This window comes from Lepeophtheirus salmonis, chromosome 9, assembly GCF_016086655.4.
Source record: "Lepeophtheirus salmonis chromosome 9, UVic_Lsal_1.4, whole genome shotgun sequence".
In the NCBI taxonomy this organism is placed as follows: Eukaryota; Metazoa; Arthropoda; class Copepoda; order Siphonostomatoida; family Caligidae; genus Lepeophtheirus; species Lepeophtheirus salmonis.
The window spans coordinates 16,360,295-16,648,652 of NC_052139.2; the positions used below are offsets into that span (position 1 = coordinate 16,360,295).

At 31.5% G+C, this 288,358-nt stretch overlaps 16 protein-coding genes and 7 long non-coding RNA genes across 61 annotated transcripts in view; 15 read left to right on the top strand and 8 right to left on the bottom strand.

Annotated features, from left to right (window-relative positions):
• LOC121124200 (organic cation transporter protein) overlaps nt 1–2,273 on the bottom strand; it is a 4,687-nt gene extending 2,414 nt beyond the window's left edge. Inside the window, exons 1-6 of one of the 2 annotated variants that reach the window (XM_040719337.2) lie at nt 1,662–2,273; nt 1,127–1,466; nt 856–1,057; nt 542–800; nt 170–486; nt 1–103 (exon numbers count right to left, since the gene is read on the bottom strand). The exon at nt 1–103 is cut by the window's left edge and continues 134 nt beyond it. In XM_040719337.2, the coding sequence (XP_040575271.1) occupies nt 1–103; nt 170–486; nt 542–800; nt 856–1,057; nt 1,127–1,374 (1,129 nt within the window). In that variant the 5' untranslated portion in view covers nt 1,375–1,466; nt 1,662–2,273. Of the gene's footprint in view, nt 104–169; nt 487–541; nt 801–855; nt 1,058–1,126; nt 1,467–1,529 lie in introns of both variants that reach the window. The other variant, XM_040719338.2, reaches the window with a different exon arrangement.
• A 49,529-nt stretch (nt 2,274–51,802) lies between these two features.
• LOC139906390 (aminopeptidase Ey-like) lies at nt 51,803–56,433 on the top strand. Its single transcript, XM_071891174.1, has 14 exons — nt 51,803–52,343; nt 52,437–52,822; nt 52,883–53,041; nt 53,100–53,343; nt 53,630–53,783; nt 53,864–54,182; nt 54,239–54,401; nt 54,461–54,656; nt 54,917–55,191; nt 55,248–55,456; nt 55,507–55,656; nt 55,708–55,827; nt 55,899–55,974; nt 56,031–56,433. The coding sequence occupies exons 1-14, from the start codon at nt 52,278–52,280 to the stop codon at nt 56,205–56,207; spliced, it is 2,694 nt and encodes an 897-aa protein (XP_071747275.1). The 5' UTR covers nt 51,803–52,277; the 3' UTR covers nt 56,208–56,433.
• Nucleotides 56,434–77,155: 20,722 nt separating this feature from the next.
• Nucleotides 77,156–78,220, top strand: LOC139906343 (endoplasmic reticulum aminopeptidase 1-like). Its single transcript, XM_071891118.1, has 4 exons — nt 77,156–77,201; nt 77,293–77,672; nt 77,733–77,891; nt 77,950–78,220. Exons 1-4 carry the CDS (start codon nt 77,199–77,201, stop codon nt 78,203–78,205), a joined length of 798 nt encoding a protein of 265 aa, XP_071747219.1. The 5' UTR covers nt 77,156–77,198; the 3' UTR covers nt 78,206–78,220.
• Nucleotides 78,221–78,965: 745 nt separating this feature from the next.
• Nucleotides 78,966–81,021, top strand: LOC121124392 (aminopeptidase Ey). Its single transcript, XM_040719547.2, has 9 exons — nt 78,966–79,030; nt 79,087–79,249; nt 79,309–79,504; nt 79,735–80,009; nt 80,066–80,274; nt 80,323–80,472; nt 80,524–80,643; nt 80,716–80,791; nt 80,848–81,021. The coding sequence occupies exons 1-9, from the start codon at nt 78,966–78,968 to the stop codon at nt 81,019–81,021; spliced, it is 1,428 nt and encodes a 475-aa protein (XP_040575481.2).
• Nucleotides 81,022–102,252: 21,231 nt separating this feature from the next.
• On the bottom strand, nt 102,253–105,259 carry LOC121124003 (uncharacterized). The gene is made up of 2 exons (XR_005866180.2): nt 104,102–105,259; nt 102,253–104,051 (listed from the first exon to the last, which is right to left on the bottom strand). It is a non-coding gene; the product is annotated as an uncharacterized lncRNA (long non-coding RNA).
• Nucleotides 105,260–105,621: 362 nt separating this feature from the next.
• On the bottom strand, nt 105,622–151,553 carry LOC121124000 (matrix metalloproteinase-2). Of its 9 annotated transcripts, none has more exons than XM_071890893.1 (5): nt 123,376–123,525; nt 120,886–121,284; nt 113,557–114,209; nt 111,372–111,758; nt 105,622–105,847 (listed from the first exon to the last, which is right to left on the bottom strand). In XM_071890893.1, the coding sequence occupies exons 2-5, from the start codon at nt 121,227–121,229 to the stop codon at nt 105,789–105,791; spliced, it is 1,443 nt and encodes a 480-aa protein (XP_071746994.1). In that variant the 5' UTR covers nt 121,230–121,284; nt 123,376–123,525; the 3' UTR covers nt 105,622–105,788. The 9 variants fall into 9 exon arrangements, with proteins under 9 accessions (XP_071746994.1, XP_071746995.1, XP_040575022.1 ...); XM_071890894.1 differs by having other exon boundaries at nt 123,055–123,424; XM_040719088.2 differs by lacking the exons at nt 105,622–105,847; nt 123,376–123,525 and adding exons at nt 107,661–108,704; nt 151,412–151,553.
• On the top strand, nt 119,732–121,284 carry LOC121124004 (uncharacterized). Its single transcript, XR_005866181.1, has 2 exons — nt 119,732–119,854; nt 120,580–121,284. It is a non-coding gene; the product is annotated as an uncharacterized lncRNA (long non-coding RNA).
• Nucleotides 135,645–138,215, top strand: LOC139906285 (uncharacterized). The gene is made up of 4 exons (XR_011781687.1): nt 135,645–135,923; nt 135,979–137,591; nt 137,648–137,911; nt 137,999–138,215. It is a non-coding gene; the product is annotated as an uncharacterized lncRNA (long non-coding RNA).
• Nucleotides 149,203–151,949, top strand: LOC121124002 (uncharacterized). The gene is made up of 4 exons (XR_005866179.2): nt 149,203–149,607; nt 150,503–150,849; nt 150,978–151,824; nt 151,882–151,949. It is a non-coding gene; the product is annotated as an uncharacterized lncRNA (long non-coding RNA).
• A 1,816-nt stretch (nt 151,950–153,765) lies between these two features.
• On the top strand, nt 153,766–156,084 carry LOC139906433 (uncharacterized). The gene is made up of 2 exons (XR_011781950.1): nt 153,766–155,531; nt 155,619–156,084. It is a non-coding gene; the product is annotated as an uncharacterized lncRNA (long non-coding RNA).
• Nucleotides 156,085–156,131: 47 nt separating this feature from the next.
• Nucleotides 156,132–156,777, top strand: LOC121124722 (uncharacterized). The gene is made up of 2 exons (XR_005866392.2): nt 156,132–156,299; nt 156,617–156,777. It is a non-coding gene; the product is annotated as an uncharacterized lncRNA (long non-coding RNA).
• A 1,105-nt stretch (nt 156,778–157,882) lies between these two features.
• Nucleotides 157,883–160,369, top strand: LOC121124715 (far upstream element-binding protein 3). Of its 2 annotated transcripts, XM_040719901.2 has the most exons (5): nt 157,883–158,640; nt 159,112–159,207; nt 159,261–159,400; nt 159,457–159,757; nt 159,823–160,369. In XM_040719901.2, exons 3-5 carry the CDS (start codon nt 159,261–159,263, stop codon nt 160,309–160,311), a joined length of 930 nt encoding a protein of 309 aa, XP_040575835.1. In that variant the 5' UTR covers nt 157,883–158,640; nt 159,112–159,207; the 3' UTR covers nt 160,312–160,369. The 2 variants fall into 2 exon arrangements, with proteins under 2 accessions (XP_040575835.1, XP_040575834.1); XM_040719900.2 differs by lacking the exon at nt 157,883–158,640 and having other exon boundaries at nt 159,140–159,400.
• A 4,487-nt stretch (nt 160,370–164,856) lies between these two features.
• MED28 (mediator complex subunit 28) lies at nt 164,857–168,832 on the bottom strand. 2 transcript variants are annotated; one of them, XM_040719904.2, is made up of 3 exons: nt 168,134–168,832; nt 165,506–166,240; nt 164,857–165,451 (listed from the first exon to the last, which is right to left on the bottom strand). In XM_040719904.2, the coding sequence occupies exons 2-3, from the start codon at nt 165,620–165,622 to the stop codon at nt 164,993–164,995; spliced, it is 576 nt and encodes a 191-aa protein (XP_040575838.2). In that variant the 5' UTR covers nt 165,623–166,240; nt 168,134–168,832; the 3' UTR covers nt 164,857–164,992. The 2 variants fall into 2 exon arrangements, with proteins under 2 accessions (XP_040575838.2, XP_040575837.2); XM_040719903.2 differs by lacking the exon at nt 168,134–168,832 and adding an exon at nt 167,296–167,732.
• LOC139904721 (uncharacterized) lies at nt 165,690–166,222 on the bottom strand. The gene is made up of 2 exons (XM_071891175.1): nt 165,793–166,222; nt 165,690–165,715 (listed from the first exon to the last, which is right to left on the bottom strand). Exons 1-2 carry the CDS (start codon nt 166,220–166,222, stop codon nt 165,690–165,692), a joined length of 456 nt encoding a protein of 151 aa, XP_071747276.1.
• Nucleotides 168,833–169,548: 716 nt separating the features above from the next.
• On the top strand, nt 169,549–228,273 carry LOC121124713 (far upstream element-binding protein 3). Of its 27 annotated transcripts, none has more exons than XR_011781947.1 (11): nt 170,096–170,301; nt 172,135–172,207; nt 172,307–172,619; nt 172,676–172,976; nt 173,042–173,656; nt 173,715–173,885; nt 173,941–174,148; nt 175,277–175,366; nt 200,341–200,505; nt 200,715–201,043; nt 228,208–228,273. XR_011781947.1 is itself a non-coding variant. In XM_071891265.1 (9 exons), exons 3-7 carry the CDS (start codon nt 172,360–172,362, stop codon nt 174,124–174,126), a joined length of 1,533 nt encoding a protein of 510 aa, XP_071747366.1. In that variant the 5' UTR covers nt 170,096–170,301; nt 172,135–172,207; nt 172,307–172,359; the 3' UTR covers nt 174,127–174,148; nt 174,490–174,513; nt 174,830–175,057. The 27 variants fall into 27 exon arrangements, 10 of the variants coding, with proteins under 10 accessions (XP_040575832.1, XP_071747366.1, XP_071747365.1 ...); XR_011781938.1 differs by having other exon boundaries at nt 170,177–170,609; XR_011781946.1 differs by lacking the exon at nt 228,208–228,273 and having other exon boundaries at nt 200,715–201,512.
• Nucleotides 176,524–177,082, bottom strand: Dtd (D-aminoacyl-tRNA deacylase). Its single transcript, XM_040719905.2, has one exon. It carries the CDS (start codon nt 177,080–177,082, stop codon nt 176,615–176,617), a length of 468 nt encoding a protein of 155 aa, XP_040575839.1. The 3' UTR covers nt 176,524–176,614.
• LOC121124714 (snake venom 5'-nucleotidase) lies at nt 180,813–185,750 on the bottom strand. 2 transcript variants are annotated; one of them, XR_011781948.1, is made up of 4 exons: nt 183,397–185,750; nt 182,771–183,334; nt 182,036–182,710; nt 180,813–181,917 (listed from the first exon to the last, which is right to left on the bottom strand). XR_011781948.1 is itself a non-coding variant. In XM_040719899.2 (4 exons), the coding sequence occupies exons 1-4, from the start codon at nt 183,913–183,915 to the stop codon at nt 181,125–181,127; spliced, it is 1,671 nt and encodes a 556-aa protein (XP_040575833.1). In that variant the 5' UTR covers nt 183,916–185,750; the 3' UTR covers nt 180,813–181,124. The 2 variants fall into 2 exon arrangements, 1 of the variants encoding a protein (XP_040575833.1); XM_040719899.2 differs by having other exon boundaries at nt 180,813–181,309; nt 182,308–182,710.
• LOC139906432 (uncharacterized) lies at nt 186,054–186,471 on the bottom strand. The gene is made up of 2 exons (XR_011781949.1): nt 186,343–186,471; nt 186,054–186,282 (listed from the first exon to the last, which is right to left on the bottom strand). It is a non-coding gene; the product is annotated as an uncharacterized lncRNA (long non-coding RNA).
• LOC121124391 (uncharacterized) lies at nt 201,349–218,679 on the top strand. Its single transcript, XM_071891177.1, has 2 exons — nt 201,349–201,415; nt 216,047–218,679. The coding sequence occupies exons 1-2, from the start codon at nt 201,349–201,351 to the stop codon at nt 216,613–216,615; spliced, it is 636 nt and encodes a 211-aa protein (XP_071747278.1). The 3' UTR covers nt 216,616–218,679.
• Nucleotides 228,274–228,338: 65 nt separating the features above from the next.
• Nucleotides 228,339–229,655, top strand: LOC121124513 (uncharacterized). The gene is made up of 2 exons (XM_040719677.2): nt 228,339–228,671; nt 228,760–229,655. The coding sequence occupies exons 1-2, from the start codon at nt 228,471–228,473 to the stop codon at nt 229,465–229,467; spliced, it is 909 nt and encodes a 302-aa protein (XP_040575611.1). The 5' UTR covers nt 228,339–228,470; the 3' UTR covers nt 229,468–229,655.
• Nucleotides 229,656–235,604: 5,949 nt separating this feature from the next.
• Nucleotides 235,605–237,027, top strand: LOC121124298 (uncharacterized). Its single transcript, XM_040719455.2, has 2 exons — nt 235,605–236,063; nt 236,135–237,027. Exons 1-2 carry the CDS (start codon nt 235,863–235,865, stop codon nt 236,840–236,842), a joined length of 909 nt encoding a protein of 302 aa, XP_040575389.1. The 5' UTR covers nt 235,605–235,862; the 3' UTR covers nt 236,843–237,027.
• A 7,242-nt stretch (nt 237,028–244,269) lies between these two features.
• On the top strand, nt 244,270–246,658 carry LOC121124735 (uncharacterized). The gene is made up of 2 exons (XM_040719921.2): nt 244,270–244,575; nt 244,663–246,658. The coding sequence occupies exons 1-2, from the start codon at nt 244,375–244,377 to the stop codon at nt 245,362–245,364; spliced, it is 903 nt and encodes a 300-aa protein (XP_040575855.1). The 5' UTR covers nt 244,270–244,374; the 3' UTR covers nt 245,365–246,658.
• Nucleotides 246,659–257,041: 10,383 nt separating this feature from the next.
• LOC121124565 (uncharacterized) lies at nt 257,042–258,318 on the top strand. Its single transcript, XM_040719722.2, has 2 exons — nt 257,042–257,352; nt 257,440–258,318. Exons 1-2 carry the CDS (start codon nt 257,152–257,154, stop codon nt 258,145–258,147), a joined length of 909 nt encoding a protein of 302 aa, XP_040575656.1. The 5' UTR covers nt 257,042–257,151; the 3' UTR covers nt 258,148–258,318.
• The last annotated feature ends 30,040 nt before the right edge of the window (nt 258,319–288,358 follow it).

Here is a 288,358-nt window from a genome sequence, read left to right on the forward strand (position 1 = left end):
CTGGTGTTTCGAAAAGGATAATTATTTCTTTAAATATTTCATAAGCCTTTTGCTTCCATGTCTTGGGCCCCTCGATTTCCTGTGTTTTATTCTCTGCCATACTCTAACATTTTTTTTGAGGGGAGGATCAAATATATATATACTTTTTATAGAAACACAAAATACTTACCTCATTTTTAAACTGTGTGAGAATTTCATACATCTCCTCATCAGAAGGCAACTCCTTATTGTTCATTTTTGCACCATCTTTGAGTATTTTTAGAGCTTCATCCACTCGCCCCTCACCAAGTAGCCATCGAGGACTTTCTGGCATGAATATAAAGTAGACAATAAGTAAGACAGAAGGTATAGAAATAGCCAACTGAAGACTAAACCAATCACGGAGGAAGTAAGCAATAAGTGGTAGAAGGGCTGCACCGATTCCAAAGGGAAACTGTGTCAGTATACCAAAGATCGTTCGATACTTCGGACCGCAAACTTCCGTAACTAAAAAAAAGAGTAAGGCAATTTCAAGTGTTTAATGGAACTTCTAAAAAAATACCCAGAACAAATCCACACTCAAATATCCCAGAAACAGAGAAAGCCACAAAAAATCGTAGAAATATAAAGATGATGTAATTAGAGGAGAAGGCTGTGGCGATCGTGGAAAATACTTGAATGACAGAAGCTACAATAATGGACTTTCGTCTACCAAATTTATCCGATGCCCATCCAAAGACGATACATCCCACAAAGACACCCCCCATATAACTTCCTTGTACCGTGGATAAAAGAGGTAATCGAGAACAAACGAGATTCCACTGCAATGCAAAAAATGTGAGGAACATCGTTCAAATGGAAGTGAGGAAAACTTACTTCATTTACAATAGAACTGAGACCCTCAGTCTGATCATACTCAAAAAAATCATTTTCCGGGACATTTTCAGCATCTTCGCAGTGAATCCTTGGTAAAGAGTCAGGCCGTATTGACAACGCCAGATCAAAGTCACTGGGCATGCTTGGTAGGGAAGAGAGATCATACATTTCGCAAAATTCAAACTTATCCGTTGTATTATCACTGGGTGTGGAATATTAAAAAAATCTTATTTCATAACCATTGTCAGTAAAAATACAATAGATTACTCACAAAGGAATAGCAAATTGTTTCTTTTGCTCCGTCGTCCAAGAGTTCATTCCTTCCAGAGCCTTTATATGATTTGTATTGCACCAATGATCCATTGACGCTCCAAGAAAGGAGGAAGATAAATGGTGACAGCCAATAAGGATACATTCGATCCACGTGATCATAAATATCATGATTTGCCATTTCCCTTGATCCCCAATCATGGTGAGAATGTCCTCAAATTGGATTTTTTTATTGGATTGAGTCTCCATAGTGTTCTTTGTCTTTTAAAATAATATGAAATAACTCTATAGAGTTAGCCTGGGGATGAGGAGATGAAGAAGTTGAGGGAACAAAATAGGCACTGTAAAGCAAAAAAAAAGAGTTCAATCAAGCAATAAATGAATTAGGTGCTCAAATTTCATACAATAAGGATACAAAGGCTCTTGTTGAGGAGAGGGGGATTTTTTGTCTCAATTATTACTAAGTGAGTGATAAGTACTTGGTAAGATAAATTGGCTGTCAACAGGACAGCAACAAAAAGGATAAATTGTCAAACCTGTTCTCTTGTGACCAATTCGATTCGAATGACGAATTCCTTTCACAAATAAATTTTTCACTTTATTTTTTCAGAAAATCTTTCAAAAACAGGGGAAAAAAAGGATTTCACGTTTTTGTTGATCTCTTCCCTCTCATTGTTTGATTATTTCAAAAACAGAATGAGAGTCGGTGTTTATTTGTTGTTGTTGTTTTTTTCTTCAAAGAAAAAACAATTCTTCTTCTGTCAAAAACGGAGATGATTCCCCAATCTTTTTTGACAATATTTTCTCTGGAGTCCACCTCGCTCAAGCACTTACTAACCACTGACTGACTTATTTAGGTTCTTTGTCACTTCATGAACGATTTTTGAAATCTCAGTGGGTAAAACAATAATAATAAAAAATAATAATTGAGATGAGCTTGAGAGGAAATTAAATATGTGTCCAATTGAATATTATGTACTTAAGATTTTAGGAGGGAGGGGAAAGGATGAGGGAAAGAAAAAGAGAGAGAAAAAAAAAGATAGGGGGAATAACTTGCGCACTCCTAAATTGTTATATGCAGCTAGGACATGCTCAAATGTATTATTCCTTTACGACTTCTTCTTTCTCTGCTGAACTATCGCTACTCCTCCTTAAAAATGCAAAACACTTAAGTAATAGTTGTGACACAAGGCTATGGGACAAGATATCCATACATCAATGCATAGAGTGGTACATCAACATAAAAAAATCTTAAATTAAAAGCAAGAAATGGAGAAAACCTCCATTTAAAACTTAGTAAAAAACATAACTTGTCATAAAACATTGATAAATATATTTAGACCATAAAAATAATAACATAATATATTGTAAATATTAGATAGTAGAGCATTTTAAAATTTCATTCAAAGTTGCTGTAATTTGTTCTAACCACGGCCTGAAACTTATTGACTGCAAACGTACACAGCTGGGAAGCATCATATTATTCAGGATATCTATTCATAAAGGCATTAGCTGGTCCTTGAGATAGCATTGGTCTTTCTCTCCACCATCTTCTACATTCAAAAGTCCAGGGGATTCCAATCAGGTGAGGAAGGTGGCAAAAACTGAATCTGTACTTTCAAGGTCTATCGTTTTGATTTTAATGAAATTTTGTGTATGAACACAAAATTGTGTGTTGAATAATTTTTTATTTTGTTCATGTAACAGACAAAAATCCCTTTTTAATTATTAAGAGTGAATTGAATATTTGACTAATTTAGGACAAATGTACATACAACCCAATATTTCATAGACATATTTAAGTCAATAATGGACCTACTTTTTAAATTTGTGGAACAAGCTACGGTACCCAAGAGTTTTAGTTATAATCTAAAACTTTCATTTGATTTATCAGACTTATATTGCCTCCGATACGGCTTTTTTCAGATGAAATACTTTAATTTCGAATTATTTTATTGTGCCAATAAATGTTTAATATTTTAATAGTTCAATTCCAGACACATCTAAAGTGTAAATTAGAATAATTTCTTGCTATAAATAGATTTTGAGGAATTTTGAAAAAAATCATTCAAGCTTGTTTTTGTGTTGACGGGCAACATATCATCTTCTAAAAGCAATTGATAGCCTTCTTTTATCCTCTAACAAGTAGAATGTATTTTGGCAAATATTGCCAAGATTTCAATTTTCATTACAAATTGAATTGTTTCAGTAGAACTTTAATATTAGGGATGGCTTCAATTTGAAAATTATAGACCGTTAGGATTTCTAAAGGACCAAACTAATTCAGACCTTTAAAAAAATTTGATTGTAGCTGTCTCAAAAAAAAAAATTGCTGTATATCTGTCCCATAAAGAAAAAAAAAAATTGGTCTAGACAGATTCTATAAATGATGACATCAGATGTATTTCAAAATTGGGAACATGGACCCACAATAACGTCATGTGAAGTTAAAGTGTAGCATAAATTATGTTTGTACAACCCAAATATGAGGATAGGGTCCATTTATTTAAACCGTAAAAAAAGCAGTCAATGTCACGGCGTTACCTTCATTATATCAAACAATCTTTCCTCTAAAAAGAAACAGAAAAAATACCCAATATCATTTGGTAATTAGCCAATTCTTTTCAAACGTGTAAGTATTATTCAGTTATTCTTAAGAATTATTCACGGCCTGAAAGGAGCTAATTTTAAACCAACAAATCAATGTTCAGAACACCAATTAGGAGGAAAAAAGCCGATTCATTGACAACTGACAACAAAAAAACCGGTATATTTCTGATTAAGCGATTACACAATCCTAATTCTGGGCCAATTCTTCCGCCGATGGGATTATTATTCAATAATTGTTGATCATTGTTCGCAAGTTAAAAACACATTGTTCTAATATAACCAATTAACGTTAAGAACATAGATTAGGAGAAAATAAGCATACACATTGTCAGCTGACAAGACAACACACTGTACAGTTTTTGCTAAGCGATTACTTAATCATAATTCTGAACCAATTTCTTCCAAGTATGGGATTATTGTTCAATAGTTGTTGATAATTGTTTGGATGTTAACAGTAGCTTGTTCTAATTCAACTAATCAACGTTCAAAATGTTGATTAGAAGAAAAGAAACTGAAACATCGACAACAGACAACAAAATATATTGTAAATGTGTGTGTTAGGGAAACAATGCCTTAATATTTGATACCAAAAATCAGTCCTTGGATTGAGACAAAAAAAAATTGCTCCACAATTTGACAACGATTAAATTTGTTCTAAGAACGTAGTTTGAAGCAAAACATCAGTCCGAATCGGTCTAGAAAAAGTCACCTTAGAGCAAATTGAATAAAAATTTCAGTCTTGGAAGGAGTCTTAACATTATTTTAACAATTTCAATACTAGGCTTGTCTTTACTTCATTACTTATTCTTGTGTCTTCGTCCTGCAGAATTTGAACTGCGTTGAAATGAATTAAATAAATAGTTGTAGAAAAAAAAAAAGATACTTAATACAGGCATATACATCCATATATCAAGTACCTATAATCCATTTATATAATCCGTAAACAGTAAAGAAAGCTAAAACTATTTTTCTCGAAATTGAGTGCGGATTACTTTTGAATTCTTATACGAATTTTCGTCAATTTCTTTTTTAAAATACTAATATTATTGGCCGTTTGGGTGTGTCGCAAATTCCTCATAAAGTAGCCAAAATTGATCGTCTCTGTAAAGGAATGAGAAATTGATAGATTGCATAAAAAGGCCATATCGGGGTCAATATCGTTATTCACCTTAATGATGTAAATGTTTTTAACTATTACTACTGGGTATCATTAATCACTAAACTAATTTGAATAGTATGATTACAATTGACTCAAATAGGTCTTTGAAATATCGGCCTATTGGTATATATAGATTGAAACCCTATTGTTGTTTTTTTCCTTTTGTTCAAGATTTTTGTTATACTGACGCACTGCATATGAATTTGTCCTTAGTATAAAGAAATTATTATTTTATAGGTAGCCCCAACTTAAAAAATATTAATGATTGAGATCCTAATAAAGATAGATGAAGAAGTTTGACCAAATAGCTTTTAAATTCCGACCTCTCTATAACTAAAAATGAACACTCCTTTAAATTTTACGTCATGCACATATTCGTGGTTTTATTGAGTTGAAACCGGTTTATACTTCAATGCCAGGGTCTTGACTAGTTATGAACAAAAGACCAGCAAAATCTAAATAGCAACAGTGAAACAACAATAATATGGAGAGACGTTGAGTCGCAATTTTAGAACTTTCCGCGCGGGGAAAAACTCCAACTGAAATTGCGAAAGGTCTGAACTGCAGCAGAACTACCGTTTACAGCGTGGTAGCCAAAGGGACTCCTGAGGCGACCACAAGATCTAAGTCAAGGCCTCAAAGGTCGGACAAAGTGGTTGCTGCCGTGAAAAAGTCTTTCGAGGATAAGAGAGGCAAAGTCACCGTCAGCGGCCTCTCCAGGGAGTTCAACGTCGGCAAAAGGAGCCTTAAGGTCTACAAGAGAACCCCTCGTCAAGCTCTCAAGCTTGTAGACAAAGAAAAACGCCTCGCAAGGTCGTAGATTCCTCTCAACAAGCTTAAGAAAGCCGCCTCACTTCGCAGTGTTTGGGCTTTTAAAGGGGGGATGCTGTCGGGAGTCCAATACAAGTCCAAGGACCAGCTGATGTCTGCCCTCAAGAATGCCTGAGCAAACCTCCACCAGAGCTTCATCGCCAAGTCATGCAGCAAGTTCCAGTCCAGGCTGGAGTTGGTAGTGGAGAGCATGGGCGGACACTTTAAAAATTACAAAATTGTTTAACTATTTTTTAAAATTTCAAAGTGTCCAGTTTTAGACGCGCACACATGTATATCTATGAAATATTGAGTAAGAATCTAGTAAAACAGAAATAATTGGGATTTACTTCCTTTTTTTTTACTTTCTTTCCGATTTTTTTTTAAATAGACCCACCACATTTGTATTTTTTCAAAAATATTTCTACCTTTTATTAACAAATTATTCTCATTAACCTTTTATGTTGGTCACAAATAGCACTCGAAGTAGCCAAAATTGATTGTCAAAATTAAAGAATTAAAAATTCAAATATTTTATTTGAATTCGGCTATATGGGGTCCAAAATATGTATTGAAATGAAAAAAAGGTTCTAAACTACAGCTAATTAACTATTGGCTCTCTTATTAAACCCACAAATTTGAATTTAAAGTCTATAATGGACTCAAATGTACCTATAAAATATTTGGTCTCTATATTATATAGCACAAATAATAATTTGGAATTTTATCAATTTCTTGATTTTTCTTCAATAGTACATAGTAATAGTAATGTTGTCGTATCAGATATATCCTATAACCTAGAAAACTAATTTGTTATGAAAATAATACGTCCATTTGAAGCTCAAATTTCACTTTCACATGAACTAATATTTGGAATGATGTAGTCATAACCAGTTACATCTGATATTTTTATTTTTTATACATGTATTTACCGATTTAAGTTTTTAAGCAAATATAAATTTTATACTTTAGTGATTACAAAAAGATAGTAGTAAATCGGTCTAAACATTTAGAGTATCTTTCTACATGTTATCCTATAACTCCAAAAGGTAGGGTACGGCGTTATCTCACCAGCACAAAAATACCCCATATATTTTGTTGTCAGCTGTCGATTCCATTCTCTGACGTGATACATTATAGCTATTCCATAATTTACTCTTTTTCAACGCTGTCCTCAATATTATATTCAAAATTTATAGCTATTGACAAAAGTTAAATTTATTAGTGAAAATTCCATTATTTATTTTTTTTAAAAAGAGTATTAAATTTTTTTGACATTTTACGAAATGTCATGACAACTCAACAACCCTTCTTCAAATTTTCAGATTTACCATGTTAATTTCAGTGCTTTTTTATGCAAAAAATATTGAGATTCACAATCATACACAATCTGACGTGAGGAGGATCCAACTTCTTGGCATCACGCTTGATGTTTGTCTTCAAGGCCTTTACAGAGAAGTAAGACTTGGTGCATATCTTTTCTCGACTTATTTGTAAATGACTCAAAGTAGCGCTGAGGATTTATTGCAAAATTATAAATGTAAGCCCCTAGATGACTAAATGTAGAATGGGTCGACAATGGGATGATTCCTTCTTATGTCCTTGCTTGAAGCGGAATGGGACGTGTGTTTATTACCTTAATCTCAAAGCTAACTTAATGAAACGTCATAATGGCTAATCTCCTCTCATCTCAAATAATCTTTATATTTTCAAAGTTACCTTGTTAATTTTTGCATTTTTATTTTTTACAAACCAAAAGTACTTTTAATTTATAACCCTAGCTATCGCCAAATAGGATTTGATCTATCCTTTTTTAGGACAGAGGACTGCAGTCCAGTCTGGTCCCATTCAGTTGTTGGTCCTTAAAAGAAATAAAATCGATCCATTGGGATGTCAATGAGAGTGTTTTTCCTCCTTTTAATTATTCTGTTATATATTAGAATCAATGATATAACCAAGTAACCATATAGCATTTTCGTATTATATTATATATTATCATGAATAATAGAATATCATTTCCAAGATATGTGCAATAATCCTAATACATTTTTCATATATCTTATTTGGTTTAATAAACCATCTATATTTTTTATAAAAACTCCAAAGACAGATAGTTAAGGACCGGTCCCAAAGACCGACAATCCTAAGACTCGACGAGACTGAATAAATAAGGACTGGCACAACACTATCACCACTATCACCAAGATGAATTATTACACAATGAAAAAAAATTTAAAAAAACACGCACCATCAGTTTTCTCTTTTTTTTTGTAATCGCTAAACTGTGATTTTCTCGACAAAAATTCAATGGATACCCGAGAATCGGAACTCTAAGACATAGGAAATAAAGTCATAAAATCAATTTATATGACTATAGAGGAAATTGTATGGTCTGTAGTTCAAGAAAAAACTTTGCAATTTGGCCTCCAAGTCATATTGTCTATTTATATCTCGAAAGTGGATATAGTGAGTCATAATAGAAAGTGATAACATTCAGCAACTATGAAATGCAGGAAATAAAGAAATCACACTATATCTAGAAAAGTCATATCCAGAAATTACTTCGTTTTTGATCATAAGTTATACCATAAATATAACAAGGACTTAAGAAAATTAATTAAAAAAATCAAACACTTTTCAAGTTACCAACTACTACAAAACTCATGGGAAAAAATATTTTTTTCAGAAGTGTTACAATCATCCAATTTAATCTCAATTGAATCCAAACACGCCCTGTTCAGTTCGATAAATTTTTGCCAATAAGATCTGAAATTCATTGTACCTTTTTCGTGGAAGCCCTTATCCCTATTGGCAAAAAATATAGACAATCATTCTCCCAGAACTTCATTCAGACCCAATTTGTACCCCAAATGCGTTGGCCATAGACATGAGTAGGTAGTAGTCATTTGGTACCAGGTCCGGACAAAATGCCAGATGCAAAATAACTTCCTATCCGAGCACCCAGAGCTTATGTCGCGTCATTAAAAATGTGTGCGGCCTGGCGTTCAATTCTTCTGTTCGATTGCCAGCTTCATGTGGTCGAGTTGTTTATAGTAGAGGGCATAATTAAGTGCGGAGGGGGAAGGGGGTCGCTTGAACAACGGAAATAGTCAGGAGTCTGAGCACGTATACATTTGCAAATTTTACATTTTTTTGTTTGTTTTTTAATAACGTTTAAGGAGTATATTCTCAGTTCCGAGCTATATTTTGAAATGAAATAAACATATATATAAAAATTAATTATAATAAAAATGAACGAAAGAGTTTTCACCATTCAAAAAAAATTATTTATTACGTTATCTTTAATACAGTTCCTACAAAATGTGTCTAATTATACAAAAATCCACAAAAATGAAGGATCACAGTCACAAGCTAATATTTATTTTCAATTGTTTTATATTACAGCTAAAACTGATGAATTAATCTTATATTACAACTTCAAAAGATTTATCATTATTTCATTTCGAAATATGGCCCTGAATCAGAATTATAAATTAAAACGGATTTAAAAAAAAAGATTTAAAGGTCAAACCTACAGCGATTAAAAATTTCGTGTCCTATTGCTTAAAAAACAAAATACATTTTATAAATATATATATAATTCAAGCAACCTTATCAAAACTGATTGGTATTAATAAAATTTGCATGAGCTAATAAATATTTGTTAGAAATTTTTATCGAAATTTAAAAAACTAAAGTTTTTTCAATAAAAATATGAAACTCATTTTCTTAATATTATTTTAGAATAAGGATTTATGTTTCTCTCAGTTTATTATGTTCATAGAAGTATTTTTAGCATTTTACGAGTGTAAAATGGATTAAATAATTTTAAAAAATGGCCTAATTTTTATATTTTTTCAACTGCTTCTTGCGTAATTAAATACTTTTATTATTTGTGTTTCTTTTTTACACAGGTCACTAACTACGTTATAAAAATAATATTTAAACATTTTTAAATAGAGAAATAATTGATTCCTTAAATTGAGACTTCAACAAAAGTGATGACAAAAATGTTTTATATTATAGAAAAAATTTGGCAGCATGTATTGACTCGGGGGAGAAGGGGGTAAAAATAGTTATAACAAGTCTTTATTTTTTTTTAAATTGAAAATTACTTATACCCAGTAGTCTATTGAAATAATTTGACGACTTACTAATTCAATGATTAATAAAGGTTGAGTGATTGAAATTAATTTATATTTGGACGTGATTGACGAATTTTTATTCGCAAATTCCAAGCAGTCGGGAGTTAGGATCAGAGTCTACGCCGTCAGACAGTCCAAAACGTTAGAGTGGAAGCAAAAATCGGCATAAAGGCCAAACTGGATCCAAAGGAGCTAAAGAAAACAGCCTAGGTGAATGGCCTCAAGTCCATGAGAGCCCATGCCAGAGATCTCGGGGCTTCCCAATAGACTCTCCAGAGAGCTATCAAAAAAGTGATTTGAAAGGTTGGAGAGAGAACTTTTGACACCAGCAATGAAAAAAACCATCACCTCCGTTGCAAGACTCTTTTGAATCAGTCCTTTGAGTTCTTTTGAACTCTTTTTTTTACACTTTTGGCCCGCTAACAGCCCTGATGCAAACCCCATTGAATTCCCTTATTGGATAAATCTCGAGGGGAAAATTTGCATTGTTCGTCATCCGAACACGAAGCCCTTCCAAGCCACAACTAGCCAGAACTAGAACGCCATGATAGACTACTACATGCGTAGCCGGCAGCAGGCCTTCCACTTCCATCTAGAAGTTATCATTGCCGCTATGGGCAACTGCATGAATGATTAAGATAGTTCAGGCACACACCTATTCATGGTATTAATTTTGTTGAAATTCTATTGATATTAATAAATTATATCTTGTTAAAGTTTAATTTTCAAAATGTTAATATTTGAATGAACAACTAGGTAGATACTTTATTCAAAAATGTATATTCTAATACTCAATATAACAGAAACATTTGAATAAAATATCCTCAGAAATTGTAGATCATTGTCATTTATTATAGAGGAGGCTTTGTCTTGTTAAAGGGGCGCATAAATTGTTCAAGTATCTTAACCCATTACTATATTTTATATATATCTGTAATACAATATTTCACTATAATTATACAGTACGTGAGCTTGTTAAAAAGAATTGAATATATATAGGGACGTAGCTCATTCAGGGAACTTTACATATCTGGAATAAAGATAAAGATCATTTTCCCATATTAGTTAATTTTTCTGTTATGTGACCAATTATAAATAAGAGTAAAGTAATGTCTGAAAATGTTTTGTTCAACATTTATAAGATATCAATATACAAATTAAGGCAAAGGTTGGTCTTCCTCACATTTTTTGCATTAAAAATATTACTGTCTCAAGAAATACCTAGTCTGTGGAGATAAACGACAATTTATCTCTAACGACTGCTTTATTACCTCACTTCGAGGTTAAACATGAATTTCATTTTCAGTTACCGTTATTTCTCATTGCATCATGATTGCTGACAGAGATAATATGATACTAGTGTGACCGGCACGGACTTTCATTTTCCCCTTTAAACCAATTTAATACACGAATGCTTTTGTTAGTAGTTAATTATATCTCTTTAAGTTTATATAAATAATACCACAACTTTTTCCTAAAATTATCCTCCATAATTGACAATGACTACTTTCAACTTTTTTTCAAAATGACTCGCAAGAGTCCCAGAATCATTTTTATTTTTTTTGTAAGATCCCATTCTTGGACAATAGCTGCTTTTAAAGGCTCTATATTTGAATAGATTCATGAATTGATCTACCTTTGTAAAATAACTAATCAGAATTCATCGGTACATACATAATTGCGATGTCTAATCACAAACTATTCTACATGGTACAACCTTTATTCAATCACGCAACCTTTTCTGGGGGGTTAGTGATATTTATCCAATTTCTCCCAACTCCGGAATGATTACTCAATAAATGGTGATAATTATTCCAAGTTCACCTACAGTTGATTATAAGTCAAACGATTAACGATCAGAACACTGATTGGAAGAAAAGAAGCAAAAAAATCAACAGTTGATATGCATCATTTGTGAAAATTATTTTGAAAACCATCATGTAAGGCTAGGGAGGCCTGGGCGTGTTGTTGAGATCTACGAGCCTAAGTTCGGAATGACGAAGTATCATAGAGGTAAGTACCAAGTAGGGAACTGTGGTTTTTGGGGGGTTAATGACAGTGGGGATTGTTTCATAGTTGAGGTTGAAGTCCGAACAGTGGCTACTCTATTGCCACTCATTACAAAGTACGTTGAATCCGGAACTACTGTCATGTCCGACGATTGGGCGTACTATAGGCGGGTACATTCCTTAGGTATGGAACACTTTACTGGTGTGCATAAAATAAATTATGTTGACCCCCTGATAGAGCTCATACCCAAATTATTGAGTCTTTATGGAGTCGAGTCAAGGGTCTCAATGATGCGTAAGCTAGGTGTTTTTTCAACACTTCAAGAGATCTCTTTCCCACCTATCTCCCAGAGTATATGTGGCGAAATAAATTCTCAAAGGATAAAGTTTTTTATCACATTTTGGATCATTTTATTGAGCTATGATCCCTATAAGTGTATGTACGAGTAAAATGATTTAAGTAAAAACACGGATTAGTAACTACCTATTGTTTCTCTGAAACTCTGATAATCAGTCAAAAAAAATATGGAGTTGAATACTGGATAATTAAAATGTAAGAATAAATCATGTTATTCCTTTACATAGATTATATATATTTGTTTTTTATCTCATTAGTTAAAGTATATTGGATGTTTATCAGAAGTGGACTTAAGGATATTATTGAAAAAATCTGCTTGTTATTATGGATATATATTTTAAACGTTTATCTTACATAACCTATTTAATTTAAATATTATGATATCAATGAAACTTAAATATATATATCAAAAATTGTTGTTTTATTTATATCAGGGTGGTGGAAGTGGTCGTTAAAAAATATCTTGGGTAATATATTGAAAACATACAAATTAGTATTATACATTCTTAGCTACTTTATTGATCCATACTCATTCAAATTAAGATTAGAAAAATAAGAATTTGAAGTACCTAATTCATTAATTTCCTATATCAGTACTTTTCTATGTTACAGCATATTTAATTCCCCACTTGAGTCTAGGGAAAAAAAGTTATTTGTGTAAAAAGAGAGAGAAAAAAAAAGGAAGAATAATTAGAAAGAGAAAGTGGTGATGGTAGATTTTAGTAAACGTGCCCACGGATTCTATACATAAATTTTTATGATGAGTTTCGAAATTGTGAATATCGACCTACAATCACCTATACTGAACTTAAATGTCTAGAACACTTATTAGAGGAAAAGAAGCAAAAAAATCTTGATGTATTACAAAATCAATTAACAATTATTTACTATATTATCTATAGGTATAAAAATCGAGTGAATATTTTTACTACCCCATTTTTTTTTTTTAAATCGAACACCTGAAGAGTTAACTTCCTTTTCTTGAGTTACTATCATTATTGTTTAATATTTACATCACCGGATTGAACATTTGCATGTGCTCATAAAAGACAGAGAGTAATCCATAGGATTTGTTTCTGAGTTTTATTTGTAAGTCCTTGTTGGACTCAGATAAAATTGGAGGATTGACGTCGGAGTAATTATTACTGATGTCCATGTATATTTCCTTCTAAAGCTGATTATTGCTCATCACTGAAACGTCATGACAACTTTGTCGTTTTCCTCTCAAACATTTTCAAATTGTCAAGGTAACCATAATGATATTTGTGTGTGTGTGTTTTGTTTTTTTGACGTTCCCAAAATACTACCGATTAGTATATCACAGCTTTTATAATGAGTAGATACACAATCTAAAACCTTGGTATGAGGTATTTTTAGAGTTAAAATTATTGTAGCTAAACAATAAAACTTTTAAGTTTCATTTCAGAACATAAAATTGTTCAAAACGACTATTTTAGATCTTAATTTTGAGACAAACTTCTATATAAAATTTTACTGAATTTGAATGAGAAGAATAATAAATTGAATGTCTTTAATAATTAAAATAACTTTATTCATATTGTTTTCAAACTATTAAGTAAGTAGTGATCATAGGCGACGGCATCACATCTGGCCTTTATAATTGATTTACTCGAGTTGACCAATATTATATAGCAGTAAATAAAAAAAAGTCTAAACAGAAGAAGATAATAAAAAAAGGATTTGTGACAGAAGTGACGAGGGAACACCAGATAACTTCCCCAATTATTAGAGTTCCACTTGATATATTTACAAAATTATAAGCCCATAAATTATTTTAGTATAAAACTATACTCATTCTTAAAAAGCCCATTAATCAGATGGTTTGTGTAAAATAATTATAAAAAACTTAATTGACAGCCTGTTTATACTGGAAGATCATATGTTATTGTTGGCTTTTTCTGATTTGCTGTCACTAATCAACTTACAACGAATACGAAAATTAAAATATTTTTTAAGCAAATTGTTTTGCTGAGAGGGTGTTATTATCTTTAGAGTATCATACAACTTATTATCCGAAAAAAAAACAGATCAAGGGCTCAAAATCAGTTGGTAGTTAGTCAACTCTTCCTAACTATCAAATTACAATTCAATAATTTTTGGAAATTGTTAAAAGCTTAATTTTAATTCAACTAATCAATGTTAAGAACATTGATTAGGAAAAAAGAAGCTGAAACATCAATATTTGACAACAAAAAGAATGGAATTTTTAGAGTTAGTGAGGTATCGCTATGTAAGAAGAACTTGGCATTTAATAAATACTAGAGTAAGTTTTCCCGGTGCTGCACAGGACATCAAGAAGTAAAAAATAATTCTGAACTTTTCTACTTCATTTAGATAATTATTCTAGCTTCCTGTTTTTATTTATCTTGCCACATTTAAAAAAAAAGGAGATTATAAGCTTTAGAGAAGAAAAAATGTTCAATCGCCCTCATGCGCTCAACTTTCATATTATTAGAGGGGTGTAAAGATCAAATTCAATTTTTGCCCTACATTTCGGATGCAAGAGTGTATTTTAAGCACTCCAGACAAATATCTTTTAACTTCCGGCCAATCTAGACTGTTCAACATGACTCAGTGCCGTTTCATGTTTCAAGCAATTAGCTGAAATGGCTGAATGAGCACTGCTGAAGAAATTATGCCCCAAGCAGCTCGGACGTTAACCCGATGGATTATTTTGTCTGAGGCTACGTTTAATCTAAAACAAATTGAACCTCGTATGCCATCAAGGCTCTCTGATTGCCCTTGATTAAGAAAACAATGACCAAAATGCCAACGAGCTACCTTGTCAACGCCTGCTCCTCCGCCCTGGCCTGGATATGGGTCCTAAATCATTCTTGAGGCCAATACATGAAATGAGCACTTTGTAAATATGTTTCATATGTCAAATGCAAGCTAATTTACAGGTAAACATGCCGAAAAATGTGATCTGAGTGAGGGTTGAAAGATTTTTGAAAAAGGTACCGATTTGATCTTAATAACCTGGAGATAATTTTCTACTAATAATAATTTTCCTATGGAGAATTTACAAGTGACCAGATTTCAAATAACTCTACTAAAATCAGGATAACTAATTATTCTTACTGATTTATATATTATTTTTAATGAACTCTAAAATTTCAACTCATCATTTATTATGTTTTTCTGTTCAACTCATCCTCAAATATGTGTACCGTATATAGATGTGTGTGTTATATTACTCAAACTAGGTCATGGTGTCAAACAAATGCATACAATTATGTTTGTCGTTCGTCGGGATAATATTACAAATGAAAAAGTAATCATTCGTAATCTTCAATTTCCTATTAAAATAGCGGAATTCAAATTGTATTTAGGGACATGTCAATTGATATTTTATGAAAATCTTACTCTACGATATAGTAGGCAAAGTGTCATAAAGGCTGTAAGTTATCCCTGAGTCTCAAGGAGAGCAACTTTTTGTAAGGAATTAAATCTGCTAATAAAATTATTGTTCGGACATAATTCCATACGATTTTCCCTATAAAGTTGAACAGTGTTGTAATGAAAATCGTATGTATTTTTGGCATGTTAAAAAAATAATAATAATACGGTAACCTGGACAATTTGAAAAATGTATTGAAGAAGATCAGCTAAAATTAGCTGTGACATGGGAGGAGGGAGAAATATGAAATAAAGAAGCACTCCGATATTGATCCTCAGTTCTACTCCGAGTCCAACAAGGACATAAAATTATAATTCTGAAATTAATCATCAACGTTACTCTCCGTCTTTTATGAGTTCAACCGAATGTACAGTCAGGTTTTACATATAACTTAAAGGCGTAGTGTTCCTGCAAGCATACTACTCAGGATATAAATAATTATAGATGAAAATTGTATTTATTTCCCGTATAATAAAAGAAAATAATCCAAAATGAACATGGTAACCCAAAAAAAAATTGAGGAATGTTTTGAAGTAGAGCAGTTTCACTGTCATGACGTTTCATTAAATCAGCTTGGAATAAGCAAGACCAATGGTAAGAATGTTACCGATGTTGATCCTCAATACTACTATGATTCCAACAAGGACCTATAATTATAACTCTGCAACAAATCCTCAAGGTGACACTCCGTCTTTTCAGTAGCACACATGAACGTTCAATCAGCTTTTGAATATAACTGAATCTATTTAGGAAAGGAAGTTGACTACTCAAAAATTAAGAAAATAATAACAAGTGCTTAGGAAAAGAAAAATTTATTCTTCAGGTACCAATTCCAAAAAAAACGGTCCTGCTAAAAAATACACACGATATATATCACTTGTGATAAGAAGATTTAGGATTTCTAAGCCATTTTTTTTTTCCCCAAAATTATCATAAAGAGCACTCCTTTTTTGAAGAAAATCTCCGAAATATAATAATTGAACAATTTGTATTGAAATAGAAATACAATTTTATAAGCATAATTTCAAGTAATTAGTGTTGTTTTATATTTATCATGATTCATTGACAAATTTTGCTCCATTATATCGAAGAATCAAGATTTCACAAAGATTTTGTTTTGTATAATTTTTAATTTAATCAATATTGTTATTTTTAAATTTACGAAAAGACCTTCCTACGTCCACATTAGTAGTTGGAGCAAATTTGAAGTCAGTGAGCGCTGCATTATTTCTATAATGTTTCCTCCAAAACGAGGAAAAGGCTATTTTCTAATAAAAGAGGGGGTTGCGGATGAATTTTCCCTCCACAAATATCATCAAACCTGTTGTGTAATCTCACTAGAATCAAAATAATCTTTATTTATTTCATACCAGTGTAAAAAATGAGCAATTTTGTACACAAAAAAAAAAAAAAAAAAAAAAAAATGAATAAATAATTTTTTTATTTGTGCATTGAAAAGAGTAGGTTGATGATTTTCCAACCCCAAGTGGATGTTTATTATTTTTAGGTTTCCTTCAGATAATCATATAGCAGTCTGTAACTGTTATGATTTTTAGCGGACCCAAATATTTTAGTTATTTATGGAAGTTAGGAATAGATGGTTCTCAAGAAAAAATTGATCTATGTGCATTTCATCAGGACTCAGCCTCTGTCCACACAGCCACGAAGACGTTGGATTTGCTGTAGTCTAATGTCCCCATTGTTGGAAGCCATCAAACAGTGTCCAATGGTTGTTCTAAGCCTCACATCAATCTGGACTCTCGAAGGGGGAGCTTTCAAAAGGTTGCAGCCAGTATGGACAAGGATGATGTGGCCTCAGCTTGCAGAAGGTTTAGAAACAAGATTGGAGAATACACCTGAATTAAATGTATTTGATCTTGTCTCTTCTTTAATAGTTACCTAGTGATACAAAATTGTATGAAAAACTCCAACTTCTTTGAATATAATCTTATTGAAGTAAAGACATTATCTCAATTTATTGCACCGACCATGTCAAAAAAATCAATCCTATTTAAAATTAGGTAGAAATGGGCTCTACAGATGAATGATTGATCACGTTGGCTGTGTTTCAAAAATTGAGAACATCCACCAAATGTCAAATGAAGTTAAATATATAGCACAGCTCATATTTTTAAAAACTCATAGGCATGAGAATCGGTCCCTAGATAGAGACAAAAAAATAGTTTATATAGTCTATATTGAGACTGAAAAAGGAGTCTGAGATCGTGATCTGTACGGAATATTGGTCCAAATCGGTCTATAAAAGTTCACTGAAGATGGATCTTAAAAAATTTGTACCCTCTATCCTTTTACTTTTCCTCCATAATTCCAATTTAGCTTTAGAGGCTTGTAGCTCTCATATTAGTCATCTAATTGAACTTGAATTGAAACCATTGGACATAATAGAGTCTACCATTTTTACATTTTTTTTTTTTTTTTTTTTTTTTTCAAATCGACTGAAAAGTATAAACAGTTTTTAATGACACCTACAACAAGTGTTCTCCATTCGCGACCAGCACCTTCCCAATCCTTACCCTGACTTTAACTTACTCCACTTTGATCTTGAATATCTCCCAACAGTGTCCTATATCCAGCTTATATTCTCCTTTACTCTGAAAGATAGTGTGCCTATTTGCTTCTGAGGCCCCCACCCATCTTGCCCTCGGTTATAGCGCCATTAGACTTGAGGGCTTTGATGACCTTCCCAATACTCTTGATATATGAATATTGATTTTTTTTTAGTTTAAAGTTTTCGTAAATGGTACTTCTTGGGCCTTAAAGATATGAAAAGTTTCTATACTTGAAGTGTGTCCAAAGTTTTGAATAAAAACAATTGTTTACTGACATCATTATGGATTAATTACTCAACATTTAGCCTAAACATAGCAATCAACTTGCATATTGTTACCATACCAATATAATAAAATAAATTAATAGTAATTCCTCCATTTAGTTGAAAAGAAAAACAATCTATTACCTTCAATATTTAAATGTGATACATCATGATTGAAGAGATAGAAGGATAGAAATGGAGCTTTGAATCGTATAGTTAAAGATTTATTCATTAAGAAGTCCTTAAATAATGGTGCGCCTAAGGGAATTAGCGATAATAATCAATTATAAATTAATTTGATGGAAGTATGTTATCATTCCTGTATCAGATTTCAAAAAAGTATTTAATATCATATATTCTATATTCTTGAGCATAAAGAAAAGTTTCCATGAAGAATGTAATTAAATATCTATCTGTGGTATCAAGCTGTCAATTCCTTAATCCGACATATTTTCAATTGAATTCGAGAAGAGAGCCTCTTGATGAAATTATTATCATCGTTTGAAAAACTGATAAATGAACAGATCAGCTCTATTTCTAAAAAGTCAAAATATTAAAAATTGTCTTTCTAATTGGAATTCTAAAATTTTTTAAAGTCTGTTATTAATTCTTTCAAAATGCAATATCAGGGACTTTTTACGTTTGAAGTGTTCGTATGAAGTTTGACTTTTACTGGACCTAGTAGCATTAATTTCAATAAATTTGGATAATAGTATCGAATACGAAACTACAATTAGTACATCCTTGTATAATGCACTACCTTCTAATGTTGTCTTTATTGGCACCTAGGCGTCGATATAGAACTGTCAAGTTTCTAGAGAATGGGTACCCAAAACTTCCAGTAACATTTAAACTACAAGAAGAACCAAAACTTTAAAAAGCAATAATATGGTTGACTTATGGCCTGTCTCCATGGTGCCCTCCTCCAGGCCAGACCTCAACCTCCTGGACTTTTCAGTTTGGTACGTCTTGGAAAAGAATATCTACTCCACCTTTTATTCAAATTGTGATTCGCTCCAATCTACCATCTTGACAGTGCAGTACACTATGAGCACGGCTTTCATCCTCAAGAGCTGCCAATCTCTTTCCGGCGCGTCAAGGCTGTTATTGCCTGTGAAGGAGGACTTATTATATCAATAATATAGCTAAATATAGTATTTTAACAAATCACAGATCAGTTACTATTTCTAATAAGTCAAAGTTTTAGAAATTGATTTTCTGATTGGAATTCCAAAATGTATTTAAGTAATTAGATTATTTAACTGTGAATTCATAATCTAAAATAGCAATGGTAAGAAATGATATTTAATTTTTTAGACTGTAGAGATTAAATTATTTATTTCTAAATTATTATTAAACAATACATGTTCTATACAGAATAAAACATTTCCTTCTGTCCTTCTATTTCTCTTTTTGATATATAACGCTAAATTAAATAAATAATAAGTAGAGATTATAAATATTTTTTAAAACTTCCATAATTCATTTCCAAATTTGTAAATAACTTAGCTAATAATGACAAAAAAATGGAGAAAGGAAGAGTACAAAAGTTTATTTCAGGTCCAAGATGCGTCTTTTTGTGGCAGTTTTTCTTAAAAATTGAAAATTGACGTTTGATCCCAAAAAGAGCAAAAAGATCAAAAAAAAAATATTCAGAAAAGAGAAGATATTTCAATTACACGTCAAATTGTATATGTTATATTTACATGCAAACGAATCTACAAACAAATTTCTACAAACTTTATTTACTACGAATCCAATATTTCTATAGATTTATTTTTTCCAACTAAAAACACGTAACTGCAATTTTCACTGATTACTTTTTTGAACATAACTTTTATGATTTTCAATAAAATGTTTTTATTCGTAGAGTTGTTTTTTGAGACGCTAGTCAATTTTCATATTATAACTTAACACTCTATCTCGTTTACTTAAGATCCAAAAAATTGTTTTTGTGTTTTGGGTATAAAATAAGGCCCCTTATGTCACCCCCTAAAAAATAACACCTCGTCTTATCCTGACCAAATCAAAAGAGGTATCCATGCAAAACTTCCGTCTCCTAGTTTCAACGGTGTGTGCACCCATAAAAGACAAAACCTCTTTTTACGAGTATATGCAGATTATTAGTTAAAATGATGTTTTTAAAGAGAATTTGGAAAGACTTTTAAAAACTGGTAACACATATGAAACTGATTATAATTGTCTTTTTAGGTATTGACGAAACTTTAATAAGTAGTATTGGGTTTATAAACGCTACAAATGTTCATAGAGAAAAGTATACAAGTTTTTAGTTATGACATACCTATATTTTTCACTAAAATTTATTCATCAACATATAAAAAGATTATAAGAAGCATCTGATGGTGGGATAATTATAACAGTGATGTTTTGATGATGAACATACCACCATAAACGGTCAACCCATTAGATGAAATTGAAGAAACAAATAACATGTTATATAAACAAAGCAATATAAGAAGCTCTAATGAAGAACATAAGGAAAAGTTCAGAAATTTGAAGTTTATTTGAAAGGGGTCATATCGGCGTCCTTATATGTCTCTTAAATCAAGTAAAGATAAGGAAAATATAACTAAAATTACATAAATATCTAAACTCATCCCATACATTTGAGTGAAATGCCGATAAGTCACTCAAATATTGGGATTTATTTATATAAAAAGTGACAAAATAAACTGAGATTCTCTCTTTATCTTAATTTTTTGTTAAATATTGTTTTGATGTTGGCATACCTTATTTTTTCCTTTTTAATACTATTTAATTCAATATCCAATTTAAATACTTATCATTGAGCCATTTAGCCTTTAAAAAATGAAAAATTGTAAAATCATTATTGTTGCTGAACTAAACATAAAAAAATAATTTGTTTGTATATAAATGTAAGGCTTATTAATTATTTACTCTTGAAATGAAAACTTTGAACTTCAAAGTCAAAGCGTTATTTCTTTTCAAAGAAACCCTTGAAATCCTGTAGTTTGTTTATATATAAAATAGTATTTTTTTACAATTGAATTACCCTTGAAAAGCCTACGTATATTTGAAATTGAAATCAAATGGGGGAGGTTGATTTTCATCTTCATTTTCTTTTCAACTTTCTCATCTTTATCTTACTCAATAGTTGCCTCAAACCATGGAATTCTAAAGACCTGGAATAATCAAGCATAATTTTTATTCCTACATGTGGGGAATATAAAAGAAGGATTGGTTGAAAAAAGAGTCATTGTCATTTTTTACGCAATTCCTTCCAGAGGGGAATTAAATAATAACAAGATCAGCTATATGTGCAATCATTCTATTTATCGAAAATTACATACCTTTAACCAGTAATAATTTTTCTTTTTCAGGACCAAAGCAAGTTGGAATGATTTGTATCAAAATTGAGTGTGGATTACATTTTTACTATTTTTAATCACAAATCATTCTTATTTACCCTTTCGGTGTGTCGAAAAACTCCACATAAAATAGACAAACTGTATTATATAATGATCCATATTGGGAATTATATGGAGTATATGTATATTAAGTATCTTAAATCAAATAAAGATTATGAACCACATTTAAAAATTTTCATCCCACAAATTTAAATAATAAGGGCATAAGCAAACTAAAAATATATACATTATCCGTACTCTCTAGCTTGTTGTTCAAATTAATTTTTTAAATAAATGCTGCCTGCTATGAAGAATTTTGACAGCGGCCTCTATGTGAATAACATACAGTAACATTTTACATTAAACAATATTATCATTCAGACAGTTGTATATTTTCGAAACAAGGCAGGGCCAAAATCTGTCACTTTGCTTATATAAAAACTAATGAGAAACCACGCTGATGCCTCATTGACTAAAAAAATTCTATTAAATATTGGGAGTTATGTACAAAGTTGGGACCCCAAACTTCCAGTAGAATTGTATTACCATAATTCATTCAACCCACCAAACGACACGTTGGAATAATATTAAACAAGTATTGTTTATTTCCCATGTTCCTAATTGTAAAATGTTAGTACAACAACCAAAAAGGCAACGCGGCGACCTCCTTCGTGATGATGTTAGCCTGCCGAGACCATTATTATCTCCATTTAGACTGCCTACAACATCAAAAGTCTATTACAGCTCCAAACAACTAAGAAGAACCAAAAGTTTAGCAGCAACTATATATCATATTTCTGGCCTGCCTCTGTGTAGACCTCCTCCAACCTTAAACTCCACCCCCACGGACGTTGCTGTTAGAGCTGATTTGGAAAAAACTGTCTACCGCACCTCTCATCCAAATTTGGATTCTCCCCTAGGTGGCATCATGGTACGCCATAGAAAATGGACACAGCTTCCATCGTTAAAAACTGCCTGGCGTCTTTAAAGATGTTATTGTGAAGGAGGACATATTAAATAAAACTCTAGCTAAATATAGCATTTAAACATATCACAAATTGGTTTTGAGTTGTTTTTGTTTTTTATATTCTATATGTATATGAAGTAAAGAAATAAAATAAACTATTGTATAAATTAACGGAATTTTTATTAACAAAACATTCTTATTTAACAGATTATTTTGATGTTAACGCACTAAATATATCCATAACTCAATTAATCCAGCCTCATTTTTGTATTTGTTGAAACAACTCATGAATTTATAGTATACATATAAGCCTTTCCTTCATTCATTAGCCTATTAAATCTCTCTCTCACTCGTTCCTAACATACCGAAAAGGATGTCATTAAAATCTATATAAACAGTAAATATTAAATGGAGCGGAAACGAGTAAAGCAACACTGAGTGTGCTGTACAGGCAATGTTACAATTTAAAAGTAATAACATAAAAATAAAAACAAAAGACGAGGGATCTTTTTATTTTTATTCTTCTATTATTAAGACTAAATTGTATGTTACAATAATATATGTGGATTTGACAGAAGAAGCTCTAGAGCAGTAGCTCCCAACTTTTGGCTCTCAACCACGAATGGAGTTGCAATACCAATGGCAAAGGGTTGTTAATTAATTATAGATATATATAAATATTATATAAAACACTGTGAAAAACATATTAAAACATTATATAAGTTCAAATAATAAAACTAAATGCAAGCGTGTCTTCAGGGGTGGGTTGAAGGGGCTGTAGCCCCCTCCCCCTCACAAAATAAATAATTTTTGATTCTTTATTGTGATTTTTTTCGTCATTTGGATAAATTATAACGCAGAGTAACAAATTTTATATTTGATATTTTTTTTCTAAAAAATTTATATTTTTATTATAGCTATGGATTTTTGAAAAAAAAAAAATCCTACAAATTTAATGTTTGAAATTATTTTCCAAAAATTAAAAACTTGAAATGTAATTATTGAAATTTGATTCTTAAATTTTTTCCCGAAAAATGTTATTTTTAAAATTGAAACAATTAAACTTTCTGTGAACATCTATTAAATTAAAATTTCTTTCTCAGAAATTTAACATTTAAATTTAATTCTTAAACTTTTTTTCTAAACAAATGAATTTTCTGTGAATAGCTAAGAAATTTTTGAACTTTTTTCGAAAATGCTTGTAATTTTTTTCCAAAAAATCAATATTTGAACTGTAATTTCAAAAAAAAAAAAAATCCAACAAATTAATTTTCCTTAAAAACGTATAGATTTTTGAAATGTTTTTCAAAAAGATTTAACTTTTGAAATTTGTGTCCAAAAAAAATGAACAACCTATTAAAATCTATTGTTTTCAGAAAAAATTAAATATTTGAAATTTTTTTCCACAAATTTAAAAATTAATTTTTTTTCCAAAAAAAATTAACTTTTTGTGAATAACTATGGATTTTTGATTATTTCTGAAAAAAAAAAATGAACAAACCAAACCTTCTCCTAAAAAAAAAATTTTGTCCTGAGGACGCTCCCAAAATGTGCAATAAGTCAATGGTTCCCAAAGTGTGGGATGTAGCCCCTAGTGGGATACAACCTCGGGATGCAAGAGGATTTTCAAAACAAGAAGAATATAATTTATTTTTACATATCTTTGAGTGGCATCAAAACTTAAATACTGATGAATTCTGTTTGAAAAGTGTCTCCCAGAAGATAGTGTTCTACAAAAACATAACTAAATACGCCCCTTTTCCCGCCACAGCTAATCATCTTTTCTTTGATATAGAAGATGTATTTATCTAACTTTCATGTGAACAAACACTAAAAACAGATTTTCATTCTCAAATATTAGACAATTTCTGTAATGAATGAGTATCCACTGCTGGTAGAAACAGCTTAAGGATAACTTATACCAATTTATTTATGTGAGAAGACTTTTTCCGTATTCATTTATATCAAAAATATATACTAATCGGGGCATAATGTAGAGGATGATCTTTTAGTTGATCCGTCCAAAATTAAATTAGGAATAGTCCTACTTGGCTCCGTTACATTAAAACCTTGATTCGTTTGTAAACCTATCTGCACATCACAGCATGTAATGTTATTCGATTGTGAGTCTATATTTTGACTTTATTTACTTCAAAATAAGAGAATTTATAGTTTAGAAATTATTCAAAGTAGTACGTATATCATTGATTTATATTTAGATAATATTCAATTTATTTATAATATTTTTCAATATATGTAGAATTAAAATCTTTTTTATGGGTCAATATAACACATCGGTCAATAAGTCTCTGGCCTAGATAGGAAAACAACATTTTTTGACAAAATTCATTAATCTATATATTATAATTTCCTTTTAGAACAATAAAATCATTCCAACGTTTCTGTAGCTTTTCTATACCACGTGTGTACAACAATTTATCGAGAACTTCCAAATATTCGTCAGTTTCGACAATCACTTCCTCATCTGAGCCAAATCTCTTTCCACGGAGCATTTTTTTTATAGCTCTGTGAAGAGCTAATAGTCGCTATTGGACAGATACGGAGAATACGGTGGGTGCAGTAGCAATTCAAAACCCACTTCGACCAATTTTGCGGCTGTTTTTATTGACTTGTCACAAGGTGCATTGTCATGGTGAAAGAGCACCTTGTTTTTCTTCAAACATGGTCTTTTGTGGGTAATTTCGGACTTCAAACGATCAAACAAACCAATTTAATAGTCGTTGTTGATTGTGTTTCCATGTTCCAAGTAATCAATGAATAAACTCAATGCTATTCCCAAAATACAGAGGGCATCCTACATTTTGGTATGAACTTCACTTCGCGATTACCCTAGATGATTTTCAGGTTTTTTTTAATTTTTTCTGTAATAGCAGCCACATTTGGCCTACCACGGCGTTCAGCATCATCGGTGTATGTACGATCACGTTTGATAGTTGTTTTCGATGGGGCAGAGTCCAAATAACATTTTTCAAGCCAAGCTGGGGATTGAACGGTGTTTCTTCCCATCTAAAAGCAATGATAAATCAACACACGAAATTGCTTTGAATCCATTGTTTTTAAGAATAACAAAAGTAGCATCACTTAACACATTTTAACTCGATAAGATTTAAACCAAATGTATTCGAAATTTTGACAATAACCTTTTGAATGTGGGTACTACCGAATAATTTTTGTTAGTAGCGCCACGTGGTAGATCGAAAGGAACTTATTGACCGATGTGTTAGTCAAATAACTTATATTTTTCACCTCTGGATTTAACTGCATTTAACAGTTTGGTCCACTCCTTCTTGATGGAAGCCCCATGAGACTGGAAACTCCAGCATACTTTCTCCTCCAGACGTGCCAAGATCGAGTAGTACAATGCTTCGCGTCTGGGGAGAAGGGCGACCACATGTTGAGTTTGGAACAGTTGTCTCTCAGGAAGGGCTAGGTGTTAGAGGAGGAAGGACATGGTGATCCGTCTTGAGTGAAAACAAAGTTGTTCCTAAACTTTTATGTGTCCCAAGTAGTACTTTCTTATATAGAAGTTTGATGAAAGTATTTGAATTGAGCCGCTCCTCCTCTTCACAAAAAGAGGAAGGCAGACTAGCCCTGTGCGAGTCACAACACCCAAGACCATGGTGGTGGCTAATATGATCATGCAATCTAAACAGTGCTACAGCTGCACTTGAGCTCTTTGGATATGACAATGGGGACATGATGCGAGAGAGATCAAAATTACATTCCTTTGTTGCTCCATTTTACTCAAACCCGTTATATTTGTTTTTAATTGAGTCGAAACTTTAGATTAGAAATTTTGAGTCACAAAACCTATCTTTCCCCGTGTTTGAAGACAATTGACAGATAGATTTCCAGTTTTTGAAAATTTAAATTAATTGTAATACTCGATAAAATCAACCCCTTTATTATATATAGTGAATAATTTTTCTCGAGGTACAATAATAATTATTCATTCGTAGACGTATATGTTATATACATATATATATATAACATTAAAGGTTCTTACTTATATGTTTGACTGTTGATTCACTAAAATAACCCCAAAACCTCTTTATTATATTCATACATTTATAAGGCATTAATACTGATGTCATAAACTGTATCACTATTGAAGAGACATCATTTTGAAGACTCACAGCTGATATTTTTATTATATAAAAGGTACAAATTTCTATTACATAATGATTAAACTCTATCAAATCATGCATTGAATATTATATAAATACTATATTTGAATTTAATATATGCACTAAAAATCCTTACAAATGGCCAAATTTGTAAAATTAATATTTTTGTTGGATCGATTAGGCATAACAAAAGTGGAGAAATAGAGAAAAATATTATATTCTTTCCATTGCAATAGTTAATTTTATCTACAACTTGGATATAATATTGTATAACAAAATGTAATAACATATTTCTTATACAGTTTAGAATCATATATATAATAAAAATAGGCATTAAACAAGAGGGATAGATTTTCTGTATTCAAACTTGTTTAAACATTAAATGTATCCATGAATATTTATATATTTTGAATTACTTTTTCTCCGACGACACTCATGATAATGTAAATATATGATATTTTATATGAAATACTTTTCAATTTAATGTTCAAAACTATATTTATGGGATTTAATATAACAAATGGCGTTTCGTAAAGCTTAAGGATACTTTTTATTCTATTTTTTTTTTAAACATAATTTTATTTACTTAACACACTATATATTGGACTTGTCATGTATACAAAAAAAAAGACATATAGTTCAATTTTTTATGTTTTTTTTTTTTTTAAATATCCTTTCAATACAGCGTTCATATTATTATTATGTGAAACAAACTATGTTATTTTCAATCCGGAATGACAGTGATACAAGTTCCCGAAGGAAGACCATAATTCATGTTATCTTTTAACTGAGCAAGCTAAGACAGTTGGAAATAGCAATAGGATTCTAAATTTTCGCAAGGTCAACAAAAATTATTTATTAAAAATTTAAAAAAATTATTGTAAAGGAAGGAGTGGCTCAATGCAGATGTAATTGTGGACCATTAGATCGAAACATTATTATTAAGTTCCGTTAACGAAGTTGGAAAGAGGGTTTATAGTTACCCCTGTTATTTTTTTATTTAAAGCAGGATTACGGAAACAGTTAAACATCGATTTTGGTAAAACTTTGTAAGGTGATTATATCACAGTAAGAGGAATTAAATTTTGAGAGGACAACGTTTCACAAAAACGTTAAAAATGCTGAATGGTAGTTGTCCAAAATGACTGAAACAGCTAGTTATATCTATCCAGTATCTGTTGACAGTTACTCAACAAAGTTTTTACCATTTTGGACAGCTCGATACTCGATTTTGTCCATTTTCACAGTAACACTCACATCAACTCACTCAAACAACTGTTACTTAACAAATACGTGTTTAAAATGAATGAAAACTTTGGTGATTAATTGTCAACGGTTGCTCGATAGATAGCACTAGCTTATATTTACAAGTGCTTTCATCTTTATTTTGAGGTCCACAACTTTTCAAAACACCCTGATATATTTTTTTTTTAGTTTGCTCATGCCCTAATTATAAGAATACTAAAGAAAAATTTATTTATATCTCAATATCTTCTCTTTTTGCTGTGGTTCTTGTATGTATTTACTTAATTCCCTTTTTTCATGTGTACTGAGTCTGGGATCCCGGATTCAAGATATGTTCACCCAATTTTCATTAGAACAATGGGTACAATTTCGATTATGAATCGAAATTACACCCAAAAAATATATAAATTTATAATTTAACTGTAACCTATATATTAAATTTGAATATCTATGTTTGGATGGGTGTCTGAGAATCACAGGTTAACCAATGCATAGATCTCGCTGAAAATTTTCACGTAACCTCCAAAAACGCTTCTGGGTACAATTTTTTTAGGCATTTAAGACCATGGTGGCTTTCAAAACGAACTTTTTGACTAAAAAATGACTACATTATATACGACAAAAAATTAAGGACCGTAAAATTTTAAGAATTATTATCGCTGCATGTTGGTATGAACCTTTGATTTTTTACCATAACATGACAGTTGAGCGTACTTACGGTCCACCGTACATGCTTGAATATTTTTTTCTCTCTATGCCTTATAATCTCCTTTAAAAAAAGTTTGCTAGAGTACAAAAAAAAACATGAAATGAGAACTATTCTTAGAATTGAACTTTGTTTATTTTGGTTTTATAGGTAAGAAGCAGAAGAGTTCAGAATTACTTTTAATTTCTTAATGTCCTTGGCAACACCGGGCAAACCTACTCTTGCATATATTGATATTTTGATAGTTTATTTAGTCAACTAGTCTTGTCGAAAGTGCAATTATATGATAAATTAAGAAGATGCATTAAGCGTGGAACAAAAATATGATAGACTTAAGATATTACAACGGTACTGCAGTATCTGGGTTAGATAAATGCCCAGCACAATAAAAGTTGATTAAGAATGCAGTACACAAAGGATGTTTTTTGGTGAGTCAAAAAAAGAAAAGGAAATTAACCCAATTTCAGCTTTTTATATCATACCGGTTTGTCAAAAAAAAAAAATCCCCACAACTTCGTGGACTTCCATCTCCAGTTCTAGATTAAGGAAAGAGGTTTTGTGAATTTCTAAAGAAAGTTCGAAGGATTCATGATTTTTTTTTGTCCAATATGTTGGTACGAGTTGTTTTCAGAGTCCCAACGAGAAAAGATGCTACCACAAGACCGTCTACACCGTTAAAAAGCGTATGGAAGCTGGCCAGGACCTTAAACGACGCAGTGGAAGTTGGAGAAAACAAAAAGTAGATCCGTCGAGATACAAGGAAGCCGCGATCCCCACCCTAACTCCACGATTACATCCGTTGCAGTGGATCCGGTGTTTAACCGAGAAAATGACCAGGTATTGGCATTCCCTGATTTACCCTTGGATGCCTCCTACAGGTATATAACCACCACAAAGCATGCCGCATCCGTGATGATGATGGGTCTTGTTGCATCCAATGGGGAAAAGATGAAACCAATCTGGTTCTGTAAAGTTCGCCACCCCCACGTGAACTCTTTCATCGGCGCGGTGAACAAGACCTGGGCCTCAATGTCTGCCACGTACCTATGGAAAAAATACACCGCCTTCTGACCTCGCGTTGAGCGCAGCATAGGCGCTGATGGCGGCTATTTTGATTAAAAATGGTAATCATTGGAATATAATTATATTCCATAAAATATATTTAAATATATGATGCATATAGGCAATAAACATAGATGCGCCATATGGAATAAGTCGAATTTTTTCAGACGACCATCTATATAGATACAGCCCAATATTTCAAAGACATTGTTGGGTTTAGGAAATACTTATTATTCAAATTTCTGGAAAATGTTAAATTCAAAAAATAAAAAAAAATAAAAAGGGATTGTGTAGAAGCTTTATTTGATTTTAGCCTTATAATGGCCCCAATATGGCAAATTTCAAAATTAATCCATAAATTTCTTATTCCTTTGTTATGGCGATTGAACTTCTCGAATTTAAGTGCAATTTGCGGAACAATCAAAAGATTATTAAGAATAGTTTGTAGATAGAAATTGATAATAATTTGATGAAGAATACGAAATCATTTTAGATTGCTTCTTAGTTGATGAACCACATATACAAAATGGATATACTCAATCAAGCATCTATCGTAAAACTCTTAAATAGATTGTACTCATTGCTCATTTTTCAGGCATGAATTCAAATATTACATTGTACAAATAAACTATTTTTACATTTACGTAGTTATTTTTCTTGTTCAATTTATATGAATTTAATTCATAAAGTGCTCCCTTATGTAAATCTTTTAAACTTTTTTGATAGAAGAAAAAATTATGTAGTCATGTAGTCGTATAAAGGAAATATTGCAGGCGTGTCCATTTATACCGTGATCACTGTTTTATTTGCTTTTGTTGTTGGTATCTAATGTATTAGGTTAAGTAAAAAGTTCTCCATATTTTCTGCTTGATATAGGTTTAGTAAGCTATATTTCACGATTAATACATTACATTAAAAAAAATGTCAAGTATTCTTAGAGGTTAAGTGTGCACTTGAAAAAAATGTATTTCCAGTTTTGTGTTTGGTGAAGTCAGTTGTGTCTTACTGAGGTCCAACAATTATGTTCGGATAATATGGACCTCGAAAATGTCAGTAAAATAATGGAAATTATCAAATTGAACCGACATGTGAGTACTTATTCCATTGCCCAGGACTGAAGATTACCCAGAAGACCGTTTGGAACCATATAAATTGGACAATCCTAACTATGATAATTTTATTGGTAAAATAAAGCGAAAAACGCTCAGAACTTTTGTCTTCAACTAATATATTAATACAATTCATGAGCCTTTTAAGGATATGTTCAGTTTTGAATTAAATATAAACGGGGGTGTATTCAATTGAATTTTGTTTGTCTTTATTACTGAAGGCTCTTAAGGTTAAAATACTCATCAATCATCCCAAGTTATTACTTTTTTTTTCTCAAATCCCTTATTGTTATTCATTCTTTCATTCTTGGGGCGAGAATACATATGAATGGATATAAGTATTGAGTAGTTACGTCATCGGCCTATACCCCTTGGAATGGTACTTCTCTCTTATATAATGTCTGCTACGTATATTACTAATTTTATACAACGTCGCGACAGCTAAGCAGCTCATCTCGGAAACATTCTTCAAATTTCAACTGGCAAAAATACTTTGATTAAAAAAAAAAAGGGGTGGACTGTACCACATTACTTTTTTCTTCCTCTCCGCCACTGCAAATAATGAATTACATTTGCAAAAAATGAATGTGCAATTTGTCAACGTTTCCTTCTGTCATTCTGCAAACATCTAGCTCATGGTAAAGGGAAGTTATCAATACTAATGAGTGTACATATATATTTCAAATGTTGTCGGATTGATTAAGTCTGAGTGGCTACTAACAGTTGTTTGTAGATATTTGAAGGCACAATGTTTTTAAATTAATATTTATTTCAAATAAAATTGTATGAGTACAAAAATCTGTTCACTATTGATTTCAAAATAAAACTATATCGTTGAATCGTTCCCTATTTAAATCAATATATGTTCAGAGTAAAATCTTTGTTTATATGTTGTATGTAGAACCTTAACATTCAAAAAGGACAAGTTCTTAAAATTTTGAAAAAGACCAGACGGAAAGTAAAAATTTAGTGACCTGTAGATCCCTACTTTTTTTTATTGTCTAAGGAATAGCTCATTCTTATCAAGTATCTTGTAAAGTTGAAAAACAAGTATTGAAAGTTATTCCACTTATGAGGATTTCCTATGGGATTAAGGTCCGGAGACTTATTAGGCTACTTCATTGCCTTTATGTGATTCTTCTGGTGTTGGCCGTATGTTTTGTGCCATTGTTGTGCTGGAAGATGATATTACAAAACCATCTACTGTGTATTTGTCCTGATGGAAGGAGATTTCTCCTCAGATTACCCATCTTCCCCCATGCATTGAAGCCGTAATTTACCCATAGGAGAGAAATCCCCCAAAATATAATGTTTTCACTCGGATACTTGATGTGTGGGGATGTTGTTGAAGTTCAACAATAAAAAATGTTTCGGAAAAAAAAGGTTTTAACTGTTGACCAGCATCACAGCCCCTAAATTAACCGATGGCCTTCAAGATCAAGAAAAGAAGTCCCAGTGGTGCCCTCCCCAAAATAATGTCTCTTAGATTAATAGCGTCTAATGAGAAAGTTATTTTCTCATACTTCATTCAACCGGAAGCTAAATTGGTGTGAGGGAGTACATACTACATATGGGTCCTTGTTTAACCTGGATTCGGTCCAATTACCATAACATTAGCTTTGTATAGTAAAGAGACAGTGACTCTTGTCATACCGCTGTTAAAATCAAGACTTTAAAAGAGTCGGGGTTTTTGTTTTTTAAATAAACCCAACCCAGGTAGTTTTTTATAAATAAAAAACGGGGGTTTACGGTTTTTAATGGGTTTAAACAATTTTTATTTGGTTTTAACAGGTTATAATGATTTTTAATTCTTTTAAACATAGAAACTTATCATAATGTGCATAGTTTACTTTAAAATATATAAATACTGAGTAAAATTAAGTTCTTTTAATTGTTGAAATAATCTTTGTTTAATGTTTAATCTAACAAATTTTCCTCTAAAAGAGCACCCGAGCATATTAGAATGCAATCTTCAAAGCAAACATCAGCCACTCAAAACTCTTCTGTAGCTCAATCAGTTGCCAAATATGTCCGTAAAACTACAAACAAAGAAAAGAAACAATGCTAAAGTGTTTTATGCCTGTAATATTCTATTAAGTATTGCGAAAAATGAGCAAATGGAAAATCTTACTAATATGTTAAGACCATTTTATAAACCACCTTCATGGCTAGCTATTATTGATACTTCAAAGATATTTAAAACTGATTTCAACTCTTCTTGCATCAGCCAAACCCCTCCTTTGGTTTTATTTGTAGGTATCCAGGTTATACTAATATCTTCTATTCTCCTACGGGTTCGACATTGAGCAAGATTTCCGTAGCTCTAGTTGGTGTAGATCTCATCACACTACAAAACAATACGCATGCTAATTCATTTATTCTTGTAACCCTCTCAATCTGGAACTCCTTCGTGATTACATACGGTACCATTATTCCTGCTCTTTAAGTCAAGATCGATTCTACACAGGCATTGCGTATTCATTGAGCATATAGTCATTTTGAACCCAACTGCGTTCCAATCATTTTTACGGGTAGAGAATAAAACCTTGTTAGCTTTTCAATTCAATATTCTGTCGATAACTAAACCAAGATACTTGTACCGACGTACTCATTCTATAATTGTTCCGTTCATATGTAATATCGGTGTATTATTCACTTTGAGAGTCCAAGTACATAACATTGTTTTCGTTTTATTCTAACTAAACTCTAACCTCCTGCACAGATCTGCTCATTTCATTCACCCATTTTTGTATGATAGACCCCATAGTTGACATATCTATTCTAGTCATTATCACAACTTTATCATCTGCAAATCCAACTGTCAACAATGGTCCAGGCTGAGGTAGAATTATTTGTTGCAAAGAACAGTTCCACAAAAATGGGGATAAAATTCCACCTTCCAGACATCCTTTTGTTGGAGTAACTGAGACTTAATATACTTGCTGAGAACATTAAATCCTTCAATTTTTCAAAAAAGTACTTGTACTCAAGGTTAATAGAAATACAAGGTTAGACCATCATGTAATTGGCCCTGCTAGAATGTTCAATCGGATGTATTCCATGTATTTCCATTTTTCTTATCAATATATTCCTATTCAATATACGTTGAGTCACACAAAGAGAGATAATTTTTTTTGCGATCTTTGAACTTCGGAATCTTCTTAAGCTGTTTCCATGTTATTTAGAGAAATATGCTCTTTTTGAATGTGTTTTTGGTCTGTTATTGATTTCTACTACATCTTCCTTCCGAAAAAGTCTCGTCTTCCTCTGTTATTTTTGGTTATGAGGTTAATTACTCCATATCTTCGACACTATCATCTCTTTTTTCTCTGGTAGTTTCTTCTTGAATTTGAGGACCATTGTTCTCAACCATACAGGGGTCAGGGGTAAAACAATCAGCAATTGTAGTTTTAGGAGCCTGTTTATACTTGTAAGTTTTCAATCTTTTTTCAGTTCAATATTGGTTCATATGCACAGAATTGAAGGATTTTTGACACTGAAGTTAGATTCCAGAAAACTTGGTTTGTATTAGGTATCCTTGAATGGGTACAAGCTTCGGTATGGTTGAGGGATCAACAATTAGCTTCACAGTATTGTCCGTGTCAACCCATAGTTCCTTGCTTCATCCACTAAACCCTTTTTTCCTCATTGACCCTCTTGAATGTATAGATCAGTGTCACTGCTATTTTTTTCTTTTCATCCACGTTGATTTTATCAATTCCTTTAAGCTTGAAGATAACAATTCCAAATGTACCATTTAAATTATTTACATTTAAATTTTTGCTTTCTCTTAATCATGGATCCTTCCCCTGACATCCCCACGGATTCTAGTACGGAAGCAGGCTTGACTTTGGCCAAATCTCAGATTAGCTCCTGTTGGCTGGTGTTCAATTACACCATATTTAACAGCAATATCATAGACATAAATTATCTTAATATTATTCTCTTGATAGGGTAACCCTTCTTCATTTTCCATTACGAGAGCGAATTACTTCTATTTAAAACTATTTCTTCAGTCCACTCGAACTGTAAAATACTTATAAAAGGAATTATTTTTTAAAGAGCACTTGCATATCCTTTGCCATTTTTCCTTAACTTTGTAACCTCGTCCGGGTTTGTTTGTGTTTTTGTTTTTTTGGAAGGATTCAGAGATTCTACCATTCCAAATGTTCCGTTTACTTTTTCTCAAATCCTACTCCTTTACAACTCTTCAGATGAAGAGAGGAATGAGGGAAAGAGAAGAAGAAGAAAAAAGAGAACAATCCCCTCTATGAATTGAATTCTAAGAGGATGACAAAGACATGACCAGAGATGACCAGTAGATAAAATTATACATAAACATACGTCATCTATTTTTCTTTTTATCGATAATATTTACATGTAAGGCCGGTACTTCAAAATAATTATATATGGTTCTAATTTATTGATAGTTTTTGTACACTTGTAATAGTAAATATTTACTTGATGGAAAAAATATATAACCTTGCCTATAACTATGTACTTGTTGATTCAATTTGATATGTTGATTAAGGATATATTGGTATAAAAATAAAATACAAAATAATTTAAATACCCAATATTGAATATTTCAGTTTTACACTTATATTTTATAAAAGTAAGTATTACCTCATGAAGTATTAAGTCCAATAGAATGAGGACACTTATATGTATAGGTGTTTATTTCTTGATTTTTTCTGCTAATCCCTTGATATTTTTCTTGTTCAGTATAAGGTTAAATCAAATACTAGATTATACACAAAAACATATTTTACTACAGAACTTCAACACGTAGTACGATAGTGTGTATTTTACAAGAACTACGTGCTATTCATTTTCCTATTAGTAGTTAGTACTAACAGAGATGTTCAAAAAGCTATTATAAAAGAGGGCCCAATTTCTTTCAGTTGTCACCTTACCCAGGGGGAGTGCTTCCTGCCTTAATTAATGTTTTTATTTACACAAGCTGTTATCATTATTTTATATTTCTTTTTTTATGATGGTCTCGCCATCACAAAGTCAATGAACTCACCCAGTAAATTAGTGTTGTCGAAGATTACGGAATAACTTTAGGGAAAGGATATCTTAACGAAGTCGAGACTACAGGTAGATCCAAACATTATTTATTTTTCCATGGACTTGGAGCATGAGGAATTGTACTTGGAACCAGAAAACCCCAGAGCATGAGGACTTGGACTTGATCTGAAGACTGAATACGTGGGTTCAAATACAGCTCTGAGAATAGGATCTTTACCATTTTCTTTAGTTATATTTAGAATTAGTTATTAAAATTTTCGATGGAATATGAAGAGGATCTAGAAGAAGATGCAAAATAATTAATGGGAATAATGAATAAAGGTAGATACGAGCATAATATTAGAAATATATCTTATTATTTGGTATTTATAATTATTGAACTATGTAGGTTTTATTGATGATAACCTCGACGAGAATTGTAGAGGCCTCATTCATCAGTAAATATTTTTCTTCTATTAGACGTGGCTACATGTCGATCCAGAATTATTTATTTTCCACCTACCCAGAGTATCATAACTTGGACTCATAATTCATTTGTCGCTAAATGGGAACGCAAGAAAGGCTACTACGGAATTAAAAGATGAAGAAATAGACTGTGACAATGGTGTTGAAAATATATTATCCAAACTGGACAAGTTATTTTTACTTGAAGAAGGCATATGTCAGTACTTGTCATTCCAAGAACTGTATTACCTAAGTAGAAGCCAGGGTAGTAACATCAATGATTTTATCAGCTAATTTGAAACTGTCAATTAAAAATAAATTAAAGAGAAGATCAAGCTTCCAGATCCTGTACTTGCGTTTATGCTTCTTATAGAATACAATTTAGATCGTAATCAAAAGCATCTAGTACTTTTTGGAGTGAAGGAAATGAGGTTTGAGGAAATTATATCGACGCTAAAAGAATATTCAATGAAAACCGTGGAAAGAAGAATGTGTTAGAGATTTTAGTAACCCTGATCAAGATGAGAACCCCACAAAGATTTACGAGGATGAAGAAGAGTCCAGTAAATGAACAAGGCCAAGTCACAAGATGCAACATTGCAAGAAAGAAAGGCTGTGGAAACATGGTGGTAATGGAGGAAGACGGTAGAATGGTTTTACCTCATTTTTAACCGCATACGCTGAACAAGATACTGATAATAAGTTAGAAGGATTGGTACAAAATTTGAAGGGCAAAGCTATATTATATTCTGGTTGTACATCTACTGTTTGTGGCCAGCAATGGTTGGATTGAAAATATGAGCTAATCTGATTGTATGAAGATAGTAGAGTTATCGACAAAATCAATATATACTTTCGTCAATTATCAGAAAACATAGTCAAAAAGGAAGATCAAGCTGCCGAGTCCAATTGGGGCAACGCATGCTTACATAACCACTGAGGATATAGATAAGGACATACCGTTATTTTGGAGCAACGAATCAATACGGAAGTCAAAAATGGTACCCAATTTTTCAAATGATACTTTATTCTTTAGTGGCAATAAGATCTACCTTTGTAATTTATCATAGGGGCACTATGCTATCAACATAAGCAACAGCAGCAGATGACTAGATCTCGATAAATGGGTGTATACGGATCTAAAAAATGGACAAGGATTTTGGAAAAATGGTTATAAAGCTACACAGACAATTTGGTCACCCACTGTCTAATCGATTAGTCGAATTTATGAAGAATTCTAAATTCTATAGTAAAAGTTGGAACAAGAAATAATGCACATTTCCAATAAAAGTGAGATAAGTATGAAAACGAAGTAATAAAAACCAAGACATGTTGTTGCTTTGCCGATGGTCAAAAGCTTCAATGATGTTGTATCTATGAATCTCAAGGACTGGAAGAAAAACTGTTATTTTATGGTAATGGTGGATGCAGCTACAAGATTTTATGCCGCATTTACTATCAGTAACAAGATACTATCATTAAAGGTATTTTTTTAAATGAATATCAAACTTTGGGGGATCTAAGAAGCTCCTTATTGACAATGGCCGAGAATTTAGCAATAATAAGATGATTGAACTGGAAGAAAAATTTAACATTGAAATAATGAACACAGCTGCATATTATCATTTTGGAATGGTCTATGTGAGAGGAGAAATGGCATTTTGGGTATTATAGTTTCAAGGTTGGTTGAAGATGGCATCACAGATGTGGATATGGCACTTGATTGGGCTGTTACAGCAAGGAATTGTTTACAGAATTTTGGAGGATTTTCTCTCTACTATTTAGTTTTTGGTTTTAACCAATTATCCATCATTGGATGTTAATATGCTGGCTGCAATGGAGCCAACAACTCAATCAGAAACAGTGAGAAGAAATTTGAATACATTACATTAAGATATATGTGAATACTTAGAAAATGAATCAAATGTCAAAATTCAAAGTGATCTTCGCATGGAGTTACAAAAGATCTCAATATTGGTGATATGGTATTTTACAAACAAAATGATGACTCGAAATGGTAAAGTCCTGGTAAAGTTATTGGAAAAGATGGTTATGTGTATTTAGTACGTCATGGTGGTTATGTTTGTTTGCTACAAAAAGATGTGAAGATGCGAAAAAATATTGTAATAGAAGATGTTCCAATGGTTAAAACAAATGTTGAAGCCCGTGTTAATGGCATCGATCATGGTTATGGTCAAATATAAACAAACGTTGAAGAAGCTTGTAATGATGATGATAAAGATTATCATTATGGTCGAAGACAAAGAAATGTTGTTGAAGCTCGTATTGAAGATGAAAATGTCATTGTTAGTCATGTTGAAGATGAATATGTTTGAAATAGCAATGAAGAAGATGTTTCCAAAAGTTATGAAGAGGATGTTTCCAATAGTTATGAAGAAGATGTTTCTTGTAAACATAGTGAAAATCCGAATGTACAGGTTAAAAGAAGAAAAGGTCGTCCACGTAAAGAAGAAAAAGTTTTTTTTGAAAAGGATTAAAACTGTCCAAAGTTTCGATGAAATTTTGAAGCCATTGATCCTTATTCTGGCAAGTGGTTCCAAGCAAAATTTATTGGCAAACCAATGGAAGATATAGGAGCTTCTATAATATGAGAAACAATGGTACTGGTGAAGAATATTGTGTTGATATAAATGCCTGGAAGGAGTGGGAAGGTGATGAAGATGATCATGAAAGATTGTTTAATATTAACTCTGGAGAGGTGAAGAATGAAAAAAAAAAAAAAATGAAATTAATAATTGGAAAGAAAACAAAGTTTTTGAAGAAGTGGGAGATCATGGTTAAATAACTATTTTAAAGAGATGGGTGGTGACAAAAAGATGTTAAAAGACAAATCAATGATAAAATCATGACTGGTAGCAAGAGGATTTGAAAAACATGACAATAAAATTAGAACAAACTCACCTACCTGTAGCAAAGAAGGATTAAGAATGACAGTGATGTTGATGAACTCAAATGGTTGGACTTGGAACTCCATAGATATAATAAATGTTTTTTGCAAAGAGGTCCAATAACAAGTGATGTCTTTTTGAAACCACCTAAGGATTATTATAGTGGAAAATTATGGAAACTCAACAAAGTAGTATATGGTCTGGTTGATGCAGCAAGAATTCGTTATAAATTTTTAGTCCAAGTTCCTTGTTAGAAATTGGACTAACTGTGTCAAAGTTAGACAATGTTCTTTTTTATTGTAAAGAAGATAGAAAACTCAATGGAATTATCTGTATTAATGATGTTGATGATTTGTTGTGGACTGGATCTAGTTTATTTAAAGAAAAGATTGGGAAGATTCTTCTAACAAAAGTGGAGGAGATTGGAAATTTCAAGTATCTTGGAGTCAATGTCAGGAGCCAAAAGGGATGGAATTATTCAAATGAATCAATTTCGGTAAAATTCATCTCTGGATGCCATCAGTTTGAGTGACAAAGAAGAAATGAAAATGGCAACCATTGAGAGAAGATGAAATCAAAGAATACAGATCTATAATTGATCAGCTTAAGTGGCTTGCGACCCAAACTCGACCAGATATTTCTTTTTGAGTCAGTGTGGGAGGATCAAAGATGAAGGAACCAGTGCTCCAAGCTATTATTGAAGCAAATAAAATGGTACAGAATGTCACAACAGGTAATGTCAGAATAGCTTTCCCAGGGTTGGAAAACTTGAAAATGTGCAATATTACATGTTATACCGATGCATCCATTGCAAACGTCGAAAATAGTGGATCACAAATTGGAATTTGTGTCAATATAGAAGACAAAAACGCAAAGATATGTCCCATTGCATGGGTATCTAAAAGAATAAAAAGAGTGGTGAAGTCAACCTTGGTAGTTGAAACTCTGGCAATGTTGGAAGGAGCTGAACTGTGTTTCTACATCAATAGTCTTATGTATGAAATTTGTATTTAATTTTTAATTAAACTTCAGAAATGTTCATCACAATTAAATATTTAAGGAGTTTAGGCTGTCTTTTTTTGGTCTTGATGATGCCGAAGGAATTTTTCTTTGACTTCCTAAATAAAACTGAATGTCATTCATGGCAATGACAATTTTGGAATTAAGAAGCTAATATGATTTCAAATTTGAACATTTGGTAAGTCATTCAACCTTGATAAAAACTGAGTAAGATAATGTATTAATAGTGTAGCCATTCTTTACTATACAATATTGATAGAAAAAGTTTTGATTATGGTAGGAAAAATTAGGGACGGAGGAAAAAATTTACAATTATATATCATTTATTTTCAATAAAATATAAAATAAAGAAGATGATATTAAAGGAAAAATAACTTTTATAGTTGAACAATATATTAACACCAAAGCTGAGGAGAAGGTATTCATTAAAGTTTTTAGTAACATGTATACTATGGGAAAACTGTATTCCTTATCTTTATAGAAGAATTGTACATGATAGCTCTTTTTGTATGCCAAGCTTGTAATACTCAATAAAATTGCCTGGAGTTTTAAATTTCAATACAAGCATGTATCTCAATTCCTAGTCATAATCACTTATTTTAGAACATTGAAAAGTAACAATAATTTTTGATAAAGTTTTTCTTCTAGACGCATCGAATTTATTGGTGTAAATGAATTTAAATTTCGAAATTTATTCAATGAAGCCAACAGCATCATAGATATTGCAAGATAAAGATACTGATTGCATGGTCCACTTGTTAAATTAAATTATTAATATTATATTTGTTATCAATTATATTTCAATATCAATAAAGTATTAGTTTTAAGATACTTGATTTTAATTAAATAATTACATACTAAGAAAGTTTTGAACTGCATTTAATTCTAAAAGCTGTTTTCTTCAAGCAATCCTTACATATAATCTGTATTTGAATTTATTTGTGTCTACTTATCACTTAAAAGGTTCACTATATGTTAAGAGTGGAATGAAACTGAAATAATGTTTACGATTAATTATTCATTATCATAAAAGTTATGTAGTTACGTTCCACTTTATCACAGTGATTGGTTCTTTAACTGCCAGGAGTGACGAAGTTACACGATTTTTGTAATATTCAATTCCACACATTCTCCAAGGAGTCCCTATCTAGAATCTTCAAATTGATGAAGAAGGCTTATGATCATTGATAGACATTCGAAAAAATGACAGTCAATATAAATTGCTAACTACCAAAGCATTATTATGCCCCCTCTTTAGAGCGCTGCTCCGAGCACCGCTCAAAATTCTCGAAAGGGAGCACGCTCATTTTTTTTTAATAACAAGCGGGAGCGCGCTCACCATTTTAGAAGAGCGAAAAAATCGCTCAAATTTTCGCTCATTTCTATAAATTTGTACTACTTTTTCAGTTTTCTACATCTTATGAGATGACATTCAAAAAATTCAGAGTTAAAGAATCATTTTAAAGATTACATGAAAAGAGGGTTAAAGTAATGTCTCAAGAAAAGCTAGAATATTTTTTCAATTGCAAGTATTTAAAAATATCATCTCTTGTGCAGTACTGTATTCTGTAATTCATGGAAATTTCATAAAATTCTCTTGATGTTTAAGAAACTTGTGTTGTTTTATTGAAATATCATTTTTTTATTATATCACGGATTTTAATGTAGATTAAAACATTAACAAATTTAACACTACGAAAAAATGGCGTGAAATTCCGATAATAAATTGGTCATTACTTCCTTAATATTGAAGATAGAGACATGATTTTGGTATCAAAATGTATTTTTTACCATTATCTATTATTAAAAGGGAAAAAATTGAATTGATTTTTTTTTTTGTAACATACATACATAAAGAGTTGTCGTGTTCAAATACGAGCGAAAAAATGAGCGCCTTTCATTTTTCATTGTTGGAGCGGGAGCATGCAACTCGTTTACAAAACCAGTTAAATTAGTAACTGAGATGGAGTGCGCTCGGGATTTCTTGAGCGGACTAACACTTTGGTAATTACAATACATATGGATTGAATGGTAGAATTAATGACTACAAGGCTAAAGAGTTAATAAAGAGGATCAAATAAAACTTCAACTTCGACCGAAAAGTCTCCCGGCATAATACAAAATAACTTAATAAACCTCTAATTTAATTTTCCTACTGGATTTGTATGAAATCAGATACAGTCTCCTTCGTTTTCATGGTAGTGCGCTATGGAAATTGGTCTTCTCTAAAAAGTGAACTTAGCTTCATATACTTCACTACGAAGTTTAAGTTGATCTATTTTTACAATACACTACACAACACGTTACCAATATGAAAAATATACTGCAATTAATAATTATTGCCTAATTTCCATGCTTAGTTAAATGAAGCATACAATGAAGTACATAAATTGCCTTTAAGACCTTTAAAATAGACGAAATAACAGCTGACAATTTAAGTCAATCAGCAAAGAGAAGGAAAAAACATAATCTTCTTCTACTAATTCTCCACTCATTCCCTTGAGTCCTTTACTTACTTTGATTTATAATTTATATCTGTTATATATTACTATATGTCCTCATATTCTATTCATTAATTATCATAATTATAAATTCACTGTTCATAAAACACAATTTTACTTTGGATTAATTGGGTATTAATTTTACTGTTGTAAAATTCTTAGTTACTATTTTTTGTAATATGGTCATAATACTATTTGCTTAAAATCAAAGAAACAATATTATATTAACAGTATGTTTAGAAACTTTCTGAGAATAGTTTATATGGATAAGTTTTCGTAGACAAATCATGATTTTTAAACTCATTAATTAAATTAGTAAAAATATGACAAAGTTACAAAGTAAAAATATATTAGTATGCTATTATGGTAACATTTATAAGATTTTTTAATTTTAATTTCGACTTCATGCAAAGAACTATACGATTATAGAATGATCTCCCCATACAAAAACCTAGTTTTATTAAAGAAGATAACATAATTTTAGTTTATACATAATATTTTTATTTTAAAACAGTTTCCGAACGTATAAAAAAATATTAATTAGATAATTGTCATTAATGATGCACCATTATTTCCGTTGGTGTTTAGATTTTTATATTATTATTGAGATCCATTTTTTATATATCCATTTCTTAACATGCTACAGCGGATTGCTAAAAAAAAGAAACCGAAAATTAACGTGGTAGCCCTGAAAATTTGAAGAATGTTTTGGAGGAGAGCAGCTTAGCATGCTGGCATGACGTTATACTCAAGCTTGTGAGCAATGTGGCAAAAATTGCGATCCGATCAGAAATTTACTACGATATAGCGATATAACGATCAGGGCTATTAGCCATGAACGATTTGATCAATTTAATTGCAATGATATTTGAATGTACAATTTATTTAAGCCTATAATTTAACCTTCTTAACATAAATAAACAATTTATATACACTTTTTCAAATGTATTTGTTTACAATATTTTACAATAATAAAAAAATAAAATATATAAAGAAAATAACTAAAATATAGTCTGACGGCCAATAATAAAATATTTAAATAAATCGTTTCTCATTCTAGCTCTTTATTTGACATTAACAGCAGCTGCTAATTAAATTTGTCGTCTCTCAGCATCTGTTTGGCCTTGGAGAATAAACACTCGCGTTGGGACTACTGGGAAGCAAGGCATTGTATATTTGAAATACCTTTTTGACTCTCCGATAACCCAAGATCATCTCCAGACCTTCAGACTCATCACTTTACTTACACATAGGTCTTGTATTCTTTTAAGAATTGAAATTTTAAGTGAATCTATTAGCCTCTTCAGTAATTGCAAAAACTCTAACTCATAAATATTTGCCGAAATTAGTTCCCACGGCATATATAAGGATCGAGACAAAGTCAAGACCGAGGTTATAAAGTTTGAGATGAAAATCAAGACCGACACCAGTATTTCTAGCTCGAGATTAAGACAAAGACTTTGATGTGTCGAGACCGAGGCAAGACCAAAGCCATATAAAAAACAGTTTCAAGACAAAGACCGGTCTAGAGAACCACATAACTATTATATGACATGTAATTTTGTACAAATTGATCGGATCACATTTTTTTATATATTTCTGTTTCGATATAGTGATATAAAGATCAGGACGAATTGCTATACTTCGATCAGCGATATAATACCACCAAATTGCAATAGGTCACCGATCAGAAAAAAATCGGATTAGCTATGAGCAGCCCTGAAAGGATTGAAAAGAAAGTAAACACAAATTCTACCCCGTATAAAGAGGGTTCGGAAGCAAAATGTGAACGGAATAACTGATTTTAGAAAAAAGCTAATAATTTTACTTTTTGATAAATAATTTTAAAAATTTTTGAACAAAACTTTGAGACACGACTTTTGTGAGCATGTTCACTCAATATGGCCGCTCTCAGCAGCAATCACATTCTCCACACTGAGGTGGAAAGCCTTGCAGGATTTGATGATGAACTTCTTGGACAAGTTGTTCCACTCTTTCAGAATGGCGCCCTTCAAGGAGTCTACGATGAGGTGAGTTGTCCCGTTAGTCTCCCTCTCCAAAGTTATCCACACAGCAAAGTCCAATGGGTTCAAATCTGGCGAAGATGATGGCCACATATCCTTGGGCCAAAAATCAGCCATGTTGTCGGCGCAGAACTTCTGGCATTTGGACGAAGAACCCTGTAGTAAAAACTTTCTGGTACACACGGTGTCCCAGAATGTCCAATGCAGTCTTGGTCCACTTGCATTTTTATTCCGAGATACGGGTCTCAGCCTCTTGCAGTCTTGACAAAACTTTAAACAACATATTCTTACATTCTTCCAGAGACTTGGACGCAACCAGTATATCATCGAGATACACGAATATTCTGTTAAAGTTCTGGGATATGGAGTCAATGAATCTTTGGAATAATAGGGCGGTATTTTTTAGCCCAAATGGCATTCGAGTGTATTCGACGAGACCTATTGGAGTTAATATTGGGGTTTTATGTATGTCCTCACCCTCCAGTGGAATCTGGTGATAGGCCTTGCATAAGTCCAATTTACAGAAAATCTTAGAGCCTCCCAGGTCTTGGGAAAGGGTGTCTATCCAATTCTATCATTTGATTAAATTTTTGAAAGTCTCCACATCATCGATAGTTTCCGGAGGACATTCTGTATTATATGAATCCCAGACATAAACGAAGAAGAAAATGGACGAATTACTGCGAATTTAAATAGCTCAACAATCTCTTCTTCTTCTTTTGAAACTCTAACTTAGGGCTGCTCAATCTCCTGGATTTAGCAAAACACGGCATTCGGCTTTTGTTATCCCTCATTATAATTATAATATGATATGATTTATTATTTATGTACCAGGCAACGACCCTCATTGGTAGATAATTTTTATTTTTATCGGTATTATTACATGTAAGGCTGGTACTTTATAAAAAAAATGATGTGACACTATTTACTTTTTTTTATTTTTTTTGTGCCCTTGAAATATTAAATATTTACTTGTATTTTATATGTATATAACTATGCATTATTGAGTCAAAAGATATATTGACATTTAAAAAAAAGAGTTTTGACCCCATTAAAAATAATTTCAATATCCCATACTATACACCACGTATATTTTATAACACATAAGTGTTACGTCATGGAGTATTATGACCAATAGAAATTGGACACATAATAGTGTTTATTTTTTGATATTTTTTTTTTCTACAAATCCGTTGATATTTTTCTCCTTCAGTCCATTTTTTTATATTTAAATTTAAAAAAAAATTGCAAACACTTGTTTGGAGTACTATATCAAATAATTTAATATACAAGATACCGCAAATTGAATAAAAAAAGACGCCCTTGTTAAGCTAAGTCCCAGTTTGGGCTGGAAGGGGGGCTTCTTGCATTAAGTACTTGTTGTGCAGATGGCTTTGTTTTTGAATTATACCCTTCAAAAATGAAGCAAAACATACTTACATATGTATTTTATTTTTTGCATATAATTAATTAAAGAATTCTGATATAACTATAATAAGATATACCAACTATTGATAGGTTAGTATTGTAAATTAAAAATATATTCAATTCAATGTAAATGCGCTCTCATTCTCTGAAATCCCTCTTCAGATTCTTGCTTTGTCTACATATGAAATTCATTTTAGCATTCTTATGAAGATAAGTTTGTTTATAAATTAATAAAGACTCATAATTAGTTATGTACAAATTATGCAAATAAGAGTTATTTTTTTCGACATTCCTGCCATTTTAAGGTAAAAAAATATTCAGTTATCAGTTATAAAGGGAGGATTGGATGAGGAAAATGAGAAGATGGCGTCATGAATTATACAGGGAAAAGTACAAGGATATTCAAAAATATATTCTATTTATTTTGCAACCAAAGCTATTTAGATTTTTTCGTTTTATTCTCTATAAATATAAACGGGCATCCAGTAAAATTTATTTTGAATATATTTAAATTCATTCAAAGTGAAAGAACATATTTTTAAATTGACCATGCCTAAGATAGTGGATCCCACTGTGCTCATTAAGAAGGTCAGTGGCATCCAGATTTGGACTTATATGCAAAAAACAAAGAATTTGTTATGCAAGCATTGTAACTTTAGCGCTAAAGCCAACAGGAAGTGGGTCCTAGAAAAGGATGGATAGTGGGTCAGGCCAAAAAGAATGTAGATTTAAACAATAAGTCAAATGTATTTATAGTGTTATCCTTATATTCCAAGGTTATTAATTCTTAATTCTTTTTGTAATAACAAGGACGTCCACGGGTGGTGGGCTAGAGGGTTGTAGCCCCCCTCCAAAAAAAAAAGATTTTTTTTTTCTCTCTACTAGACTTTTTTTCGTCATTTAGGTAAATTATGCCATAATGAAAAATTACCTATTTGATTTTTTTACAATAAATTTAATTTTTTCGATGAAGCTGTGGATTCTTTCATTTTTTTCCAATAAATTGAATATTTAAAAGAATTAAGTTTTCTGTGTATACATCTGAATTTTTGAAATTTTTTCAACATAAATTTAATATTTCAAATTATTTTTGAAAAATGTAATATTTCAAATTATTTTTGAAAAATCTAATATTTCAAATTAAATTTTGTTATTTTTTCCAAAAAATTTATTATTTGAACTTAATATTTTTAATTTTGTTTTCCAAAAATCTATTATTTGAAATTTAAATTAAAACTTTTTTTTCCAAAAAAATAATTTTCTGTGAATAACTAGTGATTTTTAAAAATGTTGTCCAAAAAATTTTATTTTTTGTGAGTAGCTATTATTTTTCAAGTTTTTTGAATAAACTTGAGTTTTGGTATTTTTTTTTAAAAAAGTCAAAAAACAAATCACTCCCCTCCAAATATAATCCTGTGGATTCACCTGCATAACACTACTGAAATGATAAGAAATTTTGAACTATCTTTACAATGTAAAATGCCAACTAAGTGTTGTATAAAAAAATGTCTCTACTTTAATCTCAGATATTGGTGCGGTAGTTAACTTGATAGATTCCCCGATGAACAAAATGGCTAGTGTTATTATTTTTTATAAAATTAATTTAATAGTGTCTTAGGTAGTGGCTTATTGTATTCCAATAAACAAGCTCGTCTGGATCTGCTTCTGATATTTAATTCATCCTCTTGTTCCACAGTTTTTTTGTCGGAATTGGAAGATTTGTTAACATATCTGAAGCTGAGTGATAGAAAGGGTTCCTATGTAATATATGATGTAAAATTTATGCTTACTTCATTGATATCAAGGTATATATAATCAAGTATGTTCTTCTGAACTTTTCTAGCGAGCCCACTGGAAATAGGGCCCGGCAAAGATTGTGACGTCATTGTTTTTTAAATATAAATTGCAGTATACTACATACTAGTAGGTTGACGTATTGAAAGAATTAGGGGATTAAGGTTTTATATAACAATCTATAGATGCGTAATCAATTTATAATTATCATAATTTACGATATTGGCGACCAGGGCTTATATACCTTTAACCAGACTTAATAACGAGTCCGATCATTCCTTAGCAGAAACAGTTTTTCTTTTCGTAAGATTATTGAGAGCTCTGAGGATCTCCAATCCTCAATTATCAAAGTCAATATTGCTAATTGGCCAATTTATGAGCTTTTATCTCCTCTATAAATTTATACTCAGTTGTTTGTGGATATTAGTTATTGTAATTTTTGGAGGAAAAAAAAGGATCAAGGTAAATTAAAGTAGTTTTGTTAATTTAATTTCTTAACAAAGAGAGTCATACAGAGTTTTACTAATTTAAGGGTGTTTTTTTTTTTAAATGGATAATTTCTTTAATTTTCTACAAATTTCATTATTTTTTGATAATATACACTTATATTCATGGGCTTAATTCTTAAAAAGGTTCTTAGACGAGCGTACCTTCTAATAATATCTTGATGGAAATCTAGAGCTGAACTTTTAAGAATTGATATTAAAGTCTCAATAACACTAGGTTTGCTCGATATTTCCTGTCCATGATATGCTTCAAAGATTGCATCATTTTTTTATTTTTTTTTATCTGAGTAAGGAAGGAGTTTGAAGGTTTTGTCAGTCCTTCTCTTGATAATGCTGATATCCCCGGTGTTATATATAAATCACAAAAAGGATTATTTCTAGTCTTTAAACCAATTCCAGGATATTTCAATCAAGACTTCTTGGCCAAGTATCCACTAATATAACCCAATTCTTAAAGTCTACAGGAATAAGCAGTCATTATACATATCTATATGTTTTGTTGGGGATTTACATTCTCTTCAATAGTCCCTGAGGAGACACCCAAAAAAGGTTTTAACTATTCAAATGATACTTCCATAGCACCAAAGCATTCTTCAGGGGGCTTATCAACCTTCAGATGTCCATTTTTCAGAGTAGTGATAATTCAATTGACAACTTTTTTTGTGTTCCTGGAGGAGAGGAGCCTAGGATAAATATAGGGGGATATGAATATGTATAAAATAGATCTGCTTAATTTTTTATGAATATAACTATTTATTTCATCAATTACCTTTTTGTCCTTTTAATATTTGATTTTCCTGTATTTAATAAAATAAAGTTTTCAGGAACCAAATAGAAACAAGGAAAAGCATAGGATCTGAAAGTTTTCCAAACCTTGCTACTGGAAGTCCTTCCGTAGTTAGACATGAGTTCGGCCTTTAGATATCTCTGAAAGCAGTCTTCCTCAAAATGTCTAGAACAAACTCTGGCAGTTTCGGGATTGAATGGGTCTTGTCTATGACAAGCTTGGATCCATTTTGCACGAATTCTATGGTAATATATGGTAAGACCGTAGTTCACATGAGGGGAGTAGCAGATTAACACAGCAGAAGGTAAAAGATTTCTCTTTGGAGTTTTCATTTCGAAAGTATTAGGAAAATCGTAGTGACTAGACTTTTAATGTAAATGATGATTCTATTTTGAAATTTTTTACTTATTATTTTAAATCAAATGACGTCAGATGGCACGTCCTCTTTTCAATAACAGATCAAAAATCAGATTTCAGAAGAATATGCCTGATTATATATACCTTGACTGATATTATGGTATAAGGAAAACAAAGTTAGCTAGTATTCTATTCACTCGGAAAGTATGACAGCGCTTCCACTAGATAAACTGCCTGATGTGAGTGATGAGGGTGCCTGTGTGAAGAAGGTCAATGTAGGAAAGAAAAAAAGTTTTAATGAAGACAGATCGTGGATTGAAAAGGGACTAAGTATTAAAAAAAACTTAGTCACATATTCATTTTTATCGTCTTCGTACGCCACCATCCTGTGGCGTATGTTTTCTATATCACATACCATCTCTCCAAATTTACTCAATAGTTCCTTTATTATACTCATATTTATTTCGGAGCTATTCTTTACAGAAATTTAATCGGGGGATTGAATTGTCCTTATTTCCTCTAATCCCCAAATCTTAAAACCAATATATTGGTCAATTGTCATTAAGCCGGTAAAATGTTGAAATTTTGCAATGATATTTACAAAGGACTTTGTAGTGATGACTATGAATCCTGCTCTACTTTTACAATCATTTAACCTAAGAATCTCGTCCTCTTTTAATCCGAGAATGACAAAGATTTTCTCATATTGTTCCATATTTGGGGTAAACTCTCTTAGTTTTAATCTTAGGGTATCTTTCCAATCCAAATAAAACTTATTCTAAAAAGGGTTGTTGTTTATTTTTTTGTTCAAAAAACAAATGATGAGGGGGTGAAAATGTTAGGGACAAAATTACCTTCTTACCAAAACCCCAGTAAAGATGATTATACACATCCAAAAGTATACAGACCAATTACCCTAATTAACATAATAGTCAAAGGACTAGAAAGAGTGGTGTATTCGCATATCGAATCGTTGAAACTAAAAGTACAATTAACCAATCAGTTTGGTTTCAAAGGGTCTACAGATTCGATATTCGGTATAATGGTTGATAAGGTAGAAAGCGCCGTTTTGAATAAGAGATGTTTTTATAGAAACTTGTGATTTTGAAAGTAGTCGCTAACTGTCGTGAAAAAATATTATCTATGTAGACTTTTACTTTAAGAGAGGATCTTATTTTCATTGCGGTGTGTTTATATTTATGATGAATTTATTTTTAGTTTATACTTTGGGTTGGAAGTGGTGTTTTTATAAAGTCTTTTCCATAAGTGTTCTCCTTGGGATTTTATTTTATTTGTAACAAGGTGTTGATTGCCTTTTCATATAAAATATACCTCAACTTCTGGGTTATATACTATACGCCCGGGTTGTTGTATTAAATTGGAGTTTTTGTGACCTTGGGGCGGCTGTATTATCGCATATGCTCCAGGGGTAAAAATAGAAAAAAAACTGTTTGTCTTTTATTCATCTATTTTCCGGGGAAAAAAAAAGTTTTGTGAAGCGTATTTTCATACCTTTTAGAATAAAAATATATATTACAAGCACATCCTACCTGCAAAGGATATACCTACTTTTAAACCTTTCTACGCATATTTAGAAGGACGCAGCATTACAAAATGTATCAAAAAAGTTACAAATAGAGCAAGTTACAAATTAATTCATCTTATAGAAGTTATATTGAGATTTTTTTTTTTTTTTGCAAGATCAAAACGTATGCAACAATTGTCACCCATTTCCAAGCTACTTTTAATGTTCAACCCTGATTTTGTTTAGATAGAACAAAAACGAATTACGAATGTTTCTGCAGGATTATATTTTGGGAAAAAACATTCTAAAATCCATAGCCTGTCACAAAAAAAAAAAAAAAAATAATTTATATATAAATCTTTTTCCCAAAAGATTTTAAAATATTCTCAAAAAGAACTTTTTTTTTGAAAAAAATTAATTATCAAATATTACATTTTTGTTAAACAATTTCAAAAATCTACAGGAATTCACAACAAAATAATTTTTTTGGAAAAAAATTTTGAAAGTCATTTATTTTCCTACATAAAAATTCAAAGATTCACAGCTACTAACAGAAAATTATTTTTCCACGAAAGTACTAATACTCAACTCAACGAAAAATGTTAGAAATGGCAGAAAAATAACTTGTCCCGTTTGTACAACGAGCCCAATTCTCCTCTAACAAAGATACAACTCTCTTAAAACGTATAAAAATGATTCATAATTAATACAATATTGCTAATAATTCAAGATGTTACAAAGAGTGTTCTGAAACTAATACACTTGTTTGCAAATATATTTTTGTATATAAAAAATGGAAAAAATATAGTATAATATATTTGGTGTGCTAATAACAGGCAAATCAGATCCAAAATGAATATGCAAAAACTTTATGTTCTTAAACTCTTGTTTTGTGTATCTCTTTTTAAGGAGTCAATGGTAACTATGATACTGTTCTAATTTGTTTTTTGTTTATATATATATTTCCGTAAGATGACTGTTTATATTTTCCTTGTTTATATTTTCATATAGTCTAAAGAGTTTCGTCTACCTAAATATGTAGAGCCAAAACATTACGACTTAACCATAATTCCGGATTTTGATTCTGCCGAATTTTCTTTCAAAGGACATGTTGTAATTCAATTTAGGTGTCTAGAAGACAGTAATAAGATCATATTGCATTCAAAAGGTCTCGAAATGATAAATTCTACATTAGTCAACGGATCTACAGCAATATCGATAGAAAATGAAGAAGTTGAAGAAAAATTTGAGACAAAACCTGTTGTAGTACCAAATGTATTGATTATCAAAACGAAGGAAGTATTAAACAAAGGTTCTATGTATAATTTATCAATTGAATATGATTCCAAAAATGACTTCAAAGGAAATCGTTTTTATGCCGGAGAATATGATAATGAGTAAAATTTAGAATAAAACGACTTTTGTAGTCTTATTAAATATTTTATTTCTCCTTGTAGGAAATTTTACTCTACCATGATTCCTTTAATGTATGCTAAAACCGTCTTCCCTTGTTTTGATGAACCTGAATTCAAAGCAATATTTAGTCTAACATTAGGACGGAAACCTGAAATGAATTCTGTTTCAAATATGCCAATCGAAACCAAGGGCATTCATATGTAATTGAAGAACAATCAATTCATGCGTTGTATTTTTATATTTATTTGTTTTAATTAGATCCAAGTACAATGAGTTGGTATTTGACAAATTTTATGAAACCCCAAATATGAGTACGTACTCAATGGCATTTTATGTATCTGAATTATCAAGCAAAGGACCAGTTCAAAAGCCCTCTGCTAATTTCACAATGTGGGGACAAGAAAAAATTTTAGGCGACGACAACAAGATGTTAGAGAAAGCTGCAGATACCTATGAAAAATTGCAACAATATCTAAATGTTTCATTGCCAATTAAAAAACAGGTAATAATTAAATTGACTGGAACAATTTTCTCTAATTTTTTTGTCACTATAAATAAGCAAATTCTTCAATGTAATCATTTAATCAACGTTTTCTTCAAAAAGATATCTTTTATCATGAATACATAATATGGTTGAAAGGGTTAAGTAATTAAGAAAAGGTTCATTGATCAATTTTACGTAAGGTTTTTTTTTCTTCAAAATTATAATACATATAACTAATAAATTATTATTTTAAACTTTGTTATATTATAAAATTTTTTTACAAAATGTGTTTGTATATTAATAGGATTTGGTAGTGGCTGATTTTGATTATTTTCAATATACTTGGGGACAAATCAATTTTGTATATCATGAAATGTATATTGGGAAGAGTATTTCACCATATTTTAATGAGAGGAATATAATTAATATGGGAGTTAAGTTAGGTCATCAATGGTTTGGTGAGTAGACATGAATCATTTTAATTGTTGTCATATGAAGATATAGTGAATAAAAACAATGTCATAATTTATCATCCCAGGAAATCTTGTAACTCCGTCTTGGTGGTCTGATCTATGGCTGAATGAGGGGACATCGACATTATTTTCTTACTTTGTTCTCGAGAATGAAATTGAAAATATATGGCAAAAATTTAGCTATGATGTATTTCAGGATATGTTACAGAAAGATTCAAATGTAAAAGATAGTTCTCCGTTGAGAAATAAAAACAGTGATGTGGTAATCTCTCCTCCTTATTTCCCTATTTTAACCAAAAAAGGTGCATGCCTAGTCAGAATGATAAATAAGACCTTTGGCGAACATGTGTTTAAGAAAGGATTCCAGGAATACTTAAATAATTTGTAAGTTTTGTCAGGAGACCAATAAACTACTAGTATTGAGGGCGTATCATTTTCAGTTCGCTTAAAAATGTTCAACAAGAGGATTTATGGAATTCTCTTCAAAAATTTGTGAAGGATATAGATGTAAAAAGTGTTATGGATGAATGGACAACCCAAGCTGGTTATCCTCTTGTTACAGTGAGAGTCCACGAAAAAGGCAGGTGCATGGCCATCATACAGGTATATGTTAAAGACTTCTTTCCTATTTTAATGCATTCTTAAACATAATGTCCATGTAGAAACAATTCCTTGATACTAAAGAATATAACTCTACACAACTCTGGAAGATTCCTTTAAGCTACAAACTGATAAATATCACGGACCAAACATTTGTAGGCTCCAATCTAACGCATATTGACAATGTTACAACTACAAAGATCCATGATCATTTAATTGGACAAAGCACTATTGTTATCGCCAATTATGAGATCTTAGGTAATCTATACAATTAATTAGATAACTTTATAATTTGTATAATACTATTGATTTTTTAGAACCTATAACCACTAAATCAATATTATTAACAAGTATATCTAGGTTTATTCTTAACCTTATTTAATTATTTTAAAATTATTTCTTATCGTTTAGCTCATTATTTTATTATGTTGTGATTGATTGGTTCTTTAATAAATAAATAAAATGAAAACTTATATAAGCTACAAGCTAATAATTTACCTTTTTTTGACTTTCAATAGGATTTTTTCGTGTTAATTATGACAAAAAAAATTGGGATAAAATCATAAAGCAACTTCACTACGATCATGAAATAATTGATGTACTTAATCGAGCACAGTTGATAGATGATAGTTTCAGCTTGGTTGGACCTGCTATTGAAGAATATACATTACCTATGAGAATTAGCTCTTATTTAGTAAAGGAGGAGCAGCCACTTCCCTGGGAAACATTTTTTAAACATTTACCCCTATTTTATGAAAATATTATTCGCTACAACCGAGAATCTTCCTTTATGGTATTTTATAGACTATAATACTTAATAACTCTGCTAATTTTTATTAATTTTGGAAGCTATTTTTGCGTAATTGGACGAGCCCAATATACAAATCAATTGACTATAGCCAATTGGAAAATATTACTTCAAGTATGAAGCTTGAGTTTAACGTAAATGTAGCTAAATGGGCTTGTTTATCTGGAAATCCTGCATGTAACCAATGGGCAATAGAAACTTTTGATAAATGGAGAAATGCCATTGAATCCGACAAACCACCAAGACAAATGTAAAGACAATTTAATATTTTTTTTCCTTAATATATATATTTTTTTTCAGAATCGTAGATAGGTTTCTCCCTATTGTCGCTTGTTCTGCTGTAGCAGCAGCAGATAATGATACCTTAGATTTCTTCCTGGAACAAGAAGAAACAATTTATGAAATTGAGGATGCAATTTCGTGCGTTCAAAATGAGGGGCAAGTCTATAGGTAGGGAGATACATTAAATACTTTTAAGTATAATATATATCTGTTTTTCAGGATTTTGGAGCATAGAAAAGATCAATTATACTCTGTCTTTCAACTTTTACCACTAAACTATGTCGGAAGGGAAGTGATGCGCAAAGTACTTCGTAATATCACCACTGATAGGGGAACATTGTACGTAAATCTTATCTTAATTATTTATTCGAAACTGGTTTACTAATTTTTATTATAATATCTTTTATTAGATTAGATAAAAATGAAATCCACCAATATTTATCATTTACCTTGGAAAATTCAAAAAATGAACAAGAATTTAATAAGGTATATAATAATATCATAGATTTTTATGTATTTATAACCTTTGTTTTTCATATTAGACTGAAAGTTTATTTTTGAGCATTGTTGATTGGCCTCAGATTAAAAATGGTACAAATGATACCATGTTTGAAGATGATGCTATTCGGAAAAGTATAGAAAATATAAAAATTAATTGGAAAACGAATAAAGAAATTGAGGAAAAAGTGATTAATGCTCTTCAAAGAATGAATAAATAAAATTTTGTTGCATAATATTATATTAATCTATAAACATCTTTAATCTATATATTAAATGCGAATGTGTGTGAGTGTTTTTTTGGGAATTACAACCAAACCAATGAATGGATTTTGCTAAAAAATTTCATGTAGGTTCTTAAGCTTTAAAAAATGGTTCTGGTGATTTTTGGCGGCCTTTAAATAGTATTTTTCTAAAAAAAAGCACTATTTCATAAAAAACAAAAAATAAAGAGATTATAAGGTTTAGAGAAGATAAAAAAGAAAAGATAATATGATACAGGATTTTTGACAATAATGTAAAAGTGGAGGGAACTATAGCTCAACGTGAATATTTTTTCTTCTGTAAGCCTTAAAAAAAGTAAAAGAGTTTATAATTAATCTTAATTTCTTTATGTATAGGGCAAACCTACCCTATTTCCTTTTAAAAAAAAGGATGCAAAAAAACATTTCCATGTGCCAACATGCAGCGATAATCAGTCTTAAAATTTTAAGGTCTTTATTTTTTGTTTTATAATAGGGATATGAGTTCTTGGTTTATTTTAATTACTTAATATCCCGGGTAACACCGGAAACCCCTACTCTAGTTTAAATGAAAAATTCATTGGTTAATTAACTTCAAATTGTGATAATAAATAAATATACTTATTTTAACTGCAAATTCATTTATTTCTTATTAAAAACCTATATATTTTTAAATATGAAAATAGGGAGATAGACTCGAGGTGTTAATTTCATGACCAGTGATTTAACTAAAAGGTAATACGGAATTGAGAAGGCCTGCAATAAATGTATGTAATTTATTTTATTTCTTGTATCAATATAGTTTTTTGTATATTTTTTACAGTTTTGAGATCAAAAGACAGTTTAAATAAGGAATGGAAAAAAGTTTTCCTGATCCACTGAAAGCTTACGTCTATGTTATCCAGTGCAATACGTTATTCAATAGCATAAGTTTATTTGTACTAAGGAGCACCAATTTGAATTTTAATCATACTTGTCTTGTAATGATTCCCTAATCCTTAACTCACGTTGTGATTAATTGTTTCTATGTATACTTAATAAATGAAGGATATTTCAAACTATAAAATTATGTTTATCTGACTTCTAATAGGAAAATATTCAATGTATAATTTGAAAAAAAAAAGATTTATTCAAAAATAATGTATCTGCAAGGATTTTTGTAATTTTTAAGTGATCCACTTTTGAAATATTAAAATTCTCTGCTCATTGTAAATGGTTAACTTTTTTCTTTCGATCATAGTATCTCATTCCCCAGGAAGGAGTTCTCTCTACTCCCTTATGAGGTCTGGTAGTCTTCCTCGATTAATTATCTTCCCGTCGTGCCACGTGGAATTTGAAATCTGAATTCAAACACCTCTTGAGATGAATGATCAAGCTAGAAGAATCTTACTTCGATTCCCTCGATCTTTCTTTTACGGGGAATGGCGTCATGAAAATTGGTATTGACATTGGAGAAAATATAGGGATAATGTTGACTATTTGCTTGTACACCCCCATAAAAATGGGATCACTACAAAATGTAACAAAAATCCTTTCTAACTACAGCTTTTTCTTTAAATTATACATTGAATATTTTTTAATAATATAAGCCATGATATTCCACCTCACTATGTATTATGAATTAGTTTTTTAATTATCTTACATTTAAATTGTGGATTGCTTTAAGGGTAAAATATGACTTTGAACGATAATAGCCACGAGTTGCTATAATCCCGGATATTTTAGAGTTCATATTGTCTTCGATTCCTTTGTTCAAAATTCATCCACCCCCTAATTTTTCCCCTCTGTAATTTATATATATTCCAAAATATAAAATTATCTTTGATATTTTTATTTTAAATTAATAGGATTTTTCTGTAAATTATGAGAAACATAGTTGGACTATAAGAATCCAGCAACTTTACGTTGATCATAAACTCATTTATGGACGAAATAGAGCACAGCTCATAGATTATGGCTTATGTTTCGTTGGTCCTGCCATGGAAAATATACATTGCCCATTAGAATTAACTCAAAAAGAGAGAGTCACTTCCTTGCAACACATGTTTTTAACATTTAAAACCATTATGGGATAAACTTTTTCACAACACTACAAATCAATTTACATGGAATTTTATAGGATTGTATATTTATTAACCCTACTAAGTGTTCATGGCATTAATGGACTCGTCCAATTTACAATACAGTTGACTATAACCAAATAGAATCTATTACTGCAAAGGTGAAAGTTTAGTTAAGCATAAAGGTAGTTAGATATATTTGTTTATTAGGAAATTATCTATGAGTTATTTTTGAGCAATATCCACACTGAAACCGTTGGAACTATAATGTCGAAGACGAATAGCTCTGAGCCTCTAACCATACCATTAAAAAATATCGCGTTTAGAAGGACTCGACTCCTACTCCACTGTACATCGGGATCTCATATCCATGAAATAATCCCTTAATATGAGCATTATTATGTCTCGGGTCAGCATATTCAGTCTGGATTATGTAAGATTGTCACTTGCTATTCCTGAACTTCTCTTCCCACTTCAGAGGACAATCTACCTTGACAAATATTACAATTTGGTTTTACCTTTTCAACAATATAATATTTATTAATAAAGAAAAAATGTATTTAATTTTTCTACGACTTCCATTTCCTGTGTACTTCCGAATCGTTTAAGACGAATGTCATCCTTCATTTCTGAAGCTCAGGTTATGAGGCAAAATATATTTTATAAATGTAAAATCGGATGAACATACAAGACCACCTCGATCTATTAAATTGATAAATGCAGCTCCCTGTCTAATATGGTTCAGATTATTATCATCAATTTGGAAATTAACTTTAGGAACACTTGTCAACTTAATGAGGAAATTAATGCAATGTTCGCAATTGAGGCTTTATGATATATTTCTAGCAATATATCCAGCCACAAAGTAAAGTAAAGCGTCGTCTTTATCAATTGGTTCTAATAAATTTTCAGCGATAACTCCAAGAACCTTTACAAATTGGCTTTGCTCAAGTATAGTATGTCGTTCAATACATTCGTTTATGCACATAAAATTCATTTTTGAGAACTTTACCAATGATTTTCATCTAATAATCTGTTCAACCACTAAAAACTGGTGGACACTTAGGTTATAATTAATTTCCATCATTTTTCTTTTACTAAGTATTCTACAATTTTAGGCGAACAATCCGTTGTTTTCCTTACACAAAGCATCGTTTCTCTAGAAACGCATTTGTTTTTACCCATAGCCTCCCATTCATTTACCCAATTTGAAATATCATACAAAAAGGTCCTATTTTCATCATGAAGTCTTATAATCTTGCTTTTTAATCCCTACGTAAGGTTTTTCTAGCATTCATAATATTCCACAATCATCTTTATATATACATATTTATTTACTTTTTTTTTTTTTACATATATTTACATTAAACAGATCTAATTTTAATATTCTATAATTTTATAATAAAAAACAATTCCCACTTATTAATTTAAAGTTGTAAAAATATATTTTTTATAGTACTAATGTACATACATATTTTAAACATTTAGAAGAATTTAAACAGGAAGAAGCTGGCAGAAAAAAATAAGAAAGCGTACAAAAATAAGCCTTGATATCAAATACTTCACGTATTCCATCTTTTGCTCGCTCCTGCATACTATTCAAGAGAGTTTAAAGTATAATATTTACCTCTGTGAGTAAAGATCACGGTTAGAGATCTTCCGTAGAGTTGGAAAAAGTACAACAGATGTAGATAAACAATCACGGCCAATCGGCAAATCACTCCTCTCGGTCGACTGTTTAAACAAGCGATTTATTACTTCTAGCATTCACTCAAATTAAGCAATTTTGGCTACTTTAAAAACACTTAACAGATAATCCATTCTCAATTGGATGAGTGATAAGGAGGGGGAGGAAACTCCCCCATCTTTTTCCTCGGTCGTTGCTAAAAACATCTCCATCATGTTTCATGGAGAAATAATAAATACCCCCAGATCGAAGAAATTTCAGAACGCCCTTCGATTCCGTACTTGCCAAAAGCTTCCTTATGGTCTTTATATAAAACTAACAAACTACAAAATGTCTCAAATGTGTAAATATGTAGAATTAGGAATTTTTTTAAATAGGATTACTTCATGCTTTGAAAAATAATATAAAAGCCTTCTTCTTTGAATATTTTAGTTTCCCCCTGCGAAATGTCGCTATGTATATTTATAATGTTCCATAAATATTAAATTGGTTATTTGTACGTACCTACATACAATATGAAAAGCTATAACTCAAGAGGCAAAACAAAGACCGCATGATCAATATTTGTACTAGGCACGTAGAATATTTCCATTGTTGTATATTAAAACGGTTTGATTTTCAACTTTTTTAGAATTTCGATTACGGTTAATGCAAAAAAGTTGTGATATGGTATAAGAATTACTATTGCAAAATTGCATTGTCCTAGTAGGTCATCTTTGGGTTGCAGATCTCGATCAAAAGTTGAAAAAGTTAAAAACTTATTGTAATATTTTGATTCAGGATTGTTCAAAATTCATATAATTGTTTAGAAATTTTTATTGGTATTTCCTTTTTTTTAAATACATCATTAATTATTATGAAAAGGTACGGAATTTCAGCTATAAGTCTTATTCAAATTCTACATAAACAAAATAAAAACAAGATTTTTGCTCAGCTAATACAACTAGAAACAAATGATATTAATTTTGAATAAGATATTAATTATTCAAGTCAATAACAAAAACGTATGTAAAAACTTATATTTATTTTTTTGTTTTAGTAGTATATCGTAAGCTGATTACGTGTCTGTAATTGTTTACTTTGTATCAAATAGGGTATTTAAAATTTGAAATTTTTGAATATTTTTACCCTTTTTTTTTATGTTTGAGGCAACATTTCAATGTGGAAAAGATCTATCATTCACATAATGCTTAATTTGATTGTAAATATGTACTGATATTTTATAAACAATCTTACAGTCCAGAGAAAATGTATTTTCAAGGTTAAAAGACACCATATTTCAATTGTTTGTTAGAAAAGGAATATTGCCTTGATTTTTTCATTGGTTTTACAGCAAATGAACATTTTTGAAGTGTAAATATTTAAGGTTTCATTTTTTTAAATGGTTCTGCAAGATCTAGTTCAACTCTAATATTTATAAGTTTTTACTAATAGGAATTGAATATGCAATTTAAAAGATTTTTGAAAAAGTAAAATTTTTGTTAACTTGTGTTATTTACGTATAAAAAAATATATTTTGCTTAAATCAAATTAAATAGAGATAGGTTAGTTTTTTCGAACCAAATCCATACAACAATGTGGGTTTTGTATCTTTAGATTGCATTTTCTCAGGATTGGAGGATCATAGATAAAATATAATTTCTTATTTAAAATTAACAGAACATTTAGCAGAAAAACAATTTACTTTTATCAATATAAATGACAAAACACTATCAAGCACTTCAAGAATTGGATATAGAACTCAAAATATCTCATTTCTTGTCCAGTGTTGTTAATGTATAATAGTGATTTAAAATAAGTCTAAAATAGAACTTTAAATTCTAAAAATTTATTTGTTTGTAGAAAGTGCTTTAATTTGCAATTCAAAAGTTGTTCTTATTTTATTTTCCCAGAATGACATAATTATTCTTTAATTCTTGAATAAGGCACATCTATATTTCAGGCAAAATTCGTTTCCATCCAAATAAGTAGAGTTGAGTAGTTTTTAATAAATAAAAAAAGACTGCGATGAGAAGGCGAGAGTGAGACGTATGTTACCCTAGAATTAAGAACCTTTCTAATATGAGCTGCTTCTATGTGGTTTTAGATGGAGAAATTGAATTAATACAAAAAAAGAAGAACCTTCAACTGTTAAAATAACATTTGTGCATGGAAAATATTATGATAAAATTTAAATTCATAAATATTCTTATTTTATTATTCATTTTTAAATCAATTAACAGCAAAGATATGTGAGAATTCTTAGCTCAGAGGGAGATGTTAACATCACCACGACCTATTAAATAATGAAAAAAGAAAAGAAGAAAAAGCAGATGCTCTATTTTCAGTCGACAACAGTTGAGGAAATGAAATTTCATTCTTCAGATTACCAATTCCAAACAAACGGGCGAACTAAAAAATGTACCCGATTTTTATCAATAACAATATCCTTTTAAATATTTATCTAAACATGTACGTGTGCTGAGAGTAGAATTGAAGATCAACATCAGAGTAAATCTTGCGAATGTTTTATATATTTCCTTCTCCCCCTCCCTCCTTTGTCACAGCTGATTTTAGCTGATCTAAATAGAACCATTGTCGGGAGGTTAATGTGGTTGGTTATTGATAGTCGTTGTTGGATGCAGAGTAAAATTAAGGAACGACATTGGAGACATTCATGCCCATGACATTGCTAGATGCAAAGTGAGATTAATGTAGATTTTAAATGTCATTTTATTTCGTATCATGGCCGTTGCTAGAATTTTTCTTTGGATGGGAGTACTTTTTGAAATTTTGTTGACAATTTTAGCAAAAATAAGTTCTAAATTAATAACAAATTTGACAAAGTATAAAATTAAAAAAGTTACAAATTGGCAATACAAAAATTTTACAGTAATTTTTTTAGAACAAACAAAATTTGGTCGAAAAAACATATAGTCATAACAGTTTTTTTTCTCAATTTAACTTTTTTATTTTTTTTAGGGATACAAATCTGGATATTAAAAAATCTAGATTTCAAATTTCACAACTTCGTTACCTACATTTTTTTTAATCAAAAAAGTATTTTATTATAAAATAATAACAAAACGCGTTAGGCTTTATAGGTAGATCCAGACATTACTTATTTTTCCATGAACTTGGAACCATAAAAATCCAGAGCATGAGGACTTGAACTGGATCTGAACACGGAAAAGTTGGACTCAAATACAGCTTTGAGTATTGTATATTTAATTATAATAAGCATTTACTATTTAGAATGAGTAATTACTAATTAATAATTGTTTATGGAATATGAAAATGAAGATGCAAAATAATTAATGGGAATTATAAATATATATAAAAACGAGTATAATATTAAAAATTTATCTTAATACTTGGTTTCTTATATTGGTTCTATTGATGATATTTTCTACTAAAATTGTAGTGTCCTAATTCATCTGTACACATTTAAGTTGTGCATTCAAATTTCCCTATAACAGACGTTTTATATGCCATGAACGGATAACATTATCCTTTTTGATTTATTGATTGCATCAATTTTTCAACCATACCATTGAGACTAAATTGAAGTGTTTGGCGCATTTATCAATCGTTATCGATCTTCAGAATTAAGAAACAAAATCAGAGATTTGAGTGTTGGTTACTTTGAGACTCCATTGACTTTGTGATGTGGTAACGAGAAGGAATGGCTTTACCAGTATAAAGTTATATTACTTTTACAACATTTGGATGACTATTAGTGTATTTGCTAGTTTTTAAAGTTGACCAAATTCAAAATTATCATGGATCATGAGATGTGTTTAGGTGTTGGTAATGATTTCCTAAATTATTTTTTTCTGTGCCATCAAAAACCGTTACTCTCCATACGGTCAAAGTTACAGTGTTCCCGAAGTACTTCAAAATGAAATCAATTTTAAAAAAGAAAAAATATTATTATGCTTAGGGCATAATAAAAGAAAAACTTATAAAATATTTTTTTTGTATTTGCTAGTAATTTTTTTTGACTTTATAATGTAGTCGGTTTTGTAAGTAAAAACTCATGAAGTATCTTTTGACGGCATACAAATATAATTAAATAATTATGGATTTTCCATTTATTTAGCTATTTATATGATTAAATTTTTTCAAAAACAAGATGCAAATGGTAATAAATATACATCGTTTTTAAACCTTTTAATAATCAGTAAATTAACTTATGAAATAAGACTTTTGAAAATTTTCATTCAACTTTGATGTTGAGTGATTTGTGACAATTAAATTTTTTGTGTCTTATCTCTTTATCATATTTTTTCTAGGATTCCCTCGTCGTCAAATTTAAAAAATAGTGAACCCTCTAATGACTATCAATATAAAGTGGGACATTGTAGGACTCATGCATCTTGTGCATATCCGATATAACATTATAAGCATCAGGAGTTGATTCAATTCTTTTAATGAAGCTTCCAATTATTATTTTCAATACGAAATTTTTAACATGCTGTTGAAAATCGAATTTTCTCAAATCTGTTCTCCCAAAATCAAAAACGCCACAAAACAAAATTCTGGAAGCCTTGCCCTAAATCTAAACTTTCTATCTTTCATTATTGGTAAAAAAAGAATTAAAATTAATATTTATATATCACAATCATATAATAAAATTGAATATTTTTTAACGTTAAATAATTAAATATAATTGTTAGATAAATTACATAGATAATATTTCGTATAAAATATGTTCAAATTTTCTGTAAGATAATTTTTGAATTTTACGTAAAAAAAATTCTTAGAATCAATATAAGTTTATTCATAATTTAACTTACTGAATATAGTTTGTTTTTTTTTTGTTGTTTTTTTTGGTCTTGATGATGACGAAGGAATTGTTCTTTGATGTACAACATAACATTGAATGCAATTTATGGTAATGACAATTTTATAATTATGAGGCTAATATGTTTTTAACAATTAGAGGAAAAGGAAATTTGATATTGTAATATCAAAGAGCCATATTGTCAACTATTCCCATGCCTTTATTTGAAAGCAATACCATTTTAGGACACTAATAATCTAGGACTGGATAATTTACTTATCAGAATAGGAAGAGGGAAAAGGGAAGAAGAAGATTCAGTGAAAACAAAAGCTAGTGTTCTTTAGTTTTCTGTAAGAATTGGTGTCTCCACATTCTAGTTTATTGACAATAAGAGCTGCTTTGGCGCTAAAAAGAGCAAAAAGTATTGTCCGATTTTCAGAGCTTTTTCGTTTTATTTTGCAGGAAATCCAGCAAAAAATATTGATCTAAGGTATTTACGTTTTCCTCCTCCACATTAATAGAAAAAAGTTTTAGTAAAAAGGAAACCAATGGGCACTTGACAAAAGTATGCAAGATATTGTTAAAAAAACTTTCACAATATTTAGCAGGATCGTAGAAAACAATACAGTTTATCAAAATCTAGAATCTCATATCATTCTTTATAGAACTGCCCAAATTTGAGAGATAGACTCGGGTTTTATTCTGTATTACAGCTATTCTAATTATGGCAAATCTAATTATGTCTTTCATTCCACTTTCTAATTCTTTTTCTTCTCTTTCAGGATCATCTACTGGAGCTTGTGACAAAGCATCTACAATAATATGGTTTTTTCTTTTCTTCCATGATACTTTGAACTCGTAATGTTGAAGGCACATTCTAAACTTTTGTACTTTGGCGTTTCCGACTTGGTTTAAAGATTAGTTATTGAATATAGTAGAAAGAAAAGGATGATTGGCTATTACTTCAAAGTGCGGTAGTCCACTAAGGTAAATTTGACATTTATTTAATGGCCCACTTGATGGCAAGGGCTTCTAACTCAATCATCGCATATCTTGATTCTGTTTCAGTGATCAATCTCGAACTACATTCAATTACTTTCCATATTTCTCCATGCCGGTATATTAAAATGAATCCAAGACCTTTGGTTCTTGATGTGTCTGTCTCTAAACGTGTTTCTCTCAAGGGATCAAACTGTGCAAACAAGTAAGGAGAACAGTTTTGAAACAAACTAGGAATGGCGTCATTTTTTAATCTTCTAATTGTCAATTTTAAACCTTTCCCCTTCTACATTCGGGAACTATCGGAATCTATCTATTCTGTCAAGAAATCTTAATCGTGAAAATGTAAATAACAAATTATAATTGTATAAAATGTTTCAGAGAAATTTGTCTAATCTCCAGGAACTGAGCATCTACTCGGCATGTTCGTTAGCTCCACCAAAAAAGCTTCTTTAACACTCAAAAGATGGGGACTTATTAAAAGACACCTTGCAATTTGTAGCTTTAGCTACATAGATTTTTAGTAGTGTTCTTCTTTTATAAGTTATATGATGGTCTTCATTAATGTTCTAAATATGTACTTTTATTATTAGTCAAGTTTTTAACAATTTATTTCTGCATTTGTCCACCTTTAATATGATTAGCGTTTACCGTATTTTTTAGTCGTTATGATTAGTCAGAGGTCTTATTTGTGTAATGTAACTACTCATTGAATCTATTTGACCAACGACATACTCCTATTATTCAAATATATTCCTCATCATACATTGGGGATCTTATTACAATTATGATTTTTTATTTTTAAAAATACATTCATACTGTGTATATTTGTGTTAATGTCTTCGCTATGTAAAAACGTGTAATCATTCAAGTATGATTACCCATTAGTTCATTATTTTATTTTTATAATTATTATATAATTGACTTTAAATGTTTTTAATTAAAATTGAAAGGAGTTACTTTATCAGATTGCATTGAAAAGATTATAATTTATTTGTCAAACAAACTTGAAAAACTATAATTAAACACTCAATAAATTATTTAAAATCTGTTATCACTGTTCATTCTCTAATTCATTTATGGGGGGGATGCTTTAGATTGGTCGTCTCTCGTCCAGGATTACAAATCCGTCTTTTATTATCGATTTGTGAAGACCCATTTAAATTACCTGGAGGTCCAGCTAAGAAAACAAATTGATCTTTATCTTTTACATCAGTTTTATTACGTGTAATGTATTCGTGATTCCTCCCCCCTTCTTCTCTTCTTTTATTTTCTTGTATATATATATGTGTTTAAAGTACAGTGTTTTACCTAGTATAAATAGTCTTGTATTTTATGTATTTATTAAAATAGGTTTTTGTATTGATGAGAATACAGATGTTCCTTTAAACAAGTATTGTATTATTCCTCCACGCCTTTCCATCTCCTCACTTCTCTTGGGCGTCCTGGATCTCTTCACCTTTAAACAGTTTGTGTCTCCTCAACCTCGTCAAGACACAACATTACGTGACATCAGCATTGTTGATGACGGTCATTTGGGGTGGGGTTCTTAACAACCAATTTTCATAACGAAGAATTTCTTTTTTCACAAATAATATAACTTCTTACTTTTATATTTTTTTTGGTCAAACACGCAATTGAAAAGGATAAAATCTAATTTTCTCTCACTCCATATAAATAACGTACTCCTTAAATAAGTGTGTGTACATATATTTGGGGCCTCTAATCTTTATTAATTTTTCATGGTTGTGAGCGATCAGGAAAAAAAATTGCAATCAGAAATATTAGGCGATATAACGATAAGGACCATTTGCAATCAGCGATCTGATGAATTTAATTGCGATCATATTCAAATATACAATTTCTTTAAACCTATATGTAAATTTTTTAATTAAATAAACAATTTATAAACATTTTTCAAATGTATTTATTTCATGTATTCTTTTTCATAAATACACAAACTAATAAGTTATTCTATACTGATGCTCCGTTTCGAAAAAAAAAAAAAACAGGAATACAATCACTTGTAGATCCCTCGTCGTTTATATTATTATATATGTAGGCTTTTTATTATTTATATGAATAATAAAATATTACTAAGCAATACTATAACAATCTAACGAATAAAATACAATGTAGACTTAGATATTACAAATATATTTTAAAAATGGAGAAGAAATAGTATATGACGATGAAAGTTTAAGAATACATACGAGATATAAAGCAATTGTTATGATTGACTTATTTTACAAACTAACAGAATATTTCGGGTCTTTTTCCCCGTTTCTATTCGGATGAAAGGTTGCGTGATACAATAAATATAACGACGTGTAGGATTTATGAGCTCTTATTTTTTTGACCGAAATGAGCAACAAAAAGTGCTAAAATTTTGGAAAATGAGGACCGTAAAAATCAAAATTGAGCAATTTGTATTTAAAGAAAAATGCAAATTTTAAAAGAAAAGTATAAAGTAACAAGTGTTGTTTGCTATAATTTTTGACAAATTTATAGCTATTATATATTTAAATCAAGATTTTATAAATATTTTCTTCTCTTAATTTTTTGCATTTGATCCCTAACGGTAGTTTTGAAGATGCATAAATGCCGTTCAACGTCCATATTTTTAGTTGGGGTCAATTTGAAGTTGGCAAAATCTTCCAGAGTCTTGTTAGACGGAGGCATCTCATCATCACAACCACTGATTGTACATCCAAACTTTTAACTAAATGGCAGATCAGGATTTCTGTGAATGAAAGAAGTTATTTTTCTCTAAAGTAGTTTCCATTTTTTTTTTTTTTTTTTTTTTGTGAAATGGTTCTAATCCTTTTTTCGGATTCAGAAAACATATTCAGAATCTCTTACTTGAGTTTTTCTTCTTTTTCAAGATTTGTAATAGTTTACGGTAAACATGACAAATTAGCTTTGATGAATAGCTTCGAAGGGTGAATCTTCAAGAAATTTTTGGCAATTCACTCAATTGACATACAATTTTCTCTAATTCTTCAAAGTAGGTTGGGTCGTAGATGGTAGAATATACCGATGACTCATACCAGATTCAAGTTAAATTGCGTAATATTCAATCAGAGTTAAGAAAAATTTGGGGCAACAGTATGTTTGAGGGGGATTATACAAATGTCCTTTTCAGGCAAATTTCCTTCTTCTCATTAGATATTGTCGGTATCTCGCTCCTCACATTTCCGATCATCATGTAATCACAAACCGGTATCACTCTGGTTGATACGACTAAAAGTTTATTTAATGGACATGGATTTTTTCCACGTTATTGGCTCGTTTATATTTAAATAGTTCCGAATACAAACTTGCAAAAATATTTAATAGTTTTGTTAAAAAGGAACTTTTTAGTATATTGAGAAAATTTACTTTTACTCTAAGTTCATAAAAAGACTGTTAGAGCCCAATAATTGGAAATTCATAATGAGATTTGAAATAGATATTTTTATAAAAATATATACAACATTTATGTAACAGTGGTCCCTTCAAGCATTGTATATTATCCTCTCTGCCCCTTGATAGCCCACTAGTATCTATGTATTTGATCAAAGAAAATTAAGACCATGCATCCTTTTTTGCACCTCCTAGCCTGTTTGATCAAGGACATCGACAAACTCAAAAAAAAATGTTGTGCTAAAGTTATAATTTAAATATTCTTGTTGTTGTGTATTGACGAGATTGAGGAGACACAAACTATTTATACAAAGGAATCCAGGAGGACCGAGAGAATTGAGGAAAGGAAAGCCTTGGAGGATAACACAACACTTGTTTAATAGGAACAATTATATTCTTATTAATGTAAAACACTCCTCTGATGTATACAAATAATACATAGTTATTTATACATAAAAAGAGGTAAAGACAGTACTTTACAAAGATATGTATATATATACAAGACAATACGAGAAATAAGAGAATAAGAGGAAAGGAGACACGAATACATTACACTTGTAAAAAAATTAATCTTTTTACTGGAATATTAACCATTATATATATTTGTGATGAGGGAAAGAGGATTTGAAAGGAAGGATCTCGTGAGTGTACTAAAAAGGTCAGTATGTAATTATTAAAGATTGAACATTACACATACTGAGACATTGTCCTATAAGTGTATACGGAACATTTTTAAAATCACATAACCTACTCATATGAAAAAAGACTACAGTCCTATTAGTCCGGTCCTAATCAATTTGTCAGTCCGAGCAAGGTTAATAGAAATACAATGTTATACCATAAGGCATATACGACTGATGTTTGACTTCTACCACACTTTTTAATATTGACATCATAGTGACTAAGTGCTTGCATGTTTTGTCAAAATCTTTCTTTCCTTCACAGCAGTCGGTACGATACATCAAATTGAAAAATCTAGCTATAGTGACGTCCTAGAGAATCATAGGTTGCATGTTTTGTCAGAAACTGCCTGTCTTGCACAGCAGTTGGTACAATACATCAAATTGAAAATTCTAGCTAGCACAATTACATGATGGTCAAGCCTAAAGCATTAAGCCAAGTAGCGCTTCGAGGGCCAAAGTCATGAATAGCTCTGAAAAATGTCTTGGTCAAAATTTACTTTTATGTACAATGGGGGTATTATTATTTCTAGGATTTCGAAGAATCATTTCCTGTTCTCTCGTCAATGATTCAATTCGTTTATTGTTAGTTCAGTATTTGTTGTAAACTTTTTATGTAAACACGGAACAATTAAGGAGAAAGAATTGGCATTATACAACGAAGAAAGATCGTCCAGTGTTTGGTATAATGTCGAAGAGGAATAGCTCTGACCCTCTAACCATACCATTAAAAAATATCGCGTTTAGAAGGACTCGACTCCTACTCCACTGTACATCGGGATCTCATATCAATGAAATAATCCCTTAATATGAGCATTATTATGTCTTGGGTCAGCATATTCAGTCTGGATTATGTAAGATTGTCACTTGCTATTCCTGAACTTCTCTCCCCACTTCAGAGGACAATCTACCTTGACAAATATTACAATTTGGTTTTACCTTTTCAACAATATAATATTTATTAATAAAGAAAAAATGTATTTAATTTTTCTAAGACTTCCATTTCCTGTGTACTTCCGAATCGTTTAAGACGAATGTCATCCTTCATTTCTGAAGCTCAGGTTATGAGGCAAACTACATTTTATAAATGTAAAATCGGATGGACATACAAGACCACCTCGATCTATTCAATTGATAAATGCATCTCCCCTGTCTAATATGGTTCAGATTATTATCATCAATTTGGAAATTAACTTTAGGAACACTTATCAACTTAATGAGGAAATTAATGCAATGTTCGCAATTGAGGCTTTGTGATATATTTCTAGCAATATATCCAGCCACAAAGTAAAGTAAAGCGTCGTCTTTATCAATTGGTTCTAATAAATTTTCAGCGATAACTCCAAGAACCTTTACAAATTGGCTTTGCTCAAGTATAGTATGTCGTTCAATGCATTCGTTTATGCACATAAAATTCATTTTTGAGAACTTTACCAATGATTTTCATCTAATAATCTGTTCAACCACTAAAAACTGGTGGACACTTAGGTTATAATTAATTTCCATCATTTTTCTTTTACTAAGTATTCTACAATTTTAGGCAAACAATCCGTTGTTTTCCTTACACAAAGCATCGTTTCTCTAGAAACGCATTTGTCGCATGAGTTGTCTACGAGTGTAATAGAGTGAGTCCTTTAGTAAGAGTGATTGAAGTGAAATTTAAAGAATAACTATAACTCTGGATGTCAGAAACTGATTGGGTAGTGTCCACCGATCCGAATCTTCCCAGGGATTTTAAGGTGGAGGTCATCATCAGTAAAGTGCCGGTTATAATGTATTCTTGCAAATGTAACATGAAATCCATATCAACATATTTTGGAAGGTGTTATCGAGAAGGAACTCCACGTTTTAGCTAATTTTTCCAACAATGGTCCTTAGTAAAGACTTTCAGGTACTTGTATAAAAAAAATGAAAAAAGCTTTGATTTTTATTCTTGTATTTACTATTATTGCTTTTTCTTTAGCCCATATCAGATATGTGTAAGGACTGTGTTATTTTCAGTCAGAATATTTGTTTGTTTTTGTTCGTCATAATTATAAATAAAAGGCTTTCAAAAAAAAAAAAGGAATTCTTCTGCTTTATATAAAACAAAAATTAAGACCTTAAAATTTAAAAAAATATTCTCGCTGCATGTTGATATTTGCATGTATCTTTGCACATTTTTTTATAAGGAGATAGAGTAGGTTTACCCGGTGTTACTGAGGACATTCAGATATTAAAATTAATTCTGAACTCTTCTGCTTTTTTAACGGAGAATATTATGTATAGTGAAGAAAATACTCTCCTTTCTTCATCTTTCATATTACTGTCAGAAATCCTTTGTCAAAATTTCTCAATTTATTTTTTCTTCTCTAAATCTTATAATCTCCTTTTAAAAAAAGTGTTCAAAGATACATTTAAAAAAAAAATCATTCTTAAAATTTCACGTTCTTTATTTATATTTATATGAGCTAGTCGTTTGTTACCAAAAAAATGTTTTTGTTAAAGAAATCCTACTTTAACGCCACCATGGCCGTAAAGATTTTAAATTTAATTTCTTTTTTGCTGATATTGAATTGTAAAAAGTCTAAATTTATGCAAGGATTCCGGATTTATGGCATGTGGCCTTTATAGTTTTTGGGATCCAAGCCTTTAGAAGAATCCAAATTTTAACAGCATAAGAAATATAAGAAACAAAGAATAGAATTGAATCAAGTCCTGATGCTTCTAAGGTTATGTCGAATATTAACAAGATGCATGCTCCTGCAATCTCCCACTCCATATTGATAGTAATCCAAATATTATCAGATTCATGGGACTTTGTACTGGCAATGTAATTCTTCCTCACTACGCCATCACATAGTCAATGGAGTCCCAAAGTAATGAATTTTTTTCAAAGATTAAGAAAGAACTTGCAGGAAATTATAATCTTCTTGTCTGAGATGAAACTACGATCATTGACCGCAGTGTTGATCGGTTGGTCTTATTCAATAAATTCGGAAGATTTTTAGAAGACTGACAAAATTAAAAATTACAATTATTCAAGTCAAAAGTCTGAACAACGTTTTGGGATCCGATTTCTGTGGTGAAAGACAAAAGGTTTTCATTATCATTGGTAACAACTTATTGTATAAGAACACATTTCAAAAACCTTAATCAAGTTTTTGATGTTGCATGTCACCAGTTTCGCTCATGGTATGAACAGAACAGCAACGCTCTGTCCTAATTACTTCGAAAATACGAGCACTAATATCTCAAAAGTAAAGATTTTGTTTCTTAATTCTGATGATAGAAAGTGGTTGATTTCTACGCCAAGCACTTCAATTCAGTCTCAATGGTATGAATGATAACAGTGATGCAATCAATTAATCAACCACGTATAGGGAAATATAGGGAAACTGGTATGCACAGCATAAATGTGTACTAATGCATGAGCCTGCTGCACATTTTCGTCGGGGGTTTCCTCAATAAAACCTACATAGCACAATCAATATATGAAACCAAATATTAAGATATAATACTATATTCGTATGTTATCTTACTAAATTCATAATTATACTCAGTAATTTTGTATCTTGATTACAAATCCTCTTCATATTCCATAAATAATTATTAATAACTCATTCTGAACAGTAAATACTAAATATATATTTTTTTTTAAAGAGTAAAGATCCAATACTTAGAGCTGTATTTGACTCCACTTTTTCAGTGTTAAGGTAATTCTGAGTAATCATACTCTGGGTCTTTCTGGTTCCGAGTCTTCAAGCTCCTGTTTTTGTTTTTTGGTTCCGAGTACATGTCATCATGCTCCAGTTCGATGGAAAAATCAGCAATGTCTTGATCTATGTATAGTCCCGTCTAATACAATATATCCTTTCCCACAAATTATTCCCTAGTCTTTCACAACATTTATTTATTTTTGGACTCCAATAACTTTAAGTTGGCGTAGTGAGGATAAAGATCAAAGGAAAAAAAGACTAATGATTACAGCCTCAGAGTAGTGAAAAGGTCATTATACTGCAAGTCCACGTCGAATCTCAAGTAATGTACAAGTTTTTGAATATTTTTATCGAGTCTTCAGATTACATTCAAGCCAATTTAAAACCCATAACTATAAAATAGGTTCCAGAGTGGTACAGCTTTTTCTGAATCCACAATATGATAGCTTTGGAATCCAAGATAAGATTCAAAACTTAGCCATGGATTCCAAGTCAAGTCTCGAGTCTTTGATTGTAAGATCTTCTTTTTTATTTATTTTTTTGTATCATTGTAATCGTGAATATTTACTTGATATTTATATAACTATGTATTATTGAGTCAATTTATTGTGAAAAATAAAGATATATTGACATAAAAAAAGAGTTATTGACCCCATAAAAAATAATTTCAATATCCCATGATGTACTCCACGTATATCTTATAAAACATAAGTGTTGCGTCATGGAGTATTATGACCAATAGAAATTGGACACATAATATATATGTATAGGTGTTTCTTTCTTGATTTTTTTTTCTGCAAATCCATTGATATTTTTCTCCTTCAGTCCTTTTTTCTATATTTATACAAAAAAAAATACAAAAAAAAATAGAAAGCACTTGTTTAGAGTACTATATCCAATAATTAAATATACAAAATACAAATACATAAAGTATTCGGACGAAAATGTATGCCTTCTAAGAAGAAGTATCCACTGGGAATGGGCTGGAGGGGCTGTCGACCTCCCCCCCTCCCAAAAAAAAATCCAAATTTCCAACAAATTTATTTCTAAAGAATTTAATTTTCTATGATTAGCAATAGGTTTTTGAAAAGACACATCAAAAAATTTAATTTTTGAAATGTTATTTGAAAAGCTGTGGATTTTTGGAAATTTTTTTCAGAAAATTTTATATTTGAAATTTTTCCCCGCATAATTTAATTTTTGTAAATAGCTATGGATTTTTAAACGTTTAAAAAAAATGCAAGGAAATTGTATCGAAGTAATATTACTCACACTTTAAAGTACTCCCTTGGGGGATGGAACAAAAAAAAGTGTTTAGATATTTGTCATAGATAATATTAAGCACATTTATAATGTATTATCATTCATCATGAAGTTTGTACAAAATACGTTTAATTTTCCTCCAGTGCTGTTTTCCTAGTACCGAAAAAAATATAATTTTACTAACATATTCATTAGAGGATTTTATTAATGTACTCATTCTTTTACACTACAGACTCTTGTTGAATCTAAAATTGTCTGAACAGATGTGGAAATCGATTTTGCCAATGTCTTTAATATTATGTTAGACGAATATTTCATAAAAATTCTGTATGAAAAAGATTTGGAGATTTTAACGTTTGAATGATTCAACTGGTATATTGATTAAATATACAATCACCAATTCGAATAGTTTCTTGGAAATAAGGGTGTTTGTCAGGGAGATCCTCTAATTCCAATAATTATTAATTTTTGACTTGATGGACTAATACAAGACATGGATCACAATGAAAGACTTTTAGTTGACACATTCCAATGCTTAGGTTATGAGTACAACTTGACAGTGATATTTTGTCGGACTCCGTAAAAACAATTAAAAACACTTTTGGGATATTAAATTCATGCTTAAAAATATCTGGTCTGATGTTGAATCAAGATATAGTTGAAATTATCAGTCCTTATAAATAGTTACCACCTGGAAAAACTTGGACTCATTTTACATATAAATCAACGTTATTCAGCTTGGGATCCTGGGTAGGGGAAGATAATTGCCAAAAAAATGGGGAAGAGTATTAAAAGAGAATTAGGGTAACTACTTTTAATTTTTCTTCTTTCAATAAAAGTATTTCAATTATAGTATTGCTAAAGAAATTACATAACTCGAAAATTCCTACTTGAAACTTCATACAAAAAAAATATATAAACAACCAATTCCTTGAACTCCTGGGTATGGATTCTGTTAATCTATATAAATTTGTGAATTTCTATCGGGTAAGATAGCTATGGCAATACAACAACTTTTGGACAGTTCATCTGAATGAATTTTCCAAACTAACCCAATTGGAATTTTAGCCAAGCAAATGTATGTATACTATTAATGTTATATTCCAAGGGTATTCAAAAGGGACGTCCACAGGGGGTGAGTTGGAGAATGGTAACCTCCTCCCCCTCCCCCCAAAAAAAAATTAAGGAATCTTTGCTTTTTTACTAGAGTTTTTTCGTGATGAATGTAAATTATGCCGCAGAGGAAAAAATTTAATATTTGAACTTTTTTGTGAAAAGCTATAGATTTTTGAAATTTTTTTCCAATAAATTTAATAATTATCTTTTTTCCAAACAATTTTATTTTCTGTGTATGGCTGTGGATTTTGAAATTTTTTTACCATGAATTTAATTTTTGAAATTTTTTTCTTAGAAATATAATATTTGATATTAAATTTTATATTTTTTTTTACTTAAAAATTTATTATTTGAACTTAATATTTTAAAATTTTTTTTACTACAAATCTATTATTTGAAATCAAAAAAATTTTTCGAAAAAAAAAATTTTCTGTTTAGAACTATGGATTTTTTTTTTTTTAAAAATTTTTTTACTACAAATCTATTATTTGAAATCAAAAAAAAATTTTTCAAAAAAAATAATTTTCTGTTTAGAACTATGGATTTTTAAAATTTTTTTTACTACAAATCTATTATTTGAAATCAAAAAAATTTTTCAAAAAAAATAATTTTCTGTTTAGAACTATGGATTTTTAAAATTTTTGTCAAAATATTTTTATTTTTTGTGACTAGTTACTCATGTTTGAAAGTTTTTCAACAAATTTTAATTACGGAAAATTTTTTCAAAAAAATTCAAAAACCAAATCCCTGCACACAAATATAACCCTGTGGATTTACCTAGATAATGCTACTGAACTTGACAGATTCCCAATGGATAAAATGGCTAGTGTATTTTATTTGTCTATATAATCGTCTAATAATTTTCTGTTAGTAGCTATGAATATTTGAATTTCGTAAATTATATTTTTTTAAACCAAAATTCAAATATTTATAGCTACTAACAGAAAATTATTTTTCCACGAAAGTACTAATACACAACTCAACGAAAAATGTTAGAAATGGGAGAAGACTAAATTGCCACGGGTGTACAACTAGCCCAATTATTCTCTAACAAAGAGTTCCACGCCACTTAAAACTTATAAAAATGATTCATAATTAATACAATATCGCTAATAATTCAATATGTTACAAAGAGTGTTTTGAAACTAATACACTTGTTTGAAAATATATTTTTGTATATAAAAAATGGAAATATATACAGTATAATATATTTGGTCTGCTAATAAGGGGCAAAATGAATATGTACAAACTTTATTTTCTTAAACTCTTGTTTTTTGGAGCTCTTTTTAAGGAGTCAATGGTAACTATGATCTTATCTCATTTGTTTTTGTTTGTATGCATATTTCCATAAGATGACTGTTTGTATTTACTGTTTTTTACTCTTCATATAGTCCGAAGTAGTTCGTCTACCTAAACATTTGGAGCCAAAACATTACGACTTAACCATAATTCCAGATTTTGATTCTGCTGAATTTTCTTTCAAAGGACATGTTGTAATTCAATTTAGATGTCTAGAAGACAGTAATAACATCACATTGCATTCAAAAGGACTCAAAATTACAAATTCTACATTAGTCAACGGATCTATAGGAATATCGATAGAAGATGAAGAAGTTGTAAAAAAAACTGAGGACAAGTCTATTGAAGTATCAAGTATATTGGTTTTCAAAACGAAAGAAGTATTAATGAAAGGCTCGATGTATAATTTATCTATTGAATATGATTCCGACAACGAAGAAAATCGTTTTTATGCCGGAGAATATGATAATGAGTAAAATTTAGAATAAAACGACTTTTGTAGTCTTATTAAATATTTTATTTCTCTTTGTAGGAAATTTTACTATACCATGATCAAATTAATGTATGCTAGAACCGTCTTCCCTTGTTTTGATGAACCTGAATTCAAAGCAATATTTAGTCTTACATTAGGACGGAAACCTGAAATGAATTCTGTTTCAAATATGCCAATCGAAACCAAGGGCATTCATATGTAATTGAAGAACAATCAATTCATGCGTTGTATTTTTATATTTATTTGTTTTAATTAGATCCAAGTACAATGAGTTGGTATTTGACAAATTTTATGAAACCCCAAATATGAGTACGTACTCAATGGCATTTTATGTATCTGAATTATCAAGCAAAGGACCAGTTCAAAAGCCCTCTGCTAATTTCACAATGTGGGGACAAGAAAAAATTTTAGGCGACGACAACAAGATGTTAGAGAAAGCTGCAGATACCTATGAAAAATTACAACAATACCTAAATGTTTCATTGCCAATTAAAAAAACAGGTAATAATTAAATTGACTGAAACAATTTTCTCTAATTTTTTTGTCACTATAAATAAGCAAATCTTCAATGTAATCATTTAATTAGTGTTTTCTTCAAAAAGATATCTTTTATCATGAATAGATAATATGGTTGAAAGGGTTAAGTAATTAAGAAAAAATTCATTGATCAATTTTACGTAAGGTTTTTTTTTTCTTTAAAATTGTAATACATATACCTAATAAATTATTATTTTAAACTTTGTTATATTATTAAATTTTTTTACAAAATGTGTTTGTATATTAATAGGATTTGGTTGTGGCTGGTTTTGATTATTTTGAATATACATGGGGACAAATCAATTTTCACGATGACGAAATGTATATTGGGAAGAAAATTTCACCATACTCCAATGAGCTGAATATAATTAATATGGGACTTAGGTTAGGTCATCAATGGTTCGGTGAGTCGCCATGAATCATTTTAATTGTTTGTCATATGAAGATATAGTGTATAAAAACAATGTCATATAATTTATCATCCCAGGAAATCTTGTAACTCCGTCTTGGTGGTCTGATCTATGGCTGAATGAGGGGACATCGACATTATTTTCTTACTTTGTTCTCGAGAATGAAATTGAAAACATATGGCAAAAATTTAGCTATGATGTATTTCAAAATATGTTGAGGAGAGATTCAAATGTAAAAGATCCGTTGAGAAATAAAAACAGTGATGTGGTAATCTCTCGTCATTATTTCCCTATTTTAACCAAAAAAGGTGCATGCCTAGTCAGAATGATAAATAAGACCTTTGGTGAACATGTGTTTAAGAAAGGATTCCAGGAATACTTAAATAATTTGTAAGTTTTGTTAGGAGACCAATAAACTACTAGTATTGAGGGCGTATCATTTTCAGTTCGCTTAAAAATGTTCAACAAGAGGATTTATGGAATTCTCTTCAAAAATTTGTGAAGGATATAGATGTAAAAAGTGTTATGGATGAATGGACAACCCAAGCTGGTTATCCTCTTGTTACAGTGAGAGTCCACGAAAAAGGCAGGTGCATGGCCATCATACAGGTATATGTTAAAGACTTCTTTCCTATTTTAATGCATTCTTAAACATAATGTCCATGTAGAAACAATTCCTTGATACTAAAGAATATAACTCTACACAACTCTGGAAGATTCCTTTAAGCTACAAACTGATAAATATCACGGACCAAACATTTGTAGGCTCCAATCTAACGCATATTGACAATGTTACAACTACAAAGATCCATGATCATTTAATTGGACAAAACACTATTGTTATCGCCAATTATGAGATCTTAGGTAATCTATACAACTAATTAGATAACTTTATAATTTGTGTAAAACTATTGATTTTTTAGAGCCTATAACCACTAAATCAATATTATTAACAAGTTTATTTAGGTTTATTATTAATCTTATTTATTTATTTTAAAATTATTTCTTATTGATTGGTTCTTTAATAAATAAATAAAATGAAAATTTATATAAATTTCAAGCTAATAATTTACCTTTTTTTTTACTTTCAATAGGATTTTTTCGTGTTAATTATGACAAAAAAAATTGGGATAAAATCATAAAGCAACTTCACTTCGGGCATGAAATAATTGATGTACTTAATCGAGCACAGTTGATAGATGATAGCTTCAGCTTAGTTGGACCTGCTATTGAAGAATATACATTAACTATGAGAATTAGCTCTTATTTAGTAAAGGAGGAGCAGCCACTTCCCTGGGAAACATTTTTTAAACATTTACTCCTATTTTATGGAAATATTATTCGCTACAACCAAGAATCTTCCTTTATGGTATTTTATAGACTTTAATACTTAATAACTCTGCTAATTTTTATTAATTTTGGAAGCTATTTTTGGGTAATTTGACGAGCCCAATATACAAATCAGTTGACTATAGCCAATTGGAAAATATTACTTCAAGTATGAAGTTTGACCTTAACGTAAATGTAGCTACATGGGCTTGTTTATCTGGAAATCCTGCATGTAACCAATGGGCAATAGAAACTTTTAATCAATGGAGAAATGCCATTGAATCTGGCAAACCACCAAGACAAATGTAAAGACAATTAATTTTTTTTTCTTTAATATTTTTTTTTTTTTTCAGAATCGTAGATTCGTTTCTCCCTATTGTCGCTTGTTCTGCAATAGCAGCAGCAGATAATGATACATTAGATTTTTTACTGCAACATGAAGACACAATTTATGTAATTGAGGATGCAATTTCATGTGTTCAAACTGAAGAACAAGTCTATAGGTAGAGAGATACATAAAATGCTTTTTAATATAATATAAATCTGTTTCTCAGGATTTTGGAGCATACAAAAGATCAATTATTATATTTCTTTCAAGTTTTACGACAAAACTATGTCGGAAGGGAAGTGATGCGCAATGTGCTTCGAAATATCACCACTGATAGGGGAACATTGTACGTAAATCTTGTTCCTAATTACTTATTCGAACATGGTTCATTAATTTTTATTATAATATCTTTTATTAGATTAGGAAAATATGAAATCTACCAACATTTAACATTTGCCTTGGAAAATTCAAAAAATGAACAAGAATTTAATAAGGTATATAATAATATCATAGATTTTTATGTATTTATACCCTTTGTTTTTCATATTAGACTGAAAGATTATTTTTGAGCATTGTTGATTGGCCTCAGATTACAAACAGCACATATGATCCTGTGTTTGAAATTAAGTCTCTTGAGAAATATATAGAAAATAAAAAAATTAATTGGAAAACGAAGGTAGAAATTGAGGAGAAAGTGATTCAAGCTCTTCAAAACAATGAATAAATAAAATATTGTTGCTTAATATTATATTAATCTTTCATCATCATTAATCTATATATTAAATGCTAATGGGTGTGTGTGTGTTTTTCCTGTAATCACAACCAAACCAATGAATGGATTTAGCTAAAATTTGCATGTAGGTTCTTAAAGCTGAAGAAATGGTTTTTGTGATTTAATTTCTTAATATCCCGTGCATCGCCGAAAAAACCTACTCTAGTTTTAATGAAACATTCATTGGTTAATTAACTTTAAATTGTGATAATAAATAGATATACTTATTTTAACTGCAAATTCATTTATTTCTTATTAAAAAACCTATATATTTGGGAATGGGATAACTACAAAATGGAAGAAATATCTTGGAGATGCATTTTTGTTCAATACAATCTTTTTTAAATTATACATTGAATATTTTTTTAACTATTTGCTATGATATTCCTCATCACTATGTATTCTGAATAAGAGTTATAAGGGTAAAAATACGAGTGTCGTACATCATCATTTTTCAGCCTAAAAATGGACATATATCGAGTTCAAAAAAGGACAAGAATCAATAAAAACATTTTTATAGTCATAAAAAACGCTTTTAAATAAGTTTTATTAATCTTACATTTAAATTGTGGATTGCTTTATGGGTAAAATATGACTCTGAACGATAATAGTCACGAATTACTATAATCCCAGCTATTTCTTAGCTCAAATTATCTTTGATTCATTTGTTCGAAATTCCCCCACCCCCTAATTTTACCCCTGACTTCTAATAAGATGTTTCTGTAAATTATGACAAACATAGTTGTACTATAAGAATCAAGCAGTTTTACTTTCCTGCCATTGGAATATATATATTATCGATTAGAATTAACTCAAAGAGAAATAATCACTTCCTTGCTACACATTTTTCAAACATTTAAAACCATTATAAGATAAACTTATCCATATTTTGGACAGTGCGCAAATCACATGACCAGCAACATGACATGATTGTCACAAAACAACTCCAAATACTCAAAACCTCAGGTTTTGAACTAATTGATTTATTTGCAGAACTTGAAAATGCTAAAGAAATATTTTCAAAACTAGGAGGCCCTAGCAGATGTTAGAGTGGAATAACTGGTCCTTAAATAATATAAAGTATTGTCAACAGTGTGATATCCTAATTTTTATCGTTACAATCCAATTTAATGTTTGAGTACAGCAATTTTGAGATCATTTCCTAATAAAACTAAACATATTCCTAGATCATATATTTAAAACTACCCACATCAGCTTTAAGAAGTTTACAATGACTTGTTTAAGATGTAAATATGCGTATTGAAATAAATCATTTCATTATTTTTTCTAAAATTGATATCCGCATCCCCTTATATTTTCAATTTCAGATTGAATTTTTATTTTTGTAGATTAGAAATACTTTTACAAAAATGAGTATATCTAAAAAAACGATTGGATATTCTGTATTTCTGACTTCAGATTTGAATTCTACATGAATTTTTGGTTTAGAAAACATATTACTTATTAGTATTCGAAACATGATGTGTTTCCCAATTTTGGCAGTGAAACTGGGGTCGAATCTCAAACCATGTCTTACACTTATTCAATGCGTGTAACTTTTTAGTTCATTTTTTTATATTTTGTCGATTCATTTCTTTGTTTCATGTACTAATATATGAAAAAAAATATTTTTACATATAATATTATTGCTTTTAGCTTACAACATTGAAGATTGTCATCAATTCCTTGAAATTAACAGGAAAAGTTTCTACTTTTCATTAACTCCATGAACTCTGCAACTCAACAGTTATAACTTGAAAATACAAATAGTTAGGTTTTGTTGAGATACAAAGGGATAAAAAACTTGCGGTGATTAAATTTATGTTATTAAATATTAGACATTGACATAGAAAAAAATATATTTAATTATTTTGTTAAGTGTTATAATTAGACGGGAGCTGATATATGGCATCGAAATCCATAATAATTTTGATATTTTAAATAATGCAATCAGAAAAATAATAACAATAATTGATAATAATAAATGTTTAAGGTTGTCCCCGTATCGATCTAGCGGTTCTGCAATATATTGCTTATTGGTCTCGGTTCTTGTGATCTGGTTTCTATTAAGAATATATTAAAAAAATACAATATATATTATTAAAAAAAATATTTTAAGCAATATATAAATTTTCTGAGTTTTTTTGTGTGCAATTCCATTTTCCCAATGATTTTTTTCGTCGCCAGTGTGATACAGTTGTATCTGAGTTCCAAATAGCTAAGGGCTTCTTATTGATCTGGAAAGTGGTTTTAGGTACCAGACGGTGTAAATGAAAGATGGGAGGGGCGAGGTATATTATGGATACAGGTCTGCTACTTAGCTTGTAGGGTCCTATAATATGATAACTACAAAATATTTATTAAGACAGAGTTTCCCAAACTTTACTATGTTAAGGTCTTCTTCACTTAGACATTATAGCTTAGGCCCCTTTATACGAAATATGTATATTGTATACTATGTAATTGATGACTGAAAGCAAATATTAATTATCAATCTTCATGTGACACCCCCTCCCCCTAGCCTACTCTCACGGCCCACTTTGAAAAACTTTGTTTTTAGCAACCCTGTTTTTCGGGGTCCAGCTGGAACTTGGGGCAATATACACTCTGCGTATAAGGTAGCTGCGGCCTTATTTTTATCAAATATCATTTTCTGGGCCCAAACTTTCTAGCGATAGTCCTTGTTTAAGTGCCTGTTACCAAACTGAGACTGTATGAAAAAGTACTAAGACTGAAGACCGGAACCGATAAAGCTGAAACGGGAACGAAACCATGGAAATTGTAGAAATAAGACACGGACCGATAGAACCGCAGAACCTGAACGGGGCACAACCTTGCAAATTTTGTTACATTTTTTAAGCCAAAGAATGATAAATACACATTCTACTCAACTCTTAAATGTATGAATAAAAATACAATAATTTAACAGATTTTAAAAAATCCGTGAAAACTTTTTTACATTAAGTAAATTGAAAAAAACAAACATATTGGAATCAGGAAAATGATTTATTGAATCAAATTTTTACCATCAAGACTTCAACGCGTTCGAAATGTTTGATGTTTGTCTATGATTATAAATTATTTTGGTATTATTATAGCACCTAAAGAGATCAAATATCGCATGTGTGTATATAAGAACTGTATACAATATGGACCTTGTACAACTATTTCACATGCAAGTAGCTCATTGCAAAAAAAAAAAAAAACAATTTAAATTGTAGTGATATTGATATAATTCTTTGATTTTAAACTTTAAAATATATATATTTGTGTGTGTCAACATAAAAACAATTTCAATCTAAAAGTCAAGAAAATGAGAAAGCTCTTCTTTTTTTTTTTGTTTATATATATCTCGTAAGCTAAATGTATAACAACGAACTTTGAGAGCATGCACATGTAGGACTTGAACTTGTCATAACTTTTTTAACCTTGAACAAGTTTGAACTTTTTTAATCAATTTTTTTTTTTATTTCAGTTCAAAAATGTTGTCTTGCTGGAAGATACATTAATGTGGCTTCCCATAGATTTTCTGATGCTGTTGAAATAAAAATGAAGTAGTATGTACAAAGTCAATAAGGTTTTGCCATTTGATTTTTAATCATAAAAAATACACATCCCCTACATGAGGATAAGTGATTGACCCTTGGTTTACTCTAGATATTAGTAGAACTCATTGATACAGCATACAAAAGTTGTACAATAACGAACTTTGAGGGCATACGGAGGTAGGACGTTGTTTTTTGTTTTGGCGGCTAGACCGAAGGGTCTAACGTCAATAAAAAATATGGGAAAGATCAATCAAGTATGAATTCCACAATCGTGAAAAAGGCAGTATCTTTGTTGCAATCCTCATCGAACGAGAGAGTATTGAAATTGCAAACTTCTTAAACCTGGACAGGTTCTTTGTCTGGAGGATCAAATAGGAACTGGAAGATTCAGGGTGTGACAGCAAGACTCTCCTCCTAACCTGGTTGTCATAATTCTTGATTTTGTTTGCCTCCAAGTTCACCAGGGATCAACCTCATGGACTTGTTTGTGTGGGGTACTTTGTATAGACACCAACATATCCTCCAGCAATACATAATCTGAGATGATGTACAAGATGCTGTTGGAATTCCAAATTATTCGATTGGATACTACCATCAAGATCTGATCCCGTTTTCCAGGTCGAGTTGAGGCTGTTCTTGACGCAAGTGGCGATTGACTGAGTAATGATTGATTAGTTTAGGAGAAAATCCATTAATCCATGTTGTAGGTACAACCTAATATTTCGCAGGTATATTTGAGTCAATTAAAGAGTTCGTATCCAAATTATTGGGATGAGTTAAGATACCTTTGAATTTTAAATATAGTTTGATATCTTTATTCGATTTAACCCTATGTTAGTAAAATGAGGTATTATATACAGGTGTGTGTATCTAAAAGTGAACACTCCTATAAATTTTAGGCGTTTTTCCTTGTCTACAGGCTTGAGGATTTGACGAAGGTTTCTCTTGTATACCTTAAGGCCAATATCTTTCGTAACTAGTCGGTCCATGGTCCTTCAGCTGACGTTGAATTCCCTGGAGAGGCCGCTGACGGTGACCTTGCCTCTCTTGTCCTCGACAGACTTTTTCACGGCAACAACCATTTCGTCCGACTTTTGAGTTCTTGACTTAGATCTTGTGGTCGCCTTAGGAGTCCCCTTAGCTACGGTGGTGCGGCTGCAGTTCAGAACCTTGGCAATTTCAGTGGGAGTTTTTCCCCGCGCGGAAAGCTCCCAAATTGCGACTCGATGTCTCTCCATATTATCGGCTGTTGTTTCACTGGTCCCATTTAGATTTTGCTGGAGTTTTGTTTATAACTAGACCCTTGCCTTGAAGTATAAACTGGTTTCAACTCAATAAAATCACGAATATGTGCATGGCGTAAAATTTAAAGACTGTTCAGTTTTAGATGCACATCCCTGCATCCCAAGATTCTTCTTAATCCTTTGTATTTTATCCTCTATACTTTACAGTATGCTTCTAAAACATTAAATCTAATTATATGAAGTTCTTCATTTATCGTGACAATGTATTGTTCAGGTTTTATTCTTATATTCAGTCATTTTTTAATCGAGGTTTAGTTCTTTTAATTATATATTTTGCTCATAGGTCGTTCCTTTGTTTTCTTGGACTTTCCTTATTTTTAAAACGTACACTGGGCCGTAAAATAGTAGCTACAAAATTATAATCATGAAACTATTCATTTGTTGATACCTGCAACCTCATAAAAAAGGTTATGTCGGATTTTTCTATGAATTTATTTTTAAGTAAGTGAGAAAATACCTATTTTTTGGCAGCACCACTCACACGGTCAGGAGGCATCCCAGTGTGCTTTGAAAAATGTTGAGTTAAACTATTAAACAAAGTTTACAGACACTTTTCAGCTGCTCTCCTCTCAAATATTCTTCAAATTATCAGGATGACCACGTTCCTTTTCGATTTCTTTTATTTTTACATAACAACAGGACATGTTATATGGATCCTGCTCCCTTACAAGCCATTGGAATTGCTATAAAAATGAAGGAAACAGTTCTATGCTACATAGTAATGTAAATCGTGTTTCTTTGGGTATGTTAAAAAAACCAAAAATCAGAATGGTAACACCGACAATTTGAAAAATGGTTTCGAGGAGAGCAGTTTAGTCGTCATGACGTTTCATTAGATCAGCTACAACCAGCAATGACGAGGCAGGAGGGGAGAAAGAAATAAACAAGGATATTGGCACGAATTATTCCGATGTTGATCCTCAATTCTACTCTGAGTTCAACAAGGACTTACAATTATAACTCTGCAACAAAGCATGAAGGTTACCCTCTGTCTTTTTTCCCCCCGAATGTTCAATCAGGCTTTGAATGTAATTGAAAAGGAAGTTGACGAATCAGGAGTTTAATTATAATTACAACATCTGAGGAAAAATGAATTTATTCTTCAGATTACCAATTCAATAAAAACGAGTGCCATAAAAAATATACCGGATTTGGATCACTTATTTATTGTGTTGAATCGGTCTAAAGAAACTAAAAGTACAGATCTACCGCTACTCAAATTTCAGCAGGTTCCGATTTCGATACCATTTTTCTGACCGGTTCCTTATTAATATTATCAAAAGAATTATATAAACAAATTAAAAAATGATTTAGGTATTTCCTTTAATGTTTAACTTTTTGATTCATTAGGGCTTATCAAGAAAAAACATAAATATATCATCATAATTATGATTAAAATTGGTTGTAAATAACTTGAAATCAAAATTTAAAAAGTTATTTCCCGTCCTTACTCATGATCAATGTTTTTCAGGTTGGCTCATATGTACATATTTCTCCAACTACTGAATAGACTTTCATTTTCAATGTGTGGACATGCATTTTCTTGGAACTGAAGGACTTGGAGTATCGGTCCTTGGGACCGTTGAATGATAAAAAAGATCAGAAAATAAGATTGAAAGGGGGGAAAAAGTCTAATATGGCAATCATTCCAACGACCAATCCAACATTATACAGCTAACCTAGTGGCATTCCCTCTCGTAGGAACAGCCCGGCTAAGACCTTCAGTAGCCTTCATATTGATTAAAAACCATCATTAATGAATCCATGGAAACAAACAACTATATAATTAATTAAAAATATTGATGTTTTTATTGGTAGAAATGATATATAATAAAGATTAATTACCCGAAAAATTATCAGTATTATTCTATATCCCTTTTTTAATAGGAAAATGCCTAAGAAATATCTGAATCCATGTTTTTGTAGTGAACTTTTAACGTTCCATTTTTTCATTCATTTTTATATTATTCAATTCGTTTGATCATATTTAATTTAAAGTTTATATATATATATATATATTACCTTATTTGAATAGTAGATAATGAAGTCATTTAATTGTTTAGGAACTAAAGAGTACCTGATTCTCTAGGATTTTTCTTACATTTTTGGAGATATTTTGCCAAGTACTTGAAGTAATAACGTAACATATAGATGTGGCTTGAGGTCACCAGGGCGAACGGTTAGCGATGGATTTTGATTATTGGGAGTTCGGGGATTTATACCCTAAGACAATTTTGAAAATAAAGTTGATTACAGTGCAATTTTAACTACAATTTTTGAATGTATATATCATATTAATAATGATGATTTTAGAACATTTTCATTATAAGGAGATGTTATTCTCCTCCACCCCTCTACAAATTGAGCATATAATGTGGCCGACAGACACAAAGGCAAGTTGTAATAACTTTTCTCAAAATTGAGTGTGGATTACATTTGTATTTTTTGTTGAATTATCGACAATTTCTATCAGGTATTTATTCTTATTAAACGTTAGAGATTTCTGCAAATTACACTTTAAAAAATCATCGACAATTTATCATCAATGGTATGAGTATGGTTAAGAATTTTTTTGATATATATATATTTACTATTTGATTTCTGACAAATATCTAAACATATTTGTTTATTCCATCGCCCAAGGTAATACCTTCAAGTGTGAGTAATATTATTGTAGTACAATTTTGTTGTAGTACAATTTTGTTGTAAGGATTGGTAAGGAGGGAGGTGTAAATATCTTAGGGCCTCTTAAAATATGGTTGAATACCCTGCGCTCCTCATCTAAGGAGCACTTTGATTTTTTTCATTAGTAATATCAATAAAGTTTTATACGGACAATTTTCCTCCTTGGGAATTTTCTCTAGGCTAGTTTTCCGCGCATAATTCTTATTAAAACTATGCTTTTGTTGCAAATTGTACTTGAATTAGTCAAAATTGATCATTAAAATCAAAGAATGATAAATTGACAGATTTGATTTCAAATACCATATCATAAATCAATTAAAGGTTGTAAAACAAGGGTTCATAACCTTTTTTCTCCAATTCCCTACATTTGAGTGAGTCAACTCTCCATTTCCAACAAATGCATCCATATTTGACAAATTAAATTAGAACCCATATAGTGTTTTTTAAGTAAATATACATTTTACTTTTTTCTGGCATTTTACGGCACTTAATTTTTGTTTGTATATTTTTATATTTTTTTTACGGAGAGTTATCATATGGAATTAACTATATATGAAAAGATTTATTATGTTTTTCTGAATTTATTTCGCCAATAAAAAGCATACAAGAAAAAAGTAATACTAGGCACTTATAGGTTAATGAGACTTTTCCATTTGGTTTGCCTTGATGTGTGCCTCAATGCTCAGTTCCGCTTCTGAAATAGCGCAGCAAAAATCAGATTCAAGGTCAATCAAGCAATTTTTCAAATCGATTTAGATCTCAACTATACTCGAATACGCCGACTCGCACAAGTACCTCGTTATTTCTTATATTAAATATGTTTATGATATACTTACTTATGGGGACAATCTATACAATGCACCCTGGGACTATTTTTCATAAGGACAGATACTTATATTTATAGATATATGTTGTGTACAAGTTGAAATGCCTGTACATGTTGCAACTTGTATAAGCAATTTGTACAAGTTACAATTTATTCGTCTTAAAATGCCTTATTTTAATTGTAATATTGGTCTTTCTAATAACCATCTATACATTGATACTATCATTTTATTTTGGTCGATTAAAATTACAAAGTTATTTTTGTATGTATGAGTAATACTGTAACTGTGGGCATTTGAAGTATATAATGTGCCACAGAATACCTATATTTGAGTAATTTTATACTGTCAGAAAATTAATATTTCTTAAAAATTAAAAACTTACTTAAATTGATTTAATTTTAATTTTTTGATGCAGGAATTGTTCAAAGTTGATATAATTGTTTACCAATTTATTTTGTTATTTGCTTTTTTCTGAAAATATCATTCATTAGTATGAAAAAGAAGAGAATTTCCGCTATTAGTCTCAATCAATTTCTGCATCAACAAAATAAAAATAAAAACAAGATTGTTGCTTAGCTAATCCAACTAGAAACAAATAATATTTATTTTGAATAAAAGATTAATTAAACAAGCAATAACAAAAAAATATATAAAAACTTATATATTTTTATTTTAGTAGTAAATGGCAAGCCGATAACGAGTTTGTAATTATTTACTTCGTATTAAAAAGGGTTTTGAAAATTTTCAATTTTCGACTATTTTACCCTTTTTTTTTAATGTTTGAGACAACATTTCAATATGAAACAGACCTATAATTCACATAATACTTAATTTGATAGTAAATATGTGCTGATATTTAACATGCAATCTTACAATCCACAGAAAAGGTACTTTCAATGTTAAAAACACCACATTTTAATCGTTTGTTTGAAAAGGAATAACGCCTTGATTTTTCCATTTCCATTTAAAGCAGGTAAACATTTTTGAAGCCTACATATTTAAGGTTTCATTTTAAAAAATAAGAGAATTTGGTTCTGAAAGCTCTAGTTTAGCTCCAATATTAATAAGTTTTTTCTAGTAGAAATTGAATATGGAATTTAAAAGATTTTTGAAAAAGTAAAATTTTGTTAACTTGTGCTATTTACGTAACAAAAAAGTTACATTCGCTTAACTTAAATAAAATCGAGAGATGTTAGTTTATTTAATCCAAATTCCGGAAAAAATGTGGTGTTTTTTTCCAAATTCCATTTTCTCAAAATTGGATAATCATAGATAAAAATAATTTCATATTAAAAATTAACAGAATATTTTGCAGAAAAACAATTTACTTTTATCAACATAACTGACAAAACACAATCAAGCACTTCGAGAATTGGATATTGAGCTCAAAATATTCTATTTCTCATCTTGTGTTGTTAATGTATATTAGTCATTTAAAATAAGTCTATAATAGAATTGTAAATTCTCAAGATTGACTTGTGCTGTAGTTTGCAATTCGCAGAGTGTTTTTATTTTATTTCCCAAAGCTGTCATCATTATTCTTTAACTCTTGAAGAGAGCACAGATAGTATCAGATATTGTTCGGAATTTTTAGATGTCCACGAACAGAAAAATACCGAAAAAACTTCTCTTTTTTTTATCTTTATTCATATCATACATAAAATAAACATTCATGATTATAATAAGACCTCCTAGCCAAGACGTACATCTAAAAAAAAACCTAACATTCCATCGATCAAATAATTAAATTAAATAATAATTTTCTGATTTAAACTCTGTCGGTGATGTCTATACACAATTTATTAACTGGGGTGTTGCTTGGTGAATGCACTAGCACTAAAGGAATTATTAATGTGTTATAAAAGTCAATACGAGTCTGGAGATTCAAACGTTGACGAAAAGAGATTGTTTTATATATTAAAGCCCTAAGTGTAATCCAATTTTAATCAAATGTTCATTGAATTTGTGACTCAATACCCAATGCATTAGTTTTTCCTTTGATAGTACAACCCTCAAGCTTTGATACTACAACTGGACTGCATTTACCTAATAGAAGAACATTAGTTTTTCTTTGATTAATTTTTAACCCAGACATTTCTTTGAGTTTTTTGAAAAATGACTATATCTTCCTAATCAGTCCTCTTTGCAGTCCACTATTTGAACTGTATTTTTGTTACATGCGTATAATGGTGTATCCAAGTTTCATCTACAGTAATTAATACTCGATTTTGTCCATTTTCACAAAAACAATTATGTCAACACACTCAAACGACTGTTACATAACTACTGCAAGTCTAAAAATGGCTGAAACTACGATGAGTAACTGTCAACGGATGCTAGGTAGATGTGATTATCATTTATTTATGTGTGCTGCCATCTTTATGTTGAGGTCAAAACTTGTCAACATAAAAGACAACAAAATTTTATTTTTCAAAAATCTTTTCAATTTTATTTTTAATTTTGAAGCAGAAATTTATTTATGTTAAAAGAAAAATATATATATACAAATATAAATTGGCAAACAATAGAGTTTTTATATTATTATTACATATATCCATCTGTTATTGAATATTTTCTCAATAATATAGAGAGCAAAACAATATTTAACTGTTCAACTACATAAACGAGAACCAAATACAATTTACTACTAACTAAAATTTTAATAGGACGTGAACATTGCTTACAATTATTCCTTTGTAAACAATGCGCTAAAGACTGTCGCCATCTTACGGCAAAATAACAAAACTCCCTAAATAATAATATTATTTACTATAAAATATAGGTGTATGTTACTCATATAGAGGGCGCTACAAATTTTTAATTTATTCAAAATTAAGAAAGAATTCCATTGCTAATTTATCTATATTGCACGCCCAAGCTACAGACTATCACACAACTTTGCCAATAATATTTTTACTTTTAGTTTGTTCATGCTCTATTGATTACGCTTCAAATAATTTTCTTAGGTGTCAAAATAATTAATTACCAATGTGTTATTACTTTTACTGCAAACCCCATAAATATGCTGGTATTTCTAACTTTAAAATGCATTTTCTTATGATTATATCATGGCATATAAAATATTAGTACAAATTGGAAATTGTGGTGTTTATATCAAAAATACTTAATAGAATATAATACATTGGATTAGGAACTCATACTCGTTATAGAAAAGGAATAAGTGTTTATTGAACAAAGTCACAGTACAATGTGTAAGTTTGTAGGAAAAGAATCATGACGTATGATGCATAACACTATGACGTAAGATACATAACATCACCCCCCACCCCCAATCAACCAACCGACGAGGTAAGAGTTGATTGATGTGACGTGTTTTAATATGGCCATCAATAATTACGCTCCATAAAGTTATTCCAATTTTCTGGATCGTAGTACCAGGGACCCACTTAGGTATACGAGAGTTATAACTCTTACATCATACATATGATTGCTCCTTAATAGGCTATTTAGGTGTTGAGGTATTGGTAGGGAGGTATCCATCTGGATGGGTTCGCATTGTCCTTGAAAATAGGAGTTATGCAGTTGAGTTGATGCACGACAGAGGAGTAGATCAGTATTTGAAGAGAAGTTCATCCAATGATGTTCCAGGATATTTCTGCATGAGATCTTTGACGATCCTCACCGCTCTTTCGGTCTGTCTGTTATATTCGGGATGGTAGGGAGGAGAGAAGGGCACCTTCATCCCCAATTGCGACAAAAAAAAATTTGCCAGTTAGGAAAATTGCCCGTATTTTGATCAAACTTCATGATGAATAAGAACACATTATAAATTCGCTTAGTATTATTTATGATAAATATTTCAACATATTTGTTTGTGCCCTCCCCACAGGGAGCACCTTCATGTTCGAGTGTGAGTAATATTATTGCAATACAGTTTCATTGCATTTTTTGAAATTCAATCCAATCTTCTAATAAATGGATCGAGAGGATTGGTAAGGGAGGGGGGATAAATAGCTAGGGCCTCTTAAAATATGGTTGAATTCTCTCGTCCCTCGGATGACCAATGTCCCGTTAGTGTGGGATTGTAAAAAAGCATCATATACATCCAAGGAACCCATCTAATACTAAAAAATAGTTCCAATCCCTCGAGTTGCGCTGGATACTTGAGGGTACCCCCTTGGATCCTTAAAAACCACAGGCAAAGCATCACATAGATCCACTGAACCCCTCTAATACCAAATATAGTTTGAAGACCTCGGGCTGGGTGTGGAAGTCTTGATAGTGCGCATTTATCTACGTACCATCAGAGTAAATACATCGAAGTACTTTTGAGTGAAATCTGAACATTGGATTTTTTCTTTGTTTTACGTATGATGAATTAATTTATGAGGTACTCTGTTATTAATCTTCTTTATATTTGCCACGCATCATTTCAAATTAATATTCAGTTTTCTTTTGGTTGCTCTACTATCATATCACTTTTTTCTACAAAATGGCAAAGTTAATCAAAAGTGAAAGAAACAGTTTGTTGCTTGTGAATGAATTTCAATACATTTATCACAAGAATGACGAAAATTCGAATGGAGGAAAAATTAATTGGGAATACTTTGGAAGAAAGCTAAAGCATTGCAAGGCAAGAGTTAATACTAATTCAGACTTAGAAAATGTCACAATTCATAAATTTATTGATAAACACTGTCATGAAGCGACAAATGACGAATTGAAGCATTTAAAAAAGAAGAATTTATGTCAAGATCGAAGCATATCCAACACGATGGGGGTGATATTTTTCAACAAAATAAAAAATATAAAGAAGTTAATAAGCGATTCCTCAATATTGTTAGAAAATAAGGATAAAATTTTATACTTAAAAGATTAATCATATAATTTTCATTTAATTTAGGTCTTCAAAAATTATTGTAAGAAATTATTGTATAATTTTTTTGCAGGAATTTATAAAATATAAATATTTGTATGTATAATTATAATCATTAAAATTTTATTTCATTAACTCACAGAATTAGATAAATTATTTCCAACATAAATCAGTTAGATACTCAAACCTTTCCAAAAAGAAACACAAAAAGGTAATTTAAAATTAAGTGTAATCAATTAAACTATTTTTTGGTATTAGAGAGGTTCTTTGGATGTATGTGATGCTTTGGCGGTGGTTTTTAAGGGTCCAGGGGTACCCTCAAGTACCCCTCCCCCCCCCCTTCCCTTACCTTGGAAATGTTTTTTTCATATTATAGGAGTTGATTCGATACATATGACGCTTTGGTGGTGATTTTTAACTATCCCACACTAGTCCCGGGACCCTGGCCTACCGGATGGCTTTGAACTAGTTTGTGGTGTTAGAGGGGTTCCTTGGATGTATTGGAGGTGTTTTTTTAATAATCCCATGCCACCCCTGGGATGCAGATGCTGATCCAAAAAGAATTTTTAACATTGTCGGCGAAACGGTGAAGACAGTCCAGAACATCAGAATTTCCAAGGAGAATGGGAAAGGAGCCAAAAGGAACGCAGGATTAAACATTTTTCAAGTCCCTGAAGGCCAAGATCAAGGAAGATCCAACAGCATCAATCCGCCACAAAGGTCATATCAGTTCTACTCAACCTAACTAATAAGTCGAACCCCAATTATGAGAACAAAAGTATCGAAGATATATTTGTTGTTTTTTGATTGTTAGTTTTAAATTATATTATTTTCGTATTTTATGTGCCCTATGTAATCCATGAGCAACACATGTAATGTGAATCCAGACCAGTAAATTTATTCCAAGATCATGTCCTGTGTTATTAGGAATAAAAACATTAAATACAAACGATACAAAATCTTCTCCCAATAACTGATAAACTGAGCTAAATACGATGGGTCTTTTTCTTTTATTACAATCTAATTAAGATTTAAAGTTATAAAACAGTTTTTTAAAGAAAACCTAAGCTAGAATAATATTTTTCACATACGTTAGCTATTTTCTCTGACTTACGTACGTACGATCGAGTTTACCTTTTGTTGTTTTTTCCCCCACCACACCTCAAAAGTAAAGAACGAAAGCTTTTATGTTTCGACTCCCCAGCCTCTCCAGTTAACTTATAGGGTTTTTTAATACATCGTACGTAAGTAGTAGGGTTTTATCTATTATTTGTCCAAATTTCAGCGTATTTGGTACTAGTTATTGACCCTCAGGTCGTAAGCAATCTAAGTTGAATTAATTTGATTTTTACCGGTAACATCCGGCAACTATGATGCAATAAAATATTCACGAAAGTTGAAGGAAATATGGGAATCAGTGTATGGAATATCAAAAGATTTTTGTTTTAAGTTGATGTTAAACGAATTGTCTTAAGGATATATACAAAATTCAAGAAACTTTTGGTCAATAATATGATGGCAAGATTCTCAGATTAATGTAATAAACCGTTCATTTGATCGCCTAACGTTTTTGAGCCAATAAATCCTTCTCCGTATACCTCAAACTTCAATGACCCTCAGACCTCTCTTTCTCAATGAGTCTCCAAAACAACTCAAAATACTTCCGAGTTAAATGAACCCCAAGCTTCTCTTTCCCAATGTGACCCAAAAAAATTCAATGCAATATTTGTATCAGTTTCTTCACTCCAACAGAAAAACAAAACTTCGAAATTTTAGTATAAATATATAATGCAAAGTCCGAAAGAATCGAACATTCTATTTCTGAAGATACTATTAATAACCCTACTTGTTTAACCCAACTTTATGTTCTATCTGTGCTGGGCAAAACTTTGACGGGGAAATGGATAAAGAATTTTTTCAACTCATATGATTATCAATTGAACTACCTCGCTGCGATTCAAATAGTTAAAGAAGTTGTCAACCAATTAAAAAAGAGTTTATTAGATCCTACATTGATTTCTAAATCAAATTATGATTTCTTTCGAGAACCATTAGTTATGGAGAGCACCTTTCGTATATACAAGGCATTAAAATTGATTCTTCCTTCAATGACATTATGAAAGTTTGCATTTCTTCCACAATAGTTGTTTTAGAGAGGCAATATAAACAGTAATTTGAATTATACATTGATAACTTATCGAAAAATTGAAGAAAGAAATTACTTCGGCAAGGTGCCACAATATAGATGCTGAAGAACTTATTGGTATGTTTTCAGCAATAAAAAGTAAATCTTTAAGTGCTACTATCAAATATGAATTATATATCATGTCGATTAAAGAGCTTCAAAGAATTGTACTATAAAGTGTTCGGAAGCAAAACGTGGACTGAATGACTGATTTAGAAAAATGTCAATAACTTTATTTTTTGATAAATAATTTTTGAAACTTTTTTCAACAAAACAATAAGACACGACCTATGTGAACATGTTCACTCAATATGATCGCCTCAGAAGCAACAACAGCGTCCACACGGCGACGGAAATCTTTGCAGAAGTTGATGATGAACTTCTCGGACAAGTTGTTCCACACCTTCACAATAGCTTGAGGGAGTCAACGTTTGGGTGAGATGTCTGATGTCCCCCTCCAAATTGCCCTACACAGCAAAGTCCAACGGGTTCAAATCCGGTGAAGATGATGGCCACATGTTCATGGGCCAAAAATCAGTAATGTTGTCAGTGCAGAACTTCTTGCATTTTGCATCTTGGGTCCACACATAGTTGTCTTCAGGGTAGGTGACCTTGAGCCATAGCAGTACCTTGTAGTAGGCCTTCTGTGCGATTTTCTCCCAGAAGCCTTATAAAAGGGAGCCATCTTCTAGCCATTGGACGCCACGATCCCAAGGACCATAGTTTTGGCCTAATGTTTTGTACAGAACACCCCCTTGATCTCCTATGGCGATCTTCCCAGCCAAGGGTCGTTCCGACGGTTGTAGACCTGGTCCACGGTGAACATCTTCCTGTCAGAGAAAAATTTTACTGTGGATCCATTTGCCTTGACCCACAAACGAACTTTCTTGCACCTCTGCAGTCTTTTTTCCGTCAACAGGGGGCGTGGGTCCTTGTGTAAGAGGACAACCCCAAGTTCTCCTTCATAGCCCTCTTGATTGCCCCCTCATCCACGTCCAACTCGTTAGAGAGGTGATTCATGGATTATGTGGGGTAGCCAGGTGCTATTTGTCATTTCCTTTCGTAAGTTTGACATTTTGTAGCATAATTGTACTCAGAATGTTTTGACTTACGACGATCATTTGTATTGTTTACAGTTACTTGAAAACATTAATTTTGCACAAAAATAGAATTAAGTCGTGAACATTTTCTTGCGATCATTTTTCACAACTTTTGACATGAGTTTATCACGACAAGAGCGCATTGATGAACTAAAACTTTTGTATGGCGAACAAGCACCATCCTATAGCACTGTGAAAAACTGGTTTTTATGAATTCAAAAGTCGTCCAAAAACGGCCAATGTGTCAGAGAACATTGATGCCGTGTGTGAAGTGATAATGCAAGATCGTGATGTGACATACTGTGAGATAGAGGCATCCTTGGGAATTTCTTCCATTATCATACATTCGATATTGCATGTACACCTGGCCGTACAATTTGACAATCGCTCAAAAGAAGACTCGTATCGGTCGGTGCAAAGAAATGTTGAAAAAATACGCTCGCAGTGCTTCAAAAGACGTTTAAAAAATCGTAACAGTTGACGAATCATGGATCTATCCGTATGAGCACGAAACAAAACAACAATCGACAGTGTAGGTCTTCGAAGACGAGCCAAATCCAGCGAAAGTTGTTCGTGGAAGAAACACTTCGAAGCAAATGGTTGCCTATTTCTTCGGCAAAACTGGTCATGTGGCGACTGTTCCACTTGAGCATCGTAGGACGGTCAATTGTGAGTGGTACATCACAATTTGTTTGCCCGAAGTCTTCAGAGAAATTCAAAAAACAAACAATAGAAGATGAATCATTGTTCACCATGACAATGCAAGCTCTGACACATTGGCTCAAACCAGCGCCTTTTTTACCGTCCAAAATTTCGAATTGATGGGTAATCCACCGTACAGCCCTGTCTTGGCACCCAATTCCTTCTTCTTCTTTTTGCACATCAAGAAAAAATGCGTGGTCAACTATTTTCGTCGCCAGAAGATGCTTTTGAAGCTTTAAACACCATGTATTGGAGGTGTCTCAATCGGAGTGGAAAAAAGGCTTCGACAATTGGTTTGAGCGCATGCAAAAGTGTATAAATCATGCTGGAGAACACTTTGAAAAACAATAAAAACCATTTTTGATGATAAATATTCGCATTTTCATTATTAGGCCAGAAATATATATAGCAGCCTATGTATGCAATAAATTAGTATTTACTCCTTTGTAAATAAAGATTATTACTGAAATAGTAATTATTAAACTACATAAGTATTATATTAATATGGATTTATAAAAAATTTTAATTTTAGATTAAGTTTATTTATTATTATTAATAATAAGTATGCGTCCAGTTTATGATGATTTGGGACGTCATTTTCAAATTTACAGCGCCAATTAGTGTTCAAATAGATGAAACATACACAAGTTACTCATAAACAAAGGGGAGGATTACAAGAAAAGGTTTTAATTTTTTGCAACGAAAAATTGTAATTACTCGGGATATATCCAACTAATTAAGGTAATTTTGGAATCATTGCCTTATACAGCTAAAATTACATAATTGATATTATATAAAAATACAAAACATGCTGTTATGATTTTTTGTTAAGATACATTGTTTAAAAAAAGAAAAAAAAAACACAATAAAAACAATAAATTTAGCAATCTTGATCACCACATTCCCATCGCATTAAATAAATTCAAAGTGCGGCTATATTCCCATTATTTTAAAGTCGTCGAGAGCCAACTCCGCTATTCTTGGTGAAGGCCGGACACCGCTGAAATGTGCTGCAGAGATAAGAGTCTGTTGCCTGCATATCACCTTCGACACCAAATGGAATCCCTCGTTGGTTCCTTCGAAGCCATACAGAAGCTCATCTAGTAAATACGTGTATGCACCCTCAATATCAATCAAGTCGATAATGTAAGGTCTCCCACAGAAATGTCCGTCCAATTACGTCATTGATTGTGAGATCAAAAACTGTCATCTTTAGGTAGCATATCTTTTTCAATGTTTGAAAGGAGATAAAAGTTCTATATTTGCACAATAACGCCTTAATCATTATTTTGCATGAATGTATTATGGTAGACATTATTTTTAAATATAAAATATATATAAAGTTTTTTTCTAAAGCTACCCTATGGAGAAAATAGAGAATAACAAAAGAAAATTTTTGATTTTTTCTTCTGAAAATGTAAAAAATAATAGAGGCTATACGGGGATTATCAAATTTTCCTTTTTTTTTTCCCCTTTTTCTATAGAATAATTTTTAAAAAAAAAACTTTATGAACACTTTTTATAGCTTATAAAAACTATTTTATGCAAAATAACTAAAAATATTTTCTTAGTATATATAAATTTACTAAGTTGAGAGTTGATCGAGATGTGCCGCCTAAAGATGAATTTGTAGGACAATACAATTTTCTATAGGTCATTTTCATACTATACAACAACTTTTCTGTACTGTCCAAAATCGAAATTATACCCTCTTCTCCAGGCCTCTCACTATATATTGAACTGAACCATCTAACCCAACCCCAGATTTGTTTCTTTCAAAGTGTTATCTTGGACATATTTCAACTAGTATGAATCCAAATAAAATTTTCTTAACCATACTTTGATAACTGATGATAATTTGTCGATAGTTTGTTTAAGCGTACTTTGCAGCAAACCCAAACAGTTAATAAGAATAACTTACTGATAAGAGGTTTAGTAAGGACATTTTTTTAACATAATCATCTGAAAATAGTGCTTAGCACAACTTTTCTTCAATATGAATTATGACTTCAATTGCGAATATTAATGATGAAAAAAGTTCTACTTTGTTTGTTTTTGCCCTGTATTGTAAAAGAATCTAATTCTCTTAACAAATCTGGACTACAGGATAGGTTCATAACTCAACTTGTATTATTCAAGGTCACATCAAATGTTGCCAAAGCTTCAACAAAGACATGTACCTTGGAGTTTGCTCTCTCAAGCTGTAAAAGTAGAATAATTGGAATGTTTACTGAAAGGGAACCAAACAGAAAGGAAGAACTGGGAGTTACTTTTATTTCTACCCCTGCAAGGTATTCAGATTTCACCATAAAAATCCCTGATCAATGGTGGAAATATGCGGGGATCTTATTCGCATTTAACATTCAAGTTTCGAATAACAATAGGAAGTTTCGGAGTCGCCTGATACGCATCCATAGATACCTTAAAAGCCCCTCAAAAGTTCAATAGTTGTCTTTTTTTTACCATTGAAATTATGGCTTTATTTCTCTTTTTTTATTATTAAAATTTTAATGTGAATTTTTAGGATTATTTTCATGCTTTTTTTTATACCTATGGAAATACTTCTATCTCCCAACAAATCCTCAGATTACTCTACGTCACTTTTTTCTAGAAAATGAAAGAATAATGATAACAACTTTATAAAAAAACACAAACACTATTCATGTTGGCAACAACAACAAAACTGGACCGCTATAAAATGCTTAAGATGTACTAAGTCATATTTATAACTCACAAGCAAATTCTAAGCAAGAGTTTTTCTCATTCATGTCCACAAACACTTGTGGGTACATTTTATACTTAGATAAAGCTGATATCCTCAAAAATGAAAGAGTAATGGTAACAGTTTTAGAAAATTTAAAAATAAAACACTGTTCAGGTTGCCAACAACAGAAATTGTACGCTAAAAAGTGCAAAAGATTTACAATTCCACACATAACTCTGATTACACTTTATAGGTACTTAGTTATAAAACGTTCAGAACTAGTAATGTCAATCGTGTGTACTTTTTAGCTGGCCCGTTTCTTTGAATCGGTAGTCTGTAGAATGCATTTTCTATTCCTCAGCTGTTTTCATTCATGTTTAACTCCTGTATAATGAACTTCATTCAATTATATTCCAAACCAGATTGAACGTTCGTGTCTACTCATAAAAGACGGAGAGTAACCTTGAGGATTTGTTGTGGAGTGAAAATTGTAAGTCTTTGTTGCTCTCGGAGTAGAATTGGAGATCAATGCATGCCCTTGTATTTGTCATATGGGATAAGTGTTTCTTTCCTTCCTCTCGCGGTTTCATGCAGATAAGGTAAAACCTAAAACGTCATAACAGCTAAGTTACTCTCTTCCAAAGCATTCTATAAATCAACAGATCATATAATTTACATCTCTCTCCACGAATGTAATATTTATTGCTAGTCAAATGAATGCTGTTCATTTCTCAAATTTCAGTTGTAATTAAAATCATTATTGTATAGCTTTTTTACGAGTATAAATTTCAAAAATTGAAAAGTATTTTTAGGGGATTTATTTGATTTTTTTTTTTTTTTTGCAAACATTTTTGATGCAAAAGTTTTCCCCATTCTTCTTAAGAATTATACTTATGTTTATATACTTTTAGGCAGGCGTTATTTTTTGTTTGTTTCTTGACTATGTGTGTATAGTAATAGAAAAGAAAGTAAACTTATTGTCAAGCGAAAAAAACTTTTAATCGAGAATATCACAAACTAAAAGAATGCCTTAGTATTTTTCTATTAATTTTATAATTTGTATTAGTTGTGGAACGTCCTAGAAAACAATAGATATAAATCAAACCGAAATAAATGATAAGTTATAATTTTTTTTTTTTTTTTTTTGATAAATGACGAACATATTGTCACAAAGTCTGTCTAACAAATGATAATTTTACAAAGATTACAGCAATCAACATAACTTTACTTTTTCAAACATATTTTTAATTATAATACTGGGCCCTCTGTTTAAAATTAAAAACATTTGGAATTTTACAAAAGTTCTTATATTTCAAAAAATATTATAGAATTTTAATTCATAATTAGAATCAAGGGATACCTTATTTATCTTTTCAATAGCCACATTTTGCCTTAATGACCATTTTCAGCCTGGTGCAGAACTTTGCACCGTAATTATTTACAAAGCTTGGCTCTAGGTCGGCTAAAGCAGTGATTATGGTAGCCTTCCTTTGGTTCTTTGTTGTGTATCGGACTCTCAAAATCATCCCCTTCAGGTCCTTAGAGATACCAAGTCCAAGAGGGGACAGTCGGGGCTATGGGGAGCCCAAGAGTCTTTGTCAAAAAACCTGGACCCTCAACACAGAATCAATTCTGAGTCCGATTAGACGTATCCTACTGCCATTACCAGGAATTTCCATACACTTTCTCATTCAGGTACTTGCATTAAGTATCAAAATTAAGCTTCTCATTGGACTTCCTGAAAATTAGTTTGCACCATCTATCTTTTAGCTCCGACAACCTCAAGCACCTGGAGATTAGCAAAGTACTACTGACATAGATAACATTATTATCCCGGACACCTTCGACTTAGTCAGGTAGTATCCATTGTCAATAGCAGCCATTTACTCAAAGCTCAAAGGGGTTTCATCTGAAAACAAGATAACAACATTACGTGGTTTCTTCATCCACTTGTTCAGGAGGATTTTGGACCGGGTAACACACTTTACTCGATCCAATGGCTTTAAACTCTGACAAAAAGTTTTACTGTAGGCTTTAAAGCTTAAGCTTAAGCATATGCATATAGAGTTCTAGTAAGCCGATATTGTTACTAATGTTGATAGTGTCTTTCTCGTGTGTATAACTAATCTTATGAACAATCACAAAGATGAAATAAAGGATTACCTAAAAGGATATTTATTCCCAATTTCTATGACATGATGTTAATATGTGACAACAGTTACGAATGTTTTATAATTTTTAGTTTATTTTGGCTCTTTTTGATTGTGTTCTTTAGCTCGTTATTTATCCATTTGGCTTTTAGTGCAGCCATGTAAAAGTTATGATAAGTGAGGAAGGACCAGAAGTTGCTCTCAAGTAAAATGTTCTTAACATATTTTGTCATCTCAGGTCCTGCACAGAAAAGTGTTGATGAGTCTGTATCGTATCTTTTCGGCCACAGAACATTTCACTGGTTTCAATCTCAGTTGCAAACACAGTTAGCTTTGTGCCTAGGTAACAGCATGTCTCACAAGAAGCAACATGCAACTTATTGAGAGTTCTTAAACAATATCCAGTAAAATATTATAATGCTTTGATTCTCTGAAGCACATCAAGGATGGGTTCAAAATCTACAAATTTGCACCATGATATCTCATCTATGATTAAGTTGCTCAATTGATCCTTTTTTTCCAAAGTATTACATCTCAATGCCAATAGCCTTCCTAAATTAGGAGAGAACCCCTCATTCACGTGGAACTTTGATATTCAGGCCTGTCTTGATGAAACAACAGGTATTTTGAACTTTGCCGAACTAAATATGTAGTACGATGAACTTTTGTAGTAGGCACTGACAGCAAAAAGTCTTGAATTTATTTGTATAGGAGCATTTGGTCTTTTCGACTGTATCACGGAGCTGAATAGATATAAGGAAATCTTGCAGTTTAGAAAGGTATGGCTACATTCAACAGATTATGTGTTTCACATTTGTCAGAGGTGTGAGTTTAGCCGTTTTTTCTTGCTGCAATCTTTTTATCGTCCAACTTTTGAGATACATATTTTGTTTGAGTTTTAGCATTAGATAAAGTTCTTCGAATTTGTCGGGTGCAGAGACTGTAGAGATATCCATGCAAATTAAGAAGAAATATAAATGTTTGGCTTACCAATTGTTGGAACATTGTATCAGAGCATAATAAGTTCCCCGGCCGTTTTCATTTCGGATGGGGATTTACCATGCATGGATAGCTCAGGAATTTCAGCTCTCCAGTGATCCATGATGTGGTTACGACGCTCTCATTTTCTTGGTTGGCTCTATTGGTTTTTTTTAAAGTTTCAACCAAACACAACATCCATTTCGAATAGAGCCTTTTCATGGAAAAATGCTCGTACAATATGAAGGCAACAGATTCTTTTCTAAGTCACACAACTTCACTTTCTGATGATTCAAGACAATTTTTTGTGGATTTTTTGATGTTTTCAGTTGTTGCCATCTCATTGGAACGTACACTGATTTCAGCATCATTGGTATCTCTGCAAACAGGTTTGAAGGCAGCAAGCCTACGTTTAATTGTTGTTTCTGATACAACAGAGTCCTCGTAACACGTTTCAAGCCATTCCATAGCTTAAACAGTATTTTTTCTCAATTAAAACGTGAAATTTGTTTTTGATCCATAGTTGATCCTCAGTTGTTTTCATATTTATTAAAAACCATTATTAATGAAACCATGGAAACAAACAACAATGTAATTAACTAAAAATATTTTTGTTTTTATTGGTAGAAATGAGATATAATAAAGATTAATTACACGAAAAATTATCAGTATTTTTCTACATACCTTTTTTTTATAAGAAAATGTCTAAGAAATATATTAATCCATGTTTTGTTTTTTTAGTGAACTATTAACGTTCATTTTTTTCATTTATTTTTATATTTTTTTACGTTGTTTGATCACATTTAACTTATAGTATTTTTCTTCATATTTAACCTTATTTGATTAATAGATAAACAAGTCATTTAATAGTTGGGGAACTAAAGAGTACCTCATTCTGTAGGATATTTTTTTACATTATTAACGATATTTTGACAAATATTTGGAATAATAAAGTAGCACATGGATGTGGACAGTGGTCGAGTTGTAAAATCAAGCCAGGGGGGGATGGTCAGTGATGGATTCTGATTATTTTGGGTCCGTGGGTTTCTCACAGTTACTGAATGTACAATTTTAACACAATATGTGAATATGCGTACAGGATTGATCTTATCTAGTAGTACACATTTTATCATTTTCAATCTGAAATGACATTACTGCAAAATCCTGGAGGAAGATCTAATCTCTGAACAGAGCAAACTGACTAGGTTTGGAAATTTAGGCAGAGCTTTGCTCTTTTCTATTGAGAAAATGTTCACCGTTGAACCCACTGTGAATAACCAGAACAGCCTCTACATCACATACAAACTTCCAGAAGATGTCTCATCTTCAGTTAGAAACGTCTTCAGAACAAAAAATCCAGGTGGAACTATAGTCTTGGGCTTGATTTGAACTGAATAAATTACCCATCGAGGCATTGAATGTCCATGGAAATTACTTCAAAGATATAATAGTGGTATAATTGTATCTGTCGCTGTATCAAGAGTTCAAAGTAAATATCGATTCTAAACCAATTAAAAGGGTATCGTTTAGAATATATCTTTAACTTAAATTATTTATTTATTTGCAAATAAAGGAAGAGGGATTGTTGTACATTATTAATCAATAACTTTATAAATTTATATTATATTCTGTAAATTTATGCAAGACAAAATATTTTGTTAGTTAGAGAACATCAAACCCATCATTACAGGAATTGTACTCATAACTTCTTAGTGACCACCGACCATAAAGGATGAATAGATAACTTTGGCACGAAATCTAAAGAATAGAAATGAGGCAATAAAGTAAAAAATTATTTAAAAAATATTGTTAAAATTTATGTGTTGACAATTAAATGATAAATTAGAAGAGAAATTGGGATGATCCAGAACATTAAAAGGGATGTTACAAGACACCAATAACCCTACTACGTCCAAATTGAATGATGAACCATTTAAATCTCCTTCGTCTCCTTGAATCTTGTGTTTCTTGAAGACTTTTAATTTGTTGATGTGATGGGAGACATTGGAGTGGTGGATTACTTGCCCTAAGGAACGAGATGGGTACGAGAGAAACCCCAAAAACGGCAAGATATACTTTTATTTTCCAAATCATAATTCCACACATCAGTACCTTTTATTGAAACCAATTTGATCTTAACAAAACAGACAGGAGTACAAAAAGCACGTGGCTCTGAAGAGGAGTGAAGGAAAGATCCACATATGTCCGTATGAGGGGGGAGGGTTATTATTTTGTGAAAAAATAACCACGTGGTTTATGAATGATCCTTTAGTCTTTACTGTTGTATCTCAGCTATAGATCAGATGAAGAAGATAAATGGTAAATAGTGATGAAATATAGAAGGAATACTGTTTATGGACAAAGAGTAAGAATTGACAGATCCAGGTTCATGAGTCTATTTCAAAAGGAGTCATTCACTAATAATATCAAAAAAAATCATATATATACATGAAAAAATTTAAGAAGACACCTTTTTTAGGGCTCAAAGTTGATATTTTTACTATGTATAACAGGGGCGTCCGCAAAATTATATATATTTTTTAAGGGGGATTTGTTTTTGGATTTTTTCTGAAAATAATTTCAAATATCAATTTTTTTGGGGGAAAAAATTCATAGTTGTTCACAAAAAAATTTCATATATCAAATTTTCGGAGCAAAATTTCATAAATTCATAGCTATTCACAGAAAATGAAATTTTCTAGAAAAGTATTTGATAAATTATTCTTTTTGGAAAAAAAATTGAAAAATTAAATTAAATTTTAGATATTAAATTTTCTAGTAAAAAGAAAAAATTCCTTAATTTGGGGTGGTACTACAGCCCAGCCACTGCGGACGCCCCTGTGAATATAGACAAATTTCCAATAAATCTTTGATGAAACTTCATAAATGGATTTACTACTAAATGCAAATGATTAACAATGATATTTGAATTTAGTGAAAGTATCATGTACTAAAAATCCCTATGAAATAGATAAATTTGGAGAATGCGTTGATCGATTGAAGATGGTAAAATGATGAGACAATTTATTAATTTTTAATGCTTAATAAATTGTCTATAATATGGCAAATAAGACTGTACAACGATGTAATAACATATGATAAAGACATTTTAAGATCAGATAGGCAATAGAGATATATATTTTTGATGGACAGTAAGGTTTAAGTCCTTTTAGGTATTTGTTGATCCCATTTTGACATCCAACAGTTCACTTTCCTTAATATTAATCAAAAAGGGTTTTCATAGTTATAAAACTTGGTTGTTTAGGCCCCCTAAATGACATTACATTATAATTAAAGGTTACACCATCTTGGAAGCTCAAAGTTAATATTTTGACTACATCAAATGAACAAATTTCCTATAGATTTTCATTAAACTCCATCAAATAGCTTGATGATTAAAAAAAGACAACAAAAATGACCTGAAGACTACTTGATGTCACTGATAAGCAATGATATTTGAATTAAATCAAAGTAATATGTACTGAAAATCTCTAGGAAATGTCTAAATTTATATATTTTTAATGATCGTTAAGTGATGAGAAAAGAAGAATATTTAGAGAAAAATATCTTATTTTTTCCATTGTAACAGTTAATTTATTGCCAACAATATGAAAATAAGATTGTCTAACGACGTAATCACATATTTTTAATACATTTTAGGATCAGATACATAATAAAACAAGGCAATTGAGCGATAAACTTTTTGTAGACAGTCCGATTTAAGTCTTTTTATTTTTTGGTTCCATTTTGACATTTAATATATTTGATATTTCCTCATTATTTTAAATGAAAAAAAAAAGGTTTTATTATCTTAAAACTATCTTTTTTAGCAGGAACGTCCGGATTTTATTTTGGGAAGAGGGAAGTTTTTTTTTCTACAACTAATGACCTTTTTTAGAAAATAAATGCTGAAAAAATAAAACAAATCCTTAAATTGATTTTTTTTTGGGGGGGGGGGCTAATTTTTGGCTATAGAAATTATTTTACTAAGTTTCTCCATTGGGGAGGGGGGGCTACAGCACCTCTAGTCTCCCCTTGTGGACACCCCTGTTTAGGGCCCAAAATAAAAGTTGACAAAATTGCGACACGGGGTAAAACGCTCATTAATATAAAACATAAAAATTACCAGTGGCGAAAATGTATGAGCTGTAAAAGCTATCTGGAACCATATTAAAGCATGAATCTAAGTCCTAGGATATAAGGAATTTAATATATATTGAGTAACAATAAAAATAGAAACATATTTGTGCATTAAATGAAAACTGTTAACTCAAATATAACAACGATATGACTAACAGCAACAAAGGACAGCCCCTTAGCATTGCCCCACTACTATCTTTATCAATATTGGGATTAGTTGAGAAGGGATTCGCCATGTTGCCACTAACGGCGCAGTCGCTCCAAAAAGAAGAGATGGGAAGCTCCTTCTCGATTCTCATACCTTGATCATTAAAAGGGTAATACACAGAGTCTTTAAAAAAGAAAGTTTTTCCATTTGTGGCAGTGAAAACAGAGTCTATATGGGATGGAACGCCCTGCCATACTTTTGATATGTTACGTGGATAGTCGAGCTCGACTCTTCGTTCGTCATCATCAAAGCGCCAGTATTGATGACCTGGAAGTAAATCATTTTAAACTATAAGAAATGATGAAAATAGAGGTTGTGTACAAGTTGGGATTTTGTACAAGTTGAGATTTTGTACAGGTTGCAACTTAAAAATGAGATGACTAATTTTAAACGAAGGATGTACTTTAGGCCGGTTTGTTTTCCAACTTTTTCCCAATTTCGATCACTGCTACTTTAGAAAAGTTGTGAATTGTTAAGAAAATAACCTATTTCCAAAGGATATTATTTTTAGGTAGCACATGTTTTCAAAGTATGAAAGAAGAGAAAAGTTATTTATTTACTAAATAGATATTAGAATAACGCATTAATCATTATTTTGCATTTATTAATTATGATAAGCATTATTTTTACCTATGAAAAAGATATAAAAAGATTAATATTATTATTTTATTAATGTAAAAAAATGATGCGCACAATATGCGGATCATCAAATTTCCCTAATTTATTTATCTTTTTTTTACTTTCATAGGAGAATTATACACAAAAAAAATTATATAACATTTTTTATAGGTTAAAAAAAATCTCCATGATAATTATTTAATGTAAAATAACTAAAAATGTCTTCTTAGTCTCGCATAAATTTACTAAATAAAGAGCTCTGTCTTTTTTTATAATTTAATGGAGATGAACAAACTCAAGATGACTTCCTAAGACACTGAAATTTAGCATTGGTAATTTTCATACCATATCACAACTTTTCTGCAGTAGCCCTAATCGAAATTCGAAAAAAAATTAAGAAAAAAAACTGCTCTAATGTGCAGATGAGAATTATGCTAATATTGCATATTCTAATGGGATCGGTCCTAGAACTGATTTCCTAATCAGTATTCCCCCACCCCCTTCCTTTTCAGTCCTTTTTTATGGGTCCAATCTTTTTTACCTTTCAACGGTCCTCAAGACCGATACGTCGCTCCTTCAGTCCTAGCTATCTTTTTGCTTTCTTAAATCCTAGCTAGGATTGAGCAATACATATAAAAGCAAAGAAAATATTGAGTGACAGCTAATATGTAAAATAATTAGTTCTAGCCACACACCTCCCAATTTTAAACTTCAGCTATGTCATTTTGAAAGAGGTTATGTTGAGCAGCTGAAAGGACTTATTAACAACGACATTTCAGCTATTGAACTTACTATAAAAAGCCGATAAGGACTCGTATTAGGACTGAAAAATTTTATTAGGACCGGGCGGATAGGACTGCCGTCTCTTTAGTTTTATGGACCGACCAATACTATTCCAAATAACCGATTTGAACAAATCGTACTAATTTAAAATTCTAACATGACACCAGATCTGATTTCAACTTCAATTTCAACTCATCTAACATTATTATCTGTGGAGTTATTTGCGTTTCAACAATTAAGCAAATTTTAAATAATGAACAAAAATCGTTTTTTGTTCATTATAAATTCAAGCAATTAATTGATATTCATAAATCCCACCTATAAAGACTCAGGAGATAAAGTGCCATTAATTTAATTTTAATAAAACATTATGTCAAACCATTTTTGATTACATATATATACTCAACGACGATCGTACGTTCCTCGCTACTCCAGCGAATGATAGTAACTGACTATATTTTAAAAAACTGCTTTGGAATCTCGCCTCCAGAGTGAAATCACGCTATTATTTCTTTAGCTTGACTGCCATGCATCACACAAAATGAATTTTATATTAATTCACCCTGAATTATTCATAAATACATAATCACTTTGTAGTTTGTCATCATGGAAGTCAATAGTTGTTGATCAGAATGGCCTATATTGTACAGGGTGGATCTTATCTAGTGGTGCACTTAATTTAAACTTTAATAAATTGGAAATTTAATCGTCCATTGTCTTCAAACTTAGTTTTGTGACGCAAGATTCCTTATGTAAAGGTTCGACTCGATTAAAAACAAAATAATCGAGAACGACTAAAAAGGAGTGATATTTTGGAGATTCTCTCACGCTGCATGTCCTTATGGCCATAGGTGAGGCTTCAGTGAGACATGTCTTCAGAACAAAAATTGAGCCAGAACCATGGCCTTAGGCGTTGTGGGCAATACAGGCGAAGTCAGCCCTCTTACTTTTGTGGAAATGAAGGAGGGTCTCAATGTAGATGCTTACATCGAACTTCTGGATAAGAAAGTGCTACATTGGGCAAGAGAAAAGTTCAAGGACAATATTGTATTCAAACAAGACTTTCTTGACTTTTAGGACCACAACATGTGGCTGCACTCCTCTCTGGACACAAAGCCCTAGACGCGAATAGAGAAGAGTATATGTTCTATTCCTCACAGGAGTGCCCAGTCTCTTGAGCTTCCATCAAGAAAGAGTGGACCAAACTCGAGTCTGACTACATAGTCAAGACCTGCCAGAGATTTAGGCCTCTTATTCAGACAGTTATTAGATCTGAGGGCTCACATATTGAATAAAAGTTGTACCGAGTACTATTTTCGGATGATTTTGTTAATTAATTTCTTCAAAAAAACCTCTCGTTTAAATTTTACTCTTGAAAATAGTAAAATGTGTAGCACTAGATTAGATCAACCCTATAGTTCAATATTGTATTTTAAGACAAAGAAACTACAACTTGTACAATTAACTTATACAAGTTACAACTTGTACACTGCATGAATACAATTTATTAATGTAAATATCTTTAAAAAATACCTGCAAAGAAAAAGGTCTTAGAATTCCATCCCCAACGGAAGGCCCCATCAATTTTTCTAACAGTATGAGGTAATCCCAGATCTGTTAAAGGAATAGGACCAGCCTCAAGCTGAGTATTCCCTTTCAATACATAATAAGAATCTCCAACAAACATGAGAATACGATGGTCTTGTCTTTCGTAGAGAGCATCTATTCCTTTTAATCCACGAGGTAGCGTGTACCAAAAAGAAGATATCTCCGTGGGATGCTCCGGTGGATGGTTTACGTCATGGATCCGCCAAAAGTGTTTTCCCTTGAACGCCCATATTTCTGAGCGAATTATCGATATAGCATCAAAACTTGTGTTACACTTATTGATAGGTGGCTCTGTTACAGGAGGATTTGTTTCTGTAAAAGCATAAATGAGATTATTTATATACATAGAAGAGGGTGCCCGCGTTTCAGGGCTGAATAGAGGGGAATAGAAACAAATTATAAAGATGGAAGAAAAGAACGAGAGAGAGGGATGTAGAAAGAGACAGAGAGAGAATGGAAAGGAAGTTTTATTTCGGAACATGCTTGGCTATTCTATAAATCTACTTGCTAAATTATGTTCTACTGTTTTGGATTCCATGTGTGATAACGCATAAAACAGACTTATAAATACTATATATGTACGATATAATTTGAAGATATATTAAAGTCTCCCAAAAAAGACAAATGACCAATTTGCCGAACGGACATTTTGCCATATATAAATACCATATATATATTATATGGTAATTCATGCTCAAATACAATATAATAATTATTATTCCCTTTCATATTACACCACTTTTAAAAGATAAATGCCTAATTGTTATTTGTTACAAATTGCAACGATTATTAATCAATTATCGTCTCTGACTCACTCATTCTCAAAATGGATTTGTCATTGGAGGAGAAATATACATTAGACAAGAATTAAAAGTTGCTGTGGAAAGCAATACGAAAATTATTCACACAAGAAATCCAAGCATCGATAGTAGAATATAAAATACCACAGAGATAAAATACATAGTGATTTGTGTGAGCAAAAGCAAGGGTTTGTTTTTTTATGCGGAAAGTTAGTTGACCAAAAGAAAGGATTTTTTCTTTTTCTTGAAGATTGTTTTTATGTTGACCAGGCAAATATGCACTTTATCTTCTTAAAAACAAAGGTCACGTGTGTTTTAAAAAATATGTTACCAGTTTTTTGTGAGGGGGGTGCTGCTACATGTTAAGAAAATCAGAATTCAAAAGTTGTTAATTTTTTTAATGTTTATTTTTTTTAAATGTCTTGATTGAGATTTTAAAATTGGGTGATGAAGATAAAGATTTAAGAATCATCGTTCTAGATGGAAAAGGTGAATCATATTTGTGTATCTAAGTTCATATTTAAAAAAAAAATAGCATTTAAAAAAATTAGTCATATTATTTTGGGACAAACCAAAATATATGTACTACTCTGATAAAAAGAATCCGTTATTTTCTTAATCTAAATGTAATTCTCATTGGATTATCAAATTCATAATTTTATTATGCTGATACCTGTGAAAAGTTTCCAACCTCAGTATGAAGATGACAGCACTTGTAGATAAAAGATAATCACATCTATTTAGCAGGTGTTGGGAATTACTCACCAAATTGAGCCATTTTGGAACTGCAGTTGTTAGGTAACAGCGTTTGAGTGAGTTGATTTGAATGTTGTTGTGAAAATGGACAAAATTGAGTATTGGGCTGTCATTTTCTAACTTGAATTCTGTGTATTCCCATACACAGAATCCAACTCATCTTTGGTTTGTGTCGGCGTATTGTCATTCAAAAACAAATGATTAAAGACTCCTCTATACTCCATTTTGTTTATATCCAAAATAATGGCTGATGTGAATAACTGTCAAGAGCTGCTAGATACATGTGATTATCTTTTATTTACATGTTTTTTCATCTTCACATTGAGGCCGGAAACTTTTAAGACCCCCCTCGTAGTTTCAATTGTAGAAAATTGAGAAGCCTGCCGAAAGACACCCAACATTTTATTCTGTCAAAAAAAAACAAAAAAACTAATAATGCAAACGCTGTGATCATGTATATCAACATAATACAAAAATAAATTTGAAAATCGAATGAGAATTGAAACACAAAATATAGGTTTCTTTTTATCAAACTTTCGCATTAAAAATCATACTTGAACGAACAGAAGATCTTGTGGTAGTAGTCGTCGTCTTGGGGGTAGGGATTGCCCTTCGTGGAATTGTTTCAGGAGGACTTTTTGGATCTGGATTTGATGATCTATGCTTTGATTCTCCATACAAATGTTGAACAGCCAATCGATCACTCGGTGGTAAATGTACGAGCTTTTCTGACTGCGAGTACCATGGAAACATAATGGAAGTCTCAATAGGTGAGTGAGAAAGCCCTAAGGAATGCCCAACCTCGTGAAGAGCAACACCATAAATACTTGCAACTCCATCTCTGGATAAATGACTCGCCCTTTTCGATGTCCAGATTTCCGCCGCATCAAAATGAATATCCCCACCACGAGAGTTCCCAGGGAAAAAAGCATGGGCAAGAACGGATCCAGGTCCATCAAATGGATATCCATCCCCATGATTTAACTTCTCAAAACTCATTTCAATATCCGCCTTGTCATTGCCATTAATCTCTTTAAAATTTAGAGCTGAGTCTTTGGACCAAAGACTCAGGGCAGAAGATAGTTCTCGACGAATGACTCCCTCCTCGATTCCAGAAGAGTCTTTCTTGGATGAAAGGGGTTTTAGATTCCATGTGATATCCGTTGTGGACCATCTCTCACCCTGAATGTTACCCACTCTTTTGACCCTTTTGACATTATTTTGTATGTAAGAAATTAATACATTAGTTATTTTAATTTTTGTTGAAGCTATGAAGTGAAAAACAAATAATACTTGATTTTGATTGTGGATAGAAATAGAAAGGTTATTGAACTATGATTGAAGAAGTGCAGAGTTATGTTGTTAACTCAACGGATGATTAATTGCTCTTCCTACTCGTTAAAACATTAACATTTACGTCATAGTTTATAAATAACTTTGTATACACTTTAGATTCAAGGTCCCGTAAACCACCGTAGATATTAACTCAACAGACATTGAAAGGGGCTTAGAATAGATTAATATGATAAAATATATGGGGTTTTGCACCAACTAGGGTTCCAAAATTAAGGGAATTTTTAAAGATGGAAATTTCGGGGAATTAATTGGAATTTTTGACGAAAAACAATGTTAAACAGAGAACTTTCAATCTTGAAGGCCGAAAATATAAATATTATTTGTCAAAAATATATGATTTTACAAATATTAGATCCTAAAACAGACAAATTAATCTACAAAATATAAAAAATTGAATGTACATTGTTATAGGCTCCGGTATATTTTACCGTAGGATGCTTACTACTCTCACTCTCAAATACGAACGGACAAAAATATTTAGAATTTTATTCAAAGTACATTTTTTTTATGTTGGGATAAATTACCGTTACTCTGAATGTATAAAAAAGTACGGGACCTTTTAATAATAAAGAAATAACGTTGCAAAACGAAGAATATTTTATTAGAGTTATAGGGGAGGGATCTGGACTCAGTCAGTCACAATTTCTCGAATATGTTTCCACGTAGTATTAGACAGTCCCCCGTTTGTACTATATATTTTATTTATATATGTTTATAGTAATTTTCTGTTAGAGGAGTTAATGGATTTGATGACATAGAAGTTCATCTCTATGATGTATATTACTATAGAAACAAAAAAAGAAAATAACGAAAGAAAATTTTGATTTTTCCTTTCTGAAATTGTAAAAAAAGCATGCGCGTTATACATGGATCATCAAATCTTCCTAAATTTTTCTCTCTTTTTACTCAATAAGACAATTTTAGAAGAATTTTTTTTTTTGCATACTTTTTATAGGTTTCAAAAATATCTATCACATCTATTTTATGCAAAATAACTAAAAATTTATTCTTAGTACCTAGGTATTCACTAAGTAAAGAGTGTTTCCCTGTTTTTATAATTTGATTAAAGATGTGACCTAAAGATGACCTCGTAGGTCAATTCAATTTTGCATAGGTAATTTTCATACCCTCTAGGAAGTTTTCTCCTCTACTTGCAATCAAAATTCGAAAAAAGGTGCTTACACAAAAATATACTAAATTTCATGATTTTTATGGAATCAAGAAAGGACAATTGAACATCAATTTGTGTTATGTTTCAATACTATATTTTGCTATACTTTTTATTTAGTATGTTCTCCTTCAAAAGCAATAGCAGCCTCAATACTCTGGAGAACAGATTAACTTCTCTTTATAATGAAATCCGTGTTCATAGCGAACCACGCTGTCCTGATAGCAGCTCGGAGCGTATCCAAATTTGGATGACATGTGTGATAGACAATCTTCTCTAATTCGCCATAATTGTAAAGCCCATAGGATTTAGGCTATTAAATTTCCTGGATCTTTCTTTTAGTGGGTATGACGTCATGAGATTGGCATTGAAAACCGAAAAAAATAGGATGACAAAGTAAACTATTTACAAGTACGCCCGCCATAAAAAATGGGGTCACTTAAAAAATACAAAAATGGACCAAATCCTGGAAGATGCATAAATCTTTTTTTTTTAAAGTTATACATTGAATATTTTTCTATAAGATAAGATATTATATTCCTCATCACTATGTATTATGAATAAGTTATAAGGGTCTGAAGAAGAGTATCGTTTTTCATCATTTTTCATCCTAAAAATGGAAGTATATCCAGTTCAGAACAGGATACAAAATCAATAATAACACTATATAATCATAAAAAACACTTTTACATAAGTCTTATAAATCTTACTTTTAACTATGGGATTGTTTTAAGGGTAAAAGATGACTCTGAACGATAGTAGTCCCGAATTAATATAATTCCAGATATTTCATAACTCAGAGTACAGAGAGAAAAACTGAGATCAATTTTGAATTCTGCACTTAAATACCCTTGAATTAATTTGTACAAATCCCTTCCCCCCCCCCTAATTGTTCCCTTGTGGTTTCTATTGTTAATCTGCGAACAATTCCTAACAATTATTGAACAATAGTTTCATAATTCTATGGCTGATTACCAACTGATTTTGAGCCTGTTTTTCTGGGGTCTTTTCAAAGATAATTTTGCATGATACAATTAAGGTAACTATGTGCTATAGATACAACAAAATAAAAAAATATTTAAGTAAAAGTTTATCTTGCATTTATAATTCAATTGAGATTATAATGAATCAGAAGTTGCTGTTATCCCATGAGCTTATTAGAATTATATGTATTTTTGGGAAAATGTAAAATGTACTTGATTTCATAATCTATATTAATTTAGAAATATAAAGAACTAGATAGTAGATAATAGTTATAAAAAAGATTGATATATTATTCATACGATGAATATTACTTTTAGCATTTGAACTCAAACATGTGTAAGAACAAAAACCCGATGTCAAGCAAATAAAATATTTGCATACATAGATTTAAAGTTTCAAAGGAATAAATTATGGAAGAATATAGAGTATCAGTGTTGCTCATGTCGGCCATTTTAGGTGCCTAAACAACCGAGATATACAGGAATCAAAACCATTATAACATTATGATTAAGGAAAATAGGGAGTTATTGGATGTCAAAATAGGACCAACAAATTATGAAACTTAAATCTTACTCTAAATTAAAATTGTATAATGTATTAACAAAATGTTTTTTTGCGTCGTAAGTGTAGATAATATTTTAAAAATTACAATAGAACGTTTTTGTCAACTGTGAGAGAGCGTTAAATTAACTACCTTCCTCTTTACAACTGCTGTATCCGTATCCAACAGAAAGTATAAGGTATTTGTCCCTAATTATCTTACTTTTATCGTCCCTAATCGATCAAACAAAAAAGATGTACAGATTTATACATTTTAAAGGGATTTTCAGTACATTTTTCTTTGATTATATTAATATATCACTGTTTATCATTGACCTCAAGTATTATTCAATGCATGTATTAAGTTTTTTTAACGCAATTTGATGAGGTTTAATACAGATTTATTCGGAATTTGAATGTCAAAATAGGATCAAGAACCTAAGGAACCTAAAGATGACTATTGATGTTACAGAAATCCATGATCTAATCTATCAAACATCTACCCCTCTATTCCCTAGTTTTATTATATATAGGATCCTAATATGTATTCAAAAATCTTAAACATTGTTATTCAATCGTATGTTCACAGTGTAGACAATAAATTAGCTATTGCAATAGAAAGAATAAGATATTTTTCACAAATTGTCCTATTTTCCCATCCCTGATCGATTAACAAGAAAATATAAGTACAAATTCAGAGGGATTTTCAGTACATATTACTTTGATCATATTCAAATATTGCTATTTATCATTGGTATAAAGGAGTATTCAATGAAGATGTTAAGTTTTTTTTTTTTTTCTTAAAGTCATTTGAGGAAGTTTTAATGAAGATTGAAGGGGAAAGAGTACATTTTATGTAGCAAAAATATTAACTTTGTGTCCCCCAAAACTAACGTCTCTTTGAATATGATGCAATTAATCACATCAGTGAAAATGCACTATTAATAATTAATTATTATTATAAATATTTCTTGAACTTATTCATGCAATGAAATCATTAATTTACCAGAAAATTTGTTCACTATGAGGTTTAGAATAATTTGTAATCAATGAGTGTAGTTGACATCCTGTACTGCTATGAACTCTTCATGAATAATACAGTCTATGTTTTTTATTGCATAGAATATTTAATACAAGGCTTAAGAACTGAAAAAGTTGAATTTAGAGAGCTGGTCTCTAATGAGATGGAGAGCTTTAAAGAAAGAGTTGATTGTACTTGCAAAATAATGAGGTGATTTCAAATTAAATTTGATCCTCGCTATGTTAATATTTTTGACTTTTCGAATGGTCAACAATATAAAACTTTTGAGTCAACATAAACACAATCTTGAACAAAAATCAAGAAACACATATTGATATAAATAAATTATACTGTGTGAACGTTAATTTTACCGCGAAGATTTCGTCTCTTGAATATTTTGCCGTATGGCAATTTCGCCCCTTTTTTTATTTTATAGGTTCGAACCTTAACTCAGTCTACTAAGATTTGTATGATATCAAATGTATAAGCTAGAATTAAGACATAAATGCCCTAAAGCAGTTCAATGTACTCGTCCAAAGTTTTAAGCCTTCCAACTCTCTTAACATTATTGTTGTGTCGGTCTTTATTTAGGACTGAAAGTTAAGGAACAGTCTCAAGGACTGACATTGTTCAGGACCGATCCTGGAACTGGACTAGATCGAATGAATAAAGACAACCACAACGCTATTTGACACTATCTATACGTTCCTCATACTCAGAGAATTAAATAAAAATATTGTTTATTTCTTAATAATTAACCAATATTCATAAAAGCTTACATTAAACAATATATATATAATCAATCTCTGAAACTTGAGATAAAAATGGTCTGTGCTATATTTGAACAAAACACATAAAAATAATTATATAGATGTTAAGCACTAGATACTTCTGCCTTAAACTATGTTGTCTCAGGACATTTTGCCTTACACCATTTTACATCAATTTATACTTCGTTATTGCTTATTTTCCGTTCAAATGGTTGTTCCTTTGAATTTTTGATTCAAAATATGTAATGGCTATTACTATAAAACACAATAAATGGTTCTTTTCTTCCATAATACAATTGTGTCACATGTCAAAACAAACTTAATTTGTATGAATTGGAACCACCTGTCCAACAGAACAATTTGCCTACCTCGGACAATCTAACATGTGTTAATGTAAAGACCCTTAATAAGGCGAACTATCCTTGAGACAAAATGGCTTTGAGGCGAGATTATTCAAGGCAATATTTCCTTAGGTAAAATAGTTTAATGGAAAAGTACCGAACACCAGATTTTAAGAAATCTTATGTAAGTTGACAACATATTGGTTTTGTTTTGAGCAATTGAGAAAATTCAATTGCTTAACCATTGTAAGAAAGTTAACTACTATTATATATTATTTGAGATTTTATATGAGTATTGTACTAACAGTAATTATTATTAATATTATATTTATACAATAATTAGAGTAAAAATCTCTTAGGGAACAATGAAATAATATATTTATACAAAAGGCTCTATTCATATCAATTAGATGCATTATTGTTCCTTATACTTGATTGAATCAATGAGAGTTTAATTAGGATATTAATTTTTTCCAAGGGGTATGGATACTTTAAATGAAATTATAAAGAAAATGATTAATTGTTGAAATCCTATTTACACAATCAGTTCAATCATAGAATTGCATCTATGAGGAGGTCATGTCGTAATTGACAGTTAAGACAATATTAATAGCACATGACCCTCCATCAAATATCAAACAAGTTTGTTTCTCACTTCGTTTGGAACATATGGTATATATATTAGAGTTGTAAATCCTAAGCATTTATATGAGGGGAGTTTTGTAGTTCATGGCAAACTGAACAGTGTTTTTATTTTCCAAAGTTGAATTATAATTATTATTTGATTCCTGACGAGAGAGCATCTAAGTATACAACGTAACCAGGAGCATTTTGTGCTCACGAATGACGGAGAGTAACGCTCAGGATTTGTTGAGGAGTTATAAGTAGTGATGCTAATCGTTAGCATTCAAAATCAACATGGTAATCCTGACAATTGGAAGAATGTTTTGGAGGAGGGCAGCTTAGCTCTCATGACTTTTATTAGATCAACTGTAAGTAGTTGTGACTATGGGGACAGTAAAAAGAAAATAACAAGGACATGGCAAGAATTACTCCAATGTCGATCCTCCATTCTAGTTTGAGTCCACCAAGGACTTACAATTATAACTCCGCCGCAAATCATCAGGATTACTCTCCGTCCTTTAAGAGCACACACAAATGTTAAATCCGATCTTTTATTAATCAATGATATGGTTTCAGTTGTATATTGTAGAAAAGGAAGTTCACTCCTCATGAATTAAATAATAATGGTAAAAGCTTATGAAAAGAAAAAACACTCTTCAGGTTTATAACTTGCAAAAAAACAACTCGCCAATACGTTTGAATTGTCAAAATAGGAAGAAAAAATTAATGTAAGTACTAATATCCTGCCGTTTATTAACATATACTTTTTTTAGATGAATGCTCAGGAGAATTTGAACAATTTTCACATTGCTATTTAAAAGTGTCAGTTGTAGTTGTACTCAGATTAAAATGGAGGATCGATGTTAGACCAATTCCTTGCTAAACATGGAGTGAGATTTATACTTTTTCCGTTGCTCTCATGGATTCTTGTAGTTAATCTAATAAAATATAATGACAACTAATCTGCTCTTGCCCAAAACATAAGTTCATGTTAATTTTCGGGGTTATTTGTTTCATTAAATACAGAAAATGCTTACTATTTACAACACAATACATGTTTATAGTGTAAGTAATCTTACCTCCTTAAACTTCTTTTATTTCGATATCCTCCATGTGAAACATCACTTACCCCACAGCGAGGTTTCGATAAAAGCTTCACAGTGGCCTTATCCACTTTGCCAGTGGCTTTGAGTCCTGCAAAGAATTGCAGATTCCTGATAGCATTACGGATCTGAGACTCTGTTCGTAGGGGTTTGACTGCAAAGGGTCCATTGTCAGGCGATGAGGGTAAATATCCAAAGGAAGTGAGATAGTTTTCTAGTTTGGAGGACACAATATCTGAGCTTCCAAGGAGACACTCCGGAAGGATGAGAAGGGTTGCCGTGAACATAAGGGAGCTGAAAATCGATGAGGTTCCACACATTTTTGCTAATTGTTTATTTTTAATGTCTCATTATAGTTTGCATATTTTGAACAGACTGAAATATAATACAGATCAATTATGATATTATATATATATATATATATATACTAACATATTTAACTAAGTAAGTACTCTCCAACTTTAAACAAAGACATGCAATAAAAACAACCCTAGTCTAAAAATGAAAATTATTCACCACATGAGAACTCTCATTTAAATTCAATCCCTCAATTAAAAGCTTAGCTTTAACATAAACGAGGTTTTACTGAGAATGAATCATTTTCTACAATTTATAACAATAATCTCTATGAAGATGCCAAAGAGTAAAATCTGCAAAACAATTAAGCTTATAGTTGAATGACTTCCAAATCTTTTAATAGATCTGAAGGGGAAGAATCACAATTACAAGGAATTAATGATTTCTTAAAGAAAATCATTTGTTGAATGTCACATTCAGTGAATGATAGGTCAAATGCTCTGAACACTGTTTCTCAACTTTAAATAGTGTAACTACACAATCAAATAAACATATTTGGAGTCTATCACTTCTATTATATAACTGACATGTCTTTGAAGGCTATTAGAAAAAGATTTATATAATATCTACGGGGTGTTACATGGAAATTAGAACACTTGTATTCACTCTTATAACTTGAGGTTGTGTGATCCAATTTTTGAGCTAGATCTCGCAACATTAATTGTTGCCATGGTGTTAGCTCCCTAACACAAAAATAAACAATGAGCTTTGCTATCAACTGTCGATTTTTCTTCTTCCTTTCCCTTACTCAATGTTCTGAACGTTCATTGGTTGAATTAGAACTAGCTTTTATTGATTTTTAGTCAACTATTATAAAATAAAAATTCCCTAGTTGGGAGGAATTGCCAAATTTATTACTGATTTAAGGCCTTTTTTCTGTTTCTTTAAGAATGAAAGGTTGTGTAATATAATAAAAATAACGACGTGTTTGGCTAATTTTTATTTTACTGCACCGTGCGTCACTCTCATGGTACAAATGAGCTCAAAAACATAGCGTCGAATCAAGATCTCTGTACTTTTCCGAGTGAAAATAACTCCTACGAAGACATTTGACCAATTCAAGATATCCAAGAACGCAGTCTGCAGCTTCCCGGGCCATGCAAATGTCTTCCAGCTGGACGACGATCCTACCTATACGGCAACCACTATACAGAAGTTTCTCCATGATAACAGCAACAGGCTGTGTTGAGTTTATGTTTGTTCTTTCCATCGCACGCGACTCTCACATTAACAATGAGCTCAGAAAGATATCTTCGGATCTAGTTCTCTGTACATTTTCGGGTGAGTAAAACTCCCACAGAGACTTTGACCAAGTCAAGGTGCTCAGAAACAGGCCATGCAGTTGTCTTCTTGCACGATGACACTCCTTCCCAAACGATAACCCCCACTCATAAATTCCTCTATGAGAACAGCAACAGGCTGGACTTTGTGTACAAGTCGATGTGGCTCTACATTTCTGACTTGTACCCACTTGACTTGACTTTCTAACCGCTACCTCAACATCGGGTACTCTGAAGATCTCTGACAATAAACACCAGGAGGGCATGATCAAGGAGACTGTGCACAACGGATGTGCAGCCTTTAGACGCCGTCTGATGGTCATCATCGCCACTAGGGACGACTGTATTGAATAGAGTATGTGAAGAAAATTGAAAAATAAATAGCTTTACCAATTTGTTAATAAAATTATTAATGAAAAGTGTTTTAATTTCCATGCAGCACCATGTATGTACATGAAAATATGAATACCTAGTCCTCAATAAGGTAAGACAATCTGCTAATACACACCTTATAATGATTCGTAGGGAAGATATTTAATTATACAATATTTTTTTAAAGGTTTAAAATATGACTGTCAATCTATATATTTACAAATAAGTGTCTTTGTTAGAGGATCCCATTAACATGAATCAGAGATATATTGAGCTAAATATGCGAATTATCAGATTATGAATCACTTTGACATTGCCTCCGAAATATTATTAAAATTATTAATCATAGGAAAAACGATCTTTTTTTCATCATATAACGACCTCAAACTTGGATACTTTCAAAAAATAACAACATACACCGATTCAATGACTAACTTATTTCAACAAATTCACTTACAACAAACAAATCAAATTAAAGGGAACACAGATGATGTACTTTTGGAATGTGACTATTGAAATGTATATTTATTTTTTAAGAACAAAGTATACAAAAATCTTTGCAACATGTCGTACGCTTAATGTATGTGCTAAGAGTACAAGTCAAGATATAATGATGATTATTATTACTTAATATTTTCAAGACCGCACATTAAAAGTTTGTTTGAAATCTCTTCTCTTCGTCTTGTTCCTCAATCATGGAACAAAGGGACGATGATAATGACGAAGAGTAGTGTTGAACAACTTATCATAACTGTATGAGTAACAAAAAGCATCTCAAAGCCAATAAATGTCGAATGACTCATTCCTTTGTTAACGCTGCTTGTGGGGATGGGATATTCACGGAGGTGTATAAAATATGTCCCAGAAAGTGGGAGTCGTTTTTTGTTGTAGACAATATGACACTGTTTTTTATTTTCTAACCCTGTTATTATTATCATTGAATTCTTGAGGAGAGAATATCCAAGTATAAAGTAATAACTAGTGTGTTTCTCATGAAAGACGGAGAATAAGAATTAGGGTAGCCCGGAAGTTATATGTATACGTTCTCGTTGGACTCGCAATAGAATTAAGGACCGATATTATAGTGAGTTCTGGCTGTATGTTCCTTCTATACACAGAGTGGGATTTGTGAATATTCCATTCTTCTTACGACTGCTTGCAGTGATCCAATAAAACATTTTTCAAACTGTAGGGAGTACACCCTTCATTGTAAGTTAATTTTTTTATCATACCGGCAGGACATATTTTATACATCACTTAATACTTAAATTTTGCTCGGGAGTACTATGTGTAAGTTCTTGTTGTAATTCCTGCCTATATCATTGCTAGATACAGAGTTGGAATTGTGTTTGATTTCATTCTACAGCTGACTGTAGCTCATTTAATCAAACGTCATGACAGCTAAGCTGCTCTCAGCCTTTTTTATTTTACAAAGCTGTTAACAGTATTATTGAACTATTGAGAAAGGAACATTATAAACCTCCTCATCAAAGACAAGAGTAACAATGAGGTCTTCTGAGGTGTTATAAGTCTAAGTCCTTGTTGTACTGAAAGCATAATTGACTATCGACATGATAGTAGTTCCAGCCTATACAGGGTGAGGACTCAAAAATTAATAACAATTTTCTACACTATTTATTCTATATACATATCCCCCTCCTTTCTGAGTGAGGACTTCAATACGGGACAAACAAAAGCACAACTGGCCTTGTTGAAATCCGATGACAAGTTGTTCCGCTCCTCCGTGATCACGGCTTTCAGGGAATTGACATTCGGGTGATAAGTCTTATTCGTCTTGCTCTCCAAGACGCTCCAAACAGCGAAGTCCAGGGGATGTACATCGCGAGTGCACAAAGGATAGAAGGTAGCCATGTTCTCCCGGCATAAATGCTACACCTTCTTGAACGTGTGTGCCGGGGGCTGTCTTGGGTAAACACATAGTTGTCCCTAGAGAATGTACTCTTCAACCAAGGCAAGACATGAAGCCTGAGGACCTTGTAGTGGACCTCCGTGTTGACTTTAGTAAAGTAAGGTGACATCTTGCTGCCATTGGACGCCAATATGCCGAGGACCATGACCTGAGCTGAATGTTGGGTCCTGACCTAGCTCTTGATTCAGCCAAGAAGCGATAATTTCTTCTGTTCAGAACAGGGCCTCTGTGAAGATCTTGTTGTCTTGTGCATGGGAGGAGATCGCGCACCCTCTGCCGCTTCACTTTTTGCTCGGATATTTTTTATGGCACAAAAACAAACAAACATCAAATTGTAGGTTTTTGTCAGCTCTTTCGAATGGCTCCAAGTACCAAATTGTCATACTTTTAGAACTGAGGTCAGACGGTCTCGAAGAGGATTACAATTTTTGAGTCTTCACCCTTTATGTCCCTGCTATATAAGGAGTGGGATTTATGTTTATTTCCTTTCTCTCACAGCTACTTACAGCTGATCTAATAAAACGTCCACGTCTCACTTTTTGAAAATAAAATAAGATGCTGTGTATTTTCCTTTAGGCTATTTCCATTACCTTTCATAAGTGGATTCTTGTATTATTCAAAGCAACTGACTCCACATACTATGAACACAAAAAAAGTAGGACTCGGATATTTATATCAATCAAGGGCCTTTGATTAGAATTAGTATCAATTCATACACTGCCATTTATACTTATTTTGACTAAATTATCAATTCAATGTATATATTAATTAATAACTATTCTTCAAAGAATGATTACCAGTCAACAACAACAAAAATCTAGAAGACTAGTTAGCATGTGTTTGTTTTGTTTGTTTTTTCAAATGGTTAATTTCCCTTTTGTCAGTCGAGGTTGATAGTGGATAAAAATCCTAGTTTTGGTCATGACAGCTAAGCTGCTCTCCTCTCGAAAATTCATTAAACTGTCCGGATCACCATAACTCATTTACAGTTTCCATGTTCCATACATCACTGGATATTCATAGATGAAAAACAATAAGATCTGGCGGAGTGATAAAATAAAAGAAACGGGAAATTATCACGTTCACCCAGATAATTTAAAAGATATCTGGGAGGATAGTAGATTAGCTGTCAGGACCAAGGTTATGGCCTTATCGGTCTAACGGTTCAAGCGGTTCCAGTTATAGAACCGGAACCGACAAAATATATCGCTTATCGGTCTCGGTTCTTGTGCTTATTTTAGTTGGTTGTCTTTCTTGGTATATTTAGAACCTTTTAATAATCCATTTACATAATTTTATGTAAATGAAAACACGTCGTTACCTTTATTGAATCATGCAACCTTCCACCAAAAAGGAAGCAAAAAAAATGACCAGAAATCATCTCGTAGTTAACCAAATAAGTAACCATCTGCTATTTTTCTCTTAAGTACTTAAGTAACGCAAAGTCCTTTCAGTATATCGCAAAAATATATTTTAATATACTTACATTCTTAGGGCGAGAATATATAAGATTTATGAATTGATATAAGTATTGAGGAGCTTCGTGTGAGTGTGCTTATGAAAAACACAGATTAACACTCATGATTTATTGAGGAGTGTTCTTCTATATTAGCAATATTTGTCTTTTTAGTCAATGCCTAATTACTCCGGTAGTTCCGGGTACTACCACTTGTAATCTATGATATTATAACTAATGATGAAAATCCTATTTATTTTGGGCATGTTAAAAAAAGAAACCGGAAATTAACATGATAACCCTGACAATTTGAAGAATATTTTTGAGGAGAAAAGCATAGCTATCATGACATTTCATTAGATTAGCTAGAATCAGCTGTGACTTTGGCGAAGAAGAAAGTAAACAAGGACATTGGCAATAATGACTGCGATGTCGATCCCCAAATCTACTCCGAGTCCAACAAAGACTTACACTTCTATTCTTCAACAAACCCTAAGTGCTACAATTCGTCTTTCAGTCAGTAGTGATTACTTCATATATATATAATTGTTCTCTCTTCATGAATAATGATAACAGCGTTGTAAAATAAAATCACCTTTTAAGGTGGTAACTACAAAAATCTCCTCCTTTTCTGTTATCATATTATGTTCATATTACTATTATTAAAACTGAAAAGTATGGAAAATCAACGGATCTCTCATGAACAAAAACACACGTACGTAAGAACATCAAAGAAGAAAGCAAGATAAAACAATCAATCAATTTAGTCAGAAAACGGTTCAAAAAGATAACAATAATAAAGGATGATTCCTAAGGCTTAATACTTAATATTCCTAATACAGCTATAATTGGTGATGTACACCGTGAGTAAGTTTAAATTGGTACGATTTCTTAGTGAATTGGAATGTATAGAAGGTATTTTCTTGCCCTTTGCTGTTGTTACTATTATTTAGCTCCAGAGTTGTGAAATTCCTTTCCTACTCCATTTAATTCATTTACAAGCCTGCTTAAACATTCATGTGTCCCCACATAAAAGTAAGCCTGAAGATTTGTTGGGGAGTTATAATTGTAAGTCCTTGTTGGACTCAGAGTAGAATTGAGGATCGCCATCTGAGTCATTCTTACTAATGTCCTTGTTTGTTTATTTATTCCCCTCCTCCCTCGTTCCGTCTGCTTGTAGCTAATCTAATTAACGTCATGACAGTTAAGCTGCTCTACACTTTAAAACATTCTTTAAATTGTCAGGATTACCCCGTTGATTGTTGGTTTTTTTTTTGGTTTTTTTAACATGCCCAAAATACACACGATTTTCATCACTACCTATAGTCATACTATTAAGTATTAACTAGCCACAATACATTCTATATAAGTTACCCATAAATACAAAAAGCAAGCTGGATGAATGTAGATAACAGGGATGTCCGGCAGGGGGAGGACAATACATACATAGTCCCCTCAAAAAAATGATAAAAAATTTGTTTTTTCTAAAATAAAAGATTATTTGTTCATCAAATCTAATCTCTTCCATAAAATCTTACTCTTAAATCTTTTAAAAACTTGTCAAATTTTGTAATTGAAAAAAAATAGAAACAGTTGACACCCCTGTTTACATTTGTACTATTCCACTAATTATTGTCAATTTTTATTAACAAATTATTCTTAATAACCCTTTGGGTGTGCCGCAAATTGTACTTAAAGTAAAATTGATTATCACAATAAAAGTTTGATAAATTGATAAATGTTATTTGAAAGGGGATATTCCTCATAAAACCAGTAATGGCTTTTAACATTAGCTAAATTTATTGCGTATCTTAAGTCATCCCAAGAATTTGAATAATCAGCCTAGGATTTACTCAAATATGTCTTTGCAATATGGTGCTCTGCCTACGGAGTGGTCCATTAAAATCTTAACACTTTGAGTTTTAAACTTCATCAAGATATAATTTATTCATTACCAATAGAATTTCAACAGGATTAATACTATAAATAGATCTGTGTCTGAGCTCTCGTAATCATTAATGTACCCGCACTTAGTGGTATTGATAGCTTCCAGACTGCGGATGTAGTCATCTGCCATACCCTACCAGTGCTAGCTGACAGTGGCTTTGAGGGCCTCAGTGTTTGGATTACAGACATTGCATTCCTCTCCCCTTGAAATACACCAAAAAGGTGTAACCGGTGTGGTTGGTATCAGGGCTGTAGGGGGGCCAAAAGTGTCAAAAAAAGAGTTCAAAAGAGTCTAACAACGGCCTCTCTACCTTCACAAGAATCTTTCTACACACTTTTTTATGGTTCTCCGGGCATTCTAATGTGAAATCCCGAGATCTCTTGCAGGGGTCCTCGTGGACTTGAGGGAATTGGCTTGACCTGTTTTCTTTAACTTTTTTCTTCCTCTCCAACGTTTCGGAGTCCCTGACGGCGTAGATGGTGGTCCTGGAGACACTCAATTGGTTGGAGTGTGAGAATAGAAATTCGTCAATCATGTTCAAGTGTCATTTTCTCGACTTGTACGTAAGCTAGAGAGCCCAAGTTTGATAACTTTTGTAACTAATTATTCATACTTTAATCTATCAAAATATGAATTAATTTCAATCACTCAACCTTTATTTATTATTGAATTATTAAGTGTTCAGATTTCAATGTACCACCCGGTTTGTATGAAGAATCTGAGTCTTTGTTCACATTTTGTCATGTTGACGCACCACGTATCATATTTTACACTTTAATATGTTAATATATTATTATGTACAATATCAGTCATAGTTATGTAGAATGATAAGATAGCCTCTTCCTTTTATGGGGAGGAAGTCAATTCAAGGATAAGGATAATACTATAAATATATTATATTAAATACATGTCTCAATTTGATTTTTTGAGTTTGTTTGACAATCTCAATAATAACAATCTAAAATGATTCGTCATTGAACTTGTCTCTTGATAAAGAATGACGAAACCCCATAAATAAGTTATGAGTAGACGTCTTATAGTAATGCAGACCCAGTCTCATTTTTCGTTGGGAGTGTTGGATTTTGTTCACATTTTCCAAATGACATACTATTTTTTTTAGTTCGAATCCTCGGGGAAAAAAATTACTATAATGAGTACTTTGTATACAGTGTGCATATTGAATTGAATGTGAGAATTTATATCATATTGGTAAATCTATTAGAAGTATACCTGTCATTGCCCGGAGTAGTTGAGCGTCAGCTAAAAGAGCACAATAACTCACAAACTAAAGGAAAGATTTTAAAGGTTAGAACTAACGGAACAGGAGATGAATTGAAAAAATAGCACTATCTATGTGTGAATCGCAGGACTTTACAGTGTTGCATATACGTCGAGGGATCAACAAGAAATTGTATTCCTCTCCTTTTGGAAACGAAGCATTAGTATAGTATAATTTTGCTTATTTGTCAAAAAGAATAAAATATGAAATAGCCATGACGTATCATGCAAAGTACAAAGGGAATTTTTGTTTTAGAGAAGTGGAGAATCTATATCTTGGAAACTTGGAATCTTTTAATAAAAATAGTGTTAAACCTAGAACTTTTATTAAAAACAGTGTGAAACTAGGAATTTTGACTGGAAATAATATAAAACAGGGAATTTTTTTACTAAAAATAATATTAAAATTAAAGATTTTTATTACAAAAAATTTTAAACTGGGAATTTATTACTAAAAACAGGGGTTAAACTGAGGATTTATTATGAGCAACAATTTAAAACTTGGTATGGTTTTTATTTAAAACAATATGAAAAGGGGAATTTTTACTAAAACCAGTGTTTAACTGAGTAGTTCTAATTTAAAAAATGTGTTAAACATTGATTTTTTTATTAAAAACAGTATTCAACTTGAAATTTAGAATGGTGAAGGCTAGAGACAGAAATCTGATTTGTGAAAAATAAACAAAGTTGTTTTACCATGTATAACCCGTGTTAATTAGGTTTCGACACACAGACAAACCTTGGTGTATCAATATTGAAGATAACTCACTAAGAAATTCTTAGTATTACTCTCGTTTTTCATGAGCACACTCACACATAGCTACTCAATCCTTATATGTTCTCTCCCCAACAATAAAAAACTAATGATAAGAACTTAAAAATATGAAAAAAACTCTTCTTTTTTTTTTGTCAGGTCCATCAATGATATGGACAGAAAATACAGCGATGTCAATCTTCCATTCTACTCCGATTCCAAAAAGACTTACAACTATACAAAAAATCTTCTAGGTTACTCTCCGTCTTTTATGATCACACGTAAATGTTCAATCCGGTTTTGTATAAATCAATGATAGTTGTTTATATGTTGTAGAAAAGGAAGTTCACTCCTAAGAAGCTCAATAATAATAACAATAGCTCCAAAAAACTAGGCAACCTAAAAAATAGACAAGATTTGCATCACTACGAATTAGTATATATTTTGAAAATTATCATAATTAAAAGTAATATGATTTACCAGTGAACTAAAAAAAAAAGAAAAAAAAATTAACGTGGTCACTGAACAATATTTTAGAGGAGAGGAGCTTAGCTGTCATAATGTACCGTTAATTTAGCTGGGAGCAGCTATGAGATTAATCGAATCCCGCTACATATTTAGCAATGGTTGGAGTTGACATATTTGTAAAAAAAAAAAAAAAAAAAAAACTAAGTTAAGCGATTAGAAGAGGGGAAAAAGTTTGTTGGGCGTGCTCTTTCTTCTTTTTGTTTATTATTTAATAGTTCTTTCAGGTATTCACTTCTCATTATATCTCATATTTTGTGTAAATTGTTTCAAAAATACATAATAAAATAAATACGAGGTTCGTTTAAAAAGTCTTTGGAAAGTCCAAGAAATGGAACAACTGGTGCGTATTGAGGTTATCCTTAGTTAGTAGCATCTCTTGGAAGAACACAAACCAACTTTCAGGCAGATCGGTTTACTTCTTTCTACTTGACATTCGTTTGAATTGAGAAAGTTTTCAAAAAATGAACGGAAAATAATTTCGTGTGATGATTAAAGATTACTTTTTGAAAAGCAAAACAACTCAGGAGAAAAAACAAGATTAATATACATCATGGGGACTCTTCACCTTAGACTAGAACAGTTTATAATTTGTTTCAAAATTTTCAGAGTGGCCATATGGGCACAAGTGACACTGAGTGTTCTGAACGCCCTGTTGAGGTTACTACTCCAGAAATCATGGATAAATCTATTATATGGTGATGAAGAGTAAAAGGTACGTGAGATCCTGTGGGCATCTCCCGTTGGAACCCTATTTCCATTAATTTTGCAGACAACTTTTTAGAAGTGAGCTGGTGCATTGTAGTGATGGAAAATGACTTTTTTGTGAGTCAATCGCGTGTGTTTTTCTTGCAGCTTGTTATTCAATAACGATGAAAATATACACCTGTAATGAAAGATAGTCGCCATAATCTTTCCGGTCGATTACTCGATTCAAACTAATGCCAAACAAAAAGAAATAGACCGATCTGCCCGAAAATTACAGTGTGTTATTCCAAGAGATGCTACTAACTAAACATAAGCTCAATGTACACCAGCTGTGCCCTCTCTCAGACATTGCACGAACCTTTCAAACGAACCTCGTATATATGAATTTAAATATAATTTTATATTTTCTCGCACAAATGCTATTTTAAATATAGGTGGCTCTCTTTTTTATAGCATTAATCCATACACCCATCCCCCCTTCGCCCAAATCATATAACAGGTAGATGATGTCAACAAGGGTTTTAATTCAATAATACCATATCTCTTGCTCCTACCTTCTCCTCGCGCTATTTTTTTCCTTACAAATATGTCAGATCTGTAAATGATTTAATGAAGAATTACTCTGATATCGATCCTCAATTCTACTCCGAGTCTAACAAGGGCCTACACTTATAACTCCCAAAAAAAATTCCCTGTTTCTCTTCTACTTTCAACCTCTAGTAATTATGGTAAAAGGTATATCTCTACTCTCTTCCAGAATCATTAGAATAGCTTAGTGAAAAAACCCATATTCCTGTTAGAACTACAAAAAGACGCTCCCTATATCATCTCTAGCAATAATCTACAATGTATTTAGCCTATATCATTATTATTTTTTTGCTGTTGAGTATTACATAATATTTTTTGTAAAAGAACTATAATTAAAAAGGAATTATTTTTTGCAAAATTATGTTATGTAATAAACATAATTACCATTGGGATTCTATCCTTTACAAAAAGATCTTTTGCATAATTTACAGAAATTTAATCATTTCTAAGAAGAAACTTCAAAAGTAAACATATATTGTATCCAAAAAATGAAATGAAGTATTTACTCATACAACACTCGTTTACACGCAATTTCTTTCAAAGAATTTTGTATATTATGATATTTGAAACTTCAATAATTATCCTTTTTTAAATGAAGAAGTTCTTTGATCCTAAAGGTTTCTTGTTAGTCGGAGAGAAAATGTCACGTTAGAGAATCCAAAGTTATTTTTAGAATAGCAATTTCACTTGTTGAGATCTAAAAATTACCTATAATATACAAAGTTCTTAGAAATAAAAACTATTATACAAGTATATGCGTGCGCGGACTTATTGCAGAAAGCCACTTTGCCGACGGGGCACTTTGCCGAATAAATAATTAATATATTTGATGATCATTCGCTGGTCCAATAATATGGTGTTATGATTCTCAATCATGTTACTCTAAAATTAAAATATTAAATCTTTAACTATTTGTCACAAATTACAATAATTAATTTTCATAAATGAATAATTGATTGATTCATTTAATTATGAGGATGCTTCAAAAGCTTCGAACCGCAATTAGAACCGTTGTATCAAAAATTATGAAACCGCTCAATTATTACTTGTGATCCTTCTGTAGTGTAAGTTGGATTCTACTCCAATAAAAACCACATCTTCAGAATTATTGAGACTCAGACCACCTCTAGATAGAGGCATGTCTATCAGGAATTGACCAGGTACATAGGAGCTCTAATACATTCCATCCAAATTATTCTTCATTCACATTGTCGATTGAATCTCAATCGACACTCATTGAGTCATTGATTACTAATCTACGCTCGACTCCTGTTCTTCTTTAAACATGTTTTCTATTTCTAATTGATTTATTGAGGGGTTTCATGAATTTTGATACAACGGTTCTAATTGCGGTTCGAAGCTTTTGAAGCATCCTCATAATTAAATGAATCAATAAATTATTCATGTATGAAAATTAATTATTGTAATTTGTGATAAATAATTAAACATTTAATTTTTTTAATTTTGGAGTAACATGAATGTGAATCATAATTACATATTATTGGAGCAGAAATCATCATCAAATATATTTATTCGGCTATGTAGTCATTTGGTAAAGTGTCCATTCGGCAAATTGATCATATGACAAAGTGTCTGTTTGGCAAAATGGCTTTCGTCAATGTGTACTAGATCCAAGTATAAGTAGATGGCAACTTTAAGTTTGGTACAAGTTTAGAGCTCAATATCATGGATCCCTTGAAATATGTCTGTTCATTAGAGTTAGCTGAAAAAACTATATAAGAAAAAATGCAAAATCTTTTAGATGTTTTCCGAATACGTACGCTATGCAGCCATTACTGTATGGTTCCTTACCGGGAGCAAATTTCATAGTAATGATGCTAATGAGCTTAATTCTTATATATAACAGAACTATTCTTCCTCTCCAACGTTTTGGACTTCCTGACGGCGTAGACGGTAGTTCTAGAGACGCCCAACTGCTTGGAGTGTGCGAATAGAAATTAGTCAATCACGTTCAAGTGATTCAATTTTTTCTCGACTGCTACGTAAACAAAGAGAGTTCCGGTTTGTTTTGTTTTGTAACTAATTTTTTATGCTTTAATATATCGAACATTGAATTAATTTCAAAGAGTCAACCTTCATGAATTATTGAATTAGTAAGTATTCAGATTTCAATGGACCACCCGATATTATTAAAGCAAAGTTTGTATGTCTGTTTGTCGACATCTAATAACTCCGAATATTATGATCAAATAACCCTATCCAACAAAATCACCATTTTTTTAATGCACAAGAACAGCATTTACTTTGTATAGTTTGATCCCCTAATTCCAAATATGGTCTTATTTTTTTTCTCATAGCCTCGTGGCTTTCAGAAAAATGCTATATATTTTTTGTTATTTTTAAGGTTCAAAGCTGTTTTATGACCTCAGTGTTGAAGATAGGGATAAATTATGTTAATATATTTTAAAGCCGAATGTTAAAAATTTTAAAACCATTTTTAAAATGTCTGCATCATATTTTTACTCGAATTATCTTTGTTTAAATTGGAAAATAGGTACTTTTTATTCCGAGGCACATAGCTTCAACACGAATAGATTTGGAAATGAGATAGGAACAAAAAAAGAGAAAAAGAAAAGATATATTATACAATTTGTTATAACATGAAGCCTCATGTCTCAAACTGTATAAATAAATTCTTTTAAGCTTCATAGACACAAGAGGACTCGTTGTATACCCGTAGTGAGTAAGGGGTTCCAAAAAAAGGACATTCAAGGGAGTCCTTCAGACAAATCTTTTTCTCTTTCTTTATTTCTATCTTTTTTCTTCACCTCTGTTTTTGTTTCTATCTCTTAAAGCTGGGGCATACAAATATTTATGAACTTTTATTATGAGATTAATTAAATAATGAGTTTTTTCATTGAAATATTGTCGTGGCCTTATCTTAAATTGACAATCATATAGAGCATTTATGGAGAGGCTCTTTTTTTTTAGTTTAAAGTTCATACTTTCAACTATCAAATACAATACTTTAAAGCTTTTTGAACCAATTCGTCTTGAAACTATGAGCCTCTGAACAGAAAGCCCCTATTCTCCACTTTAAACAAAGCTAATTCGAGTTAAAAGTATGATGCAGACATTTTAAAAATGGTTTTATAATTTTTTACCATTCAGCTTTAATATATATTAAAATAATTTATCCCTATCTTCAACATCGAGGGCTTAAATCAGCTTTGAACCTTAAAAATAGCCAAAAATAAAAAAAAATGTATGGCCTTTTTCTGAAGGGCACGAGGCTATGAGAGAAGAAATAAGGCCATATTTGGAATCAGGGATCAAATTCTATTAAATAGAGTATATGTTGTTTTATGTACCATTTTTGCTGTTGGACAGCGTAATTAATGTTTTTGTTTTGTTTTTAAATTGAAGAGCATTTAGTTATTTATAAGTATTCTGTGAGTATTCTAAAATGAAAGAAAAAAAAACCCTTTTTTCCTTTTCTCTTTTTATATATATTTCCTTCTCTCTGTTCCTCCCCTCTTCTCTCCTCTTCTCATGAGCTCACTCTGTCTTATTTCTCCTACACAAAAAACAAACCAGCGGAAAATATGTACTATATGTTCTTTACTGGGGAATTGAAAATTCAGAGCACATCTTCTTTCTCTGTATGTCCGTACGACAATTTCTTGGCATAATGCATGAGACGGTACAGCAACAATGGGACTACAAAGTCATAAAGAGTCCTTGGCTAGTGTCAACAGCATCCAGTCTACCAGAGAATTTTAAAATAGAGGCCTTCATTGCAAAAATAAAGACAGTCATGTACGTGGCAATGGGTCGAAGTAATGATCAGGATATTTGTATGTATAAGTGTTGTTTTAATTTTCCTGTATGTAATTAATTTTTACGCCAAAGTTTTATTTTTTTAATTACAGTTTAATAAGGTGCTGTCTTGATCCTGGGTTATAATATGTATCTTAATCTCGTTATTCGGTTTCAAATCTACTATTGGAAATGGTCTAAATTCTCATGAGTGAAATCAAAAAGAAAAGTATATCTTGGCTACTTTGGTAGACGATAATAGTTTTATGACGTCATAATTAATAATGAGGAAATAAGTAAAATCACTACAGTCAACAGCTAATTGAATTATGTCTCCAGACCTTATCTCTAGTAGTCCTTGGTTTGATAGACAACAAATATGCAGACAGAGATCACTATTAAGAGTATAGGTCTCCTTGCTCGCTAATACATTTGAATTTTCAAAAAAAAATGGGGATAAATAATTCATAAAAGTACTAATATCTTGCAGTTTAACAACATATATATTTTTGTATTATTATTATTTGCCTCAGGAATAACAAAAAATAGCTAATATAACTTAAAAAGCAAAGCTTATTGGATTATTTTAGCTTACTGATCGATATATACACAAGCAATTCCAACAAGTTTGAGGGTTGACACGTCACATGTATAAACAATAATGATCGAAGCTTGATCCCAGAGTTCAAAATCCTAAGGGTCAAAGAAATAAATGCAAAACAAAAAATATTATTATTGTATATAGTTGTTCATGTCATTTTGACACTTGGAGCTCTTTCATTTATTGGATATCAAATTAGACAGTTAAGGACGTTACAAATAAATAAATAGATCCGAAAATATATACTGTTTAAAATATGTATCATTGGCAGATTTGGATGAAGAGTATTTATTATATGTGGATAATGTATATGGATGAGAATCAATTACCCCATTCAATTTCCTGCTAATAGTGAGGACTCAGTATCATTTTTTAAATCAATCTGTGCAATAGTTATATAATGATAGGTTTTTGTTATTTATTTTCTAAAGCTGTTATCATTATTATTAAATTCTTGAGTAGAGAACATCTAAGTATTAAGTAATTACAAGTGAATGTGCTCATGAAAGACAGAGAGTAACATGAGGGTATGCTCAGAAGTTATAAGGCGCAGTCAAGTTGTAGGGGGATGGGGGATCTACGCCATATCCCCTACAACGAAAATGGTTAAAATCATCCCTTCACCCATCCTTTTGTGTAATATAAACAATGAAAAATTGTTATTATAAATATTAATAGTATAAGAATAAATGAATAATTTAAAACGCAATGATCAATTATTGTCAGGGATGGAAACTTTGAGACAAGACTTGACTTGGAGTCCATAGTTTAATTTTAAAATACTTGTATATATTTTTAAATTAATTTGTTAAACTCGAATAAACAAATTAGTGGGTTAACAAAGCTTCATATGATAAAAATCTTCTCTAGCTAAGCTAAGTCTATCTTCCGGATCTCATATGAGGATTTTCTTAAAAATAAAATACAATAGATAGCAACAAAACTCCTAATTAATAATTATATCTCAAAATAATAACTAAATAGTACCTCTAGCGGAGAAAAAAAGTTTCTGGGCCCAAGATATTTTTCAGCTATTGATCACGTGGGTTCATGTTTCACTACTTATTTTAAAGCTTTCATCTTGATTTGAAAAGAAACAGAAAAGGTAAAATACAACAGGGATTATCTTTACTCCTTTTATAGTCTTGTTTTTTCTCCTAGTTGCCCGTTCTTTTTTATCAGATTCACGAAGATAAGTCTTTTTAATCAGTATGCGGACACATTGACGAAAGCCACATTGGTGAACGGATACTTTCCAAAAAAAAATTAATAAGTATATTTAATGATGGTTCATGCTGCAATATTTTGTAATTATGATTTCCATTCATATTTCACTAATTTTTATAGATAAAACACAGAAAATAGCAATGTGTTTATTTTGTAAGGTGTCCCCCCTCAATAGATGTGAATACTTAATAAAAATAGGTATGTATATAATAGTTGATTATATGATTTATATTAAATATATATGATATTGTAATTATTATGTTATATGAACTAATCACTCACTAGTGAAGCTAATGTTGCAGAGGAGGACAGTGGGTGAAAGAAACTTGATGTAGTGAATTGTGAAGAAGTGGATACTGGAAACTCGCATTCCTTAAATCCTGACAAAGAAATCTGTGTTCCAGCTTCACAAGATACTTTGGAAACTGAGAATGGCGGTAAACAATCTGTTAGCAGAGAACATATTCAGATCAGCCCAGTTACTGAAAAAGATGAAGTTCCTCGAACAGTGACACTTCTAAAAACAACTATGATTATATCAACTATAACAAGAAGTAACATCCTGCCATCTAGATTCAGATCTGGATCTTACTCAAAAAGAACTACATCTCCCAGTCTTCTCCAAATACATTGTCTCAACCTCATAAACAACACCAAAAAGAATGAACGTATTTATTCTTACATTAAACGTTAACTCGCAACAAAATATTAACAGAAAATATGATCCAGCCAGATTTATCAAATGTATTAGATTACCAGATATTGTGCAATTATATGTGACACTATATAATTGCATAGAAAATAATCCTTTCGCCCCACAATGTTATGATACATTCTCCGCTTTCAAGGACTCCAACATTAATCCTAAGAGAGGTGTTATCCTGCTTATCAAATCCAAATTAATTCCCAAATTTACTCATCGATGTTCCGAGGGAAATCTCATTAAAACACAAGGTAGTTATTTAGATGTAAACTTTGATGTAATACGACTTTAAGGTACCAACAAAAATAATCCATAATTCTTTAGTAGCAGCCTTATATAAATTATTTATCACAGACCAACTATCATAGGCGGAGACTTTAATATAAAGTTGAACATGAAGAGAGACACAAGTAGCAAAGTACGAAATCCAAACCCACGTTCAGCTAAAATACTGTCTTCAATAGTGGAGCCTTTTGGCTTCATGGATGTGGGATGTGAAATGAATAATCTTGAGCACACCTTTTTCACAACTGATAAAAATAATAAATCCGTGTCATCCCGAATTGATTTGCTTATCACCAAAAGTTTCTTAAGCGATGCAGTAAAAGCATACAATGTAATTATCACTAAACTATCGGACCACAATGCCGTTCAAATGGGGATGGATCCTCAGTCTAAGGAAATTCAAAACAAGAAAAAGTGGGGCCTTAACTCCAATATTATGAATGATCCAGAGATTGACGACAGAATCAGATGTATAATTGAGGATGTTTCTACCAGAATATGGAATAGTGAAAAAAATCTTCCTTCTTGTGAAATCAATGCTAATGAGAATCAAGGGTATTTGTAGGAGAGCAGGAGCTATATATGCCAAAAGACAACAACAAGCTATGAAAATAATTGAATCAATCTCTAAAACGATATTACTGAAGAGTAAAAAAAGATGGAGCTGGACCAAATTTATAGAGCAGGGGATTTAAAATTCAGCATAAAACTAAAAAAGATGATCTATCACACTCAATCTTACATTGTATACGCCAGGATAAAATAAAATACAAATCTAAAAACATTAGTCTAAAGAAGAATGATGCACCCCCAGCTGACGACCCCAGAGACATTTGTAGCGTGAATGTAAGGTATTATTCTGAACTATTTACATGTTTCGATTGTGGTAATCAAGTAAAACGTAGAAGATGTGAGTCGAATTCGGCCTCCTTTTGCGAAGAGTTAAGATGTGAGGCAGACAATGATTATAGAATATCTGAAGAAGAGAAGAATCGAGTAGAGAAACTACTTTCAAAAATGCTAAACTCAACAAAGCCCCAGGACCCAGGGGTTTTACGTTTAAATTCTACAAAAAATAAGTCGACCTTCTACCAGCCATATTACTCTCCTTTTATAAGAAGGTAATGCACGTTGGATTTTTTCCAGAATTTGCATCAGGACAAGGAGACACAATGTCTGCGAAATTATTCTTCATTGGTGTCGATGGAGTTCTCCAGAGTATTCAGGAGCATGGTCAAATAATAAAGAGAGTTCGTATATATTGGGATTGAAGATCAAACAGAGATAATGAGTCCCTACAGTAGCCTTATCAGACAGGGTTGGCCAAGTTTCCGAATATTAAGTAATATTAAACTTCTTAGATCCTGGATTGGAGTTGGTGGTATTCGTCTGAATAACGAGGAAATTATCAGCAAAATCAAACGTGCGAGTTCTTATTTTCTCAGACTCAACTTGAATATATGGGACAGAATCAAAGTGTGGAATGTATGTCTATGTAATCCCAACAATAATGCATTTATTAAAAGTTACAGCATATCAAAACAAAATAAGTAATTCAGGATATCAAATTCAACAGTCCTTCCTTAAAATAGAAAAGAAGAAAAAAAAATCCTGTGAGAGGATTCACGGCAGACTCAAGTGGGCGGTCTCTCGGTTATGTGTGTCTCGGAGATGGTGAAGATAATGAATTTCTACTGGGTAAGGAAAATATGGAGTAGCGATGATTTTTAGAGCGAAACGCTAATGGATTTTATACAGAAAAATAACTCTCTTTTCATGGGCAATCCTCATGATAGTTACCAAAAAGTTCTTGAAAAACTAGCAATATACTCTGAGAGGATCAGGGATTTTTGTGAAGGCCCAAGAGGAGCCATTGAAAAATCTAGAGTTACCTCTTGGTTGGGAACGCCCTGTTAAAGAAACCATAAGTCTATCTGAAATCCGAACAGTCAATGCTGATATTGCGGCGGATATTATATCCTCAGCCAACTTGATGGACTGAATGGCCGGGCAAACCTTCAAAGCCAGATTCGGAATCTCCAAATTAGTTCAGAGGCCTTTGCTTCTAGAGGGCTTGTCTGCTATTGACCGTGGATATGAGAAAATGTGGAAAGAGACCAACAATGAAACCGTTTCAAATTTATTTGGAGAGGGGAAACATAAAAAAGACCCAAAAGACAGCATCAATGCCTTGTAAAATTAACACTAAGGAGCACCTGAGAAGTGGTTTAAATACCGCCTTTTATCAGGAACTTTAGAAGTTAGAGACAAATTTTTTAAAGAACAAAGAATTTTGTGCTCATTTTGCAATACAGATAAAAAAATAACGGGGCACCTCTTCTGGGACAGTCCCATATTAAAGGACCTGTACAAACGAGTATCGCAGCTTCTTTTAGAGAAGTTTAAGGGCAAGACTAATCGGGAAGACTTTTAACACATTTTAAAGCAAGGAAGAAGATAAAGTAAACACCATAATAACAAAAACCAATGAGATTATTTATGCTAAAAGAACCACAAAAGACACAGATTTTCGAAGCATAATTCTTACGATACTATTGGCAATCATAGTTCTTAAATCAATTAAATAACTGTTTTAAATTCTTATTTAAATGTCGCTTTTTATTTTCATTTTAATCTGTTTATTATGTTGTTTTATATGTTTGTTATAATGATCTTTTTTATAATGTTTTAAGAGTATACTGTAAAAATGAATGCCATGTGGCCACGAAAGAAAAAAAAAACTTATCACTCACGGTGTTACCTCGCTAACACAAAAATTCACATTGTATATAGTTGAAAGCTATCGATTCTATCGTCTCACTTGATACGTTATGGCTTTTTTTATAATTTAAACCCTCGTACTCGTTGTAAGTTTATATCACGTCATTACCATTATTGTATCACGCAACCTTTCATCCAAAAAGAAGCATAAAAAAGGCCAGAAATCATTTGGTAATTAGGTGAATAAGTACGTGTTCGTGCTAGTATTTAATAATATTAAAATCCTGCATAGTATTTTATTCGAAAGTGTATTATTATTTAACTCAGTAATATTCTAAGAAAAACGTAAATATGTTTGTATTTGTATATGATAGCCAAAATTTATTTATAGAAATAATAATATAGCCAAAATATACCAGAGGGATTAACAAGAAACACTTTTGTTAGTCGCGTTGGCACGTACCATGACACGTGGGCCGGAATATTAACCAGGTATACTGTGGATGGCGTCCCTGATTGTAATACATGAATTAGCGAAGGGTGCAGACTCTTAATCAAGTCCTTTGGATATTGTTGTTTTTGTGTCTCTGGAAGGGGTCTCGGAAGATAATGAGAAATTTATGATTTTAATGATCTTGTTCAGTTATTATGTATATTAATGGGTTTTTTTGGTTTTTAGGTGCATTAACAGTCTATTTCAGTTATTATGCACAATACTTAGTTATTATGTACATTAACAGTCTTGTTCAGTGATTATCACATTACCTAGTTATTATACAGAAAAATGGTCTATTTCAGTTATTATGCACACTAACTAGTTATTTTGCAAATTAACAGATTTCTAACTTTAACTGCAAAATACATAAATATTGACCATTTTAAATTTTCTATAAAGAAAATTTTGGCTATCATATACAAATAGAAAGGTATAACCACGTTTTTAATCAAATATTACCATGCAATATTATAATAATGAATTAAATAAAATACCATGTCGGATTTTTATATTATGAAATTCCGATGTATGTATAGTGATTAAGATATAATAGCAGTTGGTGTGAATGACTTATTTAGCTAACTCCTAGATAATTTCGGGCCTTTTTTTCTCCTTTTCATTTTCACTGAAAGGTTACGTGATAAAATCAAAGTAACCGAGCTGAATTTTTGTAATGAAGCAACGATGTTTAGAAAATAGAAAAGGAAAAACAGTTGTTGTATGTTCTCCTTCTTCTTCTTTTTTTATTATATACTAGCTCCTCGTGTATCAACTTCTTCCTCTGAAGTAAGCATTCTTCCCTATCTTTTGTATAAATTGATTTAAAAATGCATAATAAAATTAATATCTATGAATTTTAATATAATTAGAATAGTTTTCGTACACTAATGTTATTTTAAATATAGAGGGTTAGCCTCTTATTATCATTAATTCATTTTCTCCCCCAACAAAATGCTGATATTAACAAGGGTCTTAATACAGTAGTACCATAAGTTTCACTCCCCCCTTCTCCTTGTGCTCCTTCTTTCCTAACAAAAATGTTAACTCTAGTTATCAAATAGACTCATAATACAAGTTCACAAGTTTTTTTAGAAATATTTGAAATTATAAAAGTACTTTACTAGCTAATCACGAATCTTAAATTAGTTTATTTATAGGCTGAAAATGATGAAAAACGACACTCTTCTTTAGACTCTTAAAACTTTTCCCTGATAGATAATGATGAGAAATATCATAGCTTACATTATAGAAGATATTCAATGTATACATAATTATACAAAAGATCTATTTAAAAAATATGCATCTTCAAGGATTTTTGTAGTTATCCTATTTTTTTATGGGGGATGTACTAGCAAATAGTGTCATTATCATCATATTTTTCTGATTTCAATGCTAACTTCACGACCCGTAAAAGGAGGATTGGCGAAATCGAAGAAAGGTACATTTAACTTGATCATTCATCTCAAGAGATGTTCCAATTTGGATTCCAAATTCCACGAGGGATGAGGGGAGAATAATTCATCTGAGGAAAACTACCAGACCTCATAAAGGAGTAGAATCAACTTCTTCCTTGGGAATGAAATACCAGGATCAAAAAAATAAAGAGATCTATTAACAATGAGTAGATAATTTTAATATTACCCAACAATTCCATAGTCCCGTGAGTTGCGATTGTGAGATATTTCATAAAAATTAATCAATCTACATTTTTTTCCGTTCATCGTTCAAAAATGAACGGCGTTCATTTTTCCATTCAATCTTAAAGCCTGAATTTTTGTTCTCTTTTTTTTTTTTTTTTGTAATGTAGCCATTATACACACCATTTTTATCAATATTTATAATACTTTAAATAAGTTAAACAAGAAACAAACACAACAGAGATTAAAATAAAATAAAAACTCCTGGATTGACCAACGGGCATAAAATCAGTTAAGAGCAGTAATTAAGACTGGTTTGTTTTTTTAAATGTATTTATTTTTGTTAAGAAGAACTTTCTAAAAAATAGGATAAGCAAAGTTGATAAATTATTACTGTACTTATTTCTAGAGATCTCATAAATTATACACTTCTTCAAAAGCTTTTAAACAAAGTAGACATAGGCAAGTAAATTAAAAGTATTAAAAACTAGAATGAGCAATCAGTAGAACGCAAACTTCATTCTAAATGCCTTTATTATACCTACATAAAAACTACACGTCAAAAAATGCTTAAGATTTACAGCCCAACTAATAACCTTGGGAGACTAGACAAATTAATAGCTGAAATAAAGATACATAAGAGTTATTGGTGTTTTGAACAAGGGTATTTCAATGTTTGTGTCTCCTCTCAGACGATAATCGATGCACCATTCTTTCAAGAAAAGACCCATGCAGCAAAATAGTTAAATACTAACAACAATATAAAATGTTTAAACTTATACAATCTATATTACTAAAACCAAGTTTGTCTGTACGAATGTCTGAATATTGAAATACGAGTCAGCAGGTGGTGCACTGTCATGTGCTTTATAATGCAAATCATATAAACATATTTAGATCAAAGAAATAACAATGTATGTAGTCGTATTAACCAACGTTATAGAAATACAAGGTTATACTATCACGCTTTTACTACTGATGTTTGACTTCCACCACTCTTTTTAATACTGACATCAAGGAGTATAACTATTACCAAGAGGAGACAAATATCTCCTTCCTTGTTAGTTGATCCAATGAAACGTCCTGAGCAGTATTCTTTCTAATCATTCTTCAAATTTTTAGGGTTACGATGTGGATTTTTGGTTTCTTTTTTTTTTTAACATACCCAATGTACACACTAAAGATATGATAGAATCTTGTTGCTGTACTGGGTACGAATAAAATCAGCTTTACTTACCCTTTTGACCTCCATCTTGACAATGATTGAAGCAATTCTAGTCAGTTGCACCTCATTTGAACGCTAATATTCACCGAATTGTTCTTTAAAAAAATCTTGAAACCTAGTTCTCAAATGAGGCCTCCCTGGCACTATCAAAGTGGAAGTCGCGATTTGCTGTCGCTTTTGGCCAGCCCTGGTGTATATGGTACTACCTAATGATTGGAATGTATAACTGGACGAAAATAATGGCTGAACGATGAACAAAGAAAAAAAAATTGAACGGAACGCCAAAAGATAAAATAAATGATTTTTTTCTGTTTTTATTCGTAAGGGTTCCTTTAGACAAAAGTACTCATCCATCTCCCATAACTTTATATATATATTTTTCAACTCTTATTCTTCCATTCTTTAGGAGGAAAAACGCCATATCTAACGATATAAGTATTATTTAGATATGTTAAAAGCGTAGGGGGCGCCCCTACAAAAAAATTCAGAGTCGGATTAAGTATTTCTATTACATGATTATTTTTGAAACTAGTTCTTCAGTGAATGTTAAATTATTTAATCACTCCTTGCTTATATTTTTCGACTTTCGGGACTCCCTGGGAAATCTAAAGAATATTTAAAGATATTTGAGGTAAACTATAGTATTTTGTCTATTAGGTGGCCGTATTTTATCATACTACAGGGTGTCCACGATAAATTGGAAATATCTTAAAATTCAACCTGCTTGATAAAAACGAACTCCTCCATGACTTCACAGTACCTTATTGCGTTAACCCTTTCCTTGGGATTGAGGAAGAAAGGAGGCATCACCTCACCGGTGCTGCAGATGACACCCAGGGTCATCACGGAGGCCGGGAACTTTATGGTGAAGAACGCAGGGACCTCTAGTCTCTCCTTGGCAAGCCACCTGTAATTCTGGACGTTGTAGCTTCTGTCAACAGTCCAGTTCTTCACGTCGGAGAATAAGATGATTCTTCTTCCATGGCTCTTCAGGTCATTGACGCTTACCGTTGGTGAGCCTGGTGCCCTTCATGGATGCCGAGAGGATCTTTTGTTTGGCCATTCGGTATGACCTGTATCCGAGGTCCTTATTCACAGCCTTGGAGGCCAGCTGCTTGCTCACTCCATAGTTCTTGGCCAACCTGGACAAGGAAGTCCCAGGCGAAGCCTTGATGGACTTCCGGAGGCCTTCAAAGAAGCGGAGAGTGCGTATTCGGTCACTTCTCATATTGTGGGCCTTGCGGCAGACCTTCTCGTCAACCTCCCAGGCATTGAAGACCCGGTACACCGAGGTCTTGGGGTAGTTAAAAGTAGAGGGCTTGATCCGGCGCGAGCCAATTCGAGGATGGCGTCTCTCCTTGCTTGTTCCATGATGACTATTGTTTGTTGTCAAAACAATTGTGGTGGAAGTTAAATTGGATCGTTCACACAACCTTTTATATTAGTATGATTTAACCCCAAATATCCACATTATGGATCTGGATGAAGTTTAAAGTAGTTCCAATTTATCGTGGATACCCTGTATACTGAATTGCAATAGCCTTAATGCCAACTGCAAGACCAGTTTTCAAATTCTTGCACCCAATTTGACTCCTTCCTTGGTAAGAAAATTCCAGAATCGAAACAATGATGAAATCCATTCACGATGAGAAGGGAATCTGAATATTTCAAATATAGTTAGTAATTACTTACTTCTAATATGTACGAAGCGCAGTATTATATTATGATATAAATTATTATATCACCTCCTTATCGTTACATTAAAATAGTAAATATTATTAAAATAATGGTCTATATTTCCTAGTACTCCCCTTTAAAAAATAGGAACACTCAAAAATATAAAATCGAACCAAAATCCTTGAATATGCATATTTTTTAAATAAGTCCTTTTTTAAATTAAACATGGAATATTTTTCTTTAATATATTCTTATATTCTCCATATTATTATGAATAAGTCATAAGAGTCATTTATCAGCGGAAAAATGGAAATATGTCGAGTTCAGAACAAGATACAGAATCAATAAAAACATTCTTATAATAATAAAAAACCTTTGAACATCAGTTTTATACATCGTACTTCATTTTAGTGATTATCTATGCATAATAACTGAAAAAGATCGTTAATGTGCAAAATTAAAGAAATAATAAATTCCACATTATCTTACGAGACCCTTTCCAAATTGATGCTTGGCCCATGGGGTATGCAGCATGTCCACAGTGGTTGATTTAGAGTCTGCAATCTTCATCGATTCATGTATTAACATAAGGGACGACATCCACCGTAACCCCAGATGATATCCCAGTCCACGGGTTGTCAATGCCACTAACAAACAGGTTGTCTTGCTTGCTTGTTTCTGATGATTTGCAGGAATTGGTGATGGATTCTACCCGTGAATTAGTCGTGCTGGTACGCAAAACAACCCATGGACTGGGATATCAATCGTGTCTATAGGGAATGGCGTCTTTGATGATAATACATGAATTGGCGGTGGGTTCCAACTCTTTTGTAAGTCGTATTGGCACGCAAGACAACCTATGGCCAGGGATATCAACCGGGGTTATAGTGGATGGCATCCCTGATTCTAATACATGAATTGACGAAGAGTGCAGACTCTAAATCAAGCCCGGTGGAAATGCTGCATATCTCACGGGACGAGCATCAATTTGTGTCTCTGGAAAGGGTCTCGGAAGATAATGTGGAATTTATTATTTATTTGATTTTGCACAATAACGATCTTTTTCAGATATTTTGGACATTAACTAGTTTGTTTGTTCTTTTTTTTTTTTTTTTTTTTTTGCATATTAATGGATTTCGTACTTTAACTGCAACATGTATATATTGGCTATCATATTATTTCTAAGAAGAAATTTTGGCTGTCAAATACAAATAGTATATGAATAGTAAACGTATAGCAACGCTTTTAATAAAATATTACTAATTATAATACAGTATTGAATAAAATACTAGGTAGGGTTCTAATATTATGAAATACCTAAGTATGTATAACCAAATTATTGTAAAAACTGTGGAGAAATAAGATGCCAATGAAGGTCTGGCAGTACTTAAGAGAAAATAGCAGTTGGTGTGGTTGCCTTTTAGGCCAACTACCATATGATTTTTGACCTTTTTTCTGTTTATTCTTGGAGTAAAATTTGTGTCATTCAATTTAGGTAAGGACGTGATAAACATTAAAAACTATAAAGTATTGTCCTTCTAATATATACGGAACATTTTTATATCACATAACCTACTCATTTGAAAATTCCCGAAATAATGGTTCGACAAAAAACTTTCCACGCCTTTGCAGCACAAAAATCCCCTAAGTATTTTTATATCAGCTGTCGATTTCCTCATCTCACTTGATACGTCATAGCTATTTCATAACTTATTATTTTTGATAGATAAATCAAGTAATTATGGGACGATAAAAAAAAATCCGTTGCCGATACCGATACGACTATTGTAAAAATTGACAATACCGATTCCAATTCTTTAATATTTTAAATAATGGTTAAATACAATTGTGCTATCAGGGGCACACATTTTAATAATTGAAATTTTTAGGAAAAAAGTTGAAAAATAAAAAATCAAATACACAATATGATAATTAAATTTTTTTCAAAAATCCAGAACTGCTCACAAAAAATAAAATTCCAAAAATACTTGGTTGCTCTCATAAAAAAAAATCAGAAAAAAATTTTTGAAAAAAAAATTCGAATATGAAATTTGTAGGAGAAAAATTTAAAAAATACGTAGTTATTCACAAAAAGTTAAATTTTTTGGAAAAAAATTTGAAAAATTAAATTAAATTTGCAAATATTAAATTTTCTTATAAAAAGCAAAAATTCCTTAATTTTGGAATTTGGTGCTATTATTTTTAGTTTTTCGTAACCTAGAAACGTATAAAATAGTTAAATACAAATAATAAATAAGAATCTGAATCGTAAATAAAACATTATTTTCTCGATACCGATCCCAATTCCAAAAAAAAAAACAGATTCCCGACTCCGATTAATCGCCCCATCACTACAATGAAATAATAAGTTAAATATAAACATACAATACATGTACCTAATTCATTTTAAAATTGTGGAAAAATAATATAACAATTATAGTCTGGCAGTACTTAAAGGATAAATAGCAGTTAATAAGATTTACTTATATGGCTAATTAAGAAATGATTTCGGTACTTTTTTCTGCTTCATTTGGAGGGAAAGGTTGCGCAACACAATAAAGGTAACGATGTGTTAGCTCTAGAAAAATAGCTATTAAGCCACTCCTACCCATATACATTTCTTTGCTTTTGTTTACAGGCTATTTTGATGACGTCACAAAGGAGCCAATATTGAGAAAAATCGATAAATAAATTGTATTAATACATAATATAGTATTTTATTTTCTCATGAGACAATACTATGAGTGTAAATTTTTACCCTCCTACGATTACGGTACTAAAATTATTTAAACAAAAAAATTATTAAAAGTTGTTTTTAATGAAAAATAAGTCAGAATATAAATTTTCAAATAAATATAAAAAAATGATGGCCATCTGATGGATTTGTGCAGGTTGCCAGAGCACAAATATGGCATGTACCTCTAGAAAAAGACATAATGTTCCTGAAATAATATGAGTTAACACTTAACACTAGTCAATAACACTGAACTTGGCTCAGTTGTGACTTCATCAAAAAAGTTGTCTGATAACGTCAACCAGACTGCGTTGTAAGTTTTTTATTGACACACCTTAAACATAGTTCAGTTTGCTTTAAATCATAACGGTCTCAAACAGAGCTAGGATGTTCTGACCAAAATCCAACATTAATAGGTATGTTCAGGGTAGGACAGTATATCAACTTTTTTATATACGTAACAATCAAGCTGTAGAAGTAGTAGATGGGTGGGTGTGATTTCATTCTAGAGATAAAATTATAAAGTGTTTTCTTTTACGTACAACTATTTGCTATCATGCCTTAAAATAGTGAGAAACGTGCATTTGCCGTCGAAAATAAATATAGATAAAAAAAAAGATTTAATATAATATTTGTATAAAATTTAACTAATTACAATTTAGCTTCTGAGTTTTTATTGGTGCAATTTATAAAAATTTGTTAATTGCTTCAATTTTGAGTATAAAAAACAATTTTTTCAATTTGCTTACATAATTTGATATTTGTAAAATTCTTTCAACACAAATAATTTCACAGATAATGATGCTAAAGAGATCAACTTAAAGCCATGAGATCTGTTGTCATACAATTTTTTAAACTGTTGCAGTTTGTCTAAATCAAGCATTTGAAATCGAATTTATCCCCCGAAAACAAACATTTTAAGACCTTTGCGGATTCGCTAATATCTAATTATATTATCCACTAATGATCCAACAACTTTGATAAAACATATTTTGCCAATAAAGTTTTTCATCTTTTTGCTTAAAATAACTATAAACAAGAAAATAAAATATATCCGGCAATTAATAAACCAAAGTTCGTATTGAAGTGGTTTCCAAACTTTTTTGAGTTCGACCCTTAAAATACTTGGTTAGACAATATGCGATCCTAACATTTCTCATTAAGAAATAAATATAAAATTTGGAGTTCAATTTATGCAAATAGATAACTTTAAGTTAAACCCAGAGGCAAATAATATTAATTATTATAATATAATCAATTTGAATATATATCAATTCGTCAAGTATTTTAGAATCAAAGTCTTTTTCTTAGTGTTTGGTCACAGGGAAGTTAGATAAGCGCATCAGACGACAGATGATTTGCTGTGTCGGTAAAAGTTATGCTTTTGTGGAGCAGTTTTAGGGTCGTTTGAAAAGTCCTCGCAAAGTCTGAGAGATGGCAATACTGACGTGTATCAAAGTTATGGTTAGTTAGCAGCATCTTTTGAAAGAAAACATACAATTTTTCAATCGGATCAGACTATTTATTTCTCTTTGGCATACGTTTGAATCTATGAATCCCCCAGAAAGATTATGGAGACTGTCATTTGAATTTGCAAGGAATAATCTTCATTGACTATCTAGAAACTTTACCATTCTTCTATCTTATCCAATAAATAGGTACATTTTATATATGTAATTCATCAGTGTTACTCTTTGACTTTCATACACTAGTAATTACTTTATAGTTATTGTTCTCTCTTCAAGAATAATGATGACAGGTCTGATAAATAAAAAATTATTTTTAGGTAAATGTTTTGTGACATGGAGGTAGTGGTTTTTAATCTGCTTAGTGGCCCTGCCCTAGCCTTAATCAACACATAGGCCTGTAGTTTATTTCAAAGTATTTGGAAAGGCCCTAAATATTTTGCAAAGTGGCGTTGGTTTTTTTAAACCTACATTGGGTCCCTACTATAGTCTTAAATGACCGATGGGCTTGTAGTTCATTTTGAAGTAATGGTGGCTTTGTCATTGTAGAAAACAAGTTTTGAGCCGAAGTATTCAGATTTCGTTGGTAAATGACGGTAAATTTTTGAACAATGATGTATTCAGTGCCCGTAACTATATTTGTCATGACGACCCATGTATTCGTATTTGTTAGTGTATCCCATGTTGTTAATCAACAAATTATATTTTATATTATTAAATACTTAGTTGTGATACGAAAGAAAAAGAGGCTTACATTTCAGATACTCTCAAATGGTGATTCATGTTGGTTTATAAGATGACTAAAAGGAATCATTTTTCAAAGGAGATTGGCACATGATATTTCACAGTTCACTATTTATAAATTGGTAATTAGATGTGTTAACTATAGAGATTTTTAACAGTCAAGTTCTAACTGAGTTTATTTAATGTTTTAAACCGCAATAATAATAATTCAGTCATGGGGTTTGATTGATTCCCCCACCCCCCTGAATTTCTCTTTTATAAATGATATATTTATAAATTAGCAAGGAATATCAACATTAAGAATATTAGAGATGATTTAAATTGATCCAGAAATTTGAATTAATTAAGAAAGTCAAGTAATTTCCATTTAAAATGTTTTTATGTCTCTAATCAAGCAGCATTTCAACCTTTAAGGAATCATAAGTAAGTTTATAAAAAAATAATATTCACAATACAGTAAGCTAGTCAAGCTGACCCCAGAAGCTGCCAAACAACCATCATAAACCAACACAGCCATATCCATGGTCGAATATGAAAAAAAAAAAAAAAAAAAAAAGTACCTAGACGGGTGTAACGTCAAATGTGGTCAAGGCTGCTTGAGTGAATCGGGAAGAGTCAAAGAAGCTTGAGGAGAGGGCATTCTTGACTCGAAAGCATCAAAAATTATGTATGGTTCGCTGCAGGAGTCTTCATGATTAACTTTCGGCCATCCTAGAGCTCGGATTTTATCCCGACGGACTACCCGATCTGGTGGCAAGTGGATTCCAAAGAGTACGAGATCACCAAAATTACCAATAAGTCAAGCAAATCATCTTATGTGTTACTTATGAATGGAGCAACAGCTCAAAAAGACAATCTGTGCAGACCTAAATGGAGAAATTATGAGCTTTTGGTCACTTCAACCCTCTAGGCTACACATCTGTTGGTAGGTGGAGTCTAAAGTCTTCCTAGTCCACCATAGCAACTTTACCAACCTTGAGTCCTCTGTGAATAAAGAGCGGGAAAATAGTAGCTGCAACTACATCTAACATGTATGCGCAGTCTTTCTGTCACGCTTGGAGGCCATCAAAAGCTGTGGATTTTGATTTTTTTTTCTAAAAAATTTAATTTTTTGAAAATAACTTAAGATTTAAAAAAAAAAATTCAAAAACAATTAATTTTTCTAATTTTTATTTACACGGTTTTAATTTTTGGATTTTTTATTTCCCAAAAATTCCAAAAATCAAGCCCCCCAATCCAAAAAAATATATATATGTATATATACATAAGATCCTATGGATACCCCTCCTCTTTTCGAGTTCATATAGCATGAAAGTTGGCGCAAGACTTATTCACTGCCTGGTCAATCTAAATTGATGTGCCTAAACATATGAAGAACAATTTCAAGAAAAAGAATATTATTTGCGACTATTAAACCTTTTTATAATTAACTACATGAGATTTTATGAGTTTGAAGATACCTAAAGACTTTTTATAGGTACATAGGTGTGGGTCTCCAGGAGTCAGTGTATGTATGTTATGCCAACAAAAATATTTGTAATGCGTGCACATTACTATAATTTTATTAAATTTAATTCATACAAATAACAAAACTTAGATAATTTGTGTGTATTTACGACTGATCGCCAATTTTTTTTTATGGAATGAACATAATGTGACGTCAATAATTTTGATGTTGGTCATTTTGGTTGATTAACAATTTTATACAGTCTACATTAATAAGACAAAGTTTATTTGTCAGTCTGTACGAATATGTAATTACGAGTCACCGGATCCACAGTACATAGTGCTCTCTGATTTATATCATAAACATATTTTGATCTAAGAAATAACAATGTAGTCGTATTAATGAAATATAGCAGCTAGGATTGAGTTAGAAACATAAGGTTTAAGTGCGGCCCGCCACTCATTCATGACTTCAAGTGGTATTTTTAGCAAGATAGTCAAAAAAAAAAGTTGTCAAAATATTTTCTTTCTTTTAAAAAAAAAGGTGGTTCGATTTTTTTTAAATTCAATAGCCCCCCACCACCACCACGAAAAAAAAAAAATAATAATAATAATATATATACGTATATGTACCAATATTCAGAAAATGATAACATTATAGTTGCACTCAACAGAGAACAATTTTATCAACTTTTTTTACCCCTTCTACTTGAAGCCCTAACTCTGGCTCTATGTGTCTGTTCTGGACAAGGACAGTAGATTTTGGGACAGGAAATCAAGCCACAATTTTCTCTGAAATATATATTAATATACACAAATATAATGTACTTAGTTCATTTATATTGCAATTTGTTTATTACGTATTACAAAAACTCGATAAGAAAGAGCAGAAACAATGTAGTATCTATATTAATTCCTAGACAGGGTTCATCTTATCTAGTGGTACACATTTTATTATTTTCAATCCTGAATTACTTTAGTACAAAATCAATGAAGAAGAAGACAACAAGACATCGTATTCCTGAACAGAAGAACAAGCTGAGACGGTTGGGAAGAGCAAATAAATTTCTACATTTTTTTCAAAGCACACAAAAATTCAGCCAAAGTTTTGCTCTTTTCTGATGATGATATTTTTTTTCATCGTTGATGCAACTGTGAATAAGCAGAACAGCCTCTGTATCCCAACCGAATATCCAGACAATGAATTAGCTTCAGTGAGACATATCTTCAGAACAAAAAATTCAGTGCCCAGCACAATCGAAGCCTTCCCTCCCATTTTTGTGGAGAGGAAAGAGTGGCTCAATGCAGATGTTTATATTGCACTTCTGGATAAGAAATTGCTACCTAGGGCCAGAGAAAAGTTCAGGGACAACTTTGTTTTCACTCCAAACGCTCCATGTCCTTGCGCCGCTAAGATCCAGACCTTCCTGAGAGACAACTTTCCAGATTTTTGGGGCCTCAACATGAGGTTGCCTTCCTCTCCAGACGTGAACCCTACTCTATCTAAGCACATCTAGAAGAAAGGGTATGTGCTACTCCTCACAGGAGTGACTAGTCTGTAGATACTTCCATAAAGAAGGAGTGGACCAAGCTCGAGTCTGACTACATATCTAAGGTCTACAAAGGATTAAGGTCATGTATTAAAAAAATCATTATAGCTGACATCTCACATATTGAATAAAAGTTGTACCGAGTACTATTTTCAGATGATTTTGTTAAATAAATATACCCACAATACCTCTCGTTAAGATTTTTTCTCTTGTGTAATTGAAAATAATCAAATGTGTACCACAAGATAAGATAAACCCTGTAATATTCAAGAAAAAATAGAAATTCAGTTATGAGAATAAACCAGGAATTTTTATTGGAGTTGGGAAAAAAAGGTTTGAGAATAAGAAAGTTCATAATTTTTAGAAACAGGAATTTCTAAAAACCTCAGGCAAGTAAGGAATAATTTAATCGATTACTTTACTATATTATTTCTCCTTTCTTCATTAATTCTATGGACTATGACTGACATCCTGCCTGTAATTGAACCAACCAATTCACAAAATATTCATATTTTTTAGAACACAAAAAATAATGACTTATTTTTTCAATCAAAACTTATTAGCTTGCTTTACATAAAATCTACTTATAACTTGATGCTACCATCTCATGCCTTTTTCTTTTTTCCATCCTCAAGAAAATTGATATGTGAAGTCGTCTACAAGTTACAAAAAAATATAGAAATTTCTTAATTTTAGAAATATGTTAAGTAATCACTTTTTTCGTTAGCATTTTATAACTAAGCATATTTAAGTAATTTAGTGTGATATCAGTTACTGTATATATCTATAATAAGGTATTTTAAAGTAATATTCCACTTGAAAAACAGTCGTTTTGGCCAAAGGAAATAACTATTACTTTACTATTTTAAATATATAATTTATCTGAGTCAATCAACTTGTTATGGCCTAATAGTTGAAAATTCACAAAACAAGTTTTTGTATAAGAAAAAAGTGGTATTTGATATGTAAAAAAGTATACACTTTAAGCAATATATCGTTTTAAAATTCGTTTGTCAAATAATGGGCAAAATTTTGAAGTCAGGCTACCTTGATACACTCATCAATATGGAACAAAATTTTCACTTTTGCATACCATTGAAATCAGAACACTTACTAACTCAATCATTATTAAAGGTTGAGTGATAGAAAATAATTCATATTTCGATATATTATTTACCATTAACAATTAGTTACAAAACTAAATAAACCTGTGCTCTTTAGCTTACGTACAAGTCGAGACAATGACACTTGAACGTAATCGACGAATTTCCATTCGCGCAGTCGAAGTAATAGGGCGTCTCGAGGATCGCCGTTCACGCCGTCAGCATGTCTGAAACGCTAGAGAGGAAGAAGGCTCTGTCAAAAAGACCAAACTGGATCCGAAGGAGTTAAAGGAAATACCCCAAGTCAATTCCCTCAAGTCCATGAGGGCCCATGCAAGAGATCTTTGGTTTTTACACATGACTTGTCCGGAGAGCTATAAAAAGCAGTTTGCCCTTGAAAAATTAGATTTGCCCTAGAATTGAAATAAAAATGTATTTAATAGTTTTGTTTTATGAAGACATTTTTCATGAAATTTAATTAAAATGGTTTTGTGGCCCATTAAAATATTTCAAGTGGCAATGCAGCCCAATAAATTAAAAGGTTGTACATCTAAAGATTAAAGTATTTATCAATCATCCCAACATATTAGATTTTTTTTTTCTATCTGTTATAATTATTCTTTCTTTCTAGTGAACGGAACACGTCATTTGAATTGATATCGAGGGCGGACTTTTGGCAAAAACATTTTTGCCGAAGGACAATTTCCTGAACGGACATTTCGCTCAAGGACCATTTGGTAAATTTGGCCGAATAATGATATTAAATTTATTGATATATACGACTGCATATTATATTTATGTAGGTAAATTAATGAGTGTTCTGTTGTAGGAAAATATTTTGAATCCATTAATGAACATTATACAAGCACAATCAATATATTCTTTTTTTTAAAATAAAATAATAATGATAACAGCATTATAATTATTTTTTTAGGATTTATTCGAAAATCTATTCTCAGATATGTATTATAATATAATATACAATGTAATTCAATCTACATTCATACCACATGTCGATGTGATGTGTTTACTTAATTAATGGTCATTAATGAATATAATTAATAAAAAATATTATTCTGTAAAAGAACAATCTACTTATATGAAATTGTCTTTCAGCGAAATGCCGTTTGGCTAATTTTCATTAGGCGAAATTGTTTAATAACTGTACATTGGACTGGTCCATCATTATTATTTTTTTTTTTTTTTAATGTTAGATGACATTGTCAAAAAACTTTTCTTTTAATATTATTATGAAGAAATATAAAATTTGACCCATATGAGTTTAGACATGTTTAGAAGTAGAGTTCTATAATTCACTATTTTTTGAAAAAAGTTGCATTCTTCTAGAACAAGCTTTAAGTTTGCGGAACACCCCTTCCTCCCTACCCGGTAATCATGGACCTGTGTATTCCTTTAAAAGCTTGTTAATTTGTAATTATAAAATCTATCCAAGATCATTGAATTTGTTTGATAAATGTTGCGTTAGTAAAAAAAAAAAAGGTTCCCCTTAATTAAAATACATAATTGTAAATATTATAATTTATGAACATCGATGAGATAAATATCTGGAGTGGTACCAGATCTACTGAGCAACATCATCAGTGGGTCTATTAACGTTTTAATAGGGATATAAGTGGCAAGTTTTTAGTGCATATGTACAATTTATTTTATTCTTCAATACATCATTGTCTCTCCTATATTTATAATTAACGTGGGATAATGTGCATCTGTACCAAATTATCCAAATATTAATACAAACATAAGAATATTTTTCAACTAAGATAGATATTTGATTGTATCCACCTATATCATATATATAATCTTTAATAAATATTTTTACATAATCCCATGACAAAAAATTGGCTAAACATAAGAGTTTAAGTAGGTTATTTTATAGGATTAATGTAGGGATCGATTTTTGAAGGAGTATGTACATGTAGTGTTGGATAAGTCCTAGGACTAATCGTCCTATCAGTATTTTTTTTAATCTGTCCGATCTTTTTTACTGTTCAACGGTCCTAATGTCTGATACATCAGTCTTTGAGTTCTACGGTCTTAGTTATCCTTTCATTTTCTTCACTCATAGGTAGGACGATTGAAGAATTTAAGAACCAAGAAAATAATGAATGATAGAACTTTCTAGTCACACATCTCCTTCAGGTATATTAAAGATTTAGTATCTTTTCTTTTTGAAAGAATTAACTTCAGCGAATCAAATGACGTAGTTAATAATAACTACGTCATTTCAACTGTTGTAGTTACCACAAAAGAACGATAAGTCCTAGGACTAAACATTTTTTATTACGACCGGACTGATACTAATAGGACTGCAGTCGTTTTAGATCGATCCAACACAATGTACCTAATCTTATAATAAATATTGGGGATTATGTTCCCATAGCTAGCCAATTTAATGAAACGTCATGACAGCAACATTTCTCTTCTCTCAAACATTTTTCAAATTATCAGGGTGACCACATTAATACCCCTAATTATATTATTTCCATCTATGTCTGAGTTTTGCTTGATATAAAGATTTACGGAAAAGCCTGGAAATAACCATCGAATATTGTTTTCTTAGCAATGATTTTTAATTATAAACTACAGAAAAAATATATTTGAATAATCAATTACAAAAAGAAATCACATTTCAATCGAAAATCCCAGATTTTGTGTATTATTCTATGTTACAAACTCTTGATGGAACAAGATGGATATCAGGTTATGTCAGATAATTATTGAAATTAAACTCTAGCTTGTTATTTAGTTTAAAATAAGTGATAAATAAAATGAGTATAATCTTGGTCTGATAGTTATTTGCTTGGTTATATCATGCTAATGAACCTTTGGAACAAAATCACTTTTTTTAAATAAAAGTTCATATTAATGCTAATAGAACATTGATAAAAAATATTGAAAATATTAATTAATTACTAGGGTTTTAAAGCTACAAGTTTACTTAATACATAATAAAGTCAAATTATTATACATATTTTATATATCCATTCAAAAAATTATCGCGCAATATAAATCCGCTTCTGCTGATAATATTCACCACATCACAAATTAGGGAAGCAAGTGTTGCACATGCTGTAGCTGATCTATCATCAGCTATTCCTGCTGCGCCTGGGAGTAACTGAGTTAATATTAAAGAAAATCTTGTGTACAAGTTGCAATTTTGTACAAGTTTAAACTTGTATAAGTAAATTGTACAAGTTGCAACCAAAAAATGGGATTACTAATTTTAAATTAAGAATTTACAGTATTTGGGATGAGGATCGTGTAATAATTGAATATTCTGTGGAAGATCAATATATTCATAGTGTACTTTTTGACTATTTTGATACAAGTTACTAAAATATATGTATTCTGTGGCACATAATAAAGTTCAAATGCCCATAGTTATATTACTTATAAATACATAATGACCATGTAATTTGAATAGATCAAAATGAAATTATAGTATCAATGCGTAGTTGGTTATTAGAATGACTAATGTTGTCATCAAATAATGCATTTTAAGACGAAGAAATTGCAATTTGTACAGTTTTCTTATACAAGTTACAACTTGTACATACATCGTAACTTGTACACAACCTATATATAAAAAGAACTAGAAGCAAAACGCGTCTGCTGCTGAATGAAAGGAGCTAGTAGCAGTAAAGAAGAAGAAATTATATTATAAATTATATTTATAATACCAAAAGGTAGATATTATTTATATATATATTTTCTTTGGTCAAATTCTGTTCCTAATAAGATGGAGGGACTTATAATCGGTGAGGATGGCGAACAAATGGTTATGCAGTCCGACTCAGGGTGTTCCATGCAAATGGCCCAAGACTCTCAAGGCATGCCGGACCGTCAATGTACTCTATCAGGATCTCCTCAAGCCATTTCGTAAGTGATAATTCCAAGTGAATCCTATATTTCCTCAGCATAAATTAATTAAGCAGGCAAGCGAGTTCAGCGATAGACCGAATTATAGCTAATGAAGGTAACGGACATGCACGTGGTTCTGCTAGTATGGGCAATGCTGGCTTTTATGAAGTTAACGTACCTGGACAGAAAGTGGGGTTGATCATCGGCAGGAACGGGGACACTATTAAAAGTCTTCAGGAGCAATCCGGAGCCAAGATCGTTATCATTCAAGATGGGCCAGAAGCTGCATATGAGAAGCCTTTAAGGATAACCGGATCTCCAGAGAGTGTTGAAATAGCTAAACAACTAGTAGCAGAAATTTTAAGTCAAGACCACGTTAGTATTTTAGTTTATAGTCAATACTCTTTACTTATAAGGATGTACTAATCAATTCATTTTAGGGAGACCAAGGAGGTATGGGAGGTTTTGCTAATCGTGGACGCGGAAGAGGACGTGGTGGAGGTGGATTCCCAATGAGGGGAAGTCGTGGAGGTGGAAGAGGTGGCTATGGTTCAAGCCAATGGGGACATCCTTCTGCTGAATATGGTGGTCAGCAACAGCATACAACGACTGATTATCTCGCAATTCCCTCAAATAAATGTGGTCTTGTTATTGGCAAAGGTGGAGAAACCATCAAAAATATAAATCAGACATCAGGTGCGCATTGTGAGGTCGACAAGAACGCTCCTCTTGATGCCCGTGAAAAGAATTTTGTTATTCGTGGAACCCCTGATTCTGTTGAAATTGCTAAACAAATGATAATGGAAAAAGTTGGCGGCATGAATGGATCTCATGGAGGTTATAGTAATGGTTACGGTCAAAGTGGAGGAGCTGGAGGTTGGGGTGCTCCTTCTTCAAACGCTGGCCAGTACCATACAGGGGGTTATTAATTTCAAGTTTCTTTTACACAAAATATTTTGAATTTTGAATAAATATTATTTTGTCAAAGGGGTTTACTTCCTTTGATCTCAGCTATACACATATGGGGGGGAAGGGGATTATTTAGGACAAGGATTTCAGGTGCTGACTTGAGCTTAGGCTGAACCTGAAAAATTAAAAGAAAACTACTGAAAAAATCACTTACCTTAAGTGTCTTTTACTTAGTTATACTTTTAGTACAGAGGTACTAGTTTGTTGTATCCAAATTTGGTATGTCTAATTCGAATCATTCCAAGTAGTTGAATAAAGTTTTTTTTTTGGTCTTTTCTACAGTAGTTAAAAGTAATGTGTCTGAGTTTATCTTTCTGAATTGTTAATTAATAAGACCATTTCATCTAAAAGACTCATTTTTATATAATAATACTGAAACTGATAGCACTGGACATATCTTATTTTTCAATCGGGATATATCTTCCTGTGTTCATGAACACATAGTTAAATTGCTTTGGTTCCTCATCTGCTGGCTGTTATTAAACCAAGAAAGACTTTGGTCAACTTTGTTAATCTCTCAGTTGTATCATTAACTGGTCTTAGCATGGACAATTTTTTTCGGGCTTAAATATGTGAAGCATTACTTACATTAGCATTACCGATATGAAATCATATATATATTTTTTAATCTGAAATCAATTTTAAATGTTGATAGACTACCAAATAAAAATAGTTCTTTTTCAAACTTTTTCTCCAGCACTAAAATGGTTTCATTAAGACGACCAATGCATTAAGCTGATGTATCGCAGCAGAGAACATTCTTTTCTAGTTCCCAGTTAAAGCTCGTTTTCCTAATAGTTAGTGCCTATTCTTTTCCTGTTGAACTGTCCAACCTTGGAAGAGCTTTAATTTGTTGATTGTCTCCCTATGTAATGAAGATGAAGAAAAGTTTTTCCTCCAAATTCAAGTTATTCAAAGTAATTTGCCATCCCAATGTAAATCTACGATGCCGGTGGTATTTGATTACAATTGTTTTAATAGTTCAATAGTTTTAGCTTATTTTCTTGGTTCATTCCGAATGCTTTGGATGGAAGGCTTGATAATCGCAAATTCATGAATATGTAGGGCTGTAGCCCCCATTAACAATTTTTGTTTTTTTACTGGATTTTTTTTTCGTCATTCAGGTAAAAAATTTCATATTTGTAATTTTTTGTGAATTTTTAAAATTTTTTAGAGTAACTGGTTTTTTAAAATATTTTTTTCAAAAACCAAGCCCACCTTAAAATATAATCTTGCGGACGCCCTGCAAGGATGCAACTGGCCCTTCAAGAATAAATACTGCATATCTCATAAGACACCTGTAATGCACCAACTAACTTAGGAGTAGTTAAATCATTGGTTTATCATTGACTCATTATGTTGGATTTACAGGTGGAGGAACATTCGAATTTTCAGATTCAAAGTTCAAGCATTATGAAAATATTCTTTTTTAGCTGATGGATTAGATCCGGAAGCATATTTCATTGATCAATTTTCTTCATCTAGCATAATATACTTGATCGTTCTTCTCTTTCCGACAGTTTTTTATCTAATCCAATTAAATGACTTGGTTTTCCCTGTTGTTACCATAATAACCGATCTTGTTCAATTTTTATTAATTGGTCTTATATTTTGTCTAGAAGCTCTAGGTCTAAGATTGCATTCAAAGTTAAAATCAAACAAGCAAGAATAAGTCCCAATATCTCCCTCATTCAAAAATTAATATGTATTTTGTAAAACCCCAATGTCTTCAAAATTATCTCCATTCCAATTTACATTCTACTGCATTCAATAACTTTTCTAAGATAGAATACTTATTGGCATACTACTACGATAAAATGAAATACAATAACTCAAAATAATGTTTTCCCCTACAGACTGGCAAAAGTTGAAACACGTTTTATTCAATTACTTGGAGATAATTCAAATTAGTTATATAAAGTTTTGACACAACAAGTTTACATCTTCGTACTAAAAGTGAAGCTAAATTCTAAGACACTTATTGTTAATACTTTTTATGTAGTTGTTATATGAATTATCGATCCACCCTACGTTTAAGTCAAGGGATTGACTTTAAGCTCAAGTCGGCACCTAAAATCCTTCAAGTATATAATTTTTTTTTTGTATTTGTGTAGCATAATATATAATACAAATACTTAAGATATTAGTGAGCTAGGACATGGCTTTCTCAAATTCATTGCTAGGAGCACTATAATGTTTATAGTGATCTCTGTCTATCGAAGCTGGGAACGTATACTTTTCTTTTTGATTCACACTCACGAGGGTTTCGACAATTTTCATATCCCTAGAGATGACTATAAAAACTAAAGTGTTTCTTCCTTGCTAATACGTTTCAATGTTGAAAATAGGGAGAAATAATTAATTAGAGTTATAATACCTTACAGGTTACCTGGATATACTTTTTTTAAATGTATGCTCAAGAGAATTGAGACAATTTTCACATGCCTTATGATATACTTAGGGATGTGAAAATTATGTAAGATATCATTGCTCTTATTAATCTTTTTCGCTATTTTGAAAATTCAAACGTATTAGCCATCAAGGAGCACTATAGCTTTTATAGTGATTAATGATCAGTATTTAAGCAGATAGCACGTCTATTAAAGTAGCCAACATATACTTGTCTTTTTGTTTACACTAATACAGATTGAAAACCATTTTCACATCCATAGATATACTCCTACATAACAATTATAATTACACTGTATAAAAAATCAGTGGAGAAAAGTTAGTGTATATGTGTAGGTTTTCACTGCTGATTTCCTCGCCGGAAATATATATATATCTATTTAATTTAACAACTAGGTAAATTAAAAACCATAGTAAACATCTGCACTCAAGTCATATAGCTTGTGAAGCATATTTCTAGGTATATAAACATAATTTAATGTCATGAAGAAGTAAAATTATATTATTGTCTATCTGTACACGCACATAATATTTACATCTATATTTCGACGTATGACTTACTCAAAATATACTTATACTTTTTAAATGGTTATAATAGTAAGTTATGAAATTTTTACAATTCAAAGAAGTTGCTATTATCAAATTATATTAAAAATCCAGTCCGCTGATATCAATAATTACTTCGGCTAATATATTGAGAGCGAAAGGAATAATACCAAATGAAAAGAGTATTTTAATAAATCCAATAGAGCGTTTTCACTTAGGTCATAAATTGCATAAAAATTGAAGAAGACGCCATCTTGTGGGCTCAAAGTTGATAGTTTTACCTCATAAAACGCACAAATTTCCAATAAGTCTATATGAAACTTCATCAAATGCCTTTAAGAAATGAAAATAATTAAATTTGTACAATTTTTTTTTGTTTGATCGATTAGGGATGAGATAAATAGGATCATTACTGAAAAATATATTTTTCTTTCCATTGTAATGGTTAACTTTTATCTACACTATGGAAATAAGATCGTAATAACATATTAGGCTCAGATATATAATTAAACTAAGCAATAGAGGCATAATATTTTTATACATAGTAAGGTTTAAGTATTTTAATTCGTTGGTTCTATTTTGACATTTAATAGTTCACTATTTTGTTAATATTAATAAAATAAGTTTTCATTGTTATAAAACTTGGCTATTAGTCCTCAAAAATGGCTGACATTACAAAAAACTCTATACTTTAGCAATATATTTTAATTAGTTCAGTAATTTTTTATGAGTAAACGTATATAGGAACACGTTTTATAATCCATCCACTAACTTTAGTATTAAAGAACATACTAAAATAAATAGATCATTATCGCAAAAAGAAGGAATTATATTCAGAGATATAAGTAAAGAAATAAGAGAAAGTTTAAATTGATCGATGTTCTACCCTCTTAAACTCTTAAAAGTAGTATTACACCGAGTATCGAGGAGCTACCTATCAACATAAAATCAGAATATATACGCAACATACATTTTTTTAATTATAATTATTATTAGGCGTATTAAAAATTGTAATAAGTTTTTGACAATTTTTGTTCATTTGTAGTCCGTATGGATATATTCTCTTATCGAAACACCTTTCATACTACACTCTAATTAGCCTCCTAAATACTAAATGGTATGTCAGAAGGTGTCCAATTACGAAGGGAACAGATCCATCCTTAAGTGTAGCACCATTCTATACTTTGGTTGCGTTCTAACACTGTAATTCAATCTTTATTATATGGATGACGTCTTTACACGAATAAGTTATGTCTTGTATATGCCTACTAACATTTGTTAGTAGAATATTTTGAAAGGCGACAATTAAGAAGAGTTTTTATGCTAACGAGGCAATCAACGGATAATAATAATAAAAAAATGAGGATATTTATCATTCTCGTCCTTGTACAAAAATTACTTCAAGAAAGGAAACAAATTACTCAAAAACAAAAAGCTTTTGTACACGTCGATTTATTTCAGTCATAACTTTTTCGCATTAAACCATAGTTATGTATATTATGTCCTAAATAGAGTATCTCTAATAATACTAAGAAATTATTCAAAATAAATTAATTTCATGAAAATATTTCATTCAATTAATGTTTAGATCCCATTTCACGTTTATATTAGAATTACAATGATTAAACAAATTAAATTATTCGTATAAAATTTTAGAACAAGTAAAAATATAAAAAATAGATCGGATCACCGAGACCCTATGTTCGTTGTAGTCCTTTCTAAATAGGCCAAAGGGCCTCCATGGGGCTGTTGTTGCATACGATAATTGTTTCCAGGAACAAATCCTCCTTGAGGAGCTCCTAAGCCTGGTTGCAAAGGTGCTCCAGGCATCACAGGGTGGTGTGGACGTATTTGTGGATGATGGGGTTGCATTTGATGGTGATGAGATTTAGCTTGTTGAGAGTCTTCATGGGTGATTGTATCTTGAAGTAGTGCTTGCCATTGGCCTAAGCGCTCATAGTGTTTACGAAGAATTTCATCTTTTTTAGCAAGTTCCTGTCTAAGATCAGTTGATTCTTCGCGGAGAATGGATTCAGGTTTATGGGAATAAAGTAAAAATCTTTTTTGAACGAAAAAAGTGTCCAGTTTTCGAGCTATTTCCGCGAATTTCGTTATTTTCTCCTCCAACTCTTGAATCATAACGTCCTTAAGAGAATATAATTAATTTAAAGTACTTGAAAGGTTACATGGTAATCTTACTTGACTCCGATCACAAAGCAAGTCCTCATGAGTTAATGAAGCGACAGTATCACGGTATGCTTCTTCGAACTCGACGAGAAGTTGAGGATTATCAGGTGTATTTCCACTATTAGCCATCTTTGATTATGAACAAGGTAAAGAGAGAGAGAAAAAAAGTATACTTAATAATGGAAAAATAAGGGTATTACGATGAAAAAATTATGTTAGTAACTAAAGATTTATTATTGACTAATTATAAGTTTTTTCAAAATGTTTTTTAGATTTTCTGCTCGGTTCAATAGAGTCACTTAGTCCAGGTCGACTTGATTTTCTTTTAGAACTTTTATTGATCGTTGGTTGAAGAGACTCAGGGGAGTCTTCTTTTAACTTTTTAAAGTGAACATCCGAGTCGTGCGCAAAAGAGCAAGTATGCCCAAACCGACAACGACCTTTTCTGAAATTCCAGCAGACTTTTTTCCCATTAATCATTTTACGATCTTCTTGCTTAACTGTGAGGGAAACATGTTTTTCAAGGATGGACTCCTTCTTAAGTTCAGATTCCAGAAAGGGATTAGAGAAAACAGAGGTTGAAGAAGTGTCTTTGGACATTGAGTTAGTGGATGATGATGACGCAAAGGGATTTTCGAGCTTTATTGCAGTAATAGGTTTCTGCTCTTCCACTTCATCATCAGAGGAGGATGAACTAGCATAGTCGGCAGAAAGAAGTCCAAGCGACATAACAATGATGTGCAACCTCTGAAATGAAAATTAATAAATCAAAATGTGTTAATTTATTATTTATAGTTTCGAAGCTTTATTAGTACAAAGTTTTTATTTCAGAAAGAAATTCATTCATGCTTGCCAATATTTATGAGTAACTTAATGAATTAGTTTAATGAAGAGATTTAAGAAGACGTCAGAGTAGAGCTTAGGTCTTGAATTTAAATACCGTATTTAAGTCTATTTTATGGGTATTTTTTGGTGTTACCAACACAGGGAACAAAAATTGAAATACTCGTCTTTATTAAAAAGAAAAAAAGAAGCCTGATAAAGCAAAAATGTAACCCGTCAACACAAAAGCAAGTTAGAATGATTTTTCTTAAAATTTAATATAGATTATCTAATATTCCACAAATTATCGACAATTTCTATAAACAAATAATTCATATTAATAATGTGGGGGTGTGTGTGTGGCAAATTGCACTTTTAAAGTAGCCAAAATTGATGATATTATTTGATAATGGCCATATCAGGACCAATATAAGTTCCCTAAATCAAATAAAGATTTTAAACTATAAGGAGAATCATTAACTCAAACCAGAAATTGCACTTATAACGTAGCCAAAATTTATTTTTAGAATTAAAAAATGAGAAACTGATAGATTATATCTTAAAAGAGGCAATATCGGGACCCATATAATTCTCATTAATCAAAGAAAGATTTTAAACTATAGGATAAATTATTATGTTTCTTAACTTAGCCCACAAATTGCAGTTAAAGTAGCCAAAATTGATCATCACCTAATAAAAATAGTTGAATTTTATTTAAAAAGGGCCATATTGTGGCGAATATAAGTCTCTTAAATCAAATGAAGTTTCTAAACTATAGCAAAAATTCTTAGGTATCATTGCTCATCTCAGTCATTTGAATAATAAGCCTATAATTGACTCAAAAATGTCTTATGAAATATTGGGCTGTATGTGAGTGTATATATTAAGTAAAAAACATAAATTGGGATTTTTTCCTTTCCTTTATTTTTGAACAATTGATAGTTTTAATCTTGAGGGGCTACAAATGTCAAGGAACATGCCTTTGAGATTATGTGAATGAATGTCTATTAGTGTTAATTATTTGGTTTGATCTTTGATGTGTCCTATACAGTCTTGGCACTCATCCTCGTCCTCTTCAGAGGAGGACTCTCCAAAAGTGCGAGGCTTTTTGTAGATGCAACAGCATTTGGACTTTTTCTTCCCCATTCCCTCATTGTCAACGGTCCCTTGTTCCCAATTCACTTTTTTATCACGCTTCCTTTGAGATCGTAGCCTTAACTTTAAGTGGTCTCCCACACTGTTCTCCTCCTTAGTCACAGAGTTTTCCGCCGTATTTGTCACAGTTTCACTCATTCTATTCTCAAAATTATCTATCCACCTCAGATATTAGTATGATAATTAATTATTATATTACAAAACAATCACAACGTCATGTGTGAATTAAATATTTTATTAGTAAATATCCCTTCGACGTCATAAAATAACAATGACGTCATGCTACATTGTTGTACAGTTTGTACCGTACTGTACTTGCTACAATTTTACTACCACAAAGTTAGTCAGCAAAGATTTTGAGTTCTCACCTTAAATGTACTAACAACATGGATGACGTCACTGGGAACACCAAATATGAGATATAATGATGGAGAATGATGAAAAAATCCTCATTTATTGTCAATAAACACAGAATCAAAGAGAAAAACGAATTTAAATGACATTTTTTTGATGTATATGTTTTATATTTACCCAAACAAATGGGCCCAGTGACGTCTATATATAAAAAAAGAAAGATACATTTACTCAATAAATCTACTCTCTTTGCCTAACGATTTTCTTGTTGTTCATCAACCTTCTTCTAATATAACATTGTGTACTTACTAACTATACAAACAGAAAACTAATAAAATGAATATGGGATATCCTCTTTTTTTGTGTTTGACGGAAGTCCAAAAGAATTTTTTCATATTTATAGCGTAAATGCCATAAATTGAAACTTTAAGACTCTTTAAAACTCATTTTAAAAAGTTAGTAAATTTTGTATAATAAAAAGTTCAACTATTTAACAATTATCATTTCAATGATATGGAATATATATTATATATTCTTCATTTCACCTAATTTTTATATTGAAACACAGATAGTATATACTATAAAGTATAAACTATTACACAATTTGTATCCAAACCAATTACTACAAACAAGGGGAAGAAAATCAATTTTCTATCTAATTAACATGTTTTTAAAAATCTTCAATCAGTAATAAATACCTACTCCTAAATTCTCTAAATTTATCTTCCGTGTTCATGTGTATATAGTAAATAATATATGTATTTCATAATAAAATTTGGTTAAATTATAAATATATAATACATTTTCAATGATAATTGTTTAATGGTTAAAATTTCTATTACAAATAAATTTAGATAAACTTTGTAATTGGTCAGATATGAGCTGTTAAAGTTTCACTTTAAGGCATTCACTATTAATAATATGAGACAATTATTTTTCACTTCAATCAAAATAAGCGCACGTCAATAAAAAATATCGACTATTCACGGCTATTATACATTTCTGAATACAATCTTTTTGTTATTTATTATTAAAACATCCGTCTTGTGAAGTTTATTTATTAGTAGCTAGTTGTTAGCTAATTACGAATTGTTAGAGATTGATAAATATTAAAATATAATAACAGTTGTTCATACAAGATGTTTAATCTTCTTTAAAATTTGGAAAGTGTTATAATTAACATGACTTGCTACAAAAATAAGTAAAATTGTAGTCTGAATGTGCCATTAATTATCATATCAAGAATATACATAGATTAATAAAACATTCTTAGTAATGTATAACAGCCTCATGTTGAAGCTTAAATATTTTAAGTAATAAATTACGCCGAATCAATGTACCCCTGGATGTTATTTTATTTTATTTTTTTGGACGCCCTTACAATACCTAGTCAAATAAAAATAGTATTATTATCTGCGTAAAGGCAGTAATGGCAGATAATCAGGTGAATTCCCTGCCGGTACTCAATGCATACAGACTAGAGACCCGCATATACTGTTTTTATAGAGATATATACAGATAGAAAATTATATGAAGTTATACAATTGAAGGCAAGGATAATAGAAATTAAAATTAGAGATATGAATATTTTGTGAAATTAGATAGCAAATTTAGTGTTGGATCGTTCTAAAAAAAACTAGAAATACTGCAGTTCTATTTATTCGGTCCATATACTATCTGTCAGTCCAAGGACCGGTCCTTATCTGTCTTTGAGTAGCTACAACAGCTGAAAGGACGTAGTTTACTATGTCACAGAAGGTGTATTACTAGAATATATTTTTGGCGTTGATTGTTAATTCCCTAGCTTCCTTTATTTAACATATTATTCGGATATTCCTAAATTCTAGCTAGGGGTAAAGAAAATAAAAAGATGGCTAAGACTGAAGGACCGACTTATTGGTCTTTAGGATTGTTGAATAGTAAAAAAGATCGGACCGATAAAAAAGGAGTGAAAAGGGGGCCCCGGGGGGATGAATTAGGAAATCTGTCATAGGACCGATAGAACACTAAGTGGAATAGTTGTTAAGAAACGTGAATCTGGGTATTAGGTATGTTTAGTTTGGTAGTTTTGATAAGTGGGCCGGAGAAAACTCTATAATAATAGTAACAAAAAAGAGTGTTGTTGGCGTACACGAAAGGTAAAATAGGAAAGAGAAGAAGGAAAAGCTTGAAGCTGTGTCTGCCTCCAATCTGCTAATAGAAGAGCGTAAAAGAAGGAAAGGGAGCGAGAGACAAATACACTTCCTAGCTTTGGCCAGCTAGGAAGTGTGTGTGAGAGAGAGAGAGAGAGAGAGAGAAGAGGAAAGAAAGAGAGGGAGTGGAAGAATAGAGAAAGAGAGAGAGATATTGCCTATTGGATGTAAGTGAGATAAGTGGAAAGAAGAGGAAGGAGAAGAGAGTAAATGTAGAGAGGAAGGAGAAGAAATCCCGTCGCCATTTTGAATTTGTTGATTGAAGAAGGAGGAATTGTTTCAAACGTAAAGCCATTTATTTTTTTTACTTATTAAGAGAATAAGGTATTCGTAGGGAAAGGTGAACGATTCGGTGTATCATTTCTTGGTCTACGTTTTGTATAAAGTATCTATTTGATTATCTAAATTGACGAAAGAGAGAGGGATCTTGTTAAGTTGTGAATTGGAGTGTGTATTAATAGTTTTAATAAAGGCAGGGATGCATTATGAGCGGGGAATTTCCCAGTGGTCCTGGAGGAGCGAATAATAATAGCAATACTAATAATAGTAGTAAAAGTCCAGCATTCGTCGACGCATTACAAAGAGCAAGACAGGTAAAATTCACAATTCTCTATCAAAATCATTCCCTTCTTTTTTTTCAATTCATTAATTCATTCTTTTTTTTTACATTTTCATTTCTTATTTTTCCGTCCAAAAGTCTATTTTTGTAGCTTTTTTTAATTATTTCCCCCTTAGCGAAGTTGCCCTTTTCCTTCTTGTCCGGCCGTGAGATTGTGTCTTTCCATCTGGAAATAAGAGACACCCAAAGCGGAAAGTTGATTTTCTATCTTGATGCCAACCTTTGAGTCGTCAAGTGAGAAGACCCGAACGAGTCTCCTTGATTGCTAGAATCTCAACTTTCCACTGTCTCCTACTTTGTTGCAGTCCTTCTCTACCGAAGAGCTCCTCATTCCGGTCACGACTCCTTTCTTTTTCAATGGGAATGCATTCTTTATTATATGGCTTCTGCAACTTTCCTCATGACACCTGCTAATACGTACTCCAAGAGTCCCCAAATTTCCTCAATTAGTATTATTTCTTCCATTCATTAGCGACGAGAAAAGTAGGAGAATTAGAGTAGAATAACTTTATTTTTTCCACAATATGGAATTCAAATTTATATTTAATACATTTTAGTGTCTCATATGTTATAAAATTAGGCATAGGAGGTTATCAAAAAGTTATAAAAAAACGGTTGTTTAGGCCCCAAAAATGGTCGACACCAACAGTGCTGACGTTACATTAAAGCTTATATTGCGTTATAACTTTTAGGAGTTTAATTATTTCTCTCTCTTTCCTTTTCGTTTCTTTTTCATCTTGTTGGTCATTTTGTACATCACTCAACTAGTCTTACTCAACTTATTTGAAGAAATTACCGTTTTTTACACACCACATTTTTGCTTTTATACACATCTGCCCACTTTTCTGTGAAATTAGTAGATAAAATAGTAATAATGTTGTATATCCTTTGTTGGTTTAAAACGTGAGCTTTATAATTTGAATCTTTCTGGCTCAGCTCTACTTATTGTTACTAATTAAAATTATCTTATTGTATTTTTGATGAATTCTCCTTCATAACTTTTTCCTTAAATCTATAATAGTTTCTTATGCGCCTGTCTCTACGATTTTTCGGTTCCAAACTGTTCCTTTTGGGCAAAATTAGATAGTAAAATGTGAAATTTACCCTTTAAAAGAATCTGTATTCGTAAAGTTTTTAATGAAACTTAAAAGGGAATTTTCCTTTAAATTAAATCCTGTCTTGTGATGTCTTGAATTTTAATAAATGCGCTCTTATTTTGTGTAAAATTTGTAGGCCAAGTGTATAAGCTTGTGACATTGAATGAAAGTTGTTGGAAACCTATCATTTATCATACTATTTTTTCCAATAGTTTATTTAGTGTATTATTTCAATTGTTAGAAATTTACATCCTAGATTATTTTATCATCTTCTTTTCTATGCTCAACTTCCCTCATTTTTTTAGTTCCTTTTCAATAGATTTATTAGCTAGTTTTTTTTTCTTTCTTTTTTTTGAGGTTAAGTAGTTGCCTCTTGTATAGTTTAATTTCCCTTCATTACAGATTGCTTCAAAAATTAAACCCAACGAAGTCGGTGCCATAGGAGGCGTAAAGAGACCTATTGAAGATTCCGGAGGTTCGTTACTATTTTTTATACTACAGTTCTTTTAACTTCCATTTTGAGGAATGTTTATTTACAGATATTAATTGATTTTTTTTTTTTTTAAACTAATAGAAGGTCCCGGAAGTAAAAAACCTGCTGCAGATATATTCACAACATCACAAATTATGGAGGCAAGTGTTGTACATGCTGTAGCTGATCCATCAGTTATTCCTGAAGTGCCTGCTGCTGCTGGAGCACCAGCTGTTACAGGAGTAACTGAGTCAATATCTGTTCCTGATAAGATGGTTGGGCTTATAATTGGTCGGGGTGGCGAACAAATCACTCGATTGCAGTCTGAATCAGGATGTAAAATTCAAATGGCCCAAGATTCTCAAGGAATGCCGGAACGTCAATGTACTCTAACTGGATCTCCTCAAGCTATTTCGTAAGTGATTATTTCTTGTGAATAGTGTATTTCCTCATCATACATTAATTAAGTAGTCAAGCAAAATTAGCGATAGATAGAATTATAGCAAATGAAGGCAACGGACCTACTCGTGGTACTCCAAGTATGGGCAATTCAGGTTTTTATGAAGTTAACGTACCAGGACAGAAAGTTGGGTTGATCATCGGTAAAAACGGTGAAACTATTAAAAGTCTACAAGAGCAATCCGGAGCCAAGATAGTTATTATTCAAGATGGACCAGAAGCTGCATTAGAAAAGCCATTAAGGATAACAGGAGCTCAAGAGAATGTTGAAATAGCTAAACAACTAGTAGCAGAAATTTTAAGCCAAGACCACGTTAGTATTTTAGTTTATTGTAAATACTATTTACTAATAATGATGATATAATCGTATGATTTTAGGGAGACCAAGGAGCTATGGGTGGCTTTGCCAATCGTGGACGTGGTAGAGGACGTGGCAGAGGTGGATTTCCTATGAGAGGAAGTCGTGGAGGTGGAAGAGGCGGCTTTGGTGCAAATCAATGGGGACCTCCCTCTGAATATGGTGGTCAGCAACAGCACACAACGACTGATTATCTCGCCATTCCCACAAATAAGTGTGGGCTTGTTATTGGCAAAGGTGGAGAAACCATCAAAAATATAAATCAGACATCAGGTGCACATTGTGAAGTCGACAAAAATGCTCCTCCCGATGCACGTGAAAAGAATTTTGTAATTCGTGGAACCCCTGACGCTGTTGAACGTGCTAAACAAATGATAATGGAAAAAGTTGGAATGAATGGATCCAATGGAGGTTATAGTAATGGTTACGGTCAAAGTGGAGGAGCTGGAGGTTGGGGTGCCCCTTCTTCTACCGCTAGCCAGTACCATGCAGGAGGTTATCAAGATCAACCTTCCAGTGGAGGTGCAGTTAGTTCCACTGCAAACCAGCCTGATTATTCTTCTCAATGGGCTGAATATTATAGAAGTATTGGTTGCATACGCGAGGCTGTAGCTATTGAAAAGCATATTGGCACGGTATTGAAGTCTTGATTACGCAATTAATTTCATTTTCATTAATTTGCTATTTATTTAGAATAATCGGGTATCTAATGGCATGCCTGCTTCCCCGGCAGTTGCTCCAGCTGCTAATGGTGCCCCAGTACCTGGTGGAAATGCAGACTATTCAGCGGAATGGGCTGAATATTATAGAGTTTTAGGAAAGGTAAAAGAAGCTGAAGCTATTGAAATGCAAATGAAAAACAAAGTAAGTTTTCATGTAACTTAGCGTAATGGATTAACATAATTTTCCCCCCTATTAGGCTGTAGTTGCGGGTGGTGCAGCCCCAGCTCCAACTGGTGGTCAGGCGTATCCTGCCCAATATGCCGGCTATTATGGAGCAGTGGGAGGTCAACAAGCTCCAACTGCCGCTCCCGTGTATGCAGCGCCAACTGGATATCCTGCTTATCCACCATACGGTGGTGCACAGCATGGCGCGGAGTCTTAATTCATTCGTTTTTAGAAACACGGTGAGTTATGATAGGCAAATTTACAGTTCATTACATCTCTTAGGAAATACCTCTCTTCAATTAAGGGTTTGTATTTTAATTTAAGGATCTTATTTTATTTGAGTAGGCTTTAAATCCGACGGTAAATCATGGTATTTTGATATTAAAATTTATGTAAATGTTATTTTGTCCCACGAACAATTATGATGTGTTATATTTTTCGTTGTAAAACGCTTGGAATTGATATTGATTATTTCGAATGGATTTTTAGTCTACTGCGGAACTTAATGATTCTTTCTTCTCAGGTTTCGTGGTTTCTGAAGATTAATTGATTTTTTTCTTTTGTATTCTCTCTTTTACAGATTATTTCAAAATACTATGTTGATGTGAGTGTATTAAAACAGAAAGCCCAGTATTCCATTTTTTTTCTTTATTTTGTTAGTGTTTATTCTTCACTTAAAGCTACGCAGCAGAATCAATAATACATTGTTAATTTTAACTTTTCCCTTCCTTTTTTTTCATTCCCTGACGCACGTTTGGGATTTCAAGCTAATATTTCTCAAGTTAAATTTGAGAAGCAATTTTCTCTGTACATGTTCTCAGTGAAAATGTAATAATGATTAAAGTAGTAGTATATTATACTGTTTTCTATAAATACTTAGCTTTTTATAAAGATAAGAAAAGTGTAAAACCTTTCAAAAGAAAGAAAAAATAGTGGGCATCTCCTTCGTTGTTCCAATGATTGACAGGTTTCTACGAATTATATTAAAATTAGCGCAGAAAAGAGCTTTATTCATCGCGGGCTCTTATTTCAGATTTATTCCCAATGTTGTACTGTAAAAAACGAAAACACGTCTTTATGTATTTACTCTTACTATGTATATGTTTAAAAAATTATAAAAAAAAATTCTTTTTTTCGATTTTTTCCAAGTTGAGATTAGCTCGCACTTTATTTATGACGTCCGAAGATATGAGTGTTCTTATCATTGACACTCTTTATCCTCCTCATTAGCGTGGTGGATGTCTTGTATTTTGTATTTATTTTATTATTATTTATTATCAGCCTCAGACCCGATTTTTGATGTACATATAATGTCTTTTTTAAAAAGTATATTAAAATCTTGGTTTCTTTTATGTTGCTCCTTACAGGGTGCATTGCCAAGAGAGAGGGGGTCTGGTTTGCCCAATGTTGTTCATCTCCAGTACCAATTTAAGGTTCTTCATACATACTTGCCTCAGGTAAAAAAATAATTAAGCATTTTGTGAACATCATATGAGATTAATATTTTATATACTGTTGCGCTTAAAATATTTTACTTTTTGGGATCTGTGTCATATTTATGCCCTTCACGAGGGGAACAGCATATTATTATATATTCACAGGACATCATTATATGCTTGGTAGGCCAAATTAGGGATGCTTGATATTGTTTTCATTTCTGCTGTTTTCCCGTGAAGAAATTTTCATGTTTTTTTAACATTTCATTTTAAATTGGTCTGAGGTTGATGTTCTTTCATTTCTCATATCGGGTAAAATTTAAAAACACAAAACAACTTATGTATTGCTGGAAATGATGTTTTTTTTGCATATCTTTACAGGTCACAGAGTTTATGAATCTAAATTTACTTTCATACAATAATACTGTTATATATGTATATCATGTGCATTTATATTTTTTATGTTTATGAAAATTGATAGATAGATCTGAGGCGGGGGGTGAAAGATGATGTACCTATTCGTTATTTTATTATTCAATTATGTTTCATTATTTTCTATTTTGAAATCCCTCTGTATGTTGCATTTTTCGACAAGGGTCGGGTAAGTCATGTTATTTTATTGAGGGGATTTTTATTTATTTATTTTTTTTATTCTGCTCACTTCTCTGACTACTTACGTAGATTGTGAATTGAAAACTCTTTTTATGTTCATTCGACGCTTGCTATAACTGCTGATGCAACATGCAGATACATTTGTAGAGAGTTGGATCGGTCCTGGCTATCTTTGTAGTTAGTAATAACTAAATAATTTCAGCTGTTGCAGTTTCAATAAAAAACCGGTCTTAGGACTGTGGTCTTACTAAACCGATCCAACACTACTGCTGATGCTACATGTAGTTATATTTTATACGCTTGTCTTCATTAATAGTAATGACTAAACCCTTTATTTCTGTTTGACTCAACCTCTGTGCCGTTGTGCACAAGTACTATCTTTTTTATTTACTATTTAAAATATCGTAATATGCGTCCATGGGCTGAATTAATTGTAAATTACAAGTCAATCTACTTGAGAAGACAGTTCAATTTCATTTCCTGACAAATATCATGAATTTATTTAGAGTTAATTATTTATTTTTAGTAGGAAATTTTCTTATTTTGAATAAGCATGTACATATATATAACATTGATGCCATTTTCTTTTTTATTTATTTGAAACATCAAATAAACAGTATTCAAATGATCATAAACTATTGATATTATACTAGTACATTAACTTTTCTCTCTGTTGTTCTTGGACGAAATTTCAATTGTCACGGGTCCGTCGTTTGTTATATCCACGATCATATGTGCACCAAACTGCCCCTCTTTGACTTTATCCTCGCCAATTGCTTCTTTCACACTTGATACAAATGAGTCATAAAATGATTTAGACTTGTCTGCTCCCATTGATTTTCGGAAATCCGGTTTATTTCCTTTAAGCTCTTGATACAAAGTGAATTGACTCACTAGGAGCACTTCCAGCTTCATATCTAAGACGCTCTTGTCCCATTTTTTACCATTCTCTTCGTTCTCAAAGAGTCTTATATTTGTTAATTTACGTTGAAGGTACTCTGCGTCCCCTTGTGTGTCATCTCTGTGAATCCCTACCATGACACAGAGACCTTTCCCAATAGAACTTATCTGAGTTCCATCCACCGAGACAGACGCCTTATTCACTCTTTGGATGAGCAGTTTCATGCTTATTTTGGATCTCGGAACTGTGACGTCATTTGCTCTGATGAATTTGTAGGCTGTAGCTGGCTTTTAGTGAAATGTTATGACGTCATTGTTGTGTGTCGAAAGGGGGTAAAAGAAAGCTGCATGTTTAATCATTTAAAGAACATGGTTCCATTGAGGTATTTGTTTTGTAGGATCAAATAAAGTTCAATATTTATAAGAAGCTATGGCTGCACTGACATACTCATGGAAATAAAATATTGGGGTCGCTTAATGTAATATTTTTTGCAAAAATTTAGTGTTAGGGGGGAGGAGGATTCAAATTATTCATCAATGTTTTCAATATATGTGGTTTAATACTTTAAACCAACCAAGTAGCGAAACGCGAGCGTTAGCCAGATGAAATAGTTGGGTCAATATTTTTCATTTATCTATACTAAACACGTTTAGATCTGTATTATAATATTCATATTGACATTCTAATTTAAAAAGTTATATTGTTTGTTGAGTTAATTATTTTGCTTTTTTGAGATCTTAAGAATAAAGTATCGGAGTTGTCGGATAATGCATTAGTCAGTAAGCCCTGCAACCTGTCCTTCAAGGGAGCAGACGATTTTCTTGATCATGCTAAGACTCATTTTAAAGGGAACAAAAATAGTGCCCCTTATAAACCATTAATCAGATTATCATCTTAGAGTCTGAGTTACTTAAAAGGATGGTCAAATTTAAGAGACTCGTGCTTTCCTAGCCTCCTGGAATTCAATCCATATTTATAAATTAATGTTGATGCTTCAACGTCCGGGTTAGGCATTCATTTTTGGATGTGAGGTTCGAGCATGGAGAATGGTATCTGGAGGAGATAAAATTACACATCAATATATATAAATGCATAACTTTTTATATAATTAATCGCAATACAATTGTATACCTGTGGATATTAAATCAGAAGAGTTGAAGACACCTTTTCAGCATCATCATCACAGAGTGAGTAGTTTCAATGCAGTTCAAAAATCATTTATAATATTTATGCCCCAATTCCTTCGTATATCTTTAGATAAGGGAATTTTGATCTCTGTGGTTCCTTGAAGTAATCCACTCGCTCTCATTGTCTGACAATATACTTTCTGGATCTTCACTCTCGGTACCAAGTTTTCCCATGGAATTTGATAAGTGTTTGTACACGAAGATCCTCTTACAGGCTACATTAAATGAATTTTTCAAGAGAAAATTAACCTTAAATATGCTCTTATACAAGGAGCATATGATACATGTAACCGTATAATGTTTTAAGATAAAGTCAAATTACTAATAGATACATTAAATAGTCATGAATATTAGTTAGTAAAAACTAATGGAAGACACCATTAATAGAAAACCACATAAGAAATAAATTAAGATTGTTAATTGTAGATATATTGTTTCAATCATTTTATAATATCATTAGAGACTAATTAGATTTACATCTTGTACATAGTAGACGGATTCTTCATGAGAAGATCCTCTATGGTGCCGATACATGTGTGAAGGGATTGTCTTACCATAAATGAATTTAAAACTTAAGAGCAAATTAAGCTGTACGACATGGTTGAAGATTTGACCCCTGTTTCACCGCTAACAGTTTGAAAAAAAATATTTAGGCTAGAAAATAAACATTGAGATTTGTTTAATAAGTTTTTTCTAGGGTAATAATGTCTGTAGATTATGATTTTGTAAGTTTCAATCCTGTATTTTGTGTTGTTTAGCCAAGTTTTTGCGTGACAAAATTTTTGAAATCTCAATTTTGTTCACCAATAGAATCTACAATGTATATTTAAAAAACCCATTATTTATTTCAAATGATAGACCAGGACCTTAAAATAAAACTGTTTATTCAGTTGATTCTTCCATAAATTTTGTCTAATGAAAAAAATATGTCTCGAGTGACAAACGGAATAAAAAATTCATACTTTTAGATAAATTTCTCGCTTTAGGTAGCTATTTATACTGATAAAGAAAGACTACAGACTTTATTTACATATCATTTTATTGCAAATTTGATAAGCTTTAAATTAATACCTAATTTATACTATTTCTTGTACATGAACATTTAAAAAAATTAAAATATAACGCCTACTCCCTAATTTTATTGACGTGTGAAAAAAATACAGTTGGATATTAAAATGGATGGTACATAAAAACGTTTGAAGCTAGATACTTGAAAACTTGATCGTTTGTACCTAGAATAGTATATTTTAGGCTGATGTGTTTATTTTTCTCTTACCAGCTGTAATATTTCCGATTTTTTTATGGAACCTTCAAAACCAGGCTACAGAAAGGGGGACGTTATTGAATTAGGGAATTTATTAAGTTTTTAGAGATTATCTCAGATGAAGAATATATATTCCATAATAAATTAAGTATATAAATTATGCTTAAATCTTTATTCCTTCTTCCCAACTTGTTTGCTGTAGACATGGTTTAAGATTCGACCTCGATTTCACTGCCAAAATTGGGAAAATATCAAGTATCGAATTCTTATAAGTAATACATGTTTTATAAACCAAAATTTTATGTAAAATTCAAATCTGAAGTCAAAAATACAAAATATGAAATGGTTTTTTAGGGATACTCATTTTTGAAAAGGTATGTATAAATTATGTGAGATGATGGGAGTCATCCGAGAAAGGTGTGCATAGAAAGCTCTGCAACTTGTCCTTCATGGGAGCGGATGAGCCTTTTGACCATATCAAGAGTAATTTTAGAGAAGAACTCTGATAGTCAACTGACCCCTACAAGCACTGTGTGGCTTTGCTTCCCACTGTTGGATGACAACAATTGCAACATAAGCAAAGATGGTCTCAATGTTTCGGAGTAGTTTCATTCTAAAATTCACCAGGAGGTCCTTGATGAGGATGAATTGAGCTTTTTTTTCTTTTTCGCAAGGCTTCAAAATTCAAGGCTGCATTTTTAAATCCTTTGTGTAATAATTTGTTTGGGTCTCTCCGGAGGTGGAGTAATTGATGTAAATTCATGAGGTTAAATCGGAAGTTGGGACAGCTCAATCCTGGTGTGCAAAGGGAATGCTCGTTTTTTTGGACGGATAAGAGGGCAAGTGGACCCAGGACTACAGGTGACTAAAATATAGTTATTTATTAATACTAAAATAGAATATTTTCTACACTCTTGACTCAAATCTAGCTATTCTTTATCAATGCACGAATATATTCTAGTTTATAACTAGAGTTGTTATTTTCTTGAAGGTAGAAATAATAGCAAAATACTGCCCCTGGCGAATAAAAAAAAATTTAAATTCTTACCAAGACATTTTCCCCTTGTTTATTGAAATTATTATTCGTGCTCGTTTCGCTGCTTGGTATAAAACTTTAATGTGGTTCGACACATTTGCCAATAGTGATGTCAATAAAAAAACAACAACTTTATTCTACCTAAACTACTGAAAACTGTGAAGAACATTCAAAACTTCCCCTAAAATCAAAAAGAAGATCTGACTTCAGGTAAAATGGTAAATTAGCTGTACGAATCCAATTTCTATTATGTTAAATAAAATCTTATTATTCTTGTGAAACAAAATTAATTTTTATCATTTTATTATGACTCTCATAGGTCTAAAGAATTCTAAATTAAGTGTTAACTCTCATTGGGAGTAATTGTTATATTTAATAACCTCAGGCTTTTTTTATGAATACTTACTCATTAAGCTACGTATGCATTTAAATAATACTGAAGACAGTTACTATTGTTCTTATGCCGATTGTTTTTACTGCTGATGTATTTTCATCATCCATCTTTATGTATTTTTATAATTCGTTATTATTATTACAATTATATTTTTCTAAAACTTGGCAATCGTCTTAGACACTATTCTTATGATTAAAAGAAGTTAATTCAATATTTTTTATACTAACGGATGTAATTTTGTATTTGATTTTATCTTTTTTAAATTCTACTCTTTCTGTCCAAATTAGATAATTTTAATTACGACAATAAATATATATATATATAATAATGATGGTCCTGTTTAGCTGTCTTATAACGTTTGCCTTCAAAATCATGTGTAAAAAGTTTAACTGGGATAGATGGCGCAGTTGTTCCAATTATCATATAAGGTTTTCCAGTAGGGGTTACTGCGGAATTCATTCGAGGCCGATCGGAAATGGTGTATAAGGATCCGGCCATCCCGTTTAGACATTGATATTGGAGACTTTGCCTTAAAATAATTTGCTAGTAGCTCCTGATCAGTTTGCGTGTCTAAAATAATTATTAGTAATTAATATGAATGTAGTAATCCCCATTAGCAGTGATGCATAAAACCCTTCCTGCCAGTACGTAGCAATAAAATAAATCGAAAATGAATTTGGGTATCCTCACAATTTGAAAAATGTTTGGGAAGAGAGCGGCTTAGACACTTTTATTAGATTAGCTGTGAGAAGAATAAATGTTACTCTGTGTTTAGAAGGGTTATATTAATATAACATGTCCTGGATTACGGGAGCGGCTTTTCGAGTTGTCAACCTCAACTTTTCCAAAGGTCTTATTTAATTCTTGAGGAAAGTATATCTAAGTATTGAGTAATAATAAATGCATATCCACACACGAGAAATAATGAGGTTTTTTGCTAAAGTTATATGCGTACAAGGACTTTTTGAGACTCGAAGTAGAATTGAGTATAGACATGGGAGAAATTCCAGCCTATATATCCTTACCATACAAGTAGTAGAAGAATTTGTATTTATTTCTTCCACGACTACCTTTTTTATCTACTCTCAACCTCGATTGTCAAGAGGGAGAGTAAAATTTGAAAAAATAAAGAAAAGAAAAAAACCCCAAACATATGATAGCTAGTTTTCTGTGTTTTTCTTGTTGCCAACTATTAATTATTATTTAGAGAATAGTTACTACATACTGTGTATTGATATTCTTAGCTATCTATGACTGAGTATGAAATGAAGATCCTTGATATATATAAATTAATACTTTTTTTAAGTTCTTAATACGTAGTCAGCTGCTTTAGATCATATTAGAGTCAACGTATGAAAATTAATTAAAACTACTGGTAGCAAAACACACTATATCCTTGTTTATTGTAAAAAGTAAGGCAAGCTGCTTGCAGTACTGCCAATCTGCTCGCCTCCCAAACATTATTCAGATTCTCAGTATTACCCCCCTCATTTTTATTTTTTTAGTTTTACATACCGTCAAGACATGTTTAATGCATCACTATCCATTAGTATTGGTGGCATAGCTACCTTTTTTTATGCCATGTTCCTTTTTAGGAATGATGGAATACCTCTCTCCTCCACCTGCAATGTAGCTGGGGATCGCAACAGGGTAGAGCTTGTACTTCTTCAATGGACAATACATTCGTGGATTGTGTCTGGAAACAGATAGAACTTTGACAAGGAAACCCCCCCGTCTTGTCTTATCGATAAAGACCTTGAATCCAGAGACTTGCAGAAATCCCCTTCCTCCGTTGACCCATAGTTCAAAAATATTGATGAGTGAGCGTCCAGAGAGTTTCACAATGTAATTGGGATTACCATAAGGGATTACTTTTAAAATGTCTCCCTGTGTCACTCTTCCGGCATTAATGGTACTTCTCAAGGATCCAGAATTAAAAATGGCAAGACGAACGTCATATTTGCTTCTCAGCTAGTAAATGTCATATAGCTAGGAATTATTTTGCATATATAAGTAAAGATATGTACTTACTCCGTACAACATGGAATCTGTCACAACGTTTCCCAAGTTGCTTTCTCGACTCTGTGAAGGGATCAAGTCCACACTTGCCACTCCCACCACGGATTTTTCAAAGGCTGTAATGCTCTTTTTCCATTCTTTTAATTCAGATTTCATACCCACATCTTCACGAACATTTTGGTCAAGGAGTACGGGATTTCCATACGCGGATGTGACTCTATTGTTTATATCAAAATTCACTGTTAATTTGCCCAGATATTTTGTAAAAGCAAACGCTTGTACAACAGGGACTTGCTTCCCGCTTGGCTGTCTGACCATTGTCGGATAGTCACCCTCTATATAATCCCCGGATTGGGAAGCTCCGTTGTTTGTGTGGTATAGGAAGGAATGAGAGTGACCTCCGACAACGACATCAATCTCTGGAATTTTGCGAGCTATTTCTTGGTCTTTGTCATATCCAGAATGGCCCAGAGCAATGATGATATCCACTCCTTTTCCCTTCAAATTCTTTGCCTCTTTAGTTATAGCCTCTACTTCCTCTGTGAATACAAGTGTGTCGTCGGGTTGTGAGGTGTACTATAATGATTTAAGTTGGATGATTCTGTGCATGAAAGATAAAAAAAGTTAAAAGAACTAACCTCAGTTCGTAGTGTAACATAGCCAACGATTCCAATTCTTTTACCACCAACATTGATTGTTATAGATTTTTGAAATTTATTTCGTAGAATGGGATCTTTAGAAGCATCTATGTTTGCGCAAATAATTGGAAATTTGGCCCCCTCCAAGAAGGGTTTGAGTCCCTTATTTCCATCATCAAATTCGTGATTCCCAAGAGCCATTGCATCAAATCCCAATTGATTACTGAAATGCGTCACTGCCTTCCATTTATAGAAGGAGTACCAATTCGTTCCCTGATAGAAATCCCCTCCATTCAGAAAAAGCGGATTATGAAGGGATCTTTTCATATTATCCGCTAAATATTTCACCCTTGCAAGACCACCAAAGCATCTCGAAGAAGAAGCGGAGCAAGTTTCACCACGAGAGTCAATCTCTTCCATACGAACGTGGATATCATTGATGTGAATTATGTTTAGCTGAAAAGGCGTGACTATTTCTAGTAGAATATAGAAAACTAAGCCTTGAATCAAAATACTCATTCTTTTCTTCTCCAGATACGAATGAATCAAATCTGTGTTTGAGTTATGTTATGCATGAATAAATATAATTACATATGTTCATTCAAATGTGCTAACACGTATTATTTGTGAAGTGAGTCAATCTTTGGCTCAAGTGTAGAGAGACTCATCCATAGTCTTATGAGTCAGTGTCTGTGTGAAGACCAATCAAATTTAGAAATCTAAATAAATAAAAAAATCATCCATTCGAAAGAGAGGTGCAACTACAAAAACCGGACCCTCTTTCATGATAGTATATTTTTCATCTATGATGATAACCAATCGACCAACCAAAACAACCAAATATAATCTTTGTGTTGTAGAAAGAATAATAATGATTTATGCCTTTACTTTTCTTAAAAAGGAACTTGCATAAAATAATATTTATTGTTTCTGTTGTTGTGAGAAGAACATTTGTGGATCCGTTCAATGTTGACAGGATATTTATCATTTAATTGATGAGCTAATTTAATAATACGTCATGACAGCTATGTTGCTCTCCTTCTAAAAATTATTGTAATTCTAGGGGTGACTGACTCTTTTATAAACATACCGGGGATTGTATTATTTTCTTTTATACCTATGTCATCATCAGGGGTTCATAAAATAGAACATTTTAAAATTGTACTCTTTTTGTAATTGCCACCTGAAAATATTTTCTTATTTAGCAAAGATTTTATCATTAATCGATTTTCTTGAAAGGGAACATATGAATATAATATGAATATTTTTAATATTGACGTCATAATGTATGAGTTGTTGTGTGTTTTCTCAAAATCTGTTTTTCTTGTCCAACAGTTGGTACGATACATTAAATTGAAAATTCTACAATTAATGACGTCATAGAGTATGAGTGGTTTCGTGTTTTGTCAAAATCTTCCTATCTTGTTCAGCAGTCGGTACGATCCATCAAATTGATAATTCTAGCAAGCCCGATTACATGATGGTCTAACCTTGGAGTAGCTCTAAGGATTAGAGGATTGACATCCCTGTAATTGGTATCATTGCAACATACAGAGTGGGATTATTGTTTATTTCCTTCACCTAATAGCTACTCACAACTAATTTGATTAAACGTCATGACATAAAAGCTACTTTCCTCCCAAACATTACTCAAATTGTCAGGATTACCATGTTCATTTTCGTTCTTTTTTTTAAACATACCGCCATTTAATATTACTTGAATCTCTGGTATTCATCTCCATACTTGAGAGCAGTGAGGCCAGGTGGGGGGAAGGAAAATAAGCTATATTTATCTCAAAAAACGACTAAAAATCAGCTAGTTTAAAAAAAAAACTGCAAAAAATAGGTTAAATATATATTTTTGTACATCTAGTGCGGCGTTACCTCGCTATCACCAAAATACCCTACGTATTTGTTCTCAGCTGTCGATTCCCTCTTTTCCTTGATACATCATGGCTTTTCATTATTTATTGATTGTGATAAATACACAAAGTAATAATTTTTTTTTGTTCTAGAACAAATACAGTATATCTAAATTTATTCTTTCGATTATAAAAGCAAATCAGTTGAGTAATGCGTAATAAGTTGTATAAGTATAAGAATCCGTTTCCTTGCACATTAGTTTGTTTTATTATTTTCTGACTCAAGTACGAGTGGAATCATGTTGTAACCTCCTGATCCTACGGTTATGAATGGTGAAGTAAATATATCAAATCGTACCGGATTAATGGAGGTTCAACATCAACCATGATGAAATATTTTTGGTCTTATATGGATAAAATTAAAAAAAAATCAAAACCAGCCTTCATTGAAGACGATTCTTCAATGGCCTAATATCAATCATCCAAAAAAAGAAGAAAGAAGAACTCGACTTAAAATTCGCGACAATGATTACAAAATACTTGAGAATGTCTTATTGTTGCGTCTTGACGAGGGAGAGACGCAAGCTTATTTATAATAGGAGAGATCCAGGATGACCGGGAGAGATGAGAGGAAGAAGGACGTGGAGGAATGAAACTACACACTGATTATATGCTCATGTGTATTCTAACTATACTCTAAATATATTTACATAAGACGACACTATTTATAATACACAAAACTCAGTACTTAAATACATAAACGATTATACAGGAAGATAAAAACCAGAAAGGACATATTAAATACATAACATCACCCCCCAAGCACCAAATCCATGGCGGTGCTTAAACAGGTTCCTCTCCATGAACAGCAGCCTATAGATCCGCTCCATCCATGTCCAGGCGAGGACAAAGCATTCTTCCTTGTATTTTAAAAGTTTATCTCCATAGACGTGCCGTGCTCTCAGCACGCGCACCGGAGAAAGGAGAACAATACTCCTCATAAAGGTTTCAAGGACCCGAGCACCTTGCTCGTCCCTGGGAGAAATAACATTCACCCTTGTTGAAGTTTTAAGGACCCGAGCACCCTGCTCGTCCCTGGGAGAAACAACACTCACCCTTGTCGAGGTTTTAAGGACCCGAGCACCCTGCTCGTCCCTGGGAGACATCTTGCTCGATGTACCCTCATCCAACTCGGGATGATCCACAAGAGAGACCGTTCCACATCCATCAACCAATGATGTGAACGGGAGAGTAGGAACAGAGGAGAACCAAAATTGTGTAGGAATAAATCCATTGTTAATTATGTGGTCCCGGACCCGGACACACACTTCACTTCTTGAAAGTGACCAAGGTTCTCTTCCTTCCTCCACGAGGCCCAAACATAGGCACAGTCCATATTGCTCCGCCTTCCGTAAACGAACGAGCGTTCTCCCTATCGACGAAAAAGGGCTACCCAACTCCAAAAGGGCTAGCTTCGCCGATGATCCCACAGCAGGGAGGTCACGTGATCCTGATCCCATCCTCGTCGCCAATGTTGCGTCTTGACGAACGAGAGAGTCAAACTTCTTTATAAGGTGGAGATATCCAGGATGACCGGGAGAGATGAGAGGAAGAAATGGCGTGGAGGAATGAAACTACACACTGTTTATACCATGTGTCTTCTAAATCTACTCTAAATATATTTACATAAGACGACACTATTTATAATACACAAAACTCAGTACTTAAATACATAAACGATTATACAGGAAGATAAAAACCAGAAAGGACATATTAAATACATAACACTTATATGATCGAGTGTGAAAGTTTGCGAATTTTATTTATTCATTGGATCGATTGTGTGAGGTTTCTTCAAGAGAGGCAATCATGAACCAAGATATACACTAAGCTATATGAATAGGATCATGCTGGAGTTAAATCAGAAATTTTAATCCGAATCTGATTGTTTAACATCCGTTCTATGGACAAATATAGGCTAATAGTCATGCCTATATAAGTTTGACTGCACATTCTATTCTAGCTAATGTTGAAGAAAATTGTCCAATCCTAAAACAAAATTCTATTAACTGTTTTTCTTTCCTGGAGAGTCGTACTTTCTTTCAACATCAAAATTTTTATTGCAACGAGCATTCTTGAGCCTTGGTAAACGAGAAAAAGTTATTAATTGTGTCACAACAGATAATTTCGCAAATATGAAAAATGCCGTTCGTTTTTTTTTTGTGGTCTTTTTTTAAATTAACTATTACATTTTAATACAATTAATAATGAAATAAAATACCTAGAAGAATTGCATTATAACAATATAAATAAACATTTTAGTTTAAAATTATACCTCCAGGTATAGACCAACTCATCCGTTATTATTATTATTTTTTACGTCTCAATTTAGAAAAATCTATAAAAGAATAAAGTGTTCATTTAACAATATTGGAAGTAAAATAAAAATGAAAAGAAGTAACAAAAATATTGAAAAAATGGACACAAATATTAGGAAAACGATAAAGTTATAATAAAAATTACAATAATAAAAATTTCCACAGCTATAGCTTATCTGAGAGGCGATGATGTTTTCTTAAAATATTCACAATATGTTTTAAATTTTTCAGGTGACGTTCTGATTCAGAGGGTATGAATCTCACTAAGTCAGAGGCAAAATCTTTTAACTTTCCATATACTCTTGGTATTTTGATATTAAAAGAAAGGTATCTTGCTGTGACATCTATTAAAATGCCTCTGAATCTTCTATTTTGATCGGCTCTCTCAAAGTGAGTTTTTTGCCAATATATCCCTAGGAATTTAGAAGTCCATAGTATAGTGCCTTAGTTTTTGGAGGCGAATTCCTTCTCATAGATAATCCAAAATCCGATTGATAACTTGACTTTGTATTTATGAGACCCTTCATATTTACAGATACAAATAGTCAAAGTATTTCCAGACAGGGCACACAGCAAATGCATGGCTGACCGAATTAAACATTTTCCCACAGTCTTTACACGGTTCATAGAAGGAGATACATCCTGCTGAGATCTGTAACTGAGCTGTAAATTTACGACTGTCCAAGATCCCACATGTGGATCTTAGTATTCTTTTGATCCAGATTGGTGGGAATTTTAGTAGTCTAATATATTCTTTGTCCACCTTAATTGGTTCCTCTAATACAATTTCTCTATATTTAAGTTTCACTGGCCATGGTGCAGGGACTTGGTTCCGCTTTGAGCTTCTTATTAACGGATATAGTAACTTCCCCTTTGAGAAACTATTGTCTGAGAACGCGTTATGGACAGAGATAATATTTATCTCCACCGCTTCCCTCTCCAAAATTGCTGCATCTTCTTGTTGCTTGAAGAAGTACTTCTTTTAATTTTTTTGGTGGATGATGCCTACTGTGGAACTCGAGTCGTACACTGGAGAACCTCTCCACATAATTCCCCCCCGCTATAGACAATGATTTTGATATATCCCTAATATGATTGTTTGATAAATTTGTACCAAACAAGATCCACTTAAGACCTCCCTTTGAAGACATATATCCTTTTCATTTAGCATCTTGACTTTTTGTGAGATCAATGAATATATTTTTATACATTTTTGGCACAACTTTTTCCAACAAAACTAGGCCTCCACCTAGATACTCCTTCAGTCGTTTGAGAGGAGGGATATATCTACGGTGAAAAAGTTTTTCTAACCAACAATTTTCTTCATTTAAAATTAATTCCCCCAATCTTGGATTTGATGCCGCCTTATATAAAACAATAGGAACTACTTGGGTATTGTGCAGATCAATACGTTTTTGGAGGGTCAAATGTCTCCAATCATGCATTTTTATCAAAATGTGTCCCTTCAATTTGGACCAATTTTTGTTAGAAACTCCATTTTAATCCAAGTATTACAGCTCTTTCATTAGTAAAACAGCCCCCCACATGCAATTTTTCCAATGGCCTCTATGAACCCAACGGAAGAATATAAATCTTCTTCTACTTGTTTATTATGAGACCAGTTCTGACCTCAAAAATATCGAAATAATTCAATATAATTTCAATCCTCTTTTTTAATTGTTTTTCTGAGTTTGCCTCAATCATTAAAGTAGTCATCAGCGTAAAGGTTGATGACATGCTTCTGTTGTCCAAAACTTACTCCAAAATCCCTGTATTTATGTTGGATTGTTTCCGTAAGTTCGTTAAGAGCAGCAATGAAGAAGTAGCGGTGATACGGGGAAGCCCTGACGACAGTTTCTTTATTTTGATCTCCATTCCTTCATATTGCCTAACGTGACAATCGATTTCCCATTATACAATATAGCTCTTACTGAATTGAAATATTTATTTGGCAGAAGTTTTTTAACAGCACTCATGACATGTTTATGTTTTATAGAGTCAAAAGCTTTGGAAAAGTCCATATGATCCTCTTTCCGACACTGCTTCAATTGCGAATAGGGTATTCCATGGAATATCTGATATTCTTCTTCCTTTTAAAAAACTCTTTTGCTCATTACCAAGGTTTGCGTTCGAAATAGGGTCAATTTGTTTTGATAGTACACCTGCTAGAATCCTATATGCAACATTTAATATTGTTATTGACCTCCAATGGTTGAAATCGGTGTCGTTGCCCTTTTTCGGTAATAGGACTATTCTTCCTCTAGTAACCGTCGCGATTTTTCCATGTATTTTCCCAAAAGGAGGAGATAGGGAGATATTTCTTTCTTTGTCGAAACAAAAGTCTTTCCGCTAATACCATCTGACCAATAGCTTATCTGTTTTGAAATGTTTGCTTATATATTTTATTATATATTTCTCCGAAAACACACTAAAATTCCGAATTACTCTCCTTCTTGGAAAGTTATCAAGCCTCCCTCCTAGTATTCTCTCAAAATTATCATGAAAGTATCCTAAAATATCTTCCGTCCTCTCCAGAACTTTATTGCCCAAAATGATTTTTTCCACTCGAGGTAAAGAGAAAACATTCTTATCTTTCAGGTACTTAAACTGCTTACTATGATTGTTCTCAACTTCGATTTTCTTCCTGGTCTCTGCCTCTGTAATTTCGGAGACTCTATACGGATTTATTACATCTGCAGTTAACGTCCTTATAACATGATATCCCTGTAAAAGCATGTTATCCAAGTTAACATTATGTTCCTTTGATTCCTCTTTTTTTTTTTCTAATGTTACGTAATACAATAAAGGTAACGGCCGTGACAAGCTACATATAAATCAATTATACCACCAATGAATACTTACGTTAAAGGAAGAGAAGGCATAGGGGAGGAGATGCGGTATGGGGTGTTATTTTATTTTTTACTTCAATGATAGGTAGATTGTTTGAAATAAGAGTAGAATCTAGTGAATTATTCAATATTAATAATAATAGTGTACAATACAATTAGACAATAAAGGTTGAAGAGCATTGCCAATATTCCTAACGAAATAAAATCATCCTTTTAATTCCTAACGTTCGATGACTATTGAATCTTTTTTTGCTCATTAGGTTTTATTTTAATATGATTAATTTTTATTTCTTTTTGAATATTATCATTTACTTCAGAAACTAGTTGTTTTGTCATGCACTAAAAAGTTTGACCAAAATAAAAAACGATCAAAATGATGCTCTTTATCACATTCAACGTCAAGAATTTCTATCAAAAGTACTAACGACTTACTAATATTCTCAAAGACCCTGTCGGAGCATCTATCTATCCTTCGTCGTGTCAACAAAGTGCTGCTGGTGCTCGGTTGAACTGGAAGAAAAGTGTCCTACCTAGGACTCAAAGTTTCTGAGAGGGGATAATCTCTGGATCTGGAACTTGTTCGTCCCATACTTGACTTACTACTCCTACACTGGCCTGGTCTAATTCTATGGTCCGTTCCTCCAAAATTTCTCCTCCATCACGTCACCTCTGGCTATACCAGAGGAGGTCAAACTTTTTGACTGTGGGTCTGATAACTGAAAGAATGACATGTGCGGGCCGCTTAATCGTTCTGCTCAATACTTACAAGCCAGAACGAAAGAACTAAGCTCACAAGTCCTTCCACACTCGAGTCATATTTGTTTCTCCATCTACTCTGACACCTCGAAGCTGATTCCACTGAAGGCTATGGTCTTGCAAAGTTTTTGAGCTTCAATGAAAATGTCCTTTCCAGTTGTTGTTCCATGCATTCTGCCAACTCTTGCGTTATCTGAAAGTCCAAATTGACAGATTCCTTTTCAACAAACTTTCTCGTGAAGAAGTTTCTTTGAGGTTTCGAAAACCCTATTCATGGACTCATATTTCTCAGAGCGTAACTTTCGAGAAAACTTTAAATATGTTGATATATGTTTTGTCTTCACTTTCGCTTCAAATTACGCAACTAGCATTCTGGTCCTTTGATTCTATAAAGAAATACGTTACTCCCCACTTTGCATTGAAAACACGACACTCGACGTCCACTTTTTTTTAGTAGCCATAATGAAGGATGAAGAAAAAAGGATCCGAAAAAGAAAGAATGGGAAAGATGCATAATGGTGAGATACCCAAATAAAGATGGAGGAAATGAATCTTGCTCCCTCAGATACTACATATACATTGAATATATATTTCTAGTTTTATCAATCAAATTCAAATACGGTCGGCGGGCCGGATGAACTTCCGTCGCAGGCCTGATCTGGACCATGGGCCGTAGTTTGGTGACTTGGTCTAGACCCCTACCTTTCAATTGGTCTGTACAGGCTGAGATGAGCTTCTCTAAAGTTAAGCAAGCTGTTTCTAATAGGACTCTCCTTGCCCACTATGATCCTACCCTACCTTTATTTCTCTCTATGGATGCCTCTCCCATCGGACTGGGTACGGTTCTCTCTCCCCTAATCGATAGAATTGATCACCGGGGAGACAATTTGTAGAGTTGGAGCTTGTATTTGGTCAGTCTTGATCGATGGTCAAAGGAAGTGAAGACACATTAACCAACTCTTCCCTCATCGAAGAATTAATGGGAGCTGATGTCTTTAAACCTGTTCCTACTCGTTTACTTTATACTATTTATGTATTATACTTATATATCTTCTGATACCTTTAATAATGAGTACGATATGTTTTATTCTCTTACTATTGAGTATCAATTAAATTACTTAAATTATCAATGTTGAGTCATTGGTCAATTTCATGCTTCAATAGGGTCAGTTGGAGCAGCTCATAGGGGATTATTTCTTTCCAAACAGAGAGCATAACCTTCTTGGCCGTTAATTATGTTTGGCAATCTTTTGAGCAGCTTTTCCGTGCTTTTACCACAATTGTTTCGTGGGTTGTTCTCGTACATGACCTATTTTTTATCGACAGTTACCATACGCTTCAAACATGGATCGATTTCGTTACGTTTGAGCAATGAGTCGCAAACATCCATACAATCCAAAAGGTTATTTTGTGTCAATTCTTGTAGTACCCTTACATCCGGCTTCTTCTTAAAGCCTCCCTTATGCAAATGTTTCTGAACAATTTTCTGACTAATCTACTTTTTCTAGGCAATGGAATAAGTACTGACATGCAAGTCCAACTCGATGATTTCTATTATTTTATCGACATTTTTTATCATTGGCCTACCAGAGCATGCCTCATTTACGACGTCCATATAAACCAGAAGTGAATAGTTGCATTGCTGTCGCATTCGATACTGTATTGGGTCCCTAAATATTTCTATTTATCTTTTGGTGCCTAGAACATTGGCGACTTCAGTCGTAGTGAAACTGAATAATGTATAGCCTTTTCTATTTTTTTAGTTCAATTTCGGAACGTTGTAACACACAACTGACTTCACCAAAGATAGAACTATAATTGAACCTTTAAGTGTATGCTTAACCTTTAGGCATATTCTAAGTTTTTTTTATTCAATGTATTAATCGGAAGATATAGCTCGCTAAAACATCTAGCCAAAAACACTCATAATTTTTTACTTAACCTAATATTAACATCTTAATGGATTTAGAAAGATTTACTAGTTAATATACTAAAATATTTAAATTGAGCATCTCTTTTCTTTGACATACATTATTTAGATTTTTGTATTTTTCCTTTTTGGGAAATTACGTATAATCATATCACTTATCTTCTAGAAAGTTCTACGATATGCCTATAATATGACCTCTTGCCTATTGCAAGTTTTCCCTCTCCCCCTACTTTATTCTGCTTATTAGACTGAGTAAATTTTTTTTTGTTAAGGTTTTTAATCTTTCGAAAAAGATTATTTTCATTTTCTATTTTATCCCTCACTTGAGCGATCTCTCCAATCCTGAAGGAGTAATTCATTTCAAACGCTTTATTTTTGGCTTAATAGCTAACCCAAGTTCAAAATAATATCCAAATTATTATTAAAATCCTCAATTACTTTTTTTTGACTGCGTCCTCTGGCAGTGCAATGTGTTGAAAAAGAAAACATCCATTTTTTATAATATATGACAAATTGAACCTATATGACATTTAAAGCTAAAAATATTTTATAATACGATGATGTAGATAAAAAAAAAATTGGTTTCAGAACGAAGTCTTGTGGAGATAACTCTCCTAGATGAGATCATATCAATATGCTTTATTTTGTTTTTCAAAGGAATACAAAATTAGTCGTTTGATAAATAAATTCATGTAACAATAATTTTGAGGATTTTGGCTGGATAATAAAATCACTACTTTGGAGTGAAGAAAAAATTAACGTGATTGCCACACAATTTGAAGACAATAATTGAATTTATCTTTGAGCGCAGAATCTAAAACTGATCTCAGTTTTTCTTTCAGTACTCTGAATTCTGAAATAATTGGGATTATAGTAATATTATCGTTCAGAGTAATTTTTTTCATTTACAATTTGGATTGATAAAACTTATATAAAAGTGTTTTTTATGATTATAAAGTGTTTTTTAATGATTCTGTGTCTTTTTCTGAGCTCAATATATGTCCATTTTTAGGAAGAAAAATGATAAAAAACGACACATTTTTTTACATTCTTTCAACTTATTCATATTATATAGTGATGAGGAATAATATAACCTATATTATTGAAAAATATTCAATGCACAATTTAAAAAAAAGATCTATTGAAGGAATATGTACATATCTCAGAGGAGGTTTGTTCGATATTGTATTTTGTATGTGATTCCATTTTAAAATATTCAAATGATCTACTCATCACTTTATTGTTTCAATCCTGCTATTTCATTCTCAAGGAGGTTGTCCACTGTCAACTCTTCTCCCTAGAATAACATAAATAAAATACAAGAGATCGTATTAATAAAATATATAGAAATTATATTAGGGATGGCAAGGAAAGTGATATATTTTACGTTGCTAGATAACACAATATTAATAATAACTTTACCGAAATAATATTTAGTAACAAGTGGGCGCATCATGGGCTAAGCCACACCATAAATCGCATACGACAATATTATATGCAGTATAGCAAATAATAATAACGACAATTACTACTCCTTCATTACTCCGCCCCCTAGTGTTTAGCACAATAATTCAGTCGATCGCGTAGTCTCACCCAATGTCCAGAAATGGTGGTTTTCACTTCAAGTTTGATTTTCTTTATTTTAAGAATACAATGAACGTTTTGCCTCGGCAATGTTGAATAGGTTTTCAATGAAGGTCCCCACAGCAGCACAAGATCTCTGTGAAATGGGGGAAGAAGGTTATTCCGTACATTACTCTGTGGGATGGTCAAGAAGGCAGTGAGATGTTTCTGAGGACGGGTGATTGGAGCTAAGGGCGATTCTATTGATTAAATGTCAAATTTATACGATTATGTTAATTTTTGTTTGAATTTTTATTAAAATCGGTTAAAAACTAAAGTCACAACAGTGTTTTACATTTATTCTCCCCTTGCAAACGTTTAGATGAACCACACTTAGATAATCTTATTGGAGGGAAAATATTTTAATTATATTTGAATTTATATATATGAGGTATTTTTATAACAGTTTACAGCAAGGATAGACATCACGACGACCGATCATATAAAACAAATTGTTAGCAAATGTGGACTCTTCATTGATTCAGAAAATCCCTTTTTGGCTACATCGCCCGATGGACTTGTGGAAGAAGACTCAATCATTGAAGTGAAATGTCCTTATTTAGGAAGTTATTATAATATTGCTCAAGGATCTAGGTTTCAATTTTTGGAGATTCATAATGATGTTAAGTTAAAAATAAAAGACAATTATTAATACCAAATTTAGGATCAGCTACGAGGAGCAAGGAAATCAAAATGTTTTTTTGTAGTCTTCACATTTGAAGATACTTTTTTTAAGGAAATTATATTAAATACTAAATTCTTTAATGAGGATATACTATCTCCTCTCATCAAATTTTATAATGATCATTTTGTTAAATACATTTCAAAACAACTATGACTAAACATTTTGATTGCCTTGGTGTAGGTGGTAATATTTGTATAATTTTCTGAGTAGGGTCATTTCATCTCGAGGATTGAGTATTATTTCACAACTTCATCGGAAGATGTAATCAAAAAGGGTGTACCCTGGTCCTCTTTGTTATATGTTTCCATATTTTTGTATATTATTTCCTGCTGCCATATGTATAAAGTACCTGAGAACAAATATATAAATATTTTATATCACACTCTGTCTTATGTCTTATTGAAATTATTATTTTACAAGTTATTTCAATAAGTTTGATAAACTTGACTATAGGAAATTTTACATACTGACACTTTACAATACTAACCTTATTATAAGGAATGTTCATTATGATAAATTATACCATGTAGAGACTTTATATTTGTAAAAAATTCTTTGAGACGTTAGTTAATTAAGATATATTTTTTTTCAATATATCTTTTAAATGATCTATTCTCCGATTTAATATTAGTTCTTTAATTGAACTAATTAGAATTACTTTCTTCTAAAATATCGTTGCTAGATTAAATTCTAAGTATTATTACAGTTTCAAATAATTAACTTACCCCACAGTGAACTTTCAGCATAAAAATAAATTTCATTAAGCAAATAAAACTAAACAATATCCCGATTTTGCTTTGTGCGGGAATAAAGGCTAGGAACATTGCCAACCAATTGGGGACAGATTTGAGGCATTTAGCTTAACTTGAAGGCTCAAAGTTCAAAATTTGGCTGGAGTTCAATTTATGTGATTTTTGGCCTGCATCCATGTGAATTACAGCATATTGAACATTGTGTAGTGGGGAGCCTGTCCAACCTCCCACAGGAATAAGGATTACCGGAAGGTTTCCTTTATTGTAGCGTAGCATAAAATGGTTGAAGTATCTATCAGGAAGACATTCTCTGTCTTTAAGACTCGTTTGGAGGCTGTTATAGAAATTTAATAATTTTAAGATTAATTTAATAACTTTTTTGACTACCTATTTTAATTCATATTTTTGAGTGCAAAATGAATGAAATAATAAGTAAAATATTCACAATTTAAATAACTTAATTTTGGACGTTATATTTAACTTATTAAAAATTCATCATATTTGGGGTAACGTTTAACCCCAGTTTACTTACAGAGGAGTAAAAAATATATTTTTAGAGGGGTTCAACGCAACTTCATCTCCTTCCTTTCCTCCCTACTATACAATATACACTATTTACTGTATAAGAAGAAATAAATTAATAAAAAAAACATTCAAAACTAATCGATCTTATGAAGAGGCTATCATCATAAATCACCATCATTCTTATTCTAATCAAAGGGAGAAAGAGAAAAAGAAGTGACCTCCAAAATGTCTGGCTTTTCGGGGTTCCTTTTTATTATTATTCCTATGTTATTTTTCTTCCTCTAACAAATACGCTTTCAACTTTTTTGATGGCACGATTCTTCTTGGGTAAAAGGTAATCTATAACTACATACCATACAGAATAATATCAATTAACATACAAGATCTGGATTTTTACGAGTAGAATAAAGAAGGAGTCTATGTACGATGTGCGTCAGCACATCGCAGAATGATATTTAAAAAGAAATTTTCGATAGGTAAAAAGTAAACTTTTGAGGTTTTGTTTAGAACAGAGTTTTAAAGTTTGAAATTTCAGCTTTCAAATCATATTTGTTTTGATCAAATCAGAGAACAGCAAGTGTTTGGGATGGAACCAATGATATAACGAGTTGTTGACTTGCTTGCGTCGGAATACCAGTGCCCTCCATTTGTGCGATTGCCCCTTCTAGAAAAGACTTGTTTATGAGTTGAAGAAGAAGATCATGGATGGGTAAAGTGGAGACAGAACAAAGTGTGGACTGAGGAGTTTCTGGAGCAATTGGGAACTTCATCGAGGACAATCCAACAAAGCCAATACAAATACTTTCAGGGAAGTTGAGTGCCTTGGGATATCCTCCAACTGGACATCCAAATTTTTTAATAGCCAGCTATTACCCCCTGACTATGCTCCTCTATATTATAGAATCTGGGTATCTTGATCTATGTGGAAGGTAGACCCTGTGCCAAGACCCACTCGCCTGTTGTTGAGGAGCAATGCACTGTCATGCCATCTTGTGTTCATGTTGTGAGGGTCTGCAGTCCCTTTAAGAGCAGACTTGAGGCAAAAAGTGGATATTTTGAGAAAGGAAAGTTGAAAAAGTAAATAATTAATATTTTTCGATTAAGAAGGATAAAAGTAGGCTAATTATAGAATAATATCTAATTAGTTCCTTTGTCATAATAGTTAATTTTTATCTTCACTATGAAAATAAGATAATATAACGATTTAATAACATATTCTTAATACACTTTAGAGTCAGGTATATTAAAAAATAGGCATTACAGGGGTATATTGATCATATTAAGGGGTAAGTAATTTTATTTGTTGTAATTTTTTAGCCGGACCTGAATTTGACTAAATGACTTTTTTTAATGGAAAGAAAACATAAAATCCAGCCACCCTCTGCGGATGGGGCATTTTAAAACTTTCAACCTCTAAAGGTTTGACATTTAATAAAAAATGCTGGTTAGGTTGCATGAATATATATTGCATTAATATTCCAGAGAAAAAAGTTAAATCGTTTATGTCTATGATTTAATCAGTTATCTTGAATATGCCACATCTATAAACTTGTTTTAAGCCCCTTACATCTAAATTACTTTTTCATATTAGTATATGTATATTAACCCTTAAAAACTCATGAAGAGTTTTTTTTTCCTTGGAATGTTATTGTAATCTGTATTCATTGCAACATAACCAGCTTATTGTATGAAAATTCCCTAATAAATATTAAAAACTAAATTGACAAAAATTCAATCAAAATCGACCTTTTTTTAAATGTAAATCGTAGCTATACCTTAAAAACTAGATTTAAAAAGGACTTTAGTTGCCAAACCTATATAGAAAGTTTTAATAGGCAATTTCGCGTTCTACGGCTTTAATAACAGTAATAAATGTGGATTTTAGCCAGTGGGCAAATATGCTGTTGTATGGTGTAATATATAGTAGTTGTAGCTATTTCGTAAAAATTAAATTTTTACGAAATAAAATTCACAAAATCCATATCTCTTCAGTATTCACAAAAAATTAAATTTTTAGGATTTTTTTTTTCCAAAATCTACAGTTATTCACAAAAATGATTTTTTTTGTGAAATAAAGCTCAAAAATTCATTTGTATTCGAAAAAAAAAATTATAATTATTACTTTTTAGAATTTTTTTTGACAATTTTAATTAAATTTCAAATTTTCTAGTAAAATCAAAAATTCCTTTTTTTTTTAAAGGTGGGGAGTTGTTATGGATCTTTGTCTACGTAATTTAGAAGATAGATTATGTTGACGTTATGAAATTAAAATGGATTTTTTAACTTCTCTGCTTCTTATACGAGGAAAGTTAATGAATTATTCTTCCTATATGTTTTTTGATCTTTGCAAACTGTTTCCCGGACATTAATAGATTAAAATTTAATAATGAACCTCCTTGGTGCAAAATAAAAAAATATTTAGTCAGTATACTATTTTTAAAGAAGATTATAAGGTTTAGAAAGAAAAAATACTCAAGTTAAACTGGTTTTCGCACATCTTTGATATTATTGTCAAAAAACCTTCTTTTATATATATATATATATAAATCACACCAATATCACTGGTCAATGATTATTGGAGAATAATTCAACATCAGGGGGCATCCGAAGGGGGAGGGTCTGTGCCCCCCAAAAAAAAGAAAAAAATATGGAATTTTTTATTCCCAATAGAAAATGTAATATTTAAAATTTCATTAAGTTTTTCAAATTTTTTTCTAAAAAATATTTTTTTTTGTGAATAGCTACGCTTTTTAGAAATTTTTCTCCGCAAATTTGAATATTTGAAATTTAAAAAAAAAAAATATTTTTTTTTTGAAAAAAACTCTGGATTTTGTAATTTTTTCCCCAAAAAATTTAATATTATAATTTTTTTTTCCCAAAAAATAATATTTTTTGTAAATAGTTGGGGATTTTTGAAATTTTTTTCCAGAAAAATTATTAGTTGTAATCTTTTTAAAAAAAAATTCCATTTTTAAATTTTTTTTCCAGAAAAAATATAATCTTGCAGATGCTCCTGAACATTATACACTCAATAATGTACACACATAAAATAATTCAATTCCGTTTTAAAAAAATAGAAACCCTACTAGGAATAATAAAATATTTAAAACTAAAATTAATAGATTCTAAGTTTTGTCGATTTCTAGAAATTGTTTTAAGAACAACTAATTAGTAAAAAAATTATTGTATAAATAAACAATATCATATCACACTAGTGACAAGTGAAAACATTCTTTACTTTTCACTACTAATTACTTCTTTAAAATTATCAGTTTGTAAATGTTGTGATTTGAGATTTTGTTGAAAATGTGGAAAAATTGGTTGAAATTTAAATAGGTAAAATATTGAAGCAGTGTTTCTTCTGTCCGACCGGCCCACAAGTTAAGAAGCACTGGTCTAGATTGACTCATAGCGAGCATCCTTTTTTTTTCATTTTCTGAAAGTAAAGTAGAAAATTTTAATAGGTGTATTTTTGTTCCATAAGGTAGCTTTAGAAAAAAGCTTTATTAATATTTTTTATAGTTTATAATAATGTCTTAAGATATAAATAAGATATGTAAAAGAAGGATTAATGTTCTATTTAGGTATAATACTTATTGGAAAAATAAATAACTTTTGGCTCCTTTCAAATTTTGAACAAGATGGACTACATAAAGATGACATCGTTAAAAATTAAATGCTGCATAGATAATTTTCAACCCATATGAAAACTTTTCCGTACTAATCATTGAACAATAGTTCTACAGTTGGTAAGAAATATCAACTTTTTTGTGGGATTTTATCTCTGTTTTTGTTTCGGGTGAAGGGTTGCATGATAACTTCAAAGTAAAGACGTGTTCTCTTCTATTACACTAATATCTTCTAAAATATTTGGATTTAAAAATTCATAGGGAACATCAATTTCAACAAACAATTTACAATAACGACTTATAAACCTTTATTTATATTATTATAATAGGTCAGCGAAAAAATACTTTTGTATTTTTCGCTTTATTACATCTATAAGAATTGTTACAATCATCTGAATTAGTCCAAGCGTTCTGTTCGAGAAATTTTTGCTAACGGGAATATAACTTTAAAATGCTCTTCCTATGGAAGCCTCTATCTCTATTGGCAAAAATCTCGGACAACCAATTTTTCAGACCTCTAGTGATTGAAAATCTGTACCCCAAACGCGTTGTCTATAGACAGGAACAGGTGGTAGTCACTTGATGTCAGGTTCTGGTTGTAGAAAAAATTAAATGATGGACGTCTCATTTATTCAAATCTTTCCATGGATATTTGTTGGTATGTTATTTGAAGTTTATAACACCACTTTTTTTTAAATCGTAATATATTAATAAATTTAATATAATATACACTACAGGTGCTATATTATAATGCATGCCTGCACTAAATGGGTCCAAACATTAAGAAGAAATGACATTGACCATTTTCAATGTTATTTCTAGCTCTTTCCTTGGCTTGAGAAACCCTGCAGAACTCTTTTCTAGTTTATTTATATATTATAGCGAAATATCCTTAAGGCAAATGGCTTTAAGGCAAAATGTTTTAAAGAAAATTTTCTAATTAAAAATAGTTGAAGGTACCTAATGTCAGATACTACAACAATAGGAGAGAGTGACGCCATTGATAAACTACCCGATAATGTTTGTGTGAGTGAGTGGGGATTAAACGGAGGATAATACTTATAATTAATCTTTTAATCAATATATACATAAATATATCCAAACATGAAAATATAATCATAAAATTACCTTTTGACAAATTTAATTAAAATGTGTTTATGTTCATAATATCTATAAATAGGCTATTTTTGATAAAAGGCTTAAGAAAAGGGAGATTAAGTCTAAGAACTAGTGTTGGTTTGCTATTTGAAAGTCTTAGACCGGTTTGAAACCATTATAATTCTTTCGGTACTTTATTTTCACTTTAAGGAAGTTCGCAGTAGCTTTTGTTTGTATTTATTATTTGTCTTTTATGTATATAAATACAATTCATACTCATTATCAGTATATGTTACAGATTTGATAGATAATATAAAATTTATATTTTAAAATGAATTTGTTTGTTTTCTTATAGGGTGGAGCTTATTTTTTAAATTTGAGAAATGTGAAACTGCGAGGGTTGCAAACTTTTTCTTTTATACTAAAAACATCGTATACAAATTTTGAACGGTTTAAAAAACATTTAGAGGTAGCTCAATGTCTCCAAATTATATAAATTTTAATTTAAATTTTAAAATTTAACTCCAAAAAGGAGTTTTTTTTACCTAAATTTCATCTAAACACTTCGTGTTGCAACAAATCTTATGATACAAGAAATTTATCTGAATAAATTTACTATCGAAAATATATTATAGTTTTTTAACTAAAGTTTTGTGCTAATTTGTCAAAAAGCGCAAAGACTTGCATTTTTTGCTGTTATGCCCATCTGATGCTCTTTAAAAGTAATGATATTCATAATAAGAATTTAGGTGTCCCAAATTCTTAGCAATTATTAGTTTATTACTCGAAATAGAAAAATCAGGTTAAGTTAGGATAAATTTGACCTTTTTCCAACCTTTTACTTATGTTTTTTGCAAATAAAAATATTTAATAAGCTAAATCCATTTAATAATTGAGTATTAAGAAATACACATTGCATGGATGTTCCCCTTTTTCTGACCTTGACTTGATCTATAAAGTTTTAATAGCCAAACTTTAACTAATAAGTAAAGTAATTGAACTTTAATATATTTTAAACTAAGATAAAATCTCTGAGCAGTGCTATTTTGTTCAAATTTTTTATGACAAAAAAAAACGTGATCAAATTCAAGGCATGTGCTTTGACACAAAAAAAATCAAATTCAAGGCATGTGCTTTGACACAAAAAAAATCAAATACGGGTAGAACTGCTAGAGCTTGTGTTCTTTTTCAGAAAATCTAGGAAAAACCCTTTTACCTCTCGCATGTAGACACCACTTTATGGAATTAATCAGAAGTACAGCATTTCAGTCGTCATGTTTTAGAACTACATCTTCTCCTGATTTTAGAATGTTGAAAAGGTTTCAAGAAAAATGGTCATCCATTAATACATACAAGTATGATACTGGAATTGAAGATCTTGAAATAGCTAGTCTTGTAGAAGATGTGCGACAAGAGTCCCTTTGTTATTCGAAGAAATGTATGGAGACAAATCTTCCTTGACACGAATATAATGAATTCCTTAACCTCGCAAATATATTCCTTGGTGATGTGCATCCACGAGGTGTAAAATTTATGTCACCTAGTTTCTATACACCACGCCCGATGTCTATCAAAAGTTTTATACTCTCTAAAAATTTGGATGTTTTGATCAAAATTCAAATTGACAGCCAAAGAGGAGCAAAAGTTATGGAATTTTTGTATTTATAATGAAAGTGTATCTCCGAGCCATTATGTTTGCTGCTCAAGCCTTAAGTGAACTTAATAATTACCTGAATTTAATAAAATCCCTAATAAAAAGTAGCCATCATGAGGGGGTTACATTTATAAAAAAAAATATTATCAAGCTCTAATTGAAGCAGGGTAGCTCTTTTATTCATTTCATTGAATTAATTTTTTGAAAAGTTATGAACGGACAATTTTATAAATTGACTCGCCATCTTCTGTGGAGCACACTGTTTAAGTAGATGCTTGATCGATTCACTTGCGTAAACGAAGCATATCCATGCATGTCAGGCTTCATCACTTTTAATGACAGAGCTGCATTTATCCCCCCCTCAGTTCTTGTTCTTAGTCGGAAAGAGACACTGACGTCATTTCTTCTTCTTCCTCGAACGCCATATTAGTTATTGTTCAATGTTATAAATGAACTTTTAAAAGTTCGCTAGTGAGATTTTCTCTAGAATTGTCTACAATTCCTAGGAAACGATACATTTTTTAAATAATGATGTTGTATAAATGAGAAGAATGAGGCGTAAGTTTGAAGGATAAGTGACATTTTTTCAAATAAAAAAATGGGCAACTCACATTCAAACATAATTTGTTTTATTTTTCCTTAAAATCATTATAATCAATTATTGAGCGTAAAATATATTATTCAATATGAGCATTTACACATGTCTAACCTGACATTTAATTATAGTAAATCTAAGAAACTCCAAGGATCTTGGTTAACCATCTGTTAGTGAACATAGGTAGAAATTATTCCGATGTAAACTCCCCAAGGGGCTTATTGTAGAAAATTTGATAAAGGGCATGTAAAAACCCCCAAAAATCAGATGATAACCCTGACAATTTGATAACTTTTGAAGAGATGAAAATCCTGTGTATAAAGGGCATTGGCAATTGGCAAGAATTACTCAGATGTTGATCCTCAATTCTACTCTGAGTCCAACAAGAACTTACAATTATCACTCTGCAACAAGTTCTCAGGGTTACGCTCCGCTTGTTGCTCGCTCATGATGATGAAATGACTAAAATATTAGTATTTTTTGTTTTCTATTTCAAATCAATGTATATCGCATCTTAAAATAATAAACAAAGGAATAGACAGGAGGAGAAAAAATATTGATATGGTTTTTATGAATACACAACGTTTGATCAACACATTGTTATATTATTAATATATAATTAAAAATTATAATTTTTATTTTATTTTATTTATAACACATGAAAAGTACTTTTTAATAGAAGATTATATTATTTGAACATTTCTTATCTTTCGAACAGAAAGGGGGAAGGGAAGACGGACAAAAAATAACACACCAAAGAAATATACGGAGAAAAAACGCATCAATCTATGAACAAGGATGATTATTACTAGTACTATAGTAGTCTGAACCTAATGATCGTGGGGACTATTTAAGATGAATGAATAGAATAACATGCGAAGGGGGACTGGGGGGTCCATCATGCATCATTATCCATAGACGGATTCGTCTCAATAGGCAATGTAGAGAAAGCAATCACTTTCCCAATATTTCTGATATAGGAATCCCATGGACGCGGAAGCAGGTGGAATTAATTTTTTGATGAAGAATAAAAGTGCATCTTCGGGTCCTGCGACCCGAAGATGCACTTCCTTGATGCTCATCCTTTTCCAAATAAGGAAGTAAAACTGTCCTACCAATAAATCTGAGGGCAACAATATTTATTTTTATTCAAATTCCCAATCTGAGCCTTGGGACTCCTCTCCAGAATCACGGGAACATGCTCCACATACTTTCGACAGATCTTTCCCCCTCGGCACGGCGCTTCTCATAGGGATGTTCCTCTTTGTAGAAGCACTTCATATTGATGCTGTATTTACCAAAACTCTTCTGTCAAATGAATTTACGTTATGATATTGTATTGATTATGATATATATATGACTTTATTATGATTAGTATAGTTTGTTTATGTAGAAAAGACGGCGGAAACAGAGTATTAAATAAATAATCACTAATCCTTTTCATCATAATGAGAAAATAAACATTACTTAACAGTCCAAGTTTTCTACCCTACCCTATACATATATACTTTTTAGTTAAGCATCCTTTAAAAAAAAAATCTCCTATCTTTTCTCACGATAATTTTTTTTTTCTTTCATCAGTTATTTTTCAAAGTTTTTAAGCTTTACAGTCTTCCTCGCATTCACCATTCACCTCTAACTGCCTCCCCGAATTCCCTCCACAGCCAACGGTTTTCCATCTGAAATATCCTGGTTTTGGAAAAAAATTTCAAAATTCGATCACTTCCATTACCCCTGTTCCCGACCACTGGTCTAGACCAACTTTTAAATATGACCAGACCAGATCAATTTGCTTGTAACACATTTTTCTTTGCGACCGGTTCAGACCGAAATTCTTTAATAAAACGAATTAGTTCGACCTCTTAAAAATTCTTAACGGTCTCAGTTATTTTTGTTGTTGCTCCGACACTTAGACACATGGGATAAAAGCAAAACTTTCTTTGTAAATATATTTCATAGAAGTATCTTTTGGATCAGTTTTGGTATGATTACTTCTTCTGCAGAGATTTTTTGTCATCCAAGTGTTTAGTGCAACTGTAATACCCCTTTGTAACCTTTGTTAGTGAGGATCCTTTTAATAACGTAGTTAGTGAATTGGATAAAAATAAACCTAAAAAATAAAACGTATTTTATTACATGATAAACAGTTGTACAATTCAATTTTTTATTATTCCATTCTTATTGCACTAGTAAATATGAATTAAAATACTAAAAATACTTGTATGAATATAAAATATCGTTAACATTATTTTAAAATATTCTTAACAATATGTCTATGCCGTTTTAACAAGATATATTTTTTATATTTATAGTAAAACCATCAAATTTTTATGTTGTTCTAAAATTTTTATTAAAATACTCGTTACTTTATGGGAATCAAATTAATACCCTTTTTTGACGAGGTTGAGTTTAATAAGTGAGTGAAATAATACCTACAATATTACATGAAAAAAAAGAAATCTATGAAATCAAAAAGTTAAACTTAGTGAACGATTTTTATTCAGAACGTTGAATAAATTCGCTAAACACGGTATTATGAAGATAAATAATATATTTTTTTGCTTTTGTTTTTCCTAGCTATTATGATGACGTCATAGAGGAGCCAATTTAGCAGGAAATTAGATAAAACAAATTGTATTAATACAGAATATAGTATTTATTTTTATCATCAGACAATACTATTCGTTTAAATTTTTAACCTCTGACGATTACGGTACTAAAATTATTTCAAAAATAAATTAAAAGTTGTTTTCAATGAAAAATAGTCAGAACATAAATTTACAAATAAATATACAAAAATGGTGGCCATATGATGGATTTTTATAGGTAGCCACAGCATAAATACGCCTAGTACCTATAGAAGAAGATATAATTCTTGGAATAAATTGAGTTAACAATTGACACTGAACTTGGCTCCGTAGTGACATCATCAAAAAAAGTTGTGCGCTAACGTCAATCAGACTGTGTTGCAATTTTTTCTAGTCGATTTACCTTATGACTGAAAAGTATTTGCGATAAAATGTAGATTCAAAGGAATAAGAAGCTTTTTTTTTTATAAATCTTGGGGTGTATAATATCCCAGTGCCCTAACAGAGAGTTAAACATGTACAAAAATAACCGAAAATTCATCCTCAAGGAGAAGCACCATGTTTAAAACATTCTTAATTCATATGTACCTGCTATAATGAACATGACATTTTGAGTAAAGCCACGCACTAAAGGGCGTGACCAATTAAAGCTTCAAAAATATATTTTACGCTTTGAAATCGGGTTTACTCAGACCTATGTGTAATGTTGACACCCCAGACAAATGTTGATGACCCAAACTAATTTATACTTGACATGAATTATTACCTTGAAAGTATGCAGGTCGTTTAAAAAAAAATTAGAATGCTCTCAAAATAATATTATTCTTATAAAGGGTTTTTGACATATTAAATAGTAAAGTATACTATTGCGAACACGCTATTTTAAAGATGGTCAATTAAAAATTTAAAAGATTTTGTTTATGTTAAAATTCTAAACTGAAACGGTCTACTATACATTTATAATTGGTTATTTCTATTGTAAAACCTCCTGAATACGACATTTTTTGTTGTTTTTGTCCATTTGATATATACAGCTGCACCCCCCTTTTGACACTCTAGAAAATACAACATATAATTGATCATGTGAAAATACTGATTTTGGCAATTTATATATATATATATATTAAATGTCTGATCTTGTGATGTATTTATTGCCATTCCCATTGGCAATGTGTCATGTTCCTTCTTCAACCATAATGAAGATACATACTAAGACTAACTTGCTAATCCTCTTCTTCTTTTTCAATGACTTAATTCCTTTTTTTAATTCGTAATTAATATACGTTCTCCCTTTCTCCGCGTACAATATATCTATATTTTTTAAATTTTAATTTTTTTGGTAAATATTCGAATGGTCAACCCATATCTTAAGAAAACTTTGATATACGGCGAATCGATCTTCTTTATGAAAAAGATCAATTTATTAGCGAAAAAACAGAAAAAAAGCTTCCAGAGCTCAGGAATTTGGTTTCAATATATATAAACAATTGCTCGAGTCCAGACTCGTTTCTTTTTTAATGGATATTTTAAATAATTTAAATTTTTTGGGAAAAAATTTCAAAAATTCAAAACATTAAATTTTTTTCAAAAATCCATAGCTATTCACAAAAATTTTAATTTATTACAAAAAAAATTGCAACAATTAAATTTCAAATGTTAATTTATTTAATAAAAATTAGCATTAATTAAATTTCAAATGTTAATTGTTTTGAAGAAAATTTCAAAATTTAATTTTTTTTTGAGGGAATTTTATAAATTTCAAATATAAATTTTTCGGATTTAAAAAAAAAAAAAAAAATCCTTAACTATTCAGATTTTTTTTTTAAATCCATAGCTTTTCACACAAAATAAAATTTTGAGGACTATAATTTCAAAAAACCCTAGCTTTTGACAAAAAAAAAATTAAATTTTTTGCTTTACTGCATAATTTGCATAATGACGAAAACAAATTCTAGTTAAGAGAAAACATTCCTTCATTTGAACAACCCATGCGGACGCTCCTGATAATTGAGATCGGCATCAGAGTAATACTTACCCATGTCCTTGTTTATCTCCTTCTGCCCCCTTTTCACAGATGCTTGTAGCTCATCTAATGAAACGGCACGACAGCTAAGGTGCTTTCCTTCAAAACATTACTTAATTTCTCTGGGTCAATATGTTGATTTTCGGTTAATTTTTTAACATGCCCCAAAAGTATGTCAAAGTGATTTTCATCACTGTAAAATTAGTTGATTGTTGATAAAATCCCAAAGAGGATATGAAACGGTACCTAAATGGATACATAAATACTTTCTATTAAAATATTAGACCAAAACTTGATTTATCCCACGAATCGTTCTTTGTGAGTTTTTGTTTTTAAAAAAAATATTAGAACAATATTATTGTTATCATGTCCATTTATTCGAACCAGTTCTTCCAATGGGTGAAAAGATCATTAATAGATATCTGAAATTGATTTAAAAGTTTGTGAATGTAAATTTAATTTAATAGAAAAGGATATAGTTGTAGTTTTGAAAAACGTCATATCTCACACACATATGTATTTTTATGTTTTATTATCCTTTTTTTTTTTTTTTTTTTTTGGGGGGGCTACAGCCACTCCAGTCGTGTGTTTTAAAGATATTTTTTTGCTTATGTTAAAAAGTATGTCACTTTAAAAGTGTTGAAATAAATTATAGTGAAAAATCCAACAAAGGTTTTTCCTTATAAAATATTAAAAAGGTTCTTTTCCATACGCTTTGCCCATTTCCCTCGCTATTTGTAAGTATAGATTTTATGAAGAATTTACTTTTTATTGTTATATGTAATTGTTATCACACAAAAGTCGTTGTACGAGAGAGTTCTTTGATAAAGATCTTATGTGGAATCAAAGAATCCCCTCAAATAAGTATCTAAAAAATTGATGTAATAATAATCTTTCCCAAAAAAGCGTTTATGAGGTATATTATGAGCGCTTTAACCTTCGTTTAAATGGATAGATACAGGTACCTTATATAGCCATGTTGTTTTTAATTAAAACATAACAATAGTCAGTCTTCCTTCACTTGATTAATCAATGTATTATTTCGTGAGTGAACATAAAAACAATCTTGAACAAAAATTAAGAAAAAGAGAAAATCCAAATGTATTTTTTTTTATTTGATTAATATAAACAGGCCAATATGGTATGTACATATTTGAGTCACTTAAAGATTTTTAATTCAAACTTCGGGGATGCGTTAATATTTCCAAGAATTTTAGCTATTGTTTAAAACCTTTATTTGGCTTAATATACCTAAATTGGCTCCGATATGACACCTTTTAACCATAAAATCTATTCATTTCTAATTTTTTATTGTGATGAGGAATTTTGGATACTTAAAGTTTGATTAATATATTTTTATAGTTCTTATTAAACCAAAAGGATTAATAAGAACAATTAGTTGATAAAAATGGGAGATAATTTGTAGAAGAATAAAAATATGGCGCGGCAACATATAAACAATCTTAAACAAAAATCAATAAAAGTAGAAAAATCTTATATATTTTTTACTTCATATTTGAAAATTTGAAATTTGAACACTTACTGATTTAATAATGAATGAAGGTTGAGTTGTTAAAATTAATTCATATTTTGATATATAAAATCAGAATCACTTAGTTATAAAACAAAGCAAACAAGATCTCTTTAGCTTACGTACAAGTCAAGAAAATTACATTGGAACGTGATCAACGAATTTCCATTTGTGCAATCCAAGCAGTTGGGCGTCTCTGGGACCACCTTTTACGCTATCCGCATTCCAAAACGTTGGAGAGGAAGAATGCCTCTCTCAAAAAGGCCAATCTGGATCCGGAGGAGTTAAAAAAACAAGATCCCGGACTAATCCTCTCAAGTCCATGAAGCCTCATGCAAAAGATCTTGGAATTTAAAACCAGACTGTCCATAAAACTAATAAGAAACTGTGTGGAAAGAACCTTGTGAGAGTACTTTTGACACCAGCTATGAAAGAAATCGATCTCTTCCGTTGCAAGACTCTTTTGAATGAGTATCTTGAGTTCTTTTTAACTCTTTTTTTTGACACTTTTGACCCTACTACAACCATAATACCAACCCCTCGACTACACCTCTTTGCCAATAAATTGATTGTAACTTTTTCTATTTTACAAGTGCACCGTCTTTTTTTGTCGAAACCTTGCAATTGGGGCAAAAAAAAAAAAAAAAATTATCATAGTGAAATAAAAATTTCCTTCCTCAGTAACGTGGTGATTATCATCATCAACGAAAAAATATGGCCCAATGATCCCTCCAGCATGAATTCCACACAAAGTAGTAATTTTTTCTGGATGTAATGACGTTTTGTGATGCACTTGTGGATTGATACATGACCAATAACGCAAATTTTACATATCAGCAAAGCCTTTGAGCCAAAAATGAGCTTCATTCACTGAAAATGATTTGACGATATAAATCAGTTTTTTTTATTACGGTTGTATTGATAATAAATTTGAATAATTTGCCATTGCTGATCAAGTATATTACTTTGTTTATTTATCAAAAATAATACATTATGAAATAGCTATGGCGTATCAAACGAAAGGAGAGAATTGACAGCTGATAACAAAATATTTAGGGGATTTTTTGTGTAGGCCAGGTAACGCCGTGCTTTATCTCTTTTTTAGCTTCTGAATTATATAGTTGTAAAAAATATGACTGTAAACAAATGCTAAACTATTTTTAGTTGAAACCAGAGCAGGTTTTTTTAAAATTTAAAAAAAAGTTTTTATTATTATAATATATTTTGTGAGAATGTTTAAATTGTGTGTGCTCACGAAAGACGGAGTGTAAAAATGAGGATTGGTTCGGAAGTTATAAGTCTTGTTTTTACTCGGAGTGGAATCGAGAATGGACATGGTAGTTATTCATGCCTTTATGTGGTTACAGATTGTGATTTGTGTTTAGTTTCGTTCTCCTCCTTTCCTTGCAGTTAATATTATAATCATTTATTACAGGTAAGCTGCTTTCTTTTCACACATCTTAAAATTGTCAGGGTTAAAACGTTATTTTTTCTTATTATTTAGCAGCAGTTCATTTTTTAATAACTCTACTTGATATATATCATTAGTTCCCATTGAAATAATCCCAGATTACTTTATTAACGGAACGAATATTTAATGAAAATTCACTTATTGTAGCATCATTACCAGTACGACTATAAATTCTTCATTTATATATTTGATCTCCTTTCTTTTGGTTTGCAACTTGTCAAGAAAAAAAAATCCAACTTTTAAAAGCTATTCATAAATAATTTAGACCTGTTTCAACTTTTCTCAGTCTCTTCTATATCAAAAACTCGATTTAAAAATAGAGTATACAACACATTACTCATTTTCAGCAAAATTTTAATTTTACCGAAATCTGTAAGTCTTGAGGAGATAACGTCTAGGTTTAAAGTGGGTGAGTTCATGAATGAGAGAAAGTAACTCTGAGGATTGGTTGGGAAGTTATAAGTGCGAGTCATTTTTGGACTCGCAGTAGAATTTAGGATCGATAATGTAGTAATCCCTGCCTATATCATTCATTGCTAAATACGTTGTGGGATTTAGCATTTATTTTCTTCCTTTCACGGTAGATTGCAGCTAATTAAAAAAAAAAAAAAAAACCGTCATAACAGCTAAGGATTTCTTGTCCAGAATGTTCTTTAAATTGTCACGATCACCACGTTAATTTTTCGTTTCTTTGTTTTAATATACAAGCGGTTATATTTTTACAACATGTTTTCTTGAGAAAAGAACGTCTAACTCTAAATATAAAGGCTAACGAGGAATGGTCATGAATTAGGGAGAGTAAATACAATCATTTATAGTGAAGTTATTACTATAAGCCCTGTTTGAGTCTGATTAGAATAGAGGAACGACATTGTAGTAATTTATGCACATGTTCTTACTTGATACGGAGAAATATTTATCTATATTTCCAACCTCTCAGGGCTGCATACACCTGATCTAATAAAATCCCCTCAAAGCTAAGCTATTCTCCTCCAAAAAATTATTTAAATGGTATATTGATTTACATTTTCTATTCTTTTTTACATGCCCAAAATGCTTAAAATTTACAGCTATAAAAAGCTACATATACTAAGGCATTGATGAAATAACTAGTTTTTTTCAAGGGGTAAGAAATTTAAAAAAAGTATTAAATAAATAAGTATACAAACTGCTAATAACTATTAAATGGAGCCACTATCCTCGGATATGTAAACAAACGAATAATTAATTCACGCCTATATGTTAAAAGTATAACAATAGAAGATCGTGCTCTCTTTGTAATTGCAACCTGAACAAGATTCTTATTTATCCAAAGCTGTTATCATTTATCATGAAGAGAAAACATATAAGTATAAATTAATCACTAGAGCGTGAAAGAGTAACACTGATGATGATCTGGATTGCTATAAGTATGAGTCCTTGTTGGACAGGGAGTAGAATTAAGAATCGAAATCAGAGTCATTCTTGTCTATATCATTGCTAGATAAAGAGCAGAATTGCATTAACGAGAGTGGTCTGAAAAGTTTCCCACCTAATAAAAACATTTTTTTTCAAATATTTTACGTTATTTTTCAACATAATCTCTTTGTATTTCAACATACTTCTAGGAATGCCCCGATCTCTGTAATCCTTCCCAATAGTACTCGGCGGTTTCCTCTGCAAAATAATTGTTTACGTGACACTTTTGTTACTCTGAGTTGTATTGACGAGTCAAATTTCAACACAACAACAAGAGGATTCTAATTTTTGAGTCCTCACCCTGAGAAAATGCTTGATCTAGATGGATCCCAAAGATATATTTGGTGTAGATCAATCTCCCAAAATAAAAATCGGTCTCATTTAAAGTTCTGTTTAGACAATTCTATTGATGAACACTTGCCAAGTGTTTCAAAATTGCGTACATTGGCCTACAATATCGCCATACGAAGTGAAATGTTCTTCATAAATAAATTTTTCCACCTAACAAAGATACAAAACATTATTTCTGAATGTATTTTTCGCGCAATTACTCCGAGGTGTACTAACTTAGCCGTGTCAAATTTTAGCACAACAAGTCTATATATCTTTGCTATTGTTTGAATGTATTTAAAGATTAAACTTTCAAAAACAAATATTTTATGACAGTTTGATACTCGATTTGGTCCATTTCCACACGGGCACGTCCAAAATGGCTGAAACTTTCCTGAGTTACTGTCAACAGATGCTAGATAGATGTGGCCAGTGTTGTGTCTGTCCCTATTTATCTGGACCAGTCCAGTTTTAGGATCCTTCCTTAGACCTGTCGATCATTGGAACTTTTCATAAAAATATAGATGATTTATTTACCCAAATAAGATATATGAAATATGTACTTAAAATATTATTTTGTTACATTGTAATGCAATATAATACGAACATATTATATTGTTACTGTTATATAAGTTATATAAGGACCGACAAGTGGGACTGGACTGCGGTCCTCGGTCTTAAATAAGGACCGAGAAACAATAGATGTGACTACCTTTTATATAAAAGTACTGCCATCTCCACGTTGAGGTTGGAAAATTTTCAGACCACTCTCGTATTTTCTTCGTTTCAAAGCGGCTTGCAGTAAATCTAATGTAACGTCATGACAGCTAAGTTGTACTCCTGCCAAACATTATTTAAATGGTAAGGGTGAGCACGTCAATTTGTTGTGTGTTTTTGAACATACCAGACGTAATATTTTGTTAAACTATATATTAGTTAAAATAAAAAGTTCTGAACGTTTTTCGATAGATGTTTTTAGAAATTTTAGAACTGAGGCTAGACGTTCTCGAAGAGCATTCTAATTTATGAGTCCTCAATCTGTATTTTTGTCTCTAACTATTTTTTATTTTATAGTAGGGATATTTAAAGCCTAAAATATGCTAATTGGAGTTCCAGAAATATGGATGACATGACATGGCGGTACGTTCAGGAAATTACAAGTGTCTAATAAGGGGCAATTTCTTAAAAAAAATGATTTAATTGTAACTTGTCAGAGAAAAATAATCTCTTTTTATGACGTCATAAAAATAGTAAATAAATAAGTAATTACATATTATGTAGGAATAAATGTAGGGTAATTTACCTAACAAAACTCCACAGAAAAGTCATCGTATAAAATATTATAATTGTTTATCATTTGCCAACTAACGGGAAAAAAGGATTAATTGAGTAGACTGTTTATAATTTGTATGTAGTTATATATTAGTGTTGGGGTAGGCTGAAAATAATAGACCGGTCTGAGACCTTTATGATATTTAGTTAGTGACGGGAAGATTAATCGAAATCGGAAATATGAGAATCAGGTGTTTTTTTCTAGAATCGGCATCGGGAAAATAATGTTTAATTTGTGATTGCGAAATTTTTCTTTGTACTGGAACATTTAATATTTGAATTTTTTTTTTCAAAACATTAAATTTTTTTATAGTGATGTGCCTTGAGCAAAACTCGTTAATTGGTAATTATGAAGTAAATAAAAAAGACATAAAAAACTCGACTCGTAGGCATAAAAAGCCTATGCCACTCGGAATTCGTCAAAACTTGGGATCTCAGTTTTTCTTTTTCGAGCCCTTTATATCATGTAAATCTTCCCAAACTGACTTCTTTCAGAGGCAACTCTATGTTGACTAATGTGAAATGTGTACTCTAAATCCCAGTTTGTTTTAAAATTAATAGTTGTTTGAATGTTATAAGTCTTGGGGGAGTACTGGATATTGCTTGGAATTTTACAGTTTACTAAGCACACACTCAAAAGTCATCCTCAGACCAATAGACATACGACAAAATTGAAGTATTAATTTAGACTAATGAATATTTGTAAATGTATGAGGGAGCGGCCGCTATTAAACATAAATTCGAATGTTAAAATCTGATTTTCACTGTACTAGCTACAAATTCGTATCCCTTGAGATTTAAGCTTAACTATAATCATCATTCCTCTTGCAGCATTTCAGTATTTGGGTAAATTAACTTTGTAACTATCTTTTTTGTTTTGATTAAATAGTAGTTAAATCTTGAAATAAATTTATTGCTTAATATTTTAAGATTTATTGGTATTCGATAAACAGTAATAATTCATTGGTCATAAAAAATTTTAATCATGAGGAAAGTAATGGTGAAGTTTGTGACTTTAACAGTACTTTTTATCTTTTCAAGCCAATAGTTGAACCACAAGATTTGACAATTGTCATCCTTGCATATCTTATAACTGTCATAATTCAGATTCTGAAAATCTTTTATCTCCAAAAACACATACTCTATGCAGTTGAACAATTGTTTCATTAATTCTTTAAAAAATATTATTTTTTTGAGTGACGAATTTTTTAGCGAGAAAAAAGTGTAAGAGCGAGTAAGGAGTTTTCAGGCGAATAAAATGTTTTCAAGGGAGTGACGAGTGTTCAAGCGAGTATAGCTCGTAATTCCACGAGTTTGTTTTTTTAGAAACTCGAAAATACTCATGCAGTAAAATTCAGCTCAGGGGACAAGACTAATTATTTTTGTGATTAGTTGAGCATTTTTGAAAAAAAATTAAATTTCTTATTGTATATTTGAATTTTTTTTCAAATAAAAATTATTTTTAATTTTTTTTTTCAAAAAAAGAAATACCACAAACCAAGCCCCCTCTCTTTAATATAATCCTGTGGATGACCCTTATAGTAAAATAGTATTTTTTAACTATTATTTAAAATATTAAAGAATCGGATCGGTACTTGTCCATATCATTCCAATGGCTGCTTTGGGCTTATAAACCCTCCATCATCATTTTTCTTGGAGATCTCATAGATGAGGCGAGTACCACAGATGATGAAGATGTTTACAAGAGCTATGTGGATCGGTTTTATAGTATCTATTCCAAGGACTCTGCTCCTCGAACCATTTACATTCCAGGGGACAATGATATTGGAGGAGAAGGTCTGGATATGGTTACTGAAAAGAAATTGAAGAGATTTAATACTTATTTTAATGGATGTGGAGCTTTCTTCCGAGTCTCTAAAAGGACCCAAGTCTTAACATATGATCCCTTAAAAGACACATTTCCCTTTATAAATAAAAAAGACAGCAAAGTTAAAATCTTTGCCTCTCATAGACCCATCACAACGTTGATTGAACCAGAGGACTATCGCTTCAAGTTTGCTGGGCGTCCCTCAGTCATTTTCTCTGCTCATCATCACTATGGATCTGTTTATAAACTATTTCTACAATATAAACTAACATCGCTCATTTTTACTAAAATCGCATTGGAGTCGGCATCGGGATTTTTCTAAATCGTTCCATCACTATACATTGTGGAACGAATTTATTCGGTCCTTTAAAGAATTTCTTTCTGGAACAGCACTATCTCACTAACACTGTATTTTGTTGTCAGCTGTTGATGTTTCTACTTTTTCTCATATATTAATATTATGAACCCTGATTGAGCAAATTTAAATCGCTCTTTTTATTAATAATTGCACAGTTGGGAGAAGTGGACTAAAAATCAGATAGTTACCAACTGATTTTGATAACTTTTTTATTTTTCTTCGTGAAAAAAAGTTCGAAGATAAAAAAACAAAAAAAAAACAAACACTGGACAGCATGTCAAAAGAGAAATACTCAGTCTCGATAGGTCTCTTTTAATACATGGTCTAGACCTATTAGATATATGAATTTTGATAATATCAGTGGTGTTTCGAAATTGTGAACGTCGACCTACAATGACGTTAAAGTTAAATGAAGTTAAATTGTTTGCATAATTCATATTTATACTTCTCAAAAATCTGAAATGGTGAGAACATTGCAACCTAGGTTCAGATCAAAGAAATGAGTCCACGATTAGAAAACGTTTAAATTACTGTCTACGGTTTGATATCGTGATTTAGACTATAATATACATAGGTCCAAATTGGCCAAGAAAAATATCTCAAGATCCAACTGAAGATAAACTCGTTCTTGGACTGAGCCACAATACTAAATCTAGATATATACAGGGTGTTAAGATCAAATTGGCGTATTTTTCATAAATCTTTAAATTGTCAGTGTGGCTACATTTTTCGTTGAGTTTACTTGAAAATTGGCTGGAATTGTATATGTGAATCTTAATAAATAGCTAATTTGATGTAACTGTCTCCAGCATTTATCACGGTCTGGATACAATCCGGGAAGTAGTGGCAGGCGTTGCTTGTGTAGTTCATTAGCATACTGGTCCTTGTCTCATTGATTGAGGTTGTCACAGACTCTTTGAAGTTCGATTTGTTTTAGTTTCAATGAAGCCCCCAAAAAATGATCCATTTTATGAAGATCCAGACTACTGGGGCAACATTTTCTACCTAATGAAGTCATAGCAGTGCTCACTCAGCCCTTTCAGTGAACTATATGAGACCAGATAAGGTGCAGAGTCTTGTTGCTATACCAAAGACCGATTTCCAATATAGTAGATAAAATTGGTTCATAAATTAAGAGCGAACAAAATGGTCTTATTATAACAACCGAAAAAATTATTCATCCATTTGAATAATATTAAATTTTATTCTAAGGCTTAAATCGAGGTCTGGGCCAAAATATCGAATTCATATCGGTTTATAAAAAATCATTTAAGACCGAATAAAAAAAAAGTTCGGTCATGGACCGAGTCTCAACACTAATGGTTATATATATTTGTGATTAAATGGACGATGATGAGTATTATATATATATAGAGGCCCTTCATCAGCGCATAGGTAAATTTTTATGACTTTATATTGTTATTTAAAAAGATTTAAATTTATTGTTTCTGTAGTGAGAGCTTCGTTTCATGTTAACTGGATATTTCTCATTCGATTGCTGGGCAATTTAAATTATGGGGTGTCCATTCATGACGTCAGACGCATCCTCTCTCACAAACGTATAAAATACATTTTAGAACGAGTAAGAAGGATTATATATAGGAATGATGAATTTGAGTACTATTAATGCTTCAATTCTATTTGATCTAACTCATAAGAATACGAAATGTGTTCAAAAAGTAAGGCAACTTTTCAAATTTCACGGGCAACGTATATTTGGTATGCTAGGCTTTTTTATTTTTGGATGTTAGTACATTCGAAAAAGAATGTTTTTGCGAGGTATAATGGTTAGAAGTATTTTGCGTTTTCGACAATTTTTATTATACATCCTGGGCTCTTCCATTTGGACGATTGGGCTTTGGTTTCGATATCATAACCATAAAACTCCTGAGCCGTCATTATTTATAACCCTTTTGAGCAAATCAGGATAATCATTTATGTCTATCAACAGCTCATTAGCGATGCTCATGCGACGATTATTTTGGTCAAAATGTGGTTCGTTAACATAAAAATAATCTTGAACAAAAATCAAGAAAGTGGAAAAATCCAAATTTTACAACATATCGTGGTGTGAAGGCAAATTGCCGTAACTCAAATATTTAATTAACAGAATTAAGCTTCGAACCTCTATTCCTTATTTCTGAATAATGATGATTTCAATTTTTTTAAATCTGTATTTTATTTAAGAAACTTGTATTGTATTGACCCCGATATCACAATTTTAAAAAATAATTCTCAATTACGAATTCTTCTATTGTAAAATTCAATTTTAGCCTATTTATCTGCAATTTGCATAACTTGTTGTTACTCGTGGCTTGCTTTTGTATTGATGCACTACATAGTTGGTTGGGCATAATGAAATAAAAGAAAAGTTATACCATCAATATTTTATGAGAGTCCAGATACGTACGGACACAATATATATTTATTTATTAGTTCATTATTTCCTCCCTACTTCTTTTATTGGTCAATTCAAACCCCCACATTTCTTTTCTTTTACGCCATTTTCCCCCACATTACACTGCTATTATTTACTACATACATGTACGTTCAACATAATATTAGGTCATAAATCATAATGTACGAAAATAGAAGAATTGAATAGGCGGGAGGAACGTCCTTGTACCTTCCTCTAAGGACAAAGTATACGTATACACGGTAAATACAGGGGGAGGTAGGAAATCCCGCCTGAGTTCGTGTGTAGAAAGAAATAATATTTAAAGAGATAAATAATAAAAAAAACAAGATTTCCTAATTTTCAAATGTCTCTCTTGACGTCATCATCATCTCTCTCTTCTCTCTAGTGATATTTATTTTTAAAAAAATAAACACAAATACACATTCACATTATATTTTTAACGAAAATAAAAAATAAAAATTTAATTTCTTATGTTTTTGAGGCTGTCAGGCACATACAAATCTTTAAGATTATAAGTGATTGAGTAAATATATATATAATTTACTTTCATAATAATATATAAAAAAGATAATTAGAAAATAGGAACAAAATCTTTTGAGTTTTTTTCCTCTATGTGGGCAATACAAAAGCAGGCTTGAATTGTTTTTCTCCAAATTGATCCTGAAATATATACAGTTGTATTCTTTGACTAATTTTGGGATAATTCCAAGCCAAATCAATCACTCAAAAATAGCACCATCTTCGATTTTTATCAAATTTAGCACATATATAAAATTTTAGGTAAAAACTCCAAAATCCAAAATTTTAGCCTGTTTTGTCCTACAGTTCAGGATTTGGAAGTTTTTAGAGATGCATTAGATTCCACTTAAATAGCATGGATGAAAATGTGGGTGTAGGTAGAGCAAATTTCTGGGTTTATATACTAAATATTATACTCGGGTTTTTGCAATATGCATATATGCTTGGCTTTTAGCATGTAGTAATTAAGTAGAATCGAATGCATCTCTAAAAACTTGCTGTATATGTTTATGATATATTACAAATTAACATATAATAAATTTGAGTGAAATTGAAAATGTACATGTCGTATTGTTTTGAGGTCAAGATATTGACCTCTTGACCGTAACTCGTTTTGTTGGCTTATACAATAAAATAAAACGATCGAACAAAAAAACAAATATCTATTAAATGGTTTTTAAAGTAGATCCATATCTTCAAAGAGAGTCAAAATACAGCCATTTAAACATAAGGTAGGTGTGTAGACCCTGAAAATTTAGAAGCCTCTAAATCCTGAACCGAAGGACAAACAAGGCTCAAACTTAGGATTTTTTAAGCTAATATTAAAATATGTGCCAAATTTGAAAAAAACAACAACAACATATAAGATGGTGCTGTGAAAAATGTAATTCTTTTATTTGATCTCACTTGGAATTGCACTTTCGTCAATTTATATCAACAAATTCTGCAAATTGTACTTTAAAATATAAATTGGTTGTCACAATGCATTAATACAAAATTGATTGATTTCATTTGAAAAGCCATATTGGGGCCATTATAAATTTTTCACATCAACAAATGTTCTCGACTATATTCAACTTTCTAGGTTATCTACAATAATCCAAGAAATTTGAATAATAAGCTTATAATTGACTCAAATAAGTCAATAAAATATTGAGCTGTATGAACATTTAAAATAAGGAAATAAATTTGAATTTTTTCCTTATATTGGTTTTTGTTAAATATGGTTTATATGTTGACGCACTACATTTGTATTATTCGATCAATTATCTTAAATTTATATTAACAAATTGTTCTGATTATTTGAGTGTGTTTCAAATTATTGGGTGGTCCACTGAAATCTGAACACTTACTAATTCAATCATTAATGAAGGGTGAGCGAATGAAATTAATTCATATTTCGATATATTAAAGCATAACTTTGTTAGTTACAAAAAGAAGCAAACCTGAAGCTCTACCTTACGTACGAGTTGAGAAAATGACAATTGAAAGTGATCAATGAATTTCCGTTGGCGACTTCCAAGCAGTTGGGCGTCTCACGGACCACCACCTACGCCGTCAACAAGTCTGAAACGTTGGAGAAGGGCTCTTTCAAAAAGGCCTAACTGGACTCGGATAAGTTAAAGAAAACAGACCAGACCTATCCCCTGAAGGCCACAAGGGTCCATGCAAGTGATCTCTCGTTTTCACACCAGACTGTCGATATAGCTTGCAAAAAAGTAGGTAGAAAGAACCTTGTGAGAGTAGAGAGGTCACTTTTGATACCAGCAATGAAAGAAACCCATTTTCATCGTTACAAGACTCTTTTGAGTTTGGTTTAACTCTAATTTTAACAACTTTTAGCTCTCATACCAACCCCCACGACTACACATTTTGGATGAATGTCGAGGAAAAGGCCTGCAGTGTCCGTCATCCATACACTAAGGTCCTCAAAGCCACTGTCAACCAGTACTGGGACGCCATCACAGAGTTCTAGATCTGCAGTGGGTGCCAGGCTTTCTACCGCCACCTGGAAGCCATTATTGCCGCTAAGGACGGCTACATTAATTATTAAGAGACTCAGATACACATCAATTTATAGTATTAATTCTGTTGAAATTTATTGGTAATTAATAAATTATATCTTGTTGAAATTTATTGTTAATTAATAAATTATATCTTGTTGAAGTTTAAATTCAAAGTACTCAGATTTTAATAGAACACTCAGTACACATGATTTAGTCAAAATTGTTTTTCACAATTGAAGGATGAGAAATTGATTGATCTAATTCGGAAGGGGCCATCTGCCAATATAAGCCCCTTAAATAAAACAAAGGATTACAAGTTAAATTCATAGTTTATCGACAAATTGGAATAAATGGCGTATAGTTGACTCAAGTATGTTTATGAAATATTGGACTATATGTAAATATGAAGTAAAAAAATAGTTTGAATGTTCTACTTTTTGTATTGTTCAACATTATTTTTACGTTGACCCAGAAATTTTTTAGTCTTCGACGAATATTTCTCAATTTCGATCAACAAATTATTATAATTAAAGCTTCGGGTGTTCTGCAAATTGCACTTAAAGTAACTAAAATTGATTGTCACGAAAAAATACTGATAAATTGAAATAATTTATTTGAAAAGGCCCATATTTGGGCCAATATAAGTCAATTAAATCAAATAAAGGTTCTAAAATATAGCTTAAAATTATGAATATCTTAAATCACCACACAAGGTTTTAATTCAATGCGTATAATCGACTCAAATATGTCTATGAAATATTGGCTTACATTTACATTTATTTTGAACTAAAAAAAATAAATTAGGATTTTCTCATTTTCTTGACTTTTGTTCAAGATTGTTATTATGTTGACGCATGAAATATTTCAACTTATTTACTCTTTTACTAATGATATTATAAAAAATAGGGTAAAATGAGAAAATGAAAGATAAAGTTGTTAAAAGTAGTTAATTATCAAATAAAAACACGTTTTCATTGGCATTTACCTACGCTATGCATATATTTTATAGGCAGACAAAAGTAATTCTATCCACCAACAGACATTATGGAACTTATTTTTATGTAATTAATATGTTGGGATGGGTGTTTTGTCATGCCTGAGGAGAAGGCGGGAGTGAGACAAATTGTACTAGTGAATATCAAAAGTCAATATTTGTCCATTCTTCAGAAACGAATTAAGACTAACTGCAAGTTACCATAAATAATAAGAGGATCTGTGTAAATAAAAAACTAATTATAGCTATTAGATAAAGAAATACAGCTGATGTATGTGTTCTCTTTTGTTTTTTACCAATTATTTAATAATCGTGTGAGTGTGTGTGTCAACATCTCACTCTATTTGAAGAATTATTGCCTATTTTGGTGTAAACTGAAGCCATGTCGGGTCTTAGATCTCGTATCGTTTCAGATAATATTATTTTACTGATATTGTACATGTTTACTTCGTATAAGGATCCGCAACCCTTCCTATCTTTAGTTATAGCTAGCGATGGGTATTTTGCAGAGTGCGAGGAAAAGGCAGGAGCAAGACATATGATACTACTGTACTTTGGGGAGAGAAAACGTATTACTATGGCTGAGTAGTTTCTAATGAAAAAGCTCACTTGAAAAATGAGAAAAGGAGAAACAGTATTCAGTATTTAATCGGTCGTCGTGTTTATTAACTTCTCCCTCTGATTTATGCAGTATTGCCTATTACTGTTGTAAATTATTTTAAAAATGCATATTAAAGTAAATGTATCTGAATTTGAATTTAGTTATTATAATATTTTCTTTGCACTAATGTTATTTTAAGTGTTGAAGGTTCTCCTCTTTACGACAGTAATTCATTTTCTCCTTTCAAAATCATATATAAGGCAGAACTATATCCCGTCTTCTCATTGTGTTCTTACTCTTATCTCTAGCTATGAACTTTATTCAGTGCAAAACAATGCTATGTAGCTTGAACATACAACGAGTAAAACCTTTTAGTCCCAATAGCTAAAGACTAAAAAAATAATCTGTGTTAGGAGATTGAGATGATATGCACTTGATTACTCTAATTTTCAAGTTTATAAAGTGAGTAAAATTCTGACTATTAGCTTCAATGATTTTCAATCCGTATTGTTTACAATATTTTAGTTCAATAGCTGCATGTAATAGTTTACAACACTATTTTTAGTGAACTATAGGGTCTTTTAGTTTAATAAATTAGTTAGTTAGTCTTCCACTATTTTGGGGTTCTGCTCATTTTCTTTTGTTCCGCGTTCATTGTTCAGCCATTATTTTCGTTCCGTTCCGCGTTCCAATTATTTGCTTAATTGATATCAGGAAATCTTCCATGTTATACTCTGTTTTTCATGAGCACACTCACACGTAGTTACTCAATACTTAGAAATTCTCTCCTCAAGAATGAAAGAATAATGATAACAGGTGAAGTTGAAATCTTTCTCTGTTTATATTTCAAGGATATCATGGAATTTCAATCCTTGTATAATAAAAATACATACTTTATATGATTCTTTTTTTTTTTTTCTTGTAACATTTACAATCTGACTTAAATATAACTTTTGTAATAGGTGTTGTAAAAATAAGTAAATTATTTTAAATGGATTTTTTTTTACTTTTTTCCATTATTTTTTATCTCCTTGGCAATAAAAAACAGTACTTATATGATGGTCGGACTCGAAGATTTTCATTATTACATCCACATTTTCGACAATTGCTCTTTCAGAGCGTACATCATATTTTACATCGTAATGAGCAGAGCAAAATAAATGAAACCAAAAAATCCGGGTAATTAGCCCTTACATTATCAGGAACATACAAACTATTCACATTTTTAGAATCCTGGTTTGCGTTTTCGCTTTGTTCGAAGAAAAACTGTGAAATATGGCGTATTTTCTCTTTTCTGGTGACCATCTTTGACGCAGCTCAAACAATACCGAGTTTACATAACTGTTATAAGATTTTTTTAGTACAAAATCATAGCTCTCCAACACTATCCAGCGTAAACGGATTGCACTTAAACAACTCGAGGTACACATTACTAAAACCATCTACTATAAAAATTATGTATTTTGCTTTTAGTACACCCATTATTTGATTTATACTGTCCTCACCTATTGTGAAGTTCAGCTGATCTTTTCTTAATCCTCCGTTAGTGAATCTTCTTTTTTTACTGGATAGTTAAACATTACCCTTAATATAAAACGAGTTTTTATTACATGTTAAACAGTCGACATAGTTTTAAAATTACGCTATTTAAATTTGTAATATTTTCCTTACAATTTTATACATTTTGCAAAACAAGGCAAAAGAATACGTTACTATAAGAAAATAATCTTAACAAAATTAGTTTGGGTTATCAACAGTATATCATTTGTTAATATTAAATTTAAAACACAATAATTTCATTTTTTATAAAAATAACTTTTATGAAATATTAAATACTTTAACGAATTGTTGTATAAAAAATGAACTACTTAATTTTGATTAGTTTGAATGTCACATACAGAATAACAGCTAATATTGCATTAGTGGAGAAAGTATACCAAAAATAGGGTAATAGAAAATGCAAACAAACAACTTTAAAGCGAGAAAAATTAATCAAAGTCACCAAACTTTGATTAAAATTGTAAAATGTACAAAATATTTTTACAACGACAAAAAGTTGCATTCATTCTGAAAGATGTATCAGGAGCACACTATAAACTTCTGGCCGTAAAATCTATTTTAAACTGATTTAAAGTAGTTTTATAAAATTTAGAGTACAGAAAATCCCATTTTAATTAGGAAGGGTTAATTTTCATAATTATTCAAACAAAAGCTTAAAAGGTGCAGGTATAATTACTAGTAATATGCCTGGAGAGAAGCTCCTCAATTTGTACTCGAGTTTACAAAGTAACAAAAAAAAAAAAAAAAAAAAAAAACTCGGCTGTATACCTAAAAGAAGAGTATTTACTCGTAACTTATTAAAACATGGGATTTCTTCCTAGACTGGCTTCCTTTCTCTGATAAATTTAGAATTCATTTTTTCACCTGACAACACTTTGTAGAAGCATATTTTGATTGTTGTGCAACGTGTATTCCACACGGCAACATTTTCAAAACGATGCATGTTGTATTTATTTTATTAGGATTCAAAAAGTTTTGCGTCCACACGAGGTAGAAATCTGTGTAATTCTAGCCGGTTAAGATGTATATCCATCAAATAGCAATCTTATTATTACTTATTTGAAATCTTAGACATATAAAAACTTTTGTTTTCTACATATCATTAAGTAGACAGATCTCACAACATCCAGAAAGACAGATGGCTGGCTACCGAGAGAGCTAATGTCCCCACGTCTTTAAAACCAAGTTTTCGGCCAGTATCATGGCCCTTGGGCTCATTGGGAGCAACCACAGTGTCATACCACTATCCTCTTAGAGCTAAATGAGAGGGTGGATGCCGATAGGTCCTGTCTGACTAAGTTATAGCATGGATGAAAGCTGATGCCAGTGGTGTCGATGTCCTGTTTCAACAAGACTCGGCCTTCTCTCACAAGGACTGCAAGACCCAAAACTGGTTAAAAGTTGAGAAGGTACCATTCTAACTCACCCAATATGAATATATGGATTATTTCTTTTTGTGGGAGTTAGAGAGGAAGGTCTCTGCCAATTCTCAAAACAACATCGACTCTTTGAAGGCATCCAACATCAAATACTGGGATAAAGTCTCTCCTGCGGACGTGATCAAGGTCTGCAAATTCTTTAGGCCTCGTATCGACTGAATGATTGGCGATGATGACACACATTGGATATATATATTTTTTTCATAATTAGAACTTGTATATAAAATTTCAAATCTCTTTTTTCTGCAACTTTACAAATAATGGTAAGAAAATTTATGTAAAAAAGGGACTCTCATTTCCAGTCAAGACTCGAGTCTTAGCTTTCGACTACAAATCAAAGACATAAAACATGATTCAGTGTCAAAATCTAACACAATAACTGAAAAGTGTGGGCTTCACAAACAGATGACACCATCATTCACCTCATTTTTAGTGTGTACCAACCTTCAAAAGACAGCTGTAAAATTACATAACAATCTGTTCTTTAGTTAATTTGTAAGTTATTGTGCTAAGTATGACGCTATTTTTGCCATTTCCAAAATAATGTATTAAAAACAATTTTGTGTTTGTATTTTACAAAGCTTCTTGATCGGAAAAAATTCAAACTAATCTAAGCAATGGCTTGAAACGTGTTCTTTGACGTGAATATTAAGGAATAAATAATAAAGAATAAAACAAACAAACACAGTTTTGAACAAAAAAACAAACATATTTGTTAAGCTTGGGACTTTTTAGCCCACGTATTATCCTTAAAGACTTCAAAATAGGGACTCCAGCCCAGATCTTTACCGCTCCTGATAATTAAAAACGAATGTATCAAACAATGACGTTGATAGAAAACCTAGTTCATAAGGGAAGAATGTATGAATAACAATTTCTGATACATTAAGGAGGGAGGGTTTAGTTATTTATAAACGAACCTATATAGGTAGCATCAACAACCAAAAAAAAAAAAAAAAAAAAAAATGGGAGCTCTTAGACAGAAGATATTTTTACATACATACATAAAATATCAGTAATCTTTCTCTTCATATTCTATTTATAAACATACAATAAGGAGAAATATGTGAAAGGTCTGAATTGGACTTGGAGCTACTTACAGTCCAATTAAATATATCAATATATTTAAAAAAATAAAGAACATATATTCAAAAAATTAACTGAATTTGGAATGGAAAGTAAATTACTATAATTAACTCAAATTGAGTTTCTTTAGATCAATTTATCAAGATTATAACGATTAAGAATAATTTGTTGATAGAAATTGACGATAATTTCTCGAAGAATATTATTACTTGATATATGTATAATACAGCCCAATATTTTGTAGATATATTTGTGTTTATTATAGGCTTTACATTCAAATTTTGGAATAAATAGAGATAATCAATAGTTAAGCCATAGTTAAGAACATTTTTTGATGTGTGAAACATATGGCTCGTATATGGCCCCTTTTGAATAAAAAATATTTATTTCTCATTTTTTTATTCTGACGGTCAACTTTGGCTACTTGAAGTGGCGATCTTCAAAAGATTAAATAAGAATAATTTGTCTATGTAAAGTAACAATATTTCGGTGAGGAATAAAAATGTTATTCCATATTTCGGTTCAGCTTGTTTTTGTATTGAGGGACAAAAATACATACAATTTAATTTAAATAATTGTGATAAATTGAGCTTTTTTATCAAGTTATGTACGTGATTGAAAAGTCTTTGAATCCCCTCTAACACTTTTACTCCCTACTCCAAGCTTTCAAAGGACTGAAAATAAATATATTTCTGAGAAAAACGTATTATTTGTTACTAGGAACGATCTTACAACTATTATTATATGCATCTAATTTCTTTTAAATTGCACTACAACAACTTTTGATATTTATTTTTTTTCAAATATATTATGATGCAATTATGCTAATTTGGGTTTCAGTTCCAGGAACGTACGTAATAATATATTATACATGTTTTACTTTTTGACGGGGATTTTCTCTGATTCTTATTGTTTTATCTATTTGTATCTAGGTATAGAACTGTTCCTCCTCATCATTTTTTATTCCTTCAAAATAGTGAAAGCAAAAAAAAAAAAAATAACAACACGGTGAAACCCGTTAAAAACACAGGAGAGTGTTTTCCTTCTCCCTTGTCCTTCTTACGTTACTTACATATGTATATAAGAGGGTGAATGCTTGGCTTACTCTTTAGTACACATTTAAGAAGTGTTCAACACATTTGTGATTATCTAAAAAGATTTTACTCATTTCAAATTCAATCAGAGCTCACTCAACATGATTCAACAAGAGGAACACAGCATTGAAGGCCTTATTGAGAAAACCACAGAGTCTTTTAAGGCTCTAGATCTCCTCTCCACAAACGAGCAGTTGGAGCAACTTGAAAAACAAATGAAGAGAACGAGTTCGCTACTTCAAGAGCTCAAAGTACTGAGCAAGGCCTGTGAAGATATGGACGAAGGGAACAAGGACAAACAAGTAAGATAAAGAGATGGTTTTTGTCTTTTCTTATTATCAAAATTCAATACATATATTTCTAACCTTCATATTATCCTCTTATTAATAGGTGTTTGTTCGTCGAATTGTTCAGTTCAAGGCCGAACTCCAAGACACAAAAGATAATCTCTACTCCTTGGTGGAGCCTCGTCTCACTCCAAGACAACTAAATCTCCTTTCTTTCAATGAACCTTTTCAAGACCCCAGCTTTGATCCTTCCATTCGATTTTTTGGTATTGATTGGGAACAAATATTTGGAAAGTGCTTCAACATCTCCATTAGTATAAAGATCTTTTCCCAGGGATACCTTCACCTCAAAGAGGATACTCAGCTCGACATTTTACTCTTAAATAGCATTCTATTGGACCTCTCACGTCTAGAGATGGATATAACATCCCATGCAGAAGCTGTTCTCAATGGCCGACTTTCCAAATCACAGCTTCGACTCATTCAAGAGGAACAAACTCGTCTCAAAACTATGTTCCCTCCCACATACGCAACTCCTCCTCGGAAACGGAGTAGCATGGCAAAGGCTAAAAGCTTCAGAGAGAGTAGTGGGAATAAGCGAGTCATAAGTAAATACAGAAAGAACAAAACCTCCGAGTTTCATCACTATGGACATCGTTTCTCTAGCGACCTTACAACAAGAGGTGCGGAAGAGGGATCTCAGACGCCTTTGGCAATGAGCAGAGATGAAGATATGGAAAAACCGGTTTTCATTCGGAGGAAGTCCTCTTTTATGCAAAATGTTTCAAATTTATTGAAAAACATTCGATGACTCGATGAGATCCATCCTTGTTTCCCAATGGGCAGCGATATACTCACTCCCCCACACACAACAAATTCATACTGTATCCACAAATTATTTAAATTACCCATTCATTTATATTGTTTTGCAATATCAATGAAACTTTAACCTATTTTATACGTGTTCAAATATACATATTATTTATATAAAACAAAGAATCTCGTTGTTGGTCAATGATTTTTAAGGCTTTAACCCATTCTTCTCATAAATCTTTCCTGGTAAAGTAATTGTCATATGTATATTTCAGTGATGTAAACAAGAGCAGTTTTAGCGATCCCAGGCTTTTCCCTTAGCATTATGGCCCCTTTCCAATATCCAAAAATGCACTTCAGTACTCAGTTTGTACAGGTAAAGTGCTTGCTTGCCCTTAATGTAAGGATCCCTTCTTAAATGTAATAATACACTCCGGTCCACTGTTAAATTCTTCCACTGCTGCGAAACCCTTTTAATATACGAAAATACACCCCAACCCTCGACTTTCATAGGTAATGTGCAATTCCCAAGTGTATTATAGTATATTGGAAGGGTCCTTCATACTTAAAAACGCGGCTGCGGGGAATTTATTTTATTAATCAACGGTTTCATTGTCCAAATATAATATAGATTGTGCCGAAATTGTACAGGATGATATGTCACAGTGATATTGCTTACAATGATTTTGCTTCGCAATGATATTCTCCTCCACTATTTTGTCTGCAACCTTTTTAAAACTATCATTTCACAATTAACTTTACTTGAATGTAGAATGTTCCTGCTCCAAAATACTGAGAAAGGTTAGACTTTCGAAGACCCAAACCGTTCCTGAAATTACATATAACATGTAAGAGCTCGACAGACAAGCTAACTCCTGGCTTCTAAAAACAAGTAGGGCTAGTGCAGGGTGCTAAGCCTATCAAATATCTCTCTATATATACCAAATACATAGGTAGTTTATATTTCGTGGTATTCTGGGCTTGTAAATTTTTCACATGGCTAATAAAAAAATAATTGACTAGCCCTGTTGGATAGTGGCTAATATTAACGATCGTTGAGCCTTGTAGAGGATGATTAGATGTGAAATATTTTTCGTCATGGGAACTATTATTTAAATCCCTAAGATACTACTAAATACTAAGAACTGAACAAGCTAGGATGATAAACACTATTAAGAAGAATTGCTTTAAGCATTATTTACTTTAAGTACAACCGGGGATGCACTTCCATAAACGGAAACGTCGGTTCAACATTCTATTAAATACTATTATTCAAAATGTTTTACAAAAACAAGTCTACATTTTCAAGTTCCAAGCCCGACCTTTTGATGATTTTTAACATTCCCATGATAGACCAAGCCAAGTTAAAGCAAAGGCTTGTTACTGCTCTTGTATAAATGGACTATGAAGTCGGATTTCCATTTTTTTTCTTCAATTAATCATATCATTTATAGAAATAAATACTAAAACTTTAGTCTAAGCTGATAATCTTGTAATACTTATTTTTAAGCAACATAATTATTTGTAAAATGGATTAATATTAATTGCACCAAATTCATTGATTTCAAGGATTCAAGGAATAATATGAAATTCGCGTTGCTTCGCTTAGTAAAGTTATTTCCTTATTATTTAAAGGTTGCAAGGATTTAATTTTAACTTTCTCCTGTCACTATCTGCACTTTCGAGACATTTTCGCAAATATAAAAAGTTTACTAATGGGGAAAAGTATAGACACATTTAATTTAATCTTATTAAGGGGCCACAATGTATATTAGATTCTAAGTATTTCCTCGAGAAAAAAAAAAGTTTCTGATGCCTAATTAGTTTCTTTTTAAATAAATAAGAAATTTTCTCTTTTATATGAGCAAACTAATAACTTAATGAATAATGAGTTATAGGAGGTTTTAATAAATTTCTAATTTGTAATAGATCTTCAAGGAGTTTTTTAAGGTTGTAGAATTTAAAATAAGTAATTCCAAGAATTGACTGTTCAATGCTCATTGTTGCAATGATATTAGTAAGGTATAAATATAAATATTCTTACTTCCTGGCCGTATAATTGTTGCAACTTTTTTTTCAATCATGATGCAATGATGCTAATTTTGCTTGCAGTTCCTGGAAAGTACATAATAATAGATGTGACAGATTTGTATTTTACTTTTAACGGATATTTTCGCTGATTGTGATTTTTTATATTATTTTACAAGAGTGAAAGTAAATCAAAGAAAAAGTTGGGGAATCACGGTGAAGAAAAAACAGGAGAGTGTTTTTTCTTCTCGCTTGTCCTTCTAACATTACTTACTTAAGAGGGTAAAAGCTTGGCTTGTATATTCAGTACACAATCGAAAAGTGTTGAATACATTTGTGATTATCTAAAAAGATTTGTCTCATTGGACATCCAACCAGCGCTCACTCAAACATGATACAACAAGAAGAGCACAACATGGAAAGCCTCGTTGAGAAAACGACAGTGTGTTTCAGGTCTCTGGATCTCATCTCTACAAAGGAACAGCTGGTCTGTGAAGATCCGGAAGAAGGGAATAAGGAAAAACAAGTAAGAGAAAGAGATGGTTTGTTCCTTTTCTTATTCTCAAATCTAAGAACATGTTTCTAACTTTGATATTATCATCTTCTTAATAGGTATTTATTCGTCAAATTGTTCAGCTTAAGGCAGAACTCCAAGACATAAAAGATTATCTCTTTCCTTGGCGGGGTCTCGCCTCACTCCAAGGCAACTGAATCTCCTTTCTTTCCATGAATCATTTCAAGACCCACCATTGATCCTTTGACTGCGAACAAATCTTTGGTAAGTGCTTCACATTTCGATGAGTATCAAGATATTTTCCCAAGGATACCTTCACCTTAGAATAGATACTCAGCTCGACATTTCACTATTGAATAGTATTCTATTGGACCTCTCCCGTCTGGAGATGGATATAACATCCCATGCGGAAGCTGTTCTCAATGGTCGACTTTCCAAATCACAGCTTCGACTCATTAAAGAGGAACAAACCCGTCTCAGAACCATGTTCCCTCCTGCATCAGTTACTCTTCCTCAGAATTGGAGCAGTGTGTCAAAGTCTAAAAGTTTCCGAGAGATAAGTGGAAAAAAGCGAGTCACAAGCAAATACAGAAAGAACAAAACCTCCGAATTTTATGACCATGGACATCCTTGCTCTAGCGACCTTGGAACAAGAAGTGCGGAAGAGGGATCTCAGACGACTTTGGCAATGAGCAGAGATGAAGATATGGAGAAACCGGTTTTCATTCGGAGGAAGTCCTCTTTTATGCAAAATGTTTCAAATTTATTGAAAAACATTCGATGACTCGAGGAGATCCATCCTCGTTTCCCAATGGGCAGCGATATACTCACTCCTCACACACAACAAATTCATACTGTATCCACAAATTATTTAAATTACTCACTATTGGACATTGTTTTGCAATATCAATGAAACTTTAACCCATATTTTATACGTGTTCAAATATACATATTATTTATAATTACAAAGAATCTCGTTGTTGCTTCTTATAAAACTTTCCTTGTTTATTTAGTAAAGTTCATGTTTTTATTTCAGTAGTATAAAAAAGGTTTTTTTAAGCAAAGCATTATATAGTCATTGTAATATCCAAAAAGGTACCTCAGTCCTAAGTTTTTAAAGGTAAAGTGATTGCCCTGAAGGGAAGAATATCTTCTTATATGCTGTAATATATCCCGGACCAAAGGTTTTGTAAATGATCTGCTGGGACCTGAATCAGGTTAAATTTTTCCTCCGCCACTTCCGGACTATATTATAGCATATTCGAAGGGTTTTTTATGCTTGAAAACGCTGTTGCGGTGGAATGTTCTTTTATTCGACAGTTTGATTACCCGAATATAATATAAATGCAACGAAATTTCATATGTTCATAATGTCTTCCAATGAAACAATGATTTTGCTCCGCAATGACATTACCCAAAACAATTTTGTTTCACAATGATAATGTACAACACGATTATGACTCTCAACGATATTATCCCAACGTTAAAAAAAAAATACAATGAACTTTACTCGAAAGTAGAAAGAAAAACTGTTCCTGCTCCAAATTACTTAGAAGGATTAGATATTCGAAGACCCGAACCCTTCCCAAAGTCACTTATTTCATATTCTGATAAGAGGAAAAATTAAAGAAAAATGATGGCTAGACATACATGCTAGCTATTGGGTTGTTAAAAACTAGTCCGTCTAGTGGGGGGCATGTATTTTAGCTCATTCGACTACGGAATACTCTCCCTTAAATACTGCAGACACACAGCAATTTTGTGCTCAAATCATAAGTTTATCTTGTAATAACGTCTCATACGTTGAATAGACATTGAAAACAAATATTACGTGTGATTTTTTAAAGACAAATTTTGAAATATGTCACTCCTTGTTTAGTTTGGAAATGTTTTTTTTCAAAAACAAAACTGACATTTCTAAGCGCAGAACTCTCTCTAAATTTCAATTTCAATATGTTTAAAATATTATGTAAAGCTAATTGTGTCCTTATTTGATTGTACGAAACAGTATTGTATAGGGGTTTCTCTTAAGAATATAAGACTACAAATATCTCAGTATATATACTATCTAGGTAGTTTATATTTTGGGGAATTCTTGGGTAGTAAATTTTTCAGCGGCCCGGTAAAACAAATGATTGACTAGTTACTCATTTTAATGAACGCCAAGGCCTGAACACGATGATTGGATGCTCCATAAATGATGTCAAATCTTCTTTGTCATGGGAACTACTATTTAAATCCCTAAGATACTACTAAATACTCAGAACGGAACAACAAGCTTGGATGAATAAATACTATTAGGAATAATTGTTTTATGTATTATTTACTTAAAGTACAACCGGGGATGCACTTCTATAAACGGAAACGTCGGTTCAACATTCTATTCAATATAATTATTCAAAATACATTTCAAAAACAAGTCTATATTTAGAAGTTCCAAGCTCAAGCACTTCATAAATCCAGCCAAACACAAACAGAAGACTGTTTACTACTCTAGTTGAAAGGAACTTTTAAGTAGGATTTTCATTTTTTTAATTTCATTTTTGCAAAATTGAACACCTGTAATATTTTTAATCATTCTTGAAATAATTACTTAAACTTTAATCTAAGCCAATTATCTTGTAATATTGATTATTAAATCAAATAAGTATTAATAACTATTCTTATGATCTGTAAGATCTTTATTTTTAATATATCATCAACTTATTCTCATAGTAACCCATATCATGTCTGTTCAGGATGCAGTAACATAACTTCCTTATTTTTACTGCGTGGCTATCAGGCTGTAAAAATAGTAGCAGGTTGGGTGTGGCTTTATGATAGACTTGATATTCGAAAGTTTTCTTGACATACGATCAGTTGATATCGTGTAATAGAGAGGTGATAGATATTGCAAAAAAAAAAAAATGTTTGGCATGATATTTTATAAAACTAAACAAAATTGCCGACATATCTTAATTATTTACATTCACGAGGATATATACTCTTTTCACATCCCCAATAAGAATATTTTTTGGATTGCTAACATATAAAAAGATATTTCACAAAAAATGATAAGTGTTTTCAACCCTAATCATGACTGTTGAAGACATTCTCACAAATATAAAAAGTTTACTAGTGGAAGAAATTAATCCAGAAAATAATAGCACATTTAATTTATCTTTATTGAGATGGCGCAGTGTATATTTGATTCTAAGTACTTCCCAGTTTCTGAAGAACCATTGTCTCTAATTATCTATATAAAAAAATATTTTAAGAACTTTGCAAGTAATAAGTTATTGTAGATATTTTTAGAACTTTTCTAATTTTTAATACGTTTTCTAAATGATTTTTTAAGATCCTAGAATGAAAAAGAAAAGAAAAGTAATTCTAAGAATTAACTGTTCACTGTTTCTATGATCTAAGTAAGGTATAAATATAATTATTCTTACTTCCTGACCCTATAACTGTAACACCCATAAAAAGTCTATTTTTTCCCCTCAAATGTAATTTGGGTTGCATTTCCAGGAAAGTACATCATAACAGATTTGACAATTTTTTTTTTTTTTCCGGGAATTTTCTCTGATTCTGATGTTTTTACTATCTGTCCTTAGGTATAGAACTTCCCTCCTCCTAATCTTCTGTTATATCACAAGAGTGAAAGCAAAAAAAACAAAAAAACGCAGTCAAACCAGTAAAAAAACAGGTGTGTGTTTTCCAATTCTCTTGTTCTTTTTAGATTGCTTACATATGTATATAAGAGGGCGAATGCTTGGCTTACTCTTCAGTATACAGTCGAAACTTGTTGAACACAGTAGTGATTACCCAAAAAAGATTTTACCTCTGCAAATCTAACCAGTGCTCACTCAAACATGATACAACAAGAAGAGCACAGCATCGAAAGCCTCGTTGAGAAAACGACAGTGTGTTTCGGGTCTCTAGATCTCCTCTCTACAAAAGAACAGTTGAGTTTACTCGACAAACAAATGAACAGAACCAGTTCGCTACTTCAAGAGCTAAAACTCCTAAGCAAGGCCTGTGAAGATCTGGACGAAGGGAACAAGGAGGAACAGGTAAGCCTTTTCTTATAATGAAACTCCAAGAAAAAACCTTTCTAACATGGATATTATCCTATTGTTAATAGGTATTTTTTCGTCGAATTGTTCAGCTTCAGGCCGAACTCCAAGACATAAAAGATAATCTCTACTCCCTGGTGGAGTCTCGCCTCACTCCAAGACAACTGAATCTCCTCTCTTTCAATGAACCCTTTCAAGACCCCACCTATGATCCTTCCATTCGATTTTTTGGCATTGACTGGGACCAAATCTTTGGAAAGTGCTTCAACATCTCCACTAGCATCAAGATCTTTTCCCAGGGATACCTTCACCTTAGAGAAAATGCTGAGCTCGACATTTTCCTATTGAATAGCATTCTATTGGATCTTTCTCGTCTGGAGATGGATATAACATCCCATGCGGAAGCTGTTCTCAATGGTCGACTTTCCAAATCACAGATTCGACTCATTCAAGAGGAACAAACCCGTCTCAGAACCATGTTCCCTCCTGCATCAGTTACTCTTCCTCAGAATTGGAGCAGTGTGTCAAAGTCTAAAAGTTTCCGAGAGATAAGTGGGAAAAAGCGAGTCACAAGCAAATACAGAAAGAACAAAACCTCCGAATTTTATGACCATGGACATCGATGCTCTAGCGACCTTGGAACAAGAAGTGAGGAAGAGGGATCTCAGACGACTTTGGCAATGAGCAGAGATGAAGATATGGAGAAACCGGTTTTCATTCGGAGGAAGTCCTCTTTTATGCAAAATGTTTCAAATTTATTGAAAAACATTCGATGACTCGAGGAGATCCATCCTCGTTTCCCAATGGGCAGCGATATACTCACTCCCCACACACAACAAATTCATACTGTATCCACAAATTATTTAAATTACTCATTATTGGACATTGTTATGCAATATCAATGAAACTGTAACCTATTTTATACGTGATCAAATATACAAATAATACATTTATATTACAATTAATTCGTTCTTAGTGAATGATCTTTAAGGCTTTAACCCATTCCTCACATAAAAATTTCCTGGTTTATTAAGTAATGATCATGTTTTTATTTCAGTGATGTAAACAAGGGGGGTTAGGAACCCCAAGCTTTGAGCATGTTAGGAATGTTCACTCCCAAGTTTGAAAGACCAAAGCCAATATAAATACATAAACGTTATTATTCGAAAGGGACCAGTAAAATATTTTGGTAAAAAGGTTGTAGACAAAATTGTGGGGGTAATATCATTGCAGAGCAAAATCATTTTTAGTAATTTCATTGCAAGATATCATTATTGTTTGCAATTTCTTTGCAATTTATATAATATTCAGGCAGTCAAACTATTGACTGATTAAAAAAAATCCATGACAGCCGCTTCTCTGAGTATTATGTACTTTTTCTAATATCCAAAAATGCCCTCCGGCCCTCAATTTTTACAGGTAAAGCGCTGACCTCCATGGTAAAGACACATTATAATATGCTATAATACACCCTGGTCCACGAGTTTTGTGGAGGAGAAGCTTAAAACATTTTGTAAAGTTGCAACAAGAGTTATGGAAAATTGTTAGATCCACACACAAAAATATTAAATTAGTGATGCATTTTGGTCTTTTTTAAAGTTATTCGTAGATATGCATAATTTTTCAGTTCTTGGTGCCCGAACCGATCATTGGTGATTTTTCATTTTTTGCTTCTAAAACCGAGAAAAATGATATCTTCTTTTTCTTTTTCGGTTTTATTATTCGGTTTCCTCTTTTGAAATTAACTCATGTCAAAAATCAACAAACTGTCTAAAATTGTCAAATTGAGGTTGTCATTTATGACTTGCCAGTCGCCTTGGAAGCTTCACACTTACTCACGACTATATACGGTCTTAGGTTACGGTCTGGATCGAAATATCTGTCGAAATACGTATATAAAAAATTACTTAAGACCGAAACGAGGAAAAAGTCAGTATCCGATGGATTCTTAACATTAGTATTAATGTAAATTGCTAAAATCACATTTTTTGATACATAAGTATAATTTAACTGGACGTAAGAGATAGATATATTTTTGATTGACAGTAAAGGCTTAAGTTCATTTATTTGTTGATCTCATTTTGACATCCAAATACTTAATCTTTATGAAAAAAAGGTTTTTATTATTCTGATATCAAAGAATTACACTATACTAAGAGAAAGATCTTACCTAATATATGTAGAGTATACGTGCGAGGGTCATCTGTTTGCCCTTTATAATCTAAAATATAATAAATAAAAAAGCACCTTCACAATTTTGAGCTCTCTAATAATTAGTAACTTAATTTATTTACTGATGAACTCACTGTAAATGAACACTAGTAGGCAATGTATCGAATTGAAATCAATATCAAATGGACAAATTTTCAAAAATACATTTTCGTGAATAAATTCGTAAAGAGACTTAAAAATGGAACAGAAATACAAATAATTGTTACTTGATCATTCAAAAGATAAATTTTCTTTTGATAGAAAATAAAAAATAATCTATTAATGCTAGAATATCATTTGAAGAATAAAAAAAATATGATCACACTTTCTAATACAAAATGGAGTCTTGGTGACAAAAAAACATTAAGATCTGTATCAAAGACTTAAACGAATTTTTAATTACTCTGAAAACATGGATGAATTGGAATACAGACTTGTGACCCAAAACTTGCAATATAATCAAACTACGATTTTGTCTCCGTTATTTGAAATTAAGATGATTCCTTGCAACCAAATGACAGTTGAAAAAAAAATTACAAGTTTCGGTTTTATAATATATATCTGGGTTTAAAAATGTCGAAGCAACTATATATTTATAAATGTATTTGTGGAAACGTCATTTCGGCATTCTGTCCAATCAACATTATGTCTAGTCGCCATTTCGCTTTATTTCGTTTAAACGTCTTCCTGACAGTTTGCCCAATCGACACTTGCCTCATGGAGTGGGATTTGTATCGTTGTTGTTTTCAATCATGGAAACTTGCAAGTGATCTAATATAACGTCATGACAGCTTCTTAAGGCATTAATTACACTAAAGTTTTAATTAAATTCTTTCTATCATTTCATAAATATTCTTAGGTCTGTATAAAATCTGTCCTAGATAGCGTGAGCGACTTTTTGTAGTTGCAAGTGGAGCATGATTTTTTATTTACTAAAGCTGTAATAATTATTATTTAATTCATATAAGTATACAGTAATAAACAGTATAAAAAAATGAAGTAGAGCATTTTATGTCAAGTGTACCACTGAAGTACGAGGAGCCTTCGAAATGTGCCAAGCTTTGAGGGACTCCTCGTGCTCGGATAAGACTATAATTTTAGAGATAATTCTCTTTTGTTGGAATAAATAACCTGACAAAAAGTTAAAAAAATCTGTCTTGAATATGTTTTGAGAGTGTGTATACTTCAGACGGAATGTCCCAAATATAAAACAAAATCGCTCATATGTTAGTTTTGGAGATGTTTGACCCTTTATCCCGTACCTCATATTTTCACTTTCTACTTTGAAATTGTAGACAATGTAAGCAGAAAGTGGAAATTATCATATATTATTGGTATAGATCTAGAAAATGTGTACTCGAAAACGGAAGCTGTTGCTCTGTATAAATAACAATACATGACGCGAGGACATTTTTTATGCAAAACAGATTATTATTTTAGTAGGAGAGGAATCTCAACTGTGGATGGAGTGGATAACTTCTCTCGGCTCTTATTTGTATCTATTATATACCACGATGATATAGTTTCATCCAGGAATACCTTGTACGGGAGTCGTAGCGCCCAAATCCGTCTCTTCTCAGTCTCCAAGCAGTAATATAGAATTTACCGTCACTTTACCTTGTTTCGATTAAAAATGTTATCATTAAAAGGTTACGAGGATTGAATTACAACGTACTGATATCAACTTATCCCCTTTCGAGATAAAATATGGCGGTTGAGCAAAATTTTAATCTATACCCTTTGTCTTTACTTTATTTAGATAGTCCTAATTATACGATTTCCTCTATATCAATACATGTTTACTTTTACCACAAAATTCATTTTATGACTTAAAAGGACCGTTTTTTTAGTAGAAATTTATTTTGTGGAGTGATTTGATTATTTTGAAAGAGTATCTAGTCATTTGTACTTATAATAAGTGTGAACATAAAAAATAATCAATGTTTCAATTTGTATTCTCCCATTCACCCTCATCAATTGTTCTAAAAATAAATAGTGAAAATATATTCTTGCGCTAAAAATTGCAACATTTAAGGGGAACATTCAGAGGTGGCCCGGATGGTTTCTTACACATTTGACTAAAATTGTAAATTTGGCAATATTTGCTGCAGAAATGAAATGTAGAATAAACTAACTACTTCAAAATTTTAACAAAGTAATCTTGACAATTTGAAGAATGTTTTGGAGAGGAGCAACTCAGCCATCATGGCGTTTCATTAAGATGCATAAGATAAAATAAATAAAAACATATCCCACTTCGTATCCAGCCACAGACAAAAGGTGGAATTACTCCTTTTTCTATTTTCAACTCTATTTTTTAAAAGTTCTAAAAATTTTACAATATATAATATAACAAAAAAAGTACATCGTAATATATTGGGAAATTACATTTAGTCAAAATAGAAATAAACATTTATACTTTCAAATGAGTTCCCAAAGACAAAGACCTCTTTAATTACCCAAAATACCCTAAAAATCTAAACAATAAATGTTCATTAGAAAAACAATACTTACAAAAAAGCCCAAGAACAAAGAAAAACATCAACTATCCAAAAAAGTCAGAAATATAAAACTAAGTCTTCAGGATTTGCCTTTTTTTATGTCTATGAAATATCTTGATAATTTGACTTGAAATTTTTATGTATTTAATTGAGTTTTCCTGAAAATACCGTAAAATATCCGTCACTAAATCAAACATCAATGTATCGCCCTTAGTTATTTTCAATTTCAAAGCCATGTATCGTGACGCAGCCGCAATAAGTATGCCTCTTATTTTCCTGTCATCTGTTAGTTCCTTCAATTTCAACATTTTTTCAATATAAGGCTTAAAGTTAAGCCAACCCCGATTTTTTTAGCCTTCTTCGAAGGAATTAACTTATTTTTCGATAGCCCAAAAATAATTATGGCCGAGATATGGTTTCAACCGGTGTTTATATGTCCTTCTAAGTTCCATTCAACAAACTTCCACAATAAAAGCAAAAAAAGGACACACAGCAAAGGCATAAACAACATAATTAAAAACCTTAACAGAGTCTTTGCAATAATCATAGAATATTATAGACTCTATTGACACTTGAAATTTGGAATTAAATTTTCTGCCTTCGGCAATTCCTTTCGTAGAATTTGTTGTATGGTTTGTCAAATTGTCCTTCAAGCTTAGAATACGGAGATATATCTCACACACCGTGATGGCTTCGGTTGATACTTTTTTAAATGAACCCATTTTTTGAACATTATAGCGGATAATATTATTTTTTGAACTATGTTTATAACTCCCAAAAAAATCCTCAGCGTTACCAATGTTACTAAAACAAGGTTAGGAACAAGAAAATGGCTAGGCAAGTACTCCAAATTTATTAAATAAATCTCTCTCTTTCTATTTCTGGTGATGTCATTGGGAGTCTTGTTCATCAATAAAACATAAATTTAAATATTAAAAATTTAATTTAAAAGTTATCATTATGATAGAAATGGTTGCTGGATATATCTACATAATTTAATAATGTAACTAAAACTAAATGATATTCTGGGACTTATTGTTTCTATCGTTCTGTCAAATGAGATACCGGAGTCTGAACATTTGAATCAAGAAGCTGTCCTGGATAATTTAATAAATGAGCGCTGAACTATCAAATTCATTGAATGAAATTTTCAAAGATTTTAAACTTATAAAAGAATGTCAAGTATCAAAATAATTTTAAATTTCTAATCATTTAAAGTGGGACCGCAATGTTCAAGTACTTTGCTATGTGGCTGGTTAAATTGCAAAAAAATTTCTTGCAAGGACATCATGATCAAGCATTGCTATCGACCTGGTTAATCCATCTGGATCATAACCTCAATGTCATCAGCAGATTGGGTTCACATTTAACACAAAAGTATGGAAAAGTACGAAATCCTTGTGGGTTTTTTTTCGAAAGTACGAATATTCATTATAATCAAATCACTCAATTATAAATTAAGAGTGCAGGAAGCTAATACTAATACCAAAAGAATGCTAAACAAATTGCACAAATCAGTATTTAAAGTTTAATAATTGTCCATTATTAAAAATCACACATTCATAATTTTTTATTCATTATATTTTTTAATAATATTAAGCTTTATTACATTCAATAAACCTTCATAACTCCCTTAAATAAAGCTAAATTTTATTAATTACAAAATTTATAAATAAAATATATATAGATCTAAGGATCAAAATAATGAGCACAAATTCTGGCTTCATCAGTATTGAATTCGCCTTTTCTTCGATAAACTAAAATCCAAGCCTTCCTTCTTGCTAGGTCTTTTGAGGATGGGTGGTATGAAACACATGGTTACACTTTATAGTGCTTCCTTCAAGAATAAAAGAATATTGATAACAGCTGTAGGAAAATAACACATACATATTCAGGTAACAACCACAAAAAGTGTGACTTCCCTCCATGATAGTATTGTTTTCATCTATGATAATCTCTATCAGCATATACATATGTCGTCCATCAAAAAAGGTACCAACATATTTGATTGATTTACACTCACGAGGATTTAGAAACGTTTCATTTTTCTAATAATGATGACAGCTTTTGAAAAAGGCAAGCATATTTTTTGGATGCCAACAACCCAAAAAACTCATTTGCAAAAAAAAATGATTAGGATTTACAATTCTAATAGTGTCTGTTGGAGACATTCTCACAAACAAAACAAGTTTATTAATGGTGGAAATTAATCCAGGAAGTACGGAAAAAAATAACTTATCTCTCTTAAGTAGACATTATGTAAATTAGATTCTAAGAAATTTTTGGGAAAGATATAAACTTTCTTAAGAGTCATTGTCTCTAATTATATTAAATAAAAATAAAGGTTCTCTCTCACAAGGGTACTACTACGAACTAAGAAAGCATTGAGGTTCTAACCTTTAAAAAAACAACCAATTGACTGTTAATTGTTGCTATTATCTAATAAGGTATGAATATTTTTCCTTCCTGACTATACAAGTATACAAACTCAGGTTTTTTGTTTTTTTTTCAATATTGATGCAATGGTGCTAATTTAGGTTGCAGGTCCATGAAAGTAAGTAATAATAGATTTGACAAATTATTATTTAACATTTTACAGGATTTTCTCTAATTCTGATTTTATAAAACTATATGAAGGTCCTCTCCTCTTAGCTTTCTTATACTTCTTCAAGGATGAGGATGTAGACACGTTTTATATCCTTAATAATGAAATAATGATAACAACTATATGAAATAAGAAATGTATATTATACTTAGGACCTACAAACCTAATCATGTCTGTTGGAGACTTTCTCACATATAAAAAAGTTTACAAATAGCGGAAATTAATCCAAAAAGTATGAGCACATCTAATGTAACTTTCTTAAGGGGGGTAATGTTTGTATATTCTATTCTAAGTATTTCCCGGGGAAATAAACAAAGATTCTGAAGACTCATTGTCTCCAATTGTATCAAAGAAGAATGATTATCTCTTACAAGGTCAATAATAAAATCTAGGGTAATAATGAGTTATAGGGGATTATTAAAACTCTTCTAATTTCTGAGAGGTTTTAAAAAAGTTTATCAAGGTTCTAGAATTTAAAAAAAGAAGTAATTCCACGAATTTACTGTTCATTGTTGCTATGATCTAATTAAAATATAAATAGTTTTACTTCCTGACCGTATAACTGTAACAACTTGGGAAAATCTTTTCCCTTTTTCTTGCATTTTTCCAACGTGCAATGATGCTATTTTGGGCTGCATTTCCAGGAAAGTACGTAATAATAGATTTTACTTTTTTACAGGGATTTTCTCTGATTCTGTTTTTCCAACTATTTACATGTAGGTATCGAACTTACTCTCCGCTTAATCTTCTATTCCTTCAAAGATAGGGAAAGCAGATAAAAAATAAAGTCGGTGAAACACGGTGAAAAAAAAACAGGACAGTGTTTTTTCTTATCCCTTGTTCTTTTTCTTTTCAAGAAATTACTTACATATGTATATAAAAGGGTGAATGCTTGGCTTACTCTTCAGTATACAATCAAAAAGTGTTGAACACATTAGTGATTATCTAAAAAGATTTTACTAATTGCAGATCCCACCACAGCTCACTCAATATGATACAAAAAGAAGAACCCCGCATCGAAGGCCTCATTGAGAAAACCAATGAGTGTTTTAAATCTCTAGATCTCCTCTCTACAAAGGAACAGTTGGAGCGACTCGACAAACAAATGAAGAGAACAAATACGCTACTTCAAGAACTCAAAGACTTGAGCAAGGCTTGTGAAGACCTGGACGAAGGAAGGAAGGGCATACAAGTAAGAGAAAAAGATGTGTTTTGTATTTTCTTATTCTCAAACCCAAGACATATATTCCTAACTTTAATATTATACTCTTGTTAACAGGTATTTGTTCGTCGAATTGTTCAGCTCAAGGCCGAACTCCAGGATATAACAGATAATCTCTACTCCTTGGTGGAGCCTCGTCTCACTCCAAGACAACTGAATCTCCTCTCTTTCAATGAACCCTTTCAAGATCCCACTTTTGATCCTTCCATTCTTTTTTTTGGCATTGACTGGGAACAAATCTTTAGAAAGTGCTTAAACATCTCCAATAGTATCACGATCTTTTCCCATGGATTCCTTCACCTCAGAGAAGATGCTCAGATCGACATTTTTCTTTTGAATACTATTTTATTGGATGTTTCCCGTCTGGAGATGGATATTACATCTCATGCGGAAGCTGTTCTCAATGGTAGACTTTCCAAATCACAGCTTCGACTCATTCAAGAGGAGCAAACACGTCTCAAAACCATGTTTCCCCCCAGATCAGTTACTCCTTCTCGGAATTGGAGCAATTTGCCCAAATCTAAAAGCTTCCGAGATAGCAGTGGTAATAAGCGAGTCGCAAGAAAATATATAAAGAATAAAACCTCCGAGTTTCATGACCATGGACATTGTTTCGTTAGCGATCTTGGAATAAAAGGTGTGAAAGAGGGATCTCAGACGACTTTGAGTAGAGATGATGACATGGAGAAACCGGTTTTTATTCGGAGGAAGTCTTCTTTTATGCAAAATGTTTCAAATCTATTAAAAAACATTCGATGACTCAATGAGATCCATACTTGTTGCCCAATGGGCAGATATTATTTCAATCCCCCGCACACAACAAATTCATACTGTATCCACAAATTATTTTAATTACCCATTAATTGACATTGTTTTGCAATATCAATGAACTTTTGATCTATTTTATACGTATTTAAATACACATATTATTTATATAAAACAAATATTATTTACGAACAACGAGATTCTTTAAGGCTTTAACCCAATCTTCACTTAAAACTTTTATTTGTATCTTATATAATTGTCGTATTATCATTACTTTATTCATCAGTCTTATAGTAAGACCAAGATTTAGCGACCTTTACTTCAAAACTTGAAGAAAAGCTTCGACGTTCGAAGACCTGAATGCTTCCCGAAGTCACTTATTCCATCTTCTAATAAATAAATACGAAGATTGAATCTGTCATAAATGATGTCAATCTTGTACTTATTTGAGTTTCTAAGATACTATCAGAAACTTGGAGCAAAACTAGCTAGGATTTATAACCACTATTAAGAATAATTGTTTAATGCAAGAAGTCATTTTTTAATATAAGTAGGGACATATCTGAGGGCTCCACCTCCAAAAACGGAAACATCTGCTCAATCTATTACTAAATAGTATTATTATTTTTTTATAAAATGCGAATGTCGGCGTGTGTGCGGGACTAACGGTCACATCAATGAATGTATTTTCCTGAAATTGTTCATGTAGCTTTTTAAAGCTACAAAGACGGATCTGATAATATTTTTTTTTGGATTTCAAACCCATGGCACCCTTAAAAACAATTTTTTTGACTAACAAACGACTACTTATATAAACACAAAATAAAGACTGTTAAATTCTAGGAATTCTTCTTGCTGGATGTATCTTTGCACACTTTTTTTTAAAGGATATTATAAGGTTCAGAGAAGAAAAGAACACAAAGGAGTGTAAAACAAAGGATTTTCCCCCATAATATAACAGTTGATCGAATGACAGTTCAATGTTCGGAAATCAATATTTTTTCTCCTTTAGACCTTATAATCTCCTTAGCAAAATTGAATATAAGTATTATTTTTTGTCATTCCACAAATAATTTCTAAAACTTTAATTTAAACCGATTATCTATAAATGCTTATTCTTAAATAAGACAAGTATTGATAAAATAGATAAATAACTATTTTTATGATCTGCATAATCTTTATTTTTAATATATCATTAACTTATTCTCAGTGTAACTCATATTATGTTTGTAGAGAGTGTAACCTACATAACTTCCTTATTTATAATACATGTCAATCACCCTATAAACATAGTAACAGAGTGGGTGGGGCTTTATTCAAGAGGCAATGGTCTAAAGTTTTCTTGTATATACGGTCAGTTACCAGTATGCGTTGAAAAAGTGATAAATATTGCAAAAAAAAAAAAAAAAGTATGTCCTATGAAAATTTGTAAATTGCTTAATAGGTTAGGAGTAAATATAAATTTTATCTCTCACTTAGTTATTAAAGTTAAAGATAAAATATAATCTTTAGCTTATTTGATTGTGTAAAATAAGTACTTCCTGGCGTGCTTTGGTTCCTTCAAATTAGGCATATACAGGTTCCAAAAATTGAGGTCCTAAATCTACGTCCGAATTGGACGCAAAAGCTTTTCCATAGAGATTAACTTTGCTAATCCATTAAAGGCGATAACTAAGTAGAATAGTTAGAAACAATTATTCAAGGATCACAAAAACATTTCCAACTTAAATTTATTATATAAATCTTATACCTTCGGAGGATTTCACTTCTCTGGAAAGTATATATTTAAATAAAACAACACTATCGATTTGAGCTAGACTCTTAAGTAATTTGGTGACCCAGTAAATAATTTTTACATTTTTTCTTGAATGAAATATTAAGTAAAGTACTCCGGACAAAAGGTAAACAAAAAACTACTTAATAAATTTTGCATGCGATTTGAAAAATTCATTCTTTTAACTTTGTTGTCTTAAATACCTTAATACCTTATCGCTTCGTATGGACTAAATGAAGTCAGAAAATTATTTTTCTAGAAAAAAATTTGAAAAATTAAATTGTTTGAAAAAATATTTCGAATATAAAAATTTTTGAAAAAAAAATTACAAAATTTATACTTATTCAAGAAAATAGAAAAAAAAAAGTTTATGAGCATATCTATAATATAAAATTACTAATATTTATGTTAAGATTTAAATATCTTTATTTTAACTAAGTAAAAATGATCATTCCTTTATTTGAAAATAAAAAGAAAAAGAATACAAGGTACTATGATGAATAATTAATATAATCTAAACAAGTCGAACTCCTACACTACTCCCCCATGACGACAAAGTAAGGAAAGTGATCGTTTAGTGAGTAATGCACAATAAACTGCATCATAAAAACATAACTAAATAAACAAATAGATCATTCTCCAGTTGTAAATCTTGTCCATCTTATAGTCGGATACGCTGGAAGGATACTTGGTACTCGAAATGCAGGTAAAAGTCTATCTATCAAGACATTGTCAGTTCTTGATCCAAAGTCCAATTTATAGTAACGATCGTGCCTCTCAATCACCTTAAACGGGCCCAAGAAAGTTGAAGAGAGAGACTCTTTTATGGGTTTATTTTTAACAAAAACGAACTCGTTTTTTGTTTATTGTTTGTTAATGACTCCTTTGTTAAAGTGTCTCGGAGGAACGTGTGTTCTAAAGAAACTTTCGACGTCGAGGGTGCCAAAAGTAAAGGTGGACGCATAAAGGAATTTAATGGCCATGGATCCCTAGCGGCCTGTGAGTAATTGAAAAGGTGAATATTTATAACCTGGATCTATTGGTACTGAGTTTCTCAATCCTCATAAAACTACAGGTAGTGCATTGATCCAGTTTTCTTTTTCTTCTAGCATTCGTGCTACTAGCCCGGTCTTAATTGATCTGTGGAAACATTCTATGAGTCGGTTGGACTCTGGATTATACGAAGTTGTGTTCTTGTTTGCAATCTCAAGTGTTCTGCAAGCACCCATCCATAGTGAACTTGTGAACTGTGATCCTCGGTCAGAGGATCATAATGATTTCTTGAACTCCAAACCTTGAAATCCAACTACGCAAAAAATTATTGACTATTGCCTTTGAGGTTTTATCTGGAATAGGTATCGCTTCAGGCCACCTTGTGAAACGATCCATAATAGTTACGGGATAGAGCTGTCTCTGAATTAGTGGGAATGGACAGATTATGTCTATGTGAATAAAGGAAAGTCTTTCAGATGGAGGATCGAAAGAAGACGTTGGTTTTGATGTCCTGAAAGGTTTTTGTTTTCTGACAAGCTAAACACTCTCTAGTGAAGCTTCTGACGTCTGCTCGCAGATTAGGCCAATCATAAAAAAGTGCAACCCTCATTAATCTTTCTTTAAGTCCCGGATGATTGTCCTTGTGTACATAATCCACGATTTTTTGACGCAATTCTGGAGATGGCACAACCACACAGAATTCGTCAACACTTCCAAAAACCCGCAAGTAGGGTTCCTCCAATGTATTTAAAAGAAGGTTTAATATTAAACTTAAGTAAATTAGGGTCCTGTTTATTTTGATCCTCAATTATATCTTCAATGAAGGTTGGGCCTATTGTGATGTTATTTATACTTCTACAAAGAATGTCTGCAGTATGATTTAATTTTCCAGAAATGTGTTCGATATCACAATTGCATTCTGCCATGAATGCAAAAGTACAGAACTGTCTTGGTGTCCAAGAGGGATTGCGAATGTCAATCGCAGAGACTAAAGTTTTTTGGTCTGTGAAAACATTAAAAACTTGTCCATCCAAAGCCCATAGAAAATGTTTGATGCTTTCCTTAACACTTAATAATTCCCTATCAAACGTAGAATATTTCTATTATGTCGTTGATAGAGCCCGATACCAACAAGCTGGAGGTTGCCATTGTTTATTTACCTTTTGCTCGAGAACAGCTCCCATCCCTGTATCAGATGCATCAGTCATCAGGGCTAAAGATATATCTCTATCTCTGAATGACAGTTGAGTACATTTAGACGAAATATTTTTAATATACATTGAAAGGCGCGTTCACGTTCCATATTCCAATTAAACTTTACATTCTTCTTTAACAGGGGGTTCATCTCGGGAAAACTTTTAATTGAAAATATCAATTCCAAATCTGAAATTATATGAAAAATCTGCAACCAAAATTGGACAACCACTTTTAACCACAATAAATATTCGTTGGAAATCTCCTAGATTTTCTAGATTGATAGTTAAAGTTGTTGTACAAATAACATCAACAAGGGCTCCTCCATATCCAATAATAGGGGAGAGTTTTTCTCGAACAAGACTTTTACATTTTTTAAAAGGAGTAACAAACACTTGCACTCCTATATCTACCAGAAAATTAATCAAATTTGAATTGTCTTTTATGAAAAATAAGTTTGATGGTTTATTTACAACCTCGGTACCGTGAAACCGAGGGTAAATTATGTTTTTTTTAAACAAGTACATAAAAATAGGAACTAGCTCCTGAACAGGTAGTTGCGTTCATTCCAAATTTAGTTAATAGCAAATATCTTTTTTCCCATTAGATTTAGTAAATTTGGGCATGTTATGAAGAGGTTTTTTTTTTGTAAACATGATTGATAGGAGGCGAAGCGTACGAGTCTTCAAAAGTGGAAATATGTGAATTGCTAAGTTATTTGCCTGCAACAAACATTTGCTTCAACTCTTCCATTGAATGGGACTGTACTCTCAAGTACCCTTGCTGGTCTTTAACAACATTTCTGATGACGCAAAACATGGATGTATTCCTCGTCCAGGAGAAGCTTAACTTCATCTATAACTTCCAAGGAGGAAAATCCCGATGAATCGCACAGCATATCAAAAAATTTTATAATTCTATTTGAAGGTGAAAGACCATATTTCTGTAAAATTGCCTTTTTGCAACATCATACATGAGACCTTCTTTTTTAATAGGGATAGACCTAAAAACTTCACCAGGTAATGCTGAAGCCATTAAATAATATTTAGTATAATCTTCATTTATCTTCCTCATCAAAAAATCTAGCTCAATTCTTCGAAATCCATTTTCCAGCTCCATCACCAGGAATTTTGGAAGACGTAGTTCTGCTACGGCTAGAATTAAGTTGTTGCCCTCTTCTACTACGTACTTTTGTTCGATCTGAGCGACATTGTCCGCAGGGTCTTGACCGTTAGAATGAAATATTTTAGAAGGCATGATATCACGTTGGGGTCACCCATGTTAAGATTTAAATATCTTTATTTTAACTGAGTAAAAATGATCATTCCTTTTTACGAAAATAAAAATGAAAAGACAAAAAAAAAAAATAATACAAGGTACTATGATAAATAATTAATATGGTCTGAACAAGTCAAACTCCTACATTTATACGCTATAACTATACTTTAATTCAAAGAAACCATTAATCTAGTTCAACAATTTTCATATTTTTATTATTATTATTCCCCCCCCACCCTTAAATCTTCCATTAAAAATTCTCGGAGATAGAGAAGCAGTTCAAGATTAATAAACAATGCACCTTGAGTGGATGTTATTTGTAAACATTATCATTAAAAATTATTATGTGGCTAGGGGTGTGCCTCCACGTGAAAAGGAGTCCATGATGTTAATCAAGGCAGACACGCAACAATTGATCCTGGGTGGAATAATCCCGTTCGTGTGCTTTGCTACGTAGAACATTTTCCTGGACCTTTGAAATAATGTTCTCTATTTTTAGACGCTCATCATATGAAGGTAATTGTACAACAAACCAATCTAGCTGAGCCTCACTCCAAAATGGCACCATACAATGTCGTCCACCAACATAGGTACAACCATTCAGCAAAAGTAAAATACATGAAATGATGCCTCCGTCTCCTTCTTACAAAATGAATACTTTCTATCCTCCGGAATCGCTGTAGATATATATGGGTAAAAAGTGAGGACGTTGCTAACCTATACCTAAGCCACTTCTGGTGAGAATCGCTGAAGTGTTAATCAAAATTACTAATGAGTTTACTTTTTTCATGTCTGTTCGTAGGTTCAGCCAATTTATTAGGTATGTTACAAAGTCTGAAAAAAGTCCAAATAGGAATTTGAAAATGGGTTTTTACGTTGTGTGTGGAGTGTCTCTTCCCATAAATTCCTCAATAATTAAAATACATGGGCTATTCATTGAGACATCCGGAGAGTCGTGGTCGAAAATTTCATCCGTCTTCTTCCTGAATTGCACGTATTAAGAACTGTTTTTTTTTAATACTGGGGTATTTAACATGACGCACGGAGATTTATTATTATTTGTTATAATTAGCTCACTCAAATTATATCCTTCTACATTTAGGACTGTCGTAGTTTGAATCACAAAACCTAGATGTGAATTGTACGAGGTTTAGTGACAGAAAAGGAATGAACATGGCACTCCTCTCATACTTTATAAGCGCTTCCAAATTTTTTTATCCCATAAAAACTGATTCTGTCTATTTATATATTTTTTGACTAATGAGTAGACAAAGATTTTTTAGCATCCTTAGGTTTAAAAAAAATGTATTAATTGGAATGATCAATTTTGGTCCAAAATGTCGAAACCAATTTGAAGTTAAAGAAATAGTCCCACTATTTATTAGCGACAACAAGTTTCTTCATCTCATTAAAACTCATTCCGTCAATCAATTTTTATATTTTTCACTAATAAACACAAAAATGTTCCATCTTCCTGAGATTTTTTGCTCCAACTACCACGCAGTCTTTGATTTATTGATTTTAAATCCCCACTTTTTTTTCAAACGTTGTAAAATAAGATAAGAAAATTTCTATTCTCCTTTGCAATTGAGCTTCCCAATTAGCTTCTATCATCATGGTCACATCAGTGGCATAAAGATCTATAAGATGTTTAATATTTCCAAAACTGACACTGAATCCTAGATATTTTTTTTGTCATGGTGGTTTTTAGCTCTTCTATTGCAGCTACAAAGATTTTTTTTTGTTATACATATCCAGAACCAATTTTAATTTAAGACTGGTCCAGACATCCTTTTATTAAAGAACTTTATTAGTTCAATACACTCAAATTCATCAGAATGGTATAGGTTTTTCAGACCGAAATTCAACATCTAATAAATACCATTTGCTTTGTCTTTTAAAAGATATATTCAACAAAAACTTTTTCTAAATTTTTAAAAGTTAACATTTTTTAAAGATGAACACAATTTTGAGTACAGAAAATTGTTAATTTCAAAATTGTGCAAATAAATATTTTATTTTCAAAAATTAGAAAGTTATCTCTTCAGTTTGCCAACTCAAAAAAACATAAAAAAACAAAACCGGGCTATTTAAAAAAATGTACTCAATTTCAATCTCTAGTTTAAAGGGTGTAGAGCTTATGTCCTTAAACTTTTTTGAAATATAAATATAGAAAATATGTGAGCTTAAGAAATTCAGTGAACCCATTTTAACAGATTCATAGAAGTACAAAACATCAAATCTAAATCCCTATAGATTTTGGAGATGCTTCCAAGCATGAAAAACATTAATGACCACATGGAAACAAAATATGCATTATAAATAAGTTAAGTAAGGATACCCTTGAAATTATTTGTCTTTAATGAGTAGTCTAGAATTTTGCAAAAGACACAATTTCAAGACAAAAGAAATAAAATATTTTAGGTTGAAATAATTTAGGCTTCACATATTTTGCAATGTTTATTGTACAACTGTACCTAACAATATTTCATCAACATGAACTGACAGACTTGATAAATGCTTCTACTCATTAGATTATTGTAAACTAGCATCAAGAGTTGTTGATAATTGTACGGTCCACATAGTAAAATATTAATAGTAAGATTGATAGTCCAACCATTAGTGATGGGATTTGGTCTTTAGATCAATATATTTTGGGTTCTTTTTTACTAGTTATTTGTACAATTTGCTAATTTTTCGGTTCTCAGAACACGTGTATAATTGAAATAGACGTAAGATATATATATATATAGTTTTGGAGAGACAGTGAGGTTTTCATTCATTTATTTGTATTTGATCCCATTTTGACATCCAAATTTATGGTAGTAATTCTTCATTTTTCTTAATCTTTATGAAGAAAAGGTTTTTATTCTTCTGACGTCACATAAAAATGCTCTACTAAGAGAAAGGCTTTAATACCATGTGGGGCTCATCTGAGTATCCTTTATGATCTAGAATATTCTCATTTATAAAAAAAACCGTCGCAAGTTTGAGCCTTCAAATAGTTGGTAGCTCATATGATTAACTGATGATTCCGCTCTAAATGATCTATAATAGGGAAAGAGTTGAATGTAAAAAATGCTGAAAATACATTTCAAGGAATACATTCGTAAAGAGGCATGGAAATCAAACTGAACTGCCAATGATTGTAACTTGATTATTATTGAACTATATGGGTTCTCTTTGAAATCTTGAGAGATTTATTTTGAAAAAAATAACCTATCAATGACAAAATATCATTTTATAATTCGAAACAGAGTATTCCATTCTTCTTTTGTTTCGGTTACTAGAGAAATGTTCCTTCGTCAAATACAAGATGGAGGTGTAGTATCAAATCTATATCTCTCAAAAGCTGTAAGCTACAATTATATCCCCGTTATTATTAATTATACTGTTGCATTACGCAACAAAACGATATCTGAAACCAAAATACACAAGTTCTGTAAATATACCACATTACTTAGTGTAAAAATGTCAAAGGAACAAAAAAAAAAAAAAAAAAAAAAAAAAAAAGCACAGTTTGCGCGATCTCTTCAGCGCCGGTGTCAATAACAAAAAAGCTATAGAGACCTTTGCCATCTCCATTAGAGGATATAATTGTAGCTTACATCTACTACAAATTTTGAGTGGTCTTTTCCTGATTCCATAAAAACTTCGTTTTTCATAATTTAGTCATGATACTGCAAGTTTTGAGTCCCCACTCTGTATATAAATTATATTACACTTTTTTTTATTTATTTGATGTCATACATTTCTAGACATTTTTGAAGCATATATATGTTGAAATTTGATTCTGTAATTATTTTTTTTGTATAACTGATATGTTTTGAAAATTCATTTACATTTTTTATGTAAATCATATATTTTTGTAATATTTTAACAAAACTGTAGAATAGTGAAGAATATTTAGGCTATAACTGGCCAGGTCTTGCAATTTCAACATACTTATGTGGCTGGATAAACTCATAGAGAAGTAAATCTTTATTTTAGACGCTTTTAAGGAGTTTGGCTCTCGCTGAGTTCGTATAAAGCTTACCGACTGACAAGGAAATTTTCTAGGCCAGAGAGATTCTCTTCTTTGTTACTATTGAATTAAATAAATAAAAAGAATTCCCGCGTCGGAACATCAACAGAGAGTTGATCGATACTACGTCATATCTCATACTGAAAGATATTTTGGAGGAAATAAAAGGAGGGAGCAAGAAGACTATTGGAACGGAAATAAAAATGTACCTTCAAACAAAAGTTTAACTATTGTTTTAAATTGACGCATTGGATGTGCAATATTGTTTAGTAATAATTATTAAACTACTGTGATCACATTTCTAATTTATTCTAAGTATCTACCTATATTTTTGTTTGAATTTTCAATAATCAAATATTTACGATCTTGTACTGAATAAATCAATTTTCTTTCTTAAAATAAATAAATGAGTATTTATGTTCTTTTATTAAGAAACCCAATTATTCTATGAATGATCCAATTACAATTATTTGTATTTATATTCAATTTTTGAAAATCTATTAACGAATGTATTTGTAAAAACTATACTCTCCATTCACCACCTTATCTTTTCCTTCGCCATTTAGTTTGTGCACCAAATGAACAGTTTGATAAAATGTTAATACTTCAAAGACGATATATGATATACCATTTTAGTTATAAGATTAAAAAAAATATGAAAACTTTGCTATTTTTTTAATTGCATTATGGACATCAATTTTTATTTTCAAAGATGTTATCATTATTGTTCAAGAAAGAAGATATAAGTATCAAGTAATCACTAGGGGGTTAAAGACGAAAAGTAACACTAAGGATTTGTTGGAGAGTTAAGGTGTAAGTACTTGTTGTAATTGGGGTAGAATTGAGGATCAACATTCTTCCTATATCATTGCTAGATAAAGAGTGAGGTTGAATGCCACATTTAGACAAATAAAAAAATTATTTAATTTTTGGAACTTGAAAAAAAAAAAAAAAAAATCATAAAGTAATATATTTTTCCTAACAAACTAGAAATAGGTTTATACTTTGAATATTTCTACGATTTAATTATTTGTTAATCTGTTATCTGTTGAGCTTCGCAAGACGTCACAAAATCAGAGGTAATGACTCAAATGAAACACTCAAAGTTAAAAAATAACTATGGAAAACTGATTGGTTTATTACATATTATAATGATAAGTTTCATGAATAAATTGAGCTCAACTTATAATACCGTCCTATATTTCTAAAATAATTATTTTTTTATCACTAAAAAATAGTATAAAAGCTTATAGATGGAATGCTAAAGATACATTTTATGTAACGTAATTAATGATATCAATTTTTATAAGTCTAACATACAATAGAGTAAATTGTTTAACTCTGAGCCAATTTATGTTCCACTGAAGTACGGAAAGGGTCAAAGTTTAAGGGACTCAAAAACAAATCCCCTTTCCAGGCATAGTGTTATTTTGTTGCGATAAACATACACAACAAAAGTTATTAAAATCAGTGGTGAGGATGTTGTCAGGGTGTGTGCACTCCACATGGAATGTCCCAAGTATAAACTTGAATCGCACATACATTAGTTGTGAATATGTTGCTCCATTTTGTATCACATGTTCAAGCAGTTAATACACATCGATGGGTACTCTTCGATTAAAGTATTATTTTCATCTATGGTGATCTCTATTTGTAGATATCTCGTCAATCAAAGTTACAACATACATATATAATTGATTTACACTCATAGGCATTTAAACACTTTTCACACCCCTAACAATGATAGCAATAAATGAAATTTAGGGAAAATTAACCCAGGAAATATAGATACTTTTCATTTAACTATCTTAAGTACGCGCAATGTATATTAGATTCTCAGTATTTCTTAGGGAAAAAAAAGTTTTAGAAGACTCATTGTCTCTAATTATTTCAAAAAGAAAGCTTCTCTATTAGAAGGTCAATAATAACAAGTCAGTAGAAAATTAGTTATTGATGGTATTTTTTTTTATAGGTTTCAAAATGTTTTTTAGGGTTCTAAAATTAAAAAAAAAAGTAAACCTGAAAATTCACTGTTTATTGTTTCTATGATCCAAGTAATAAATAAATATTTTAACTTCCTGACAGTATAACTGTAAAAACTTGGGAAAATCTTTTCTTTCTTTTTTAATTTTTTCAACGTGCAATGATGCTAATTTGGGTTGCAGTTCCAGGAAAGTACGTAATAATAGATATGACAGATTATTATTTTACTTTTAACGGGGATTTTCTCTGATTCTAATTTTTTGACTATTTGTACGTAGGTATAGAACTTCCTCTCCTCATAACATTTTTTTTTATATCTCTTCAAAAGAGTGAAAGCAAAATAAAGAAAGAGTCGGTGAAATACGGCAAAGAAAAAGCAGGAGAGTTTTTTTGCTTCTCCCTTGTTCTTCTTACGTTACTTACAAATGTATATAAGAGGGTGAATACTTGGCTTACTCTTCAGTACACATTCAAGTAGGGTTGAACACATTTGTGATTAACTAAAAATATTTTACTAATTTCAAATCCACTCAACATGATACAACAAGAAGAACACAACATCGAAGGCCTCATTGACAAAACCGCAGAGTGTTTCAAGTCCCTAGATATCCTTTCTACAAAGGAACAGTTGGAACGACTCGACAAAAAAATGAAGAGAACGAGTTCGCTACTTCAAGAGCTCAAAGTACTGAGCAAGGCTTGTGAAGAACTGGACGAAGGGAACAAAGACAAACAGGTAAGAGAAAGAGATGGTTTTTGTCTTTTCTTGTTCTCAAACCCAAGAATTATATTCCTAACTTTCATATTATTCTCCTGTTAACAGGTATTTGTTCGTCGAATTGTTCAGCTTAAAGCCGAACTCCAAGACATAAAAGATAATCTCTACTCCCTGGTGGAGTCTCGCCTCACTCCAAGACAACTAAATCTCCTTTCTTTCAATGAACCTTTTCAAGACCCCAGCTTTGATCCTTCCATTCGATTTTTTGGCATTGACTGGGACCAAATCTTTGGAAAGTGCTTCAACATCTCTACTAGTATCAAGATCTTTTCCCAGGGATACCTTCACCTCAGAGAAGATGCTGAGCTCGACATTTTCCTATTGAATACTATTCTATTGGATCTTTCCCGTCTAGAGATGGATATTACATCCCATGCGGAAGCTGTCCTCAATGGCCGACTATCCAAATCACAGCTTCGACTCATTCAAGAGGAGCAAACCCGTCTCAAAACAATGTTCCCTCCTGCATCAGTTACTCCTCCTCGGAATCAGAGCGCTTTGGCAAAGGCGAAAAGCTTCAGAGAGAGTAGTGGGAATAAGCGAGTCATAAGCAAATACAGAAAGAACAAAACCTCCGAGTTTCATCACCATGGGCATCGTTTTTCAACTGACCTTGGAACAAGAGGTGCGGAAGAGGGATCTCAGACGCCTTTAGCAATGAGTAGAGATGAAGATATGGAGAAACCGGTTTTCATTCGGAGGAAGTCCTCTTTTCTCCAAAACGTTTCAAATCTATTGAAAAACATTCGATGACTCGATCAGATCCATCCTCATTTCCAAATGGAGCGAGAAATACTCACTTCTCTCCACACACAACAAATTCATACTTTTTATCTATTTATTGACACTGTATTGCAGTCTACTTCATTCACATTTCATTGTTTTTTATCGTACATTTCCATGAATAAATATATTTGAAGCGTTTATCTGTTTGATGTTATTGTTAAAGGATGACCGTGAGTCATAAAAGATTTCTTCAGTCGTATTCATGGATTACTCCAAAAGAGAAGGTTAGAAACAGGAGAAAATACTTTTTAAGTGGGAGTAATGGGAGTACTTGCCCCTCAAAAGTTTCATATATTTAAATACATAGATTGATACTTTGTTTTGAGCACACCCTAAAAATAAATAAAGGACTGACGCTTTTATAAAAGGAATATGGACATAATTGATTGAAGAAAGACCATAAAAAAGGCTTGGCCTTTTCTAAAAAAAGGTCATTGTGTAAAAAAAATTACCCACATTAAATTTTTTATACAAAAGTGAAAATATTTAATGAAAAATAAGTAAAAAATTCAAATTAATTCTCAGCTTCTTCTTTAAAAAATGTCTATAATGCAAAGTATAAATTAATTACCAGTCCGTCAAAGACGAAGAGAAAGACTGAAGATTTGTTGTGGAGCTATAAGTATGATTCCTTGTCTCACTCAGAGTATAATTGGGGATTTTTAGCGGAGTTATAAATGTAAAACATTGTCGGACTCATAATAATTCCTGGTCATATCATTGCTAGATACGGGTGTGTGATTTGTATATAGTTTCTTTCTCTTGCCCGTAGTTAATAATTAACTTCAAACTTCAAAATTTGTTTAATTTTACACAAATTACAAAAGACGTTTTGCTTGATTAGGAACCCTACTGAAGCGAAGACTTTCAGTACGTAGTTGACAAGCATTTCCAAGCTTCTTGATGGATTATGAGAAATTGCATAAAATCTGAGTCAACGATTAGTAGTAATAAGCCGTCTTGAGTGTGCCAATTTTCCAGGTTTATAGTTTGCTAGCTCTAAACCAGTTGAAACGGCTTGACATATTTATACAGATATTTTTGATCTATACTTAGTTGATCGATCACATTCCTCGGGAATTTAGAGAAATTACCAGTCACTGCAGAAAACGGGACGACAGTTTCATTTTCACTGCCGGCCAATCGTTTTTCAATTAGTTGCAAATATTCTTCAGAACCCAAACTGCCACCATCAAAACTAAAAAAAAAAAAAAAAAAAAAAAATTGACGAAGGGGTAACATCGGCGTTAGTTCCAGTTCCTTCACATCTAACGTCTAATGACATCTTAATCCAACCTTTTCTCTCAAAGAAATTTGTGATTGAAGTAAAAATGGGCTACATGTAGAGACTTCCCCGACAGATACACTATCTACTTCATCGGTAAATTGAAATAATTTTGCGAACAGTTGCAAAAGTCTGTAATAGATACGGTTTATCGACGCGATCTGCTGCTGATTCACAAAGCTGTATCAAAGCACGCATAGGAGCTTGAAAAACTTTTGAAGGAGTTGACATTAGAAGTATTTACTTTGATTTTTGAAAAGACAAAACTAAGATAAAAAAAAATAGGGGACTGTTACCATCCCAAAGAAGTTTTAGAGATCTCATCTCAGTTTTATTAGAACATGGATCATTTTATTGGGACATACAACGCTAAGTTGTGCTACAAGTAAATTTATAAAATAAAATATAATAATAGAAGTTACAGATCGATTTTCAACAAACTTGGTACTAAGATTGTATATGGGCACAGTAAGAGGCCCTTACATTTTGAGAGGTCAAGGTAAGAGTACAAGGTCAAAGGCACACCAGAAAAGGAACAAATGGGGATGTTATGGCTTCTACCAAGCCCCCATTTTTGTTTTAACCATAAAATAACTCTAAAAATTCATTTTCATATTATTCCCTCCAAATGATGAAAAATTTTTTTTTTACTATTTCCATAATTTGTGTAAAATTAAGCAAATTTTGAAACCTTTTGGGTTTTGCATAGCTCAAAAAAATACATTAACGGGACACCCTACTGTGCAGCCTTGAAATAGGTTAGGGATAAAAGTGATGTTGTATTTTTTGCTTTATTGCAATGGTTTATAGGAAATGTCATAATCTTTCAATTTAAGCCAAGTAAGCCCAGTTTGGTTTGAAAACTTGTTGCCAACGATAATCCAACTTCATAATGCCTAGTAGTATCCCTTGTCTCTATAGTAAAAAAAATCGTCAACCAATTTTTACAGGCCTCTACTGAGGCATGTGAAAACCACCAAGTGCATTGGTCAAACACAAAAACAGGTGATAGTTGCTTGGAACAAGGTCCAGACTGTAGGATAGATGCACAGAACTTCTCATCTGAGCTCCAGAGCTTCTGGTGCGTCATTAAAGATGTGTGTGGCCTGGCGTTGTCTTGATGCAACATAATTCCTCTCCTATTCAGCAATGCTGGCCTTTATGGTTAGATCACCAACTTCAAAGAGTCAATTTGTTACCTGTAGAAGCAAAATTGAGTGAATAAAAAAATCGTTGGAACCATTGCTGTGCAACTCGAACCAAAAAAGTATTATCCCGTATATATGGCAAATTTTCTTGGTCTTGTTTTTCCCTTTCAGATAGTAAAATAGGGCGAATTTCTTCCATTGATACCTCCATATTAGACACACAATTTTTCACGACTGAACTGGCCATGTGCTATACTGTCCCAAAATCGTTTGTAGAATACACTCACACCTTTACAAGAGTTTTATCTTATTATCTGATGTACCTATTTATGAACATGATATACTTAGCTTTTATAAAAAAGGCCAAGAAATACGTGAATACTTTTTACTCAACCTAATATAATTGTGAATATAAATATGTTTATTTTATAACAATACTATAAGCAAATTGTAGAAGTTGCTATTTCTTCGTCTTAAAAATTATTATATTGGTCGTTCCAATAACTTCAATGTATTAATTTATATTTTGACCTTTTAAAATTACAGGGTTATTATGTAATTACAACTATGGTTAATTGAATTTTGTAATGTGCTACACAATTCTTATATTTTAGTAACTTTTGTTAAACTAGTCAAAAAGTACATTACATCATATACCTATTTTTAATATAATTGATATAATGAAAAAATATCAATTATTTCTCCAATAGATGGCTTCTGAAAAGTGTATTTCGCGTTGAATAAGTCCTATTGGTTGACGCTAGAGGGTGTTAGAAAGATAAGTTTCGTAATAAAATAACTATTGGCCAGTTTCGTGACTGTTTGACTCAGGTTCGTTAGAGCAGATAGTAAAAGAGTGATGGCAGTAAATAAAAAATACGCCATGTTATATAATATCCAAGCCTGACAATTGAAAATGTGAAAATTGATTATGGTCTTGATGCTGTAACAGCCAATGATGTGCAATTTTGTTTTGTATATTCCTTTCCGTATATTACATATATATATATATTTCTTTTTACAGAAGTCGGATAATAAGTTGTAAAAAATTGTGTAGGCTGTTAAATAGAGGCTGCATCTGCAAGAAGTTTATAGCGACGCAACTGGTCCCAATACTGCAACAACCAATCATGCACAATTTTGATATCGCCGATTTCCTTCAAACAATTTTGGTATCATACATATAGGCACCCCTCTCTGGAAGATAGTGTTGTGTCGGTCCTTATTTAAGACTAAAAACAACAGCCTCGTCCAGTTCAGTCATATTTTAGTCAGTTTTAAAACTTATAAAATTATATTTTTCATGACGCCACTCAACTATTCTTCTTCTTTTTTGAATCAGTTGTATAACTAACATTCCGAAGAGCTAACAATCTATAGGACTAGTAGAACCGTTTCTAAGACTGGAATTCACCAAATAAATATGGACTGACACAATTGTACAAAATGTGTATAAAATAATATAAATAATTTAGTTTTACCGTCAATTAAGCACTGTTTTGATTGCCAAGGAGATGATCATTAATGTAAAAAAAAAAGAAGTCCATTAAAATTAATGATTTTCTTATAACTAAATAAATGAACTAAGTTACTTTTTAAAATATTGAGCTCGGTTATTCCCCTTTGCTTTAATGAGGGCCTTTCTTTAATGAGGAACAAAAAAAACCGATTAATGTCATACTAATTTCTGTTATCATTGTGAGTAGATAATAAATATACAACAAAATGTTCACTCGACTGCCAAGAAAATTTTAATAAATGAGACAGTTTATAAAAAAGCGTATAATGATTTCTAAGATGATATATTAATTGCTCTTCAGGTGTACTTAAACGCATGAGTGTATATATATCTTTTTTTTGTTTTGTTTTGAAAGCAAAATGATTCATTATTCAAAGTGAAACAAGTCAACATTTGTAGTAGATCTAGTATGCCAACATAAAAAATAAATATGTTGAACAAAAAATGAGGCAAATAGACAAATATTCAATGTAGACTTTTTTAATTCATCAAAAGCATCAAATTTCCCTAATTTTTTTTATCTTTGATTTATGCCATAGTACAATTTTAGAAAAAAACAACTTTTAATTCACTGTATATACGTTAAAAAAAATGTCAACCAAAATTATTTTATACAAAATAACTAAACATGTCTTCTTAGTACCGTTATTTACTAATGCAAGAGTTTTTGCCTTTATTCATAACTTGATTGCCTTGTGCGACCTTAAGTGGGCCTCCGAGGACAATGTAATCTTGAATAGGTAATTTTTTTACCACGTGAAAACTTTTCCGCACTAGCTGTTATCGAAATTCGAAAAAAGTTGAACAATCAAACTGCTCTAGTCTCGGTCCTTATGCAGTCCAGTCCAATCCCACTTATCAGTCCTTAAATAAGGTAAAATCGATTCCTTGTGACGTCATTGAGAGTCTTTTTCCTTTTTTTTAAAAACTATTCCGTTACATAGTATAACAAAATATATAATTAAGCAAAAAACGTATTAGATTGTATTATTATGAAAAAATGAATAGTTTTTCCAAAATAATACACTTATCATTTATATATATTATATTGACTAATAAACCATCAAAATTTATATATAAAATTCCAAGGGTTAAGAGTTAAAGACAGAAAATCCTAAGGACCAAAGTCTTAAGACTGAACTGCTTCGAATAAATAAGGACCGATAAAAAACTAAATACAGACCGAAATTTCATACACATATTTGATTCAATTATAGGGTTGCTACTCAAATTTTTGGGATGACTTAAGATGCCCAACAATTTTGAATATAGTTTAAGACCTTTATATGATTTAACAGACTTATATTAGACCCAATAAGGCCCATTTTAAATTTTAGATAGATCAATTTCTCATTCTTTCATTGTCAGGATCCATTTTGGCGACTTTAAGTACAACTTGTAGCACATTCAAACGGCTAATAAGAATAATTTGTCAAAAATACATATGTGATGTGTAAATCATAACAATAATCTTGAAAAAAAAATAGAGAAGATTAAAATCCCCATTCTTTTACTTCACATTAACATATAAACCAATATTCCACAGACATATTTGAGTCAATTACAGGACTGTTATTCAAATTTATAGGATGAGTTATGATACAATTTTTTTCCCAGCTATATTTAAAACCTTTATTTAATTTTAGAGACATATATTGGCTCCAATATGACCTTTTAGATAAAATCTATTAGTTTGTAATTCTTTATTAATCAGAGTAATAAGAGGACCGAAATTGGCAATAATTCGTCAAAAATACAAATGTAATCTATTCTCAATTTAGGGAAAATTATTATAGATTGTTTTTGCGTAGACTTGACATATATATATTTATGTTAGTACATCTGTTGGGTATTTTTTGTAAAGAGCCAAATCTTTTTAATTATGAAAATGTTATGTTTACATCGGCAAAATTTATAGGAATTTGTACCACTTGGGGACATTTGATTATTTCCTGAAGCATTTATAAACTTGGAGTTCGTAAAGTTACTACAAGATGATGTTAGGGCAGTTAAAAAGTAGGAAGGGACGTTAATTTGTGAAAATGAGCAAATTCAATCGGGCACGAGCAAACTAAAAAATATATTTTATCCACCAGGGGTGTGACTCACTGTCACTTGGGCTAATATAAGTATGGGTTGCTTAAGGGCGCTGGTACCGATTAAGATTACATCAACTGTTGTGTGACACTATTGTATTCTCTAGGTATTTTAATAATATTTCAATATAAGTCCTTCGGCCTATGTTCTCGATCCAAAACTTTGTTAATAATCCATCAGGTAGACGAACAAAAAACTATATATCCTAAGATAACCTATAGAAGGATACTAAAGAGCATATTAAATCAGCATCTGTGGTCTTGTAAAAGAAAAATGATTAAACATATTTTTTCTTATATAAATTTATTCATATTTTTTTTAAATGAATCCATAACTCGAGAGGACAAGTTATTCCTCACATTGATGAAGTTACGCCAAAACAATGATGATATTGAGATTGAAATTATGTTTAAAATGTACAATACATTAGTCGGAAATTCTGTAGAACTTGGTTGAATTTTATGTATTATCAATGTAAGGAAATTGATTTGTTCTTGCCCAATGATATCATAGACCTTTACATGTCAGAAGACTTTAAGTCAAAATTCCGAAATACGAAAATGATCTTGAATCTTATGAATTTCTAATCAAATATTTAAAAGAACTGTCGTAATCCTCATCATCCCTTTTCTGATGAACTTCATCCTCCTAAATTATGAAATTATATGTGTATTATGGAAATCACTATATTTTACTAATTTTCAATAATATTATAATATTCAAACAAGGGATGAAATAAACTCAAACAAATAATTATTACCTATAAAGAATGGATATTAAAATAAATATTTGCATTTAAACTGCTAACTTAATAAAATCAATTATAGGGTAAATATTAAATAAATAAATTGAAATGAATTTCACAATACAAAAATATATTTAAAAGGACCATATGGATATCGTCATGTATTTATTAAATATTAACATGAAAAAAGAAAAGTCGAAGTCATAAGTATCAGTCCTGAGTATCTCATTCAAAAATGGTATTAAAATTTACAACCCAATATTGAAACATAGTTATTTTTTTTGTAGCATAAGAGATCAGAGGGCTCCGATAAACACACTAGTATTTGGATTTATATAAATTTTATGAAAATAGATTATTTATAGATGTTGATTGTTGTTGTTTTTAATTAAGGGAGTAAGAAAAGTAATTATTCTGCAATAAAAATTATCTTGAAATGTTGGTCCATTTCCTCAACTTCATGAGAATGAGTAGTTCCTGAATGAAATATATTCGTATTATCTTGAAATATCCTGATCCCTAAAGGATGATAGCTCTTCATTATCTTGGTGGTGAGTCAGTCCTTGCTCACTAAAGAAATAGATTTTGAGGACTGAACTTATTTGACATAAGCATCGAAATGAGGAGAGGCAGTCCATACTCATCTAGAAACTCTTTCTGAAGGGGGAAAAAACCAATTTTCTTGTTGCATAACCTTGTAATAGTAACGTTGATTAAAAGATGGATTAGTTTTACTAAATTTAAATCCAAATTATAATTCAAGGACTACCAGCGAGAAGGACTTCATATGTTACCTATTTCTTGAAAACCACTTAGAGTCAAAAATACTTTTAATATAATTATCACTTAATAAAATCACTTTCATATAGTCTCAAAAATAACGAGTAATAAAATTAAAGGACTTTTGTCAACAGGTGACTCAATTTGGTCTGAAGTATTTCTCTTGTTAGTATTCTTTGGCCGGATAATCATAATTATTATATCAAGAGGTTTATTGTTTTCCGCAATGTGGTGCTACTCACTGGTGATGTGTTTAAAAACGAATAAAAGTAAATAATGCACATGCCCTATTAGAGCCTAATTTTTGGTGAAGAAAATAAAATTGAAATAGGGTTATACAAAGAACTAGCTTTATATGATTTTAAATTAAAAAGTATAAAATTTAAGGCAGTGGATCCCAAACTTTTTTGAATTGGACCCTTAAACAAATTTGCTAGACAATATGTGATCCCTACACCTTTCATTGAGAGATGAAAATAAAATGTGGGGTGCATTTTATGCAAAAATATGACTTAAGACCTTATTAACCCTATAAACTTCAACCCAAAGGAAAATATTATAAATCATTTGACTATATTGATCAAATATTAATTATAAAATAAAAATTAATGTATTGATTCTACCTATATGGAAATAATATGAGAAAAAAAAATAAGAAATACAGGGTCAAAATAATTGAATATATTATTGTAAATATAAAATCAGCGATATATGTACTAATTGGAATCATTTCCATACTATCAATTCTCATTTTTGGCAGTAAATAAAGTCAAAATTGAGACTCACAAACTAATAATATTACAGGCTGTGGATGAGCAAATAGTTTTATCAACAAATTGAGGTCCGAATGTGACGGATGTGTACTGTGAATTAAGCAACACATGTATATTTTAGGTTTAATTTTAGACACCACAAATCAAAGATAATCCTCCACGTTAAATAGTAATCTGTATTTATTTTTAGGGAACCCTCCGTTGTGTCCCGTCACCCCCCCCCCCTTTAGGAAACATTGTCTTAAATTGGTATTAAAGGCCAAAGGTTCCAAAAAAGGTCAAATTCTTCTCAATTTTTGACTTTCTGTAGTCCTAGGATTTTTCATTTAGGTGGTGGGACAATTTTGATAGAAGTTTTTGTTTTTTATATAAATACATAATTAGAAAAAAAAAAATAATTTGTTAAATTTTTAGTTGAGCTTTTTGGTAAATTAAATTAAATAATCTTTTTTTTTTTTAGAACAGAAGAATCGATGTTTTTATAATTGGCATAAACGTGTTCTTTTCGACATATTTGACAGCTAGTTTTTCAGTAGTCAAGAGATTTCCGCATGTCTGTAAATTATTTCTTGTCACGGTTGATCAAGGTAGATAAATTAAATGTAAAGTGCTGGACTTTTTGTCTCTTGTTCAAGTGTTTCTTGGCTCTGAAAAATTGGAAGAACTATCTATGCCGCGGTGTTAACTCACAAATATTAAAAAAATACTTTTTTTTTTGCCAATTCCTTTGTCTTTGTTGACTCGTCATGCCCCTTACATAATTTATTATTTTTGAAAAAAAATTGTAGTAATAAGTTATAATATATTTATGCTTCGTTTCCAAAAGAATAGAAATACAAGTTCTGTTTTATATGCCGGTTTATTATTTCTATTAAGGAATTTTGCCTATAACTTTTAATTTGGATTACGCGTGCTTACAACTCAGTCTTCATTTTCAAATACCCTATGGACTTGTTCTTTAGAATCAGCATCGTTTTTCAATTAAAAATACCCTTAAATCCTACTTCAACGCCTAATAGGTACATGTTTTAGGGACATTCCATGTCATGTGCCATCACCGATTTTGAATTTTTTTCGTCAGGATGTCCATTCCATCAAAGAAAAAATATGTGTAAAATTTTTAACTTGTGGAGGCACGAGGGCCCGTTTGGAAGTCCCTCAAAGCTTGTCACCCTTCAAAAGATCTTCCAACTTGAGTATATTTTATACCTTCTGATATTTAAACTCCATCTTTTCTTTTCTTTAGCCTTTATATAAAAATTTTTAAAAAGGATTATGCCAGAGATTTGCATATATCAAACTAACTACCTACATAGATAGTGTTTCTGTTTAAGTTTCTTGAACATATGTTTGTTATAATAAGATTATTTGATGATCCATAATGCAACTTTTTACTTATGCCACTACTCAGTTATTAGGCGTCATCGAACAGACAAACTTTGCCTTAAAAACTATAGAATTAAACTACCCAAGCAATCATCAGTACTACTCATCGTTTTTTATGAGTACACACAATGTAGGTACTCATTACGTAAATGTTCCCTCCTCAAGAATGACAACTTATGAAGAAAAAATGATATGACGTTAGGACTGATTAATGATGATGAAGGGAAACCTTAAGTCTCTAGAGCGCTGCGTGGCTTATTTGATGGCCCAATGTAGTTCAGTACTTCATGGTGTCGTACTTCCTGTTTGCTTGAACATAATGATGCATGTAAAGGTACGTTTTGTCCAGATTTCTCAGTGAATAGCCAATTTATTTTAATAATTGAGGTATTTATACGAAGAAACAATCCATACACAACGTAAAAGTGCCTTTTCAAATTCATATTTAGACTTTTTCAGACTTTGTAACATACTTATTATTTAAATACATAGAGGAAAAATAAATCTTTATTTTAATATAATTTTAACAGTAGGAGTTTGGGGTTTCTACAATTTATAAATTATAATTCCGTCATCCCATCACTGAGACCCTCAATGCCATTATCAACCAGGAATGGTTACGCCATGACAGAAGAATACATCAACAGGGGTTGCCAGGACTTCTGCTGCATTTTTGAAGCCATCATTACAGCTAAGAGCGACTACATTAATGAATAAAATAGTTTAGACACACATCTATGTATAAAATTAATTTTGTTGAAAATTTATTGTCATTTAATAAATTATATTTTGTTGATATTTAAAGTTCTGACGGCTCAGATTTTAATGGACCACTTTGTATTATAATTATTTAGCTACCGTTGTAGGTCTTTGTCTCAAATTAAATTTAATGCTTCAAGAGTATACTGAAAAATACTGGTGATAAAATGTAGATTCAAAGGAATAATTCTTATAAATCAGTTCAATAACAAAGGGTGAAGGATACCAGAGGAAAAATAGGTAATAGGTCATTTTTTTTTTTTTAAAGTTAATACATCTTTTTTAATTCAATAAAATTGCTATACATTTATGTTAGAATAGTATTAGAAAGAAAACCATAAAATAGAGAAAATGCAAATGGGCTTAAGGCAATAGGTTGTATTAGTATAAAAAATCAATAATAAGTATAAAGTAGGTCATTTTAAAAGTATTGTAAATGTTAATAGCAAGTAGTCATGGATTTGGTACAAGTTCCTTCGACCAAAAACTTATTCATTCAATATTTTAAAACCACTTAATAATGTTTCATTATTCGTGCCTCTGATAGTTATTATGGATATCAAATAATTAACTTTTTAATAAATGCTCCTTGAGGAAAGCCGCTCTTAGAAAAGCTAGTTTAGACGATCTATTTAAAAAATTGATGAGAATTTCAAAAAAAAGTTTATATTCATTTCATAAGTTGTGCGCAATGTTTACATAAAATTTTTTTCTCTTCTGTAATTAATAATAGAGTAAGTTTGCCCCGTGTTGCCCGGGGCATGAAGAAATTATAATTAATTTAAAACTCTTCTGCTTCATATAAAATTGAAAAATAAAGACCGTAAAATTCTAAGAATTATTCTGGCTGTATAATGGTTTGTATCTATACACATTTTTTTAAAGGAAATAACAAGGTTTATAGAAGAAAAAATATTCAAGTTGAGCTCATCTCTCATATTATTGCCAAAAATCATTTGTCGGATTCTCTCTTTTTCTTGTCTAAACCTTATATCGCACATTTTTACTTCATTTGAAATTGTCGTTTGTTCCTCAAAAAATGATATTTAAATGCCATCAACAGAAATATCTTTACAAAATCTACATAATAATTTTCACAAAAATTATTAATTGCTTTGGGCATGGTTTTTGAATAAATACGCCCTCACACACACAGACATTCACATTTAATATATAAATAAGTCGTATTTTTGGTTAAAATATGCTCCACGGTTCAAAGTTCACGGTTTTCTTTTGAGGCATTTTGGGATCAAGAAAACCATGAATCTTTATTCGTTTGTCATGTTTGTTTTTTTCTTCGAAAAGACGATAAACTTATTAACATTTATTTTAAATTGACAACAAATTAATACAACTCATTGGAAGATTATTTCATCTTACTTCGTCTTAGAGAAGATGAAAGACGGCCTAGATTATCACTGCTTAGAAATTGAATTTGTGTAAGAGTGGGAGGATAAGGGGGGAGCAAGACCTTTGTTATTATTGAACTGTTTTATTATTTTGGAGGGGAGAAAATGAATTACTATTTCTAGAAAGTAATTAAAAGTAACTATTAATAGTCCTCTTAGAAATAAGACATATTTTTCATAAGAAAACTTCTATATTTTGACGAGGATAACTGTTGAGGTTTGAAGATGATAATATGCAATGTTGTTATAAATAAATTGCGTTTAGATGCATGATAGATTCGGTTAACCCCTTTATGTAATAAAATCAGTGACTCTGACGTATGTATATTAAATTTTAAAATGATACGATATCAAAGTGTGTCCTCCATGCATTTAGACATTGTAAATCGTCTTCTTTGAGGCTCAAGTCTGCTCCGCGATGGCCTTCTGCGACAATTCCGTGCGCATGATTCCTCCTATTTCAATCTTCTTCTCGTACTGTGTGCTCATGGTTGTGGCAACTTGGATAATCTCTTTCTTACCAATGGACAGCTAATTATGTGCTCATAGAAAAGTTGTAGAAAAATGACTCCGAACCTCTCAAAACTTAGATAATACAGATGAGTGAATAATAACGGTTGGCCCGGTATAATTACATTGACTTCATAGATAAAAGAAAATGTTTACGGATTTTAAACAGAATATTAATATTGTTGCTTAATTATTACTCATTAAATATAATGAGGACCTAATTAGAGATATCGGTGAAAGAAAAAAATACATACATACATTCATTAAGAACTATTACATAAAATAATTGATACTTAATTTTTTTTCTTCATAGCAACCACACAGAATCTCCCATAACATAGCCAACATTTGCAGTAGTATGATTAAATTATGAAAAAAAAGAAGATTATTATAGAATCTAGAAAAGACAACTCAAAACCAATTTGTAAATTGCGGAAATAATATATTTTTAATCTATATGTCCTCCTCAAGCCATTACAGTTTCGACACACCGGCAAATAAATTGTCCTCTCTTGGTGATGAAGGACGTGCCAATGGCATACCACACTGCCCTCATGGCAGTGAATTCAAATTTTGATAAGATGTACGTCCAAAATTCTTCTCCAAGGCACCCTAAGCTGCAAAGACCATGTGGTGAAGTCAGGAATGAACAAGGGCAACATGAAGGCAGGTCAGAATTCCGCCATACTCTGGTTCCATAAGTTTTAATTCTTCTTGTTTGTATGGTGATAGCAATGGACTTTATGATGTTGTAAGGGGAGATCAAAATCCGGGTATTTTGTAGCTTGTCCGTTTTACGAATTGGTAATATGTTGAATAAATTTTCTTTTCCTCAGTACTCCTGAGCACTGAACTTCCTTTCCTATTACACTCAATTATATTCAAAACCTGAATAAACCTTCGTTTACACATTGGGGTCGAATGATTAATATTTCTTACTTCTTTTGATATACTTTTTATTTCTAATTCAAACAAGTAATAATTCTATCTTTGACAATTCATTAATGTTTTTATAATAATTGCTTACGTGTGAAACATAACGAAGCAATTCCTATCGTTTACCAAGTATAAAGTATGATTACAAACGATAAATGACCAAAGTTTGTTGATCTATAATTTTGCTTGCACAGTAGAGACATCTTTTTCTTTTTCATTCTACTCCAGTAAATGTCCACCATAATTGTCGATTATAAGAGATACATTTTTTAAATTTACGATTTGGATTGTGCATTGACGCCCTTCATAATATTTCATATGACTCTGTGGAATTACAACTTTGTCGTCAAGAAGCCATAATTTATTTATATATTTTAAGTTATAAACGATTTAACTATTTACACATGGTGTATCTAGAAGATATAGCTTCATTGATCCATCAGATCGACTCCTCTTATTCCTTTAATGTAAAGCTTTACACTTGTAGCACAATAATTTTGGGAAACTTTCGTGATGATACAATATGCTCATTCACTCTTATCAGCTTTTGAGATCATCATCAAAGTGAAGATTTTGAAGTATCCTTTATAAGGAAGTGAATCTTGGTTTCAGGAGTCAATCAAACATCTTAAACATTCGTATCTGTGGTAAACTCTTCATCACCTATAATAAACTGTATCATAGTTATTTACTAAGATATCAATGTTTTCTTCATCAGCACTGTCTAATTCATCTAAAATGCTATAAATTTGATCACTAATAGTGTTGCTAAAAATATTAAAATATCTTGTTCTTTTTTTACTTTAATATTAATGCTCTGAATGGACAAAAATTTAAAGATATATGTCAAGTCCAGAACAGATTTTTAAATCTGATAAAAAAAAGAAAAATATACATTTCAAACCCAGAGAGACACCATTGTCCTAGCGATTTTAAACTGCCCTAACTTTTGCATTTTTGATCAAAACAAAGCAAAATTTTGCAACATTATTTTTATACTACACAAGTCTTAAATCAGCAATAAAAATTAGAATTATGCATACATGACAAGTATATGATATGTAGAATGTTATTTTATCGAATTACAAAAAATGACATAGTTCAAAGACTTATATATTCCAAACATAAAATTCTATAATCAAATATTTTTTATGAATTTTGATGATCTACTATTACTCTTTCTAACATTTTAAAAATGTCTTAAATATCATAAAAAATAATGAACAGTTAAGGATTTTGCCAAATTTAGTTTTTCAGACCAAATTAAGATTATATACATTTATGTATACAATATGGATTTCTCTAGCGTTACCACCAGAAGCACACTTACAGAAGTCCAATCACTGAACCGAATTTGTCACAGCTTTTTTTTTATAAATTCACTGATATTGGAGCAATTTTGCAATTGATATTTTCTCTGTGCTCTTTTAACGTCTCCAGCTTATTGGTGCCGACCAATGACTTCACGTGACCCCAAAGATATAATCTAAAGGTCTTAAATTGTATGATTAAGGCGGCCAATCAACTGTTCCATTTGCTGAAATAAAGCGCTGAGCAAATTTTCTTTGCAATACATCGCATGTAACGTTTGTTTTGTGACAGGTGACACTGTCGTGTTCAAAGCACCTTGCAAGTGGGAACAAAAATCTATTATCATGAAGCAATAGCGATTTTGCAGTAATGTGGTGGCAAATCCTTCCCGTAGGAATTCTACACCAAACAGCAATTCTTTTTTGGGATGCAGTGATATCTCGTAAAGTACTTGTGGATTGCTGCCTTAACAAATCCAATGATCCAAAAATGACTTTCAAGACTCAAGATGATTTTGCAATGAAAATCAGCATTTGCATGGAACAATTATTTTGATAATAAATTTGAATAATTTGCAATCCCTGATCAAATTTATATCGCTCCATGTTGAAATATATACAAATGAAGTTTCTAAAAATAAAAAAAAAGACAATAAATATGACGGCGTTCTTCCTTAACGGAAAAAAATTGAAGTCTCCCAAATGAAAAACCATTTATATCCAAATAAAGGAACTTACATTTAGGGATTATATTTGTATTCTTTGACAAATAATTGTCATTTCAACAAATTAATTTTAATTATCCTTTTAAAGTACTTGAATTAGACAAAAATTATTGTAACAATAAAAGAATGTGAACTTGGTAAATATAAGCTTTGAAAGGGACCTCATAAATTAATTAAAGGTTCTAACCTATTGAAAAAATTCTTGGGTGTCTTAAATCATGCCATTAATTTACATTCAGAGCTTATAACTGACTCAAATATGTCTATGAAATATTAGGATGTTTAATACAATATCAAGTAAAAAAAAAACAACATAAGTTGTGATTTTCTCAATTTTTTATTTTTGTTGAAAATGGATTTTATGTTCACAAAATAAACATATGTATTCTTTGACGATAATTCGTCAATTTCTTTCCACAAATTATTGTTATTAAATCGTTGGAGGCGCCACAAATTGAACTGAAAGTAGCCAAAATTGATCGTTACAATACAATAATGAGAATTTAACTTTTAGTTGATAAGGGGCATTTCGGGGCCAATACAAACTTCTAATATCAAATAAAGATTGTAAGCTATAGCTTACATTCATGTGTATCTTAACATTTGTCACAAATTTAAGTACAGAGCCTATTATTGACTCATATATGTCCATAAAAAATTGGACTGTCAGTATATATGAAGTAAACCATTTCTTGTGATTTTCTAATTTTTCTGATTTTTGTTGAAGATTATTTGTATGTTGACGAGCTACATATGTAATGTATAGAAAAAACTATGAATAAGGAAAATGTATTAAAAATATGGGGAAAAAGTACATTACTTTTTCAATCAAAAAATATGTTTGAGTGATGATATTTACTTACTATTACTTATTATTTACATACATACATATATTTCCTTGAATGGTAGTGAATAAAAAGGAAATATTGGTTCGATTCTTAATTTTATTTCTTTTCAGGTTTCATTCAATCAATATACCTATAAATGCCTTAATTCTATATAGAAAATTAAAGGTTTTGTTGATGTCGGCCAATTTGGGAATCTAAATAACCCAGTTCTATAACACTTAAAATCTTTTTTTTCATTAATATTAAGGAAAATAATCAATAGTTGGACATCAAATGATAACAATAAAAATAATAGGACTTAAACCTTATTGTCTATCATAAACATAAAGTTGTTTTAGAAGGTTGATCTTATCAAGGTGTACACATTTGATTATTTTCAATTACACAAGAGTAAAAAACGAGAGGTTTAATGAATTTATTTTTGTGATTTTGTAAACCAAATCAACTTAAAATAGTGATCTGCACCACTTTTATACAATATGTGAGTCCTCAGCTCTAATAATAGTTTCCATACGAAGCCTAAATCCCTTGCAGACCTTGATTTTGTAGTCAGACTCGAGCTTGACCCACTCCTTCTTGATGGAAGGCTCTAGAGACTGAATACTAATGTAAGGAGTAGCACAAGCCTTTCCTCCAGATACGCCTATATAGAGTAGTGCAAGGGGTTCACGTCCGGAGAGGAGGGTGGCCACATGTTGATGTCCCAAAAGTACGGAATTATTTTTTTTAATTAGTCTTTCAGGAAGGCCTGGTTCTTAGCGGTGTGATCACACAGAGCTTTCGTCTTGAGGGAAAACAAAGTTGAAAAAACTGTTCTTTTGCCAAAGGTAGCAACTTCCTATCCAAAAGTTCAATGTGCCCAACTTACTTTAGGACGACCTTCTTCCTTAGTTTCTAGTTTATTTTTTTGTTCTGAAGACATATCCCACAGTAGCTGAGCCATTTTTCTTGGTATTTGGTTGTGATGTAGCGGCTGTTCTGCTTATTTGCAGTGGCATTAAAGATGTAAATGTTTCACTTTAGAAAATTTATAATCCTTTTTGCTCCTTCCAACCGTCTCAGCTTCCTCTGTTCAGAGATAGGATGTCTTGTTGTCCTACTACGTGATTTTACACGTATGACATTCCAGATTAAAAATAATAAAACGTGCACTACCAGATGAGATCAACCCTGTAAATACTGACCATAAAATGTATTTAAACTATGAAATTACATCGTTAAACAATCTTATATCAATAATGTTCAAGGGTTGGGTAGAAAAACGTGCACTGTTAATTAATTTTCTCATTAATATAGGAAGGCTTAGGGATTATTTTCGGACATTCTTGTTCAGCTATTTTTTGTGTATAAACAAACTATAATAAATATTTTGTCATCATGAGTGAGTAATAAGCCAAAAAGCCGAGCTTCGCAGATCTCCTAAATGCTGAAGTTGAGATGGCGAGGATTATGGACATTATAAAGTGATCCAGGAGCTTGGTTTTCAAGGTCGACAAGATGAGGAATGATGGAGAAGACATCTCCCAGGATAGCAGGAAGTGAAGAGCTCAATTTAAAGAGGGATCCAGAGTTTGTATCCAGCTTGGAGAAGGAGATCAAAATATTTAATTTTATTTCCAAATAATTTAATATTTGAAATGACACTTTTGATTTTTTTTTCAAGAAAGTTAATTTTTGAAATTTTTAAAATAATTATTTTTTTCCAAAAAATCCAAAAACGACCCCCCCCCCGCCTAAAAAAATAAAATAATAATATATATAACCCTGAGAACGCCCATGATTATCTACACGAGTAAATCGGAAAGGCTTGATCAATGCCCTGCTTAGTTCCTCTTCCCCGATTCTCTTCCCTTAATAATTAGACTCTTCACACGAAATAAACAATTTGGATTAAATTAGGGGACGAATCCTTTTTTGAGTGCCTTAAAAGCAGAGTTATGGAGAACGATGATTTTTCCCCCACTTTGACCCCACATCCCTGATTCAATGCCTTAAAGTTTGAGCAACCCATTTATGTTTTAATTACAACTTGATTATTTGTCAGAGACATGTAACTTTGTACATTCCTCATATTTTCATGTCTTCCTTATTCTGATAATATAAAATTAAAATACATACTATAAAAAAGTCCTTTTAATTCGGTGAAACATTTATTATACATAGATTGAGAACAGAAAAATGGGTCTAGATAGTGGGGAGCCAAAACTTGGAGTAGGCCTACTAGATTGCGAAAAATATGATTGTTACGGAATCTAGAAATGTGTATATACTATATTTAGCCATCTTTTTTATTCAATATCTCCTTCTTAAGAAACAATAACTGCCTTGTTTCTCTATTGACAAAACATACTGTTTTGATGGCAGCTTTGAGCAAATCCAAATTTGAATGAGAGGTGCGGCAGACGTTTTTTTCCCAAGACGCTTAAACTTTTGATTCCATGGGGATGTGTTCAGGGCTAGAGGAGGGCCATATGGAGGCAGACCAGAAGTCAGCCATATTGCAGCAGCAGAAGTTTTGGTTCTTTTTGGCGCCATGGAGTTTTAGTGAGCTTCATCATGTCATGGGAGCTCCATATGGATAAAATCGTATTTAAATGTTACTACGTATTATTTTAGGTCCCCACTATGTATATATCGAGAACTAAAAAGTTGTTTCACTTATTGAAACCCATTTACTTTCAGTCTTCCGTCTAAGGTTGGGATCTGGACTGAAATATCAGTTCAAACCCATATAGAAAAAATTATTTATATGAACGAACCGAGAAAATAATCGGTCTCGGACCAGATTTCAACACTATTTTATATATAAGTAGAACAACTTTTTCAAGTTATTTTTCTTAATTAATATTATTCAAGAAGGAATTAATGCATACCCTATTTTTGTATGGACATAATTATTCATTATATAAACCATTTATGCATAAAAATAATGTTCATCTATGACGTCATCATGTTTTATAGTTGCGGGAGTAATCTGCACTTATTGAAGCTATTAAAACAAAGTTTTCATACGCACCTCTATTCAGATTCATTGAATGGTAAATTGAAAAAGTTATATGTCTCTAACTATGAATAAAATGTTTTTTTTTTTTTTTGTTCAGTAGACCTGATATCTCGTCTTAAATATAGAAACATGATATGAGATAAAATGAGGACGTTTTAAGGAAGCTTTGAACTGGATTCGAATGCACGGAAAGATAACTATGCAAAAGTTTAGTGATTATTTTTTGATATTCTCTTTTTGCCGTCTTTTTACATAAAAAACTATACTAATCATTTAGTCCTTTCATCATCTTGAGCGAGCAACAAGAAAAAAGGCAGTACATCTCAGATCTCTTAGATGATGGAGTTGATGTGATAAAAGATTACGGTTATTGTTAAGTGTTATATGAACCTGGTGTTTAAGTACAGTAAGATGAAAAAAGATGGAGAAAACCTCTCCAGAACGTCAGGAAGTGGAGGGCATAATTTAATGCCAAGCATGGACTCGTTGAAGTCATTGACAGTGGCTACATGGGACAATTTATCAGAAGAGTTTGTTATCAACTTTGGCATGGCCTTCAAACGAAGTTTAAAGGCTGTAATTGATAATGAAAATCCCCATATTGAGTGAAAAATGTTTTGCAAAAACATTGTCTGCATGTTTTGTAAAAATTATTTTTTTTTGCATATTTTTGAGAGTATAAAATTATTGATGCCTTTCTAATCCCTCTATCAAGTTCACGTTTTGCTGCCCTACCCTGTACATAAATTGAATTTGAAACATTCAGTTATCAATATGACAAGTGGAAAAAATATATTATTTATATACAGAGTGGAATTAATTTCATAAACTTCAGGGAATCTTTGTTCGATCTGTATCCATGATCAGTATGACTTCGACGGGGATGAAAGAAAGGGATTCATGGATTGTTTGAAAGATGTAACCTTCCCAGAGGATCAATTCATTCTTTGATCCAGGATCCATGTGTTTTCAAATTTGTTATAAGTTTTATCTCGCAGGAGATTAATGATGAGTAATGAAAAATTCAAATATTGACAGCTGATATGCTGTTTCAAAAGAATTTAGGCTGGTATATTTATTTGATATTAACTCAGCTGTGGCTATTTTACAGAAAGTACATTATAATTTTTACAATTTGTTTCCTAATAAAAAAGGATTTTGAGGAGGGAAAATAAATTTCGGAAATTAATGCAGTACGTGTTTTATTAATAAATCTGAACACTTATTAATTCAACAATTAGTGAAGGTTATGACCAAGTCGAGAAAATGACACTTGAACGTGATCGACGAATTTCCATTAGGACACTCCAAGCATTTGGGTGTCTCCGGGACCATCGTCTACGACATTAGCAATTCCAAAACGATGCAGAGTAAGAATGTCAAACTGTACCCTGAGGAGTTAAGAAATTAGCCCACGCTAATCTCCTCAAGTGCATGGGAGCCCATGCAAGAGATCTCGTGGTTTTACACCAGATTTTAATTGGAAAACATAACCAACTGGTTTGTTAAGGTAATTTATTAATCTGAAAAACTCTAAGGGCTTGTATAAAAACATGACCTACTGGTTTGTAAAAATAAAAGAAACTAGAAAATGAACAGCTCAGCCTAACATGTTTGAGAGCAGAACACCTTTGCCTGTGATGACATTTTATTAAGTTAGCTATGAGCAGCAATAAGACATGAAATAATTACAACGATTAATATCAATGACATATGTAGGAACTACTCTTTTTCCGACAAGGAATTATACTTATAACTATTCAACAGCTCATTAGCACCGAGTGGTCCCTTAAAATCTGAACATTTTTAATTTTAAACTTCAACATGGTATAATTTTTTTAGTCTACAATAGAATTTCAAATAAAATTAATACTACAAATATATGTGTGTTTGAGCTCTTTTAATCATTAATATCCTCCCTCACCAGCAATTATGGCTCCCAGCCGGCGGCGGAAGGCCTGGCACCAACCCCAGAAGTAGTGTTATGCCATAGCATCCCAGTGCTGGCTGACAGAAGCTTTGAAGGCCTCGGTATTTGGATGACGGATACTGCAAGACTTCCCTTCAACATGCACACAAAAGTTGTAGTCGAGGGAGTTGGCATCAGATCTGTAAGAGGGCCAAAAAAGAGTTAAAAAGAGCTGTAAAGACTCATTCAAAATAATTTTCCAAAGGAGGATATGGGTTTATTTCATGCCTGGTGTCAAAAATGGTATCTCAACCCTCACAAGGCTCTCTCAGTACAGTATGGTATAAAATCCCGAGATTTCTTGCATTGATCCCTAGGAGGATTGGCTTGGGCTGTTTTCATAGCTCTTTGGAGTCCAGTTTGGCCTTATTGAAAGAGCCCTTCTTCTTCTCCAAACGTATAGGAATTACGGCGTAACTTTTAATTCAATGCAAGTATGTACAATGGAGGACCCTCACATGAAAACCATCATCGAATTTGCTTGTGTGGCACACAGCGTCCTAAAATACAATCTTAATATAGGTAAAATGGCATCAAAGTCATCGTCTCTTGCAGTGCGCAATTTGTATATTATATACTGTGCCTTCGTAATTTTTGAGTCGATTATTTCGTCGTTTGCTCTTTATATAAAATCATTTTTTGAAGGTTGGAGAGCAAATCTCTCTTCAATGATGATTTGATTTCTCTTAATCTGCTGCATTCCTGGAGTTTGTGGTCGGTTGTTTCTCTTGTTAAACGAAGAAAAAAAAACAATCTGCTCTCTCGTCTTTGTAGTATTTCCCTGCTGTTTCAAAAGTACCTGAAATTACTCTGTCCTTAAACCATTTCTCAGGAGCAGTTATATACTTATTTTAATGGCTTTGATTCTTTGCTGTGGAGATCTCGGGATTTTGGGATGGCTTAAATAAGCAAAGGAGTAAGTGTAGGTTGTGTTAGACATTTTCTCAGGTACCAGATGGAGAAATACTGATCTTGATTCTAAAAGGAAGTATTGGTCGCTGTACTGTTATAAAATGTCTTAAGACTGACCTATAGAAGGATAAATCCATCTGATTTACAAGAGAGTTTGACTGTTTTAAATATGCGACTACTTCCAATGTAAACAAGTAAAATTTTTCAGAGGTATTTCCCATCCCAAGAAGACTTCAAGTTTTTTTATTACTTCCCAAGACCCATCACAAAAACCCTTTGAGGGTAGCCGAGAATCCACCCAGTTTTTCAAGTACTTTGGATTTGCTCGAGTATGGGCAGTCTGTGTATATAAACCCTTTTGTAATTCGAAAGTGGTTCAATTGGACCCTCCAAAAGTGTTGTGTGTCCCACAATTTCCTGATCCAATAGGAGTTGAGACATTTCCAAAATTTAGTAAATGATACCACGCTTAAGCCACCATATTTTATTGGATTTTGCATTCTTTGAGTTGATATATTTTTCTTCTTTAAGATTTTAAGGAAAGAATTCTCAATTACATAAATCTCAGAAGCTATATTTGGACAGAATGGAGATATTCGCAACAAGCCGGTGATTTTGGGCACAATGTACGTGTTCTATACACTTATTCGATCCCGTGTGCATATTCTCTTGGATTACTTCTTCTAGGAGGAGTTAGAGATGAAAGCCTCTTCGAATTCACATAACAGCATCTACTCTTTGAAGGTTTCCATCATCAAGTAATGAAAGAAAGTATCTACCGCTGACGTGGTCAAGGCCTACAAATATTTTAGGCCTCGTATCAAGCGCATGATTGTTGAAAATGGCGAACACATGAAAAAAAAAATTCTTTTGTATTATTGGAACTAGTAAGTAAAATTTCAAAGCTACATTGGCTTCTCTTATTGATGACGATGCAGTTAAAAGTGATCCAGATTTACTTGAACGGCCCATTCATGTTTTTCCCGTTAGTTCATATTTTATGCAACTCTAATAATATATACATTGTACCCAAGGGTAATAGAAATACAAGGTTAGACCATCACGTAATTGGGCTTGCTAGAATTTTCAATCTGATGTATTGTACCAACTGTTGGGCAAGACAGGTAGATTTTGACAAAAACACGAAACCACTTATAGTCTATGACGTCGCCATTTCAAGAATTTTCAATTTAATGTATCATACAAACTGCTGGTCAAGAAAAACAGATTTTGACAAATTTGCAACCACTCATCTACTATGACGTCAATATTAAAAGCGTGGTGGAAGTCAAACATCAGTCGTACACGCGTTATGGTATAACCTTGTATTTCTATTCATCTTGTATTGTACTTACAAGGTAAAAAATAAATGCACAAACAAGAAATTGCCCCATCCATCCGTACAATTAATTTTGATCCCTTCATGAATAAAGTAACCATTAGGGGTTAATTAAGATTGACCCAATATGGAAACACGATCCCTAAAATGAATTATAAGCATAAAATGAAAGACTTGAAAGCATACATATAACGATTTCTTTATTGGATATTCAAACATTTATGACATAATGAATATATACCTAGATAGGAACGAGTTTGTTAATTGACTGGTCGCTTTTTAGAAGATAAAAAATGATGATGTAATCGTGGGTCAGAAATACCCTATCAAAGGTATGTAAGAAAAAAATCGAAGCTTGAGGGTCAATTATATATTTTCAAGTTAAAATATATTTTATGAGTATTTTGTTTATAATACGGTATATATATATATATATATTATACAAGAAATGAACATTCATCAACTTTTTTTAACAAAACATTGTACAAAAATCAAGAAATATATAGACATATATGTATATTTTGAAATGCAAACACCTAAATTATTTTTATAGTATTACTAAGGGTAGTAATCGGCATTACCCGGAGAGTAATTAAGCGTCGACTAAGGACAAATTTTTCTATAATGTTAGGCTAAGTAAAAAAATTTTAAGGGGTTTTCACAAGATGTATACAGTCTCAGTTTAATATATTGCAAAAAAAAAAGCTTAGAGAATGCTTAAAGACTAAGTAAACACTTTAAAAAAAGTTCATTTACAGTTGTGTATTTGGTGAAGCCATTTTTGTGTTACAACGTTCCAAAATTGAAGTAAATTACGAGGAAATTCGAAACATTCTTCAGTATCACTACGACCAAGGTCAAAGGGCGGAACAGGCGGGCAAAAAAATGTACTGTTTATGGACCTAATACAGTATCAAATGCAAGAACAAAGCGGCGGTTCCAACGATTCTGTTTTGGTAATGTGGACGTCCTTAAAGACGATGAAATAATGGAAATCGTCGAGTTGGACGGGCATATGAGCGTTTATTCCATTGCACAGGAAATAAAGATTAGTCAGAAAACCGTTTGGAACCATCTAAATCGGATTATCGTAACTGTTTTATTTTTAGTTTCAAAACAAAGCGAAAAAAAGCTCAAAACTTTTTACTACACCAATTAATATAGAAGATAACTTCCCGAAAAATCCTTAGTGTTGCTTTATTTTTAATGAGCACACTTATATGTAACTACTCAATGCTTATATCAACTCATACTTTATATCCTCAAGAATCAAAGAATAATTAAGAGTTTGATACGAAAAGAAATAAATATGTTCGGATGATTACTTAAGTCTTTAGAATCCTCACTAACAATACAACAAAAAGTCATTGTTTATATGGAATTCTAATCTTAGCATATACTGAAAATGCACAAGACTAATGAAATATTATATATATATATATAAAAGACAAATAACAAAAAGTAACAGAAACAGTGCTCTTGATATACATACACATGCCACTAATATTTCATTAAGGTAACTACATTATTATGTCTTATAACAAAAATATACATATGATACACATGAGGGAGCACTGTGTACAATGAACCCTGTATACACGCTCGATGTTATATTCACAAGCCTGCATCATTTTGTTTATACGACTACATCGTTATTTCTTACCTTAAAATATGTTTATAATATACATCAGGGAGCACTATATACAGTGCACTCCTTTGCTGTTTTTCATACATACAGATAAACAATGCTGTATTAATATAGATTATTATCATATCTGCAAAAGAAATTAACGTCTCCTCAAATCCCGTTTATAATTTTCTGAACTTGTCCAAATCGGACGTATACGCCGTCCCATAGAACAATATATGAAAAATGATGTCATGATAGATATTTAGTAGTGACACCATACTAAATCAATCTTCTTAAACGTAATTCACGGCGATACTTCCCTAAGACAAAAATATCCTAGAAATAATGCCTGAGAGTGGAGAGCAGAGCAAGGACATTCACTCAAAATTACTCAGATGTTGACCCTCAGTTCTACTCTGCGTCCAACAAGAGCTTACATTTAAAACTCCCCATCAGATCCACATGGTTACTTTCCGTCTTTTATCAGCTCACACAAAAGTTCCATCCGGTTTTTTATATACCAATGATAGTTTACATGTAGGAGAAAAGGAAGTTATCTCCCCAGGAATTAAATGATATTGATAGCAGCTTATGAAAAGAAAATTCATATTTCAGGATACACACTCAAAAAAAAAAGCAAGAAAAAGTGTCACTGTTTATATGTTTCTGTTTAAGAATCAAAGAATAATAGTAATAGTTTCTGAATGTATTAAAAAACTCTTTAGATTGTAGCTACAAAAAGAACATGTTCTTTCATTGTTATACTTTTTAATCTGTAACCACGGGATACACTAAGTAATATAAAAACAGGGGAAATAAACAAATACATTAGTCGTCATAACAAACAAGGCTACGCCTACTAAATAAATCATTTATGTTGAAAAAAATTCCAGAAATGAGATCAATCTTATGGTAGATCAGGATTTGTAACAAATATAAAAATGGACAGAAAAAAAAATAAGAGGAAAGATTTTATTAAATAATATGAACAATATCTTTGGGGATCTTTTTAACAAAAATTGTCGGAAAAAAGCGCTCGCCAAACTTCTATTCAAAAGTTATTCGGCTTTAATAATTGCCTCAACACAAGTCCTAAATCCCTTGCAGGCCTCGACTATGTAGTTAGACTTGAGCTTGTTTTACTCCTTCTTGATGAAAGCCTCTAGAGACTGGACACTCCTATGAGGAGTAGCACACACCCTCTACTCCAGATGTGCGTAGATAGAGTAGTCCAAGGTGTTCGCGTGTGTAGAGGAGGGAGGCCACATGTTGAGGTCCCAAAAGTTTGGAAAGTTGCCTCTCAGGAAGGCTTGTGTCTTAACTATGGGATGACACGGAGCGGTGGTCTTGAAGGAAAACAAAGTTAACCTCGAACTTTTTCCCCTCCCCAGGTAGCATTTTCTTATACATAAGTTCGAGATAAGTATCTGCATTGAGCAGCTCCTTCCCTCTCTACAAAAATTGGAGGGTAGACTCTCACTGAAAGTGAGACATTGTTTGGATGCTTACTTGTGAAGTTGCGGCTGTTCAGCTTATTCAAAGTAGCATCAACGGCAAAAAATGTTTTCCTCAGTACAGAATAAAATTTTGCCCGAATTTTTATTGGCCTTGGTAAAACTTAATATCTTTTTTCTCTTACCAACTGCCTCAGCTTGCTCTGTTCAGAGATAAGATGTATTTGTGTCCTCCTCCGTGATTTTGCACCAATGTCATTCTGGATTGAAACTAATAAAATGTGTACCCTTTAAATATACTTTTTGTAGGGAATGAAAGTGTGTTCCAACATAATTGAATGATCTTTCTGAAATGTTTCGTATCACGAGGTTTCCCTAAGGAACCCATAATTTATAATAATATGTTAAACATGTATAAAAATAGTAGTTTAAAAACATGTTGTTGACTTCATCATCAATATACAAAATAAGGTCACTTTATATTATTCATGGCCTATTCATAAAACAGAATGTTTATTTTTTAAGGAAGGATCAATCTCCTAACCATCTCCTAACAGAAGGGAACGATATTATACCTCCCTTTTATATACAGACATATAGTACATACATGCAAGACGACGATTCTTCATGTTGAACATGAATCGTTTCAAGGTCAAACATCATTAAGATTAAAAGAATAGACGAAAAAAACAAGTAAAATACCATACATTCCAATAGTAACATCCGAAAATTCAATTAAACATATATGATAATAGACTTTATTTCGATCAAAGTATTTAAAAATGGAAATAAATAATTATTATTTGTTGATGATATTAATTGAGTCTCAATTCAAAATAAATAAAAGCTGAGGATTTTAAACGATTTTTTTAACAAAAAATATGAGAAAAAAAGGGCTAATTTAAAAAAAAATGAGCATCCAAAATATCAAAATTGAGCAATTTTTATTTAAAAAAAATACAGGTTCATAAGAATAATTTATTGTAATAAGCTTTTTTTGTACTTATCATAATTTATTCATACATTTTACTATAGTATATCGACAAATAAAGATTTTCTTCCGTTAATTTATGCCTACGCTGGTAGCTTTCAACAAATTAAAATACTTTCACATTAGTAGCCGAAGGAAATTTGAAATTAGCAAGATGTTTCGGAGTCTTGTTAGACGGAGGCATCTCATCATTACCACCACCGAGATTACGTCCAGCCTTGTAACAGAGAATGGTACGAAATTTTGGTTTCGCATAATACATTACGGTAATTTTGATATTAAAGATGTACCAGGCTCTCGATGCCAATTGTGGAAAATGTAGATAAAATAATGGAAATCGTCGAAATTCGACCCTCATATGAGCACTGTTTTGATTCCCAAGGAATTAATCAAATATGGAAAAAAAATTATAGATTTATTAGGGACATGTTTTTAGTACACCTGAATATACAATTTATGTGTTGCTCGTCAACAAAAAAGCAAGCTAAAATTATTTGTATTCCTCGACCAATAGTTATCACTAATTTCTACAAATCATACATATAAATCAATTTAAATGTACGTAAATTGTACTTAAAGTAGTCCAAATTGATAGACAATATAAAAGATTCAAACATCGATACATTTTATTTGAATGACTATATCAGGGCCAAAATAAGTTATGAATAAAATAAAAGATCTATTATACCTAAATGTCTTGAATGTCGTAATTCATCCCGGAAATTTGAATAAATTGCGTATGATGGATTTAAAAATGTCTATGAAATATTAAGTGAAAAGTGGATTTGATTTTTCTCCATTGATTAATTTTGTTAAAGATTGTTTTTTGTTGATCCAGCACATTTCTGTTATTCGACAGACGTTCCTCAATTATTATTTACAAATTATCTGGATATATATTATATGAGGTAACTCCTTCATGTTCTTTACGGATGTAGAAATAATATATATCACAATCTAAAATTGCTCTGGGAAAAGAATAAATAATTTTATTATTTAATAGTATTATAATGATGAATAGTATTATATAAAATGTACAATTTTGATAAAATGGTTAATGTCAGAGGTGGGAACTTTGACTTGAGACTTGAATTGGGCTCCATAGCTAAGTCTTATTACTTCTTTTTTTACATACTATCTTGAAAATGCATATGTAATGACATAAGCACCTTCAATCTTTATTTCGCCGCAATAGGAAAATACTTTGTCCTCTATTTTTAACCTCTCTTTTTTCTTTTTCAATAATTGCCATTAATGATCGTGAGAGCCCGGAAAGATATTCATATCCTTGAATGTCATATTATACAATTATTTTATAGGTATTTAAATGTATCATCTTTTGCACAATATTATACTCTGTAATTTCTGAAAATTTCATTCAATTCTCTTGACGTTAAAGAAAGTTTTGGTGTTTCATTGAAATATCATATTTTATTAGATCACAGATTTTGGTGTAGGTTATAACATAAACAGTATAAAAAAATGACGTGACATTTTTTATAATAAATGGGGCATAGCTTCCTTTATATTGATGCTAGAGACAGAATAAGTTAAAAGGAAAAAAAATAATTTGACTTTTTTTTTAAAATTTAACTATATATTGTTATTTCTTATATCAAAATATGTTTATGATATACATAAGGAGGTCATTATATACAGTGCACCCATGACTTTTTTAAACAAAAAGACAGTCAAACTTTGCTTTATAAACGTAGATACAAAATGATTAATTTTATAATTCATATATGTTGTGTACTTTTTGCAATATCTGTACAAGTTGGAACTTGTACAGATATTGCACAAATGACAATTCCTTCGTCATAAAATGCATCATTGAATTAGAATATTGGTCTTTCCAATTACCAAGTATACATTGGGGTGTACCGTATGTTTTATTTAGTTGAAATGTACGTTTTTGCCAGGTCAAAATATGTTTATTTTGGTGAATAAATACAATTGGCAAAGTTTGAGCAAAATTGAACAATGTTTAGAGGTAGTGCAACTCCGTCAAAGATTGAAAATTGCCAATTTTTCACAAAAAGTGATTTTGTCTTTGATTATCGTGAAAACGATTCACGATACAGATTTTAATACTTTATAATTTTTAGAAGATGACTTAATTTACTCTAAGAAATATTTATGCTGTTTTGAGAAAGGAATATAGATCATGTAAATTACAACGCAAAATATTTGAAGAGAAATCTAATGCATTTATGACGTGTTGCACGCAATATTTCTATATTTCCCATTTTTTTTTCCAAGACATGAAGATGTTTTGCTTTTATATAATATTTTCATTTTGTTGAGTTGTTAAAGTCTTAGAGTTACAATTACTTCTTTTTGATTAGAAAAATACAATATGTAAATTGTATGTAAATTTAACTATCTTTAGAGGTAGCTCAATGGCTTTAAAAATTGATAATTTATAAATAAAAAAAAGGTTTTATACTCGTTTATTATCAATAATTTTTCGTTTTTATTTTTTGCGATACATATTTTATTCGTTTATAACTTTTTTAACATCACATTATATCATTTTTTTGAAAAAAATCACAAACTCGTCAGATGAATACCATAAATGCATAAAAAATTTCGAAATGCCGTTTTTGATGGAGTATCGTAGGCTGCAGGAGCGGAGATCCATTGTTG

What these genes read in the sequence shown, in the direction of transcription:
- LOC139906390 (XM_071891174.1), top strand. Translation starts at nt 52,278, where the DNA reads ATGAATATGCAAAAACTTTATGTTCTTAAACTCTTGTTTTGTGTATCT. An exon ending in GGTGCATGGCCATCATACAG is followed by an intron (nt 54,402 to 54,460) that starts GTATATGTTAAA and finishes ATGTCCATGTAG; the next exon opens with AAACAATTCCTTGATACTAA. An exon ending in ATGAACAAGAATTTAATAAG is followed by an intron (nt 55,975 to 56,030) that starts GTATATAATAAT and finishes TTTTCATATTAG; the next exon opens with ACTGAAAGTTTATTTTTGAG.
- LOC139906343 (XM_071891118.1), top strand. An exon ending in GCCGGAGAATATGATAATGA is followed by an intron (nt 77,673 to 77,732) that starts GTAAAATTTAGA and finishes TTCTCTTTGTAG; the next exon opens with GAAATTTTACTATACCATGA. An exon ending in GAAACCAAGGGCATTCATAT is followed by an intron (nt 77,892 to 77,949) that starts GTAATTGAAGAA and finishes TGTTTTAATTAG; the next exon opens with ATCCAAGTACAATGAGTTGG.
- LOC121124392 (XM_040719547.2), top strand. Translation starts at nt 78,966, where the DNA reads ATGATAAATAAGACCTTTGGTGAACATGTGTTTAAGAAAGGATTCCAG. An exon ending in ACCAAGAATCTTCCTTTATG is followed by an intron (nt 80,010 to 80,065) that starts GTATTTTATAGA and finishes TAATTTTGGAAG; the next exon opens with CTATTTTTGGGTAATTTGAC. An exon ending in ACCACTGATAGGGGAACATT is followed by an intron (nt 80,644 to 80,715) that starts GTACGTAAATCT and finishes ATCTTTTATTAG; the next exon opens with ATTAGGAAAATATGAAATCT.
- LOC121124000 (XM_040719088.2), bottom strand. Translation starts at nt 121,229, where the DNA reads ATGTGTGGAACCTCATCGATTTTCAGCTCCCTTATGTTCACGGCAACC. An exon ending in AATAAAAGAAGTTTAAGGAG is followed by an intron (nt 114,210 to 120,885) that starts GTAAGATTACTT and finishes TAATGTCAAAAG; the next exon opens with GGTCAAAAGAGTGGGTAACA. An exon ending in TAAGACCTTTTTCTTTGCAG is followed by an intron (nt 108,705 to 111,371) that starts GTATTTTTTAAA and finishes ATTTACTTCCAG; the next exon opens with GTCATCAATACTGGCGCTTT.
- LOC121124715 (XM_040719901.2), top strand. Translation starts at nt 159,261, where the DNA reads ATGGAGGGACTTATAATCGGTGAGGATGGCGAACAAATGGTTATGCAG. An exon ending in GGATCTCCTCAAGCCATTTC is followed by an intron (nt 159,401 to 159,456) that starts GTAAGTGATAAT and finishes TTAATTAAGCAG; the next exon opens with GCAAGCGAGTTCAGCGATAG. An exon ending in AAATTTTAAGTCAAGACCAC is followed by an intron (nt 159,758 to 159,822) that starts GTTAGTATTTTA and finishes AATTCATTTTAG; the next exon opens with GGAGACCAAGGAGGTATGGG.
- MED28 (XM_040719904.2), bottom strand. Translation starts at nt 165,622, where the DNA reads ATGGCTAATAGTGGAAATACACCTGATAATCCTCAACTTCTCGTCGAG. An exon ending in TGCTTTGTGATCGGAGTCAA is followed by an intron (nt 165,452 to 165,505) that starts GTAAGATTACCA and finishes TATTCTCTTAAG; the next exon opens with GACGTTATGATTCAAGAGTT.
- LOC139904721 (XM_071891175.1), bottom strand. Translation starts at nt 166,222, where the DNA reads ATGTCGCTTGGACTTCTTTCTGCCGACTATGCTAGTTCATCCTCCTCT. An exon ending in ATCAAGTCGACCTGGACTAA is followed by an intron (nt 165,716 to 165,792) that starts GTGACTCTATTG and finishes ATAAATCTTTAG; the next exon opens with TTACTAACATAATTTTTTCA.
- LOC121124713 (XM_040719897.2), top strand. Translation starts at nt 170,502, where the DNA reads ATGAGCGGGGAATTTCCCAGTGGTCCTGGAGGAGCGAATAATAATAGC. An exon ending in CATTACAAAGAGCAAGACAG is followed by an intron (nt 170,610 to 172,134) that starts GTAAAATTCACA and finishes CCTTCATTACAG; the next exon opens with ATTGCTTCAAAAATTAAACC. An exon ending in AAATTTTAAGCCAAGACCAC is followed by an intron (nt 172,977 to 173,041) that starts GTTAGTATTTTA and finishes GTATGATTTTAG; the next exon opens with GGAGACCAAGGAGCTATGGG.
- Dtd (XM_040719905.2), bottom strand. Translation starts at nt 177,082, where the DNA reads ATGAAACTGCTCATCCAAAGAGTGAATAAGGCGTCTGTCTCGGTGGAT.
- LOC121124714 (XM_040719899.2), bottom strand. Translation starts at nt 183,915, where the DNA reads ATGAGTATTTTGATTCAAGGCTTAGTTTTCTATATTCTACTAGAAATA. An exon ending in CAGATTCCATGTTGTACGGA is followed by an intron (nt 182,711 to 182,770) that starts GTAAGTACATAT and finishes GACATTTACTAG; the next exon opens with CTGAGAAGCAAATATGACGT. An exon ending in GGAACATGGCATAAAAAAAG is followed by an intron (nt 181,310 to 182,307) that starts GTAGCTATGCCA and finishes TAATTATTTTAG; the next exon opens with ACACGCAAACTGATCAGGAG.
- LOC121124391 (XM_071891177.1), top strand. Translation starts at nt 201,349, where the DNA reads ATGTCAGATACTACAACAATAGGAGAGAGTGACGCCATTGATAAACTA. An exon ending in ACCCGATAATGTTTGTGTGA is followed by an intron (nt 201,416 to 216,046) that starts GTGAGTGGGGAT and finishes AAAATATTAAAG; the next exon opens with AATCGGATCGGTACTTGTCC.
- LOC121124513 (XM_040719677.2), top strand. Translation starts at nt 228,471, where the DNA reads ATGATTCAACAAGAGGAACACAGCATTGAAGGCCTTATTGAGAAAACC. An exon ending in AAGGGAACAAGGACAAACAA is followed by an intron (nt 228,672 to 228,759) that starts GTAAGATAAAGA and finishes TCTTATTAATAG; the next exon opens with GTGTTTGTTCGTCGAATTGT.
- LOC121124298 (XM_040719455.2), top strand. Translation starts at nt 235,863, where the DNA reads ATGATACAACAAGAAGAGCACAGCATCGAAAGCCTCGTTGAGAAAACG. An exon ending in AAGGGAACAAGGAGGAACAG is followed by an intron (nt 236,064 to 236,134) that starts GTAAGCCTTTTC and finishes TATTGTTAATAG; the next exon opens with GTATTTTTTCGTCGAATTGT.
- LOC121124735 (XM_040719921.2), top strand. Translation starts at nt 244,375, where the DNA reads ATGATACAAAAAGAAGAACCCCGCATCGAAGGCCTCATTGAGAAAACC. An exon ending in AAGGAAGGAAGGGCATACAA is followed by an intron (nt 244,576 to 244,662) that starts GTAAGAGAAAAA and finishes TCTTGTTAACAG; the next exon opens with GTATTTGTTCGTCGAATTGT.
- LOC121124565 (XM_040719722.2), top strand. Translation starts at nt 257,152, where the DNA reads ATGATACAACAAGAAGAACACAACATCGAAGGCCTCATTGACAAAACC. An exon ending in AAGGGAACAAAGACAAACAG is followed by an intron (nt 257,353 to 257,439) that starts GTAAGAGAAAGA and finishes TCCTGTTAACAG; the next exon opens with GTATTTGTTCGTCGAATTGT.